Source organism: Melanerpes formicivorus, unplaced genomic scaffold, assembly GCF_026170545.1.
Source record: "Melanerpes formicivorus ecotype bairdi unplaced genomic scaffold, bMelFor1.0.p_v2 SCAF_8, whole genome shotgun sequence".
NCBI lineage: Eukaryota > Metazoa > Chordata > Aves > Piciformes > Picidae > Melanerpes > Melanerpes formicivorus.
Window position 1 is genome coordinate 583,643 of NW_027142360.1, and position 210,672 is coordinate 794,314.

The 210,672-nt window shown below is 51.7% G+C and overlaps 2 protein-coding genes across 8 annotated transcripts; one reads left to right on the plus strand and one right to left on the minus strand.

Moving 5' to 3' along the window:
* The first annotated feature begins 12,484 nt into the window (after positions 1 to 12,484).
* IQSEC3 (IQ motif and Sec7 domain ArfGEF 3) lies at positions 12,485 to 145,254 on the plus strand. 7 transcript variants are annotated; one of them, XR_010987770.1, is made up of 15 exons: positions 12,485 to 13,006; positions 80,922 to 81,002; positions 100,188 to 100,476; positions 106,717 to 107,810; positions 114,455 to 114,616; positions 127,315 to 127,437; positions 128,079 to 128,245; positions 130,855 to 130,994; positions 131,831 to 131,956; positions 133,208 to 133,307; positions 135,389 to 135,550; positions 136,297 to 136,389; positions 137,046 to 137,089; positions 137,173 to 137,672; positions 139,215 to 139,302. XR_010987770.1 is itself a non-coding variant. In XM_068141772.1 (15 exons), the coding sequence occupies exons 1-14, from the start codon at positions 12,510 to 12,512 to the stop codon at positions 137,245 to 137,247; spliced, it is 3,153 nt and encodes a 1,050-aa protein (XP_067997873.1). In that variant the 5' UTR covers positions 12,485 to 12,509; the 3' UTR covers positions 137,248 to 137,252; positions 139,215 to 139,296. The 7 variants fall into 7 exon arrangements, 5 of the variants coding, with proteins under 5 accessions (XP_067997873.1, XP_067997872.1, XP_067997870.1 ...); XR_010987771.1 differs by having other exon boundaries at positions 139,198 to 139,252; XM_068141772.1 differs by having other exon boundaries at positions 137,173 to 137,252; positions 139,215 to 139,296.
* Positions 145,255 to 152,218: 6,964 nt separating this feature from the next.
* Positions 152,219 to 198,599, minus strand: LOC137442789 (sodium- and chloride-dependent GABA transporter 1-like). Its single transcript, XM_068141777.1, has 15 exons — positions 198,426 to 198,599; positions 185,763 to 186,097; positions 178,361 to 178,492; positions 177,146 to 177,246; positions 174,795 to 174,904; positions 174,272 to 174,404; positions 173,017 to 173,151; positions 171,720 to 171,823; positions 171,319 to 171,443; positions 169,295 to 169,407; positions 162,344 to 162,475; positions 161,455 to 161,557; positions 160,412 to 160,512; positions 159,933 to 160,100; positions 152,219 to 156,249 (listed from the first exon to the last, which is right to left on the minus strand). The coding sequence occupies exons 2-15, from the start codon at positions 186,001 to 186,003 to the stop codon at positions 156,145 to 156,147; spliced, it is 1,803 nt and encodes a 600-aa protein (XP_067997878.1). The 5' UTR covers positions 186,004 to 186,097; positions 198,426 to 198,599; the 3' UTR covers positions 152,219 to 156,144.
* Between the last annotated feature and the right edge of the window lie 12,073 nt (positions 198,600 to 210,672).

Below are 210,672 nucleotides of genomic sequence, written 5' to 3' on the forward strand. Positions count from 1 at the left end.
TGCTCTTAAACGTTTACACAGTGGATTTCAACCTAACTTTTAAGTTCTAAGTCCTCCTTTTGACCACACTCAGGATGTCTTCATAACAAATACAGAGTTTCCTGAGAAGCACTTCATATAGCACCCGCCCTCACACCTTTCTGCTTCCTTCCCTTCTACAACCTCCACATCAGCCTTGCCATCAGAGCAAAACCCAGCCTCCCGCTGCCTCACTTCTGCCCACTCCAGCCACTCAGAGCCTGTGCATCTTTAGTGCCCTGACCCATTTTGATTCTGATCAGTCTCCCCATGTTTCATGCTTTCCAATTCACATTGGTTTTCTCTCCCCAACATTCAGCCATGATCCCTGCTTCCAAATCCTGAGACCTCCCTTCAGGGACATCGCCCCTAATCCTTTGGCATGTCTTCCATCTGAGCCAGCTGTAGAGGGGAGGAGTAACTGAACTGTCATCTCTGCACAGGATGGAAGGAAAGCAGTGCTGCTGTGAGCATCTGGAAATCAGTGTCTTTCTTTTTTTCCCCTTTTCCAAATGAGTATGGTATTGTTTCAGAATATGCTTCTGCTCACTATCTGAAATGGTTTGCTAGGCTGCTTTTACCTGTGAGATGGGGAAATAAGGTAGCCAGCAAATCAGTGGGGAATTTCTCTCTGGCCATGTTAAATATGGTAAAATTTCAGCTGTCTGCCTTTGTCACCACTTGGCTCCAAGCACTGCCAAAATCCACCAGTTGTGAAGAAATTCACAAGATAGAATAGTTTGCACCCAGAGCTTAACCTTATGCAAAGCTAATTCATGTAACACAAACACTAGACCTGTGATCTGCCACCATTTGACCTATCAGCTGCTCTTTACTTCTGGGCTTCCCAAAACACAGTGATTTTTGGTGTCCTTTGCAAGAGGTAGTGTAGACAGAGGTCCTGCTGTATGGAGAGGTGCAGCAATATGAATGCTGGTAGCTGTTTGAAGCAATTCTACTATGTTCTTCAGAGTCTGGAGTGAGTTCTGTTGGGTTTGAGTCACAGGATCCTTTTTGCCTCTTCATTTGCTCCTTGTCAGACTTTCAGACACCAAAATAAAACACAGAAATATTTATCACAAGTCGACCTACCTGAGCACAAGAGATCCTGTCTGTAAGTAGATTTGAAGGCAAAAGTTTACCTGCTGCAATAAATTATGAGCAACAAGAGACAGGAACACCTCTGAGTAGGGACCACTTCAGCAAACATCTGGCCTGCCTTTAGTTGACTCATGCTGCTGAAGGATTGCCCCAAAAGTGAAAAGCAGCCTGACCCTCACGTTTCCAAACCCTGCAGAACGTGAAGTGTTCAGTCTGGTTAGCTGGCTAAAAATAATACTACCAGGTGATCTGATCAGTCACCCTCAAGGAGAGAAAACCTTTAGAACTACTAAGTGCTCTTTAGCAGAGGATGGCATAAATACTCAGGCTATAAAGTAAAAAGGATAAATTCAAATGCAAAATCCATTCCAGCTTGTCAGTGCCAAGTCCAATGACAGAGATTAACTGCAGTGACAAAGTACCAAGGAATGAGAAAAATGCCCTATCTTTCATGATCTTCACAGTGGTTCCAGAGGCATGTCTGGAAATATTTAGAATAAACCAAACCAGGTTGGAAGAGACCTTCAAGATCATTGTGTCCAACCCATCAACCAATCCAACACCACCCAAACAGCTAACCCATGGCACCAAGCACCCCATCAAGTCTCCTCCTGAACACCTCCAGGGATGGTGACTCCACCACCTCCCCAGGCAGCCCATTCCAATGGGCAATCACTCTCTCTGTGTAGAACTTCCTCCTAACATCCAACCTGAACCTCCCCTGGCACAGCCTGAGACTGTGTCCTCTTGTTCTGGTACTGGTTGCCTGGGAGAAGAGACCATCATCCGCCTGTCTACAACCTCCCTTCAGGGAGTTGTAGAGAGTGATAAGGTCACCCCTGAGTCTCCTCTTCTCCAGGCTGAGCAACCCCAGCTCCCTCAGCCTCTCCTCACAGGGCTGTGCTCCAAGCCCCTCACCAACTTTGTTGCCCTTCTCTGGACTCATTCCAGCAAGTCAACCTCCTTCCTAAACTGAGGGGCCCAGAACTGGACACAGGACTCAAGGTGTGGCCTAAGCAGTGCAGTGTACAGGGGCAGAATGACCTCCCTGCTCCTGCTGGCCACACTGTTCCTGATGCAGGCCAGGATGCCATTGGCCCTCCTGGCTGCCTGGGCACACTGCAGGCTCATGTTCAGCCTGCCATCGACCAGTACCCCCAGGTCCCTCTCTGCCTGGCCACTCTCAGCCACTCTGACCCCAGCCTGTGGCACTGCATGGGGTTGTTGTGGCCAATGTGCAGAACCTGGCACTTGGATGTGTTCAATCTCCTGCCCTTGGCCTCTGCCCATCTGTCCAGCCTGTCAAGGTCCCTCTGCAGAGCCTCTCCACCCTCCAGCAGATCAACTCCTGCCCCCAGCTTGGTGTCGTCAGCAAATTTACTGATGATGGACTCAATGCCCTCATCCAGATCATCAATGAAGATGTTAAAGAGCACAGGGCCCAGCACTGATCCCTGGGGCACACCACTGGTGCCTGGCTGCCAGCTGGCTGTGGCACCATTCACCACCACTCTCTGGGCTCAGCCTCTGGCCAGTTCCTAACTCAGCTCAGAGTGCTGCTGTCCAAGCCATGGGCTGACAGCTTGGCCAGGAGTTTGCTGTGGGGGACAGTGTCAAAGGCCTTGCTGCAGTCCAGGCAGACTACATCCACAGCCTGCCCCACATCCACCAGGCAGTCACCTGGGCATAGAAGGAGATCAGGTTGGCCAGGCAGGACCTGCCCTTCCTAAATCCACGCTGGCTGGGCCTGATCCCTTGGCCATCCTGTAAGTGCTGTGTGATTGCACTCAGGATGACTGTTCCATGATCTTGCCTGGCACTGAGGTCAGGCTGACAGGCCTGGAATTCCCTGGCTCATCCAACTGGCCCTTCTTGTGGATGGGCACAACGTTGGCCAGCTTCCAGTCCTCTGGGACCTCTCCAGTGAGCCAGGACTGCTGGAAAATGATGGATAGTGGCTTGGCACCTCATCTGCCAGCTCTCTCAGCACCCTAGGAGAGCTGGCATATGGCTTGCCTAAACTCATGGTTCAGGTTCAGGAGCTGCATGAGATTCTGTGGCATGCAGCACAGCAGGCCAGATGTATTACTGCTTTGTCCTGACTTTAATTTCCCTGAGAAGTCAGCATCTGCTTGCCCCAGTTACATAATGGGAGCACAGACCAAACGAGCCACTCTGCCAAGGTGAAACAGGATGCCATGTAGGGTCTGTGAGCAGAAGATGGTGGAGTCCACAGCAGTGACTAAAGGTAAGGAGTTCTCTGGCATCTTCTACTTCAGCACCTAAAAGGCATGGTCTGCAGCCCTACCTACACCCCTTAAACTGAAATCTCCATCAAGGTGAACTGTCTCCTGTTGGGGCTGTGGAGTTGTTAATTCACACTGATACCACAAAAGGGAAAGAGTCTTGTTCTATACATCGCACAGAGCTGAGACGTGGCAAGGATAAGCACCTCCCTTTCTTTCAGTGGTTGGTTTAGTGTGTTGTTTTTTCCTCTTCAGAGGAACACAGATAAGCTGATATAGAAATATTTTGTAACAGCTGCTCACCTGAAAAAGAGTATCTAGTGGCCTTGAAATGCAGACTGCTCCTGCATGGCTTTTGTTTTCCCGACAGCACTCGATCTCTCCCACTGCAGGAAAAGCTTCCACTTGGGTACAAGTTTAGAATTAACATCATTCCATTGCTTCTAGTATTTTTTTAACTCTTTTTTTCCCTGTGTACCTTTTACAAGGTCACATCACAAAAGCTGGTGCCATCTGAAACCCTCCATGTAACCCAGTGGGACTAGTTGGGTGGGAGTTGGAGAATCAAGCTCTCATCATGTTTTGGTTTTCATTTTACTGCAGTATTTACAAAAGGCTGAGCAACTGTGAGTTCAAACAAAAACCTGACTGACTCTGAAGAAAACATCTCTCTGTAGCTTTTGCTCTCCAGAATTAATCAATTAAGAGGCCAAAGCTGAATTCTGTGAAAAAGACAGGACACAACGTAACACAACGGGAAAAGGGAAAGGGCTTTCTGGAGTGTCCTGGATTCCTTTTCCTAGCGTAAGGCTCCAATAGCACAGGTCAAATACAATCAAGATTTTAGAATGTGTCAAAACTACACATCTCAGCTAAGGCAGCAGTACAGAAGTGGTTCCTTTTTCTTGATAAGGAGCTGTTCTAAAATATTTATATGTCAGCTTAGCTGCGTTCCACTGAAGAGAAGAAAAAAACCACCAAGCACTGAGAGAAACAGAAGTGTTTGTCCTTACCACATCTCAGCTCTTTGTGTTTGATTCATAGAACAAAACACCCTTTGCTTCTGATTTTGTGATAGCAGTGAGAATTAAAAATTCAACAGCCTCAAGAGAGGAGAGAGAGAGCTCACCTTGATGGAGTCATCAGTTTAATACACCCAGGTAGGACTGCAGACCATGCCTGTCTTGGAGGTGCTGAAGCAGAAGATGCTCGTCCGAAGCAAAGCACTGCTGTTGACGCCAATGCTTTCTGTACCACACACCCTCAGTGCATTGTGTGACTTTCCTTGTTCTTGGCTCCATTGTACCCTTCTGTTTAACAGGTGTAAACAGGGAGTGATTTGGCTTCCACTCAGAATGGTGAAACACCCAGTTTTGGATGAGGCCTCAAGTGAAAGAAGTCTGAGGGAAAGAAGCCTTCAGGAATGCAGATTTCCCCCCCTGTTCATGCATTATGCATGAGTACATTGTGATTGTCTTGATTCTATCCTCTATTCTGAAATTATTCAGCTAATTCCTGCAGAGGGTTTTTGGTGGTTTTTTCTTTTCTTTGCAGGCTGTCTGCAAGCAGTTTGGAGGAATTCTGTCAAGCAGCTGCTAACTTCCAGGTGGGGCTACAAACACCCTATCTTCCCCCTGAAATCACAGTGGAAGGTGGCAACACAAGACCCTGATTCCAGTATCTCATCCCTCCTATCTTTTTCTCTAATGCTTTTACATATGATGTATGTTATGCTCCCTTGGGCATGTCTTCAGAACCAAATGAGACTGGGTCTGGTGGGGAACACTGGCTGCAGGGATTTCACCTGACGTTCTGCCATGGTTTTGAGAGACAGGAAGGAGAGGAAACGTTGGGCGAATGAAGGCGGGTTGGCCAACATTAAAATTGCATTTCCTTGAATACTAAGGACTTGACCTTGAACACTAAGAACTGCTGTATTCAGGTGCTACTAAAGGAAGGAAAGTAGAAATACATGTCTTATAGATGTACATAAAAAAACTTATCATAAGCTCCCAAGCTTATGATAAGAAGACCAAAAAAATCATAGCAGAGAACCTAAGCCATGTGCCCAGCAGCTCAAACAGGCAGCACTTTAGATGCTGAATTACCAGAGGAAAGTTGTTACCTTGTAAGAACTGGATAAAGAAAGTGGAGGAGAATAGAGTCAGATGCAAGAAATGGGAAGAAGTCTGCCTGGATTTGCTGTAAGAAGCCCCTGTCCAGGAATCCTGGCTCCCTGGAGAGGTCCCAGATGACTGGAAGCTGCCAAGGTGATGCCCATCCACAAGAAGGGCCAGAAGGAGGAGCCAGGGAATTCCAGGCTTGTTAGCCTGACCTCAGTGCCAGGCAAGATCATGGAACAGTCATCCTGAGTGCAATCACACAGCACTTACAGGATGGCCAAGGGATCAGGCCCAGCCAGCATGGATTTAGGAAGGGCAGGTCCTGCCTGACCAACCTGATCTCCTTCCATGCTCAGGTGACTGCCTGGTGGATGTGGGGCAGGCTGTGGATGTGGTCTGCCTGGACTTCAGCAAGGCCTTTGACACCATCCCCCACAGCAAACTGCTGGCCAAGCTGTCAGCCCCTGGCTTGGACAGCAGCAGTCTGAGCTAAGTTATGAACTGGCTGGAGGCTGATCCCAGAGAGTGGTGGTGAATGGTGTCACATCCAGCTGGCAGCCAGGCACTGGTGGTGTCTCCATGCTTTTCAATATGTTTATTGATGATCTGGAGGGGATTGAGTCCATCATCCATAAATTTGCAGATGTCACCAAGCTGGGGGCAGGAGTTGATCTGTTAGAGGGCAGAAGGGCTCTGCAGAGGGACCTTGCCAGGCTGGACAGATGGGCAGAGTCCAACAGGATGGTATTCAACAAATCCAAGTGCCAGGTGCTACACTTTGGCCACAGCAACCCAATGCAGTGCTACAGGCTGGGGTCAGAGTGGCTGAGAGCAACCAGGCAGAGAGGGACCTAGGGGTGCTGATTGACAGTAGGCTGAACATGAGCCAGCAGTGTGCCCAGGTGGCCAAGAGGGCCAATGGCATCCTGGCCTGCATCAGGAACAGTGTGGCCAGCAGGAGCAGGGAGGACATTCTGCCCTGTGCTCAGCACTGGTTAGGCCACACCTTGAGTCCTGTGTCCAGTTCTGGGCCCCTCAGTTTAGGAAGGAGGTTGACTTGCTGGAACGAGTCCAGAGAAGGGCAGCAAAGCTGGGGAGGGGTTTGGAACACAGCCCTGTGAGGAGAGGCTGAGGGAGCTGGGGTTGCTTAGCCTGGAGAAGAGAAGGCTCAGGGGAGACCTTCTTGCTGTCTCCAACTCTAGCCAGGGAGATTAAAGGGAATACTAAGAACTTCTACAGGTATATTAATGGGAAGAAGCAGCCTAGGGAAGGTGTGGGCCCCCTCAGAAAGGAAACTGGTGACATGGTCACAAGTGATGAGGAAAAGGCTGAGGTACTTAATAACTTCTTTACCTCAGGCTTCACTGCAAGGGCCTCTAGCCACACTCCTGATGTTATGGAAGACAATGGCAGGGATGGGGAGGAAGAACTGCCCATGGTAAGTGCAGATCAGGTTCGTGATCATCTGAAGAACCTGAAAGTGTTCAAGTCCATGGGACCCGATGGGATACACCCACGGGTGCTGAGAGAACTGGCAGAGGAGGTTGCTAAACCCCTCTCTATTATATTCCAAAAGTCCTGGCAGTCTGGGGCAGTCCCCACAGACTGGAAAAGGGGAAACATTGCCCCCATCTTCAAAAAGGGTAAGAAGGAGGAACCAGGGAACTACAGGCCAGTCAGTCTCACCTCTGTGCCTGGAAAGATCATGGAGCAGACCCTCCTGGAGTCACTACTCGCTCAAAAGAATAGTGAAGAGGTGATTGGGAGCAGTCAGCATGGCTTTGCCAAGGGCAAATCCTGCCTGACCAACCTGGTGGCCTTCTATGAGCAGGTGACAACATCAATAGCTGAGGGGCGAGCAACTGATGTCATTTACCTGGACCTGAGCAAAGCCTTCGACACTGTCCCGCACCACATCCTGGTCTCCAGGCTGGTGACACATGGGTGTGATGGGTGACCACTGGATGGATGAGGAACTGGCTTGATGGCTGCACCCAAAGAGTGGCTGTCAATGGCTCCATGTCCCAGTGGAGGCCAGGGACAAGCTGAGTCCCTCAGGGATCAGTCCTGGGACCTGTCTTGTTCAACATCTCTGTGGGTGCCATGGACAGTGGCATTGAGTGCACCCTCAGCAAGTTTGCTGATGACACCAAGCTGTGTGGTGCAGCAGACAGCTGGAGGGAAGGGATCCATCCAGAGGGACCTTGACAGGCTGGAGAGGTGGGCACAAGCCAACCTCATGAAGTTCAATAAGAGCAAGTGCAGGGTCCTGCAGCTGGGTCGAGGCAATCCCAGGCACAAATACAGGCTGGGCAGTGACTGGCTGGAAAGCAGCCCTGAGGAGAGAGACTTGGGGGTGCTGGGGGACAAAAAGCTCAACAGGAGCTCTCAATGTGCACTTGCAGCCCGCAAAGCCAATCAGATCCTGGGCTGCATCAGGAGAAGTGTGGCCAGCAGGTCGAGGGAGGTGATTCTCCCCCTCTGCTCAGCCCTGGTGAGACCCCATCTGGAGTACTGCCTCCAGTTCTGGAGCCCCTATTACAAGAGGGATGTGGAGGTGCTGGAAGGTGTCCAGAGAAAGGCCACAAGGATGATCAGAGGGCTGGAGCACCTCTCCTGTGAGGACAGACTGAAGGAGTTGGGGCTGTTCAGTCTGCAGAAGAGAAGGCTCCCAGGTGACCTCATTGTGGCCTTCCAGTATCTGAAGGGGGCTACAGGAAGGCTGGGGAAGGACTGCTCAGGATCTCAGGGAGTGATAGGACTAGGGGGAATGGAATGAAGCTGGAGGTGGGGAGATTCAGGCTAGATGTGAGGAGGAGGTTCTTCACCATGAGAGTGGTGAAACCCTGGAATGGGTTGTCCAGGGAGGTGGTTGGGGCCCTGTCCCTGGAGGTGTTTAAGAGCAGGCTGGATGAGGCTCTGGGCAGCCTGATCTAGTGTGGGGTGTCCCTGCCCATGGCAGGGGGGTTGGAACTAGATGATCCTTGTGGTCCCTTCCGACCCTGAATGAAACTATGAAACTATGAAACTATGAAACTCCCTGAAGGGAAGTTGTAGCCAGGTGGGGGTTGGTCTCTCCTTCCAGGCAACCTGTGACAGAATGAGAGGACACAGGGGAGGTTTAGGCTGGATGTTAGGAAGGAGTTCTTCCCAGAAAGAGAGATTGGCCATTGGAATGTGCTGCCCAGGGAGGTGGTGGAGTCACTGTCCCTGGAAGTGTTTAAAAGCACACTGGATGAGGCACTTGGTGCCATGGTTTAGTTAATTAAATGGAGTTGGGTAATAGGTTGGGCTTGATGATCTCAGAGGTCTTCTCCAACCCAGGTGATTCTGTGATTCTGTGAGAAGGAGCTGTAACAGAGCAGGGAAATGAGAAATGCCTTGGACAGAATTTCTAAGGTGACGTCTCTGCCTGTCACTGGGCTGGAGTGACTGGCTTGCAACACATTTCAGTGAGTTAATTAAAGTGGGCTTGGGACCTCTCAGAAAATGTGACAAAACCATTCTGCAGTGAAATATTTTCTGCAGATGAAGCACCTGAAGATGTGACTACCTTCCCTATTAGTATACCCTTATTTATGGATTCACTTTTCTCTGACTGAATTACCCAGCTAAATAAATTTAAAATTAAATCATGTACTATTAGACCTTTTAATTAAATCCTGGGGCTTGACTGATTTGCATTGTGCTTTGGTTCTATACTGCATGCTTATTTTAATTACTACTGCTGCACTTTATTTGTAATTGTCTGTGCAATGCCCAAGCACCTTGCTAAGGGGATAAGGGAAGCACTTTATTCCATAACAGTGTAATTAATCCATTGTTATTCACGGTTATTTTGGTCTGGAATGGACTGAGAAGAATCAGGATTTGGAAAAACACAGTGCCAACAAATTACCTACGACCATTTCAGCAGAATTCATACTTTCCTTATCTTCACCATTGTTTCCCTCTAGATACCATCTCTCCTAAAGAGAGAGGCAGCGGCATTTAATGACCAAAGGATAGGGCTGAATGGGAAAGGTATCTGAAATCAGAGAGCTGTCCCCTTGGCTCCCTGCATGGCCTCAGACAAGTCAGGTGCCACCCCCTGTCGTTATTCCCTGCTTCTGATGGCTACAGTCCTAACATTCACTAATGTGCAGAGCTGTGCCAATGATGTATGCTAAGTACAAAGGGACACAGTGATGTCTGGATAGAAGAGCAGACATCTCCTAGCTCTGCAGGATTCTTGCTTACCAAGCGGAAGAAGGCATTCGGTCTCTTCCCATAACCTTGCAGACTCCTCCTGAATGAATCCCCCATCTTCACTGACTCATTATTGTGAGGGATTATGCAACTTCTACCTCTAGAAGTTTTGCAGAGATGCCTGCATAGTCTTTCATGCTAGGCACAGAAGCATTCTGCTGTGTTTTCCTTTGGCTCATGTTCTCTGTAGCAACCTGGAAGGGCAGGGCTGCTCTTACTACTTCTGTCTGCCAGTCACCACAGCCACACAGGAAACTGCCGGATTCCCCTAGGCTGTCTGTAAGCCCGCCTTACTGACCCATGGCTGTAAGTCTCTGATTAACTAATGACAAAGATGTATTAGCAGAAACTAGGCTAAAGAAGCTGGTCAAGCAAAGTAAAGGTACAGAAACAGTGAATGAATGAACTCCCCAGAATAAAAGTCATGCCTTCTGATAGCAAGTCTTTAAGCACCGTGCCACAAACTTCCCAGCTGCTTTGCCACATGCCCAATCATGCAAAGTAGGATGGCTCTCCCTTTGTAGTTAGTACTCCCTTCAGAATACCTGCCACCACCTGCCTGTCCTGGATAGCACAGCACAATGTCTGTGACCCTTCATTGCTGAGCTACACAAGGAAGTGATGTCCACTGCAAAGACAGAACTCACACAGGACTTGTCTTAAAAGAGCCAGGGCTTTGTGTATGTGTGTGCAGGGACACCTGGGAGCCACGGCCAGCTCTGGCTCTTTCCCAGAGCGCATTCATGCCAAAGGCACGTTAGTTCCATCGGTGTCCCTGGGCTCTGCTCCTGAGGCAAGGCTGAAATGATGTTGTCTCCTCTCTGAAAGGAGACAGCATACCCACACAATTTCCTGCTCTCACGGCCACTCTTCCCCAAGTAGAGATTAGGTCCTTCTGTGTGTGCCTCTGTAACCATCTCTCCCTTTGCTACATAGTGCCAGCTCCTGCTCAGTGAATCCCCTGGCACAAGACACTAATGACATACGAGGCAATCATTTTAAGGAAGGTCTCCTCTGAAACTTCTCAGCAAAGTAAGTGTGGGGGTTTTGACTGCTCTTGCTCCTCAGAATTCACACCAGGGTCTTCCCAAAACAGAAAAGGGGAACATATGGAAATGTTTCACAATCCCCCAAAGCCACCTCTAAGTGCTTGGAAGAGAACTGTGAATAGCAGTTCTTTTTTAGGGGGGAAGGCTCTGAACAGTTTCTAATCCTGGTGATCCTTTTGCAGTAGTTTACATTCCCAAGGCTATCTGTGAACAGAAAAGACTGGAAGCACACCTTTCACCTGAAAGAGGAAAGTAAGATTCTCCTTTACATTGCTCAGCTCATTCTTGCTATGGTGCAGGGTTTGCTGGTCTGCAAAGGCAACACCGGAGTGGTTGTGCACTCAGAATCTCCTAGGTAAAACCAGCTGGGTTTTGTTCTGTGGCCTTACACCTTTTGTATGCTCAGATAAATCTACTGACATGCTTGCCCAAAAGCAGGTCTGGCAGCTCCGTGAATGTCCTGGCTCTTCAGCACCCACAGTGATTCAAAAGGACATTGCTTTTCTAACCCTTTACAGAAATCACCACAGTTGCTCATGGCTCTGCTGAGAGGCTCCTGAACCGAAGCTCATCAGCCTCAGCCAGGTTCCTTATGGACAGGCACAAGGGTGAGCGCACACAGCTCGCCAGCACCAAGTGGGGAGTTGGTCACGCTTCAGGCTGTGGCTGAAGAAGGGCAAGGGAAGGCATTTCTTGATTGAAGAAAACCTGCATGGAGTGCAACAGCCAAGTCCCTGTCTGTCCCTCCTGGTATTACACCCACAGCCCCCACAGGGCCCAGAGAAACTCCCCCTGTTTTCCAAAGAACCTAAAGGACACCAAAGGCTTCAAGGAGTGACAGACCTGCAAGGATGCAGCAGATTCTTCTAATACCTATTTCCTTTATTTCCTTCTCTCATTCCTTCCCCCAGGTTCAGGTTTAGCCCTGCCCTCTCCATGCTGACAAGGTAAATCGAAAACCAGGACCCTACGACCGGGGCAGCCAAAGCCAGACAGCATTCCAGGAGTCACATCGGGGGAAGGATGCAACGAAACAACCAAACCAAGACAAACCAAAACAGAACAAAGCTATCACTATGTCACGGGGGGAAATCGATAGCTAGAAGCGCCACCCCGAGTGCTGGCTACCAAGAGCTCCGTAGAGGAGCACGCCCGGGCCTCGCCGGAGCTGCCGCTGCCCGTTCCCGCCTCTCGCCTCGGCCACCCCGCGCCGCCGGCCGGAGCAACACCGGGCACGTGGCCAGAACCGCGTCCGCGACTGGCTGAGACGGAGCGGGGGGACGCGAGGTGCCCGGTGGCTGTGCCCCGCTACGCCAGCTTTCCCCTCTGACACAGCAGCCGGTCCCTGGCCTCGGCACCGGACACCCCCCGCGCAGCCGCTGCCCCAGCCCCCACGCCCGCCCTCGGCTCCCTCTGCCCCGACCCCTCCGGCGCCTGCGCGGCCGGGCCGGGGCGTGGCCTCTGCGCCGGACCCCGCCCCTCTCCCCCTCTCCTCGGCCCCGCCGTGCGTGGCGCGTGGGAGCCGAAGCAGGCGCGCGAGCCGCCTAGCCCCCACGTCTCCAGGGCGCGCGCGCAGCGCGTGAGCGAGCGGCCGTCGGTCGCGCGGGTGCTTGCGTGTGTGTGCGCGCGCGCGCGCGAGGCTGTGAGGCACCTCCCCGCAGCCCGCGCCGCTCGCGGTGGAGCGCCGGCGGCCGGGCAGGGGTGCCCGGGCCGGCAGCCGGGGCATGGAGAGCCTGCTGGAGAACCCGGTGCGCGCCGTCCTCTACCTGAAGGAGCTCACGGCCATCGTGCAGAACCAGCAGAGCCTCATCCACACGCAGCGCCAGCGCATCGACGAGCTGGAGCGGCGGCTGGACGAGCTGAGCACCGAGAACCGCAACCTCCGCGGACAGCAGCCGGCCCCCGCCGAGCCGCCGGCGGCCGCCGCGCAGCCCCAGGCGCCCCCGTCCGAGCAGCCCCCGCCGCCGCCGCCGCCGGGGCAGCCGGACCCGCTTCAGCACCACCAACAGCTCCCGGCGCAGCAGCCGCCGCCGCCGGCAGGCAAGCAGGCACCCGCGGGCCCCGGCGGCGGCGGCCGGGCTCCCGGCCACCAGCACCCTCCTCTCCAGCCCCACCAGCACCCCGCAGACAAGGACGGTAGGGAGAAGGGCTGCTGCGCCGCTCTGCTCCAGCACAAGACTCCCCAGGCCATCGGCAAAGGCGTCCTGAGCCGGAGACCGGAGTGAGTGAGAAGGGGGAAAGGAGCCGTGCAGGGGCGGCGGAGGGGGAAGAGAAGCGTAACGGGCTCTTTCCGGGCCCGGTTCCAGAAGGGAACTGGGTTATACCCCCCTGCAGCCTGGCACGAAGAGAGGCAGTGTGTGGGTGGGTGGGGAATCCCTCCCTCGATGCATTCCCGGGGAGAGCAGGCAGAGTGCGAAGAGGAGCCGGCATGCTGCTGCCAAGAGCCGTTTGCCTCCTTGCTCTCCGCTTTTATTGCTGTGTGCAAGCGTCCCTCGCCCGCTTGAACCCGCCGGGCTGCTCACCCGCCGGGCTCTCACACAGCATCGTGCCCTCCTCGTCAGAAATAAATAAGTCTCTGATCAAAGATGAGCGTGGTCTAGCCCAGGCAGGGAGAAGCTTTGCGAAGGACAGCAGCACTGTGACACGTTAGCCCTTAAGCTAGTGTCTGTCAAAAAAGAAAGATAATCATCCCTGGAATGTGCTGGGATTTTCCAGCCCTCACGGCTACAAGAAGTCTAGGGTATGCATTGTACTGCTCATGATAGATATTCCTTCGTAGAGATACAGATGCTGTACATATCTTTGACATTTAGGATGCTTAGCACATTTGTGTGGGGGTTGTCTGGGCTTTATTTTGGTTGTTGTTTGTTTGGGTTTGTTGTTGGGCTTTGTCTTTTTTCTTTTTCTTTCTTTTCTTTTTTTTTTTCATGAGCAGCACCTGACACTGATCCAGCTCTTCAAAAGGACAAAATCTTTTCAGTGAAGAAAGCATGACTGCTAGGACTGAATACTGATAATGGTCTATGTGCATGCATGTATAGTAAACAAGGGTGAGCATTCCAGCACTATAGGTAGTGGAAGAGGCTGCTATGGAAGAGTCACATTTTCTTGGGTTTCATAGCCAGTCTATGCCATCAGTTCCCCAGCTGGTAATTACTACTGCACTCATTGTCCTTTGTTTAGGCACTTGGAAAGCAGGGGGGTGCTTTTTTTGGTTGAAAGCCAGAGACAGTGGAGTTGGGAAGAGGAGGACTGTAGTTTTTGATGTGGCTTCTTTTATGGAAGAAAGAAGCTAATACAAATAACAAACCTAGATCAGAGCAACAAACTCTGCTGTTTTGGTTATGGTAACATCAAAGGAAATGAAATGTGCACACGCTGTATAGGCCAAAGCATCTTCCTTGTCTCTTTTGACAGTTTAAAGGGCCCCTTCTCTCTCATGTCTGTATTGAAAACATAAGCGTAACTACAACGTGGAGCTGCATTTTCAGCTGACATAAGTAAAGTTATATCACTTCACAACAGCTAAGCATCTATCACATGATGCTGTGAAAATCAGGGGAGAAATTACTCTTGGAAAAAATACTATTAAAGCAAGATGCACAGTCAAGGCATGCTTGAAGCTCAAAAGACAGAGCAATCCTTCTAAAACACTGTGCTGTACGACCTGCTTTGACAGTTGCAGCTTAGAGGAAGTGAATGGGCTGCTCAGAGTGCTCACACGAAGCATTTGCAAGATGTGGCCCTTGTTCATCAGGAAATAGATGGAGCTTAAAAATGACACAGGGCTAGATCCTGAACTCTTGCCAATTGGTGTAAAACCTGAGCAATATTGTTTGAGTAGAAACCCACATGCAACTGCCTAATCAGCCTTGTGTTTTCAGTGGTGAATCCCTGCAGCCAAGGCTCTGTTAGGAGCATCCTAGCGGCAAGGGCTTTCCTTTCTCCTGAACAGAGTTTCTAGTGTAAGTCATCACACAGATGGAGAATCAGCTATGCATAATTCCAAATACCTCTTTCTCGTCTGAGCATTTTTTTGCAGTGGGGTTTGATTATAGATTTTTTTCCTTCATCCCAAAATGCATAAAGAGAAGTGCATGGAGAGCGCAGCTGATCGCTGGTGCAGCATGTGATGAGCTTTATGTTGCAGACAGACAGACAGATACTTGGATGGATGGAGCCTCTTTGTGGAAAGTCAGGGCTGCTGCTGGGGATAACAGAGCAATCCCTGCAGTGTTCTTCACTCAGGAAGATTAAAATAGACTGCTTCTGTTTCCTTCTATAGCTTAGGCAAACCAAAATCATTGAATAGAAAAGGAAATATGGGGGGTGCCAAACAGTCTGCACCTCTGTCTCTTGTGGATTCTTTATTCCCTCCTTTGGCTGTACGTACTGGATTTCATTTTTAATCAGCCCATCTCCCCCCGTGAAGTGATCACCTGAGCCTTTGGTCATGCTGGGGCATTCTTCTCTGAGGGGCTTGGAAATAAGAACAGCTGAAGGATGTCTATTATTTGAAAGAAAAGTTCAGTCCTATTTTCACTGTTCACTTGTACAAGGAAACTGTTAAGTTTTATTTTAACACACACCCCCCCGCCCCCTGCCTTTACAAAAAACAATCCTATATTTTAAAAGAGAACAGAAAGCCAAGCCCAGCCCTGGGAAGGGAAGAGTTCCTGAGTTATGCACTAATTGCTCCTGCATGTCCTTGTGTGAGAGACAGCATGCAGGACCCAAGGAGAGGCAAGTGGGAAGATTTTTGCAGAGATTTTCAGCAAGAATCAGGCTGATGATTATTCCACGGCATCTGTCTCTTTCTACCTTAGGAGTCTATTGCATAAGCACCTCACAGCTTTAAAAACAAAAAAGAAGGTCATTCATCATGGAATGCTTTGCTGCAAAAACACAGGTTACCAAATTAGCATAGCTTAGATCACCCTCATGAGGCAGCCTCTCGGTTTAAGGGACTATCCCAAAGCCTTGTCAAATCCCACAAGTATCAGTTTCCCTTCTCTTCTTTGCCAGGATGCTCCGTTCTTTGCCAGTACCCTTTTCAGTACCCTTCCTTAAGCATCAGAGAGATGCCACAGGGCTGAATTTAACAGGTTAAGTCTAAATGGCCCAAATCCTGCTGGGTTTTTATCAGTGAAGCTCTCAGCAGGAGCTGTGCGTATGGAAGGGCTGCAGATCTGGAGCCCATGCATTAGCTGGAAAGCTCACCTGGATAAATACAATTCCAATCACAGCTAATAATCCCTTGTGGTGCCTGCCATCAAAAGGCATCGATGCCATTTGCAAATGGACCGCCTTCAAGTGGCGTTAAAGTCTCCGTGTAGCTGTGCCCCAGCAGTGAGAGCACGGCACAGAGAGGGCATTTGTCTAGCATGACAGAAGGAATCTGAAGCACTGCCGTTGAATTATTAGCCTGCGTTTGCTCTACGAGGCATCTCCTCGTGCAAGACAAACTCCTCCAACTCCTGGATAAAATCCTGGACAATCATGCTTCCCAGAGGACTTAAACTGTATTTGGATTTGCGTTGGGCTAAAAGCTAATTGGTTTAGGATTGTATTTCTTAGTAGAGAGGCAAGTTGGAGGAGATGATGTTAGAGCCACGGACTGGTTGCTGTGGTCTGAGGCTGCTCGCTTGATCTTTGTTTAGTTTCCAAAGCTCGGTTATGTAACTTTAGAATGAAGATATTGCATATGCAGAGGTGCTCTTTTCCATAATTTTTCTTTCTAACCATGCATTAATGTTCTGTTCTGTGGATTGTCTCCAGGGTAAAGGGCATTAGACAAAATCCCACCCATTTCAGCGGATCCTAACAATGACTGTAAATACTGTGGCTTGCCTTTGCCACACGTAGCTATGTTTGCACATTGCACCAGCACACACAAAAAGAAAGAAACCAGAAGCAGCCCAGGACACCTCTGACCTTCCTGTCTATCCCAGATACTCATTCCTTTCACTTGAGGTGAAAGATCCTATGGTCCTTCCAACCCCCAGTATTCTGTGAGCCTGTGATCCTGTGAGGTGTATGAGGAATGCTACATTTGCCCTCTGCTTTGATTCTTTCAGGTTCAGCTTTGCCCCAGCCTATTTCAGGGTTTAACTCCCTCAAGTTTTCACACACCAGTAATAGCTGCATTGGTGCTGCTCTGGGTTCTGCAAATCCCTGCCAGCAGTGTACTGTTCTGGCATCCAAAGTTATTTGGAGTGCTGTAAGCTGGTTTCAAATGACAAAAGTCAGTACTGGCATAGTTATGCTGGCCCCAAAGCCCTGCTTAGGTGATTTTTAAATTAAGACCACAATGGGAGGAAAAGAGGAGGACTCTCTGTGACTACATCCCATTTAAAGATATATCCACAGTGATTCCATTCACAGCCTAAGACTTTGTGACATGAGCACACCTACGTCCTGTCTGCACCAGGGCTTGTAAAATCCCAGGCAGGCGAAGGTGGCATTAAGGACTTGCAACACTTATAAAGAAATAACAGATAAATGAGAGAAGGGAAAGGCCTCAGCTTAGGAAAGGTTCTAGGTAGGAAATTGCTGAGTAAAGACAGCATGAGGAGTTCCTCCCACCTATGTGTGATGCTGCATAAAGTCCTGCAGCACAGTGTCAGGGCTGAAAATACTGTTGTGGAATCTCTCACTGGTGGGATGGGAGCCTCTGGAAGAAATAAAGAGGGGAGGAACCTGTGTGAAATATTGCCTAGCAGGTTTTTGGGCAGACACTGCCTTTGTGTCTGTGTTTTGAGCCTGTTTAGAGCAGTACCTGGAGTAACAAAGACTCATACTAATCCTCTAAGGAGAGGAGCCAAGGGCTGAGAGTAACAGGACAGAAAAAGAGCAGATTTTTTTGTGCTTAATGGAGGAGGGATGGAAAGGCATTATTTTGTTCTTCTGATAAGGTGTTTTTGTGTCACTCAGCTGTGTGTTCTGTTGCAGCCAGGCTGCTCTTCTCCAGTGCCAAGGGCATCTTTCTTCTGTCTGCTTTCTGTGGGGCCATTGGGTGTCAGTTCCCAGGCAGATCCAAGGTAGGTTCTATGAGAGGACTTTGCAAGCAATGGGCTCACACAGCCACAGTGTTCCACATTCAAAGGATTCATGCATGGCTGTTTGGGAGAGTTAGGTGTTAACAAAATCCTTGAACCGTCCTGCCAGGCCCTCAGTGCCAGGTGACTCTCAGGCTGGCTGTCCTGTTCCTTGCAGCACAAGGTGTGGAAGGGCATCCCGTGTCCTGAGATGGCAACAAGAGGCAGATGCTTCCACATCCTTTATAACTTTTCCTGTCTGGACATCATTTTAGGTATGGTTATTTTCCCTATAAATGCCTGGTTAGGTTGCTTGTTTTGTCCTCTCTTTCCTAGTTCAGCACTCAGTTATGAAACCTTTTGTTGTTTCTCCCTTAGGAAAACGTTATAGAAAGCCAGAAACGTTCCTCTGCCTAACAGATGGGAAATCTTTCGTTTGGTAGAAAATGGCCTGTGATTGTTACTTGGTCCTCATTCCATGAGACCATGTAAGACCAAATAATGAAAGAAGCAGAGAGCAAATTGTGAAGGCAGAGCCTGCAGTGTGCTCATTTTAGCTTTCTCTTTCCGAGTTTTGTTTTAATTGTACATTCATTTCTCCCCCTGAACGAGGTGTACCTTGAAACAAAGCAGTGATATTCCTGTAGTCATCTGTTCTGGGGTTTGGAGTTTTGTTCAACTAAGCCCTAGGTAAGGAAATGAGAGTCTTCACTATCTATTTGATTTGTTCTGCCCACTGGCTCTGTTTGAGATCTCTCAGAGCATTTCCAGATCAAAGTTTAATTCCTCCTAAATGTCTTTTGAACATGCCTGTGACGCCGGACGGTCCCTTTCATCCCGCTGTATTTAAGATCTGTGGCAAAGCTGTTGGATATCTATTGTTACAGATCAGAGCAGGCAGATGGATCAGGAGCCATCCTTTTCAGCACGGGAAGCAGCATAAAGTTCCTGTCATTCCTTGCAATGTGTGCTGCAAGGCAGTGGACACCTTTGCCTATAGCAGATAGAATGTATCTGCATCAGTCCTTGTCTGTGGTCAGTGCCCAGGAGCAAAGCTGGAAGGGCATCTAGTTCCTGTGCTCTGTACATCCAGAGAAGGAGATCGTCTGCTGGAGGAAATCAGTGGATCTTTCCTGATGTCAGTGCAGCCCTGACAATTTGCATCTCCTGAGGATCTAGTGGCTGGAGAGCAGCCAGGCAGAGAGGGACCTGGTTGATGGTAGGCTGAACATGAGCCTGCAGTGTGCCCAGGCAGCCAGGAGGGCCAATGGCATCCTGGCCTGCATCAGGAACAGTGTGGCCAGCAGGAGCAGGGAGGTCATTCTGCCCCTGTACACTGCACTGGTTAGGCCACACCTTGAGTCCTGTGTCCAGTTCTGGGCCCCTCAGTTTAGGAAGGAGGTTGACTTGCTGGAACAAGTCCAGAGAAGGGCAAGAAAGTTGGTGAGGGGCTTGGAACACAGCCCTGTGAGGAGAGGCTGGGGGGGCTGGGGCTGCTTAGCCTGGAGAGGAGGAGGCTCAGGGGTGACCTTATTGCTCTCTACAACTACCTGAAGGGAGGTTGTAGACAGGCAGAGGTTGGTCTCTTCTCCCAGGCAACCAGCACCAGAACAAGAGGACACAGTCCCAAGCTGTGCCAAGGGAGGTTTAGGCTGGAGGTGAGGAGGAAGTTTTACACAGAGAGAGTGATTGCCCATTGGAATGGGCTGCCCAGGGAGGTGGTGGAGTCACCATCACTGGAGGTGTTCAGGAGGAGACTTGATAGGGTGGTTGGTGCTATGGTTTAGTTGATTAGGTGGTGTTGGATGATAGGTTGGACAGGATGATCTTGAAGGTCTCTTCCAACCTGGTTTATTCCATTCCATTCCATTCCATTCCATTCCATTCCATTCCATTCCATTCCATTCCATTCCATTCCATTCCATTCCATTCCATTCCATTCCATTCTATCTCCCCATGGGCCAGCAGTGTGCTCATGCAGCCCAGAAGGCAACCATGGCCTGGGATGTGTCAGGAGGAGTGTGGCCAGCAGGGCAAGAGATGGGATTCTCCCCCTTTGCTGTGCTGAGACAACACCTCCAATACTGCCTCCAGTTCTGGTGTCCCCACCGTATGAGGGACATAGATCTGTTGGAACAAATCCAGAGGAGGCCACAAAGATGATCCAGGGGCTGGAATACCTCTGCTGTGAGGATAGGCTGAGGGAGCTGGGATTATTCAGCCTGGAGAAGAGAACAGACAGTGTCCATCCATAGGACAAAGGGAAAGGGATTCCAATTGAAGGAGAATAGGTTTAGGTTGGATCTTAGGAAGAAATTCTTCACTATGAGTGGGGCAAGAGTCTGGGATGGATTGTCCAGAGAGGCTGTGGATGCCTCCTCTCTGGAGATGTTGAAGGCCAGGCTGGATGGGGCCTTGGGTAACCTGGGCTGGTTGAGAGGTGTCCCTGCCCATGGCAGGGGGTTGGATTAGATGATCTCTGAGGTCTCTTCCAGCCTAGGCTGTTCTGTCATTCTATGATCTGTACCAGCTTTGGTGTGTCTGTCCTACCACACAAAACCAGATAGCCCCTGGTGTAAATGAGTGTGGGCAACAGCAGTGGCTGGCAGCTCGTCCCAGGAATGTCAGTGAACAATGAGAAAACCACTAAAGGATGCTCTGATTCTTTGTATAATGGGTTTGTAACATTGCCTTATGGTGTTCATGTAAGGTGGTTGTAGTTTTGTTGCTGCAGGGTTGCAGAGATGTATTTGCTCTGTTGGATAATGTTATTCCTTTCCTCCAGCCTGTGCATGCACCCTCAGTCTGCTTCTCACACAGGTATGTTTCTATTGTTTTGCTAAGATGATGCTCATTGATCTGCTGCTGTTTTCCTGTACTCTGCAATTGCATTTTCTGAGGGGAGGGAAGAGGATCAATGCTTTCCATGATTAGTTGCATCCAAGAGGGGACACTTTGGTGAAATTGAGGGGGGTTTAAACAAGATATTGAGAATGGCAAACCTTCTCCTGCCTGCACTCTTCTGACTGGAAACAAGATGCTTTGTGAGGTGCAGAGTTAATGAAGCTTGGCTTTCAGATTTGTGCCGTGTTTTCTGATGCCCAGCAAGATGTGAGTTCAGATCTAAGCTTCTCCTGGCACTGAGACTTTTGTAACCTCTCTCTCCAACATGGAGACCTCTGCGTGGAGTAACGGCTTCAGTTCACTCGACAGCCTTTCCCTCAGTGCAGAACCTATAAAGTTCTCTTTGTTACACCCTGCCAGCTGTAAGAGGTTAGTGTGTCTGAGATCACTATTACTCACACTTGGTTGAAACTCACAGGGGGATCTGCAGTTACAAAGTAGGGACTGACATAGATGTGCACCTACGAGACACACACATGCAGAAGAGGACAAAGGCAAAACTGATGTGGTCACAGGAAATGTATTTTGCTCAGGACCCAAGGCAACAAAGACCAGCTCCTAGATAGTTGTTTTCATTATCTCAGCAGCTCCCAGTCTGTGACCCTTTCTTGGGGCTGCTGTTCCATGTGTTATACCTTTTAAAAAGTCTTTGAGTATTGAAGTTTTAAAGAGCTGGGAAATTATTGCAGGACCTCAACAGGAGCTCTCAGTGTGCACTTGCAGCCCGCAAAGCCAATCAGATCCTGGGCTGCAGCAGGAGAAGTGTGGCTAGCAGGTCGAGGGAGGTGATCCTCCCCCTCTACTCAGCTCTGGTGAGACCCCACCTGGAGTACTGCCTCCAGTTCTGCAGCCCCTATTACAAGAGGGATGTGGAGGTGCTGGAAGGTGTCCAGAGAAGGGCCACAAGGATGATCAGAGGGCTGGAGCACCTCTCCTATGAGGACAGACTGAAGGAGTTGGGGCTGTTCAGTCTGGAGAAGAGAAGGCTCCCAGGTGACCTCATTGTGGCCTTCCAGTATCTGAAGGGGGCCTATAGGAAGGCTGGGGAAGGACTTCTCAGGATCTCAGGTAGTGATAGGACTAGGGGGAATGGAATGAAGCTGGAGGTGGGGAGATTCAGGCTAGATGTGAGGAGGAGGTTCTTCACCATGACAGTGGTGAAACCCTGGAATGAGTTGTCCAGGGAGGTGGTCGAGGCCCTGTCCCTGGGGGTGTTTAAGAGCAGGCTGGGTGAGGCTCTGGGCAGGCTGATCTAGTGTGGGGTGTCCCTGCCCATGGCAGGGGGGTTGGAACTAGATGATCCTTGTGGTCCCTTCCAACCCTGAATGAAACTATGAAACTATGAAACTATGAATTCCTAGGGAGGAATAACCCCATGCACCTGTACAGGTTAGAACTTGATCTGCTGGGAAGCAGTTCTGCAGAGAACAACCTGGGAGTCCTGGGGGACAAGAGGTTAACCATGAGCCAGCAATGTGCCCTTGTGGTCAGGAAGACCAATGGAATTCTGGGATGCATGAAGAGGAGTGTGACCAGCCCGCTGAGGGAGGTTCTCACCCTCTGTTCTGCCTTAGTGAGGTCACATCTGGAATATTCTGTCCAGTTCTGGATTCTTGAGTTCAAGACAGACAAGGCAACAAAGGGCCACCAACATGATTAAGGGACCTGAGCATCTCTCTTAGGAGAGGCTGAGAGGCTTCATGCTCTTTAGCCTGGAGAAGACTGAAAGGATATTTTAACAATGCTCATAAATATCTAAAGTGCAGGTGGCAAGAGGGCCAGGCTCTCATCAGTGTTGCCCAGTGACAGGTCATGGGATAGTGAGCACAAACTGGAACCCAGAAAGCTCCATCTGAACATGAGGCAAAACTTTGAGGGTGCTGGGGCACTGGAGCAGGCTGCCCAGAGAGGTTGTGGAGTCTCCTTCTCTAGAAGCTTTCAAAACCACCTGGATGTGTTTCTGTGCCTGATCTAGGCATACCTGCATAGCAGGGGGGTTGGACTGGATGACCTCCAGAGGTCCCTTCCAACCCCTACCCTTCTGTGCTTGTGTGATTCAGCAGGCACCTAGGTGGAGGTTTACCATTGGCAAATGGAGTCTGTTGCTGCTTCTGGCTTTCTATATGAAGTTGGTTGATCATGGGCATGGGCTGCTGCTGAGACAGCTACCACTAGAGAGATAAATTTCTACTTGCTGAAACATGCTAATGCATCTGTTGTGGGCTGGGTGAGCTTCTGAGGTCCCTTCCAGCCCCTACCATATTGTGATTCTGTGATCCATGTCCTTCTGAAGAGTAGTAGAAAATGGACAGTGACATTTTTACATGTATTGAGGATGCTTGGGATTTTCTTCAGGCTTTGCTGTACTTGGGGTGTTTGTTCAGATTCTGACCTTTCTGTTGAAATTCAGGGCCATGCTGTCAGTTTGTGACACTGAGTTCTAGGCAGTCCTCCAAAGTGGTTCACATTACCCTGCTCCAGTGGGAGAGGTGTTCTGACAGCACCTCCAGCAGTCTTACCATCCAGCTAAGAATGCTGCTGTGCCTGGGGGGCACTGCCTCCATGGGACATCCTGAGACCTGCCTCCTGGAGCAGTTAAGTTCTTAACAGACTCTATACAGGATGGGCTCCTCTCCAGATTTACCTTCCTTTCCAGTGTAGTTATGGGACCCAGCTCAGCCCTGCCTTTGCTTGCCTTTGTCCCTCTGGGAGCAATGCAGTTTCTGCCTCAGTTGGGCTCTTCTAGGCAAAGTTTCAGCGCTGCAGTCCATTCAGGATTCTCACAGGAGTCCTTGTCTTTCATCTGCTGGTTTTTAATTTGCAAATCCATTCCCAAGGGCCTGAGTTTGCCTAGGTGCTCACATGGTCCCCTTCACCATAGTAACTGTCTGGATTTGTGCTGAGGTTCCATGCTAATATCCATGCACACTGGACCCCTAGCCTTCATCTGAACTAGCAAAGAACCTGAGGAATCTGGCCCCTTTCTCCGAGCATTCCCTTGTGTGGTGGTGAGAGAAAGTTTCCCCCTCCCCCACAAAGAAACCACAGCTAACTCAGTTGGAGGAGCAAAGGGTATGAGCTATATGTACAAGCAGGATGAAATGCAGTGAATATATGCACAATATACAATATGTACAATATATACAGAAATACACAGCAAAGAAAGCAATACAGAACAAAACTCCCTCCTCCGGACAGAGGAGGGTGCATAGTATCACAGTATCATCATAGCATCAGTCAGGGTTGGAAGGGACCACAAGGATCATCTAGTTCCAACGCCCCTGCCATGGGCAGGGACACCCCACACTAGATCAGGCTGCCCAGAGCCTCATCCAGCCTGGCCTTAAACACCTCCAGGGACAGGGCCCCAACCACCTCCCTGGACAACCCATTCCAGGGCTTCACCACTCTCATGGGGAAGAACTTCCTCCTCACCTCCAGCCTGAATCTCCCCACCTCCAGCTTCATTCCATTCCCCCTAGTCCTATCACTGCCTGAGATCCTGAGCAGTCCCTCCCCAGCCTTCCTGTAGCCCCCTTCAGATACTGGAAGGCCACAATGAGGTCACCTGGGAGCCTTCTCTTCTGCAGACTGAACAGCCCCAACTCCTTCAGTCTGTCCTCACAGGAGAGGTGCTCCAGCCCTCTGATCATCCTTGTGGCTCTTCTCTGGACACCTTCCAGCACCTCCAGATCCCTCTTGTAATAGGAGCTCCAGAACTGGAGGCAGTACTCCAGGTGGGGTCTCACCAGGGCTGAGCAGAGGGGGAGAATCACCTCCCTTGCCCTGCTGGCCACACTTCTCCTGATGCAGCCCAGGATCTGGTTGGCTTTCTGGGCTGCAAGTGCACACTGAGAGCTCCTGTTGAGCTTCTCCTCCCCCAGCACCCCCAAGTCTCTCTCCTCAGGGCTGCTTTCCAGCCAGTCCCTGCCCAGCCTGGATTTGTGCCTGGGATTGCCTCCACCCAGCTGCAGGACCCTGCACTTGCTCTTATTGAACTTCATGAGGTTGGCCTGTGCCCACCTCTCCAGCCTGTCCAGGTCCCTCTGGATGGATCCCTTCCCTCCAGCTGTCTGCTGCACCACACAGCTTGGTGTCATCAGCAAACTTGCTGAGGGGGCGCTCAATGCCACTGTCCATGGCCTGGTCCCAGGACTGATCCCTGAGGGACTCCACTTGTCCCTGGCCTCCACTGGGACATGGAGCCATTGACAGCCACTCTTTGGGTGCAGCCACCAAGTCAGTTCCTTATCCATCCAGTGGTCACCCATCACACCCATGTGTCACCAGCCTGGAGACCAGGATGTGGTGCGGGACAGTGTCGAAGGCTTTGCTCAGGTCCAGGTAAATGACATCAGTTGCTCTCCCCTCAGCTGTTAATTTCATCACCTGTTCACAGAAGGCCACCAGGTTGGTCAGGCAGGATTTGCCCTTGGTGAAGCCATGCTGACTGTTCCCAATCACCTCTTCACTATTCTTCTGAGCCAGTAGTGCCTCCAGGAGGGTCTGCTCCATGATCTTTCTGGGCACAGAGGTGAGACTGCCTGGCCTGGAGTTCCCTGGTTCCTCCTTCTTACCCTTTTTGAAGATGGGGGCAATGTTTTCCCTTTTCCAGTCTGTGGGGACTGCCCCAGACTGCCAGGACTTTTGGAATAGAATAGAAAGGGGTTCAGCAACCTCCTCTGCCAGTTCTCTCAGCACCCGTGGGTGTATCCCGTGGGGTCCCATGGACTTGAACACTTTCAGGTTCTTCAGGTGATCACCAACCTGATCTTCACTTACCCTGGGCAGTTCTTCCTCCCTGTCCCTGGCATTGTCTTCCATAACATCAGGAGTGTGACTAGAGGCCCTTGCAGTGAAGACTGAGGTAAAGAAGTTATTAAGTACCTCAGCCTTTTCCTCATCACTTGTGACCATGTCACCAGTTTCCTTTCTGAGGGGGCCCACACCTTCCCTAGGCTTCTTCTTCCCATTCATATACCTGTAGGAGTTCTTAGTGTTCCCTTTAACCTCCCTGGCTAGATTCAACTCAAACTCTGCTTTGGCTTTCCTAACCAGGACTCTTGCTGCTCAGGCAGCTTCCTTATCTCCCCCCTGTTCTACCTGTCCTTCTCTCCACTGCCTGTAGAGTTTCCTTTTAAGTGCTAGTGTGTCCAGTAGCTCCTTGCCCATCCAGGCAGGCCTCCTAGCATTCTTCCCTGCTTTTCTCTTTGTTGGTATACAGAGCTCCTGGACACAGAGGAGGTGGTCCTTGAATACTGACCAGCTGTCCTGGGTCCCTCTTCCCTCCAGGGCTTTGTCCCACGACACTTTGGCTATCAGATCCCTGAAGCCATCAAAATCTGCACGCCTAAAGTCTAGGGTCGTGAGCTTGGAATACTTCCTCCTGATTGCCCTGAGGAGATTCAATTCAACTGCTTCATGGTCACTGCAGCCAAGGCTGTCTCTGAGCCTCACATTGCTTACCAGCCCTTCCCTGTTGGTGAGAACAAGGTCCAGCATAGCACCTTTCCTTGTTGGTTCCTCTACCATTTGGAGGAGGAAGTTGTCTTCTATGCAGTCCAGGACCATCCTGGATTGCTGGTGCCTTGCTGTGTTGTCCCTCCAGCAGATGTCTGGGTGGTTGAAATCACCCATGAGGACCAGGGCTTGTGACCTGGAAGCTGCTTCTATTTGCCTATGGAGGGCCTCATCTGCTTGGATCTGCTGGTCAGGTGGCCTGTAGGAGACCCCCACAGTAATATCTCCTTCCCCTGTCCTGCCTTTAATTTTAACCCATACACTCTCACCCAGCTCATCATCCCTCCCCAGTTGGAGCTCCACTGATTCCAGCTGGCTATTGACATAGAGGGCAACACCTCCTCCTCTCCTTCCCTGCCTATCCTTCCTAAAGAGCTTAGACCTGTCTATCCCTACATTCCAGTCATGGGAATCCTCCCACCAAGTTTCAGCCACTATGTCGTGGCATCCCAGCAGCACAGTGGTCCTTAACTCATCCTGTTTGTTGCCCAAGCTGCGCACATTCGCATAGAAGCACTTCAGCTGGTTCCCCCCTGTGCCCCCTCTCTCCCCCTACCTCCCTTTTTCCCCAGAAAGGGTTAGAGAGAGAGGAAAGGTAATTATTAAGGAGGAAATTCTTGTTAGGCTCAAAGCACATGCAAGGGTTAGTTTTCTTACCTGTTATTCAAGATCAGCTCCGGCTAGTTGCTCAGAGAGAGACAGGCTGAAGAGACAGAACAGACTGGAACTGAGACAGACTCAAACTGAACTAAACTTAAAGTTGCATTTTACCTATCTACCAATGAAATTTGTTTAGATAACTGAATGTTTTCAAAACATCCAGCCAGAGTGTTCCAGCAAATGTCCCTTTCTTAAAGGCACAGCCTAAAACGGTCACACCTTGTTCTCATGCTAAAGACCTCTCTTCAAGCAGTTTTCACACAATCACAGAATGTTAGGGCCTGGAAAGGGACCTTGAAAGTTCATCCAGCCCAACCCCCTTGCCAGAGCAGGAGCACCTAGAGCAGGTCACACAGGAACCTATCCAAGAGGGTTTTGAATATCTCTTGAGAGGGAGACTCCACAACCCCCCTGGGCGGCCTGTGCCAGGGCTCTGTCACCCTCACATAGAACTTCCTATGCCTCAGCTTCCACCACTGCCCCTTGCATTTGGCATCCCCCAGCAGAGCCTGGCTCCAGCCTCTGGGCACTCCCCCTGCACATCTTTATCAACATGAATGAGGTCACCCTCAGGCTCCTCCTCTCCAGGCTACAGAGCCCTCAGCTCCCTCAGGCTCTCCTCATGAGGAAGATGTTCCACTGCCTTCAGCATCTTTGTGGCTCCGTGCTGGACTCTTTCAAGCAGTTCCCTGAGGTCCTTCTTGCACTGAGTGGCCCAGAACTGGACACAATATTCCAACTGTGGCCTCACCAGGGCAGATAAGAGGAGGAGGAGAACCTCTCTCAATTTATTAACTACAGCCCTTCTCATCCACCCCAGAATGCCATTGGCCTTTCATAGTGTTTTGTGCCAATAAGTCTATGTTGGATCAAGCTCCTGGTGCACACAGACCGTATGGCTCTGAGCATGATCTTTGATGATTTGCACTACTTAACAATCTAGGTAAGGTTAAGAGCCAGATTGGGTTATGACTCAGCTGTGAATCTGAGTGTCTGAACTCCCTTAAAAGAATAGAATAGAATAGAATAGAATAGAATAGAATAGAATAGAATAGAATAGAATAGAGTAGAGTAGAATAGAGTAGAGTAGAATAGAATAGAATAGAATAGAATAGAATAGAATAGAATAGAATAGAATAGAGTAGAATAGAGTAGAGTAGAATAGAATAGAATAGAATAGAATAGAATAGAGTAGAATAGAATAGAATAGAATAGAATAGAATAGAATAGAATAGAATAGAATAGAATAGAATAGAATAGAATAGAATAGAATAGACCAGGTTGGAAGAGACCTTCAAGATCATCGTGTCCAACCTATCATCCAACACCACCTAATCAACTAACCCATGGCACCAAGCACCCCATCAAATCTCCTCCTGAACACCTCCAGTGATGGTGACTCCACCACCTCCCCAGGCAGCCCATTCCAATGGGCAATCACTCTCTCTGTGTAGAACTTCCTCCTAACCTCCAGCCTGAACCTCCCCTGGTGCAGCCTGAGACTGTGTCCTCTTGTTCTGGTGCTGTTTGCCTGGGAGAAGAGACCAACCTCTGCCTGTCTACAACCCCCCTTCAGGTAGTTGTAGAGAGCAATAAGGTCACCCCTGAGTCTCCTCTTCTCCAGGCTAAGCAACCCCAGCTCCCTCAGCCTCTCCTCATAGGGCTGTGTTCCAAGTGGCTTTGGATGTGCAGAGAGGTAAGACTCATGCAGAGCTGCTGAAGTTACAGGTTTCCTTGAGCTGTCTTCTGTCCCTTCACTGGAGCTGGTTGGAGTTAGCTGTGAGTCTGTTAGAGTCTGTGTGTCCTTGCCATGGCAGTCATTTGGGATGGCACAGCCAACTGCTCTAATGTTTCCCCCAAGCATTCTTTATTATTACTCATTAGGGGAACGACTGATCTCCATGTGAGCTGCAACAGCACCTGCTGCTGGGCCCTTCTTTCTGCCAGGAGTGCAGAGAGTTTCTCATCTTTGTCAGGCTGGCTACAGAAACATTGACTTCACTAGACGTGCTCTGGCTGGAAATACTGCACCACCTTTGGAACCTTGTTTGTGGTGCCTCTTACACAGCCAAGCTGCTAGGGAATACCAGATTGTATCCTCGAGGGGCAAAAAGTGGGGACAAAGAGTTCCAGGATCAGGTATGTCATAGAATCATAGAACCACAGAATGGGCTGGGCTGGAAGGGACCTCCAAAGCTCCTCCAGTCCAACCCCCTCTGCACTCAGCAGGGACATCCTTCACTAGATCAGGTTGCCCAGGGCCCTGTCCAGCCTCACCTTGAACATCTCCATGGATGGGGACTCAAACACCTCCCTGGGCAGCCTGTTCCAGTGTTCCACCACCCTCATGCTGCAGAACTTGTTCCTAACATCCAATCTCAATCTAATCTGCTCTAGTTTGAAGCCATTGCCCCTGGTCCTGTCCCTGCAGGCCTTTGCAAACAGTCTCTCTGCAGCCTTCTTGTAGCCCTGGCAGGCTGCTATTAGGTCTCCCCAGAGCCGTCTAAAGGTGGCAGAAGGAATCTGTTCGATTTTAAGGGAGAGGTCAAACTCCAGTTGGTTTCATCAAGTTATTTTACAGGTAGGCAGTAAAAAGGAAATCCTGGTGACAGGGGAAGAAGAGAATGAGAGACATCTACAGTGTCTCTACTCTCTGCTGAGGGCTACCTTCAGCCTGGTTTTAAGTCTATATTAACCTAGTGTTCAGATCCCAAGGCTGAAAGCACGGCTAGAACGTTGCCTCAGGACTACATCCCAGTGCTGTGCACATCTGCATGCTCTCCAGAGCCCGGGGAGCAGTGCTAGGGTATGCCATACTCTGGGGTCTGCAGAGCTCTTCTGTGCAGAGAGATGCAAGCTGCTGGGTGAGTTGGCAGCAGTGGGGAGGAGTTGCAAGGGGAAGAGGAAAGAGCCCAGAGGAGACTGTGGAATATAGAAGGGCTGGGAGGCTCATAACCTTGTTCTACAGGGGCTGTGAGGTTTGTGAATGCCTGGTTCATTTGTGTGTGCAGCTGTAATTGTGCTGTGGTGTAGCTGTAGGGGGGAAGGAATGACAGGGGCTTATGTTTTATTTCTGTCAAGCCTCTTGCTCAGGAGAAATTAATAGTAAACAGCACCCACTGATACTGACTGGCTAAAGCCTCCTCTCCAGTAGGCAGCCCCTGGGCTTGAGGAAGAAGACCACCACTGCATGCCCAGAGTTTCTGTGACTAGTTCTCATCACTGTGGGATGGGAGGTTTATCAGATCTAATAAAGCAATTCTCTGAACCTGGCTGGGCAGTGTCTGGAGAGATCCTCAATAAACCCCAGAGTGCTAGGAGAGGACGTGGGGTATCCCTGCAGACAGTACTGTTCTCAGGGTATCTATGCCTGGCATTAGCACCTCTGGGTTTTCTTAGTTAATATATTTGGGACCTTGACCACCTGTGTCCCTTCACAGGCTCTCCACATCCAGTGATCAGGGTGCTATCCCTGTTCACATGCTGGTGTCAGTTTGTCATCACATTCCTTTCACTGGTTTGCTTGACTGGCAGCAGGCCCCAGGCTTCATGGGCTCACTTTCCTGCAGGTGTGTTCTTTGTGTGGCAGGCACTGGAGATGCCAGCAAATCCCCTCTGACCAACCTGCATCTCACTACCCCAGGCACTTCTAAAGCAGCAGGGCCCCTCTGCTGCTGCAGGTCTTTTGCAAGGCCTCCTTGCAGGCTGCTGTGGCCAGCTCTCAGATCCAGCACCAGAAAGAGCTGCATTTCAGAGAGGAGCAGGCAGACACAGGAATGTCCCATTCTCTGAACTGCTTTGGGAAGCAGTGCACATATTCACAGGTGGGATGTTGCTAATGTGTGTCCTTACTGATACCTGACAGTGCAGCAAGGGCCACAAGGATGAGCAGAGGGCTGGAGCTGCTCTGTTATGAGGACAGACTGAAGGAGTTGGGGCTGTTCAGCCCAGAGAGGAGAAGGCTCCCAGGAGACCTTCTTGTGGCCTTCCAGTATCTGACGGGGGCTACAAGAAAGCTGGGGAGGGACTGCTCAGGGTGTCAGGGAGTGACAGGACTGGGAATGGAGCAAAACAAGAAATGGAAAGATTCAGATTGGATGTTAAGAGAAGTTCTTCACCTCTAGTACTTCTCTAACCATGGCAAGATGTTGCTGCATGGTGGATGATAGAAATACAGTCTCACAGTATCACCAAGGTTGGAAGATATCTCAAAGATCATCGAGTCCAACCTGTCACCACAGACCTCATGACTAGACCATGGCACCAAGTGCCACATCCAATCCCCTCTTGAACACCTCCAGGGATGGGGACTCCACCACCTCCCTGGGCAGCACATCCCAATGACCAATGACTCTCTCAGTGAAGAACTTTTTCCTGACCTCCAGCCTAAACCTCCCCTGGCACAGCTTGAGACTGTGTCCTCTTGTTCTGGTGCTGGTTGCTAGAGAGAAGAGACCAACCCCCACCTGGCCACAACCACCCTTCAGGTAGTTGTAGAGAGCAATGAGGTCTCCCCTGAGCCTCCTCTTCTCCAGGCTAAACAACCCCAGCTCCCTCAGCCTCTCCTCACAGGGCTGTGCTCAAGGCCTCTCCCCAGCCTTGTTGCCCTTCTCTGGACACCTTCAAGTGTTTTGATGTCCTTCCTAAACTGAGGGGCCCAGAACTGGACACAGGACTCAAGGTGTGGCCTAACCAGTTCAGAGCACAGGGCACAATGACTTCCCTGCTCCTGCTGGCCACACTATTCCTAATGCAGGCCAGGATGCCCTTGGCCTTCTTGGCCACCTGGGCACACTGCTGGCTCATGTTTAGGCAGCTGTCAATCAGCACCCCCAGGTCCCTCTCTGTTTGGCAGCTCTCAGCCACTCTGACCCCAGCCTGTAGCTCTGCATGGGGTTGCTGTGGGGCTGTTGTTGTGGGGTACCATGCAAAAATAGATAATAATAAAAAGATAAATATTATAATAATAGATTAAATCTACTAACATATAAAATATAGTGCAATAAATTCTAATAAACAACAATAAAATAGATAGCAATAGATAATAAGCAAACCTGGTGGCATTGCTACAATCAGTGTTTGCAGAGGCAGTTCTCATTGTACATAAGGGGCTGGAAGCATGGCAAACCTTTTGCTCAGCCAGCTAGTCACAGCTGAGAGTAAAACTGATATCCCAGGGCTCTGATCTGTCAAGTAGGCTGCAGTGCCTTAAAAGGAGACAAGCAGGACAAGAAGTGTTAAATGTTATCAGGTCCTTCCTGTGGCATAAATAACATTGCTCCAAGTGCTGAAATGTGATTCACTCTCTGGACAGCTTGGTATCAAGAAGACTTCTGGCCAGTTAAAGATATATAACTTGGCCCACAAATCCTCACAGTCATTGGTGTTTGTTATCAGTGATGTATGATAGCAAGAGCGAGCGGTGGAGGGCAGGGATAACACTGAATATTGCACCTGAGGAGGGGCTGAGGCACGTGGGTTTGGGTTGGCAGGGCTGTGAAGGTGTGCTGCATGCAAGTGCAGGGAGGCTTACAGAAGCAGCCAGTCCACCAGAGATGTGCAGGACACCACACATGCACGCCAGAGCCTGCCTTGCTTCTGGGAGCAACGAGCTGCTTGTGAGTTGTACAGAATGGGAGAGAAGGGAGCTGAAGAGTCTATATAGTCTCTGTTGTTTCAGTCTGGTTTGGTGGGAGAAAGCTCAGCAAGCACATGGAAGACACCAAAAATATTCTCCTGGTGGGAGCAAAAGGAAAAACCTCCCACAGAGGCAGCACTGCGGATGAGCTGGGGAAGCGGAAAGCAATTATCACATCTGTGCCTGTGAGTAAGTTGACAGAGCACCTTCTCCAAAACCCACTGCCTACCAGGGTGCAGTTTCTTCTCCCACAGCATATTCTCCTGTTAAACACAGAGCCATGCTTGGGTCTGCTGCCTCCTTCCCCACCTTCCTTGGCACAGCCACAGCAGCACATGCAATCACTTATTTCATGCCGACACTTTGGAGGTTAGATTTTTCCTCCCTTACCTGTGGAGAACTCTTGCATGATGGTATGTGTGGCTCCATGGATCCTGGGCTCAGGTTTTAATTTCCAGTAATAAGAAGAGCATTTTTGGTCCCCTTCCCTCCTTTTTGTGGTACAGGTCTTGATGGCAACCTGCTGTAGTGTGAGGTGTCCCTGGCCATGGCAGGGGGGTTGGAACTGGCTGATCCTGGAGGTCTAGTCTGTGATTCTATGATTCTTTATTTTTCTATTACTACTCTTTCTTCTAAACTCAAGAAGAACTCTTAGGAGCTGAGTGACTCTGGAATGTGCAGTGGCATTTGCAAAGATATCAGCAAGAATGAGACTGGCTCTCAGGAAATGAGCTTGGAGTCCCTTGTTTGTCCTCTTGTTTGTCCTTACCTAGGTCACCCTTGTTCCTCTTCCTCACTTGCAGTTACATCCTCTCCCCCAAAACCTCCATTCTACAGCTCTCCTCTCTAGGTGGCAGCTGTAGCTCAGTGGCAGTGGAAGAGCACAGCACTCATGGCATGGTGGCATGAATGGGTAATGTGAAGTGGCCTGTGAAAGATTCCCTTGAGAATGTCTTCCTTTCTCTCTAGATATACATCTGTGTGGAGAAGTGAAGTCTGAAGGAGTGAGGGTTTCCCACCTCCTTAAAGACCCCCCAGCTGGCTGGGTGAACAGTCTGCAGGAGAGGTGCTGCATGCCACACATATGCAGCTGGTAGAACTGGTGCCTTACATGGTGTGAGGGGGATGGAAGGGAGGATTTGCCCAGTGGTTTTAAAGAAGAACTTAACACCCTTAATTGTTTTGTTCAGTGGTGTGGTGATGACTACAGAGAAAAAAAGTCAGCTCTTTTGACTTTTGTTTTGTGCTTCAAAGAGTAAGTAACCACAGTCTGGGACTAAGAAGGCTCCAGAGGTAGCCTAGAAGAAGCTCTGAGCAGGCAAAAAGGAAGTCATGCTTCAAGGAGGGAAGAACTAAGCAAGAGGAGGTTAGAATTGGGAAACTTCTGACAGTGCACAGAAACCCTACAGATGGGATGGGAGTGCTCAGGAGGCAAGCAAAATGCTGGCTGTCTGCCTGCTGCCTCTGAACTACAGACCTACAGTTATGTGCAGTATGAAAATCAAGCATGGCCTTGCTCACTATCAGCTGCCAGAGCACATGGAGCTGCAGGTTCCATCACCTGCTCCTGCCACTCCCTCTCCGAGCTGTGGGAGCAGGCAGTGTGCCAGGTGCTGATAGAGCAGCAGCAGCACACAAAGTTTTGTTTTGACACAAACTTTAGAGGTGTGTTTGGGGAAGGTGGTGGTCTGGTGGAGGGGAAACATAGACCCCATTTTGGAAAGGGGAGATAAGGAAGAGCTGGGGAGCTACAGGGCAGCCAGTCTCACCTCACGCCTGGCAAGATAGCGGAGCAGATCCTCCTGGACTCTGGTGGGGCACATGGAAAACATGGAGGTCGTTGGCAGCAACCAACACAGCTTCACCAAGGGCAAGTCCTGCCTGGAAAATTTGGTGGCTTTTTATGATGTGATCACAGCACCAGTGGGTAAGGGAAGAGCAACTGAGGTCATCTTCCTGGACTTGTGCAAAGCATCTGACAGTGTCCCACATGACAGCCAGGTCTCTAAATTGAAGGAAGGACATGGACTTGCTCTACTTGGTGGATAAGGAACTCTCAAAGAGTTGCAATCAATGCCTCAAGGTCTGAATGGCGACCTGTGATGAGTGGAATCCCTCAGGAATCAGTACTGGGGCTGGTGCTGTTTGACATCTTTGGCGGTGACATGGGCAGTGGCATTGAGTGTGCCCTCAGCAACTCATAGAATCATAGAATCAATAAAGTTGGAAAAGACCTCAAAGATCATCAAGTCCAACCTATCACCCAACACCTCATGACTACTAAACCATGGCTTCAAGTGCCACGTCCAATCCTTTTTTGAACACCTCCATGGACGGTGACTCCACCACCTCCCTGGGCAGCACATTCCAGTGGCCAGTCTCTCCTTCTGTGAAGAACTTCTTCCTAACATCCAGCCTAAACTTCCCCTGGCACAGCTTGAGACTGTGTCCTCTTGTTCTGGTGCTGGTTGCCTGGGAGAAGAGATCAACCCCCACCTGGCTACAACCTCCCTTCAGGTAGTTGTAGACAGCGATAAGGTCTCCCCTGAGCCTCCTGGTTCTGTGGCATCAAGAGATTCCCTAATATCCAGGGCCACTCCTCCTCCTCTTCTCCCTCACCTGTCTCTCCTAAAGAGCTTGTAACTCCCCAGTGCAGCACTCCAATCATGTGAATCATCCCATCATGTTTCTGTCATGGCAGCTACATCAGAGTCTTCCTGGTGAACCAAGACTCCCAGTTCCTCTTGCTTGTTACCCATACTGCATGCATTGGTGTACCTGCACTTCAGCTGGGCTGCTGGTTTCTTATCTAACTCCAATTTATGTCCCTCTTTCCCCTCTCCAGAGAGATTGGTTTCCTCACCTCACCCTTCAGAGTTAGTTTAAAGCCCTCCCAATGAGCCCTGCCAACTCTAGTGCTAGAGCCCTCTTGCCCTTTCTGGATCATTGCACCCCATCAGGACCCAGCAGGTTGGGTGCAGTAAAAGTTGCCCCTTGATCAAAGAACCCAAAATTCTCTTACTGGCACCATCCCCTGAGCCAACTGTTGATGGCATGGGTTCTCCTGTTCCTCTCAGTGTACTCCCCTGCCACTGAGGGAACTGAACAGAGCACCACTTGAGCTCCTGCCCCATCAAGTCTAATGATGACACCAAGCTGTGTGGTATAATCAACATGCTGGAGGGAAGGGATCCGTCCAGAGGGATATTGACAGGTGGGCCCATGCCAAACTTGTGACATTCAACACGGCCAAGTGTAAGGTCCTGTGCCTGGGTTGGGGCAATCTGAAGCACAAATCCAGGCTGGATACTGAGTGGATTGAGAGAAGCCCTGCAGAGAAGGGCTTGGGGGTGCTGGTTGATGAAATGCTTGATGTGAGCTGGCAATATGTGCTGCATCCTAAAAAGCCACCTGTGTCCAGGCTGCATCAAAAGATGAGTGGCCAGCAGGTCAAGAGAGGTGACTCTGCCCCTCTGCTCTGCTCCTGTAAGACCCAGCCTGGAGTACTGTGCCCAGCTCTGGAGTCCCCAGCACAAGAAGGACATGGATCTGTTGGAGAGGGTACAAAGGTGGGCCCTGAAGATGATCAGAGGGCTGGAGCACCTCTCCTTGGAAGACAGGCTGAGGGAGTTAGGTCTGTCCAGCCTGGAGAAGAGAAGGTTCCAGGGAGGCCTTCCAGTGCCTGAAGGGGGCCTACAGGAAAGCTGGAGAGGGGCTATTCATGAGGACAGGTGATGATAGGGCAAGGGGCAACGGTTTTAAACCAGAGCAGGATGGATTTAGATTAGGCATTAGGAAGAAGTTATTTACTCTGGTGTTGGCAAGACACTGAAACAGGTTGCCCAGCTGTGGATGCTTCATCGCTGGAAGTGATTAAAACCAGGCTGGATGAGGCTTGGAGCAACCTGGTCTAGTGGGAGGTGTCCCTGCCCATGGCAGGGGGTTGGAACTAGGTGACCTTTCAGATCCCTTCCAGCTCAAGCTGTTCTGTGGTTTTGTGATTTATCAATACCCACCTGGTAACAGGGAATGCTCCTCTTCAAAGTGGAACAGTGCCGTTTGTCTGCTACCACTGCCCACTGCTGGGTGAAGAGACTTCTGATGGAAAACAGTTGAAGCAGTGGCTGCCATGCTAGTAGGTTACCATGGCTCTGCCTTAAGATAAAGCTGGGTGAGATTAGTTATCTTTGACTACCTCTTTTATGTGTGTGTTTTCCTAAGTGGCAAACCCCAGTTTGCTCAGTGGAGCCACTGTGCAAGTCCAGAACTGTGTTTGTGAGGTAGGAGTCACTGGCCACAACTGAGAAGAATGCAAGAGGTCTGCATTTTGAGGAAGAAATGTGGAGAACTGCAGAGAGCTATGTGGAAGGACTTGGAAGAAGCCCTCAGTGCTGTGCAGCAGGCTAGCAGATGGTGCATGTGGTGAGACAGGAGAAGAGCAAGACTGGAACAGCATGGGAAGGAGTGAGAGAGCAGAGGAAGGAGTGGAATTCCAGACTGGAATAACAAATGATTGCACAGGCAGTTTCCTGTATCACCAATAAAGTTATGTAGGTGAACAGATTTGGGCTAGCAGTGTGGGTACACTGCCAGCTGCACAGGCATTCAGGATGAAGCTAGGGGAGGTGCTGCAGGTGAGGAGAAACTGCAGAGCTGCACAAAGGAAGCCTGCCTGCACTGGATTTGGCACCAAGGAGTTGGTATTAATCTTTCACCTTCCCAGGCACTGATATTCATATCAATTACAAAGGAAAAAAGAAGTTCCTCAAGTGCAGCAGGAAAGGCTTGAGATGAATCTGCAAAAGTGACATCTCAGTTTTATCCTGCCCATTGTGGTGATGAGAGCAACCATGGCTTGATCACCTGGTACTGAGCCTTCTTTTTACCTCATCCTCTGTGAAGTTCTGCTTCTCAAGGAACTCTCTTCACCGAACAGCTCAGGCTGTTCCTTGTCCTTATGGCCTTGAGATTGCCACCAGTGCCACCCCAGAAACCACCTCCTTTGCTAGTGGCTACTCTGGTTAATAATAGCAGATCCTTCCACAGAGGGCATTTCTGGTCGGCTCTGAGAGACAGGAGTGCTGTGGGGCTGGCTCAGTGCAGGCACACAGGTGGGGATGCCTGCACTTATTTGTGTAGCTGCATCTTGATCTAGTGTGGGGTGTCCCTGCCCATGGCAGGGGGGTTGGAACTAGATGATCCTTGTGGTCCCTTCCAACCCTGACTGATACTATGATCTTGCACACAGCCTGTGCAGCCCTGGGGCTCACCAAAGCATAATTATGGTGATGTAGAGAGCACAGCAGCTCTCCATAGATAGCTGGAAAGCTCCTGGGCAGAAAGACCTGCTGAGCTGCCATGCTGCAGGAATTCTGGGTGTGTGCTCATTGGCTGGTTTGGGGATTTGACTATGAAGAACACAAGCCAATTTTCTCAGCCAGGTTTTTGGTGTTGTTAATTATTAAATAAATAGGAGCTGGTTTCCAGGGCCAGGCAGAGCAGCAGCATGCAAACCACTCTCCAAAACACATTTTCTGCAGAATCAAGCATAGCTCTCACCAAGAAAATTACTCATGCATTTTGCCTGTTCCCCAAGTCTTCTAGATGCTTAGTGTATAATGCTTTTGTTTACCTTGGCACAAAGGGAGCATAGCCATTGAAAGCAATGAAACCAATCCAGTGGCAGCCCACAGCCATGAACAGACATAAGTGAGCTCCTTGGAGTTCTAATGGGCCCACAGGCAACAGATGGAGATTTAATTAAACTTGGAGTAGCTAGATGGAACAGTTAATAGGGAAGACTATTTCAGCCTTGGTACAAACACAGACTGCATTGCTAAATAACTAAACCATCTTGAATAAGTAAAGGAGAAGAGGGAAGGAGCTGCAGTCAGGAGTGGCTGTTGTCTGTAAGAGAGCAATTGGCTGCAGTGCCAGGCATGGCACGGCTCCCAGTGCCACAGCAGATCTTCTGTGCACTGATACATGCCTCAAAGTTTATGCCTGTCCTGCTTCTATCACAAGTGAGATAGGAACCATTTTTTTCCTTGTAATTCACCTTTTTAGTTTCAACAGGTTTTATTGTCCAAACACTGAGAGGATGAAGGCTGCTCCCCTAGTTTTTCTCTCTTTTGTTTTTGTTTTCCCTTTTCAGTAAAGGAGAATCACGAACAGGAATTGTAGAGTTATAGAACAGCTTGGGCTGGAAGAGACCTTAGAGATCGTCTAACCCAGCCCCCTGCCATGGGCAGGGACACCTCTCAACCAGCCCAGGTTACTCAAGGCCATATCCAGCCTGGCTCTGAACATCTCCAGGGAGGAGGCATCCACAGCCTCTCTGGACAATCCATGCCAGACTCTTGCCACCCTTGCAGTGAAGAATTTCTTCTTAATATCCAACCTAAACCTATTCTCCTTCAATTGGAATCCATTTCCCTTGTCCTGTGGATGGACACTCTTGTAAAAAGTCCCTCTGCAGCCTTCCTGCAGGATCCCTTCAGGCACTGGAAGGCAGCTCTAAGGTCCCCCCAGAGCCTTCTCTTCTCCAGGCTGAACAATCCCAGCTCCCTCAGCCTGTGCTCAAAGCAGGGGTGTTCCAGCCCCGGAATCATGAAGGCAACACTGACAGTAACTCTTTCCTTCTCCTTCCACACTCCAGTATTCAAATAAAATAAAATAAAAATCAAATTAAATCACCACCATCATCAAAGCCCTCCCAAAATGAAACAAAAACTTCTGTGTATTTACCCCTTGCTGGAGCGTGAGCTGGAGAAGGGCAACAAAGTTGGTGAGGGGTTTGGAACACAAGCCCTATGAGGAGAGGCTGAGGGAGCTGGGGGTGCTTAGCCTGGAGAAGAGGAGACTCAGGGGTGACCTCATTGCTCTCTACAACTACCTGAAGGAAGGTTGTAGACAGGCAGAGGTTGGTCTCTTCTCCCAGGCAAACAGCACCAGAACAAGAGGACACAGTCTCAGGCTGTGCCAGGGGAGGTTTAGGCTGGAGGTTAGGAGGAAGTTTTACACACAGAGAGAGATTGCCCATTGGAATGGGCTGCCCAGGGAGGTGGTGGAGTCACCATCACTGGAGGTGTTCAGGAGGAGACTTGATGGGGTGCTTGGTGCCATGGGTTAGTTGATTAGTTGGATGATAGGCTGGACACGATAATCTTGAAGGTCTCTTCCAACCTGGTTTATTCTATTCTATTCCATTCTATTCTAGTCTAGTCTAGTCTAAATCATCTCCTGCTTCTTCCCCAACATGCACTGTCAAGACCAAAAAGTTCCTTTCAGTAAGGATCAGAATCAAAAGGAAAAGGAGGTAAGTTTGAATGAAAACCATGAGAGGAAAAGAGATCCAAAATGAAAAAACTGGTGTGATGAAGGCAGACTTTTCTAAATGCTAAAGAAGCAAAAAGCAAACCACTTCATTGTGCCTTAGAAAAGGTTTGCTGAGGCACAAGAGTGCAGCTGTCCATCTGCGGTGATGCATCCATGGGGTCTAGCACACTGAAGTCACTTGCCTTCTTTTAGCAGTCTGAGAGGGGTCTTGAAACAGACTCCAAGGCTTGCCATGATGAGATAATGAAGAGAGCATTGATGTAAAAACTTTTTCAGACAAGTGGCTTTCAGCAGAGTGATTTATGTGAAGGATTTTGTGACCTCCCCAACTCCAGCAGTGCCTGACAGCAGTTGTTTTTGTGACTGCTTCACAGCCCTCTCCTTTGGAAGGCTGGGTTAATTAAACACAGCAGAGCAAACCAGCGCACAGCTGGAAGGAGAAGGTGAGGTAGCAGCTAATGATACCAGCTGACCAAGGTGCATGCCATCGAGGAGTCACAAAGCCTCAGCAGGTTCTTGAGACAGCATTTGGTCAGCAGAAGCTTTGCTCCTCGCCAGATGGCCTTACTGCCACTGCGTGTGGAGCAGCTCCGACGCCAGCTCTGCTGCTCTGTGGAGAGCTGAGGGTGATGTGGCAAGTTTCCCATTTCCAAATGTGCTGCTGTTGCTTGAGCCTAGAGGGTCACAGTTGTCTCACAGCTTGCTGTATTTCACCTGGAGCCCATTGGTGGAGAAGTCTGCAGCTTCCTCTTTGAGGACCAAGCTCCAGATGCAATTGAATTTCAGTTCCAGAAGGTTGGACAAATCATTCTTTTTTTCCCCCCCCCTTTCTTCTTGACTGTGTCCTTTACCTCCTTCTCTTATGAATAATTCCTCATCTTATCTTTCACCAGAACACTCCTTGGCTTAACCCAGTTTAATTAGATGCTTGTACCCCATCACAACACGGCACATCCACCCCTTGTACTTCTGCCATGCTCTGCTCCTTTCCTCTTTATTTGTCTTGCTCCTTGTATATTTTTCTTCCTATGATTCTCACATTGGTCAAAACCACACATAGCTAGACAGAGGATTTTTACTTTGTTTGAGGTCAAACAATCAATGTAAGTGCAATCCTCATGATGTTTTTGAGAGTCTGAGGCTGCCATGGTCTTTCTGAGCCATTACAAACAAGACAAAGGCTGAGGACGTGGAATGAAGTGCAGGCACCTCCTAATCCGATCCAGACACTTGGAGGTGTCAGTATGAGCTGTTTCCATGTCACCAGTTGTAGTTGGTTGCAAACAAAAGCAGACTTGCAGTAGATAGTGACAAAACCCCAGTGCTTTCCAATGAACTCGCAGCCTAAAAGGGCAAGAGAAAAAAGCCAGAACTGGAAAATGTCAGAGAGGGAGAGCAAAGGAAATAAAAAATACAAGGCAAGTCTTAGCTACTGTAGAAGTGTGGCAAGTCAGACCCACTGCCCCCAGAAATCAAGCTCTGGTGTCCACTGCACAGAGGGACAATCAGAAAGTAACCATGGGCTGAGTAGCAGCAGAAAGATCATGACAGATGCTTCAGGTTTGGAATCTTTCCCCAAAGGAGGAACGGCACAGACTCAGACACATAACAAACTCCTCCCTCCCCAGCCACACTTCCTCAGTGACCTTCTTAGGAGCCTGTGTCTGCCTCCAGGCACTCACAGAATTTTGTTTGGAGCATTTGGCATATGAAAAGGCCAACCTGTTGAGTTGGATTAAGGTGTCCTACACCTGTCATGTCTACATAGAGACTACATAACTTTGGGTACTATATAAAGGAGAAAGCCTCCAACCCTGCAGAGATTCAAAACATCACTCCTCTACTTGTTAGCATCTCATTAGCACCTCTTGGCCTCAGCTGTGTTGTAGTTTCTAAAAGCTGAGGAGTCACTTTAGTTACAGACATACTGTCAGAGGTTTGAGAGTTCAGCTCTGGGTCATGGGGGAGAGCTTGATAGGGACATAACCAAATAATTGTCTTTGCCATTTTGAGGACTATGCAGGAAAATGTAAGGCTCTGGCTCTGAACTGTTGAGTCAATAATATTGAAGAGTATCCTGCCAGCCTCTAATATCTTGGCCATTCCAGGTGGATTTCCAGAGCTGGTGTCATGCAGAGCTGTACACACATGTGAAAGCTCAGCTCATCCCATAGCCTCTTTTCTACTTATTTCTCCTGAGGAAAGTCTGCTGTATCCTTCCTCTCTGTATATGGCCCCCAGCAATGGCCAGCCCTGCAGGTCAGCCCCAGAGCGTGCCTTTGACACAACCTATTCCAAGCATACTCTCAAGGTGCCCATGACCATTCCAGTGGATTCCTCTTGTCCTGCTCTATGATCCAGACTCTGTTGTCTGCTAGAGGCTTTGGTGTGCGCTTTGCTGTGCACTTCACCGGGGCTTGTACACTGCAGCGCAATTGAATTTCCAGTTGTTTTCAGTGGTTGCATGAACTTTGTCAGAGGAATTCTTTGCATTGATACCTTGCACTGGTTAAGGAACTCTCTCCCTCAACACAACCTCAACAAGACTTTGTGGAAGGATTAGTCCCCATAGTAAAAAAAACAAACCAGAGTTTGTGAATGAAGGAGTTCAGAAGAGATGTAATTGGAAACAGTTCCCTCCAATAATGGTTGTAGAGTGGAATTCCCTTCTTGCCCTGAGGGACATTGTGCTTTGTTTCCAAGCCAGAAAAATTATTAATTTCCATTTACAGAACCCTTCTTCTTTCTGAGCACTCAAGCTGACCATTGCCTGCCACTGAGACAGGGCCTCCCTGGGACAGAAGTGCGATCAGAAGTGCAGGTGTTGGGCAAACCAACCGAGAGCAGGCTGTTAGCTGTTGCATGTGGCAATAGCCTGAGCGATGTCTGTTAACCATTCTGTCTGTTTGACAGAAGACTCCCAAGTTTAGGCATGCAATCTGGAGCAGAACCACCACCACCACTCCATTTAGTCATGCTGGGAGTTCAAGTGACTTCAGCACTGCATCTTGCCAGGGACGCTGAACCTTACAGCACCATGCCATCACATTGGGGCAGTGCTGACTCAAGATCCTCCCAGGCAGATATGAATCCCTAAATGATCTCCCAGTATATTTTGCAAGGGAAAGGGTTTGTTTAGATATCCCTGGCTCAAAGCTCCTCCTCAGGCAGCTCTGTGGCATGGTGGCTGCCAAATCCCACCTGAAAGAGACCTACACATCAGTGACACTCTCTCGGGTCCTCTCTCCCGGCTGCTCCCCTTGTAAAGCACTTAGGGATTAGTGGAAGTATTTTAAAGGCTTTCTATTGTTCTTGTTCCGGACAGCTGCTCTACCTTGACTGTACAAAAGATGCTGGTAGTGCCACAGTGTGCAAGGCACCTTCACTTTCTGCTTTGCCCAGCTATGCCACTCACAGGTGTTGGGGACTCAAGACACTTGACTTTAGCACCCAGACATTGATTTTTCTCTCTTTAGCATCATCTCCAGCAGTCAGGTTTCTACATTTCCCTGTGCTCCATACAAATGGAGTCACATCTGTACCCATGGTCACCATGGCTGCTTGAGAAAGAGCACATGAAATATCCCAGAGCAATGAGTAACAGCACAATGCCTTTCCCACAGCTGCAGCATGAAAACAGACATCAGCATGGCAGTGGGTGGGGTGGGTGAGGGAGAGGAGCTGGGTGTGCCTTCAAAGGTAGTTTTGAGCTACACTAACACCATTTCATAGGAAGGTAAACTTCACTGCTCAAGGGATCCTAACCAAGATGGGTTATGCTGCTGAAGGGAGGGAGAAAACACTGCCCTGAGGCCACGGTGATGGAATGGTGCTGCCAGAGCAAGCACCTAGTGGCTAGCCTCCAAGATGATAGGCTCTCTGTGTTAGGAAGTAGCACTGATCAGTTGGAATTCAGAAGCCCTTTGTGTTGAGCAGAAGCATAAGGAATTCTTATCATCTCCCTCTGGCACTATTGAGAATATTTATGAACACTAAAACTGGTTAAGAAACCACCCACACCTTTTCAGTGTGTGATAAGGCCTCATGAGAACCTGTATCTTTCAATAAGATGTGACACTTAAGAATCAGAGAACTGGGGTTTGTTCCTGGGTTTTCCATTGGAAGGTCATAAAAAAAGTTCATGAACATTTAAGCATCCTGAAGTGTTCCTTCTGGGACAAAAAAGGGCCTTTCTTGTAAAGGGAATGGACTCTAGCAGCTTGTGGCCATTTGTCGTTGAGTGAATTCTCATTTAGACAAGAGCCTGAGTTCTTTGCCGCCTTTTCCATCAACCAGAAGTGATGTAGGTTATGGCATCTCCGGAGCAAGCTCTCAGAAAATGATGCGATGATTTCCCCCTAATTGTTCCCATTAGCTGAGCAAGGAAACTTCCTACTCGTTACTCCAAGAATAGCAACAATGCCTTTTGGAAGAAGATGAGCTGAACTTTGTAGGGTGCCAGTACTCCTCAGCTCTGAGAGCTCTTCCTCTGGTGCCAAGCAGCAAGATTAGTCTGCAGGAGGAGGGAGGCTGCACAGCAGTGATGTGGTGTTTGGGGTTGATGACAGAAGTTGCAGTGTGATGAAAACTTCTGGCTGTTCTGTAGGAGTAAGCACAGTTAGAGCAAGATTCACAGAATGCACAGGGTTGGGAGGGACCCTCAAAGATCATCTTGTCCAACCCCCTGGGCAATGAGTAGGGTCACCTCCAACTAGATCAGGCTGCCTAGGGCCACACTGAGTCTGATCTTGAATGTCTCCAGGGACAGGGCCTGAACCACATCCCTGGGCAAGCTGTTCCAGTATTTTACCACTCTCATTGTAAAGAACTTCCTCCTTATGTCCAGCCTAAATCCACCATCATCTTTGTGGCTTCCTCTGGATCCTCTGCTGGGGATGCCCTAGCTGGGCACAGTACTCTAAGTGAGGTCTTGCCAGAGCCGAGTGGCAGAATCACCTCTGGTCTGCTGGCCACATGCAGCCCAGGATGCAGTTTGCCTCTGGGCTGCAAGCACTCGTCATTGGCTTGGTGGTTTCCTGCTGGCAGGCTTGGCAGAGCTCAGGCCTGTGGGAATCTGCAAAGGCTGACTACCTTCTTGAGCCTGCAACTGAAGACAAAGCACAATGCTAGAACAGCATGGAAGGAGGAAGAAGTCTACTTTCCATTCTGTGTGCATCCTGTGGCCTATTGCTTTCGTGGTTTTTCCTTGTGCTGCAAATTCCACATAATATAATCTGTGCTTGGCTCATGAATACCATTATGTGGGGGCTGCATCTCGTTGCCTGTGTTGTTGGCTATGGAGAGAATGTCTCACAGGCTATTATGAAAGTGTGTTGGCATTTGTTCCTGTTGCCTGGCTGAGACTTCCATTTTCCTGGCTATCCATTTTGGTTTTCCCTCCTCTTGTGGTAGCTGTTAGTGACAATCAGTAAAAGAGATTTACTGGTGCTTGTTAGGACATGTTGCAGCTTTTCAGTATGACTATTTTATTTTATCAGCTCAGATTAATATCTTGCCTATCCACAGTCCTACCTCCTGATACACCTGCTGCCTGGATGGGAGCAAGCGAGATGTGAGACCGGGTGACTGTTAATGTGCGCACTGGGGAAGGTTCATCTGCGTTTAATGAGTTCCCGAAACAGAGCCAAGTTCTAGATAGAACTTTTATCTCTGATTTTCTTTGTGCATAGGTGCCATCTGCTTTTTGCCATGTAGTAGGAGAGATGGCCAAAGTAATCCTGAAGGCTGGAGGAAATAGTACTAATGGCACCTAAACACTCTCATAGAGATCCTCTTTCAGCTCAAGCAAGACATGGTTCTTTCTCCATAAGAAGATATGACAGGCTCACAGGATGTTAGGGGCTGGAAGGGACCTCTGGAGATCTTTGAGTCCAACCCCCCTGCCATAGCAGGGCCATGGAATCCAGTGCAAGTCACACAGGAACACATCCAGACAGGGCTGGAAAGACTCCAGAGAAGGAAACTCCACAGCCTCTCTGGGGGCTCAGTTTCTCTACCCTCCACATAGAAGCAGATGTTCAACCAGGTGTTGCTGTGCCCATTTGTACACTGCTGCAAGGCTTTGGCGAGCTTTGGTTTCAACAGAAAGGTGTTGCTTGGTCCATGTACTGATAAAGAGCTGGAAGTTCTCAGGGTATGATGGAGACTGTTTGTTTCTTCTGGAGAGGAAGAGTCTGGTTAAAACACCTGTAAAGCTAACCTGGTGGTGACAACTGAGCAGTATAGATCGGTTTCACTCCTGTTCCTGTGGATGTGAACAAGTTCACCTTGTGCTACCTTTGCTACTTGTAATGAATAGAATAGAATAGAATAGAATAGAATAGAATAGAATAGAATAGAATAGAATAGAATAGAATAGAATAGAATAGAATAGAATAGACCAGGTTGGAAGAGACCTTTGAGATCATCGAGTCCAACCTATCATCCAACACTATCTAATGCATTGGTTTGCTCAGCCTGGTAAGACCAGGGGTCTACTGGTCAGGTACAAGGCCTGACCAGGGCAGCAGGTTGACCATGAGCCAGCAATGTGCCCTTGTGGCCAAGAGGCCAATGGCATCCTGGGGTGGATTGGAAGGGCTGTGGTTACTAGCTTGAGAGAGGTTCTCTTCCCCCTCTACTCTGCCCTGGTGAGGCCACAGTTGGAATGTTGTGTCCAGTTCTGGGCCCCTCAGTTCAAGAGGACCTCAGGGAACTGCTTCAAAGAGTCCAGCATAGAACCACAAAGATGATTAGGGAAGTGGAACATCTCCCTGTGAGAACAGGCTGAGGGAGCTGTGTCTGTTTAGCCTGGAGAAGCCTGAGGGCTGCCCTCCTTCCTGTTGGTAAAGATGTACAGGACAGTGTTGGGAGGACAGAGCTAGGTTCTGCTCAGGGATGTCCAAGCACAGAACAAGGGGCAATGGGGGCAAGCTGGAGGAGAGGAGGTGCCACAGGAACAGAAGGGAAAGTTTTGTCACTGAGAGTGACAGAGCCCTGGAGCGGGCTGCCCAGAGAGGTTGTGGCGTCTCCTTTTCTGGAGACTTTCCAAACCCACCTGAATGCATTCCTGGGTGACCTGCCCTGGGTGATCCTGCTCTGGCAGGAGGGTTGGACTGGATGATCTCTTGAGGTCCCTTCCAACCCCTACCATTCTGTGATTCTGTGCTTTTGGGGTCTCTGGTTGTGTGAGCTCATTTGCTGTTCCAGAGACAGCTTACGTAGCATCTGCAGGCCTGGCAGAGCAAGGGAAATACTTGATTCAGATACACACAGCATAGTGCTTCTGAGACAGACATGCTCTTCTGGGACTACAGTTTAGATTATGTAGAAGGCCACCAGGATTCTTTCCAAGGAGAGGTGCTCAGTTCTTTTCCTTGGGGCTGCTATCCAGTAAAGAAACTTGGAATAACCTTAAGGGGAGCATCTGGCTAGGTGAGCTACTGGGCAGAAGGGATTGCAGAATTGCAAGATTGCAGACTGCAGATTGCAGAAGGGATCTCCAGAAAGTTTCTCCCTCATTTAAAGAAGCTTTTGGCTCTTCAGATGATCACAAATCAGAGCAGGGGGAAGCAGTATGGGTGGGCTGGGTTTGACAAATGCAAGCCATAGCAGTTAAGTATTGGTTGCTTCTGTCTCGTAATCAGTACACATGTTCTTTACCCTCTGACTTGTCAAATTCTTTGCACTGGTTTCTTCCTCTCCTGTGAAATGGCAGTTTTGGTTTCTGTTCAGTATGGTGCTAAGCACCTACTTAATCCTTTGCAGCAGTCTGAGCTGCTGAATAGAGAGAAGATTGGGCTCTTGCTTAGAAACCAGGACTGAGGGTGTTAGAAAGGCTTGGTGCTACAGAGAAGCTGCTGTGTGACCATAGGGAAACTGTGGCCTTGTTCCTTTGGCCTCTCCCTGTGTTGCTCATTTCATTTGCAGGCAGCCTGCTGCCTGTGACACTTGAGCAGTTTTGCTGCAGTAAGGGCTGGGGGACTGGACATAACAGCACTCTGAGGAGCACAGAAACGGGGGGGACTGCTCATTGCTGTCACAAAGGGGAGACAGTTTCTGAGGCAGCTGGCAAAGTTTCATTCTGCACAGCATTTTAATGCAAGAATATGTTTGAATTCTGACACAATGCAAGGCACCACAACTTCAGAAATTAGAATAGAGGCTGAATCGAGGCAGCCGTGCTGCAACATTCCTAATGCTGCCCCAAAGCCTCTGCTGAGTCTTGAGAGCCCCTGATGGAGAGAGTCACAGATGAAGCTTAACAACTCCATTTTCTCTTTGAGTCAGGTTAGGTGAAGCAGCCTGAGGTACACTCTGGTGAGAGAACTCTCAGCATAGTTCATCCATGTTTCTGTAGTTTCAGCACCTCAAACAAGCACAGTGAGTAAGATATGTCGACTAGACTAGAATAGAATTAACCAGGTTGGAAAAGACCTTTGAGATCATCAAGTCCAACCTATCACCCAACACCATCTAGTAACTAAACCATGGCACCTAGTGCCTCATCCAGTCAGGAAGGGGTTGGCCTCTTCTCCCAGGCAACCAGCACCAGAACAAGGGGACACAGTCTCAAGCTGCGCCAGGGGAGGTTTAGACTCGAGGTGAGGAGGAAGTTCTTCACCGAGCGAGTCATTCGGCATTGGAATGTGCTGCCCAGGGAGGTGGTGGAGTCATCAACCCTGGAGGCGTTCAAGGGGAGATTGGATGTGGCACTTGGTGCCATGGTCTAGTCATGGGGTCTGTGTTGATAGGTTGGACTCGATGATCCTTGAGGTCCTTTCCAACCTTTGTGATACTGTGATACTGTGATACCTCCAGTGATGGTGACTCCACCACCTCCCAACACAATTTCCTATCCCAGCAGGTGCAAGTTGGACCCTAAAAAGAGTCAAGAGTTGCCTGGGAAAGCTCAAAGAAAACAAAACAGTGAACGTGTTCTGCTAGTGTCTGGCAGAGATTAGTCATAACACTTTATGTGTAGGTATGTTGATTGGTAAGTTTTGGTTTGAGAGCCTTTTAGCTGATTGCACTAAAGAAAAAACCAAACATTTTTTCCTTTTTCTCAACCAACCATTGCACCATCTGGGATGAACCATTGCATCACTGGGATGAAGGGTAGAAAAACTGCCTCTGCCCAGACAGAGCTGCCTCATCAGCATGCTGGAGTCCAGGCTGCCAGCTGCAGAGAGTGCTTCAGCCTGGCACTTGGGATAGAGGGGGAAGGAGAGAACACCTGTGTCAGGTGTGACCAGGTGAACTTCCTCCTCAGCCTGGTGGCAGAGCTGAAGGAGAAGTGGCCGAGCTGAAGGAGGAGGTGTCTAGGGTGAGGTCAATAAGGGAAAGCCAAAGGGAGTTAGATTTGTGGGAGAAGGCTCTGCAGATCTCCCCTGATGAGGGAAGGGTCCCTGGAAACAGGGAGGGATGGATACAGGTCCCTGCCAGGGGTGGCAAGAGAAATCGATCCCAGCCCTCTCCTCCTCCTCTGCTGCCCTTGCATAATAAGTATGAGGCCCTGCAGGATGAGGGCAGTGGGGATGAGAGGGCCGAGGAGCAACCATCCAGAGAGGAACCTAAGGCCAAGCAGTCCCCACCAGCTATAAGGACCAGCTCCACAAAGAGAAGGAGAAGGGTTATAGTTGTTGGGGACTCTCTCCTGGGGGGTACTGAGGGACCCATATGTCATCCCAACCCATCCCACAGGGAGGTCTGCTCCCCACCCGGGGCGTGGGTTAGGGACATTGCAAGGAGACTCCCTAAATTAATCCAGCCCACTGACTATTACCCTCTGCTGGCAATACAAGCTGGGAGTGATGGAATTGACAAGAAGGGCGCCAGGGCAATTAAAAAGGAGTTCAAGAGTTCAAGGCCCTTGGACAATTGGTTGATGGGGCAGGAGCTCAAGTGGTGTTCTGCTCAGTTCCCTCAGTGGCAGGGGAGTACACTGAGAGGAATGGGAGAACCCACACCATCAACAGCTGGCTCAGGGGATGGTGCCAGCGGCAGAACTTTGGGTTCTTTGATCATGGGACAACTTTTACTGCACCCAACCTGCTGGGTCCTGATGGGGTGCAGTTATCTAGAAAGGGTAAGAGAGTCCTAGCACTAGAGTTGGCAGGGCTCATTAAGAGGGCTTTAAACTCGGTCTGAAGGGGGTGGGTGAGGCAATCGGTCCCTCTGCAGAGGTAAGAGTAGGGCACAAGGTAGGGTCAGTTGAGAAGTCAGGAACCCAGCTGCAGTGCAGGTACACCAATGCAGGCAGCCTGGGCAACAAGCAAGAGGGGCTGGAGGTCCTGATCCATCAGGGTGACTATGATGTTGTTGCCATCTCAGAAACTTGGTGGGACAGCACCCACGATGGGAGTGCTGCACTGGGGGGCTACAGGCTCTTTAGGAGAGACAGGCAAGGGAGAAGAGGAGGAGGGGTGGCTCTGTATATTAGGGAGTCACTCTCTGCCACACAACTTGAGGTGGAGGATGAAGAGATTGAGAGCCTGTGGGTTAAAATCAGAGGGAGGCCTAACAAATCTGACATCCTGGTTGGAGTCTGTTACAGACCACCCAACCAGTATGAGGAGGCTGACAAATTGTTCCATAAGCAACTGGAGGCCGTCTCAAGATCATCAGATCTTGTCCTTGTTGGCGACTTCAACCTGCCAGATATCTGCTGGGAACTTAATTCAGCAGGGAGGAGGCAGTCCAGAAGATTCCTGGAGCGAATGGAGGACTGCTTCCTGCTGCAGCTGTTAAGTGAGCCTACCAGGGGCCAGGCTCTGCTTGACCTGCTGGTCTCCAATAGGGAAGGGCTGGTGGGAGATGTGACAGTGGGAGGCTGCCTAGGGTGCAGTGACCACGAGATAGTGAAGGTTTCAATATGCAGGGAGATAGGGAGGAGCACCAACAGAACCTCCACCTTGGACTGCAGGAGGGCAAACTTCAGCCTGTTTAAGAAACTTATTTGCAAAGTTCCCTGGGTATCAGCCCTCATGAACCAAGGGGTCCAGGCTGGTTGGAGCTACTTCAAACAGGAGCTCTTGAAGGCACAGGAACTGGCAGTTCCCACGTGCCGTAAGGCAAGCCGGCGGGGAAGGCTCTGGGCCTGGATGAGCAAGCAGCTCCTGGAGGAGTTAAGGGGAAAAAAGAGGCTGTATCAGCTTTGGAAGGAGGGGAAGGCTTCTCCAGGTATATTTAAGGAAGTTGCTAGATTATGTAGGAAAAAATTAGAGAGGCAAAGGCCCAGTTGGAACTGAAGCTGAACACCTCTGTGAGAGACAATAAACAGCATTGTTACAAATATATCAACAATAAGAAGAAGGACAGGAAGAACCTGCACTCCTTATTGGACCTGGAGGGGAGCACTGTGACTGAAGGTGAGGAAAAGGCTGAGGTCCTGAACACCTTCTTTGCCTCAGTGTTTAACAGCAAGGCAGGAGGAGTTCAGGAGGAGTGGCCTCCTGAGCTGGGCGATGGGGTCGGGGAGCAGTGTAGTGCCCCAGAAATCCATGAGGAATTAGTTCAGGACCTGCTGAGCCACTTGGACACTCACAAGTCCATGGGACCAGATGGGATCCATCCTAGGGTGCTGAGAGAGCTGGCAGATGAGCTGCCAAGCCGCTCTCCATCATTTTCCTCCAGTCCTGGCTCCCTGGAGAGGTCCCAGGTGACTGAAACTGGCCAATGTGGTCCCCATCCATAAGAAAGGTCGGATGGAGGAACCTGGAAACTCCAGGCCTGGCAGCCTGACCTCAGTGCCAGGGAAAGTGATGGAGCAGATTATCCTGGGGGCAATAACTGTGCACCTGAAGGATGGCCAAGGGCTCAGGTCCAGCCAGCATGGATTTAGGAAGGACAGGTCCTGCCTCTGCAACCTGATCTCCTTCTATGCCCAGGTGACTGCCTGGTGGCTGTGGGGCAGGCTGTGGATGTGGTCTGCCTGGACTTCAGCAACGCCTTTGACACCATCCCCCACAGCAAACTCCTGGCTAAGCTGTCAGCCACTGGCTTGGACAGCAGCTCTCTGAGCTGGGTTAGGAAGTGGCTGGAGGCTGAGCCCAGAGAGTGGTGGTGAATGGTGCCACATCCAGCTGGCAGCCATGCACCAGTGGTGTGCCCCAGGGATCAGTGCTGGGCCCCAGCCTCTTTAACATCTTCATTGATGAGGGCATTGAGTCAGTCATCAGCAAATTTGCAGATGACACCAAGTTAGGAGCAGATGTTGGTCAGTGAGAGGGCAGAAGGGCTCTGCAGAGGGACCTCAACCGACTGGACAGATGGGCAGAGTCCAACAGGATGGCATTCAACAAGTCCAAGTGCCAGGGGCTGCACTTTGGCCACAGCAACCCCATGCAGAGCTACAGGCTGGGGTCAGAGTGGCTGAGAGCTGCCAAACAGAGAGGGACCTGGGGGTGCTGATTGACAGCTGCCTAAACATGAGCCAGCAGTGTGCCCAGGTGGCCAAGAAGGCCAATGGCATCCTGGCCTGCATTAGGAATAGTGTGGCCAGCAGGAGCAGGGAAGTCATTGTGCCCCTGTACTCTGCATTGGTTAGGCCACACCTTGAGTCCTGTGTCCAGTTCTGGGCCCCTCAGTTTAGGAAGGACATTGAGAGACTTGAAGGTGTCCAGAGAAGGGCAACAAGGCTGAGCACAGCCCTGTGAGAAGAGGCTGAGGGAGCTGGGGTTGCTTAGCCTGGAGAAGAGGAGGCTCAGGGGAGACCTCATTGCCCTCTACAACTACCTGAAGGGAAGTTGTAGCCAGGAAGGGGTTGGCCTCTTCTCCCAGGCAACCAGCAGCAGAACAAGAGGACACAGTCTCAAGCTGCACCAGAGGAAGTTTAGGCTGGAGGTGAGGAGAAAGTTCTTCACCGAGCGAGTCATTGGTCATTGGAATGTGCTGCCCAGGGAGGTGGTGGAGTCCCCATCCCTGGAGGTGTTCAAGAGGGGATTGGATGTGGCACTTGGTGCCATGGTCTAGTCCTGAGGTCTGTGGTGACAGGTTGGACTGGATGATCTTTGAGGTCTCTTCCAACCTTGGTGATACTGTACATCTGTAGATGGCTGTGGCACTCCAAATGCAAGGCTACAGTTTGCCAATCAGGATACCAAGAAAAAAATGTGGAGATTAAAATTCAGATCCAGCTTAACATTTTTGCAGGTAAGTGCAAGGAAGGGAAGGAATAAAGCACGGGTTCAAGTCCCTGCAGACTCAGAGCAAAGGTTTTCCTCTCCAGTCATTCTGCATTAGGCAGAAGGGGAGCATATTTCACTCAGTCTCCCACATGCCATATCAGCAGCTGGAGCAGCCTGTTATGCAGGTTGTGCATGACAATCAGAGATTCCCTTTTGACCCTCTGGCACACTCATGAGAGGAAGATGTAGGACAAGATATGAGATAACTAAACATAGAGATAATTCCTGCTGCTTTCCCCTTCAGATGGAATTTAGCCCTGGTGAGAAGTTCAGAATTGACGTTACTGAGGTCTGAGATTTCCTATTTACCTCAGAAAACAAGCACAGCACAGGCTGCAGGGGCTCAGGCTTTCAGGGGCTGCCTCAACAAATCATTGTCACCCCTCACCCAAAGGGGTGTGCTGCAGGAGCACAGGGGCAGTATCCTTGCAGCCACCACCACTTCACCCTTTCAAAGTGTCTTCGGCCCAAGGATCAACTTTCTTCCCAGACATTCCTCAGTGATGTGCCTGGCACCTGCCAGAGGCTGTCTGAACTCAGTGAGGAGATGATGTAGGTAAGAACTACTGCATTCTACTCCTAGAAGTGAAGCACACACTGCCTTCTGCTGCAGGCTGTGCTTGCTCTCAGCATCGCCCTGGTGGGACACAGGAGGCCATGTAGAGCTCTGTAGCACTGAGGTGCAGGGTCTGTACAGGTGAGTGGCTCAGTTCACACCTCTCTTGCTGTTGCTTCAGTCTTTTTCCAGCTGCTGCTGAATGCTATGGTGTGGATTGTTTGTAAGACACAGGCTTTTTGGAGCTGCATGCCTGCACAGAGAGTCTCTCTCTATACCCACAGGCAAGAATGGTTCAGGATGGCTTTGAGATCAGACCATTGATTCTGCTACCCATAGAAAATATTCCCCTTTGAATGCCTTTGGTTACAAATGCAGAAAGATTGAAGCAAGAGGACAGCATAAGTGTTTCTAGGGGAGGCTGCTGCTTGAGGAGTGTTTACTGATTCTCCCTCTTGAAAGAGCAATAGATGATATTTCTCATGCAACAGACACGACAGCAAGATCTGTTCATAACTGGGAAGAGCCTTTGTTTGAATGCAGCTAGTTAGCATTTGAGTCAGGACACCCCTATAGAGCTGAATTGGCTAGGATCCACTGCATGGGCCTTGAAATCAGATTATATACAAAGTCAGTGGAAATACTGTTTTAGTGGGAGTTGGAGGAGATCCCAGATGAATAACAATGAGATTCCTTTTCAACCCTTACTCTTGGCCAGCTGCTTCTTTTGTATGTGCAGGGAAAGATTAAAAAGTTTGGAAACATTATTCATATGGTGCCTCAGTTCAGTTCTGGGGCATTCTCTGTCTCTCTCACTCACCAGGAGTGCTAATAGTTTAATAAGGCCAGGTTTGGAGTTTAACAGTCTGGTGTTAAAGGATTGCATATAGCCAGCCAGGGTACACTCTGCTCCAGCTGAACCCATTCTGCCTTGAGAAAACCTAAGGGACAGAGGATGATTAGATGTAGAATTGATGTCTACAGAGGCAAGCAAGTAGTCAAAGGCATCACAAGCTTTCCTTACCCTTTCCTGGCTGGCATATTGATTGTAGGTATTACATGTTTCATCTGAAAGGAGTTAGGACTGAACAGAGGCCTCCAAACACCTCCCTTATGTTCTGTACCTGACTCCCAGTACATCAGTGGGAACCATCCTGTCTTCTGGAATCCTTTTTGCTTGTGGGGAATCTCCTAGTACATTTAAGTTTTGCTTGTCTCTTCTCTATGTGGTATCTTCTAATATGTGTAACCTTGGCTAGACTCTCTGATCCTGTCTCAGAACTGTTAATAAGTGGACAGCACAGACACGTTACCGTGGCACCTGTGATGTTCTCCAGTAGAGCCGGACAAACTGGTTCCAGAGGAAGGAGAGTCTCTGAGCTCACTGAATATATCATGAACTGGTTGTCACTTTATTCACACAGCTACAGTGTGAATAAAACCAAATTATAAAATGAGTCAATTGATGTCATTTGCCTAGCTGCTGTATCAGAACAGAATTCTCTTTCTCTCTCATGTCAAGGGCTGATGGTCCCTTGTTGATTGGATAGCAGCTACAAGGCTCCCAACCAGGTGCATCTCTGCAGAGGCTGTGCAAATGCCATTGATGCCAATACATTTGCAGTACAGTTGTATTTTGTCTTAAGTGTACTTTTTGATGATTCTTCTCCTCCTCAGAATTCAGTCTCCTGTGGGTGCTTTAATTTCACTGTAGCATGAATGCACCCTGGGTTTGACCACCTTGGGTCTTGAAGCCACGCAAAGCAGCTGGGCATCTTCAGATACGTAAGCAGTGGCAGCTGACTGCTTCAGTCACCATCTTTGCAGTGCTGCTTGAAATGTGCCATTGAATCATGGCATGCTGTTACACCCCATGGCTGAAGCAGCAAAACCTCCTAAGTGTTTAATCTACTGATGCCTTTTATACAACTCAGCACTGTCCTGCAAAGAGACTTGGGCTGCCCTCTAACAGTAATCACTCTGAAATCTCAGGAAAAGCGAAGAGAGTGTGGTCCATGAGACTCCAATCTCTGATGCATCCTGTTTTTCAAGATAGGTGACTTGGGTGTGAGCAGACAGCTCTTTTACCCCTCCTTGAAGGAGTGAAATTAAAATGCTCCACACAGGGTTGGAAAGGATTAGAAGTTTAAATGGAAGTGCTGTTCACAACTATATACAGCAGTACAAAACATACAAAACACACAAATCCATATTCAGCCTTGGACCAGTTCTCTCCAACCTGGGCTTATAACAACCTCATGAGGCCAAAAAAACCTTCCAAGACCAACCCCCAACCAGGCCTAAACCCCATGCCTCAGTGCCCCCTCCCTGCTACCTACCCTCCACCCCCCCAGGCCTGAATGACGCAGTAAAAATTAGCCAGGGCTGCTCAAGGCTGAAAACCTCACCTTCCCCCAGAAAATACCACACAGATAAGAGCTCAGTGTGCTGAGAGGAGAGCAGAGAGAGGAAAAGGGGAGAACAGCCATTTATGTCCATTTCTATAGGGGAGTAGGTGCAGGCATGATGGGAATGAAACAACAAAAGATTACACTTTGTGGTGTCCAGCCTGGGCTGGCCAGTCCCTCTGGAGGGCTGTGCTCTCTGCCTAAGGCATCCAGCAACAACAGGAAATTCTGTCTCTGTTCAGCTAAGAATGGGTGATTGTTTGGATGTGAATGTAAGAATAAAATCCAAGTCTTGCTATTAGAAGATGTGAAGAGAAAGACAGCCTCTCCCACTGAAGTTATTTGACCAGCATTCCTCTGGCAAGAAAAGGAGAATTACTGCTGTTCTAAGACTTGCAGCTTCCAAAGTAACATCCCAACATGCCCCTCCAGTGAGCCACATCTCTGCTGGATCAAAGCTCCTGCAATATGATCTCCACTATCTTAGTGCTCTGTAGTGCAGAGACAAAGAGAAAATCAAGGCAGTGGTTGTTACTGGAGGTACAGGAATTGAAGTGCCTCATAACTGAGGGCGTAGAAACAGAGTCTGGGATGGTTTATGTACTCCAATTATTCTGTTATTTCCTTTGGAAGAAAGAGATGGTGGTCTTCAATGTGCCTGAAAGGGTGGAAGAATTCAATTGTTCTGCACAAAGGTGCAAGATCCAAGCAAATGCCCTCAATTCACAGGGGCAGTAGTGAACCTGAGCTTTGGAATTTGGAAGATGTGCTTCAAATTATGGAGTACAGCAGAAGCAGAATAAAAACACACATCCAAGTATGGCATTGCCCTTTACAGACAGTCATGGAGTGAAGTAGCAAAGCAGCTGATTCCACAGTTAACCAGAGGATAATGTTGCAAAGAGAAGGAAAAAGGCTTCAGAATCTCCCCCTTCCTTAAACAGACAAACCTAAAGCTGCTTATGTACTCACTGCTCCCAGCTCCAACACTCTGCTGTGCTCCTTTAAGAGAGAGAACAGGGAGAGAATAGGGAGAATTAGACTGGACTTTTTCCCAGCAAGGGAGGTCAGGCAGTGGAATGTGCTGCCCAGGGAGGTTTCATAGTTTCATAGTTTCATAATTTCATTCAGGGTTGGAAGGGACCACAAGGATCATCTAGTTCCAACCCTCCTGCCATGGGCAGGGACACCCCACACTACATCAGCCTGCCCAGAGCCTCATCCAGCCTGGGCTTAAACACCCCCAGGGACAGGGCCCCAACCACCTCCCTGGACAACCCATTCCAGGGCTTCACCACTCTCATGGTGAAGAACTTCCTCCTCACATCCAGCCTGAATCTCCCCACCTCCAGCTTCATTCCATTCCCCCTAGTCCTATCACTACCTGAGATCCTGAGAAGTCCTTCCCCAGCCTTCCTGTAGCCCCCTTCAGATACTGGAAGGCCACAATGAGGTCACCTCAGAGCCTTCTCTTCTGCAGACTGAACAGCCCCAACTCCTTCAGTCTGTCCTCACAGGAGAGGTGCTCCAGCCCTCTGACCATCCTTGTGGCCCTTCTCTGGACACCTTCCAGCACCTCCAGATCCCTCTTGTCATAGGGGCTCCAGAACTGGACACAGTACTCCAGGTGGGGTCTCACCAGGGCTGAGTAGAGGGGGAGGATCACCTCCCTTGACCTGCTGGCCACACTTCTCCTGATGCAGCCCAGGATCTGATTGGCTTTGCGGGCTGCAAGTGCACACTGAGAGCTCCTGGTGAGCTTCTCCTCCCCCAGCACCCCCAAGTCTCTCTCCTCAGGGCTGCTTTCCAGCCAGTCCCTGCCCAGCCTGGATTTGTGCCTGGGATTGCCTCCACCCAGATGCAGGACCCTGCCCTTGGTCTTGTTGAACTTCATGAGGCTGGCTTGTGCCCACCTCTCCAGCCTGTCCAGGTCCCTCTGGATGGCCTCCCTTCCCTCCAGCTGTCTGCTGCACCACACAGCTTGGTGTCATCAGCAAACTTGCTGAGGGTGCACTCAATGCCACTGTCCATGGCACCCACAAAGATGTTGAATAAGACAGGTCCCAGGACTGATCCCTGTCTTATTCAACATCTTTGTGGGTGACATGGACAGTGGCATTGAGGTGGTGGAGTCCCCAAGCCTGGCTGTGCTTAAAGGTGGTTTGGATGTGGTGCTTGGGGCTATGGTTTAGGGGTGAGCCTTGCAGAGTAGTGTTCTGGGTTGGACTGGGTGATCCTGAGGGGCTTTTCCAACCTGAATGTTTCTGTGATTCTGTGAATTCCACAGCAGCACAATTAAAAGATGCTATCAAGAGAGAGACTTCTGACTTGCCAGATTCAACCTAACTTCGTTTTTCAGCATTCAGTGTTGTAGAAAATGCCTGTAGCTCAGGGCTGCAATATGCTGCTTCTTGCTACCACACAGACACACACCAGTGCTGTGAGTGACCTCTCTTTGGTATCACAGATCACACAATGCATCCTTGCCTGCAAAAGCAAAGCTTCTCCTGATAAAACTGCCTATCAAAGCACCCCAGCACATACTCTGCAGTGACCACTGATAGTGTCCTCTTGCCCAAGTGTCTCTTGCTTATGCTTCAGATCCCAGCAAGGGCCATTCTGCTGAGCCCAGTCACAGTTGTATTGTGGCCATAACTGCTGCTACGCAGACCAGGGAGATGGATCTGTTAGCATCCATCCAGCTTAATTTGAAATTATGGTGGCTGAAGGAGAAACAAACACACCAATGAAGTGTGAATCTATGTGGCTTGAATAGAGTGGTGGTGAAAGCAGACAACATGCAGCTGAGAAACAACTGTTAGGAGAGGAGCAATGAGAAGAGTCTAGTCTGGTCTAGTCATGAGGTCTGTGATGACAGGTTGGACTTGATGATCTTTGAGGTCTCTTCCAACCTTGGTGATACTGTGAGACTGAAGAGGAATAAAATGCAATGAGAGTTAAGTCTAGACCGAGCTGGGAGATCTTCTGTGTGATGGAGAGGTCAACGCGGAGCTACCAATGCAACTATTGTCATCCAGTGTGAATATGATGTTGGCCATTGTATTGAAGGAATCATGGCCAAGGAGGAGGCAGGGCTAAGGAAAGCCCTGAGGAGAGGCCTTTCTAGTTAAGATAGAAGGTGAGTGTGTGAAGGGTAGGTTTGCCCCTTAGGGCTATTGTTAGCTTTGCAAGCAGGGCAGAACAACTTCTATCTCAAAACTCAAGAGGGTGCCAGGGTGCCTCTTTCTCACCCCATTCAGGTGTTTTGCTCAGTCTCCTGCAAGTGTGGACATTATTTACGGCCACTTATCCTCCAGTGTGAATGGTGTCTGATTTTCTCCAATCAGCTGACTGCCTAGCAAGAATTGCACTTTACAGATGGTCTGCAGGTCACTGTCTAGGTGACCTTAGAGGCCTCAGCCTGTAGAGTGGTCTGCAGCTGCAACTCAAATTCTACCTTTCTCAAGGGCAGACAAGAAGGAGCCCAGAACAGCATTGCTACTTCTTCATACTTTTCAGGAGTGTTTCTGCTGTGTGTGCTGGGATCTGCTAACTGCAGGGAATTGAGCATTTGTCCTTTACTAAAGGAAGCAGCAGCTGTGGTAAGACAGAAATTCTGGGAATCCAGAATCAAGGCATGAAGAATCCTATCTCCCTGTAGGGTATGGCTGGGCTGGAGCAGCAGAGCCACAGCAAACAGCACAGAACTAGATGCTCCTGCAGACATAGTGCCCTTCCTAGCACAGAGGGAGGGTGTTTAGTCTCAGTGGCACACTGACTTCTGCTTCACTGCCATGAAGGAAATCCAATGACCAACGAATCTCTGTCACCCCCACTTGGAGCACTGTGTCCAGACCTAGAGCCTCTATTACAGAAAGGATCTGGAGGTGCTGGAAGGTGTCCAGAGAAGGGCCAGGAGGATGAGCAGAGGGCTGGAGCTGCTCTGCTATGAGGACAGACTGACAGAGTTGGGGATGTTCAGTCTGGAGAAGAGAAGGCTCCAAGGAGACCTAATTGTGGCCTTCCAGTGTCTGAAGTGGGCTACAAAAAATCTGGGGAGGGACTTTTGAGGGTGTCAGGGAATGATAGGACTGGGGGGAATGGATCCAAGCTAGAGGAGGTGAGGTTTAGATTAGACCTTAGGAAGAAGTTGTTCCCCATGAGGGTGGTGAGGCCTTGGCACAGGTTGCCCAGGGAGGTGGTGGAAGCCTCAGCCCTGGAGGTTTTTGCAGCCAGGCTGGATGTGGCTCTGAACAACCTGCTGTAGTGTGAGGTGTCGGTGGGCATGGTACAGGGCTTGGAACTGGATGATCCTTAAGGTCCCTTCCAGCCCTGCCAGTTCTGTGATTCTGTGACCATTTGTTTGCTCTGGAGTCACCCTGGGAGTAACTCCCTGGATTTAGGGGGCTGTGTCTCATCTACAAGCCCGGCAGACCCTTCCAGCCTAGGAGCCTGATGATTGCTCTTTCCTGTTCATACCTGTGCTAGGAGAACAGGAAGGAAGGGGGCTGTGCTTTCCAACCCAGAGTGTTGCCTCTGTGCTTCTCACTGTTTGACACATTTTGGATTAAAATCTTATTTTCACCAGGTTATTTTTCCTGTGAGAGGCTTCACTGTCTCTTCCAAACACCTCTTCTTCATCTCTGGGATATCTTCATGCACCACACACTTTTAATACAGAACAGCTGTCAGCAGTGGAATTTCCCCCAGCACACAGCTTCCAAGGCTAAACTAGAGTCTAGGCAGAATCTGTTCATCACATGAATCACAGTTTCAGCAGCTCCTGGTGCTAAAGTGACCAGGGATGCAGGCACTGCCACTGCTGTCACCTGCTCCTGTCACATCCAGGCTCTGGAACCATCACTGCTGTATCTTCACAGCTCAAGTGTGAAAGCACAAACAGCACTGCCAGCTTATGCTGAGTCACATCACATGGTGTCAGCTTGCACTACAGCCCTGTTGGCACCCAGGCACTGAGGCAAACTTGTCACATCCCAGTTACTAGAGGAGATTGCTCAGCTGTAAGCACCACAAGGTTCAGAAAGTCTGTATCAGCCATCTAGATTCAGAAGAGACAGATTCAGTTCCACAGCTCCTCACTCTGGTTCCTGCTCATGTTTTTGCTTTCCTGAAGTATCTTTGCAGAAATCAAGTTCATGTAGAACAGAAAGAGCTCTTAAGTTTGTGTTTCCAGAGCAGCACCAGTGGTTATTTCCCTTCTAAATAAAGGACTTCAGCACATGGTGGGAAGCTCAGAGATTTATTAAGTAGAGAAGGATAATGGACTTGTAAGACAACTGCTTTAGCAAGTCAGACTCTCTACAAGGCACAGGCTAGCTGACATGAAATGAGGCCCTGTAGAGAGATGCAGTAGTGCAGACATTAGTGACTCACTGAAGTCAAGAGGAGCTGTACATGAGGCTGCAGATGCAGGCTCTGGAGCTTCCTCTAGCCAGCACTGCTTGCAGCTGCTCTCTTGGCCACCTGTATGAGTGTAGGCTGATATTTGTATCCCACTTCTGAGACAGCACATGGATGAACAATTGGTTAAGATGAGCATCAGGTTAAGGAGTGAAGCTTTCTCCTTTTTTGTGGTGAGTTTCCCAGTGCTGCTGCATGAGACAGGGAGTATAGAGTAGTACGGCCCTTGGGAGTAAGGCCAACTTGAACCATCATCATCTTAAACTGACTTGACAGTATGTTGTGTGTCCTATTGGGTTTAAATCCCAGGAATTAGTGAGCAGTTAAGAAAGGGAACAACTTTCATAACTTTTCCAAATCTCAGGATATCTCATGAATTCCACCTGCTCTTCTGCAGCCTTAGCAAGGTCAAGAGTTTGTGAAATCTCCTTTTAACCCAAACCCAAGTAAACTGAAGAAGGTGATAGGGAAAAGCCAACACGGGCTCCCCAGGGGTAAGTGGTGCTTGACAAACCTGATTGGCCTCTCTGCCAAGGGGACACGCTCAGGTGATGTGGGGTGAGTGGTGCACATTGTCTGTCTGGATCTCCCCAAGGCTTTCCACACGTTCTCCCACAGCCTCTTCCTGGAGGAACTGACACACTATGAGCTAGACAAGTGGTCTGTGGGGTGGGTGGGGAGCTGGCTGGCAGGCCCTATCCAGAGGGTGCTAATAAAGAGCTCAGACTGGCAACCTGTCACTAGTGGGGCTCCACAGGGATCGATATGGGGGGCAATGCTGTTTAACATGAATGGTTTAGATATTGGCACTAAGAGCACTCTGATGATGTTTGCTTGTGACACAAAACCAAGTGGAGAAGTTGACATCCCAGAAGGGAGAGCCACCCTCCAGGAAGATCTTGACAGGCTGGTCAAGTGGGCGTGAAGGAACTGCATGTAGTTTAATGATGCCAAGTGCAGGGTCTTGCACTTGGGAACATAACCCAGAATGCAGCTCAGGTTGGGAGCCACCTGGCTTGAGAGCAGCACTGTGGAGAAGCACCTGGGGGTCTTGGTGGACAAAAGGCACAAGATGTGTGCAGAGAAGGGCAACAAGGCTGGAGAGAGGCCTTGAGCACAGCCCTATGAAGAGAGGCTGAGGGAGCTGGGATTGTTTAGCCTGGAGAAGAGGAGGCTCAGGGGAGACCTCATTGCCCTCTACAACTACCTGAAGGGAGGTTGTAGCCGGGAAGGGGTTGGTCTCTTCTCCCAGGCAACCAGCACCAGAACAAGAGGACACAGTCTCAAGCTGTGCCAGGGGAGGTTTAGGCAGGAGGTGAGGAGAAAGTTCTTCACTGAGAGAGTCATTGGTCATTGGAATGTGCTGCCCAGGGAGGTGGTGGAGTCCCCATCCCTGGAGGTGTTCAAGAGGGGATTGGATGTGGCACTTGGAGCCATGGTCTAGTCATGGGGTCTGTGGTGACAGGTTGGACTCGATGATCCTCGAGGTCTCTTCCAGCCTTTGTGATACTGTGATACTGTGATGAGTGAACAGTGGGTGAACAGGGGCAAAAAAAGCTAACAGGAATCTGGGTTGCATTGATAAAGGCATCACCAGCAGGGATAAAGATGGGGCTGTCCCACTCTGCTCAAGTGCTGGACAGGCTGCACCTTGAGCACTACACAAAGGTTTGGTCCCCACTGTACAAGAAGGATGGGACAGGCTGGAAAGGGTCCAGAGAAGGGCCACAAGAATGATCATAGAGCTGGGTTCTTCAGCCTTGAGAAGAGAAGGCTCAGGGGAGGCCTCATAGCCATGTACAGGTACACAAAGGGCAGCTCTCGTGAGGAGGGACAGAGTCCTGTGGTAAAGACCAGGGGTGATGGGCACAAGTTGCTACTGGGGAGCTTCAGAATGGATGCCAGAAAAACAGTTTTCACCACTGGAACCAATAAACATTGGAATAAGCTTCCCAGGGAGTTTCAAGACAGTTTGAAGGCCCAGCTGGCCAGGGTGCTGGGCTGGCTCATTTGAACTGCATTCTTACCCTGAAATGTTGGGCTGGATGAGCCTTGAGGTCCCTTCTGACCTGGTATTCTATGAACCTACGGATCTGTGATATTCAAGTGCTGAGCACAAAAGTTGCATCATCTCCCTGCTTGCCTTAGTGCCAAAGGATACTTTCCCATACACAGATTCAGCAGGTTCTCTTGGTGTCGGCCAGCTGCTGTGTCCACAAGCAGTCTGGAATGCTTCCTGCTTCCCATACATCAGGTCCCTGGTGGAAGCACTTGGGTGTCTGTGGAAGAGAAATGGGGAAACTAGATTTCCTCTGAAACAATGGTGACTGTTGCTATCAGTCACCTGGGGCACCAGAGTCAGCCCTGCAACTGCTCTTATCTTATTCCTCTGCTCTCCCCTTCCCACAGCAGAAGCAGCTTAGCTCTGTGCCTCCACACCAAGCAGCCTGTGTCTGGTTCTTTATTCTGAATTCTCCTTGTTGTCCTTCCCAGTCAGAAAACCTCCCCACATTTAACTGTAGGTGTCATGGATGCCACAGCCTCAGACACCCTCAGCTCTGCTACTAACTGTGTCTCCTTAGCCAACACCCCAAACCAAGGGTCTAAAGAAGCCTTCTGCAAAGCAAGCCCAACCAGGCCATGATCTTCTCAAAGCACTCTTCCTGTTAGCCTGTTTTGTGTCAAGCCCCAGCACATAGCAGAGCCTGAGCAGCTCGGGACCAAGCAGTAGGATTAACCCCACAGAGCAATCTTGTGAAGACCTCAGTGAGTATGCAGAGGAACACCACTGGTGACATTTACTGCAGCAGCCTGACACGGTAGCAGCAAGCTCCTGAGCTTGTCTCCAGCAGCTGCTGCAGTTCACTGCCATGCTGCTCTGGTAGCCAGCACTGACTACAGAGCTGCCTGGAGGGGCCCCGAGCTGCGCTGGTAGGAGCAGCAAATCTGGCCATGCCTTTCCGTGCAGGGGCAGGGCTGCAAAAGGCAGTGTGGTAAGGTGCATCAAGAGCTCAGTGGTGAGCCATCCCCACGGGCACAGCTCATTTGCATGCTTATGGGACTCTGAATTATTGAGCAGCACTGCTTCAGAAAGCTTTGTGTCATTCTCCATCGCTGAGGTTTGATTTCAGCCTCTGGAAAATTCCAGGGCTTTCTTCCTGTACTGAGGGGTTAAACCTGAGCCACGTGAGTGAGAAGCCTCAGCCTGATTGAAAACAAATCTAATACTCAGTCATAACCATACTGAGTCCAATTCTGACACTTACTCCAAAAGCAAAAATAATTCATTCTTCCTGAGAGAGAGAGAGACCTAAATTCAGTTTAAGCTCCCAGTCCCAGTCATTACCCAAAGGTTTGCCAGTTCCACTAACACAAGCCTTAGCTTTTTCTAGGTGTTCATACCTATTAGCCTGAGGTAGGAGAGAGGAAAAAAGGTGTTTGCTAGCAGAACATTGACGCAGAGTGCTCCTGCTGGATCTCTTTAAGAGGATCACATAGTCGTTGCTATTAGGCTGACAAACTATAATTATTCTATTAAGAACTTGAGGGGATTTGGAGAATGCTCATCAGTGTAATTAAAAGTGAGCTTTTGCCAGCTACTTCTATTTTATGTAGTTACAACTCTATTGTTTGAACAGAGCAGAAGAGGCTTTTGTGTAGTGCTAAACAAGAGGTATGAAAAGATGTTTCCCAGCTGCAGCAGGTCGCTCTCAGCCTGCATTTGCAGACATGCATAGACAGCCTCTGGGGGAAGTGATGGTGTGGAAGGGAGCTGGGGGGGAGGGAGGGATGCTGTTGTAGTTTTGTACTAATATACCATCCTCCCATTAAGGAATCAGTTGATACTCTGCTGCTTGTGGTAATTAGTCAATTGAAGTGATTTCAGGAGCTTACACAAACTCCCCCTCACACATGCTGCACATTCACATAGCCTCTTGTGCTGGCTGAGGTACAGTTCTGACTACAAGGCAGTGACCCTCTGCTCGCTCCCAGCGTGTGCTGCCTGTGGCATGATTAGCTGTGCCAGCATCTTACAGGTCCTGATTGCTCTTTCAGCTCTTTTTCCTGGACACCACTGTACCTTCTCTTAGCAAGTCAGAGCAAGTGATGTTCTAACTTGTCTGTCACAAGAAGTCATCAAACGTTTCCATCACTGACAGAGGATCTAAACAAGACTGGTAGTGCACAGTGCACTGTTGCAGTCCAACATGCAACATCTTCTCCCACCATGGTCACTTTGCCTTCTGCACAGAATCACAGAATGTTAGGGGCTGGAAGGGACCTTGAGAGATCATCCAGTCCAACCCCCCTGCCAGAGCAGGAGCACCTACAGCAGGTCACACAGGAACACATCCAGGTAGGTTCTGAATATCTCTCGAGAGGGAGACTCCACAACCCCCCTGGGCAGCCTGTTCCAGTCTTCTGTCATCCTCACAGGGAAATAATTCTTCCTTCTGTTTCCATGGAACTTCCTCTGCCTCAGCTTCCACCACTGCCTCTTGTGCTGGCATTGGGCATCACCCAGCAGAGCCAGGCTCCAGCTTCTTGGCACTCACCCTTTATGTATTTATAAGGTCACCTCTCAGGCTCCTCCTCAGCTCCCTCAGGCTCTCCTCATGAGGAAGATATTCCACTGCCTTTATCATCTTTGTGGCTCTGTGCTGGGCTCTCTCAAGCAGTTCCCTGAGGTCCTTCTTGAACTGAGGGGCCCAGAACTGGACACAATATTCCAGATGTGGCCTCACCAGGGCAGAGCAGAGGGGGAGGAGAACCTCTGTCAAGCTAGTAACCACAGCCCTTCTAATCCACCCCAGGATGCCATTGGCCTTCTTGGCCACAAGAGCACATTGCTGGCACATGGTCAACCTCTCATCCACCAGGACCCCCAGGTCCTTTTCCCCTTCACTGCTCTCCATCAGATCAGTCCCCAACCTATACTGGTACGTGAGGTTGTTCTTCCCTGGGTGCAAGACTCTACACTTGCCTTTGTTGAACTTCATTAAATTTCCCTTCCCACAGGAGTGCCCTCTCCATACTTACAGAGCACCAGCCCAGTCAGCAGACAGCCATGTTCTGTGTGGCTTATGTTCCTCTAGAAGAGAGAAATCCAATTTAAATGGAAGAAATGGACTCCCCACTGACTTGTGATTCAAAGGCACTTCAGGAGAGGCAGACCCCAGTCCCTCCAGCAGCTGATGACAAACTCTGCTTGGGAATTGCTTAGCAAGTACAATCCTTTCCCTCATCCCTGTTTGTGCTGTGCCTTAGGAAAGAAATTAATAGTGAGAAGAGATCCTTCTGAGTGAATCACTTCTGCTGGGCAAGTAGGAGAGCATAAGAAACACCTCCCAATAACCTCAGCTAGAAATTCTCTGAGACACCAGCATGGCTATAGCAGAGATACAAGTACCATGCTGCAGAGAGCTTTCAGCAGGGCTGGCTTTGCCCAGGCCATTCACAGATGACTGAAACTGGCCAATGTGGTCCCCATCCATAAGAAAGGTCAGATGGAGGAACCTGGAAACTCCAGGCCTGGCAGCCTGACCTCAGTGCCAGGGAAAGTGATGGAGTAGATTATCCTGGGGGCAATAACTGCACCTGAAGGGTGGCCAAGGGCTCAGGTCCAGCCAGCATGGATTTAGGAGGGGCAGGTCCTGCCTCTCCAACCTGATCTTCTTCTATGATCAGGTGACTGCCTGGTGGATGTGGGGCAGGCTGTGGATGTGGTCTACCTGGACTTCAGCAAGGCCTTTGACACTGTCCCCCACAGCAAACTGCTGTCTAAGCTGTCAGCTCATGGCTTGGACAGCAGCTCTCTGAGCTGGGTTAGGAAGTGGCTGGAGGCTGAGCCCAGAGAGTGGTGGTGAATGGTGCCACAGCCAGCTGGCAGCCAGGCACCAGTGGTGTCCCCCAGGGATCAGTGCTGGGCCCTGTGCTCTTTAACATCTTCACTGATGATCTGGATGAGGGCATTGAGTCAGTCATCAGCAAGTTTGCAGATGACACCAAGCTGGGAGCAGATGTTGGTCAGTTAGAGGGCTGAAGGGTTCTGCAGAGGGACCTCGACCGACTGGACAGATGGGCAGAGGCCAACAGGATGGCATTCAACAAGTCCAAGTGCCAGGGGCTGCACTTTGGCCACAGCAACCCCATGCAGAGCTACAGGCTGGGGTGAGAGTGGCTGAGAGCTGCCAAACAGAGAGGGACCTGGGGGTGCTGATTGACAGCTGCCTAAACATGAGCCAGCAGTGTGCCCAGGTGGCCAGGAGGGCCAATGGCATCCTGGACTGCATTAGGAACAGTGTGGCCAGCAGGAGCAGGGAAGTCATTGTGCCCCTGTACTCTGCACTGGTTAGGCCACACCTTGAGTCCTGTGTCCAGTTCTGGGCCTCTCAGTTTAAGAAGGACATTGAGAGACTTGGATGTGTCCAGAGAAGGGCAACAAGGCTGGGGAGAGGCCTTGAGCACAGCCCTGTGAGGAGAGGCTGAGGGAGCTGGGATTGTTTAGCCTGGTGAAGAGAAGGCTCAGGGGAGACCTCATTGCCCTCTACAACTACCTGAAGGGAGGTTGTAGCCAGGAAGGGGTTGGCCTCTTCTCCCAGGCAAGCAGCACCAGAACAAGAGGACACAGTCTCAAGCTGCGCCAGGGGAGGTTTAGACTCGAGGTGAGGAGGAAGTTCTTCCCAGAGAGAGTCATTGGTCATTGGAATGTGCTGCCCAGGAAGGTGGTTGAGTCCCCATCCCTGGAGGTGTTCCAGAGGGGATTGGATGTGGCACTTGGTGCCATGGTCTAGTCATGAGGTCTGTGTTGATAGGTTGGACTCGATGATCCTCGAGGTCCTTTCCAACCTTAGTTATACTGTGATACTGTGATACATGTCCAGATTGGAATCACAGAATTGTCAGGTTTGGAAGGGACCTCAAAGATCATCCAGTTCCATCCCCCTGCCATGTTTTATTCCATCCAAGTCGAATACTATTTCCAAACCCCTTCAAGCTGCTGCCTCTCCTTAGGGCACTGCATGTGTGGGCAATACATTAGCATCAGGCTTTCTTTGAATCATTTCTTTGAAGAACTGTTCAGGTTTTCTCCTGTGGACAATTCCTGTCACCTAGACTGACTGGTTGTGGTGAAGTTTGCCCACAGATAACTGAGAGTGAGTGCATTGTCCTGAGGTCACCTTAAGGAAATTGTTTCACCCCACTGTAGCTGAAGCTGAGCTGCAAAAGTGCACAGAGAGTGATGCACCACCTAGCATGACAAGTACTGAAAGTGGCTTCAGAAGCTGGCCCCAGACTTTGCTTCTGATCCTCACAAGATGGTCTGGCAGACTGGACCCGGAAGCCAGTATGGACTCTGCCTTTGGGGTTGGTTCCTGGGGCATGCTCCATTCCACCCCTTTCTGGCACACTGGGGAGGTCTGGCAGCCAGCCCAACCCTTCCTTTATTAGAATAAACCTTTATTAGAATAAACCAAACCAGGTTGGAAGAGACCTTCAAGATCATCGTGTCCAACCCATCAACCAATCCAACCCACCCAAACAGCTAACCCATGGCACCAAGCACCCCGTCAAGTCTCCTTCTGAACACCTTCAATGACGGAGACTCCACCACCTCCCCGGGCAGCTCATTCCATAGCTCAATCACTCTTTCTGTATAGAACTTCTTCCTTGTAGGCTTAACAGACAGATTAGATATACCCAAGTGTTTCTGGGTAGCAAAATGGACTCATCAGCTGCACTTTGCACTGAATACAGTGAATCCAGAGGTGACATCTTTCCAATCTTCTTCCCTCTAGCTGGTGATGTCGAGGGCCTAGATCCTTAAGTAAGGAAATTTCTGCCAAGTAGCCAACAAGACAAAAGAGAGCATCTGTGTCTGTGGCAGAGACCAGACCCCACCGAGTCAGAACACAAGAGGCCACATCTCATTTTCCCCATCTCCCTGACACATTGCTGCCTCTGACCCAAAGCCCATTAATGCCAGACCCTCTTTAGTAATCCCTCATGCTCAGACCCTCGCTAGTAACACCCATCTCCACCTTTATCCACCACTCATGGTCTTTGTGCTGAAGTCAGTGCAGAATACTCTAGAGTCTTTCCAAAGTCCTTGCACTCATCTGCCAGTCCTGCCCACACTTTTCACTAAGAAAAGAGAGAGAGTGAGAATGTACAGGAGAAATGCCTGCCACATATATGAAGTAAAATAAGCTGAGAAACCAACTGTTGAAGAAGACAGAGCATTAATATCTCCAGCTCTAGGAGCAGATGGTGATCAATGGATGGCATCTTTGACATACCTTCTACAGTCAGCCAACTAGTTAACCAAAAAAAGATCACAGCACAGCATTGGCTCATATCTTCTTCCTCCAACACAGGAAATTCCATTTCCTCAGCACAGTGCCTTGTGCTTGTCCTTCCAAGCTGTGCTGTTCCGAAGCACCCACAACAGCTCAGAGCCAGCCCTTTGCGTCAGCACGTCACATCGAGTTTCCACTTTGCAAGCAGCAGCGTGTGCACGTGGGGCTGCATGCCACTGAGGAGATGCTTTTTTAAGGCACAGGTTCTCAAAAATCAACCTATTCTGGGGAGAAATTAGAGTTACAGTGGGAATCTTCGCTTCATCCCATCCCCGCAGCACTAGAAACCCAAATGTATCGCAGTGCTATGCAAAACATGCATGGCTGTGAAAGAACTCATAGCAAGAAACAACAGGATGATTCAGTGGGTTTTAGAGCATGGGTGCTGATCACAGGGGTTTAGAGCACAGTTCCTGATTATAGACTCACAGAAATGTTTGGGTTGGAAAAGGCCCTCAGGATCACCAAGTCCAACCCAGAACCCTGCTCTGCAAGGGTCACCCCTAAACCATAGCCTCAAGCACCACATCCAAAACACCTTTAAACACATCCAGGCTTGGGCACTATACCACCTCCCTGGGCAGCACATTCCAAGGCCTGACCACTCTTGCTGGGAAAAAAATTCTTCCTACTGTCCAGCCCAACCCTGCCCTGCTGCAGCTTGAGGCTGTTCCCTCTTGTTCTATCACTAATTCCCTGGGAGAAGAGACCAGCACCAACCTCTCCACAACCTCCTTTCAGGTAGCTGTAGAGAGCCAGGAGGTCTCCCCTCAGCCTCCTCTGTTTCACACTAACCATCCCCAGCTCCTTCAGTCACTCTCCATCAGATTTCTTCTCCAGGCCCTTCCCAGCTTCCTTGCCCTCCTCTGCCATGGCTCCAGCACCTCCACATCTCTCTGCTATTGAGGTGCCCAAACTGGAGACAACCCTCAAGGTGTGGCCTCCCCAGAGCTGAGTCCCAGGGGACAATCCCCTCTCTGCTCCTGCTGGCCACAGCATTGCTGATCCCAGCCAGGATGCCTTTGGCTTTCTTGGCCACCTGGGCACACTGCTGGCTCCTGTTCAGCTGCTTGGCCATCAGCACCTCCAGACCCCTTTCTGCCAGCAGCTTTCCAGCCACACTGCCCCAAGCCTGCATTGCTTGGCTTTGTTGTGACCCAAGTGCAGAACCTGGCACTTGGCCTCGTTGAAGCTCATCCTGGGAATGTTGGCCATGGATCCAATCCAATTCCCTCTGCAGAGCCTCCCTGCCCTGGTGCAGATCAACTCTCCACCTAACCTAGTGTTATCTGTGAGCTTACTGCTGACACTCTCTGTGTCCTCATCAAGGTCATCAATCAAGATGTTGAACAGAAGTGGTCCCAATGCTGAGCCCTGGGGACGTCCACTTGCGACTGGCTGCAATCTTTTGATCATCAAATTTCTTGAGAAGCATCATGGAAGAGGACACTTTTCCCAGCCAGTAAAATTTCATCTCAGATTAATTCATGTCTCCTTTGACTCTTTCTGCCTTTAATCTTCCCCTTCTAGGCCGTGATTTTCTGTGACTCCATCTGTTCTCTTGGCAGCTGTCCGATAAAATGCAAGATAGAGACAAGCAGCGAAAGGCTCCAGGAGCGCTGAGATCCCAAGCACTGCAAACAGTGACTTTGTGTCACATCCTTTAACATTTGTTTAAAAGGTGGAGCTTTAAGGAGAAACCAGAAGGGCTGTATGAGTTGGGCTGGTTATTTACTGATAGCACATTGCTTGAGAGACCACTGTTTGCCTTCCAGCATTGCCAGGTTTCTAGGAACCAATGTGCGCTTTGGCCAGGGGCAAGGCTACTGAACAGGCAGGGCCAAAGTACCAGGCTGCGGCACAGCTGCAGCACTTGGTGATGGCTACTGGTTAAGGGATTCGTTTCCTAAGAGTAAATAAGGGGTTTTATCCCAGAGAATTCCAGTCCAGTGGGATGGACAGAACCTTCAAGGGGCTGAACAGAATATAGAAAAGATCAATTCGTTCCATTTCATTGGTTCTGCAAGTTTCTATATAGCTTGGGAACGCAGCGTGTTCTTGCTCTTCTGTTTTCCCCTCTTTTGCTGCTTTTATGGCCTTTGATTCATCTCTCTCTGCTGATTGCTTAGGCTGTTGGTAAGAATAGTGGCTGGGATGAGAGGGAGATGACCTAGTGGGACACACCCCTTGGGGCTCTGCCTGGGGTTGTGTGGGATCCTCTGTGCACAAGGGGGTCTGTACCAGGATAGTTGGGCTATTGTCTAGTTTTACATGTGTAAATCTATTGTTTGGTACATGTTTATTACCTTTTGTGTTCAGTCTGGTTTGGTAAATAATCATTTCATGATACTTCCATATTCTGTGTAGTGTGGTAATTTGCTTCTTGAGGTAAATTCCATATTCTGTGTGGTGCAAACCCAGTGCAGTGACCTTTGCTGCTCTTGCAGTAGGGACCGTGGCAGCTATCCTACAGAGCTGGCCAGAGCAGCAAGCAGGGGTGATGCAGCATGTTAGAGAGAAACATCCTCTGTGTACTTGTAGAGAGAGCAGTTTTCATTCTGTCTTGCTTGGGCATTTGGTGCAGTTTAAAGTCGTTCATGCAGAAAACCACCGAGCTGCTCTTTCTCTGTGGGAACAGGCCATGCCGGCTATCCGTTTAGTTGAAGCTGACTGCTGGAGAGCAGGTAGCACCACCATTTCCCATATGCTGGCTAGGTTGGGGGTTTGCTTTTCTGAGGGACAGGAGGAGAAAAAGACTGACTTGCTTGCCAAGATTCAGCTCTAGCAGACAGGCATCTCTGTTTCTGGACAGCTAGCATCAGTGCTAAACTAGTGGGCCACTGGTGCTGAGGGTGGGCACAAAATTGTATGAGCATAAAGCCCCAGGCACAAGTCCAAAGGGAAGATACAGCGTTAAAGCAATTTTGGAGAGGTTTCCACTCCTTTGACCCTGTGCTGTGCAATCTGGGTTGCTACAGAGTTGCTCTTGTACCCTCTGCAAGAGCAGCTTTTCAGAGAAAAGAGGCTTATCCTTTGGGGTCCGTAGCAGAGAAGACCAGTGCAGCATGAGCCAGGGGCACCCTTTGCAGCACAGTCCAGCTTTCAAAGAAACCAGAAAGGTAGAGCTAACTCCTGAACTGACTGAACAGCTTTTGCTAGCCAGGAGGTTTGGCACAGTTGATTACAGAGCAGGAGCTGCTGTGGCTGGGCAGTTCACTCGCAGATAGCCACACTGAGGCTGCAGCCAGCTGGCTGGAGGATCCCTCTTGTTGGGAGCAATGTTAAAGACAACTGCGTAACATTCAGTCAGCTGTTTTCTCTCCCAGGAGATGAGGCCAACCTTTCCATTCCACTACTGAGCCAAGCACAGCTCTCTTTGCACTGAAGACAGGTTTGGACTGGCATTCCTTGCCTCAGAGCACGCATCCCAGATAGACAGCAAGGCACTGACAGGCTCAGTCTGTTCCCCGTCCTCCTTTTGCATCACTGTTTGTCCTTGTCCTTTGCTGCCCCTACACACAACTCGCACACTGCTGTCAACACTGATCTCAATGAGCCCTTCAGCATGCCTCTTCCCCTCTGCTAGATGCTTCCCTTTGTCCCACCCAACTTCACTCACCCAGAGCACCTTTGCTTCTTGCTGGCTTTTCCCTTCCAAGCTTTCATCATGGTGCAGCCCAGGAAATAATAATTTGTTTGGTTTTGAAGCAGTAAATTTGAAACTGAATGGTTCACCAGTTTCCTGACAGCTGAGAGAGATTGTTTGTCTTCCCAATCACCTGCCTGATCTGCCCACAAGAGTGTTTCTTTAGGTGCAGGTTCTGCGATGGTTTGCAAGTCTGAGGAAGGCAAGGTAGAGGATGGCAAAAAAAAGCAAGCCCTGGACCCAGGCTTTTAATTGGCAAACCTCTACCACCTGGGTAAGATTTAAAAATACAAAGGTAGTGTGGATTGGCTCCTGTTGTGGGAATGAGGCTGGATGCCCTTAAGAACCACAGAGCTGAGGACCTCCAGAAGGGACTAGGGAGTCCAGAGATGCACCACAAAGTGTAATCTCTTGCTATTCCATTCCCACAACTCCTGCATCTCTACACAACCGGACGTTTGCTCTCTGCTGCCCTGCACATGTGGGGCCTTATCTCTGGTCGTGCAGAGGAGGTTTGTGGCCTGGCTCTGGCCTTAGCTGAACCCATTTTTACTGCATCATTGGGGTCTGGGCAGGGAGGTATGGGGGGGAGTGGGGTTTGGGTAGTGTGGCTGAGGTGGGCTATAGATTTGTGTCTTCTATATGCTTTTTGGTGTTGTTGGATGGAGTCATGAGTAATACTTCCATTTAAACTTCCAATTCTTTCCCATCTGGTGCAGAGCAGTTTTTTCCCCTTTTTCTTTAACTCCTTTGGGAAGGGTTAAGGAGCAGCTGTCTGCTCTTAGAATGAAGACAGGACCCCAGAGTAATGAGCCTGAGCTGTCTGACAGTGGGTTGAAGACACGTTGCCTTCCTCCCTGCTTTTCAAAGGCAGAACAAGTGTTATGCTTTATGGTGTCTCCACCCCCAGTTTCAGGTGCCCAGGTTTTGTGTAGCCTTTCTCACTGAAGAAATAAGATTTGTTTAAAAGCAAAATATAAAGAAAGCCAAGAAAGGCAAAGCCCCACCATGGAAGTCTCACTCTGTCTTCAGACAGATACTAAACATCTCAAAGCTGCAACAACTGACATCAAGATAGGTGAATGACATCCAGGTAGCCACCAGCCTCTGCAACCCTGCCAGCAGCTCTTGAATCACAGCAACAAAAAATAACATCTCACTGGAAGATTTCACACAGGTAAGGAGAAAACTGCTTTCCCAGAACACTTACTGCAGGCTTGGAAGTGATAGTAAGGCTCTGGTGCACCTGGGTGAGAGCTGCTTTGAGCGGGTGACATCAGTACAGCTTCTTCAGGAACACATCCACTTCTTCCATAACAAGTTAACCATCTCCCCACACCTGTCTGGGCTATGTGTGCTGTGCTGCAAAGGCAAGGGCATGGATTTGCAAAATATCACATATGCAGGGTTAAGAGATGGGGGAAAAAAAAGAAAATGCACAGGAATAGTCTCTCAAGGTGGAACCCATTCCCTGTGGCGCCTGCCTGGAGAGCACAAAAGAGGAACAACCTGTATTAAAGGAACGTGAACGCACACAGAGCTCCACCTGCTCCTGGGCATCTGGAGAACTCAGATGTAAGAGGAATAATCATAGAATCATAGAATGGTCTGGGTTGGAAGAGCCCTCTCCAGCCTCACCTTGAATATCTACAGGGAAGGGGCCCCAACCACCTCCCTGGGCAACCTGTTCCAGTGTTCCACCATCCTCATGGTGCAGAACTTGTTCCTCACATCCAATCTCAATCTGCTCTAGTCTGAAGCCATTGCCTCTTGTCCTGCCTTTGCAAACAGTCTCTCTCCATCTTGTAGCCCCTTCAGGTACTGACAGGCTGCTATGAGGTCTGCCCAGAGCCTTCTCTTCTCCAGGTTGAACACCCCCAGCTCCCTCAGCCCCAAACCCCTGATCATACTCATGGCCCTCTTCTGGACCCACTTCATAAGGTCTATGTCCTTCCTATATTGAGGGCTTCAGACCTCCTGCTGCTCCTCACCCCTTCCCTGATGGTTTCTCCCGGGAATCATGGGACCCTGATAGGGACTCAAGCATCCCAAATGGCCTAGAGAGAGATTTCTGCCTGTGGGCTGGAGCTCATCTGCTGTGAGGACAGGCTGAGAGAGTTGGGGTCATTCAGTCTGGAGAAGAGAAGGTTCCAAGGAGACCTAATTGTGGCCTTCCAGTGTCTGAAGTGGGCTACAAGAAAGCTGGGGAGGGACTTTGAGGGTGTCAGGGAGTGATAGGACTGGGGGGAGGTGAGGTTTAGGTTAGACCTTAGGAAGAAGTTGTTCCCCATGAGGGTGGTGAGAGCCTGGCAGAGGTTGCCCAGGGAGGTGGTGGAAGCCTTATCCCTGGAGGTTTTTGCAGCCAGGCTGAATGTGGCTGTGAGCAACCTGCTGCAGTGTGAGGTGTGCCTGCCCAGGGCAGGAGGGGTTAGAATTACATCATCTTCGAGGTCCCTTCCAGCCCTGACAATTCTGTGATCATGTCAGGGGCTGTTATCCAACCATGCTGCAGTCATGCAGCTTCAAAATTAAAGTGCTGGCTGGAGCAAAGGGTGATGGGGCTTGAAGTTCAGATTGCTCTTGCAATCTGGGAGGCTTCCTGTTCTGCCTGCTGCTTCTGGGTTCCAGGTTCTTGGGTGCTGGCTCTTTTCCACAGGGGTGTGTGGGTTTGGGCTAGCTCTGGCTTTGGGTTTCTGGTTTATGCTGTTGGGTTTTCCCTGTATTTCACTGTGCTGCTTCTGCAAAAGGCTGAGCTAAGGCAATCAGGCATTGCATTATTAGATTAATTAGGTGATTAGCTAAGGTAATTGTGCATTGTGCTTCTGATATCTTCTGTTACATTAAACTCTCATCTCTGTATCTCAGCCCTGAGTTGTGTCACTCTTCCCCTCATGTTTGTGTTGGGGGATCAGGCAGCTTAGCCCTTGTGCTAAACCTTTACAGATCAGCATCTGGGCTTGGTAAGGTGCACAACTAGTCCAGAGATCATGGGATCTCAGAGGTTCAGCAGGACTCTGGTTTGGGCAGAAAATACCCAAAGTTAGTGCTAGATGAGAAATCAGAAGCAGCAGGCTCTGCAGCTGGCTCTGCAGCTGCAGTGCTCAGAGCACACTAATTCTCTCAAGAGTATCTGTGAGATGTTTCTTCTTCAAACACCCACAGGAGACTGCACCCAAAGCCCTGTAACTTCTTACAACCCTCCCTTTGCTTGTTTCCCTTTGACTTTTCCCCCTGTGTTTCTATTCTGTCAGTTAGCTAGCGAGGCATTCCATCTATATACAGGCTTCTATTGCTCAGGCTTTTGTCTGGCCTTGTTCCTTCTCCTTCTCCTCGTGTTTTCTCTCTGTGTTATTTGCTGTCTTCCTGTGTAAAAAGGAGCTGGGGTGATGCACCTGCTGCTTGAATGAAAGCAGGGAACGGTGTAGTTCATGTAGAGAAGTGTTGAGCTTAGAAAGGGCTGGAATCTGAGGCGTCCATTTTTGGGGAAGATTCCATTTGGAAGGTAGTGAAAGGTCTAGAGAACGAGCCTGAGGGGAGCAGCTGAGGGAACTGGGGTTGTTTACTCTGTAGAAAAGGAGGCTTGGGGGAGACTCTGTAGAAAGCAATAAAATCCTGCTTTCTACACATACCTGAAAGGAGGTTGTAGTGGGATTGGTGTGGGTCTCTCTTCTCAAGTAGTAAGTGACAGGACAAGAGGATATGGCCTCAAGTTGTGCCGGGGGAGGCTTAGAATGGATAAGAGGAAAAAACCTCTTCCCTGGAAGGGTTACCAAGCACTGGAACAGGCTGCCCAGGAAAGTGGTTGAGTCACTGTCCCTGAAGGTGTTTAAAAGAGATGCAGATGTGGCACTTAAGGGCATGGTTATTGGATTGGTGAGCTTAGCAATGCTAGGTTTATGGTTGGACTCAATTATCTCAAGGGTCTTTCCCAAGCTGAATGACTCTGTGATTCTGTTATTTCAAAATATGTTGTTACTTTTACCTGGAAGGAGGCCCTCCTCCCTAATGGTTCCTGTAGAGCTGGAATTCAGCAAAAAATTCCAGTATCTAACACTTCTGAAAGCAGCCATGCTCCTCAGCATGAGTGCTGGCTGTTGCTGAGTCAGCTGGGAGCCTCGACATTTCCATGCTGCAGCTGACCATCTCTGTGACTCAAGGGCTTCTCTGCAGAGCCAGCTGCCCCCCCGCAGGTCCTGCAAGCCTCTTGGGCTAGCAGCTCCCAGCATTGCTGCCTTGGGAGTTGGGCAGGACAGGGAGATGGGAAAAAACCTGATGGCCTCCCTCTGAGTGGCTGCTTGTATGGCTTGACTGCACTAAAGACGTGGGATATGAAGGCATGGCCTTCCTGTCGCCTCCCAGGGAATCCAAGTAATGTGTAGAATCTTTGTAATGTGAAGAATCTTTGTCAAACCCAAGATGCTTACCTTGGATGAATCAGTGCTGTAATAACCCCAGCACTCTATCAGAAAACCCCTGGTGGATCCTAGCAGGGAGCAGAGTGACAAGATGTAGGAGCTGGAGTATTTTTGTGAGCCTGCTTGAACAGAGACATGAATGTGACCCCACCACTTGCCTCAGTGAAAAACACAGCAGAAGTAATGTCTGGACACAGCAGACAGCTACTTGCTGGCCACCTGAGAACCAGCAGTGAGAACCAGCAACAGCCAGGCTGGCAGGAGAGCAGGGATGGGAGCTGGGCAGGTGGAGAAATGCAAGAGCAGGAGGTGAATTTGGAATGTCACGCAAACACGTCCTGCCTTCTCCAGCATGCCAGGGACAGGGACCAAGGGCATGTGCAGAGCTCAGTGCAGTCAAGCTACCACTTTTGTCTTCCTCCTGCTGTGCTGTTTCTGCCAGTCCTGTTGTTTCTAAGGAAACATTCCTTTGGAGAACGCCTTGGGAGGCAAGGAAGCAGCAGAGCTAAGCAGTTTGTTATGCTGTTAATTGTGAGGCTGGAAGAAGGTGGCTGGGAACAGTCTCAGCATTGTAAGGTAGCTCTCTTTGTGACCAAGTCTGTCAGTGTTTGAGGAAGACAAAGGTGATAAGCTTCACATTTCAGAGTGATGGAAGTGGAGCAGGGCCTTTGGAAGAATCTGACAGCCCATCAGAAGCCAGGGGACATAGCTTTACTGTTTAGCTCTGGGTCAGGAACTGCAAAAGTATTTTTTGAAAGGACACGATCCCATTTGAGCTCTGGGTGCCTGCAGCAGCCCTGAGAACAGAGATCCAAATGCTGTTCCACTGGGGACAGGGTGACTTTGTGCCCTGTGAGGATGCAGCCTGATTTACCTCACCTGCTCTTCTCCTCTTTTTATTTTCCTTTCCATTCCCCCAGTCCTTTCCCTTGAGACACTGAGTTTTCTTTTTAGTGACTCCTTTTCACTGATGAAGGTCAGGGTGTTCAGAACTGGCTGTTGGTTTGTGCTACCTATGACACCTCAAGGATCTCTCTGGAGGGATCTTAGAAGGATCTCATTCTTGGAGGTGCTGAGCAGCTCTCACTCGGCTCCTGTGATAAGTGCCCAACACCCCTGAACAGCAGACTCCTCACAAGTGTTTCAAGTCACTCAGGATTGGTGAGCAGTTGTGAGAGTTTGATCCTGGCTTTCTTGTTTGGGGTGAATTCTTTTGCCTCTCTTTTCTAATGAGCACATTTTCAGCCTTTTGTTTTTCTGTTCTGCTCAGGTTGTCAGTGTGGTGGTTGAGGCTATGTCCTGACTCTGGATTCCTCCAGAGTGCCAGGGGGTACAAGGAGCTGAACAATGCAGCCCAGTGGGGTGACTCAGAAAATTAGGTTATCCCATTCATAGAATAGAATAGAATAGAATAGAATAGAATAGAATAGAATAGAATAGAATAGAATTAACCAGGTTGGACAAGAGCTTTGAGATCATCCAGTCCAACCTATCACCCAACACCATCTAATCAACTAAACCATGGCACCAATTGCCACATCCAGTCTCTTCCTAAACACCTCCAGTGATGGTGACTCCACCACCTCCCTGGGCAGCACATTCCAATGGCCAATCTCTCTGTGAAGAACTTCTTCCTAACATCCAGCCTAAACCTTTATTAGAATAAACCTTTATTAGAATAAACCAAACCAGGTTGGAAGAGACCTTCAAGATCATCGTGTCCAACCCATCAACCAATCCAACCCACCCAAACAGCTAACCCATGGCACCAAGCACCCCATCAAGTCTCCTCCTGAACACCTTCAATGACAGCGACTCCACCACCTCCCCGGGCAGCCCATTCCATAGTGCAATCACTCTTTCTGTATAGAACTTCTTCCTAACATCCAACCTGAACCTCCCCTGGCGCAGCCTGAGACTGTGTCCTCTTGTGCTGGTGCTGCTTGCCTGGGAGAAGAGACCAACCTGCATCTCCCCTTTTAGAAGGGAATGGCACAAGCTGTCCCTTCCCCTGCTCCCTCACTCTCCCCCTTCCCAGCCTGCTCCCTTAGCTTTGCTATGCGGCCTGGCTGGGCCTGGATTGGAGCTGGCAAGCTAAATGTTAATCTGTATCACTGGGGTTGGGTATGGGGGGTGGGGGTGGTAAGGGGTAGAGAGGCATTGGCAGGGGGGGGATGGATTTGAGGCCTGGGGTTTTGTCCTTGTTTGGAGAGAGGTTGTATGAAGCTTTAGCCTGAGGAGGTATTTTGCAGGACCATGGCCATGGTGGAGTATGAAGCTTTGTGTGTTTTGTCTGCTTTGCACTGTAACATGTAGTTATGAATAGCATTTGCAGTTAAACTTTCCATCCTGTCCTGTCCTGTGAGGAGTGCTTTTCTTTAACTCCTTTGAGAAGGGTTGAAGAGCTCCGTCTCGCTCCTTAAACACAGACAGCTGTTACGGTTTTGCTTTGCCTTGCTGTGATCTCTTCTTGTCATGATCTCAGCCCCATGCTGGTGCTTGTCCTGTCAGCTTTTCTGCTTCTCTCTCTGGTCATGCCCAGTGCTGCTGTGCTGAAGCCATTTCTGTGCTCTGGAGAGGTTCCAGGAGAAATGCCTACAGAGCTGGTTTAGCCACTCAACACAAGGACAACTTCTTTGCCCTGTGATGAGCAGGATACATAGCTAAGGAAACACATCTCAAGAGATGTTTCTGTCATAAAAGAAATAAAAGTCAGAGGCAGGCAAAACTGATGTTCATGAGATGTGTAGGATCGGGAGACAGACACTGATAAAAGGAAAACTTTTTATTTGGATGCTTTTGCCCTGTTCTTTACAGCTTGACAGCAGAGCAGGAGAGATAAGGTAGGGAACAGTATTGTCACTCCCTCCTCTCCTGCTCCCCATCCCATGGAAGTGCAAAACATTCATGTAATAGCTAGATTTATCTTTCAGCTCCACTGTGAAGCACTGTTCCCTTGGACTAGCCCTGAGGAGGGAATGCTCCCCTGAGTTTTCTGCTGAGTGAGCTGAACACTCACCTGCTGTTGTGTTCTTTTTTCTTACAGGAATGAAACTGTTTTACACCAGTTCTGTTGCCCAGCAGCTGATGCAGAGCAGAAGCCTTCATCTCCAGACTCCTCACCAAGGTGGGAAATTGCTGCCAGCAAGACCTTTTCTTTTCCATTCCCTGTTTCCTTACCATCCCTCACTAACCTTCCTGCCTCAGACAAAACTCAAGTGTTGTACACACCCATGCTCCTCCGTGCTCTCTTCTGCCCTGTTTTGCCCGCACTGCTGTCCCTCTCTTTTGCCTCCCAGGGATTATTGTTCCTGCTGTTGTGTGATTGCTCACAAACCCTCTCTGACCTTCACTCACACACATGCATGCACCTCCTTACCCATCTGCTTCACTTCAACACCGACATGCTTTGATCCTCTCCTTCTACTTGCTTATTTCCCATTACAAGGTGCCTGGGCACACAGCACTGTAGCCCCATAGCCTGTAAGCTACAGCAAAAATCACCAAACCATCTCAGGGCTCTGTCTCACCCCTGGAGACAGGCTGGGGTGTGCAGTTTCACACACATTGCAGTGGTCTGAACTAGCCAGGGAAGGAGAGGTACAGACAGGCACTCTTAACTGTTTCCAGCTTACGTCCAGTGCAGCCAGGTGTGGGCACAGCAGCAGTTGTCACAGTGCTGCCTCACTGGTGAGGGACATCAGTGCCACAGGGGCCAAGCAGCTTCAAAAACACTTGGGGTGCACATACTTCACACACCTGCCACGCTTGGCCTTGTCCCTCTGTTCTTGCCATCTCCTCTCACAACTTACAGCTCCTTCACCTCACAGACCTACTCCTTTTTCTCACGCCTCATCATCCTTCTGTCAGCAGCAAAGGGCTTTCTCTTTTAAAGCGGCCCTCATCACCTTCTAGGCTCTTACACCTGACCCTTGGCATGTGTCTACAAAGGGCTCTGGGCAGAGCTGTGCAGCTGAGCTGCAGTAGTGAGGCCACAGCGTTTGTAAAGCTGTTTCCATTTGCCCTGCTCACTGCAGCTGACTGTGGTTTCTGTGTTCCTTCAAGTGTGAGCCCTGGACAGCTATGAAGAGGGCAGAGTGTGTGTCCATGGGAATGTTCTAAAGCACGGTCCAGCCACACCTCAAGTCAGGGTAAAGAAGCAGAACCCTTCCTCATTCTGCTGTATGAGGATGGAAATATTAACCTTCAGGATAGCTGTGTTGAGGGCTTCCAAGCATTGGTAAAGTTTGCCTGACAGCCCTGTGGCTGCGGGCATGGTGCAGTCTACAGCTGCACCTCAGTGGCAGGTGAAGAGATAGTGGCAAGGAAGGAGGCAGCAGAGGTTTCTGTGGTAGGAGCAGCCATCTCCCCCACGCTTCTGGAGAGGGAGAGCTTTATGTGCTCTGCTTTGTCTGAGTCAAGGCTCAGTTTTGCCATAGTGTTTGATCATTGTACCCTGATCCTTGACCCTGCCCCATTCCTGCCCCAGCCTCCATCTTATTGCTATCAGTTTCTAGCATTTTCTTATCCTACAAGGCTGTCACTTCTACGGTGTTTTATGCTCTAGGGTCCTTCTTGTCATGACCTTTGTCAGGCCTTCCTTACGTCCTAGTGACTCCCAAAGGCCCTGCCCACTCCTCGAGCCTAAGCATGTCTGCTGTTCTTGTGCTGAGTACCACCAAATTCCCCACCAGAGGTCTGGGCAGGAAATTCAGTATCACAGTATCACTTAGGTTGGAAAGGACCTCGAGGATCATCGAGTCCAACCTATCAACACAGACCCCATGACTAGACCATGGCACCAAGTGCCACGTCCAATCTCCCCTTGAACGCCTCCAGGGTCGATGACTCAACCACCTCCCTGGGCAACCCATTCCAATGCCGAATGACTCGCTCGGTGAAGAACTTCCTCCTCACCTCGAGTCTGAACCTCCCCTGAAGAATAATTGAACAACTTGTGTTGGTTTGGCCCTGGCTGGGAGCCAGATGCACACACAGACCCCCACCCCCTGCTGACATCATATGGAATAGTCCTTTGGTCAGCCTGGGTCCCCTCCCAAGATCCCCAGCCTACTGCTGGAGGCATACAGCCTTGGTGCTGTGTGAGCACTGCTCAGCAGCGTCCAAAACACCACTGTGTCATCAACACCTTTCCAGCTACCAAGACAAAGATGTTGTGGGGAGAATTAACTCCACCTCAGCCAAACCCAACACACAGCTTTGGCAAATTGTATCCAAAGCTGAGTCTGAGCTGGGAAGGTGAGATGTGGGGAACAAATGCCCATAGCATGTTGTAGCTGGACTTCTGCTTAACTTAAGGGGCTTCCCCCACTGATGCATACCTGTCCGTTTTTGTAGCTCATCCCAGCTCTGCACACACAAGGCTCTCCCTTTCCTCTCCATGTCTAATGCCCCCAGACCTTGATAACAGCCCTGAATCTCTCTGTGTATGCCACAGCATTCTGTGTAGAGATAGAGATGACTATTTGAAAGGGAGAAACAGGCACACACAATCTTTGCTGTTTGAAACAAAGCAGCTTTTACATTCCTTCTGTTTGTGGCTGTCTCAGGTGAGAATAGCATCCCTGCTTCCCACACTGTGCCAGAAGAAAGGCAGAGCACATGCAGGGCTATTAAACTCACTGGTAAGCTTTATGCTGGCCAGAAAACACCTAACCTCCTCCAGGTCCTGTAGTCATCCATGGGTTTCCTACAGGTATGAAGTTACACAGACAGTGCAGTGAGGGGGAAAAAATGGCAGAGAGGGAAAAACACAGGGGCACTGCGGAGCATATGTCCATAGCTGATGGCTGTTCTGGAGTGCTGCAATACATTGCTGGTAGCTCATCAGATCACTTACAGAGCCTGTCACCCTGCTCAGATCAGAAACTGGCTTCCCATTGAACCAGGGCAGAATAAAAGTCAGTCAAGACTGAAATATGTGGGTCAGAGAGCCTCAATAGGCAATCGGCTCCTGGGTGAGCCAGGCATATCCCTAAATAAGCTCATCAGGCTCCTGATGAGAGAGCCTGGGCCACAGGGGCTCCCTGTGCAGCTCTCCTGAGCCCCACTGAATGGACAACCATTCAGAAGTGATGCTGTGGTGAATGTGATAAACCAGTTAGGGTTCATTCTGTCCTTTCCCCCTCCATGATCAGACGTTTCCCTAAATGAGATAAATCCTGTCAGAACCGATGCCACTAATAACCATCAGCCGTCTAGTTTTAATTAGTTTGCTTCATTAATGTCCCAGCTCCTCTCTGTGCAGCAGATTAAATAATGTACTTGCAGCTCATTTACACAACCCCCCAAACTGCAGGGCTGAGCTGCAATCCTTTAATTAAGCAGCCTGGCTGATCCCTGCCGCTGCCTTGGCTCATCAGTCTAAGCTGATTAAAGAAAATGGGGACTAATAAAGAGCATAAACAGGGAAGTGACTCTCGCCTCTGCAAGGGGCTTGCAGACTCCAGTGGTGATTGCCTACCTTCTCTACCAGAAAACCTGCCTCAGCCCACATCCACTCCCTTGTGGGCCCTGCTGGAATGGTCCTGCCTCCAGCAGAAGCCCAGCCTTATCTTGTAGGGTGGAGAATCTTTGGTACGCTGAGGGAGTGTGGGCAGCAGGAGGGTGACACAGCAGGGAAGGTGAAGATAGAGAGGGGCATCAAGGAAGTAAGAGTAACTGCCTGACTTGAGGAGAGAGCCTAGAGTACAGCTCAAGTGTGGGGCAGAAGGAGAAGGAAACACAGGGCATAACAGCAGAAGATTGGCTGTTAACAACAGCCTGCAACAAGAATGTGTTTCTGCCTTCAGTTTGTGGTGGTCATTGTCCTTGTGTGGTCTTCACTAATGGTTGTCCCTCAAGATTTCTGACTCTTTCTTTGCTACCTGTCCAGCTTTGAGTTCACCTGGGTGGGAACACTCAAGAGATTCCAACTGGATGAGGTGGTTGTGATCGTTCCTGTCTGTGTTGCTCTGCTGTGCTTCACAGGCTGCAATGAGTAGTGCCAGACCCCCTCTCCTCCAGCATTTGAGCTCCTTGTGGGGCATTACAGCTCTGTGAGTTTGGCAATGTGTTGCACCAGCAGTCAGCAAGACTGGGAGATGGATTCAATCTCTGAATCTGTCCCCAGGAAGCTCAGAGGCATAGTACAGTATGAGGGGATGGCAGCATCAGGCAGATGCCTGTTGCTAAACTCTTAGGGCTTCCCCATTTCAAGGTGCAGTGTAAACCCCAGACATGAACCAGCATTGTCTCTGCTGGACTTGCACACCTCTGGCTTATGACCATAACCCATATGCAGGTTGGGCTTCCACAGGGAATACCAAAGATAAGTAGAGGGGGATGGGGAGGCTCTGTGGATGGCAGCAAGAGCTAACCCTGCACCTTTACCGAGGTGCTTACTGCACTCAGGTGCAGCCAAACCCAAATGCACTTTTTTCCCCCTTTCTTTCTTTTTGGCTTCTGCCAGTTAACAACAGGGATTCATTCTAGGGTTTTGAATAGCCTGGTAATTGCATTTCCCATTTCTTCCAGTCTCACACAGTGGAGACAGGCATCCCAGAACAATGGCCTTAAAATGTGTCCAGCAGCATCCCACCTGTAGCAGGACTGCACACCATTTTCCTTTGTGTGAGGTAATAGGGCTGAGATGAGAAAGGTTTGTTTCCATCAGAGTGATGAGGGGCAGTGATGGAATCACAGCTGAGGGGAACAGCATATTCAACCAGTTGCCTTTCACAGGCCTTTTGGAGCCTGCCTGTGGTGCTCAATGGGAAATCAGTAGCAAATCACCTCTGCTCCAGTGATGAGAGAGCACCTGGGGCAGGTCCACTTTGGCAGTGGACATGGGGATAGCACTTGAGGGCTGAAGGATCACGTCACAAAGGAGGGTGAATGGAATCCAGGTACATTTGTATGTCAGAGAGCTCTTTGGGAAGGGAGGATTTTCCACCTGTGTTTGTGGGGAAAAGAAGGTCCTTCCTATCTGGAAGACGTGCAGTCGAGACCTGACTGGCAAAGGAGATGAAGAATCTGCCCAGGAAGAGGAGAAGTTGTGCATCTGAACTGAATCTTTCAGAAGATCTTGGGTGTGTACTGAACAGAAGGCCTGGGGTCTGAAACACCTGTGCAAACATCTATGGGAAAGCTGGGCAAGCTCTTCTCATGCTCGCCCATAGCATTTGCTCCCTTTCTGGTAGGGAGAATGCTGCTTAGGTCAGGGTGGAAACACTGTTACTGTAACTGGCAAGTGCTGACTTCATGATTGCAGATTGTAGCTGAATATAGTCTGAGACTTCAAACAGTTGTGCACTCAGTTCAGGTGCTGCTGGATTAGTTACTGGCACGGGCTGGTTCCTGCCTGCCATCACAGCAGTGATCAGAAGCAGTGTGACCCATGGGCTGCATCTCCAAGCCAGCCAGTGAGGTTCCCTCTTGCCTTCAGAGTGGACATTAGCAAATACTTTTTTTCCCCAACAAGAGTGGTCAGGCCTTGGAATGTGCTGCCCAGGGAGGTGGTGGAGTCACCAACCCTGGGTGTGTTTAAGGTGGTTTGGATGTGGTGCCTGGGGCTATGGTTTAGGGGTGACCCTTGCAGAGCAGGGTTCTGGGTTGGACTTGGTGATCTTGAGGGTCTTTTCCAACCTGAATGTTTCTGTGATTCTGTGATTCTACCTCTGTCCTGACTTACCAAAGCAATCCAATAACAATGTGTGTTCTTGCTGGAAGGGGCCCTTTGTACTTCTCATTCTGTTGTTGATGTGGGAGGGTGAAAAGTGGATGGATGGATTTTGGACAGTTCTTTGAGATCAAACCTTCAAATACCTTCCTTCCCACCTCTCTGAGATGCATGAGAGGGTGTCACACCCCAAGCAGCACATGGTGACCCCCCCCCAGATTTTCTTTCATTTATTTCTGGAGGTCAGCTGTCTCTGACTCCTCCTCTCTTTACCCCAGTGTGCTGTTTCTATCAAGCATGCATTTGTTCTTTGTCCTGTGACTTTGTCAAGCTGGAAAGCACTGGCACAAAACAGCCATGGGTATTATCCACCACAGTCACACTACCCTGTGCCTCCTGGACTCCTCAGTGCTGTAGCCCAGGAGCATCTCTCTTCCCAGCACAGTTCTCCTTTTGCCTGTGGGTCAGTCTGTGCCCTTGGACACTTAGATCTTCCTGAGAAATCCACAAGGCTTTGTTTGGATAAGGAATGCAGCAGCCCTTAAGGCTGAGGCCCATGGAGTTGATGAGAACTGAACTGCTGTCTAGTTCTCCTTTTAGATACCACTGAAGCAGCTTGATAAAAAACAGGTGGACCCTGATGATTTTCCACCAGCATCCATCATTCCTGAAGCATTGCAGAAATCAGCTGAGCTCCCTAACATTTTGCCTTAATTTGTGACAAGTTGACTTTGCCTGACAGGAAGAGTGCTGATCTGGTTCAGGGAATGGGAAGTTAGGTTTTCCAGTTTAGGATTGCTGGCAGACTGTTGGATATATAACCTGGAGGCCAGTGCCTTCTCTCGGCTCAGAGGTACTCAGTGGCTCTAGCCCAGGTGTGAAGACACATCATAATGATTTTAGTCAGTGTCCAACCAGATCTGTAACCTACCATGCAAAACAGCATAACAGCTCTGAATAATTGGCACCCGGCTGGCAGTGTCAAATACAAGCTTCTGCAGCTAGTGGACAATGCAGGCTTTGATTCACCTCTGCTACAGGCTGAGGGAGCTGGGGGTGTTCAGCCTGGAGAAGGAAGGCTCCAGGGAGACCTAATAGCAGCCTGCCAGTACCTGAAGGGGGCTACAGGAAGGCTGCAGAGAGACTGTTTGCAAAGGCCTGCAGGGACAGGACCAGGGGCAATGGCTTCAGACTAGAGCAGAGCAGATTGAGATTGGATGTGAGGAACAAGTTCTGCACCATGAGGGTGGGGGAACACTGGAACAGGCTGCCCAGGGAAGTGGTTGGGGCCCCTTCCCTGGAGATATTCAAGGTGAGGCTGGAGAGGGCTCTGGGCAGCTTGATCTAGTTGGGGCTGTCCCTGCTGAGTGCAGAGGGGCTTGGAGTGGATGAGCTTTGGAGGTCCCTTCCAGCCCATTCTGTGATTCTGTGACTCATAACAGAGAGCACTCCAGGTCAGGCTTACAGCACCTGGACATGCCAGTGCAAAGCAAGCCTCTGTGCCATGGCCTGTGCCTTGTGTGCTCCAAGGACAAATGACTCTATATACAAAGCTCTTCAATCCAGCTTCTTTCATTCATGTTAAGGGCCTCCATTGTTTTTGAAAACCCACAGGAGAAGTTTGTGCAGCATTTCTGCTTTGTTAGCCATCCTGGTTATGCTTCTTTTCTCATCTGTTTTCCTTATTGAGGTCACAGGCATGAAGAGAGGATTTTTTTCTGCTTCTTAACAGCTCATCTGCTTCTTCTTTCATCCCTGCAGACTTAATAATCCTATCCAAGGTACTATGATTGGACATTGTGGGGATACAGCACACGGGCAGGGATGTGTCAGCAAAGTTCACATAAACATTCCCCAGACTCACAGTGGTCAGAATTTTGCTCTTAGTCTGACACAGAGTGGTGGGTGAGGAGTAATGTCTAGGCTCAGATCTGAGCTCTCCCTCAACTCAGGAGGGAGCAGATCCCTCACGTTTTGTGGGTATTCTGTACGGTCAAGACTAGCAGCTTGAGTCGCTTTGCAGGAGCCTAGGCCCAGAGCACAAAGGGATTTGCTGGATGTAGATGTGGGGGAAACACCTGCAATTAGAATGAAAACTGTTAGGGAACATCCTTAACATCATAGTTACCTACGACCTTGGGAATCTCTTGCCTTGGGAATCTCTTTCAGGGAGGTATAGTTGGTGACTCTTCCGCTGCTCTGACCTGGGAGGAATGGCTCTTTCTGGAAGCATCCAAGGAAACAGCAGCTGAGTTCCAAGTGCGGTGTTTCAGCCCTCTGAAGGAGATCCTCCTGAACACTTTGGCACTGTCTTCCTCCTTGGCCGTTTCTCTGCTCATCTCCAGCAGCTGGTGCAGCCACTTCCAGGCAAGTGTGAAGAACATGAGAGTAAGGAAATAAAGTAAGGAACAGATAGACTCTTCCGTGGGAAAAAGATCTCTAGCAGAAGCTAGAGCCTTCCTGTCACGTTGATTGCTTGCTTTGCCTCTGTCAACACCTTTCTTCAGAAGGGAAGAAGAAGGCAAGAGAGAGGCACCGAAGAAAACCTGTCTGAAGTATCCTCTTTCAAAGCTGCAAAGGTGCCCATCAGACACATGTTGTCTGACAGCCTGAGGCTGTATCCAGCTGTTGCCTGGCCAAGGTTCTTCCAAACCTTCCTTTCCCCCTTTCACTTCTGTTGCTTGCATGGGTCCTGCCCTAGAGGAGCTCAGAGCTGAACTCATGTCCTCTTCTCCCACATCTGACAGCTCTTGCCATTTCTTGGGCCACAGCAGCAGTAATGATGGTGAAAAAGAATTGGTCACAGCAAACCTTACAGTTTTGGGAGCCACTTCCCACAGCTATGGAGATCAGTTAGTTGCTTTCATGCTGGATGATGCATTCATGGCTTACAGAGGATCCTCATGGTCTGGCTCCTGTGTTTCAAAGAATTCCTTGCCTGTAGCATAGTCACATTTTGGTACCAGTGGAATGCAACAAAACCACCTGCTGTACCCCAGGCTCCTGTGTGGTAGCACCACAGAAACACAGAACAGCTTTGCAAATAGTCCTTTATCTGGCACTGGAGAGCAGACACAGATGCTGATAAAGTAACAGCACATAGACTGTGGGGGAGCTTAAACCATTCATTTTAATCCTCTGCTGGTATCATCTGTCCTGATCTGCATCAGCCAAGATGCACCCACCCCCAAAACTGGGCCCTTCCAGATCCTTTGTACACTGAAGCACCCCCTGTCCACACCATGGCTTACAAGGCAGTGACAGGTAAGGTGAAGAGATGGATGAAAGGGCTGATGAAGAAGAGAGGCAGACTCACCCCAACAAAGATAGCTGTGCTACTCCAACAGAATGATTGGCAAGTGTGCTATGTGGAGAAGGAGAATGATGGGAGAGAGGGATCAGGAAAAGCAGGCAGTTAAAAAACTGTCTCAAGGAAAGAAGAAACTGGCAAGAGCAAGAACACGTGAAGAGGAGATAAATGAGCAGGTCCCTTGGCTGGAATGTTCATGCCAGCATTCTTAGGCAGCCACAGCAAGGAGTCTGTGGCCTTTTGCTACACGTTTCCTTGTCATGTGCTGCCAACCCAAAGGCCTTTTGCCTGTGCTCTGCCACACCAACTGCTCTGCAGTTTCATCTTCTGACCACCCCCGTGGGGCAGGCTTTGTGCCCAAACACAATAAGCTCTCCTTTTGGAAGAAACATGTTTGTGCTCCACATTCCTTCTGCTGCATGTGGCCCTGGCAGCCTTTCACACACACCAGGAAGAGTATCCTGAGGAGCCTGAGATGCTGAAGAGAAGCATACTGTACAACTGCTCAGGTCACTCTATTTGGGCTCTGCAAACACCTAGTTAGCTTAGGGAGAGGATTTAAGAAGGTTGGGCTATTTTGGGGCCTGTCAACTGGGCTGTTCAAGGGCTGCAGCAGAGCCAGTGACCATTCTGTCTGCTGTGAGGAAACCCCATCCTGAAGAAAAGCATCAGGACAGAACCAGGAGCTGAGCTGAGGGATATTTTGCTTTTGAAACTGAGGACTTTGACTCTGGCCACACCATTTGGAACAGTGATCTACTAACTGTTAATCACCTCTGTTTGGCACCTTGGTTCTTTGCATGCACAGATTGTACCCACTGGGAGCTGTGCTTGCCTGGTGACCAGAGCCACGTGTCACCTTCATCCTGCCCCACACTGTTACCTTGCTGCTTGCCTATAAACAGGTCATGGTGCTGCTGTTACTGCCTGTGTGTCAGGATTGAGAGCAGCCTCTCTCATTTCATCTGTTGGGGAGAGAAAGTGGGTACAGCCTGCCCTGTGTGCACATTGCTGCTACTCTTCCACACGTCTTCCAGTATGACAGATGCCTGTGATGTCCTGAATACACTGATGTGAGAGTGGTAGGTCAGGCTGCACAAGAATAGGTAGTGCAGAATGGCACTGTGAAAAGCATTGCTGTGCTGTCACAGGATCACAGGATCAGAGGATGTTAGGGGTTGGAAGGGACCTCTGGTGATCTTCCAGTCCAACCCCATGCCAGAGCAGGACCATAGAATCCAGCACAGCTCACACAGGAACACATCCAGACAGGGATGGAAAGGCTCCAGAGAAGGAGACTCCACAACCTCTCTGGGCAGCCTGCTCCAGGGCTCTGGGACCCTTATAGTAAAGTTCTTCCTCATGTTGAGGTGGAACTTCCTGTGCTGCAGTTTCAATCCATTGCCCCTTGTCCTATCCCAGGGCACAAGTGAGCAGAGGCTGTTCCTGTCCCTTCCTTCCTGACCCCAGCCCTCAGCTATTGATAGACACTGATCAGATCCTTCTCAGCCTTCTCCTCTCCAGACTAAACAGCCCCAGGGCTCTCAGCCTCTCTTCACAACACAGCTGGCTCTGATAAGCAGATTGTCTTAAAATGCAGCATTTGGGGCTAGATCCTCCACTGACCTTGGTGCAGTCCCCTGGCATAATGCTGTTTAGCACCAGCCATAGTTCTGCTCAACAACACATCAGGCTTGGTTGTGTCAAGGCAGACTCCTGTGTTTCTTAATGATATGCCCCCAAAGGCTCATGTCTGGGTAAGAAGTATAGGAATGAGAATCGTTTTCATTCATCACAGGCCAGAAAAGTTCAAGTGGCCCTACGGGAACAGGAGCTTGTATGACCAAATGTGTAAGCTGCCAAGTTATCCTGTTTCCCAAATGGGAATGAAGACAGTTGAAAAGGGGAGTAAGACCTCAGGGAAGAGAAGTGACATGAAGTGGATCAGAGTGTGAGTGAAGCAGCACTAACAAAATAGGTTAGAATTTGGGAAAGTAGAGCTTTGTGCCTGCCGTGTCAGGCTGTGGGGGTGGTCACCAGCTTGGGGAAGGAGGAAGCAATGCTAACCATGCTGTTTCTGTCTCGGTCTTCAGGCACAGGCCAACCCAAAACCCTGGATCTGAAAGCTCTGGCAAAGTTAAAAGCTGATTCATATCTGATTTCCTTAGCTGAGGAATGGTGTTTGGACTGTTTGTATTGAGGATGCTGCTTTGCTATCTTGAGGAGGATCTCCTTGCTTTGACACAAGCCTTCTACCTGGCTTCAGTTACCACAGGAGATAAAATGGCTGAGATTTGTGAGAAGAGAAACAAAACTGATCTGGGTTACACAAGGATCTTTCTGTGAAGCACTTCACTCACTGCCTTCAGAAATCTGCTACCCTGTTCCCTTAGGAAGGAACCCAGGGTGCAGTCCAACCTAGGCTCTATCGCAACAGGTGGAAAGACTACCACAGAAGCCCCTGCCCAGGTCTATAAATGCCAAGAGCTGCATTTTTCACCCAGGTCACGTGGAGCTGGAATAGGAGAGCAAGGGGCTGAGGGGATGTGCAAAGTTCCCTTGCCGTGTGGAGGCTCTGTGGCTTCCCAGCCCTGAATTCATCTCTTCCAAGCACTGAGATTCTCTCTTCTGCCTGACTGCACCGCAGGCTTTTGTCATCAAATCTGGTGATGCTCAAACCTGCCTCAGGGACCAGGAGCCCAGAGATCTGAGTTGAAGTGGCAGCAAGGCTGCTGCTGAGAAGCAAAGTTTCTCTTTTGGGGGTGCTGAGTGGGCAGTTACACTAATGCAGGATGCCAGCTGTTTCTTCCCTCTGTAAAAGGTCGTGTTTACCAAACATTGCAGAGGCAAGAGAGGGCTGGGGTTAAAGTAATTAAACCCTGTGGAGCAGGCCCTCCCTGTGCCTGTGCTGTCCACTTGGCACTTCCCACACCTCAGTGTCAAGCACAGGCTGTGGGACCTCCTAGCCTAACCTGCAGACACAGCACAGCAACCAGCCTAGGGTGTCAAGCATGGATGTGTGATGAGCATCTGAGGAAGCCTCCGTAGTTCCTAAGCTAAGCCATGTGTTCCTGAAGCTGGTGAAGCAGGAGGCATGGCTGGGGGTGGAGGAAGAAAGAGAGGGCTGCTAGACAAGTAACCCCAGTGTCACTCTAAGATTTCACGCAGACATGTGGGGGCTGTGGCAGCCACACCATCCAGCAGAGCCAGCCTTGCCCAGGGAGGTGGTGGAAGCCTCGTCCCTGGAGGTTTTTAAGGCCAGGCTGGATGTGGCTCTGGGCAACCTGCTGTAGTGTGAGGTGTCCCAGCCCATGGCAGGGGGGGTTGGAACTGGATGATCCTTGAGGTCCCTTCCAACCCTGACAATTCTTTGATTCTATGATTCTATAAACCCAGCTTCTCATATGGTGGGAGTGCCTTAGCTGTTCCAGGTCACCCTCTGGAAGAAGCCTGTTTATCTCCATGAAAAAGTAGAGATCCCAGTCCTCAGGTGACTGAGGTTAGTCATGCATGGTCAGGGCATGGGGTGCATCAGAAAAGTTCAGCTCCTGTAGTGCAGTTGTGTAGCAACACACTACAAGCAAGGTGGGAACTGCACAGCACCTGGGGCTCCTGTCTGAACACCAAAACCAAAGAGGAGGCCCTGGCTTTGGTGTGTTGGACCCTGTGGGGCTTGAGGCATTTGCTAGTGTTATTACATTTTCTGTCTGCTTGATGTATGTCTCACTAAAACCACTTCAAACAATGCTGAGGAGATGTTACCTGCTTCAGTCTGTGCTACAGGATGTTAAATTTAATTGGTTTCCAATATATCTACTGTGCTGTACTGTCAAATCCGTGTGTGCCAGCCCTTTTATGAAACAAGCAGTATATTCTGGGCTGGGTAATGAACTTGGCTAATTATCATTAATTCCTCCTGGGTAAAACTAGTGTGAGAAGATGGCTTGATGCCACTGCTATGCAAGGTGTTCTGTGAATGCAGACAGAATCAGAACCTTGTTCCTATATTTATCTGTGTTGGGGGAGACTGTCTGAGGAAGCTGCAGCTCGGCTGGCAGGGGATGATTTGCCAAGATCAAGTTCCAAGTTCCCTGCTTCTCTGGCAAGAGAGACTTTTGCTTTCCCTCATTTTCAGCATGCTCCCAGAGACCATTGCCTCCAAATCTCCCTGAGACCTAACTTGAAAGCAAATTGGAAGTGATTGTTTTGCTCTTGGCTCCCCAGCATGTCAGAAAGCTCCGAGCCCTGAGAAATCTCATCACAGATCACCAAGTCTGTCTCAGCCATTTCTTTCCTTGAGTTCTGGTCAGCCCATTCACATATTTGAGTGTCCTCAGGGCATGCTGAAATGAAGCCAACTGAAAATGCACTTGAGACACTGCTAATTGGGCAATCCATTCTTATTGTTTTTTTAATTCTCTGAGCAGGGAGAGGAGAGAGGACAGAGGAAAAGCTCAAATGTCTTAAGACAGAGGGAGCACAGGTCCTTGCCGACGCACAGCTTGCACTCTGTTCTCTCGGCATTAGCTGGTGACCTCTTCGTAGAATCTTCCATGTGGCACTTTGCAAGGGTTTTTTACTCTGACATCTCTGAAGCTTTGAAGCCTTGTGTGGCTCTCAGGCCATGACAACACTAATCACAGCAGAACACAACCACCAAGAGATCCTCACAAGGGACTCTGTGAGGTGGGTTCATTCATTTCTGTGGTCCTTCACAGCTAGGCTGTGTAGTCCTTGCCTCAGTTACAGGTCACAACCCCGCACCCTGATCATGAGTACCATGAAGATGTTTGGTAAGTTATACATGGCAAACAGCATTGTGGTCTCTCCTGGAGTGACACAGGGACAGAAAAAGGAGGTGAGATCAGCTTCTGTAGTACTTTTGTAACACCTCACACCCATAGCTTCCTCCTGTCTAATTAGGTAGATCTTTTTGCACAGCCACCATCCTCTTCTTGATGAGTGAGAGCTGCCTTGATTTCTTACACTGTCTGTGAGAACAGGAGCTCTCCTGGCCCTAGCTCCCTGTTTAGTCACTTGGCTACCCTGTAAATGCCTATCTGGTTCCAACATTTGCCAGCAGGGCAATGGAATGCAATGTCTGGAGCATCCAACTTCACATCACCATGGTCCAGCTCCACAGCTGGGTGACAGAAGCACAGATCCTTGCCAAGCTGCAAACGCATTTCCAGCAGGAAGGATGTGGTGAAGAGTTTACACAGAACTGTACTATCCTGGTGCTGCAGGAACTGAAAAGCAGTGGAATCTCTCCCAGGACAGGGTGTGGTGCCAACTGGTCTGCACAGAGTGGGGGAGAAGAGGCTGCCAGCAAGGCATGGATGGACTTCCTGAGTTTGATAAGTTAGTATCACTGATTTGGACTTTAGGCTTTTGAAGTAACAGGAAGGAATAAAACAGGAAGCAAAAAAATTCCCTCTACCTAATACCATTTTCCCTCTACCTAATACCATTTTCCCTCTACCATCTCCCTACATCCATCCCTTAGTGTGCTCCATACAGAAAAAGCTCTGGGAGAGCTGCACCCAGAAGCCAAATATCAGAAGCCCAACTTACCCACACTACAACAAAAATCTGTGGGTGCCCAGCTGGACTGTCCCAGTGAGAGCTTGTTCACATCCTACTTTCTTGAAGCAAACATTAGAATTCATCCCAGAACCCTGATATCCCTGTTCTGAAATTCAGCCCTGAGTCAGAGTGTCTGCAGGCAGCTCCCCTGTTAACAAACCTGGGTTCTGTCTGCGGCGTGCACGTGCAAGCGAGCAGTGCAAAAGCAGCAGGCCATATGTGAGACATCAGAGATGCTTTCCAGAGAGGATGGAATCCCTCTGTAACAATGACTGAGCCAGTTGCTGTGGGTCATAAAAGTCATGTAGGAGCAGCTAAGAAAAACAGCAAGATGATTTTGCTTTTCTGACTGATTGCAAGTGATGTACTTTCATGTTACAACTTCCAATGAAACAGAATGCAAAGGCAGTGGGAACCTTCCCTACCTGATTGCATGGCTAGCAGAAAAATACCTCATTCATCATGCAAGAGTAGCTTTAAATACTGTGAGAGATGGCGGGGTGTGATACTTTAGGCCATCAAGTAAAGAACACTGATCACAGTTGGAACTGCAGGGGTGATGCTGAGGTGTACAACTAAATTAACCTAGTTGGAGTTTGGCCAGGACATTGGGATTCACACCTTAGACTCTGCATGGCACTTTGCAGAGTGGTTAGAAAAATGTTCTCATCCAAGCAATATTATTGTGCACTAGCTCCATTCCTTTCCTTCCCATCCCACAGCCAGGGAGGCTGATTGCTCACTGGCCCAGAGCAAGGAAGTGGATCTCCATGGTTCTCAGAGAGGCCTTCCATTCTGCAGTGTCTGTCCTTGCCCTCCTGTTGGGGTGTGTTTGTTACTGTGATTACAACAGCTCCTGAGCCTGTGCTTACCAACAAAATCTGTGCTCTACCAGTGCCAATCAATGTGCCACTCAGGACAGCGGGGAAAGATCAGAATCCTTAAGTCTATATTTCACTCCAGCATCAGTTCTGATCTTTAGCAGTGCGTTTTGTCTCTCATGTGGGGGCTTCATCAGTGGCTGCTGCTGGCCAACAGAGTACAGGACTCCCTGCAACACTTCAAGCTCAGATCCAGGAAAGGACTACATCTGGGAGAAACCCAGGGTGGTAAGCAGCACCATAGGGCTCTAGTGCTGGCATTCAGGCTGCTAAGCAAACACTGTCTTTGGCCCTTTCCCCATCACTTCTAAGTCACTGAAATTTAGCAGCTGGAGCTGGTTTGCTCTTGCCCAAAGGCTTCTTGAGATTTCCTTGCCACTATGTAAAAGTAGTTCATCCATATTTTGTTTTATTTTTTTCCCCACAAAAGACCATGAAGAAACCATTCCCACTTTGAGTATTTGCTGTTGCTTTCTGAAGAGCACAACGGCCAAACCAGCAGGGGGTTATGAAGCTGATATTTAGCATAAAAACATCTAGCTGAGAAATGCCTTTGAGTGCTTGTGTGGAATCTGATTTTGCTCTGACCGAGTTTTGACCCTCAGAAAGTGCTCTGCATAATCACAATCCATTCTGCATGGGTGTGTTCCCTGGGCTCAGAGAGTGCTTGGGGAAGGAATACCTGCACCTGTGGTTAGCTTATGTCCTTATCCTACCACAGCTTCTTCAGGGGCTTCAATTATGCAGCATGAGTGGGAGTGCTGAGCTCAGCGGTGCTTCTCTCACGCCTGTGGCTGAATGTGTGCACTTAGTGCTTGCAATCTTAGGGCTCCCTTGAGTCTTGAGGAATAGCCTAAATACTGAAGGAGGTTAAAAGGGGATTCTGAGCATTTTGTGTTGGTCCAATGCCATCTCCCTCACTGGCCAAGGTGAAATTCAGGTCCTAGGGTACCTAGGGTCAGATGCAGCCCAGTTATAAATGGGTAGGTCCATGGAGACAGGTTCAAGGTCAAGCTGGGGTGTCAGTCATTCTGCGGTTCAGAGCCCAAAGGGGAAGTGTGTGGCAGAGATGGATAACAGCAGTCTCACTGCAGCAGAGACTGACTGCTCTGGGCTGGGCTGAAAAGGGGCAACTGTGAAGGAGATATTTGTGCAGGCCCTAAGTCTATTAAGCCATTAAGGTCTATTAGTGCTCTAAGGGTCCTGGCAAGGCTTTCCAGAGAGCCTGGGGAATCTTCATGCCTAGAGATATTCGAGAGTTGACTGGAGAATGCCTAGATAAACCTTAGCAGTCTTTGAAAATGGCCCTACTCTGATCAGAGAGTTGGACTAGAGACCTTCAGCCTTCCCTCCTAGTTCAGGTTATTTAGTGATTCTACAGGCCTGCTGGTTGTTCTATGTTAGCAGTGCACACAGGATATCAGGTCACCCACTCAAACTCTAAGCTGTGTGACAGAAAGCCAAGCAGGTGCCATACACTAGAGGTGGTATACACCTACAGCCCTGCAGAGCAACAACCCCAGGTGCTGCAAACTTGTGCACACACTTCACATTCTACCATGAGCAAGCAGTGGAGGTCCTCAGCAAAACAGTGCCAAACATATGTGTGAGTGTGTAGAGGGCCATAAGGTCAGGGAGTATTTCCTGGCATCTGTAGTCCAGTCATGCTCCAAGGGAAGTCAGCTAGCTCTCTAGTCTGCTGCCTTGGGCCCTGATCTGCCCAAGAAGATCTGGATAGCACACTGTGCACTGTGGTCTTGATTCAGCAGAGCAGTTTGGGGGTGTGTGTCTTGCTGGATCCAAGTTCATGCATCTAGCTGAAACTGCTTCGTAGGGCACACTCCAGTTCCCACTGAAATACTGCAATGAAAACATGATCAAATCCACGCTCCATGGTCATCCCCTGAGCTGAGGATAACAATTACAGCTCCACTGCTGCCAGTAAAAATGTTACAGAGAGAGCTATCAGGGTGGAGTCTTTTGTTAATGTCTCCTGCAGTGTGGATGGATATAGGACAGCAGAAGTTAAAAATGCTTTACACACACAGCTTTGGGCTTAGAAAAAAAGTATTTGTTACATAACATCAGGAAGAGAATAAGGAAAGGTTCCATAAGGTATGCAACCTAAAAGGAGAGTTCTATGCCTCGTGCTAATGGGGGCATTTCCTGCTTGCTGAGTATGCAGATGTGTCATGTCACTGTGCTCTGGTAAAGTGGATTGTACAGCATTGCTGTACTGGCTTCTTCTGCAGAGGGATATTTAAGTCTCTCTGGTGACTACAAGCATGTGTCTATAAGAAGGAATATCCACCTTTAAATACTTTATCTATTTTAGTTCTGGAGGTGTGGTACTGTCTGTGGCTCATCAAAATTCGGAGCCCTTTTATTAACAGTGGGAATATTTCTGAATTTGGTTGTGAAATGTGCTGAACAGAGGAGCTGCAAATGGAGAGGATAAACTCCCTGTTAAAGTACCAGAAAATATGCAAAAGTGCTCTGGGGCTCAGGAGGCAAAGTCTGTTTACAGACTTGTGCTCTTAAGTACAGACAGCACTTTGGAAAATGAGAAACGCTTCTGTGTAATTTGGGCACCACAGAAAAGCTTATTTAATGTCCCTGATTTCACTCTGACATCAACACCAATCATAAAATGATTTGTTATCTAGATGAAAGCAGAACTAGTCATATGAGGAATGAATCCAAGAGGAAGAAATGTGATTCAGAAGTGAATTCAATGATTTAATGGGGTTTAAACATGGGAGGCAGTACCCATCCTCGGTTCCAGTGGAATGAAGGGCATTGGTTCTGTAGTAAATATTCTCACACAATCACAGACTGTTAGGGGCTGGAAGGGACCTCAAAAGCTCATCCAGTCCAACCCCCCTGCCAGAGCAGGAGCACCTAGAGCAGGTCACACAGGAACACATCCAGGTGGGTTTTGAATACCTCCAGAGTAAACATTGCAAGGAGACTAAGGTAACAGCAAACACTCTTATGGTTCAAACAGTGCCCCAGAGTACCAACATTTTGTTTCAAATTGGATGATTTTGGAAAGTATTTATTAGGAGAGCTCAAGGACAGACCTTCTCAGCACTTCAGTGGGTCAGACACCTGCTATCCCCATCCTGTCTGGAGCAATCTGGCAGCTCTCTTAAGTGGGCACTGTTGCCAGGTCCTGGCTTCACACATTTCCTGTAGAGGCTGACAGGAGAAAAAAGAGTTTTCCTTTATGGACAAGGTCTCAGTGGCACAGCAATCTATAGGCTTCTTTCATGGGATCTCTGCAGTCTGATGTGGCTGTGTTGCAGACATGCTCTGAAGAGCCAGAAGCTCAGGGCCTGCTGGCTCTGTTGCATCTTTACACTCGCAGCTCTTCAAGAGTTCCTCTGGAAACTGCAACATCCAGCTGCCCCTGCCCTATTCCCATGTCCCTAGAAAAACTAGATGCTTGGAATCCAGGCTCTGTTTGAGGTGAGGCTCTGGGATGCACAGGGAGATGCTGAGCACTAGGCAGTGAAGGCACAGGGATGAGTGCCAGGTGCTAGCTGCTCCAGAGAGCATGAGAGGTGTCTGTTGGCCATGGCACCCTCCTGAGTCCCTCACCTCCACAGAAGCAGCCCGGCAGTTCCAAGGGTCACAGGACCAGTTTGTGCAGTGGGTGCAGCACAGATGCTGCTCCCATGGAAGGAGGGATCAGAGCTTTGGCTGCATCCATCAGCAAGAGAGGCCCCTCACAGCCTGGGCTCCCTCAATACTCAGATGCAGCTCAATGAATGAGTAAAGCAAACATGGCTGAGGTTGCTCCTGAGTGGAATGCAAGCAAATAAACAAGCGAACCGTTCGTTTTGTTCACAGTGACGATCCCAGCGGGTCGACAAGCAAGAGAGCCGGGTGTGAAACAGAGGATCCGGAGGAGGCCGGCAGACAGAGCGGCCAGGAGGGCAGGTCCGGCGCCCTGACGCTGCAAGGCCAGCCCGCGGCGCTGGCTGAAGAGCAGGCGGCCGGGGGCTCCCCGCTGGTGCCGAAGGCAAGCCTCCACCACACGGGCTCCCCAGTGCGGCTGCAGCGCAGCAAGGGCACGGCCTCCTGTTCCCATGCAGCCGCCTCCGATTATGAGCTCTCCCTTGACCTAAAGAATAAACAGGTACAGAGGCTTCCTGCCCAGGCTGCGGGAGAAGGGGACGGGGCGGGTGGGCTGCATTCCACGTGTGCTGGGCACCTTTCAGCAGGCACTGCAGCCTTCCTGCACCTGCAGCGTTGGCCCTGCCTGAGCGCTCTGACCCTCCGGCTGCGTGGGGCTGGCGGAGGAAGCAGCTCCCTCCGGCTGCGACACCCACACCTGCTGGGCTCTGCGGCTCGCTGCCTGGGCTCTGCGGTCCGAGGTGGACGCGGATGCTCAGCTCCAAACTGTAGGCTGGGCTGCGGGCAGCCAAGGGTGCGCCTGCTCTGGGCACACCTGCATGAATAGTGCGGTTGGACGAGATGATCTCCAGAGGCCCTTCCAACCCTTACCGGTGCTATGAGTATGATTGTAAGAGCTGTGGCATCCAGAGGTACTGCCTTGCTCACAAGCATGCAGCACCTGTAGGGCTCCCAGCAACTGATTGTCCCGTAAGACCTCCCTGATGGGAGAGATCTCCAAGAGCCACCTTGCCCTTTTGGATCATGCTGCACAGGCCGCTGGTGCACTTCACATCAGCCTCTTCAATGCATGAACTTTCAGGGCAAATGGGGTTTATTCACTGAGTGTCCTCAGTGGGGTCTCTCATGATGTTTGTGTGTTCCTACCATTACTGCCTTCAGTCCAGTGATGGATGCTTAAGAGACAGAAAAGTTTACCAGACAGAGAAAATAATTCAGTGCTTGAAGTTGGGAGCCTTGCTTCCTGTGCTTGGGGCTACAGCCTAGCTCCAGAGCATGAGTGTGAACATCTCTAGCTGCATCTCCTGATGGGCTCCCAGCAGGGGATAGTGGGACAGGGGCTAATAGCAGCTGGCCTCCTCCTCACTCAAAAGCAGTGAGGTGGAATGTGCCTCCTGACCTGCGTCTCTGCAGACTGCAGCCCAGGAGAGCTGCTGTGTGAAACAAAACCTAAAGAATCGTTCCTGATTGTTCTCTTGGATGGCAGCTCAACCAGAGGCTGTTTGATATGCAGACCCTGCAGTATGTGAGATGAGGAGCACAAGCAAATGCTAGTGACAGTGTCCAGATTATATTCAGTGGGAGAATTCAGTGGGAGCTGTGCTGCTGCAGATAAAGGGTCTCAGCTAATGAGATTCCTACAGGAGAAGCTGCTGCTTCTGGGACCTCTCTCTGCCACTTCCCTCAGGGCATTGCTGCTGTCCCTAAACATACATGTCAGATCAATAGCCCAAAAAATTCCTGAGCAGAAAGGAGACCTTGGCTGTTCAGCTCTGTCTTTCTGAAAATGCTACATACTCAGTCTGTACAGGATTCTTGCTTCACACCAGGAAAAGAAACAAGAGGCACTAATTAGCTGGCTTCACAAACTAATGTGACATATCCTCAGGGTGAGCCAGATCTTCACTGCTATATATGGGCTTAGCATCCTCAGTGTCCTCATGCTGCTCTGATTTGTCCTGGGGAGTGCCTGTCCTGTGTTATTTTAAATTTAAGGTCATATTGTCCTATCACTGCTCTTGCAGCAGAGGCCAGACCTGCCCCAGATGCGTGAGACAGATGTGTTAGCTGCTCACCCATTGAATTCTGATGCCCCACAGAACTGGCCTCACGGGCACTTGGCCTATCTTGTAGGTGAAAACACTTTTCTCACAGCAAAGGGGTCTTGCACTTGTGTGCTCCTCCAGCCTGAGCTGTGTCCACAGTGGATTGCCTCCCTATCTGCAAGGGGAGGTTTTCAGGGAGGGAAGGGTGTTAGTTCTTCCAGTCTTGCCCTCTGCTTTCCCGGGTATTCCTGTCAAATCTACTTGTCAGGGAGTTCTCCTGAATGGGAATAACAGCGATAAGGTGCTTGGAGTCCCAGTAGTTCCCTGCTCAGAGCACAAATTGAAATACAGTAGTGGCAAAGTAAGAAAAACAGGTGGAAGGAGGCATCTTTAGTCTTGACAGTGCAGCTGAAGTCACAGTTAGCTTTTGAGAGAGAGGACTGAGTGCTGTTAAGGAGGCAGGGTGCATACAGCTATCTTCAGCAGGGCCTGAAGGTGCAGGCCCTTGGCCCTCACCTACTAGTTGGTGAGTGGGGTAGCTCTCCTGGCTCGCAAGCCCATGAAACAGGGCATGCTGACGGTGCACCGAGCAGACCTGCTCTGTGCTGGGAGGCTGGAAAGGAGCCTCAAGTGCTGAAGTCCCCCTGTGCTGGGACTCATTTGTAAAGCTGGGAAAGCAGAGGGGATCACAGCAGAGGGGAGCGTGCTTCCCTTTGTGCAGCAGGGTGGATGAAGGAAAATGTTCCATTAACACATGGCCTCTGCAGCAATGGCCTTCCATTGTGAGAGGCTGTGGGAAGGAGAGGCATTAGGAGTGGGGGACAGAGACCTGGTACCCTCTTTTTGTCACCTTCTACAATGGATGCAGTGACCTGAGTGTCTCTCACTGGGCCTGATTCTCATCTTGCTAACAGGATGGCACATCACTGTGCCCAGTGGCAGCCTGGGTGGAAAACCAGTGCTGAGAATAAGACCAGGCTCATTCTCTCCTGGCAGGCTTATGAATTTATGCCCTATGGGCAGCAAAGCTGTGGGGTGTGCGCCTCAGATGTCTGACTGTATCCAGGCTGCACCTTGGCTTGCCTTAGGCTGGCCTTGGTAAAGCTCCCTTCATGTGCAGTCCCCGATGGCAATGGATATTTCCCATCCATTTCTAATTCAGCCACAAGGCCTGAATTACTCAGGCTGAGTGTTCATATTGAGGCCCAGAAATGTATTAAGCTAATTATTCTTTTAAATCCCCCCCGTCCCCCCTCCTGCTTTCCCCTTCCTTTGGCGCTGGCTGTTGGATCATTCCCCAGAGAAGAGTAGCTTTAAGTAGGCAATTACTCGTGATTCATAGGGTTTATTAGGAGTGAGAGAAGGCCAAGCATGTCTGGCCTTTCTCTCCTCTCACATGGGAAGAGAAGGCTTCTCCAGCAAGCCAGACATACATCTCCATTACCTGTGACTGCTGTGGCGCTAATGGATGCCCTGTCCTCCTCTTGAGAAGAGAAAACAGTCCGCAGCTGTGTGAAATCCCTAATTCCTTTAGAGTGTCAGTTATCTCCACCCCATAGCAAATGTGGGCAGCTCAGGTATCAGTAAACAGTAAATGGCTGGGTTACAGCAAGGAGAGAGAGGCAGAGATGAACTCGTAGCAAGCAAGGGCAGGGAGAACACTTCTTTATGGGCATGCAGCTGCTGGTTTTGCCAGTCTTCTCAAACACCTCTTGGACCAGTCTCTGGTCCCTGTTGTCCCAGGTGCCGGTCCACGGTTGCTGTGGACAGGGCTGGATGGCAGTGGATTGCACACAGAGTCTGTCCTTACACACCTGGGATGAGCTGGGGAACAGACTGGGTTGGGAGTCCTCTCACTTTACATCTTGTTCTACTCCTTAATGCCTCAGCAGTGTGGGACAATTGAGATAATGGACTGCAAAAAGGTGGTGATGTTTTATCAGGGCACTGACAGCTTTCACCATTCCTTCAGACTTTTAGAAGGATCTCTCCTTCTTTAAAGCCTGGCTTTTGGGGAACTGTCCTTGCATGAAGCAAACTGGCCTTTTACTTCAGACAAGCAGTGACATCTTGTCTTGGCCTCTAGTAAGATCAGAGCATATGAATTTGTGTTTTCAGAATGGCTGTCACCTCCTTGGAAACCTCAGATTACAAGGCTTTTGCTTCTGCCTTATTTTGCACTGTATTATTGTTCTTCCCTCAGATAGCCGTGCCTACCCCTCCCATTCGTTCCTCTTTCCCTCCCAACACAATTAGCTCTACATTTCCATTAACCAGACCATTATATTAAGTGCTTATGGTCAGTTGTCAGTAATAGCTGTCTGGGTTGGGCCTGTGCAGGTCATTGGTTTAATTCCTGTTTGTCTGTGTGAGTTTTCCTCTGAATGCAAAGGGCAAGGGATAGCTCAGATGCTTTCCAGGGGGGAAATGCAAGTTTGAAGACATGCAGCAGGAGTGCTGGCTTTATGGTGGTATTTAGGTGATTTTAGCAATAAGGACAAAGAACTTCCACAAAACTCTTCTGCTTGCAACTCAGAATCTTTTTTTGCCCCCATATTCCTCTTTCCCACCACCTCACCCTCTGCAGATAAGCAGAGACCTTTCATCCAAGAAGCCTGCTGAAAGGTCTCGTGGTAACCGAACCTGAATCCATGATCATTGTGTGGGTGATTTTTAGCACCAGTTCTGCAGATGCTTTTGGGCAGGGCAGCAGGGACACTACTAGCCCAGTGCTTTTTGAGTTAGGAGGAAGCAGAACTCTGAGTCAGCTGCCTTTAGAACTGGAGGGGCCAACCCCACTGCTGAGCAAGCTGCTCGTGTTTCTCAGGGTTGGGCTTTGATGCTTGGACAGATGTGAGTTCAAGAGCAAGGCAAACGGTGAGCAGCAGCCTAGCTTTTGTTTGAGCACAAGGCAAAGGGTCCCTGCTTCATTTCCAGAGATGGAAATCTGAAGGGATGTGCCACATCCCCACCCTTATTCCCTTCCAGAAATGGCAACCTCCCGTCCAGTGCAGCAGGATCCCTAGACCTGTTGCTGCCTGGGGTGAATGGGGACCAGTGTTCTGTGCCCTCTGAAGTGCCAGCAATGTACAGTTCAGATCTGTTGAGGGTTTAATTCTGGATGTCTTAACCATAGAGAAAAGTCCTCCAGAAGGACCAGGCAGTCCAGGAGGTGGACTGGAAAGTGTGATCTATATTGTTTCACTCATGTCATGCTGCGTCTTCCCTGTGTAAAGGGGGTGCAGTTTGTTCTGTCCCTTTTCTCTTTTTCTTCCTGCTCTTGTGGTGCAGGGGAGGTTTGTGGCCTTGAGCAGCCTTGGCAAAGCTAATTGTTAGCTATGCCATTTTGGGCCTGAGGGTGGGGGGGAAGCAGGGAGGTATGGGAGGGGGCATTGAGGTTTGGGGTTTGGGCCAAGCTGGGGGGAGGGTTTTGGAAGGTGTTGGCCTAGTGAGGTTTTGGTATGCCCAGGTTGGAGAGCTGGGCCAAGGCTGAATATAATGTATTATGTACTGTTGTACATAGTTGTGAATGGCATTTCCATTTAACTTTTCAGTTCTCTGTCTTGAGAGCTTTTATTTTACTCCTTTAGGGAGGGGTAAAATAGCTTTCTGTCCACTCAACCCAAGACAAGATCATCATCCATTCAAAACCTCAGTGGAGGTAGTTGGGGTTCATCTTTCTCTTTACTTTGGTCCTACCACCTGCTGTCACCTTCACACTGTCCCCCTTGTCCCCCATCAATCGCTTACTGGAAACCAGTCACCCAGCATTCTCCTGTAGCATGTTAGTGAAAGCCCAGCTGCAGAAGAGGAGTGAGGGGACTTCCAGGAGCTATAAACACCAAACCAGGGAACACAAATTATCATACCTGCTGGCACTGTCAAAGCCTACTGCGTTACCTCTGAGCTGTGTGTTTGCACATGTGCTTGCTGCTCCCAGCTCAGGGAGGAGCAAATCCTTCTGCTTGCTCTTAGTGACTTGTCTCCACATCTAAAATCAGACTTTTTTACCTTTCAAAAGTGAGAGCCTTTCTTTTCTTGGGTAGTGTTCATTTCACTGCTAGCTGACACCTGGAAACTCCAGGTATCAGAAAGAAAGTCGCTCTGGGATCTGGAGTGCGTTTTGAAGGACACCAAACAAACCTGACCTCTGCCAGCTGCTGCGGGAGTTGCTGTTTCTCACTGGCTCCTGTGCTCAGGCCAACATTTTCTGCATTTAAACATCAGCTTTTCTTTCCTTTCTGTGAATGGTTTTCCCTTTCCCTGAGAGTATTTCCTCTGTGAGGAAACACTCTCTCTGAGGAGGGAGAGCAGCACTGGTAATGCTCTGAGCCCAGGGATATTACCAGAGCCCTGCTGAGAAGGAAGACACGTTGCTGGAACCCTGTACTTGCCACGGTGAACTTGCGCTCAAGGCCACCAGAAGTGGGTCTGCAAGGGAAGGGCACCTCCAGGCTCCAGCTTGGATGGCTGTCACTCTAGGAAGAGGCAGGATAGTGTTACAGCTGTGGGTAGCTCACAGTAGTGGTGCCACAGCCTGCCATGGCCCAAGTGGTGCCTTCTGTTGAGATGGAGGGCAGGGCAGTGCAGGTGTTGCAGGCTCTTCCGACAGGCGCTGCAGACTGCTGCGCACGGGGTGGCAGAGGGCACTGAGCAGTCGGTCAGCAAACCCCAGTGTCTCTCTCTGTCTCTTTCAGATCGAAATGCTAGAGCACAAATACGGCGGGCACCTGGTGTCTCGCAGGGCAGCCTGCACCATCCAGACTGCCTTCAGGCAGTACCAGCTCAGCAAGAACTTCGAGAAGATTCGCAACTCCCTGCTGGAGAGCCGCATGCCGCGACGCATCTCCCTGCGCAAGGTCCGCGTCCAGAACTCGGAGAGCTTCTCTGCGGAGAAAGCCCTGGTGGAGGGCTACAACTTCGTGGGCATCCCCTTGGTGAGGTCCCCATCTTTGCCAGCCACCATCAGTGGGGCTCTTACTGAACTGGAGGACTCCTTCACGGAACAAGTTCAGTCCCTGGCTAAGTCTATTGATGATGCCCTCAGTACCTGGAGCCTGAAGACCATGTGCTCGCTGCAGGATGGGGGCTCGTATCAGATAAGGGAGACCTTCAGTGCTAGCTCAGTGCAGCCAAACCAAGACTTAGAAGCTGAGCTACAGGACAAGGAGAAGGAGGAAGGGCTTCTGCCAGATACTCTGCCGAAGAGCAGCAGCACTCTCATGATGGCTTTTCGAGACGTCACGGTCCAGATTGACAACAAGAACATCTCTGTCTCGTCGTCTACCTCGGTGTCCATGGCAAACTGCCTCAGCAACAATGCCCAGGCTGAGCCCTCTCAAGCTACTAAAGCTGAAGAAAGCCCAGGAGAAAAGGAAGGAGAAGCCAGTGAGCCACCAGCTGCCCCAGAAAGCTTGCCTGAGTCTGGAGCTCTCCAGAACAGTCACACCTTCACTGAGGTGGATGTCAGCACTAATGGCACCGGGGACAGCAGTGCTGAGCCCGGGCAGATGGCAGTGCAGAAGCTGCAGTTTGATTCTAGCAATGAGACAGGGCAAAACAAAGGTTCTGAGTCTGAGAACGCAGACAACTCAGAGCAGCTGAGCAGCAGCAGCACCTCCACTTCAGCCAAGTCAGCTTCTGAGGTGTCCTCAAAAGAAGCACTGCAGGCCATGATCCTCAGCCTCCCGAGGTACCACTGCGAGAACCCAGCTAGCTGCAAGTCCCCCACGCTTTCCACAGACACCATGAGGAAGCGTCTGTACCGCATCGGCCTCAACCTCTTCAACATGTGAGTGCCTCTGCCTCCCGCGCGCCCCGGCCTGCCGCCTGCCTCGCACCAGCAGCTGATGGCAGGCTCTTGGCCTAGCCTGCAGGGAAGGTCTTCCATACTCACCAGCAGGACCAGCCCATTGCCCCATGAGCAGTGCCCCATGGACAGCATCCATGCTCTCCTGAATTCTGAACCTAGTCCTAGTTGCTGTCTATTTGGCATCTGCCAGCTGAGCCTAGGATCTAGGCTCCTGCTCCACTTTGTTGCAAAGGAAGAAGTGTAGCTGGGACTGTAAACTCAGCTCTGGCTACTTTACATGGGGCATTTCCAGGTAAAAAGAGAGAGACAGAGGTAGAGCTGAGCCTACTAGCCCAGTGTGAGTCCACTGGCTGTCATTTTCCTTCTGATATTTGGGTAGATTTTCACCTGACAGACCAGGAATAGGCATCTGCCTCGCTCACACAACTGAGTCTAATGTCCTGTGCAAAGGTGTGAAAGCAAAAGCACATCAGCCTAGAGATCAGCAGCAGAAGAGGTTGCCTTGAGGGCTCACGTATAGTCTCTTGGATTGCAGGAAGCAGCTGAGCTGCTATAAGGAGCTTTAGATTTATTTGCTTATTGGCTTTTCTCCTCTAAGCAAGGCATGAGCAATATTGAGCTCTGATGCACCATCACATTCTCATCTCAGCTGTCTTCATTTCTGATGCAGATGCTGGGCATGGCCATGCACCTGCACTAGAAGAATGTTCTGTCACACACTAGCATAAGCCTCTTGCTTAGAGCAAGGGCTGGAGATTAGGCACTCCTGGGCAGAAGTTTTGCACAGGAAAGGGTGCAAGATCCAGGAGTGTGTGTGTATATGTAGTATGTGTACTGTAGAGGCTGTGGATTTGAGAGGTAGGAACCTGCAAGAGAAGTTGTCAGGCCTGGGCTCAGAGGATGTCCAGGACTGCAGTGATGTTAGAGCAGACAGATTTGGGCCTCATACAGAACCAAAGAGGGTTTACTAGCTCTGAGATCAGGCTGTGGACAGGTGGGTCTGTGTGTACATATCAAAATCAGACTCTGAGCACACCCAGACCTGCCTGATGAGCACAAGGAGGCTGGGAGGAGGGAAGGTAGTCACCAGACACAGGCTGGGGTTGGTTATCACAGAGAAAGTTCTGGGTCCACACAGATGTTGTGGCGTTTGTGTTGGGGCAGGGGCACTGCTGGAGTGGGACATGCAGGCTCTGGCACGCAGTGTTCTGGTACTGTCCTGAGCTATGCTTGGCAGGAGTCTCTCCACCCAGTGTGGTTCCTGTGCAGCTGACAGGAGCACTGATGGGAAGACAAAGCAGGAGTGAAAATTCTTTTCCCCAGCCTCTCCTCCTCTGCCAGTCTGCCTGGCACACATTCCTGTGACAGATTAGCAGCACCAGGTCTGCTCTGGGGAAGCAGCTCTGCCATCCTCCTCCGCTCAGTGACCTGGGCTCTCTGCAGCTTGCAGGTCCCCCGTGGGACAGACTTACTGTGAAGCTCCAAAACACAACTTCCTAGCCAGGTCTACCCTGCCCCCTTGAAACTAGGCACTGGAATACTGTGTGGTGACCTGTGCAGTGCAGTCAAGAAGACACAACACTGGGGGATAAGAAGGGAGGGAACTGACCTGTGAGCTTTGGGGAATGAAGCTAGTTTTGTGTTCTGAGCTCTGAGGGACACATGACACTCCATGGGACACCACAGTGCACCTCCATCCACAGGGCTGGGAAGACCACTGCATGCCCATTTGGTTATGTGGCTGTTGGTTTCCCTGTCAGTTTCTAACCAGGAGCAGTTTACCTTTGTAGGTTTTGCTGTGTGGGTGTGGAGCTGAGGCCCTACATGCATGTGTGCATGTCCCTCCTGCCGGCCATTCCCCAGGCCGAAGAGCTGGCAGCCTCCATGCCCAGCAGCACCTGCCATGGGCTGGCTGGCAGAGCCCCCTGGGCAAACATTGATGCCGCACTGCCACGGCACTGTCCCCATCCCCACTCCACAGTGAGGGGGTGGAAGCCCTGGCACGGAGAGTGCTTCATGATGCAGCACTGCTGCAATAGCTCTGCGTGTGGGCAGCTGGCTGGTGGGCAGAGGGGAGCCGGCGGGGCCTGAGGAATCCCGCAGCACCGGCAGCCCTGCCCCAGCCCCTCCTGCCCCACCCCATCCTGTCCCACCCCATCCTGTCCCAGCCCCTCCTGCCCCACCCCTCCTGCCTCAGCCCCTCCTGCCCCAGCCCCTCCTGCCCCAGCCCATCCTGTCCCACCCCATCCTGTCCCACCCCATCCTGTCCCAGCCCCTCCTGCCCCACCCCTCCTGCCCCAGCCCCTCCTGCCCCAGCCCATCCTGTCCCACCCCATCCTGTCCCAGCCCCTCCTGCCCCACCCCTCCTGCCCCACCCCTCCTGTCCCATCCACTCCTGCCCCACCCCTCCTGCCCCACCCCCTCCTGCCCCACCCCATCCTGTCCCACCCCATCCTGTCCCAGCCCCTCCTGCCCCACCCCTCCTGCCCCAGCCCCTCCTGCCCCAGCCCCTCCTGCCCCACCCTCTCCTGCCCCAGCCCCTCCTGCCCCACCCCATCCTGTCCCATCCACTCCTGCCCCACCCCCTCCTGGGTTCAAGGGCAGGAGTGCCTGCGTTCTGGGGCAGGAGTGCCTGGGTTCTCGGGCAGCAGTGCCTGTGTTCTGGGGCAGGAGTGCCTGTGTTCTGGGGCAGGAGTGTCTGGGTTGTGGGGCAGGAATGCCTGTGTTCTAGGGCAGGAGTGCCTGTGTTCTAGGGCAGGAGTGCCTGCGTTCCAGGGCAGGAGTGCCTGTGTTCTGGGGCAGGAGTGCCTGTGTTCTGGGGCAGGAGTGCCTGGGTTCTGGGGCAGGAGTGCCTGGGTTCTGGGGCAGGAGTGTCTGGGTTCTGGGGCAGCAGTGCCTGGGTTCTGGGGCAGGAGTGCCTGGGTTGTGGGGCAGGAGTGCCTGGGTTCTAGGGCAGGAGTGCCTGCGTTCTGGGGCAGGATGCTGTCACAGCTGGGCTGCCTCCGCCTGCTCCTTCTGTGCTGTGTGTGCCGTGTGTGCTGCACTCTGCTCATCCATGACTCTGTGAGCTGCCTTTCTCTGGCCGGACTCACTCCCAGCTCCTCTGGAGTGAATCTAAAGACAGTTGAGTGGCTTTGGAGCCTCCTCAGTGAAGCTGAAGCCATCCTTGTGCTGTGAACACCACCCTGCCCCTTGCTAAATGCCAGAACCTGGAGGTGGAGCTGCATTGTGTGAACCCTCCTGATCGTGTGGCCTTTGCACTTAGCAGAGAACTTTGCCTGTGCCCTTCAAAGGTGAGCCAGGACACCTGTGGTGACAGAGGAGGTGCCCTGCTGCTTTTCCCTGTAAGGGGCCTGCATTTTCAGCATCAGATCTTGCAGCTCCCACGTTCATCAGTGTAATGTTCTGACTTGTTCTGCCAGCCACTGTCCCCAGGGTTGTGATACCGAGCAGGGTATTTGTGATGCCACAAAGTAAGCAGAACTATTGCAATCCTCTCCCCTTTTTGCATCCCCTTGAGGCCCCTCTAAGAAGCAAGGCCATTCTGGATGCTCTTCCCCTTCTAGCTAGTCATCTGCTGCTCACCCACACCCTTCACCACTCCCCGTGTCCCAGGCTGTGCCTGTGCTTTCACATGCTCTGAGATCTCCTCCTGTCCTCCCCTCACCCCGGGAGACTGCCTGAGCAAACTCACTCCTAGAGCCTTGACAAAGGTCCCTGAATTGGGATGTGATGTAAGGATGGCTTCCTGCCAGGAGGAAGCTACCCTCTTACCCTCCTCAGTCACCAGCTCAGAGAACCAAAGGAACGTGGAGCTCTTCCTGGCGCTGCACTAATTCCCCTCAGCAAGATGGGAATGTTCAACATCTTTGTGGGTGCCATGGACAGTGGCACTGAGTGCACCCTCAGCAAGTTTGCTGATGACACCAAGCTGTGTGGTGCAGCAGACAGGCTGGAGGGAAGGGAGGCCATCCAGAGGGACCTGGACAGGCTGGAGAGGTGGGCACAAGCCAACCTCATGAGCTTCAACAAGACCAAGTGCAGGGTCCTGCAGCTGGGTCGAGGCAACCCCAGGCACAAATCCAGGCTGGGCAGGGACTGGCTGGAAAGCAGCCCTGAGGAGAGAGACTTGGGGGTGCTGGGGGAGGAGAAGCTCAACAGGAGCTCTCAGTGTGCACTTGCAGCCCGCAAAGCCAATCAGATCCTGGGCTGCATCAGGAGTAGTGTGGCCAACAGGGCAAGGGAGGTGATTCTCCCCCTCTGCTCAGCCCTGGTGAGACCCCACCTGGAGTCTTGCCTCCAGTTCTGGAGCCCCTGTTACAAGAGGGATCTGGAGGTGCTGGAAGGTGTCCAGAGAAGGGCCAGGAGGATGAGCAGAGGGCTGGAGCACCTCTCCTGTGAGGACAGACTGAAGGAGTTGGGGCTGTTCAGTCTGGAGAAGAGAAGGCTCCCAGGTGACCTCATTGTGGCCTTCCAGGATCTGAAGGGGGCTCCAGGAAAGCTGGGGAGGGACTGCTCAGGATCTCAGGTAGTGATAGGACTAGGGGGAATGGAATGAAGCTGGAGGTGGGGAGATTGAGGCTGGAGGTGAGGAGGAAGTTCTTCCCCATGAGAGTGGTGAAGCCCTGGAATGGGTTGTCCAGGGAGGTGGTTGGGGCCCTGTCCCTGGGGGTGTTTAAGCCCAGGCTGGATGAGGCTCTGGGCAGCCTGATCTAGTGTGGGGTGTCCCTGCCCGTGGCAGGGGGGTTGGAACTAGATGATCCTTGTGGTCCCTTCCAACCCTGAATGATACTGTGATAAGAGTGCGGGATGGCAGACACCCTTTAGCGGGCCGGACGGAGCTGTAAGAAGGAAAGCTCCCGCCCAGCACACACACAGACACTCACTGCTGGGTGTGCAGCCACCGCACTCACTCCCAGGACAGGCAGAGGCACAGCTGCTGACAGCGGACGTGAGGGGAAAGGCAAACCGTGCCGACACAGCGGCTGTGGTGAGCATGCGCGGTGCGGAGGAGCCCAGCTGTACCGGACAGACAGACAGCCCTGCCGCGGCGTGCGCTGCGCCCAGCAGCTGCCTGTGCAGGGGCAGGCACTGCCGCACCGGCCGCCGCCAGGCAGCCAGCCCCCGTCGGCAGCAGGCAGCCAGCCCCCGTCGGCAGCAGGCAGCCAGCCCCCATCGACAGCAGGCAGCCAGCCCCCATCGGCAGCAGGCAGCCAGCCCCCGTCGGCAGCAGGCAGCCAGCCCCCGTCGGCAGCAGGCAGCCAGCCCCCGTCGGCAGCAGGCAGCCAGCCCCCATCGACAGCAGGCAGCCAGCCCCCGTCGGCAGCAGGCAGCCAGCCCCCGTCGACAGCAGGCAGCCAGCCCCCGTCGGCAGCAGGCAGCCAGCCCCCGTCGGCAGCAGGCAGCCAGCCCCCATCGACAGCAGGCAGCCAGCCCCCATCGGCAGCAGGCAGCCAGCCCCCATCGACAGCAGGCAGCCAGCCCCCGTCGGCAGCAGGCAGCCAGCCCCCGTCGACAGCAGGCAGCCAGCCCCCGTCGGCACCAGGCAGCCAGCCCCCATCGGCAGCAGGCAGCCAGCCCCCGTCGGCACCAGGCAGCCAGCCCCCATCGGCAGCAGGCAGCCAGCCCCCGTCGGCAGCAGGCAGCCAGCCCCCGTCGGCAGCAGGCAGCCAGCCCCTGTCGGCAGCAGGCAGCCACGGCCGCCCGGGAAGCGGCTCCCTCTGTGTGGGAGCTGCTTGCAGCTCTCCCAGCTCTGAGCAGGCACTCCCTCCCCAGGTGCATGCTCTCATCCACCCACACAAAGAGATCTCTGCCTGAGGAGGTAAATCGATAGAAATGGGAAGAACACCACAGCTAGGGGTGAGGGGAGGAAGAGGCAAGCAATGCTGAACGTGGGATTTCCTTCAGGCAGCCAGCACCAGGTTCAGGTGAGGAAGGCAGAAAGTGGCTCTCAAACTGAGCACTAAAAATGTGCAAAAGAGACATTTTTTGTACAAAGTACCCACTTTGGTTAACCCCTTCTGTGTCAAGAGCCTCATCTGCCCACAGGCTGTGGCAAGGCTCTTCACAGCCGCCTTTTGCCTTTGTCTGCCCTGCAGAAGGAGCCACCCTAGCTCTTCTAAAGCAGAGAATCACATGCCCAGCTCTCAGCCCTGATCCCTGGGGACAGCTCACTGTGGGTTGCACTTGGAGTAGCTGAAGTGCTGTCTGTGTGGGGGACGTGGTCTGATCATATCCTCACAGGGAATCTAAACAAGCCAGCTGGAGCAGGAATGACACAAGAGCCTTTGACTCTGAAGCAGATGGATGGCAGGAGAGTCACTGGTGAGGCTGGGGATGTGCAGCAGGAGCCTTTGTGGCAGTTGGGTGGCACTTGGGATTGCCAGGTGATGGCAGGTGATGCAAGTGACACAGCAGGTCCCATGGCATCTTTCTGACTTCAGCAGCAGCTTGGGGTGGACTCCCCAAAGTCACTTCCCTGCCCCCATGAGTTCCATCCCTGCCACACACATGAACTCATAGGTGCCCATGAACATACTGGGGGATGCATTGCTGCCAGCCAGAGGCAGTAGTGCCTCAAAGAGACCCTGCAAACTCACCATGTCTCTGTTCTTCCCTTGCAGAAACCCGGACAAAGGGATCCAGTTCCTGATCTCCCGGGGCTTCATCCCTGACACCCCCATCGGGGTGGCGCACTTCCTGCTCCAGCGGAAGGGGCTCAGCCGCCAGATGATTGGGGAGTTCCTGGGCAACAGCAAGAAGCAGTTCAACAGGGATGTCCTGGAGTAAGTCTGCAAACCTCTTCCCCTCCTCCTTGCACTGTGAAGGAGCTGCCAGCCCGCTCCCCCCTGGCTGCACATGCAAGCACCCTGTCTTCCATACCCCTCCATCCCCACTCTACAGGAACTTCACCATTCCCACTCTGTCTGGCAGCCCTCAATGCATTTCCCAGCAATGTTTCCCCCCTAATATCTGCAGCCCTTTCATTTCAGTCTCTCCTCAGAGGGCCAGCTGCCATCTAGTAGGAGGTCAGCACCATTGGGGGTAGCACTAGTGATGCTGGGAGGTCTTACCACTGGTCACAGAGCAGTGTGGAACATCCCCACTCCAGAAACTCCACTTTTCTGCACAAGATCTCATATTTGCTCTCTGTTTCTGTTCAGTGGCTGCCTTTGCTAGGTTGTCCTCTTCAGATCTCTCACTGTGACACTCTCCTGGCCACACAAGCCACACATGTCTCAGCCTACACCTCTTCTCACTCTCAAGTCTTGCAATTTAGACTGCAAAATGCTGTGAATAACTGAGGCTTATACTGCATCAGCACCTGTCTGTTGCTCTGCCTTCCACACTGGAACCATTGCTAACTAGTCAGCCCCTAGCATGGCAAAAACAGAGTCACAGCATCACAGAAAGCATCTGGTTGGAAGAGACCTCCAAGCTCATCCACTCCAACCTTCAACCCAGCACTGCAGGGTCAACACCAAACCATGTCCCTAGGCACCAGCTCCACAGGCTGCTGGAACACCTCCAGGGATGGGGACTCCAGCACTGCCCTGGGCAGACCATTCCAGTGTCTGAGAACCCTCTCTGGGAAGAAATATTTCCTAGCATCCAGCCTGAACCTCCCCTGGCAAAGCTTGCAACCATTTCCTCTGCTCCTGTCTCTTGCCACCAAGGAGAAGAGGCTGCATGCTAGGAAGAGCATTTCCTTTGTTCTGAGCACTGTCCAAGCTGCCAGGCCTTCTGCAAGGACAGGCCTGGGGAGCTGAGATGAGCTTTTGTTCCTGCTGCAGATGAAGGGATTGGAGAAACTTTTCTGTGTCACAAAAGGAAGCCATCAGGAACAGAGGAGGAACATTCCTTCCCCCAGCCTGAGAAATGCTACAGTGCAAGCAGTGGAGGCTGCTGTGCTGGGCAGGGTGATGAGTGCAGGCAGAGGGCAGCAAGCTCCTTCAGAGACCATCTCAAGGGATGACCAGCACTCAGGAGGGGCTTTTAATAGACAGAAGCACAGCTCTTCCTGCCTTTCCATTAGGTAGGAAGCCTTTTGCACTGGATGCTTTATTATTTTCCCCCATTCTCCAAAATGTTCTCTGTCTTCCTTAAATTTTGCAGTGGTTTCTCTTGAACCAAGCCAAATGGAAATCCTAAATCCAATATACACAACATTTCTCCCCCAGGCAGACAGCAGGGTGCCAGGTCAAGAACAAAACCTGGGCCCAGATTTCAAAATGCATTCCTGCTGCAGTTTCTGCTGCTTATTTCTGCAGGTACCTGACCTTTGCTCCAGCTCTCTCCTTTTTTCAATACACTGTATGGGTATTGATTTGGCCAGTAACCAGACACATGTTCTCTCCAATCTCCTCATGCTGAGAGGTACAATTAGAAGTAATTGCCTCTTTTTCTCCAGCAAGCAATATGTGGGCTGCTTCCCCTGACAGATAACTGTGCTAAAGTCCAAACACAGCCCCAGCACAGACAGGAAAATATTGCAATAGCAGTAGGCTGTCCTGTTGGTCCTGAATTCAGCCCTGAACCTGGCATCATTCCTGCACATGGCCACGTTCTGCCTCTCTGTGCCTACAAACCTCGTGTCAGCATCAGCCCCTATTGCACAGCTTGGTGTCTGCCTCCCAGCCTCAGTGCCCAAGACCTGCTGTGCTGTGGCTGCCTGTCCTGCCTCTGCATGCTGCAGGAGGGTGACTAAAGCAGGTGGCACTAATCCATCATGTTCATTATTCTCAGTTTCCACTGCACCTCTCATTGTAGCACACCAAATACTTGGTGAAAGAGTGACCCTGCCACCCTATTTATACATGTGGCAAGCAAGGCTCAGGGGTGGGAACAGCTCTTCAGGCTGTGTGGAAATGGACACATTGGGGTCATGGACTCTGTGGCCATGGGGATACATCAAGCAGCTGAGCCTGTGGTTGGGATTCAAACCTGTGTCTCATCTCTCTGGGCAACAGATGATACTCTTGCACTTAGCGTCTGTGCTGTCACCACCTCATCACAATAAATTGATGATTTGTCTTCCTTACAGGCAGAGACAAGAGTAGACATAAAGCATGCACCAATTGTTCTAGAGCACAAGGGAAAGGGCACACAAATTGAGGCCGTTGGAGCCATGCTGTTTGCAGGCTCTTGCACTGCCTTCCTGTGTCATGTCTGAGCTTGAGTTCAGCAGTGGCTGCTGGGGTTCTCAAGCAAACTTGCAGCCCAGAAAGCCAATCAGATCCTGGGCTGCATCAGGAGAAGTGTGGCCAGCAGGGCAAGGGAGGTGATTCTCCCCCTCTGCTCAGCCCTGGTGAGACCCCACCTGGAGTACTGCCTCCAGTTCTGCAGCCCCTATTACAAGAGGGATGTGGAGGTGCTGGAAGGTGTCCAGAGAAGGGCCAGGAGGATGATCAGAGGGCTGGAGTACCTCTCCTGTGAGGACAGACTGAAGGAGTTGGGGCTGTTCAGTCTGGAGAAGAGAAGGCTCCCAGGTGACCTCATTGTGGCCTTCCAGTATCTGAAGGGGGCTACAGGAAGGCTGGGGAGGGACTGCTCAGGATCTCAGGTAGTGATAGGACTAGGGGGAATGGAATGAAGCTGGAGGTGGGGAGATTCAGGCTGGATGTGAGGAGGAGGTTCTTCACCATGAGAGTGGTGAAGCCCTGGAATGGGTTGTCCAGGGAGGTGGTTGGGGCCCTGTCCCTGGGGGTGTTTAAGCCCAGGCTGGATGAGGCTGTGGCCAGCCTGATCTAGTGTGGGGTGTCCCTGCCCATGGCAGGGGGGTTGGAACTAGATGATCCTTGTGGTCCCTTCCAACCCTGAATGAAACTATGAAACTATGAAAGTAGGTGCTTGTGAGAGCTGGCTGGGCCATGGCTGCACAACCAGCAGTGTGCCATGCATGGAAACAAGGCATTTCCAGGAGAAATGCTGGCCCAGGATTATCACCTGGATATTTTTGCTGTCCATGCTGAGGAGGAAGAGGGCTGGCAGTTAAGCACAGTGTGCTGGCATTTCCAATGCACTACAGCTTGAGGGCTAATGGCAACTTGTGAGTAGTTTGTGTGGGAGCAAGAGGCAGCTCAGAGATGTTTGGGCATTTTATAGGTCTCTGTGTCCTTGTCTGGTTCTTATTTCCCATCCAACTCCAACCAATCCAGCTCAGGAACACTGGCAGAGGTTGGGGAATGGACTCTGCAGGGACAGTCTCACAGTCCCCACATCTGCCTGCGCTTAGCGAGCCAGCAGTAGGGCACATGGCATTCCCTGGAGCGGCTGGCAGACAGGACACTACTACTGTAGGCTACTGCTGTGGCCTCTGTGCAGTTTGCCCAGTGCCACAGCCAGGTTTATGGCCCAAGTGGGCAGGAGAGGAACAGCCTTTGATACTGCTATGGAGCTCCAATGCTCAGGCAGGCTGGCCATGAGCAGGCAGTACTTGTTGGACAGGCTCTGACCACCTTCAGTGAACAAGCCTGTATGCAGAGGGAGGGATCTCTGCTCTGTAATAGCCTAGAGCTGGCCCTGGAGCCTTCCTGCACACAAAGCAATCTCAATTATTGATGCCATGTTCTGTGTTAGTTTGGCTTTTGCTGGGTGTGGAGTCTTGTGTTAGAATTGTGTGTTGTAAGCAGTGTTTCTGTTGCAGCCAGGTCACATGAATAAATAATGGGACAGCTTTTAAAACATCTTCTGAAGTGTCAGCTTCCCTTGTGCATTTGGGGGTGGGCAAAGCTGCTCAGGTTACAAACTCCAGACTCAGCTGTAAGTGCAGCCAGAGCATACACTGTAGAGTTCTCTTGGCTTCCACAGGTATTGAAGCTGTGCTGTCTGACAAACTGCTGCCTGTCCCTAGAGTCAGGAGTGCACAGTGGCATTTAACACTGTCAGGATGATCCCTCTTTACTGCCCACCTAGTTAATGCAAAATTCCAGGGGAGTGCCATGCTGCTTGCAAAGCCTTTTACATGTACATGGGCAGGGGCATGAGTGAGAACAAGCACAGTGTGAGGCTTGAGCACTTTGGTGTGCACCTTTGCCTTCCCACACCTCAGCACCTAAATGCCCTAAAATTCTCCCTTCCATCTTCCTACTTCTCAACCTTTACCTGATTTTCTTGGAACCCACTAAAGGTGCCTGGATAACTCACAAGGTAAACACAGTAGCCAGGAGATCAAGTGAGAGAGCAGTGTCTGGCAGTCCTTGTCAGACATCACAGAATCATTCAGGTTGGAAAAGACCCTCAGGATCACCAAGTCCAGCCCAGAACCCTACTCTACAAGGGTCACCCCTAAACCATAGCCCCAAGTCAGCTGCAAGGAGCCTGTCTGTTCAGGGAGATGCAGTAAGTCATTCCTCTTGCAGAAAAGGCTTCAGTTGTTAAAAGTAGGATTTATCTGACCCACCATTAGCCACCACCAAGTTCAAAGCCTTTCACCAGTTAATGATTTCCCTTAGTCAATGGAGAGACACAGATCCCTCAAGTGTTGCCTTGCTCCGAGTGCTAGTTGAGGCTGGACCTCTAGCTTTGGACATTGGCTGTTACAGATCAATCCCATCTGGAGCCAATTCTGAGCATCCCACAGCAACAGCTGTGGTCCAACTTCCTACAGTAAGACCCAGCCTCTTCCCCTGGGAATACACTTCCATAAGCTGCCCTGCAGCCAGGTGGGACCTACCCCAGAGCTGCTATTGTCTGTGAGTTCAGGGAATGCAGCTGTAAGGGAGGTAGCCTGAGCCACTGAAACACTGCACTTGTACTGAGCAGTTTTTAGCAAAGCTACTCAGCAGGTACTACAGAAAAATCAATTTATTACTTTGAAAAAGTCATGGTTTGTATTTTCAGCATGAGACACAGCATCACAGACTCACAGCATCACAGAATACATCTGGCTGGAAGAGACCTCCAAGCTCATCCACTCCAGCCTTCCACCCAGCACTGCAGGGTCACCTCTAAACCATGTCCCTAAGCACCAGCTCCACAGGCTGCTGGAACACCTCCAGGGATGGGGACTCCAGCACTGCCCTGGGCAGACCATTCCAGTGTCTGAATAGAATAAAATAGAATAATAAACCAGGTTGGAAGAGACCTTCAAGATCATCGTGTCCAACCTATCAACCAATCCAACACCACCTAATCAACTAACCCATGGCACCAAGCACCCCAGCAAGTCTCCTCCTGAACACCTCCAATGATGGTGACTCCACCACCTCTCCAGGCAGCCCATTCCAATGGGCAGTCACTCTCTCTGTATAGAACTTCTTGCTAACATCCAACCTAAACCTCCCCTGGAACCCTCTCTGGGAAGAAATATTTCCTAGCATCCAGCCTGAACCTCCCCTGGCAAAGCTTGGAACCATTTCCTCTGCTCCTGTCTCTTGCCACCAAGGAGCAGAGGCTGTCCCCTCCTCACTCCAACCTCCCTTCAGGGAGCTGTAGAGAGCAATGAGGTCTCCCCTCAGCCTCCTCTTCTCCAGCCTGAACACCCCCAGCTCCCTCAGCCTGTCCTTGTAGCCCAGGTGCTCCAGGCCCTTCCAGCCTTGTTGCCCTTCTCTGGACAGGCTCCAGCCCCTCGATGTTGTTCCTGGAGTGAGGGGCTCAGAACTGAACACAGCACTCAAGGTGTGGCCTCAGCAGCACTGAGCACAGGGGGATGGTCACCTCCTGTCCCTGCTGGCCACAGTGTTTCTGATCCAAGCCAGGATGCCATTGTCCTTCTAGGCCACCTGGGCACCGCTGGCTCACATTTAATCGACTGCCAACCAGTCCTTCGTTCCTCCTGTGCCCTGCATTCTGATGTGTACCATCTCAGGTGTATTGGTCATTTCTTTATTCTGTGTATATTTGTTGATTGTGCTCCTCAGTCATACTTCAGTTTATTTGTCCCCTTCACCTGTTTCTGACTCAGGAATTGTTTCCATTTATATTTTGTTCCTGAACAGTATAATGTTAGTGATGCTGTGAATGGAGTCAGCTGTGCTGCTGGTACTGCATGGTTTGTGTGCAGGTCAAGGGGCTTGGAAGTGCAGGAGTGGCTGTCCTGGAGCATTTGCTCTCAGAGGAGAAACAGGCAGGGACTGGAGCAGAGGAGACATTGTGCTGAGCTGAGGGCTGCTTGGTGATAGTTGCTGTTACACACTCCCCTTGTAGGTGAGCAGCTGGCCTGGCTGCCAAGCCTGGATTGTCTTCTTTCGCTTAAAGGAAGTCAGGGAGAGAAAACCCACTCTTAAGAGGGAAAGCACAAAGCTGGAAGCCCAGCAAAGAGGCTGTCTCTTAAAGAAGAGTTAGATTCCTCTGGGGCTGGCAGAGTGACCTTGACAGGTTAGCCCAAACCAGCCTTCTTTCCCCTCCTCACTCGGCACAGAACAGAGGATCGATAGCAGACTTGCATTAGAGGAGGACTTGAGCAGCACAGTGCTGCAGCTTGTGCTGTGGAGCAACAGATAATGATGTGATGGAAACAAGACAGAGGGAAGAGCATGTTGGGCAGTTCTGACCTCCTGCTGCAAGCAGAGCTGTTGTACAGATCAAAGTTGTGAGTAGGAGCAGCTTTCCCGTGCTGGTCTTGCAAAGGCTGAAGGTATAGCTTGAAACTGCTTAGGTGCCCAGGCAAACAGTGGTTTCCTGTAGGAGACATCTATACAACAACAGTTGCCCCTGTTCCTTGGGGAAAAAGGGTTCCAAATGTCCCTTGGAGGGGAAAGTGAAGGCTAGACAGAGCCTTTCCCTGCAAGAACACTGTGGCTTGAGTGGGAGCTTGAGCTCTCCATCCTGTCAGGCAGCTCTTATGCAAGCTACAGTACAGTAGGAAATTGCTTGCTTGGGAAGGAGTGGATGGCCAGGTGAGTTCCCATGTGAGCCACCAACAGCCCTGGGAAGGCAAACAGCTGTGACTCAGCCCCAGGGGAAAACCACCAGACAATGCAGATAGTGCAGCATCCCCCAGGAGAAAGGAAATCGGTGTGGGCCATAGTCTCCAGTCTAGAGGCTATCTTTGCACAAGGAGAGCATGGAAGGCAGGATTGGGACACACACCTGCGCCTGCTGGTGCAAGCACTCAGTGAGTCCTCCTCACTCTTCTTTCTGAGACCCTTAGTTAACATGTGCAGGGCAGGCTCTTCCCAAGGACATTCTCTGCAGCCCACCCTAAGCCTGCTTCATCTTCATGAAGCTCATGGGGTTAGGGGAGCTGGGAGGAGGGATGTGTTTCTTAATATCTTTGTGCCTTGTGGTTTTTAACTTTCCACCTGGTTGCTTTCCCCCTTGTTCCCTCCCTGAGTGTGGGCTACAGGTTCATTAGAGGCACTTTTAGTTGCAGCCCAGCTCCTGCTGCATTGTCACCTGAGTGGAAAAGATGGAAAATAGGTCATTACACTTGGGCAAGCAGATTCCAGCCCCACACCATACAGCTGCTTCCTGCCTTCGCTGAGCCCTTTTGCCACAAGGCATTGTTGCCATGCTTCGCCCTAGGTGAAATCCTTGCAGCTCTGCTGCCCCATGTCCACCCTGTCTTGAGGTCAGCTATGCTCTGCAGCCTAGGAGACAGTATGGTCTGCACAGAGGAACCAGCTGAGCAAAAAGATCCATCTTTGATCGAGAGCCCACCTTGAGGTGCTGTCACCTGGTGCAGTTCTCTGCAGCTGTGAGATGCCTGCCTGCCAAATGCCTCGGGACAGATGGAGCTCCCTGTGCACACTGGGGCCACAGGAGCCCTCCAACTGCACCACCTTGTTTGTGAGGCACTTTTCCTGCTCGCTTCAGCAGCACAATCCCAACATCCAGCGTCCTGTCCCTGTGGGTACTGGGACAAGTACGTCTCTGGGTGCTCTGTGAGCCAATTGGTATGGCTTGTTGCAAGTCCAGGGGAAGGAAGGAGTTGAAACAGCAGGAGATTTTATAAGGTAAGTACTCTGTCCCTGCTTTGTTATCCTCCAGGCCTCCTGCTGGTACTGGCATAGGCACCTCACAGGTGTGTGTGCTGCTGTTTGTGTGAACATGAACCCAGCCCTGGTCTGGCACATGCGTGAAGCTGCTGGTTTGTTCCTCGGATGCTGAAAGCCATCCGCACTCAGCTCAGCCTGTCTCCTGCTTTGGCAAGTCCCTCGTGAATTCAGGTACACAGCCTGGTGCAGTGCAGCTCTGGAGGCTGACAAGATCAAAGGACTTTTTGCAGCATACTTGCCAAGATACCCTGTGTCAACTTCCAAGGTCTCTGTGTGGGAAAGAAAAGAGCTTCTTGCTGTGGCTTCACAGAGAAAGGTTGCTTTCCATTTCAGGGCAGCTCTGGCACAGGCACCGCAGTGCCTTCAGAAAATTAACAGGAAAGTGAGGTCAGGCAAGGCATCAATACTTGCAAACACCTAGAAGAGGATCAGGAACATGGCAGCCCCATGGCACAAGGCTCTTTGGCTCTGCCATGTCAAATTTGCTCAGAAAATAGCAGACAGCTGTGATCCACTGGTTTTTGTCTGCTGGGGACCAGAAAGTAGCAACACACCTGATGGCTCCTCTAGGAGCTCTTCCTCAGGGCTTGGCCACAGTCTTTGTCAGATAACTCCCCTGCAAGCTCAGGCTGGCTGTGCTCTAGGCAGACTTTCTTCCTAACCTGTCCTTTCTGCCAGCTCAACTTTTCTCACCCTTCTTGGTGCTCCCAGGAGTTCATCTGGGAGCTTATAGAGTAACCCTGTACCTGTCAGTCTGTGAAAGAAACTCTCAGTGGAGAAGCTGAGCATAGTTCATGTAGCAATGCCTGTTTGTGTTTGTAAAGAGCAATAAGCAGCTGCCTCACCCTGCTTGTCCTAGCAGGCCTTGCTGCTTTCTGTGTCAAGGGCATCGACTTTATTTGTTAAGATCCGTACACAGAGGTGAGAATGTGTTGTAGTTGGGGGGAAGGACTGATCACGGAGAAAAGGAGCAAAAAGAGCAAAAGGTACGTGATTTAACGCTGCTGGACGGGGGTTACTAGGGTGAGCTCAGCAGGTTTCACTGATGTGTGCAAGGACTCTGCTTTCACACCTCAGGAAGCAGACAATAGCAGCAAAATCATTTGAGTCGGTGCTGAGAAGCATCATGTGTCGGAAAGGATGAGAAACATCATCACAGAAGTCTAACGGCAGGGGTGGATGCAGCTGTGAACACAGCCACAACCTTCCTTACCATCAGGGATGGACTCCCAGAAGCAGGCAGAATGCCTTTATGGTAACCCAAGGGACATGGGAGCATAGGTATGAGAAAAGTAAACATAACAAAGGAAAGCAGCAGGGGAAGAAGTTTTTGCTGTTGCCAGAAACCGTTTGTGATTGTTTCTGCAGGCCACCTCTTGGAGGGGTAAAAGAAGACTTAGTGGAAGATTTCCTGAGAGAGCAGCCCCACTGCTGCTCTTCCCTGGCTCCTCACCAGTCCTTCCTACATTTTGTGCAGGGAAGGAGCTCACTTTTCCTACCTGAGGTTGTAGCAACTCCGGCCCTAGAAGACACAACACTCTGTGTTCAGCCAGAGCTCTTGATAAGTTTTCCTGTGGGTGTTGCTCTGGCTAAGCAGTAATATCTGAACTCCTGAATCAGCTGGGGAATGGAGAGACATCTCTGAGCGCTGGAGCCTATCCCCCACCCATTTGAGACATGATGCCACAGATTTTTATTCTAGCATGTAGCACTCGACAGCCTAGCTCACAAAACACTTCCCAACAGCCTACAGCAAACTGCAGAGCTATAGGCAAGACCAAGAGACTACCCCAAGTTTGTCACAGAAAGGAAGAAACCACTGAAAGAACAGGGATATGTTTGGTAACATTTCCAGATCATCCTAAGAAACAAAAGGATCCCGAAGAGTGCTAATCTCTTCCCTTCTATCTTCCCTCCACCACTCCTCATACAGCCCCAGACACCCTGTCTTGGAGAAAATTAATGAAGAGTAATTCAATGTCTTTCTCTGTTAAATAACTGCTTTTCTACACAAGGGACATGCAGAAGTTAATTCTGGACTTCAGCAAAACATTCAACATGAGAAATTGTTAGTTCAGAGTGGAAGAGAGAGAGATTAGCAGAGGAATCATAAATGAGAGGGAGAATTGGCTAATGCAAACATTAGTGCCTGCAGACTCTGCTGAGCTGGGAAGCTGGGCCTAAGGGAGGCAATGAGCAGAGTTTTCTGAGGCTGCTCCTTTGATTAATGCTTGCAGTAATGGTCTGAACATAAAAGGTAGGAATATGCTACCAGAATGCGCTGGGGCCATATGGTGAAGGTGTTGCCCTTACAAGTGAGCAGAATACCATGCAGTGAGAACAAGAAGCAGGTTACTTGACCAATGCAGACAGCAAGAACTGTGGTAGTAAGTCTTGGAGACTAACAGCAGGACTTTCATAAGCTGAAAATGCTTTAGTGTGAAACAGGAGAGGTGGCATCCTCTTCTCTGGGCACCTTGGGGGTCTCTGAAGGGCGTGCCCTGGTGTGCAGTGCATCAGTGTGGCAGGAGGGGTGATGCTGATGTTGCAGCTGCAGGAGTTGAACCAGCAGACAGGGAAGTGTGGCACTGCAGTGTGGCAATGCCAGCGACGAGCAGTGTGAGCAACCTGGCAGTGCAGGCCTAGAGCCTGACATGGTGATAGGCCATGCTCAGCCTAAGTGCAGAGCCAGCTAGCAGTGCAGCAAAACAGTGCTGTGCCTGCAGCATGGAACTAAAACAGGGCACTGGTAGCTATAAACATGGACAGTTATCTTGGGACAACAGGACATGCACCTGCATCGACAAACCTTGCGTGTCATTAGTAGTTGGACCAATAATCTCTCACAGTGTGATGTGAGGTCACTCAGAGGGAACCAATGAAGCCATGCCAACAGGGCACTCCGAGTTTGTATCAGTTGTAGCAGTTCCCTTGCTACACACTTCTGCCTTTCCTGTCTCCTGTTTCTTCTACACTTTACTGTGCTATACTTGCACTACAGGCCTGCTCCATAGGCCTGCACCTCAGGCCTGCACCATCAGCCTGCACCACTGGAACAATAAAGGAACAATACTCGATCACATTGGTCAGCCGTATTGATTCCCATCTCCGTCGCCTCCCATACTGGAGTGTGATGGAAATGGAAAACATTGGAAGGGGCAGGACTGTATAGAATGAGTAGAGGTTTAGACAGAAAGGATTGCTGGGGGCTCCTGGTGCTTGACTGCTTGGCCAGAGGTTTACCCAGCCTGGGTGGTACAAGCCAGCTGATGTTGCAGCCCTGATTCTGTGATGCAGTGAATGTTGTGGCCACAGCGGTTGAGCAGGAGGGAAGAGACTTGAGGAAGACAGGGGCTGCAAATGATTCACTGGGCAAAAAGAGAAGGGACAAGTGCCCAAGGAATGGAGATAAGAAAAGGATGGATAAGTGGGCAGTGAACAAGTGCATGTGCTGGCTTGGATCAGGATCAGGCTAGGCAGCACAGACAGGACATGATCTTCCCCCTATGCCCTGCACTGGGGAGGCCACACCTTGAGTGCTGTGTTCAGCTCTGGGCCCTCACTCCAAGAAGGACTCTGAGGGGCTGGAGAGTGTCCAGAGCAGGGCAGCGAGGCTGGAGAAGGGCCTGGAGCCCCTGGGCTACAAGAGGGGCTGAGAGAGCTGGGGGTGTCCAGGTTGGAGAAGAGGAGGCTGAGAGGAGACCTCATTGCTCTCTACAGCTCCCTGAAGGGAGGTTGGAGTGAGGAGGGGGCAGCCTTTGGGCCTTGGTGGCAAGAGACAGGAGCAGAAGAAATGGTTGCAAGCTTTGCCAGGGGAGGTTCAGGCTGGATGCTAGGAAATATTTCTTCCCAGAGAGGGTTCTCAGACACTGGAATGGTTGCCCAGGGCAGTGCTGGAGCCACCATCCCTGGAGGTGTTTAAACAGTGTGTGGAGCTGGTGCTTAGGGACATGGCTTGGTGTTGACCCTGCAGTGCTGGGTTGAGGGTTGGAGTGGATGAGCTTGGAGGTCTCTTCTAGCCAGATGTATTCTGTGGTTCTGTGGAAGAGAGGTGAATGGACAGTGCATGAAGGATTAGCAGGTGATAGGAAAGGCAGAACTGAATGGATCTACATCCCTGTTGCTATTGGTATAGCACAGGTATGCCAATCTAGGTATCTAGACATCTGTTATCTCTGTAGATACTGATAATATCAATACATATCTGCACAATTCCTCTGGACATGTATCCATGTGTGTCTGTGGTGTATGTGGTATGACAGGAGACAGATCTCTCTCTCTCTCTGTCTCATGGTGTGTACACACACAGAGATCCATGCATGTATGTTTAGGCATGAGAACTGCTCTCCTGCTGTAGAGCACAGGGGTCCCCTGTCTGCAATGACAGCCAGCTGCAAACATGATCTAGGCAGCTGCAATGGTTTCCTGGGGCCTCTCCCATGGCATTTCCCGTGGGAACTGAGCCTTGGCACAGCAGTGAAGGAGCCTGGCTGGCATCCCCTGCAGGAAGAGGGGCTGATGAAGGCTGTGTCTGCCTCCTACAGCTGTGTGGTGGACGAGATGGACTTCTCGGGCATGGAGCTGGACGAAGCCCTGCGGAAATTCCAGGCCCACATCCGCGTGCAGGGGGAGGCGCAGAAGGTCGAGCGGCTCATTGAGGCTTTCAGGTAAGAGAAGGAGTACTGCAGCCACACTGCTGCACCAAGGTGGGAGCAGAGAACACACCTGAGGCAGAAAACAGCCATGGAACAGGTGGCCATGGACCTCCCTTGCAGTGAAGGTGATCATGGAGTGGCTTCTGAAGAACAGTCCTTGGAGCCGCTGCAGCAGCAAAGCTGTGTTCTTGTCAGATGTTCTGTGGCAGGAAGGGCACAGATGGCCAGAGGGAGGCCAGTCCTGCCATGTCTGCCATCAAGAGACTCCCCTTTCATTGCTGACTCACAGGAAGAGCTGTGCTGGGGCTTGCAGGGAGGCTGCATTGCTCCTTTGGTGCATCCAGAGGAGTGCTTTGCCCTTAGCAAGGCAGGCTGGATTAGGCAGCTGCTACTACATAGTGGCACCTGCCTGAGTAGTCCTCCCCAGCCTCACTTGCTTTTTGGTTTCCCGAGGACAAGAAAGACGAAGTTTCAGTAGCCTGTTTCAGCCACTGGCCAGTGAGTTTGCCCTCAGAGAGCAATCAGTTCCTGCTCATCTGTGTGAGAGGTGGAGTCAAAGGAGGGATTTGATCCACCTGTGACGAAGCCATTGGCACTCTGGGGCAGAGGAGTCCTATGTTCTGTGTTAAGTGTGTGCATCCCTCCTGCTGCAGCCAGAGGTACTGCATGTGTAACCCAGATGTGGTCCAGCAGTTTCACAACCCTGACACCATCTTCATCCTGGCCTTTGCAATCATCCTCCTCAACACGGACATGTACAGCCCAAACATCAAGCCTGACAGGAAGATGATGCTGGAGGACTTCATTCGCAACCTCAGAGGTGAGGGTCCTGCTTTGATTGTTTGCTTTCTTGCTGCTCTAAATGCTGCCTAGGAGAAGATGGCAAAAACCTAGTGGAGCTGCCTTTCTCCAGGGCTGCTGCTGCTCCCTGTGAGCCAGACATGGAGGGCCCTGTAAGGTGTCTTCTGAGGATACTTGGGAAGAGGAAAATGTAAGCTTTGTCCTCGGGTTAAAGCTGCCCAGCCCTCTCAAAACCTGAGAGATGGTCTCCTCTTTTCATAGATCTCCCTGTGTGGAGGCAGGGAGTCCATTGTATTGCATTTTGTCTCCTTAGACACTGCTGGATCATGCTAAAGAAGCCCTTTCCCTTCTTGCTGCTTGGAATGTTTGAACACATTTGCATTCTATTCAGGCTAAATTTTCCCCTTCTTAATTGCTTGCAATTACTTACAGCAACTGTAGGCATGACAGAGTTCATGCATACATTGCCTCTTCGCACTTTCTGATACATCAGTTCCCCAAATCAGTGTTCCTCTGGCTTTCAAGGTCAGCCCTTCCCATCTTGGTAAGAGGTTGCTAAAAGCACTCTTTCAGCTGCGGTCACAACATAATCACGGGAGAGCCACTACCTCCTCCTCATTCCAGATCTGCTAATGCAGCTTACTATTGTTTGGCAATTTTTACATCATGTCTAGACAGCTAAGTTCTTGTCTGGTTTCCCAGCCATGTGCACTCCTAGGTCATCCCAGGTCAGCCATCATCCAAGTGTCTCTTACTGCACATAGAATCATACAATCATTATGACTGGAAAAGACCTCTGAGATCATCATGCAATTCAGATGAAGCTCCCTCAGGTTTTCCAGCCTAAATTCCTGTCTAGATTTCGAACTTCTGTGGGTTCCTTTGACTTTTTTTTCTTTGTCCTGACTGCTGTTCAGAAAGCATTGTCTGAACCTCCCACACCTTTCTCAATTTGACAGTCAATTCGTCATCCACTTCAGACTGCTATAATGTGACTCTGAGGTCCTCTCTCAGGTGATTTCCTCAGCTGCTGCATGGGGCTGATGGCTGCCAGCAGCCCCTTTGGCACTGCAGCTGGTAGCACTAACTCAAAAGTGGTTTTATTTCAACTTACCCCTGGAGTTGCTTGGAAATCTGCCAGTTCTCATCACAATGCATTCAGCCACCATGAGGGTCACTCACCTCCATGGTGTCACACACCACAGCTCACTACTGAGTGAAGGTCACCTGTCACAGACAGCGGGACAGCTCGTGTCATGGTGTCACACACTACTGCTCACTAGAGGGAAGGTCACCAGTCACAGACAGGGGGCACAGCTCATTCCAGACTCACCTCTGCCCCGCTCAGTAGCTTCCCCAGCCTGTTTGACAAAAGGCAGGGTGTTAGGACTACATTCACAAGGATGTAAGTAAGGGAGCCAGGAGATGACAGTGCCTCTCCATTCCTCAGCAGTACCTCTCCTGCGTCACTCAGAATAGTACATCTCAGACCAGGGAGATGGAGAGAAGGCAGAGAAAATCAATATAAAACAGCTGAAGGGATTTGGTCAGAGACTGGCAGTTTAATTGGTGGTGTTTGGCTCAGGGAAGGGTGAGAGAAAACTCTTCTGCAAGGCTCTGCAGGAGTCAGACAGCAAAATTGGGAGAGTTATCTAAGGAGAGGTGACAGAGGAAGGGACAGGGCCAAGACAGAGATATCCCAGACAGAGCAATGGGAAATGCTGCTCCTAGGGACACCACAGAAAGAAAATGGTAGTGGCCACTGAGCAAGCAGGAGAGCTGATGCCTGCGTTGGCAGGAGCATCTGAATCACAGATCTCCTCCACATCTAGCACCTCTGATGACATGAAATCAATGCAGGGCTTGCTGCTGAGTGGCCCAAGATACACGAATGTGAAACTGGGGGTATAAAACTGTAGAGTACATGTGGAAAGGAGCCACCATGCAGAACCACAATGAATTGCCCTTGGAGATCAATCCCTGCTGCTGGTGCATTAGGTGGGCTAGAGCAAGAAAGGCAACAGTCTACAGTGAAATTTTGCTCTTTTTCTTCAGCCTTCCCAGCACTGCACACTGCAGAAGACATCATTTGCCTGTCAGGGACCACTGGTTCTTCCCTTTCCCTTTCCCCCTGCCTACCCTGTTTAGCACAAGGGCTAAGCTGCCTGATCCCCCAACACAAACATGAGGGGAAGAGTGACACAACTCAGGGCTGAGATACAGAGATGAGAGTTTAATGTAACAGAAGATATCAGAAGCACAATGCACAATTACCTTAGCTAATCACCTAATTAATCTAATAATGCAATGCCTGATTGCCTTAGCTCAGCCTTTTGCAGAAGCAGCACAGTGAAATACAGGGAAAAACCAACAGCATAACCCAGAAACCCAAAGCCAGAGCTAGCCCAAACCCACACACCCCTGTGGAAAAGAGCGAGCACCCAAGACCTGGAACCCAGAAGCAGCAGGCAGAACAGGAAGCCTCCCATGGTGCAGCCTGAGCTTCAGGCCCCATCACACTTTGCTCCAGCCAGCACGTTCTTTGCTCCAGCTGCAGCATGGTGTGGGTAGCAGCAGCAGCTTCAACTCAGCCCATGACACCTGTCCCACGTCTTCTGTGCTCGGCAGGGGTGGACGACGGTGCTGACATCCCCCGGGAGCTGGTGGTGGGGATCTATGAGAGGATCCAGCAGAAAGAGCTGAAATCCAACGAGGACCATGTGACTTATGTCACCAAAGTGGAGAAGTCCATAGTTGGAATGAAAACGGTGAGCACCCCTGACCCCCTGGCAGCCACCCACTCCTGCCACCACCCCCCTTCCTCTCAGTCCTCTTCTCTGCCTTCTTCCTCTCTGCCCCTACACTCCTTCCATAATACTGTCCTTGCTTGTCCTGATGAATTCACTCCTTTTTCTCCAAACACTTCCTTCCTTTCTGTCTCACTCCTCCTTCATTTTGGGGATCTCCTTGGCTCGAGCTGGCAGTATCTGGTGCAGGCATTTTGTCTCCAGAATCTCACTGCAGCTCCTGCCTGCAAATGCAGGTCCTTCTTGCCACTGCTCTGGTGATAGCTCTGCACTGTTTCAAACTTCAAGACCTTGTGAGGACATTGGAATAAAAAAATCACCCACCTGTCTGCAGTTGGTTCCTTAGGGATTACTGGGGCTAAGAGACCCCCACAGGCAGAGACAGCTTCTTTAGCTGTACCCAGTCTGCACTGCAAACCCGTGCATACTGCTTACCCCAAATGAGCAGAGTCGCTTCCAAAAGCCCAGGACACCTACCGATGTCCAGTGAGAGAGGATGGGCAGTCACCAATGACTGGAAGGCAGGAGTGGATGAAGAAAGGATGTGTGAACAAGACCTGTGCCTGTAACCTGCCCCACTCCTCTGATTTATCTGAATCACAGAGGCAGAGCTCTCTGCTACTGCACTGGCACGAAGAGTGTTGGTGAGGAGTGGCAGTGAGGAGACAATTTGAGTGGGCAGTGGGCAGAACTGGCGTGTGCTGCTGTCACTGGACAGGGCTGTGCAGGCTGAGGGTGGCAGAGACCCACACTGGCACTTCCCTCAGCCCCTGTATGGTTCTCTGGGTCTTGTGCAGGTTCTGTCCGTGCCCCATCGCCGGCTGGTCTGCTGCAGCCGCCTGTACGAAGTGACTGATGTGAACAAAGTGCAGAAGCAGGCAGCTCACCAGAGGGAAGTTTTTCTCTTCAATGACCTGCTGGTGGTGAGTGTGCTCTGGCATATAGGCACTGCAGTGATAAAACTTGCCCTGCTTTTTATAGAGAGATCTAAAGCCAGCCCTCAGCATCCATTCCCCTGTCCTGAGGGCAGGCCATTTCCTGCTCCCTCAGCACTGTAAGACACAGCTGTGAGTCTGTCATTGTTAAAGGCTTGCCAAATCCAAAACTCCTCTAACCCTTGGAAAAAGAAATGGTCACATCCCACAGCCATCCAAGCAATGCCATTGCTCTCTCTCATGCCTTTGCCAGCAGGGAGGTTCATCTCATGAAAGGGAGGTTCATTTCTTTGTCTGTCCTATAGTAGACAGAGCCCTTCTGTGCACTTTCAATCTTCCCTGCCAGACACTTTAAAACCACTGCCTTCTAACACTGCAAAGGCTGTAGGAGAGTAAATATTACATACTGGAGCCCTTTGTGTTCATAGTATAGTATTCAAGGCCAGGCTGGATGTAGCTTTGAGCAGCCTGGACTAATGGAAGGTGTCCCTGCCCATGGCATGAGGATTGGAACTCGATGATCTTTAAAGTCCCTTCCAACCCAAACCATTTTGTCACTCTATGTCAGTACTTTAAAAACTGTCTTGCCAGCAATCTTGGCAGCTGGTACAAGGGAGGGCAGGGGTGCACTGAGGCTGGGAGGAGGCCAACAAGATGGAACTTCTGCTGAATTTAATGGCAAAATAAACCCATAGATGTTGCAAGTGTAAGGCAAAACCCAAACCCTTTTGTAGGAGCAAAGGATGAGAGAGCTTTCCCCACCTATTCCTCTGCACCCATTTGTAAAGTTGTGAACCTGGGCAGAGGTTCACAAGAGGTGCTCCTTGCTGTCTCTCTGCTCCATGGGATCAACCAGACCTGTAAGAACTGGCACTGAGGGAGACAGGGCAGTGCCACAGTTGATGTGATCTTGTTCCCAGCTCTAAGGTATTCCCAAGATGCTTCCCTTCACCTTTTGATCTGGCCCTTGGTGAAGAGAAGTACCCTTGCAAAGTCCAAAATGTGGGCATCAAAAAGCCAGCATTCTGGGGAGAGAGCTAAACCAGTGGCCCCAGTGCTATGCACAGAGAACTTCAGAAGCTGTTGCGAGAGCAGCAGGCCAGGCAGCTCTCTGTGTGAGGAGCCTGGCACTCACCAAGTATTACTGCCATATGCAATTAACAGGGCTTGCAGTTTGCCTTGTTGTTGTCTCACTGTTCCCCAGCACCTTGCCCAACGATTTCTCTCTCCCTCCAACAGATCCTCAAGCTTTGCCCCAAGAAGAAGAGCTCCTCAACATACACATTTTGCAAGTCAGTCGGCCTGCTGGGGATGCAGTTCCATCTGTTTGAGAATGAATGTAAGTCACTGCTCCTGCACCACCTGGAAAGGTTTGACAGGGAAAAGGAGAAGCAGGAGGGAGGGGGCTGTGCCACCCAATATGTGTTCACATCACAAGAGAGATACCATCAGGGTTAGAAGTGGAGGGAAGAAAAGTGAGGCTTTGCACTGGGAATATCACTGCTCTGGCACAGAGTGATAAGAAGAGAGCTCTGGTTCCACTTGCTGGATCTGAGAACCTGCAGGAGTGTTGAACTTATGCTCACTGAAGGATCTGGCTCTTCATGGTGGCAGAGAGAGCACTAGTGGGGAGGAATGAGGCAGGAAGTCCCCAGGTTTGTCTCACTGGACTCTCAGGAACCGACTGTAGGTGGAGAAACTCACTGACAAAACCACTGCTGCCAGCTTTAGCCATTCTTCCCTCCTGCCCAAAGGCACAACTCCCACCTCTGCCTTTGACAGAGGTAAAGGTTCAGGTGCTGCTGCTGCCTCCCTGCACTGTGCCATGCTGTGCTTTGCTGAAAGCTTCCCCAGATAGAAGCTGAGCCCTTGGACTAGCACCCACCAAAGATGGCGAGAGGCCAGCCCTAGTCAGCCTGACCTTGATGGTCTGGGAATATAGCCATGATGTGTCATGACTGAGGCTGGTTTTGTGGTGGAGGAGTTCCAGAAACAGATGGGCTCCCTGCTGGCACAGGCAAGAGGCTGCTCAGCAGTCCCAGGTAAGTGACTGATGCCCACTGGGATTTTTGTGAGCACCTGCAGAACATGCTGCAAGGAAGGAAGAAAGTAGGAGCACTGTGGCCATGCTAAATGTTTACACTCTTCCTCTACCTTATTGGTAGCATAAGTCACTCCCTCCACACCCAACCCTCTGCAACACACCAGAGCTTTCACATCCTTGTGTGCACAGAAGAGTCGTTCATAACTCAGCCCCAAGATGATCAGAGCTGGGATCAGCTTTCAGGGGCATCATGGCTCCCCTGGGAGTGCCCCAGGAGCTTCTAGGAAAGACATCTTGTTTAGTATCTCCTGCAAAGACAGAAAAGCAGATGTCCTAAACATCTTGTTATCTGCACAGATGAGACAGGGGGTGGGAAAAGGCATCTGGGGCACCACGGAAGGGTGCGGAGGGCTGGCAGCAAATAGCAGGTTGGTCCTTTGGCTTGTTCGGTAAAGACTGCTAAAGAAAGAGGGTGGGGAAAGTGGGCAGAGGCAGGAGCAGTGGGAAGAACAGAAAATAGGGGAGGGGAAGACAGAAATTGAATGTAGAGAGGTGTGAGAGAGAAGAAAAGGGATTTGAGACACTGGCCAGTTAAGTGAAAGGTAGAGAAAGTCCAGGGGCAAGCACAGCAAGCTCCCTGAAGGCTCTTGTTCTGCTTCTGGCTGGACCTCCTGCCACCACCTACCTGCACCCAAGCTGATCTTTAAAACTCAAGGCCTTCTGTTATGATATTTTCCCTCTCTGGGCACATCACTTCATCTACACTGCTGTGTGCTTTGCCTGTTGGGCAGTGCTGAGCATAGACCTACACCCCCAGCTCTTCCACGGTGCTGTTCTCTCCGCACAGCACAGCGAGCTTCCCCAGCCACACTGTGCTAACAGCCCAGGTTCTACACCGATGGAAATAAAGACTAGGCAGAAGCCCTGCCACTGCAGGGTTAATGTCTGCTCTGTCTTTGACTCCAGCTGCCAACCTCTACTCTGCATCTGGCACAAGAGAAAAAAGTGTTGTTGACCTCTTATATGTAGTTCACTTCTCCACCGGTTCAGAAGGACTATGCAGTAGTACCTTTGTGCTTGGGTTCCCAGAGCCAATGTAACACTAAGGGAACCAAAAGCTGGAGTTTGCTGGGTTGAGCAGCACTGTGGTGCTGGTGGCACTTGCCTTGCTGCTGCAGCTTGGCCTTTCTGTTCCCTTTAAGGGCTGCAGTGCTGCAGCTTCCCACATTTTGCAGCTTTACAAACTCGCAAGGTGCCACTCGAGATGGCTGGACTCATGTTGGAAGCTCTCTGTCCTTCAGAGGCACCAGAGCATCCACCTACTCCAGCAAGAGTGCCTTACACCTCTTAATTTTGTTGACATGTCTTCTTTACAGATTACCCCCATGGCATCACACTGGTGACTCCAGTGTCAGGCTCAGAGAAGAAGCAGGTACTACACTTCTGTGCTCTCGGAGCTGAGGAAATGCAGAAGTTTGTGGAAGATCTGAAAGAGTCAATAGCAGAAGTCACAGAGCTGGAGCAGATACGAATTGAATGTAAGGGCCTCTACGACAACTCACACTCCAAAGCCAACACACTGCCCCTCTCTACAAGGGAGACAGGGAAAAGGAAATGTTCTTCAGGAGCAGGAGGAAAGGGAATGAGTAGCTTGGGTCTGCATACAATTGTTCACGTGTTCACCACGAAGGCAGTCAGGCTGCGGCACCACCTGGCAGGGCAATTGGCAGAAAGTAACTACTAATGATGCCTGGAATAGTGAAGCCTGGACTGTCAGACCCAGAAGACTCTTCTCCATCCCAGACTCCTTTGACTATGCAAATATGATATATGCAAATATAGCTGAGAAGTACAAAGGAGGTCTGGTAGCTTATCAGAGTTGTCCTTTGCTCCAGGAATGTCCAGGAGATGAGCAGTCTGTAATGTATTCCTCTGTGACCTGTCTTACACAGATTAGATGGCCATGTAGCCTTTGATGTCCTTTCTCTGTATGAGACAAAGTAGCTCAGCATCATGGTCCCTACCTGTGTGGCAATAAGCTATTCTGTCTAACTTGAGGTCATACATAGGAGGTCCTGGGGAGATAGGAGTTCCTCCCCATGCCAAGTCCTCTCCAGTTTCTGTATTTTGTCTTCGCTGTTTCTCTCCCCACCCCTTCTTGACACTCCCTTGTTTATTTTCTTGCACTAACTCTCCTTGCTGACTTCCCATATTGCTCCTTCAGTATGCTGCTGTCCTTCCCTCTCTCCCTGTCCTCATCCATTTCTGTATGTCTGTCCTGCAGGGGAGCTGGAGAAACAGCAAGGGGCAAAGCCTCTCTCGTTAAGGACCAATGGAGCCCAGATGGAGCTACAGTCTAAGCAAGGTTCTCCAACAGGTAAAAGGACACCCAGCTTCTCCTGGTCAAGCAGTGCTGCCTTTGCAAATGTGCTCTCCTTAATTCCTGTGAGAATAGCTGCAAAAAGAAATGCTCAGGTTGGTAGCCTTGGGCTAACAGTGCAAACCCCAGAGCAGCTGTGCCCTTCAGATCCTCTGGAGAAGCCAGCAAAGCCTCCCTGCTCAGTCTGGAGCTGTGAGACCTAGCAAAGAGGCAGAACTGATGGAGCATAGGTAACTTCTGGAGGACCTGGCCCACGTTTTCTCCCCTGAATTGATACAACACCATGCCAGTACTATTGACTGCCTTCAGCCTCTTCACCAACACCTTGGACTGGCCTCTGTTTATCAAAGGCTTTGTGTCCATTCATGCCTTGGCTTGTGTGCCAGCACAAAAATCAGGTGCAGAGGTGAGTGGTTACCAGCTCACTAGAACGGCACTGAGATTAGGACCTAAGGGTAGGACCCCAACGGGGCCTCCTCCTACCTGGCTAAGCAGCTACCTGGGTGCAGGAGGGTCTGGGTTTGTTCTTGCAGGCAAGGGCCTTGCTTGGCCCTGCATCTCTCCCTGTAGATTTCTAGTCCACAGTAGAAGGGCCAGCTCTTGAGCAGAGGTACACAGGCCTCATGAGTGAGATGTTTTGTTTCATTTCAAAGGCAAGAAGGATGTGGGGGAGAAGGTCTCAGACAGCACAGTGGAGGTAAGTAGCGTGCAGAGCAGCTGAGGTAAGTAATTCTCTCTCACTTCAGCTCTTCTCACATTCTCTGTTGTTTCTTTTCTCAGGTTTTAATCAATGCCTCCCCAGCCAGACTGACAATTTTACCAATTTCCAGAGATACAATTAAAAGTTACTGCTAGGACGGGTAATACAACTTTCAAATCCAAACTAAACTTCAAAGCATTTTCAATCCTTTTTTATAACTGTAACATCCCTCATGGACCAAGCTCCAGAACGCTAGAGACTAACCCACCCCACTGCTTATGGGGAGACAGACCTCCACAAAGGACTTCCCTGACATGCTAACTCCATGCAGCATCACATGCAAGTTCCCTGCAGCCCAGCTACCCTGCACAATTTCTGCAGCTCTGTCCCTCTGCCTCTCCTGGAAGGGGATTCAGCACGGCCTTTGTATACCAGGCGTTCCCTAGAGCTTCCCCTTCCTAGGCAGGGAGCTTGGCTGTCCTGTGTACTTCTCTCTTTGCAGGGATGACTAGCATCCAGTGGGTTGCCTATTTCTTCACAGACACCCCTACACCCACTGCCTGTGAGGAAACAGGAAAATGTGAGCTTCACACAAAAAATCTTGATCTGCTGCTTCCTACTCTTCCCCTGTCTGCAACTGCCCTGAATTGTCCCTTTTCCAGGCTGTTCTTTCCCCTCATGTTATAGGTATTTACTTGACGAGTTCAGCTTCTCTGTGGGGAGTGGGTGCAGCTTCTCTCCCCTGGCAAGCACCCCACTGCCCTGCAGACACCACCTTCCTTCAGGTGCTGCCTCTCCCAGCCAGGTTCCTATTCCTTTTGGGAGGAGAATGGCTTCCATGACTCCTGCCACTCCTGGCCCAGCACACTGCCTGGATAAACATTGACACGAAACTCTGTCCTGCTGTGCAACGACTCTGAGCAGCCTCCTTGCTTGAGTGAGGACACAGAGCTCCTCCTTATCCCAGTGTGATGGGAAGTGTGTCCACTCCTCAGCTTGGCCTCCCTGGTTGCTGGCACTGCAGCCCAGCATCTGCACCATGGGGTGCCCCTACTGTCCGCAGCCCATCGGTACCCCTGCCGGGCTGGGAGCGCCGTGCCAACCTGCAAGCACTTGCTCCCTGCCCAGGGTTTGTCACTTGTCTGGCATTCTTTATTTAACTGGCAGCTTTGCTGTGGGTTGGGGTCTCCATCATCAGCACATGTCCTTGCCAGGCAGGGCTGTAGCTTCCTCCACCCTTCGGGAAGTGCTGTTTCCTGCTCTGCTTCCCCTGCTGAGGGACCTCCAGGCCGGGCTCAGGCTGCACTCTGAGCTCCCTTAGCTGACTCCATTATCAGCATCTCTCTGAGGACCCTGCTTCCTTTCCCCCTTTCAGCTGCACAAGCAATACTCTGCCATGCAGAGAAGCATTTCCATTTCTCTGAGGTTATCTAATCTGCTGCCATTCCATCATGAGTTTCTTTTCCCATTGTGTGAGCTGGATGGGCATTTTTTCTTTCTTTTCTCTCTTTTTGAAAACCATTTCCTTCCACTGACAGCCATCAAACAGAGCAGAGGGAGCTGCCTTGTGCTCGAGTGTCAGATCTCTGCTTTCCCTTTGTACACAGATTAGCCAGGCATGTGCTGCTCCTTCCTGCTCAGCAAGGCAGGCAGCCGGGCAAGCCTTGAGTCTCTCTGCCTCTCTCTGTCTCAGATTCAGCCACCATTGTTTTGCTGAAATGGCCAGCCTCGATTATCTGAGCCCTTGCTGTCTGCTTCCCCTCTCCTTTTAGCTGGTGGGGACCAGGGCATGGCCTCTGGGGTCTGCTCACGACTGTGAGCCTCCGGACGCCGCCTCCGCTAGAGCTGCGTTCCCTGCGCTGTTTGACGGCCAGAGCTGGCCCTGGCTGCTGCCTCTGACCCGATGGAAAGGACAGGGGCGCTGAGGCCTGGATGGGGCTGCGGGGGGAGCTGCGCAGCTGGGGCCCGAGCCTGTCCTGATCTCTCAGGCCGGGAGGGTTTGGTGCATGTGAGGCCGGCCGGTGGCGGGGGCTCAGGGCAGCCAGCAGCCGCGGATGGGAGAAGTCTTGTAACATGTAATGCTTCTTTGGCTGTTTCTAAACTAGGTGTCAATTCACAACAGGCTTCAAACGTACCAGCACAGCTCCAGCCCGGGGCCCGAGAGTGGGACGCAGCCCAGCACGCGGCTTAAGGCGCCACGGGAGCGGCTGGAGGCAGCACTGGTGCCCTCGCACCCCGCCTCGGCGGGGACCCTCGTGCAGTGCCAGCAGATCGTCAAAGTCATCGTCCTGGACAAGCCCTGCCTGGCCCGCATGGAGCCGGCCCTCAACCAGACTCTGACGCGCTACGTCTCCTCCGACTCCTGCACCTCCACCCCCTGGCGCGCCGTGGGCGGCGGGCTCCCCGGCACCCCCATGAAGCTGCTCCATCAGCCTCCCCTGCCCCCTCCCCCTCCCCCCTACAACCACCCCCACCAGTACTGCCCCCCCGGCTCCCTGCTTCAGAGGCGCAGGTACTCCAGCGGCTCACGCAGCCTGGTGTAGCCGCACCACCAGCACCAAACCAGCACAGACTTCCCTGCTTCCCTTCCCCACGCCTCCCAGGGACCCTTTCTGCCTACAGAGATCTAGTTTGTGATTTATTTTTTAGTAAAAGAAGAAGAAAAGAAACCAAACCACCATCTGACTTCCCCACCTCTCGCCTCTTCCCCTCATGATGACGCTAACCGTGTGGAGCCATCTCTAGCCCCTGCCACCCTCCATGCTCACACACTCCCACCCCCTGCCAGCTCAGCTGGCCTCCCCTGCTCCTGCTGCCCCCACGTAGCACTTTGCCGCCCTGTTCCTCAGAGGCTTGATGACCTTCTGCTTTCTAGGCACTGTTGTCTTCCATTTGCTGCTCCTCAACCTCCTTCCCTGCCTTGCATTTACCTGGCTACAGGTTTGTACCTGCCCCGAAACTTCACCAGCCTCAGAGAGAAATGAACTCACCCGTGCCAGGGACCAACCTTGGGGCACTCTTGGGGGTGGAGTTCCCCTACCACCACTGCTGCTGCCTGCTAAGCTGGAGCTGAGAACTTGTACCTCTTGCTATGCTTTCTCTTCATCACTCTTCAGCTATTGTCTCCTGCAGCAGCCTGTTCCAAGAGATGGAGCACACAGTGAAGGAGAACTCGAGGAGGAGAGACTGTCCTGAACTGTAGTACAGGGCAAAGGTGGCCTCACCCTGAACACCAAAACTCTTTCTGTTGTTGTATTGGAGCATTGTACCAGAGAGCTCTGCTGAGCCCCAGCAGACCTCCTCACATGTAAATACACCTGGCTGGCAGTGTGTGTGTGGAGCATGCTTCCCACCCAGCACTTCTGAGGGAGCAGAAGAGAGGGACCAGCCCAGGGAATGCTCTCCCAAAGAGCTGGCCCCAAGCAGTGCCCTGCCCCCTCAGCACACATGCACACAAAGATTGTCTTCTCTAGCACAAATCAGAGCCACTTCTGCTTCGCTCCTCCTACCTGCCTTTGTGTTTCCTGCCCACCTGCTTTTTTATGTCCTGAAAGCAAAGCCAAGTGTTAGGTTCACCTGCTGGAGTGGATGTTCCTTTCACTTGGGCTCTTCCTCACCCGTGTGAGGTCCCCTCTGTATCTTTTGCTTGCCTCCATCAGCCCCTCCTGTAGAAAAGCTGCCCAGATAGCAGATTCCAAGGCCTTTTCTCCTCTCTCCCTCCTTATGCCAGCTTCAAAGTGAGGGAAGGGGAAGATCCTAAGAGAGATGCCAGCTCTTCTCCTCTGCTTTAGTTGGGATGTTGATGTGAAGGAAGGCAGCACTAAAAATGGGCTAGGGATGTATTTTTGGAACAAAGTGTCTTTGAGCAGTAGTGAGGGGGAAGGTATTAATTAGCTTAAAGGCTCTGGTCTCACTCAGTCACTTTATCTCCCTTTGAGGCTTAAGGAGATAAACTTCAGAATTTTAAAATAGGACAGAGTCCATCTCAGGCCTTTCCTTTATGATTTTATTTTATGAGGGAAAGGTACAAAAGCTCTGCCTTCCTGTGCAAGGCTCAGACGGGCACTGGGTGCTGGTGACACAGCCGTGGGGCGAGGAGCTGCTGGCAGTGGTGGGGGGGTGCAAAATGCCAGGGAGAGGAGGGCAGTGCAGACAGATGCAGGACACTTTTTTACCTTGTGGGGTCAAAGCTGCACGTGGATGTCCCGAGGGATCACACCAGTGTGCTCATCTCTGGGGATAGTGCCAGGGCATCAGGAACTGGCTCCCCTCCTTGGGTGTCTGCTGGCTCTACTGGGAATGTTCAGATGAAAGAGGTCACATACCTGACCTGAGCATAAATCCAGCTGGGGTTAGGGAACTGGGCAGGGGCTGGGGTGAAGGGGGAAGGAGGCTGCCCACTTCCAGGTCCCCTTATTCCTGAGCCTGACCATGCACCCAGGTGCAGGACTTAGCTGTCTGGAGCAGGGCACTAGGCTGATGCTTTTATATACTGTAGCACGTGGACTGACCAGGAGCCAAGAGGCATAACCTCAGGGAGGACTGCAGGAAAGACAGAAAAGATTGTAAGAAAACTCTGACTAGAAGCCAAGGCTCCCCTGGGAGCAGAGCAGCTTTCTTCTAGCCAGCGAGCCACCCCCAGGGCGAGGTTCTCACCTCAAGCCAGGGCTCAGCCCCCTCATCAGCCAGCTGTGAAGCACAGCTGGCCTGATCTGCCGCTGCCTCCCTCCAGGGTGACACCCTGCCACCTCATGGCAGCCAGGATGTCTCTGTCTTGCCTGTAGCTTCCTGGGAAAGCAGAGGTGTGGTGTTGCCAGTGTCTGGTCAGGCAGTGTGGCTGCCATTTGATTGCTTCTCTCTGCTGCTGTGAGAGGGCTGGCACCTAGGAGAGACTGCCACAGTCCTCCCTTCTCAAAGGTCACTTTGCTGTCCCAGAGGAAAGGCAGTACCTGTTTGCTTGGGTCTTTCCCAGCTTGCAGTGAGCCACTGGAGGTCTGTGTGAGCTAAATAAATTACCTTTTGCTTGGCATTTAACACAAAGTGACAACAGCAAAGACCTTAAGGTACTTGGTGACATAATTTTTTAGATAAAATATTCATATCAATGTCTATGAAGTTCCTACAAGAGAGGTTTGCTGCTTTAATAATTGACTGGGAGATGCACACAAATGTAACTAAGAAGCAAGGAAGCTTCCCTGAGCCTCTCTCATCGTGCTGGATGAAGGGTGGGAGCGAGGTCAGTGGAGCGCTCTCAGGGCAGGCTGGCTCCATTGCCCTGCCTCTGCCAAGGCTACTGCTGGCCTTCAGCTCTGGGCACAGGAGCAAACAGAGATAACCTGTGCTGTCTTCTAGCCTAGCAGCAGCAACATCTCCTGTGGGTTTAGCTGGAGAGACACCAAAGTGTTCCATTGCAAATTGCTCTAAACTATCCTGTGTAGCCCTTCGGACTTGGCTGTTTGCCTTTGGAGGTTGGTCTGGAAGGGTGGCAAACACTTTAAAGCATGTCTGCACCTCAGCTGATCTATTGTCTGCTCCCACAGCCCTCCCACACACAGGCAAGACACATGCACTCTGAGTGTAGTCCTGGGAGCAGACACCTGTGCACACAGAGTGCAGGCTAGAGAGCCTTGGGGTGTCAGTGCCAGCAAAATGAAGGACAAAATGTATGCTCCAGCTCACCTGGAGGGACCAGCCCCAAGAAGCATCACCAGCTCATGGCAGTTGTCCTGATCATGAACCTAGCACAATCTTCCAGGTGGAGGGACCAGGCAGGAAGCTACTGCAGAGATTAGATTGACCCAAATGAAACAGTGGCTTTTTGCTTGGTGAATTCATATCCTTCTGTAGCAAAACAGGAGGAGGGGAAAGGGAAGAGAGAAGCCCTGTAACAAGTATTCTGCAGTGAGCATTGGGTGGCTGGCAGCCAAACAAGAAGGTCCTGCTGGGCAGTGGAAGCGAGCAAGGGGTTGCTGAGGTCTACACTAATCATTAGGCTCTGTCCTGATTCTCTCTTCCTTATGCCAGTGCAGAGCCAGTGAAGTGAATCTCTTTATGCCAGGAATGGGGAAAATGCAGCAGGAGAATCAAGCTTAGTGCCAACAGTTTGGATTTATTGTGGTGTCTGTCTGCTACTGTAGTACATCAATGCTGTAGTCTGGGCCACTCTGGTAGCAACACTCAGTGCTTTCTCCAGGACCAGCACCCTGCTGCTCACAGCTTCTCTCCTCCCTGTAGATGAAAGCTGTGGGTATAGTCCACAGCCTCAATCTCATCAGTGCCCAAAGGTCTTTGCAGAGAGATACCACCAAGGGTGGAAGTATCTGAGGGCCTCTGAGCCGTAAGCTGGAGTGCTGTGTTTGTCAGAAGGCTCAGCCTGCAGCTACCTGCACCCATTCCTGAGCTTTCCCAAACAAGTCTCAGCCCTAAATCGAGGAAGCTGCTGCTTGGCAGAGTCTCTGCTGTGAAATGCAAGTTGCTGAGCAAGCTCCACCGTCTCCCACTCCACCTGCTGCCTCGCTGCGCTCATGTAGGTTCCAGGGACTGCTGGCAGTGTTTCCCGAGCTAGAGCTGTCGCTGTCCTGCCTGCCCTTTCACAGCCATGCCTGGGACAGCAGCTTTGAAGGCACCCAGCTCTTCAGCACTACTCACAGCCCCATCTGAATGTGTCTGTTAAAAAACACCTAACAGCAGAAGTGTTACCTGTGTGTAGGCTTTTGGAAGCACTTGTCTGTCTGTACCTGTTTCCTGCTGTAAATAACACCAAGGAAAGCTTCCTCTGGGAGGAGCGGCGTGGCCACAGCCAGCAGAGTCCAGGTGGTTCATGTTTTGTGACACAATAACAGACAGATCAGAGGTATTTTATCTGTTCAATAGAGCTTTAGAAATTATACTGAGACATGTCCCTTGTGCACTGATGTCTTCTTTGCCTCAGCACTCCCTCCTGTGCCCGGGCTGCAGCGGTGTGTGGGGGCACATGGGTGGCACGGCAAGGCTGTGACCCAAAGCAGGGCAGACTGCTGCGGTTGCTGACGGGCTTCATCAGATGGCCAGGAGCTAGCTCAGTGCTCAGGGTCCCTGCGGATCAGATCCAGAGGAGATCAGGAAGAAATAATCTTATCCATGAGACAGCAACTCGGTGTGGAATTCAGCCCTGTAGTGAGGCAGAGGAGAGAATGGAGAGGAGGGAAGGCAAACACCTTCCGTGCTGCAGCTCCTTCCATTCTGTCTTGCTGGCACTCAGCAGAGCTGGACCCAAACCCTCTGCTCACATCTGTGTGCCTCTGCAGCACTGGGGAGGAGGTCTGCACACCCATGCAGAGTGCACACTGCTGCCTGTGCACCCTGCAGCAAGGAGAGCAGCTTCACAAGCCGCTTGTGCCAGTGTGTGCATTGGGCGAGCTGGCCACAGAGAGACTCCTGCACCCCGAGGCAGCAGCACCCCCTGTGTGCCAATGCCACACCACTGCCAGCAGGTGGGACTGTGTGGCACAGAGCAGGCAGGCACCTCTGCTGTCCGTGCAGGGCAGGTGCTGTGTGGCATCCCCAGGCACACACGGCCTGAGCAGGGCGGCTGTGCCGCTGCAGCTCCCAGTGCTTCTCCTCTCACCAGCTGCCTGATGCAGGCTCAGCCTTGGTTCACGTTGGGATGGGAGACACATTAGGACAGATCCCTTGCTGGTGCAGATCAGATGTACCTGTGTGTTCACACACAGCAGAACCCCAGGGGCAGTGGAAATGACCTTCATGAAGGTGATGAGAGAGGTGGTGGGAGACACACAGCTGCCTGCAGAGCGAACTCTCCTCTGCAGGGGAGGAGGGAAGGCAGCCTCCATCTCTGCAGCTGAGTCCAGTAGATGCTGGGTTCAGACTGCACCTGCTACAATCTCCTGCCTATAGGGTGAAAATTCTTTGCTGGCATTGGAGAATCCCTTAGACCTCTAGGCTCGTGGTAAAACACTGAGGAGGACAGAAAACCCTCTGAGAGACGGACAGGAAATTTCCCAGGGATCCAGAGGCATCCTCTGGTGTTCTCATGTGCCATTGGATGTATTCTAATCACCCCATCCCAAACAGCAATTTTCTAAGATTACTGGAGAGGTTTCTGCCTGATGTTTAGCTCACACACCTGGCTGTAAAGATGAAAGCAATAAAACCAGATTGTCTCTCTGTGAAATCCTCCTACCTCGCTCCCATGTGCAGATGCTGTTATTAATGAGAAGATGGCAGGTCCCTCTGGGACACACACGTAGGTAGTGTTGATTCAAAGAGATCACAACCCAGAAAGCACACACCAAGCACAGGGCCTCTGTGCACTTCCCTCTCTACAGCATCCATCACGTGCAACAGTGCCTGCTGTGTTCAGAGCTGACCAAACCTGCTGCTGCTTTTCCACAGGGCATTCTGAGGTGCCATTTTCCTGTGCAGTTTGCAGAGGGGCTTTAAGTTAAGTACAATCCTTCCAGGGCTTTGCTGGAAGTGGGTTCTAGCCACCCCCTGTCACACAAGATGCAGACAACTTGCCACTGACCTCAACACCACGCAGCCTGCTGCCAGCTGCTTTGCAGGTGGTGTCCCTGGAGTCAGATACCTGTCCGAAGGCCAGCGCCAAGAGTGGAGCCCTCAGGGAGCAGTGTGGGGACAGGAAGGTTTCCACAAACCCAGAGCTGCTGTGCCACCGCCAGGGAGCTGTGCCTGCAGTGGCTCTGCTGTGTGTGGGGTGCCATGGGCCTCTTGCCACCTCATCTAGGGCACTCTGTGCTGGTGCCTTGGGTGTGCTTGGGAAGGCAGCTTCTTGAAAACAAGAGGCATGTCTCCTGAGCCTGCCTCACGAAGGGGGAAGTCTCCCAGACAGTATCAGTTTAAGAAAACCAAAGAGTGGCAGGGGAGAGGGAAGGCTCCAGCAGCAAAACCGCTGTGAGTGCTGGACAGAGCACTGTGCCCATCCTGGTGCTCCATGCATTCACTCTCCTGTTCCAGCCCATTCGGGAAGGCTTGATGTTCTCATCCCGTTTCAGCTCTTCTCAAGCGTGCAGCAGCCTCATGCTGACCTGCTGACCCAGCAGGGCTCACACAGCGGCAGCAGCTGGCGCAGCTGGCCCTCTCCTCCTCTCCGCCAGCTGCACGCCCAGGACCGCCCTGCGCTGGTGGCTCCTCTGTGCTGCTCTCATGCTGAATCAGAGTCAGCAGGGTAGCCTCCTCCTACGCCCTGCTGCAAGCCAGTGTCCACCCACAGGGTGCTAAGCCCACTGGTGTCCCCATGCTGCCACCCTGTGCTGCTTGCAGGCTGGCACGGAAGGAGCTGGCTCGGTGCAGGGTGGCCTACACTGAAAGGCAATGAATGGCTCTGCAGGACTCCATGCAGGCAGCAGCCATGGGGAGCCCAGTGCCCTTCCTCAGGACACACAGCACAGCACCAGGGGGATGCTGACTGCTGCCACTGCTGCCTGCACACCCTCCTGCCCCCTGCCTCTGCCTGCAAAGGGCCAAGTGCTTCCCCCTTCCCCCCCTCACAGCCTTTACAAAACAAGCTGTGCATTATTTCTCACTCAAAATTGGGAGCAAAGTATTTGGGCAGCACAGGAGAAGGAGGATGATGCCTTCCCTGTAGGGAAACACAAATTCACCTTTTCTGAGCAGGCATCTCCGTGCTGGCTCCAGCTAGACCCAAAACAGCTAAGCCTGGCACGGGCAAGGCCAGCAGGGCAGGGTGTGGGATGCTGCTGGCTGGGCTCTGACAGCATCTAGCTGGACATCACCCCTTCTGGGATGCTGTGAGCAGGGCATTTTCCCCACTAGAACAGGCAGCCCTGGGCACTTGATGCTGCAACTTTTGTAATCATCCAAGTGAAAGGCAAGAAACATTGCCAAAACCTTCTTCAGCTTCCTAGGGAGGGGGAAAGAAAGCAGGGAGAAAAACAACAGCAAGCAGTGCCACAGCCCTGCTGTGCAGGGAGCCCAGAGCCCTCATGCCAAGCCCCTCTCTGAGACAGGCATCACCAAACAGCTCAGTGCTAATGGTGCCAAGTCCCCAGGGCAACTGGCTTTGGATGCTCTCACCAAGTGGAGCCTGACCTGGTTCTTAGTTCTGGAGTCTCCACTGAGGCATTTCCAGAAGGCAGCTGGTGCCCAAAGCCTCCTCCTGTTTCCCTGGTCTTTGCTCTCATCAAAAGAGAAGCTTTCCCCTTGCTGCCTGGAGCAGGTCCAGAAGGATTTGAGTGCCTTCCCTTCAGAGCCTGGGAGACAGCAACAGTGATGGTGGTGGGGAGACAGATTTAGCTTTCTGAAGCAAAACCTGCTGTGTCTGTTTGGCACACCGGGGCAGGAGGGTGCAGAGCCTTCCCTGTGCCCACGTGCCAGCTGTGCAAGCTGCCCACCCCACTCAGCTGCTCCTGCCCCAGTAAGGACACAATCCCAGCCCCTGTGATTTGCTAAGGTCTTGTCTCAGACCTTGGCCATGTGGCTTTCAAGTACAGTGGCCCAGGAGAGCAATGATCATCAGCCAGCACCACCCAGTGTCACACATGGCTCTGTGGTGCATTCAAGTTCCACATCCCTGCCACTGCTGGCTCTCCCTCTCTTCCTGTCACAGCCTGGTCCCCTCTGCCTCCCAAAGGGGTCATCCCTTTTGCACACAGTGCGCCACAGAAAAGCCACAGAGCCAGCATGAGCCAGAACACAGGTCAGGTGCCTGCAAGCTGGACTTCAGCTGCCATGAGCAGGGACTCTCTGGGCACTTAGGATGTGCCCCGTGGGACCCAGCACCCGACACAGCCCTTCTCAGCCCCCTGGGGACATCTTTTTGAAAGGAGGAAGAGCATTGCCCAGTAAGGGCCACAAGAACCTGGGCAGAATTATCTTCCCTCTCTGAAGGGAAAGAAAAACAAACCATCAGATCACATCTTCTGGCATCCCCAGTGAAAAGGGCAGCCCAGGCAGCAGCTCAGAACATGCAGCCAGGGAAGAAATGTGCAAGGGAAGAGCAGGAGACCTCGTTGAATAGCTTGCTGAAAGCTAAACCCCAGCCATCTGTCGCCTTGCCCTGGCACAGGCACTGCTGTAGCAATTAGGAGGCAAAGGCAGCAGAGATGCCAGGGAAAAAATAGCAGTTTGCTAATGCTGCAGACAGCCCCATCCTGAGCACAGGGAGGGAAAACAAGTGCCAAGGAGGAAAGATGGTGGTGCCTCGCTGGGGTGGCACTGCTGGAGGTGTGGGGCCAGCAGGATGCTCTGGGCTGGTGCAGTACTGCACTGCTACACCCCCTGCTCTGGCTCTGCTGCTCACCCAGCTGGCTCCCATTTAAAAGGCAGCAGCCAGCAGGGACTCAGCCTCCACCCCCAAAGAAAGAGATCATAGAATCATAGAATCAATAAGGTTGGAAAAGACCTCAGAGATCATCAAGTCCAACCTGTCACCCAATACCTCATGACTAACTAACCCATGGCTCCAAGTGCCACATCCAACCCTTTTCTGAGCACCTCCAGTGATGGTGACTCCACCACCCCCTGGGCAGCACATCCCAATGGCCAATTACTCTTTCTGGGAAGAACTTTCTCCTCACCTTGAGCCTCAAAGCATCCAAAAAGCCCACAAAGTTCATTGGTGCAACCCAATGGCAAGCCCCTACCCAGCACTCAGACACACTCTGTAGAGCCAAGTGCCCAGACATAGGACACCTCCTGTATCCTGGGCTGCAAAGCACCCTACCACCTTCAACCCACCTCCCTGCCGAGCTGATACCTGAGCAGCTGCTGCCACAGCCTGGGAGCTCAGTGGAGCTTTGGCTGCCCAAGCACCTGCAGGGGCTGGGGCTGTGCCAGCTGCTCTGTCACTCAGCTCCCCTAGGAGCAGCACGCTGGAGTTCCACTCACAGAGCTGAAAAGCTGCTTCTGAAATAAAGAACCTTGGATAATAATCTCTAATCCCTTCATTTTCAGGCAGTGCAAGGAGGGGGCAGAGGTGCCAGCTCTCTTTGCAGAGGGGGCAGAGGTGCCAGCAAACTGGCCAAGAGCCTTGGCTGAGCCACACAGTCTTCAACGGGAGGAGAGCACCCAGCCAGGCAGCCGTGCCCTGCTCTGCTGGTGGCCCCGAGGCACACAGGAAATGTGCTGTTGAGGCAGAGGTGCCCCCCACACAGGACACCTGCCCCCCACAGGAGATATCTGTCCCCCCCCCCAGGACAGCTGCCCCACACTGTGACTGTGGGCTCCCTCTGTGGTGTCATCGGTGACCTGAGCGTGACCCTTCCTGCCGTGCTGTGCTTCCTTGCCTGGAAGCAGGAACAGCTGTGGAGCCTCTGAAGTCCCCTGGCAAAGCTCCTGTGGTGCACCAGTACAGCCAGGATAGGCTCCATGGCTGTTGTGCACAGGGCTGCAGCTGTGGGGGCTGCTGAGGGGCCACATGCCTCCCCAGGAGGGTTGATGGCTGTTCCCTGGGGGCCTGGCGAAGGTTGGTTCACTTTTCCTGGCATCATGGCAGGCTGTCAGGAGGCATCTCCATCAGTGTCACAGCCATCAGGTATGGATGCAGAAAGCAGGAACCTCTCCCGAGTGTCTCCAGGCATTTCCCAGCTGACAGCAGCACAAGGGTGATGGATGTGTGTTTGGCAGGAGCCCCATGCTGCCCTCGGTGGTGCTGCCTCAGCCAGCGCTGCAGAGGGGACACCAGGATGCCACCTTTGTTCCTTGCCACCCCTGGGGGTCTGCCCTGGGGGCCACCACCTGCGGGTCCCCGGTGGGCATGGCCCTGGGGATCAAAACCCTCTCCAGTGTTTAACAGCTGCACACATGTGCCAGCCCCTTGAGATGTGCCAGCCCCTTGAGATGTGCCAGGTAAGCTGCAAAGCCAGGGGAAATGCCACACAGCCCCGTGGGTAGCCCTCCCCACACACACCTCTGGCACACGGGAAGGGACTTGTGAGGATCTACACTGGACAGGGCTCTGGACACTCTGGAGGGAGGGGCAGCAGCCCCAGGAGCTGCTCCTGATGGGGTGAGCAAGGGTGGCAATGTCATGGCCGCTGAGCAGCTCTGAGCAGGTCCAGCCCCTCCTGGAGCTCCCCCACTGAACATCCTGCTAAAGATGCAGAAGGTGGAGGAGAGCAGTTTCAACACGTGTGGGGTGCAGTGCTGTGGCTTGTGCTTGCACAGCACCCTTGCTCTGCTCCCTTGGGCCTATGGAGGGCTGGCAGCAGGGGCACCCAGGCAGGCGTCAGTGACACAGCCCTGGTTTCCCACACTGGGCAGAAGCTTTGCTAGGAGAGGCAGTGTGAAGCCCCAGGGCAAAACAGAGGCATGAACCCTGCACGGAGGTGACTGGGTGAGCAGGGAAGGGTCATCACCCTGCCCCACTGCTCGCTGCCAAATTGCCCTCCCCAGCCTCTCCCTGGCCTGGCAGCAGGCACACCTGCCCAGTGACACAGAGCCCACAGGTCACTGGCACCAAGCAAGGCTGAGGAGCAAAGCAAACCTGGCATGGGCAGGCAAGCCTGTCTCCAAAGGGCGCAGGAGAGCAAGAGGAAGGAAAGCAGAGGAGGAATGGCTGTAATGGCCAAGATAGTGGAGAGGGAGATAGAGGGCTCCCCACAGGAGCCCCCACGTCTCAGCCTTCTCTTGGCATCTCTTACCTCTCCTTTCCAAGGACATTGACAGGGTGCAGTGATCAGAATTGCCTTTGTGCTGATTTGAAGAGCTGGCTCCCAGGTGTCATGAGTAGGTTTCAGAGGTTCAAAGCTTTTTCTTCCTAGCCCTGAGTTGCTCAGGTGGGTTCTGCCCAGGAGCTGCAGTTGTACAGAGCCAAGATCAGCCATCAGGAGAGGGACACCATCCTGTGTGGGCACACTGTGCTGCATGCACCCTCCAGTGCAACCCCATGCAGAGCTACAGGCTGGGGTCAGAGTGGCTGAGAGCTGCCAAACAGAGAGGGACCTGGGGGTGCTGATTGACAGCTGCCTGAATATGAGCCAGCAGTGTGCCCAGGTGGCCAAGGCGGCCAATGGCATCCTGGCCTGCATTAGGAACAGTGTGGCCAGCAGGAGCAGGGAAGTCATTGTGCCCTGTACTCTGCATTGGTTAGGCCACACCTTGAGTCCTGTGTCCAGTTCTGGGCCCCTCAGTTTAAGAAGGACATTGAGAGACTTGAAGGTGTCCAGAGAAGGGCAACAAGGCTGGGGAGAGGCCTTGAGCACAGCCCTGTGAGGAGAGGCTGAGGGAGCTGGGGTTGTTTAGCCTGAAGAAGAGGAGGCTCAGGGGTGACCTCATTGCCCTCTACAGCTACCTGAAGGGAGGTTGTAGCCAGGAGGGGGTTGGTCTCTTCTCCCAGGCAACCAACACCAGAACAAGAGGACACAGTCTCAAGCTGTGCCAGGGGAAGTTTAGGCTGGAGGTGAGGAGAAAGTTCTTCACTGAGAGTCATTGGTCATTGGAATGTGCTGCCCAGGGAGGTGGTGGAGTCCCCATCCCTGGAGGTGTTCAAGAGGGGATGGATGTGGCCCTTGGTGCCATGGTCTAGTCATGGGGTCTGTGTTGATAGGTTGGACTCGATGATCATTGAGGTCTCTTCCAACCTTAGTGATACTGTGAGACTGTGATACAGTGTCAGAACTGGCATCTGGTGCTGCACACTGTGCTCAGCTGCTGAGGACAGCAGGCAGTGTGCCTGTGCAAGCTCTGTCACCAGGAGCATGCTGGTAGCCCCCAGCAGAAGCAGCAACAGAGTGGACTTGCCTCCTGCAGACTCCCTCCCTGTCTGACCATCACCAAATGAAACCAGAGTCCTCCAGTCCACAGAGAGTTCCCCTGGGACAGGAGAGGGGATAAGGACAGGTGGCTGATCCAGCGTGACAGTGGCTGTAAGGGCACCCCCCCTGCCCAGCAGAGCTGTGCTCAGCACATGGTGTAACAGAGCTGCTCAGTGCTCCAGCCACGCAGCAGCCGCCCGGAGCCCTGCAGCGCCACACCGCACCGGAGCCCTGGCATGGACATTGCACCTGGGTTTAACAACCAGCTGCCAGCTGTTGCAACACATCTGGGAGAAGGGCAGCAGGAAGAGTTCCCCTCTGCCATGGGAGAGGATCACACCTCCATCTGTGGGGGAAGCAGCACTTAAGCAGCAATGAACCAACCTTGCCTTCCCCATTGCCCCTCTCAGCCCTCACTGGAGAGGCAGAGGCTGGGGCAATGGCATTTATTTTATTTTTCACAGCCCTCAGGAAAGAGGATTTCAGAGGGATTTGAGCACAGCTCCCTAAATAGCTCCTTAGAATTAAGAGGTTTCGTGGGGATTATTTCAAGCGGCTGACTGCGGTGGGAGGGAGAGACAGCAGGTGCTGGGGGGCAGGGGCAGAACAAGACAGGAGAGCTGTGGTGAACAGGGGGAAGCAAGATCCCCTTCTGAACCACAGCATGGGGGAGAGGGCAGAATCTCACCTCCCAGCCATGCACTTGTCTGCTCTTCTGGGTGAGCAAAAGGCAGGAGGAGCAGAGTGGTGGTCAGAAAGGAAGGCCCTCGGGAAGGGCCCAAAAGCACTCACCACAGAGGAACCACTGCCACGGAGCACAGCACAGCCAGCTGCTGCCTGAAGCCTGCCATCAGAATGTCAACAGGCAGAGAGGGCTTTCTGTAGGATGAGCTCTGGGGACCACCACCAGCCCTGCCTTCCCACCAGACTGGAAACCTGTGTCCAGTGCAGGTAGGAAGGTTCCTCCAGCACTAACCATGGGCTGAGTTTGAAAGGCCAGAGAAGGGCATCAGGCAATCAGGCAGAACCTGACTAGGGGCAAATTCCTCCCTGCAAAGATACAAATGCCAGGCTTTGCAGATCCAAACATTCACAGTGGCAATAAAATAGTACAAACCAAGGAAACCCAGAAAGCCTTTCCCAGCAGGCACAGCTCTGCAGCTGGTAGAACCCAGGCTGAGCTGCCTCTCCCAGCCACAGCGAGACAGCCTGCCTGGCACTGTGCTTTCTAGAGCAAACAGGAGGAGAAGACAGCTGGAACATCATTATAATTTTATATTGGGATGGAAATTGGTTCCCAGGGGTCAGATCCACAAAAAGCTGAGCTCCTCCATGGGTTGCTGAGCTCTGGCTTTCAGCAGGCAGGAAGGCTGAAAGCCTGCTTGGCAGGAGGCTGAGCCGCAGGCACGCAGGAATCAGCCTGGAGGGAGAGTGCAGGAGAGAGGCAGGGAACTGAGGCTGGTGGTCATAGAGACAGAAATGAGGAAAGATTGGAAAGGAGAAGAGAAAGGAGAGAGTGAGAGCTGTAATGTCATAGTGTTGAAGGAAAAAAGGAGAAAGACACAAGCTGAGGAGAGAATTTCCACTGGGTGGATGATAGTGAGGAAGCAGTGAGGCAAGAGAGCAGAAAACAGCAGGGCAGGAGGGAAAGCAAAGCCAGAAAACAGAGAATGGCTAAACCTCATCAAATAATGAGCAGCCTGTGTGCAGGGTAGGCCCAGCTGCTACACCTGGAGTGAGGTGCTGCTCCTGCCACGCACAAGGCCACAAGTCAGGCAGGTGTTTGGGCTAAAATCCCAGCAAAATGGAACTTGTTCTCTGGGACTTGGTTTTCTGAACCCTTCCTCCTCCACATTTCCGGAGGAACAGCCTGGGTGGTACAAGGCTTTCAACAGCTCTTCCAGCAACTGAGTTTAAGCAGTGACCGAGGGCAGCGATTTGCTCTACCTCAGACGTGAGCTGCCCCAAGAGAGCTGAAAACACTGGCATCTGCCATGGCTTTAAGGCCTCACTCAAGAACTGACTCCTTTGAGCATCACCCTGGGTCTGTGTTTGAGGGGAGGGAGGTTCTGTGACCTGGGTCACAGGCAAAAGCAGATTTGTAGTGAAATCCTTACTGCAAAGAGCAGAGGCTGACACCTCAGACCTCCTTCTCACAAGACATACAGATATGCAGGAGTGGTTCCCTTTATTATCTGGATTAGAAAAGGAGCTGAGATTGGCATGGAGAATTTCAGCTACCCCAGGGCTTGCAGTTATGGGAGAAGGAAAGATGCTGTGCCTGTGACTGGTTGAGATGAGCTGTGGTGAGCTAATGGTTGCAGCTTTCAGCTTTACAAGATCAAGCCTGCAAATCCAGCACCTCCTCATGCCCAGTTAACAGCTGTGGGGTTTGGGATGTGAACACCCTGGTGTGGGACAGGGCATGGTCACAGCTCAAGGTGGAGAAGAAGGCAGAACATGCACTCAAGGCCTGGCAGCCACAACCTCTAAGAGCCAGGAGACAGCAGATGCCACAGGTACAGACACAAACTGGTTACACAGCTCGAGCAACATCAGTGGAGATGCATTGGCAAGCTGGCAGGGGACCCAGCCCCAGCTTGATCTGTCATCACCAGAATGCTTCTTTCCTTTTGCTACCACCAGTGCTCAGGCTGGGAGGCCAGAGACAAGCAGCTGGCCCTGTGCAGGCTGGCTCTGGGGACAGGCACTATGTCAGGTGTGCACAGTGCGGATGGGACATGCCTTTCCTCAGACACTCTGTTGTGAGCTCTGGAAGCAGGGCCTGGCAGCAGCAGCCACAGGCAGGGCAGGCCAGCAGAGCTGGCAGTGCTGTCAAGTGCCAAGGGAAGGAAGAGACTAATCTGCACTGAGCCCTGCCATGTGTGCACAGTGTGACAGGTGCTCATCAACTGCTCTGAGCACAGAGGTGTCTGTGGGAGGTCGTTAGGAAGCTGTCACAAATGAGAGCATCACTGTCACACCTGTGTGGTGCTGTGATGAGCTACCTCCTTTGCAAGACTTTATAAGCCTTTCTATGTGCTGCTGCCACTTTAGGGCTGCTCTGCAACACTCCCCAGCATCCCCAAGGTGTTATACACTCTCCCAGCACCATCCACAACAGCTCTTGGCTCCCGTGATGTGTGTGCTGGGATGCTCCAGCAGCAGCGCTGGCTGCTCAGACACTTCCCAAGGGAGGCCAGCACTGGCTCACAGCTGTAAGCATGGTGACTGTGTCCTACCAGTTAGCCCCAGGAGCTCCTGCCTCCCATCAGCTAGGATTTAGGTGTTGCCATGTCCTGAAAAAGGACATAAACTGAATCACTCCTGGGCACTATGCTGCATCTTACTGCTTCCCACCTGGGGACACAGCCAGGGAGAGTATTTGGCAAGAACTACCTTGCTCCAGGAGAGGAAGAGCTGTGCACATTGCTGGAATGTCCCCTGTCACACAGCAGGCATCTTGCCTCTGCACAAACCTGAGTGCAGCTGAGAGTGGTCAGTGCAGGAGACTAGGACAGCCTCTAGCAAAGACTCTTCCACTTACCCTTTTAACCTGCCCCTTTTAGGGTCAAGGACTGCCTGCTGCACACAGCTGCAGAGGGCAGGGTGCTGCAGAACTAAAAGGCTTCCCTGCTCAGCTAGGCTCTAGCTCACAGTGCCAGACCCAGTGGATGTGATGAAAACAGAGACTGCACAGGGCTGAAACATGGCACCTGTGAGCAGCACACACTGCCCTGATCCCCTTCTCCAGTTTGGGGCTACAGCTGTAGGCCCTAGCTACAGCCACCTATGGCTGCCAGCACACTGGACTCAGCAGCATCCTCATTCTGCCAGGTCCCTCTCAGTTATCTGCTAGGAGTGGTCTGTGCTGGCTCAGCCAGCACCTGGGATCTGAACCTGTGCCAGCTGGCTCTCTGCAGTGCCAATACAGCTGTGCTCTACACCATGCTCTACTGAGGTTCACATGGGAAGGCAAGAAGCAGGACAGGGAATTGGTCAGCCATCACTCTAAGCTCTTTAGAAAGGTCTCATCAAGAGGAGGAAGACCTGGGCACCAGCTGCTCCTCCCTGAGAGCCTGGAGCAGGATGTTGCAGGACATAGACAGTCACCACCCAACCCCCCAGTCGCAGCTCGTTCAGGGCCTTGGGAAACTGGGCTGGGAGGAGGATATGTGAGAGGATTCCTCCACCAGGCCCTCTTTCAACAAGCAAAAGTCACTGTGGAGCTAGGAAGGGCAAGCTGTGCTGGAGAAGCTCGAGAGACAATGTGGCACAAGAAGCTACAGGGCAGGGCGAGGAGGTCCAGGCAGCATCCTAGACAGCAGCATCCGAGAGCCTCCCATTCAAGGATGTCCTGGGCTGGAGGCCGTTGTTCTGAGCCTGCAGCTCTGCCTTGGGCTGTGTCATCTGCTGGAAACGCTGCCCAGGAAGGAAAGCAAAGAGAAGGTCAGACAGGGGCAGCAGAGGAGGGTGGAGACCCTCACCCCCAGCCTCAGAGGTGGCCCTAGTTATAGGCTGAGGGGACAGTGCACACAGCAGGAGTTACTCCAGCACCTTTCAGCAATCCACTGAAAGCCTCTGCAAGTCACATTTGCCTGGGTGCTCCACACAGCACAGCAGCTCCTTCTTGGATCTGCAGTGCAGGGACAGCCCTCATGAAGCAGGCAAACTGCTACTGAGCAATGCCAGCTGCCAGCAGGAACAAGAGAGCTGCAGTGGCAGAGGCTTTGGAGCAGAGCTGTTCTCCAGCTTCCATCATTTCCTTGCCAGGGTTGGTTACAGAGTGTTACTCACCAGCTACCTCAGGCTGGTGAGGCTATGGTCTGTGCTGCTGACAGAGAGCAGGCCAGGCCACCCCCACAAACTGTTGCACCAGCAGCAATTCCTGCCAGCCTGAGCAGGCCAAATGAAAACTGCAGAGCCAAGCACAGTGAAGCAAGAGCCTAGGAAAATCTGGAGGGAGGGGAAGGCATTATTGGAGGTGTGAGGACTGAGCACTGGCGGTGAAGAAGAATTAATCACTTCTCCATGTCAGGGAGGGACTAATTTTGTAAGCTGCAGAAAAGAAGGCACTGAGGAAAAGAAGGAATGAGCCTGACCCGAACAGACAGCACCAAGTCAAGAAGCTCTTTTGTGCAGAGGGAAAGGAGCTGCTGCTCTCTGAAGTGGCTGTTGCTGGGTGCAGTCCCTGCAGTATTCACTGCGCTGCTTCTGCCATTCATGATCTTTTCCCCCCTCACATTCCTGCTCAGTAGGATCACAATGACTTGTAATCTTCCCTGTCTGTCAAAACCTCTTCATTCAGCACTGCCATCTAATTTCCCTCCAGCTCTATTACAAACTAATCCAGGGTCTGAGCATAGAAGTCGCCAAAAATTCCATCCCTCTGAAACCCACCCCACACACAGAAGCCAACTTCTTTCCTGCTGCTCACTCCTGGCTCCATGGACAGTGGGGAGGAGTTGTGGGTCTCGTGTGTGTGGGTTCTGTCAGAGGCAGGGTGGGACAGAGCCGGTACACACTAGCCACTCACACTGCTCACTTGCTCTGCTGGTCTGCAAGGGCTGAGGCAATGGGTGGAAACCTGCTCATGAGCTGCCCCCAGACATCAGGGAAAAACACTCACCACCCCTAGTGGAGACAAGGCTGAGCTTAACCAAAGGCTTGGACTCATACCTGTATTTGCAGTCTCCCCTCGCCTTTCACATTTCCCGCTCATATTATGAGGGGATAAGGAGCAGAAATATCTGCAGAGCTACTAGTGGCATGGCTGCTGGTCTTCAACACAAAGCAGAAAGAGCCTAAACCCTACCTCAGCTGAGAGAGCAGAACCTGAAGAGACCTGAAGCCCCAGACTTGCCGGGTCCCTGCTGTGGTGGGCTATGCCCATCCTGGGAGGGTGTTTCCTCCCCTGGGAAACTGACTTGGTCAGTTCCACTTCCCCCCTCCTTGTCCAGCAGGGGTGCAAGAGGCAGGAGAACCGCGGCCGCTGCCTCTCCCCTGCTGCTTCCACACTTTGCAAGGGACTGGTTCTGTAGCTCATGTTTTGTTTTCCTTTTTTTAACTTCTCCCACCCATCCTTGTTCCCTACCTTGTGAACCCTGCCTGTCACTGTCACAGAAACACACAGATATATACTGTTTAAAGGAAAATTCTTTGCCTCTCTATTTCCAAGCCATACCCAAATTATTTCTTGGTGGATTTGCCCCCCTCCCTTCCTTCTCTCTCTCTGTTGGGGAAGGGGACTCTCAGCCTTGCCCCCACCTGAGCTTTTAAGCCCCAGTTAAGGCTCAAACCACCACACCCCACCAAAGCCCATCCAGATGGAGAGCTGGGAGGAAGGGAAGCCAAATTCACTTGCAACTTGACCTCCCAGGGCAGCCTGAAGCTGACCCAAGTCCAGCCACTCCGGACAAAACATTTCTGAGTTAAGTATCATTCAGAACACAGCATCCATGAACTAAGTCTGTGGAGCTGGGATGGTGACTGATTGCAGCTGTCCTGGGAAAGCCAGAAGTCAGCAGCCCTGCAGTGACTTCTTCACACTCTTAGCTTGCAGCAGACCACATCGAGACCCCAAGCAACCCTGCAGGCTTGGGGCAGTGTGGCTGGAAAGCTGCTGGCAGAAAGGGGTCTGGGGGTGCTGATGGCCACACAGCTGAACAGGAGCCAGCAGTGTGCCCAGGTGGACAAGAAAGCCAAAGGCATCCTGGCTGGGATCAGCAGTGCTGTGGCCAGCAGGAGCAGGGAGGGGATTGTCCCCTGGGACTCAGCTCTGGGGAGGCCACACCTCGAGGGTTGTGTCCAGTTTGGGCACCTCAATCCAAGAGAGATGTGGAGGTGCTGGAGCCAGGGCAGAGTAGGGCAAGGAAGCTGGGAAGGGCCTGGAGAAGAAATCTGATGGAGAGTGACTGAAGGAGCTGGGGGTGGTTAGTGTGAAAAAGAGGAGGCTAAAGAGAGACCTCCTGGCTCTCTACAGCTACCTGAAAGGAGGTTGTGGAGAGGTTGGTGCTGGTCTCTTCTCCCAGGTAATTAGTGATAGAACAAGAGGGAACAGCCTCAAGCTGCAGCAGGACAGGGTCAGACTGGACAGTAGGAAGAATTTGTTCCCAGCAAGAGTGGTCAGGCCTTGGAATGTGCTGCCCAGGGAGGTGGTGGAGTGCCCAAGCCTAGCTGTGTTTGAAGTTTGTTTGGCTGTGGTGCTTGGGGCTATGGTTTAGGGGTGAGCCTTGCAGAGCAGGGTTCTGGGTTGGACTGGGTGATCCCCAGGGTCTTTTCCAACCTGAATGTTTCTGTGTTTCTGAGACAGAGATTGTGTGCACAGTGCTCTCCAGACTGAATGTCAGCACTGTAAATCAGGTCTGAGCAGCAGTTATGAGGTGTGGCAGAGTCACCATTCCCCACTACATAAACCCTGGCTAAGTTATTTAAAACAATGTTTTAAACAAGATTGGAGTTGTGGGCATTGTGGGTCCTGCGTAAGTCTGTGTTGCTTCTTGACCCCTCATTCTCTGAGAGCCCTTCATGAAGCACATGAGGTACTACTGCAGTGCATGCTTGTCACTAGCAGCCCCTAGCCCTGAGGTGCACCAAGCTTCATGCCTGGAGGCTGATCACTCTGCTGAGCCATGCCAGGTAACCATTGCTCACAGCCAGGCACTGCTGGGGGTTGGCATTTCTCTTGCTTAAGAAACCTCAAAGATTTCTTTCCAGTCCCTTACAGGGCTCCAGTCCTCTGCACCACAAGGATGTCCAGGGAAAGAGGGCTCTGTTTTAGTGGTGGCGACAACACAAAGCTCAGTGAAGTTTACCCACTTGGCCAGATGCAGCCAGCTGTGTGCTGCTCAGCAGTGCTGCCAGCCACTCAGAACTGTTAGTGCTTAGCAATGCCAGGAGCTCCTTTCCAGCCTGTGCTGCTGCAGACCATTCTGTGCTCTGGAGGTGATCTGACTCCTCCTGGGCATATGGAGCGCTCCTGAAGCACCACCTTGAAGTGCTCTGAGAGTTTTGTCAAAGCAGAGCCTGCTTAGTTCTCAGGTTCAGTTCAGCAGGAGGCTTACTCTAAGCAGAGAAGAGAAGTGGAGTGGTGAAGCTGCCCGTACCTGCCGGAGGGTCCCCGTGGAGGTGAAGAAGCAGTACATCATGTACCCTGGAATCAGTACCATGGAGGACAGAGCCATGAGCCAGCCAATGCCTTGTCCCCACGCAGGATAAACATATTTTCCCAGTGTCAGAGGGGTCATTTCCACCACACTGAAGAAGAACACCCCCTGGGAAAGACAAGCAGCCAGTGCAGATGAAATTGAGCAGATCCAGGCTCCATCCATCTGTTCCTTCATTCACTGTCCTCTTAGCTCCCAACAGTCTCACAGCTCCTTCAACTAGCCTAGATGCTCTCAGCCCACCAAGTGGGGTCATATTATTTCTCATTACCCTATAGCTGGAACTGGAACACTGTCAATCTCCCTCTTCATTGGACTACTCAGACAAGCAGTGCCCTCACATCAACTCCACTACAGCCCATGCAAACTAAGAGGACCTTCTGGATGTAGCCCTGCAGATAGAATGCCCCAGGTCTTACCAGGCAGACAAGAGGAGTGAAGAAGGCCCAGCAGATCTTCCACCAGATGCAAGGTTTGTAGCCAATCATTTCTTCAATGTTCCTGTAAAACCTGTTCACACCTGCACGAGGAAAGTAGTGTTGGAAAAAGCATCCCATCTGAGCAGCATGGCCATCACCTCTAGGAACCACAGAACTGTCAGGGTTGGAAGGGACCTCAAGGATCAGCTAGTTCCAACCCCCCTGCCATGGCCAGGGACACCTCACACTACAGCAGGTTGCTCACAGCCACATCCAGCCTGGCTGCAAACACCTCCAGGCAGGAGGCTTCCACCACCTCCCTGGGCAACCTGTGCCAGGCTCTCACCACCCTCATGGGGAACAATGTCTTCCTAACATCCAATCTACCCACTTCTAGTTTTGCTCCATTCCTCCCAGTCCTATCACTCCCTGACACCCTCAACAGTCCCTCCCCAGCTTTCTTGTAGCCCCCTGCAGATACTGCAAGGCCACAATTAGGTCTTCTTGGAGCCTTCTCTGCTCCAGGCTGAACAGCCCCAACTCTCTCAGTCTGTCCTCATAGCAGAGGAGCACTTGGTCTTGTTGAACCTCATGAAGTTGGCTTGGGCTCAGCTCTGCAGCCTGTCTAGGTCCCTCTGGGTGGGTCCCTTCCCTCCTCTTCTCATGGCACAGCACAGGCTAGCTCCAGCAAGAGGGTGACCATGCTGTGCATCATCAAGGAGAGACAGGGACACAAAACCAAATTCATGCTAGCAGCTTCCATGTTTCTGGTGTCCCCTTGGAGGATTTGAGGCAGAACCCTAGGCACCTGCTAGTTTGTGCAGAGGTCTCTGTGGTGTCCTGTGGCAATGAGATGACAGCCTTCTGCTTCTGGGGTTTTTTGGTTGTTGTGGGTTTGTTTTGGTTTTGGTTTTCAATTTTCTGCAGCTCTCACCCTTAGCTCTTTTCAGTTGCAAAGTTTCCATTGGTTCCACTGTGGGAGGCTTCTGGAATAACTCATTGTGTCCATGGAGAAAACAAAGAACAGTCTGTCTTGTGCTTACCATAACACCAGGAAATGGAGATGGTCTCAAAGAAGACAAGAAAGAGAAGACACATGCCACTGGCTGAGTAGTAATCAAACAGCTTGAAGACATAAATGCCACCCTGAGGAGACAAAACCAGGGCCAAGGAGTTACAGACTATAGATCATGGTCAACAGTATCAGCCAGTGCCTTGGATTGTTGCTGTCTGTGTCTGGTGGCTTTAATGTGAATTTCCCTGGACAGCAGAGCACTGCAGTCTGGTTCCCAACAGAAAAACTGAGGTGCCCTTGCAGGCAGTTAGCCAACCTGCTCTGGCACGGCCAAGGGTGAGGAGAAGCGCAGAGGGTCATGAGGGGCACTCAGAGGACGAGGGGTAAAGAAGCAATGCAGACTGCTATGCAGGACCCACAATGCCCACAACTCTGATCTTGCTTACAACATTGTTTTAAATAACTTAGCCAGGGTTTTATTTAGCAGTGAATCATCTCTATTTTAGATGGAGTTTCTTAATTTAGTCTGCTCTGCCTCTCCCAGGAATATTGTTGTCTTGCCTCCTACAGTGCTTTGCTCAGCCCTCACTGCCACACACAGGATCCTTGGCTCCAGACCCATCAGCCCCAGCAGCATGGTCTTTATGTTATCTTAAGCCCTTGCACCAATTGTTGCCTCAGCTTGGGCTCTGTTGGCTTGAGCCCCTGCTGCAAAGAGCAAAAAGCCGAGGCAGACAGACAGCAGGAGGGGGTAAAAGGTGTGGAGACCTCCCAGGTGACTCGGGATGCAGCAGTGATGAGCATGGCTGCTTATTCAGCATCAGGACGACTCCTCTGGATGCTGCCACTCCTCCCACAGCTGTCAGTGACAGTGTGCTATGCCAGAGTGGCTGCAAAGTTGCCATGCACGGAGGTACCTGGGTGATGTTGGAGAAGCCAATGAGATAGGAGATGAAACAGACAATGGCAATGAAGATCTTCTTCCTGGCTCTCAGGAGGTGAGGATACTCATCCATCAGGGCTGTGATGAACCCTTCCACAGTGCAGAACTACAGCAAAGGGTACACAGCAAAGACACACAGGTAAGGATCCTAGCCTGACATCACCACCTCCTGCGTTTCATTCCAATGCTGAGAGACTCATTGCTTGAAATGCTCCCTGCAGACACTAGAAAACGAAGCAGCCCTGCACAAAACTGGTGCAAACCATCTTCTGAAAGTGCCCCCCTGCCTCCCTCTGCTGAATAGGGAAGGAGCCAAAAGCACCAGGATTAAATGCCTAAAGTGCATTGGGATAAATGTCTGCTTCCTGCCTCCTGTGGCAAGTCTCCTTTTTCTTCCCCTTCTCTACAACCTCCTCACCACTGCCCTGCTCCTGCGTGCTGCCAGGCTCAGCCACAGCAACAGGGCTCTCTGCTGCTGGAGCATGTGCAGGACCTTGCCTGCTCTTCTGTTCCCATGGGTGCTCTTCTCAGCCTTTTGCAGCAGTGCCTGTGCTGTTCAATGAACTGAAACACTCACTGAAGAGCTGCATTAGCCACTGCCCAGGCTCACAGCCATGTTCAGGACAGCCACATCTATGACTCCCCAGCCCTTCACTTCATTTCCCTCTCCTGAGCACACTGCACTGCAGGCATGGAGCACACTGGAGGCCCATGCTCACAGCACGTGGTCTTTCTGGAGCTGAAAGCACCTGGATGCTGTGCACAGTACATTAGTGCTGTCTGCACCATAGAACATAAGGAAGTCCCCAGGAGCAAGCCAAAGCAATCTTCCAATCAATTTTCTGGTCAGATCTGCCAGACAGCATGAGCACAGCCTGGGTGTCTATGTTGGAAGTGCATCCTTCCCTCCTATTTCTTGCTACATTGTGAGACTGGCTTCTGTACCTTGCTCCCAGAAACCCTGTGGTACCACATAGCTCCCAGAGAGCACATCGTGCCCCTAGCAGAAATCCTTCTGCAGGCAGCAAGCTCCCAGCTCCCCTCCTCACCCTCAGCAAATGCAGGAGCCAGACAGTGGAAATGAAAGAGGGTTCTTTGCTGTGGGTGTCAGGGACCACTGTGTCTCTGGGAAAGCACTCCACAGAGTGCTGGCACCTTCAGATTTGGCTTTGAAGAGGGAAACAAGAAGAAAATCCTAGGATAGAGTGGAAGGTAGTGACAAACAGGCTGAGAAGAGCAGCAGAGGGCAGGAAAGATGTATGGAAGACGTGGAGAGTCTGCGCTCTTCTGTTAGCTGGGCAGGGACAGTGAAAGAGTTTGGCTGCTGGGCTTGGCTTCCATGTGGCACAGAATGAAGTCAGGGAAGATGTTTCTGCCCAGGCTTTTATACCCCCAGAGTGCAGAGCAGAAAGCTGGGGCTCCCAGAGCATCAGCAGCTGAGCCTTGGACACAAGTACTCCTAAAGCATCTCATGTTCTCCAGGCATGGCTTGAGCTGTCTTTATACTCAGTGACAGAAAGCTTTTGACCCCATCCTACCCAGCTCATTGTCTGGCGTGCGTAGGTGTGTGTAGGTGTGTGTAGGTGTAGGTGTGTGGGGGTGTAGGTGTGTGGGGGTGTAGGTGTGGGAGGGTGGGGGGTGTGCAGCTCTGTGTGTAGGTGTGTGTGGGTGTGTGTAGGTGTAGGTGTGTGGGGGTGTAGGTGTGTGGGGGTGTAGGTGTGTGTGGGTGTAGGTGTGTGGGGGTGTAGGTGGGGGTGTAGGTGGGGGTGTAGGTGTGTGTAGGTGTAGGTGTGTGTAGGTGTAGGTGTGTGTAGGTGTGTGGGGGTGTAGGTGTGTGGGGGTGTAGGTGTGGGTGTAGGTGGGTGTAGGTGTAGGTGTGTGTAGGTGTGTGTGGGTGTAGGTGTGTGGGGGTGTAGGTGTGGGTGTAGGTGGGTGTAGGTGTAGGTGTGTGTAGGTGTGTGGGGGGGTGTGTAGGTGTAGGTGTGTGTAGGTGTGTGTAGGTGTGTGGGTGTAGGTGTGTGGGGGTGTAGGTGTGGGTGTAGGTGTGGGTGTAGGTGTGGGTGTAGGTGTGGGTGTAGGTGTGTGTAGCTGTGTGGGGGTGTGTGTAGGTGTAGGTGTGTGTAGGTGTAGGTGTGTGGGGGTGTAGGTGTGTGTAGGTGTAGGCACGTGGGGGTGTAGGTGTGTGTGGGTGTAGGTGTGTGTAGGTGTAGGCACGTGGGGGTGTAGGTGTGTGGGGGTGTAGGTGTGTAGGTGTGTGGGGGGGTGTGCAGCTCTGTGTGTAGCTCTGTGTAGCTCTGTGTGTGTGTAGCCCTGTGTGTAGATGTGTGTGTGTGTGTGTGTGTAGGGGGGTGTGTGTGTGTGTGTGTGTGCAGGTGGCCAGAGGCACACACAGACTCACATGTCAGTCTCCTGTCCCCAAGGTGCCGTTTTCCTCAGTGTCCCCAGCCCCATTTCTCACACTTGTTCTCTCTTCCTCAGTAGTGTTTCTCTCATGAATATTTTATCTCCATTCATTTCTCTCTGTTCCTTTTATTCCCCCTTCAAGGGGCTTATCCATCACACAAGTTTCTGGGTCCCAGGCTTGGGAGTCAGCACAGGCAAGAGCTCAGTCTGAGGGAAAGCCGCTCTCCCATCTGCTCCCAGCATCAGGAGCTTGTCCCCAGAGAGCACCCTGCCTGGCACCCAAGGACCAGCTGGAAGCTCAACCACAGCTGCCAGATGTGTGGCAGAGAGCCAGCAGAGTGGATCTGTGTACTGCCAGCTGGAGCTGCTCAGGAGTAACCCGCGAGGAGCAGGCTCACCGGGCAGAGCAAGCTGGCGGTCACAAGGCTGGCTGGCTCCGGGGAGGGATGCTTGACCTGGGAAGGGGCAGGTTAAGAGAAAGCAGCAGCACGTTATGCAAGAGGGGCTGGGTGCAAGGGAGCTGAAGCCAGGGTGGATCAGAGGCACAGTGAATGCTAAGGCAGAGGAGAGGCGAGGGGGAAGGTGCACACCTATATCACAGGTCACCGGTCCCCGGTAAGGAACTGCAGAGAGCAGCAGCCCAGCAGCAAGAGGCAGCTGTAGCTCACAGGATCATAGATCACAGGATGTCAGGGGTTGGAAGGGACCTCTGGAGATCTTCCAGTCCAACCACCTGCCAGAGCAGGACCACAGAATCCAGAACAGGTCACACAGGAACACATCCAGACAGGGCTGGAAAGGCTCCAGAGAAGGAGACTCCACAACCTCTCTGGGCAGCCTGCTCCAGGGCTCTGAGACTCTCACAGTGAAGAAGTTTCTCCTTATGTTGAGGTGGAACCTTCTGTGCTGGAGTTTCCATCCATTGCCTCTTGTCCTACCCCTGCTGCATCTGCAGCAGACTCACTGCTGAACGGACTGATGGGCAGGGGGGGACCTTCTCCCATCACCGCTAAGGTGCATTGTGAAAGGAGTCTCAGCCCTGCCCCCCACTGCCAGCCAGGCTTCTGAGCATCTCTGCTGTCTCTGCAGCCCCACGCCCCACTGGTGGTGAGGGGAAGCCCCAGCCCAGCAGCCCTGGAGGTGCAGGGCACCCTCTGGCCCTGCTGTGCCTCACGGACTAGGCTGCTGACCCAGCCACGGCCTCTCCCCACCCACAAATACCACAAACCACATCTAATCAGCACGTAGCAAAGCAATCTTTTATGAAAGCGGCTGCTTCCAACAGGCTGTGCAGCTGGAGCTGCAGTTGCAGCCTGTGTGATTTGTTTTGCATGCAGAAGCTGCCACACTGCCAACGGTGTGTTTGATTGAATTACAGCTCCAGCAGGCAGGCAGAAAGCTTCCTCAGGTGTATTGCTCTCTTCATTTTTAGAAGGTGGCTTGCCTTTTAATGCTTTGCACCCCACTCCCTTCCCACTCCTACCCCTCCAGGCAATGATAGCCCCCCAAGACTGCCTGCCCTCTGAGCCTAGGTGTCAGAGGGCTCTTGGGAAATTCCAAGTGGTCTTTCAGAAGCCAATGCAGCCAATAAATTCCACACAGTAGTCGGAGACCACATCTGACATACTGCCACATCTGAGATCATTTCCCAGCACTGAGTAAATAATCCATGGAAGGTAAGGATTTTTTTTCTCTCAATGTCAATTCTTTTGGAACATTTAGTCATTATTTGCAATGAGGTGCAAAGAACACCTCTGGGGATGCAGACCTGAGCTTGCTGATGTTTATGGGAGCTGCCATGGTGGAAAACCAGACCTAGCTGATTGGATTGTCTTGGAAAGCAGGTGTGACATTTCAGAAATGCCTGCATCTGATTAGGAACTAAGCTCAGGTTTGTGAGCACTACCTGCAAGCCAAGAGGCTGCCCATGCTGTACTGGTGGCTTGCACCACAAGGAAGGAGCATGTGGGCACAGACCAAGCACGGGCTTTTGGAGCCACCTTTGATTTTGGTGCTCTCAAAAGGCACACTGCAGCTGACTGCTCCACCAGGCAGCCACGCTAATGCTGAATTGTCAGAAGAAAAGTAGCATCACTTGTGAAAACACAGAGCCCAACAGTGTTTGGTTCTGTTTTGTGAGGGCTCTGAAGGCAGCAGGTTAGAGATCTTTTGCTATCCAGATGCTTCCCCCTCCAATAGCTTCTAAGGCTTATCTGAAGGTGAAGCAGTCATAGTAGGAGTATCATAGCAGTATCAGTCAGGGTTGGAAGGGACCACAAGGATCAGCTAGTTCCAACCCCCCTGCCATGGGCAGGGACACCCCACACTAGATCAGACTACCCAGAGCCTCATCCAGCCTGGCCTTAAACACCTCCAGGGACAGGGCCCCAACCACCTCCCTGGACAACCCATTCCAGGGCTTCACCACTCTCATGGGGAAGAACTTCCTCCTCACCTCCAGCCTGAATCTCCCCACCTCCAGCTTCATTCCATTCCCCCTAGTCCTATCACTACCTGAGATCCTGAGCAGTCCCTCCCCAGCCTTCCTGTAGCCCCCTTCAGATACTGGAAGGCCACAATGAGGTCACCTGGGAGCCTTCTCTTCTCCAGACTGAACAGCCCCAACTCCTTCAGTCTGTCCTCACAGGAGAGATGCTCCAGCCCTCTGCTCATCCTCCTGGCCCTTCTCTGGACACCTTCCAGCACCTCCAGATCCCTCTTGTAATAGGGGCTCCAGAACTGGAGGCAGTACTCCAGGTGGGGTCTCACCAGAGCTGAGCAGAGGGGGAGGATCACCTCCCTTGCCCTGCTGGCCACACTTCTCCTGATGCAGCCCAGGATCTGATTGGCTTTGCAGGCTGCAAGTGCACACTGAGAGCTCCTGCTGAGCTTCTCCTCCCCCAGCACCCCCAAGTCTCTCTCCTCAGGGCTGCTTTCCAGCCAGTCCCTGCCCAGCCTGCATTTGTGCCTGGGGTTGCCTCGATCCAGCTGCAGGACCCTGCCCTTGGTCTTGTCGGAGCTCCTGAGGTTGGCTTGTGCCCACCTCTCCAGCCTGTCAAGGTCCCTCTGGATGGCCTCCCTTCCCTCCAGCTGTCTGCTGCACCACACAGCTTGGTGTCATCAGCAAACTTGCTGAGGGTGCACTCAATGCCACTGTCCATGGCACCCACAAAGATGATGAACAAGCCTGGTCCCAGGACTGATCCCTGAGGGACTCTGCTTGTCCCTGGCCTCCACTGGGACATGGAGCCATTGACAGCCACTCTTTGGGTGCAGCCATCAAGCCAGTTCCTTATCCATCCAGTGGTCACCCATCACACCCATGTGTCACCAGCCTGGAGACCAGGATGTGGTGTGGGACAGTGTCGAAGGCTGTGCTCAGCTCCAGGCAAACGACATCAGTTGCTCTCCCCTCAGCTGTTAATGTTGTCACCTGCCCATAGAAGGCCACCAGGTTGGTCAGGCAGGATTTGCCCTTGGTGAAGCCATGCTGACTGTTCCCAATCACCCAGGCACCAGCTTTCCACAAGGCATGGCTCTTTCCTTCTGCTCCTCTACCCCTGCTCACCTACAAGCAAGGCCAGGGTGCTTCAGATCCACTCAGAGTCTCTCTTGTTATCAACCACAATGGCAAAATGCTGTATCAGACCAACATCTGCACAGGAGAGCCCCAGCTCCCACACTCCAGTGCCTCAGCACTTCTTTTCTCAGTGCAACCTCTCGACGGTGTGCCAGAGCACTGCTTCTGGCTGCAGACTGCTGCCTTGTGCAAAGGTGCTCCTCCCTTAGGATAGAAAGGAGGCTTTCTATCCTAACCTAAGCAAGCCAAGTAATGAGATTTTCTTGACTCACAGGAAATGCAGTTTGGTTAAGGTGGCACAGTAAGAAAATTCAAAGCATTCAAACTGAGCTCCTCACAAAGCACAAAAAGACCTGTGATGAGCACAAACTCTTATCCTGCAGTTACAAAGTGAGGGAGTTAATGCTGATTTGGGGGTGGGAGGAATCATGATTTACAAGAACAAAGCAATTATTACCTGAAAGAAATATTTTCTTTTCTCCCCAAGTATTTTGGCAGGATTAGTTTTCCACTAGCTCTACTTGGAGCCTGTGAGCTCACCTCCTAGGGTCAGCCAGCAAGATGGGGACGTGCTATGCCCACAGAGCAACACCAGCACTTTGCTAGGGCCAAAAATTCATCTGAACAGAGAAGAGCTTTCCAAAGGTCTTCTCATCCCTCAAGGAATTGGTGATTTTCTTTCAAGACTAATTAGTTCTGCTGGAAGCTGGTGATTACTGGTGTTTTTAATGGGCTGATGATCAGGTAGTGCCACACTTGCCTGTGCAGGGAAGAGTGCATAGCAATGACCACACAGAGGAGGCTTTGTTCCATGCAGCTGCATCTCACTGTGCAGAGTAAGAAAAGACCCTGCCCAGTACCATTGCTGTGGGGTCACAGCCACTACATTGTCTCTGAAGATGTTTTAATATCTTACCCCTCCTGGCCCCTGGGTTGTCTCACCTGACTATCCAGACCCAACATCATCAGCATGGAGAAGAAGAGGATTGACCAGAGAGGGGAGAGGGGCAGCTGCGTGACCACCTGTGGGTAGGCAAGGAAAGCCAGTCCAGGGCCTGTGGCAACGAGAAGAGGAAGGAGTCCATGTTTATAAAGTGTTTGATGGGAAGCCTGACCTAAGGGTCACAGTCAAGCAGAGACAGACACCACAGTGAGGAAGTGCAGGTGCTGAATACAGGAGCCAAAGCACTGAGCCTGAGCCCATGGCACAGCCATGCCCGGGGGCAGCAGTGACTGGAGACGTGCTTTGCCTTTTCTTTTCTCTTCCCACCACCAATGAAGTCATCAAATTACTGCTACCAACTGCAGCTGCAGCACCTTCCTAGAAGGATTAATGGATATTCAGAGCTGGCTATAACTTCTCTGATGTATTTTTTCTTTCCATTAGAAAATGTGGTGGGTTTTTTTTTGCCTTGAGATGAAAGCTGTCTCTGTGAAGCCAGCAATTTCACATCATGTCTGTGCAAAAGGCAGCCTCATCTGAGAGAAAAAAAGTACTCTGAGATTACCATTTCAAAATCTCACAGGGAAGAGTGGCTCCAAATTGTGATCAGGTCTACTGAAAGCACAGGCAGGATCTATTCTCTGTAGGAAGGTTTCAGAAAGCAAATGGCCTAAGTACTTCACAGTATCACAGTATCACTTAGGTTGGAAAGGACCTCAAGGATCATCGAGTCCAACCTATCAACACAGACCCCATGGCTAGACCATGGCACCAAGTGCCACATCCAATCTCCTCTTGAACGCCTCCAGGGTTGATGACTCCACCACCTCCCTGGGCAGCCCGTTCCAATGCCGAATGACTCGCTCGGTGAAGAACTTCCTCCTCACCTTGAGTCTAAACCTCCCCTGGCACAGCTTGAGACTGTGTCCCCTTGTTCTGGTGCTGGTTGCCTGGGAGAAGAGACCAACCCCCACCTGGCTACAACCTCCCTTCAGGTAGCTGTAGAGGGCAATGAGGTCACCCCTGAGCCTCCTCTTCTCCAGGCTAAACAACCCCAGCTCCCTCAGCCTCTCCTCACAGGGCTGTGCTCAAGGCCTCTCCCCAGCCTTGTTGCCCTTCTCTGGACACCTTCAAGTCTCTCAATGTCCTTCTTAAACTGAGGGGCCCAGAACTGGACACAGGACTCAAGGTGTGGCCTAACCAATGCAGAGTACAGGGGCACAATGACCTCCTTGCTCCTGCTGGCCACACTGTTCCTAATGCAGGCCAGGATGCTATTGGCCCTCCTGGCCACCTGGGCACACTGTTGGCTCACATTCAGGTGGCTGTCGATCAGCACCCCCAGGTCCCTCTCTGTTTGGGAGCTCTCAGCCACTCTGACCCCAGCCTGTAGCTCTGCATGGGGTTGCTGTGGCCAAAGTGCAGCCCCTGGCACTTGGACTTGTTGAATGCCATCCTGTTGGACTCTGCCCATCTGTCCAGTCGGTCGAGGTCCCTCTGCAGAGCCCTTCTGCCCTCTAACTGACCAACATCTGCCCCTAACTTGGTGTCATCTGCAAACTTGCTGATGACTGACTCGACCCCCTCATCCAGATCATTGATGAATATGTTGAAGAGGACAGGGCCCAGCACTGATCCCTGGGGCACACCACTGGTGCCCGGCCACCAGCTGGCTGTGGCACCATTCACTACCGGTCCTCCAGCCAGTTCCTAACCCAGCACATAGTGTAATGGTCCAATCCACGGGCTGACAGCTTAGCCAGCAGTTTACTTCACTGCATCAAGAGCACACCATACTTCAGCACTAAAAGAAGGTGAACATTAAAAGCAGGTGGAGATGTCCCTTGCAGCCAGAGTGGGGTGAACATAGGCCACAGGTGCCTGAGACCCATCTTGGTGGGAGGGCATGCAAAAAAGGGTTGGGCACTGGGGTCCCGGTCAGGAAAGGCCTGGGAGTATCCCATGCCCACTGAAAGGTTGCTCTCAGAGGCTGCTGCTGTATTTGACCCTGGGTTTCTCTTACCTGAGGAGGCCAGCTCTGAGATGGACTTCTTTGTGATGTGTGACATGAAGCCAACAATGGAGAATATAACAAAGCCAGCAAATATGCTGGTGGTGGAGTTGATGCAGCAGACAATAATGGAGTCTCTGGAAGAGAGAAAAAAAGGGAAAGAAACCACCTGCACATCCCTACCACAAGTCAGGAGTGGAGGATGGGGTAAACAAAGGGCCAGGCCCTGTGGAGAGCTGTTGCAGTGCTCCAGAGAAGCAGCAGGGATGATGTGTTAGGTGCTGTGCAAGTGGGAGAACTGCATTCCAACTACCACCAAGAGGATGGCACTGTGACCCTCCCCCATGAGATCAGGTACCTCACTGTGACTCTCCCTCCCCACCAGGCAGGAGGCTGGAAAGAAACCAACAGACCTGTAGACATTGTTGTGGAAAGTATTGTAGCTCCCCAGAGCAATCAGGGAGCCCAACCCCAGGCCATAGGAGAAGAAGATCTGCGTGGCTGCATCCATCCAGACCTGCAAAGGAGCCAAGAGACAATTGCAGTGAGAGCCCCCCTGAACCAGTGCTAGTGAGGGGACTGGGTGCAGCCTGTGGAGGGGACTTGGCTGTACAGCCCACTGGGCTGTGTCTGCATCCTTCCCCTGTGGCAAGAGCATCAAGTGTGCAGCCTAGTCCAGCACCAGATGCACATCCCCAGATCACGAAAGCCTGTGGCTCCAGGCTCCTTGCAGAGCTCTCTGGGGATGGAGGAATGGTCTGTCCCTTTCATTTCTGAACAGTGCCCTTCAGCCCCCAGCCCAGGTCAGAAGGGACTCACACAGCCTCTGAATTGGGTGTGCTTGCTTTCTCACAGCTGCACCCCTGAGAGGTGCTGCTTCCCTTGGAGCCCCATAGCCCACACTCGTCCCCTCCATTCCTCCTCCACTGGCATGTCTGGGGTTTTATTCAACCTGCAGTTTCTTGTGCACACAACTGCAGAGGGCAGCTTGCCAAGGTGGTCTCAGTGCCTTAATGGCAGATGAAGAGCAGGCTGCTCATTTTTTAATTGCATAATATTCAAGCAACTCTCCTGATGCTCAGATTGCTGTTCCCAGTGTCACAGCCACTGCAGCACAGTCACAGCAAGTTTCTGGCGAGAGGGATCGTTGACACCCCTTTGATGGGTATTCAGCTGCCCCTGCTCACAAGTCCTTGGTGACCTCTGGAACCATGACAGCATCACTGCTGCAAGAGGCAGAGACTGTGCCTCCTGAAAAACTGTACCTCTGCAAGCCTCCCTGCTCCTCCTGGGTGCCCTGTGTGCTTCTCCTGACAGGGCAAAGTCACTGGCCACCATGCAACACTTGGGTGCTTCCAAAGACTGCTGCCACGTGCCCTGTGGTGCTCATGCTGCTTCTGAGCTCTCCACACTGGTGCCAGAGCACTGCCCCGTCTCTGGGACAGGGTGGTTGGTGAAACGAGGAACTCTCAACACAGAGGGGATGTCCCAATCCAAAGGGCTGATTTCTCAGACCCCTGCCTCCACCCCAGGAGTGCTTTGGCACCGCTTGTCACCCGTGATGGCCCTGCCCTCCAGCTTCGTCCCAGGCTGGGAGGGTGGTGACTGCCTGGATGGGGAAGTGCTCCACTTTATACTTAGTATTTAATATATGCAAGGGAAGTGCCTGAGGAGGACTCATGCAGAGGCAAGTGGGAAATCAGAGCTAACCTCAGAGTCAGAGAGCTTCCTGAAGTCAGGGGTAAGGTAGAAGAGGATCCCCTCCTTGGCTCCCGGCAGAGTCACTCCCCGGAAGAACAGGATGAAGAGCATGAAGTAGGGGTAGGTGGCAGAGAAATACACCACCTGCAAAAGACATCGTGGGAGAGAAGCCCTCAGCCCACCAGTGCCCAGGAGCTTTCCTGCCCATGATGGCATTTCATCCAGTATGTGCCCCTGGGAGAGGGGCAGCTCGCTGGCCGCAGCTACTTCTCGGCAGCACTTTGCTCTCCCCTGGCCCCAGTCCCCATACCACAACTGCTCCTGGCTGGCTGAGGTTTCTCTCTGCCAATGACACAGGAGGACACACTGACTGCCAGAGCAGCGTGCTCAAGTGTGGATGACTTGCTCAAAGACAAGGAAATTGCACAGAGTAAGTTTAGTCCATAGAAGTAATCCCTTCAAGCCAAGGTATTTTGCAGAGCTGATGCTGGTGTTCCTCCTGGCCAGCACTGACTCCACCGTGAGTCATTCTGACTCTGGTGCTTTGTGTTTCAGGGGCTCACAGGTACCTGCATTCCTCATCACAGGACTTGATTGTGACTGTCTGAAACCTGTTTGAGAGCCACCAGGGAAATTAACAGCTTAGGTGACCTGCACCTGAAGTGCTTCTTTCTGATCTCTCTTCTAGATCATTCCTTTCATAACACTGTCCCTCTGCACCATGCTGGGCTCTGAATAACACATCTCAGTACCTCAGCATTGCTGTTCCACTGAGCTAAGCAATGGCTCTTCAGCTCTGCTGGCCTGAGTTCCTGCACAGGGAGTACCCCTGTGCTTTTCATCTGAAGGTCTGCCACCAGCACCTGAAGGGCAGCAGGAGCACTTTCAGGGGAGGGGGGGAGGGCTTTGTCCCACGGCAGTATTTTGACACGATTATTTTCAAAAGAGTGAGCCCAGAAGGGGTCTCTTTCTTGGAGGGCTGTCCCTAAAAACCCCTTTTCCAAGTCTCTTCCCTCAGAGGCTGAGCACTCAGACCTGTGACTTTACAGGGAAGAGCTTAGAATGAAAATTACCACAAAGACAGCAGCAATTTTTACAACCCTGCAAAGCAAATGTCAGCATTTAAGGGCACCTGCTGTGCTTCTGCCCTGAGACAGGGCAGCCTTACTGTAGGCTCTCGTATGAAACTGAGCCCAGAGGGTATTTCAGCAGCTGAGTTGAGCAGTGAGAGGCAGCACTGATGCACCCAGCCCTCACACCATACCTTGCCTGTCCATTCCACGCCCTTCCAGATGGAGAAGTAGACCAGCAGCCAGGCCAGGGCCAGTGTGCCAGCCAGGGGCCAGCGGATGCTGCCAGGTTCCCCTAGGCTCCCAGACATCTGATGCATGTTCCTCCTAGGGTGAGAGGAAGTTGTGTTAAGGGCAGGTCTGACCCTTGGGGGAAGGGGGATTGGAGCCCCCGGAGGCTGTTGGAGGGTGAAGGGCATGGAGGGTGTAGGGAAGCACAAGAACCAGCAAAACCCTAAAGGGACCTGAGGTTCACTGATGAAGGAGGAGAGGTGGAGAGCCTCTTATGATCTCTATCCACCTGACGTGTGGCTGCACAGTGCACCTCACACCCGTGCCCACCCCACACCCATGCCCACCCCTGCCAGCAGCCGGTGCCGATGCCCTGCTGCCAAGGCTGCGCAAGCGAAGGGGCAGGCAGCGCTGGCACTGCCCCATCAGCAGGCAGGCCGAGGGCGGGCAGGGGTGAGAGCTGTCGTGGGCAGGCTGTGGACATACTCCCAGAACTCGGTGACGGCGCTGGTGAGGTTGGTGGTGTCCTCCAGAGAGTAGTTGGAGAAGCAGCGGTCGGTGTTCCAGGCGTTCCCGCAGCTCTGCCAGGGCAGGTCCTGCTCCAGAAGAAGGGCATGGGCGTTAGCACCAGGGCAACATCTCCCGAGGGCAGCAGTGGGAAGCAAGATTCTGGGTGCTGGTAAAGTGGAATTCATTTCTTTTTCGTTCCTCCCAGCTAGGTTGTGCAGCTCCCCTGGGCGAGCAGGAACCTTGCAGCCCAAAGCACAGCAGGGGTTTCCAGAACAAGGACACAGTGTGACAGGGAGTCTCCAGGAAGGGCGTGACTAGGACCGTGGGGTAGCTCCGAGAAGCATTAGCAATTCCCCAGAGAGGAAGCCATTTCTAATTAACTCTTGGTAATTAATGGCTACTAATTAAAATAGCTATGGGGGGGATATTGTGCTTATGATCAGGGCAGCGTTTGGCTATCACTCAACAAGTGGTTAGAACTTGCTGCACAAACACCCAGCTGTTTCTTCTCTCTCCTTCACATCAAGCTTCAGCGAGAGAAGAGCAGTGTGGCACTGACAACGGGGGCTGAGGGTTTGTCTGCACAAATGCACTGCTGTAACATAAGCCCAGCAGCAAATCTGAGGAGGAGCAGCTGTTCGATGCTGTCCCTGGGCCTGATTCTAAGCAGCACAAAGGAGCTGGTGGGAGGTAGCACTGCAGGTAGCACTGCCAGTAGCAGCACATCACTACAGATTCAACAGGATCAGCTTTGGCACTGCAGGCAATGAAACCACAGCCCCGGGGCTGTGTGAGCTGGCAGGACAACTCACCCATGCCCTGCAGTGCCTCGGCTAAGGCAAACCAACAAGAGCATCTCAGATGCGTCTCCACGTGTGCCAGCCTCACTTCCCAAATGCAGTACATCTAGGTACACAGAAAGGCTCTTCTGGGTGATTACCCACTGCAGCTAACAGCTCAGGCTCCAGCTGAAGAAAGCTCTAAGCTATTTGTATCCATGAAACACAGACCCCTTTATGTGTGTTTTTAGTGCCTTGTGGCATCAGTGCCTTTAAGTGCTGCCTTCCCCCCACATCTGAACAAGTTCACTCCAGTGAAGGATACCTCCTCATGAGCACACTGAGCTTGGCAGCAGGACCATGGGAGGAGCAGGTGGGCACACCACAGCGGCCACTCAGGCTATTTGCACCCAGCCAGTGATTTCACTGCACTGAAGCAAAAGCAGTGACTCCAGCAGCACTGCACAGCAACCTTTCAACCCAGTGGTCTGCACATCAGAGAGGCTACAAGGAGGGGCAGGCAGGGGGAGAGTTTCAGAGAATTTCAGATGATAGAAACCCCAGCAGACAAGATGGATTTCTGTTCAGGTTCCAAAAGGTCTCAGTCAAGTTCAGGGGGAACAAGAGACATGGCTTTTTATTTGTGTCTTGTCTCCTGTGGGGAATCTGGAATTGCCTCTGACAAAAGAGAAGGCCTTGAGCCAAGCACCTGGAGCTGCCTGTGCAGACACAGGCACTGTCACCAGTTGGGTCTGAGACACCTGACTGTACCAAAGCCTCATGCTAAGGGTTGAATTGGTATAGATTTCTTTGGGATAGATTTTTGTTTGGGAAGGGTACACCTACTGCCGGGCAATTTTGTTCTGGACCTGGGAGCCTACAGGGGGTGTTGGTGGTAGAAACACAGCTGGGAATGTCAAAGTGGATATTTTAGCAAAAGCCTTTACAGGTACTTGAAACTGGTGATCAAACAAAGAGTGCAACTGGACCTACAGCACCCGTGAAGCATTTCAGGCTGATGGCTAAATGAAATACGACACCATTTGAACCACGGAGCTAATGTTCTTAAGGCTGCAGGTTGCTCAGAGTTAAGGAAGCTCTTCCCAGCTACTGGGCTGAAATAAATCACTAAGGGGCAGGCACAGCAGATGTCTAAATGCCTGCTGAGTTATTTTTCCATCAGAAAAAAATTCCCTGGGATTTCATTTATAAAGGGAAGAGTAAATGAGGACTAATTAAAGTCGGGAATAGGCCTTTACAAAGCCAGGAGTAGAAATGTGAAGCTCTTAGCTTTTCAAAGCTCTCAGAGACACAAGGTGGGGTTTTAAAGAATGAAGTGATTAGCCACAGTACCCAGGGAGGGGACATTGGTGCCCATCAGCACTGCACCACTGCCTCCAGGGCTGCTGGAGCTCTTTGGGAAGGGACCAGCAGTGTGCTGATGAAGGTTGTTTGCACAAAGGACAAGCCCTTCGTGAACGGTCTGTGGCACAAACAACTACCGGTAGAGCAGGGATTAACGACCCTGTTGGCACGTCTGTGACTCACCGTGGTAAAAGAGTTGAAAAGATAGTAGAGAGCCCAGGCAATGATGACAATGTAGTAGATGTTCAGCCAGAAGGAGAGAACCACAGCTGCTAACCCCACTCCTAGGAAGGCAGGCAGAGAACACCATCAATCCAGGTCTCCTGTGCCCCACTGCACTCAAGGACATCATAACAAAATATTGTCAGTTTGTACAGCTAGGCTGAGCTGGTCAGCAAGGGAGTCTGCTCCCTCACACCTCCCACCCACTTATCCCCACTGCCTTTCATTGTGCCACAGGTACTTTAAGGACAGAGCTCCTTGAAAACAGGATCTGGGCACTCAGTGGATGACATTTTCTTTCCCCCATCCAAATAATTTCTAAATCACTACTGCTTTTCAGAATACTGCTCCTGGTTTATGTCCCCTATTTACAGCTTTCCTATGCAATTAACGTGAACCCACATGGGGAGGGTTAGGGAAGGCTTTGTGCAGCCAGAATCCATCCATCACAGTCCCTGCTGCTCATAAAATGCCTTCTCATCATGCAAGACTGCTTGAACAGCAATCAGCTGATGATAGTCACTATGGACATCAGGGTCAAGGATAGGCTCACAGGATGTTAGATCATCAAGTCCAACCCCCGGCCAGAGCAGGACCACAGAATCCAGCACAGGTCACACAGGAACACATCCAGACAGGGATGGGAAGGGTCCAGAGAAGGAGCCTGTTCCAGTGCTCTGGGACCCTTAAAGTGAAGAAGTTCTTCCTCATGTTGAGGTGGAACTTCCTGTGCTGGAGTTTCCATCCATTGCCCCTTGTCCTATCCCAGGGCACAAGTGGGCAGAGCCTGTCCCTCTCCCTGTCCCTTCCTGACCCCCAGCCCTCAGATATTGATAGACACTGATCAGATCCCCTCTCAGTCTTCTCCTCTCCAGACTAAACAGCCCCAGGGCTCTCAGCCTCTCCTCATCAGGCAGTGCTGCAGTCCCTTCAGCATCCTTGCAGCCCTCCCGTGGACTCTCTCCAGCAGATCCCTGACCCTCTTGAACAGGGGAGCCCAGAGCTGGGTGCAGTATTCCAGGTAAGGCCTCACTAGAGCAGAATAGCTTGACAAAGAGACATGGGAAAACTCCCCTCACCTGCCACCCCACCCCAGTCCCCAGGGATTTGCTCCCCAAACCAAATGTGTTTGCCTGTAGCTGTGTGCCAGCACCTTCATGAATTTCAGCACAGTACCTTTAAACATAGGAGCTAATTTCCAGACTCCCAGCCCTCCAACAGAGGTATACTGGCCCAGAGCAGTTTCCAGCAGGAAGAGAGGAATGCCAGCAAACACCAGGGTCAGGAAATAGGGGATGAGGAAGGCCCCTGGAAGCAAGAGCAACATTATCAGAGGAGTCAGCCTTACCAAGAAGCAAATGGCTGCAGCTGTAGCTCCTTACCCTGCAGCACCCATGGGACGAGGAGCAGACTTGCTTGGAGGTGGCAGTTTGCAGCTGGTGTGCTCAGCGAGGCTCCTACTCTCTTCTCCTTACCTGTTCCTATCACCATGGGTGTCTGTGTATCACATACACACATCCACTGGCTATGTGATGTCAGCCTCACTTTGCTGTCAGGTATGTAGGCAATGCTAAGTCCAGTGTGACAACAAACCTAAGTGCCAGTGGTGACTTGTCAGTGTTTTCTGTCTCACATGCCTCTCCCCTTTCTTCACCTTGAGGGAAAAGCTCACAGGACTGTCTGGCACTGGCTAATGCTTACTTTGCTTCTGTATGGACCCTGTGGAAACAATCTCACTGGGAAGGAGGTAGCACAGCCATTCAGTAGAGGCACTACTTGCACCCTGTTATCACAAGAGCAAATGGCATAGGAAAGCTTTTTTGTGTGATTTAAAGGGTGTGCATGCTCAGGTCATTCTGACTTGGGACAGTGCTCATTTTCCAGGCTCTTCACACAGAGAATCAAAGAACAGCAGAATGCATTGGGTTGGAAGAGACCTTCAGAGGTCACAGTGAGCAATGACATCTTTAACAAGATCAGGTTGTTTAGAGCCCCATCTGACCTGACCTTTAATATTTCCAGGAATGGGGCATCTGCCACCTCTCTGGGCAACCTGTGCCAGTGTTTCACCACCCTGGGGCACGTGCTGGAGCACGTGCTGGAGCATGCCATCATTCCAGAGCAGGGCAAACTCTGGCAGAAGATGCTGGCTGGGAAGAGAGAGGATGTACTCGATTTGCTCAGAAGCAGCTGGCTGTGTGTCCCAACAGCACTGGTTTCTGCACTCAGCTGTCAGTGTAAGTCTTACTCTCCAGATATCATTGGAAAAGCAACCCAGCTTGCACCCGGCAGAGTCAGGCTCCAGCAGCTGCTCTCTGAGGGCAGGGAAGCAGCAAGGCACAGGCAGGAATGCTGGCTCAGGACACCCCCAGCTGGGGACGCCTGCCTGCCAAGCAGGGAGCTGAGCCCAGCTGGGAGAGGCAGGCGTCAGCACCCGGTGTGGAGTTTTATGGGAGGCTGCGTGCAAGAGGAGCTGGCAGCAGGTGGCAGGGAGAAAACATGCTCCAGGCCAGGAACTCGATGACCGTCAGCCTGAATCAGAAGCTGGCGTGCAAGCACAGGCTCTCGGCTCCAGCAGCAGCTTGGCATCGAGGAGCAAACGGCTTTGAGCATCGCTGTGGGAGGAGCAACGCCTGCTCCGCAATGTCCCCTGTGCTCTTGCTAGACACTGCAGCCTGCGAGGTGCAGCCTCCCAGGAGCTCTGCAGGAAGGCAGGCTCTGCTCTGAAGGCATGCATGCTGCCTCACCACAGCCGTGCCTCTCCGTGGAGGCTGGAGACTGAGCTTATCATCAGTCGCAGTACCTTGCTTACCCGTGTCAAAACAGATGAAGAAATTTGGCCACAGTCCTGATGACTCAGCATTTTTCATCTAGAGCAGGCCAGGACAGTTTGTAGGTGAAAGATTTTAATCGACTATTGAGGAAAAAAACAGACAGACTTTTGGACTTGGGTCACTTACCCTGGCTCGGAGAAAATCCTCCACAGAGCATACCACAGCCTTGAACTGAGAGCTGCAGACAGCAAGACTGTTCCTCTGTGGCCAGGTCCCTGAGCAGGCACAGCATCCTTGGCTGCTGTACAGCCAGAGGGGAAAACGGTTCTGAGAGCTGTACCTAAAGTTTGCCTGCCTGGTTGCAGTCTCACAGTATCACCAAGGTTGGAAGAGACCTCAAAGATCATCGAGTCCAACCTGGCACCACAGACCTCAGGACTAGACCATGGCACCAAGTGCCACATCCAATCCCCTCTTGAACACCTCCAGGGATGGGGACTCCACCACCTCCCTGGGCAGCACATTCCAATGGCCAATCTCTCTTTCTGGGAAGAACTTTCTCCTCACCTCCAGCCTAAACTTCCCCTGGTGCAGCTTGAGACTGTGTCCTCTTGTTCTGGTGCTGGTTGCTAGAGAGAAGAGACCAACCCCTTCCTGGCTACAACCTCCCTTCAGGTAGTTGTAGAGAGCAATGAGGTCTCCCCTGAGCCTCCTCTTCTCCAGGCTAAACAACCCCAGCTCCCTCAGCCTCTCCTCACAGGGCTGTGCTCAAGGCCTCTCCCCAGCTTTGTTGCCCTTCTCTGGACACGTTCAAGTGTCTTGATGTCCTTGTTAAACTGAGGGCCCCAGAATTGGACACAGGACTCAGGGTGTGGCCTAAAGAAAGGTGTGGTCAAAGAAATGGCCTTTGATCCCCAGCCACTGACGGGCTGATGAAGGTTTGGTTCAGTTTCTTGGCCTGCTACAAATGATCGTGTGTGACCTTGGGAGAGCCCAAACCTGTCTCCAACGTCCATGGGTCAAATGGGGGATGGCATTGGTCCTGCCCTGCCTGCTCAGGGTACCTGCCCTTGGAAACAGAGGAGGATCACACAGCACCTGACACTCTCCCAAATCTGCCTGCCATCTCTGGCTCCTAGCACTGTACAGCATGGAATCATCACTAATCCCTACAATGGCAAACACTGCCCACGGATCAGAAGCTGAGCCTTACAAGCTGCTACGTGCTGCTTGGGAATGCATGATGCTTAAAGAAGCGCTCCTGAGCTCTGATGTATAAATGGGAGTGCATGATGCTTAAAGAAGTGCTCCTGAGCTCTGATGTATAAATGGGAGTGCATGATGCTTAAAGAAGTGCTCCTGAGCTCTGATGTATAAATGGGAGTGCATGATGCTTAAAGAAGCGCTCCTGAGCTCCGATGTGTAAATGGGAATGCATGATGCTTAAAGAAGTGCTCCTGAGCTCCGATGTGTAAATGGGAATTGGACTTGATGATCTTTGAGGTCTCTTCCAACCTTAGTGATACTGTGAATGCATGATGCTTAAAGAAGCGCTCCTAAGCTCTCAAGTTGCTCAAGATCAGGCTCTCAGAGACAATTTTAGCACCTACTGAGTCGCATTTAGAGTCAGGTAAAATCCTGTGGGCATCAGGAGGACTGCACGAGATTAGAAACTGTTGTAGAGGCTGAGGTCTTAGTCATAGCTGGGCACATTCCCTGGCACGCAGAGCCAAGCCTGCTCCCTACAGCAGATGGGCCTTGCCCTAGGCTGCCGTACCCGAACGAGCTGCCCGATCACGGCGCCGAGCGGCTCCCGGCAGCTCACGGCTCTCGGCGCCGAGCAGCTCGGCCGTGAGCTGATGCGGTGCGACAGCGGCAAGCGAGACGCCGATATTTCCACTCAGCTCAATCCGCCTGTGCGTAATGGAAGCGGCGCACACGGCGGCGCTCCGCGCAGCGCACACGCGGGACGCTAAAATTAGAGTCCCACCCCCGGTCTGCTGCGCTCCCCGGGCGCCGCGCACCCGCTGGCGAACCAGCGGCCCGGAGCCCCGTGCCCGCCGCTGCTCAGCGCCTGGCGGTGACGCCGCCGAGTATCAGCTCCGCTGCCCGCCCGCAGCGGCTACGGCCCCACTCCTGCTGCTCCTCATCGCCGGCCGCGCCGCCGGCCGAGCTTGCGGGCAGCCAGGCAGGGGACGGGGAGAGCAGAGCGCGGTGCGGGCTGCCGGGAGCCGCACAAAGCGGTGGGCGAGGCAGGGCCCTTGGGAGGGGGCAGGCTCCAGCTCGCACCTTTCACCTGCCTGACGTTTTTGCTCACGGCTGGCTGCTCGCTCCCTGTGCCTGCGGCTGCCGGCGCGGAGATCGCTGTGTGCTGAGAACAGCACTGCGCACCCCCACAGCACCCTCCAGCCTTGGATTTGAGAGCAGCCCTGGGGAGAAGAACCTGAGGGCACTGGCGGATGAAAAACAGGGCATGACTAGGCAATGTGTGATCGTGTCCCACAAGGCCAACTGTATCCTGGGCTGCATCAAAAGAAGTATAGGCAATTGGTCAAGGGAGGTGGTTATCCCCCACTGCTACACTCTGGTGAGACCCCACTGGGAGTTACTTGGAATGGCTTGGAAGGAACCTTAAAGGTCACCTAGTTCCAACCCCCTGCCATGTGCAGGGACACCTCCCACTAGGCCAGATTTCTCAAAGCCTCATCAAGCCTGGTCTTAAATTCAGAGGTGAGGTGTCTACAACATCTCTGGGCAACCCATTCCAGTGTCTCACCATCCTCACAGTAAAAGACTTTTTCCTAATGCCTAATCTAAATCTACCCTGCTCTGGTTTAAAACCATTGCTCCTTGTTCTATCACCACATAAAATAATCCCCCTCCAGCTTTCCTGTAGGCCCCCTTCAGGTACTAGAAGGCTGATATAATGTCCTCCCTGGAGCCTTCTCTTCTCCAGGCTAAACAGATCCAACTCCTTAGATGTGGTGGTTCAGCCTGGAGAAGAGGAGGCTCTGGGGAGACCTAATTCTGGTCTTTCAGTACTTAAAGGGAGCCTATAAGAAAGGTGGAGACAGTCTTTTCCGGAGGGCCTGCTGCAACAGGACAAGGCATAGTGGTTTTAAACTAGAGAAGGGTAGATTTAGACCAGATAGAAAGATGACATTTTTTACAGTGAGGGTGGTGAAGCACTGGCCCAGGTTGCCCAGAGAGGTGGTGGATGCCCCATCCCTGGATATGTTCAGGCTCAGGTTGGATGGGGCTCTGAGCAACCTGATCTAGTTAAAGATGTTGTGTTCACTGCAGTGGGGTTGGACTAGGTGACCTTTAAAGGTCCCTTCCAACTCAAAGCATTCTGTGATTCTATGATTCTGTCTTGGCTGACTATGAACAGGATCGATTTTAGCTTCATAACACTTCTCATCATGCCCACCTTCATGTGTGAGGAGGCAGAGCCACGGGCAGCACAAATCCAGTGTGCCTGAAACAGTGCAGCAATCACAGGGTAGAGCCTGGGCTAAAAGCCAGTGCTGGGACTTAGCCACAGGGCTGGTGTTGTATGAGGAGAGCTAGAGCTGTCAGGTGCCAGAATGTGGCTAAAGAATAGTGGCAGCCCTGCCCCCCAGCTCCAGCAGTGGTGCCACTGGCGGCCCTCAGTAGGCCTGGTTGGTTCCTGTGAGCTCCACCTGGCTCAGCTGCACGCTCATACCCCTGCTCAAAACAACATAGGTATCTTCGTGGCAAAATGGAGAGCTGTCCAGTCTCCCACTGGGACTCATTCCACCTGCTTCAGAGAAAGGGCCAAGGCTCCCCTAAATGCTGTGGAGCTCCGGGGGCAGCCTGCTGCGGGGAGCTCTATCACTCTCCTCTCTACCAGGGTAGGAGGAGAAGAGCATCCTACATCACTACACCAGATGTGGGCTGTTGGTGTGAGGAGGAGTCATAAGGGACAAAGTGGGTTTGGAGAAGGGAATTCAAGGCAAAAGGGAAATAAAAGAAACAACCACGTGGAGAACAAGCATGAGAAGAGAGCCTCAGGGCAGTGCGAATGAGCAGGGCATGGAGGACAGGGATGCTGGGCATGAAGAGCTGAAGAAGTGAAGAGCTAAAGAAGTAAACAACAAGAGGGAAAGACTAGCAGGCAGTAATGAAATTTCTTCTCTCCCTTCTCCCCTGGGAGATGCTCCCTATCTGGTAATGGAAGGGGAGTTATCTCAAGGCCTCTTGGGCCTGGCTAGGCCTAGTGCCAGGAGGAGAAGGGGGAAAGGCAATCCCAGGTCTGGCCAGCTGAGATCAGCCTAACAGTGGAGGGAGGGAAGAGAGAGCCCTGGGGGTTTTGGGTATACCTCAGGTGGGGAGAGGGGAGTGCTGGGAGGCTTTGGGTGTGCTGTATCCTTTGGGATCTCTTTTGTCACCACTCTTGTAGCTCTCTGTAAAACACTTCACTGCTTTCCCGTTTAAACTGCCCACCACGTCCGCAGTCCTGGCTGTGAGGTGCATGTGTTCTGCCCTGCTGAGAGGCAAGAGAGGCTCTGCCTGGCCTCCACCCCGGGCACGGTGCAACCATGGAAACAACGTTAAAAGCTGGTGCGAGCTGTCCGCAGAGGAGAGCGCTGCCGCCAGCTACACTGCAGGCATTGTGGCCAGCTGCCAGCTACACTGCAGGCACTGCCACCAGCTACACTGCAGGCACTGCCACCGGCTGCCAGCTACCCTGCAGGCGCTGCCGACAGCTACACTGCAGGCACTGCCACCAGCTACACTGCAGGCACTGCCACCAGCTGCCAGCGACTACACTGCAGGCACTGCCACCAGCTACACTGCATGCACTGCCACCAGCTACACTGCAGGCACTGCCACCGGCTACACTGCAGGCACTGCCACCGGCTATACTACAGGGACTGCCACCGGCTACACTGCAGGCACTGCCACCAGCTACCCTGCAGGCACTGCCACCATCTACACTGCAGGCACTGCCACCAGCTGCCAGCGACTACACTGCAGGCACTGCCACCAGCTACACTGCATGCACTGCCACCGGCTACACTGCAGGCACTGCCACCGGCTACACTGCAGGCACTGCCACCAGCTACACTGCAGGCACTGCCACCAGCTACACTGCATGCACTGCCACCGGCTACACTGCAGGCACTGCCACCAGCTACACTACAGGCACTGCCACCGGCTGCCAGCTACACTGCAGGCACTGCCACCGGCTGCAAACTCCTTTTGCAACCTGTTTTGCAAGCGTCAGGATGGAGACAATAACTGTGACCCCTCTCACAGCTCATTTCCTTCCACAGACAATGACACCCGTGTGCCTGTGTACATGTATGTGTTTGTATGCATGTCTGCATGACTCCACTGCAGTCCCTGCAAATCCTCTAACCAAAACTCCTCAGACATGACCCAGACTCCCACACAATACTGCTACCCCCTGAGAATACACTAGAGAGAGGAGAAACTCCTAATTAGCAGACAAAATTGGATGATTTCCCTAGGAATGTGCCAGCATCCAGTTGGGTGTCTCTGTGAATGCCCCTGCTTGTCAAAAAGTGAGGATCCCAGCCACTTTGTTGGAGCCCTGCAAATGTGGACTTCAGAAGCTTGGCAAAATGCAAAGTTCTCCATGTATTTCTTTGTGCTGCCTCTTCCCAACCTGCACTTGCTACTGCAGCCCACAGGCTGTGGGGACTACCCACCCAACAGCTCCCAGCATCCTCAGCCAGGGAGCCAGCCCCTTCCCCTGACTCCACCAAACCAAAGCCCCCCGGGGGCCAAGTGGAGGCTCTGCACATTTGCCTCACCTCCTCCGTTCTTGCCGCAGAGGTATGGGAAGCGCCAGACGTTGCCCAGCCCGATGGCATAGCCCACGCAGGACAGCAGGAAGTCAAACCTCCCCTTCCAGGAGCCTCTGTCTGGGATTTCCTTCTTTTTCTTCTTGGTGCTCATGGCCTCGGGGGTAATTGGCTCTGAGTCCTCCAGGGCTGCCTGCTTCACCTCAGAGGGAGAGCTCAGCTCCACAGAAGTGTTGTCCATCTTCCCCATGGTGACTCAGGTGTATGGCCACTCTTGCTCAGGAGCTGGGGGTGCAGCGAGGGCAGCCACGGCCCTGGCCAAGTGCAGGTGAAATGGGAAGCTCCTGATGAGAAAGCAAAGAAAGCATTCTGGGTTAGTGTAGCAGATGAACCGAGGGCCTTGCAGGGTATGACAGACTGGAGCATCTCCGGGCAGGCTGCCCATGCCTCCCTCCTTTCCCTAGAGAGAAGGAGGAGGATAATTTTTTTTTGTGGGCCTAGAGGAAAGCCAGGAAGGGACCTCTTGCAAGGACATGTAGTGACAGGAATGGACTGAAGCTTGAGGAGGGCAGATTTGGACTGGATATGATGAAGACATTCTTTACAGTGAGGGTGGGGAGACACTGGAAGTGTGGATACCCCTTCCCTGGAGGTATTCAAGGCCAGGTTGAATGAGGCCTTCAGCAACCTAGGCTGGTGGGAGGTTTCCCAGCCCATGGTAGAGGTGTTGGAACTTTTGGGTTCCTTCCAACCCAAGCCATTCTATGAATCTATGAATCTATGTTTGAATGACAGTGAAGAGCATGATGGAGGTGCTACATCCCCCAGATCTGGAGCCCAAAGCTGAGTGCATCAGCCGCAAACCCACCTGAGAGAGAGTGTGACCCAACCAGCCATGCATGGCTGTTGCAGTGTAGCTTTACAATGACCACATCTCACCCCACAATCCTGTGCCTTAATCCCCTCTCATGGCAGGGATGCAGCCATGGTGGCAGCTATGCACTTGCAATGCCTGGCAAAGACATCACTGCTCAGCTCAGCACCTCCCTGTACACTGTGTTGCATGTGGCACTGCAACTGCCAGGTCTACCCAGAAGGTGCTTGATAGTGACTGTAGGTAGCTTGTGAACCACTGCATCCCACAAAGCCAGGACTCCAAAGTCCTCCAAAGAGGAGGCTCAGGGGAGACCTTATTGCTCTCTACAACTACCTGAAGGGAGGTTGTAGCCAGGTGGGGATTGGTCTCTTCTCCCAGGCAACCAGTGACAGAAGGAGAATACACAGTCTCAAGCTGCACCAGGGGAGGTTTGGGCTAGTGTTAGGAAGAAATTCTTCCCAGAAAGAGAGATTGGCCATTGGAATGTGCTGCCCAGGGAGGTGGTGGAGTCACCATCACTGGAGGTGTTTAGGAAGAGACTGGATGAGGCATTTCATGCCATGGTTTATTTGATCAGATGGTGTTGGACTCGATGATGCCCAAGGTCTCTTCCAACCTGGCTCATTCTGTGATTCTGTGATTAATTGGATGAATCTGACTAAAAATTTAATTATTGTTTCATTGACTTTAGGTCTTAAGAAGTATATAACCAGCACAGTAAAACAGCTCAGAAAGGAAGGGAAAATGACACACCTTGAGAGCTAAGCCCAGTTCTTCCTTCCCCTTCCAGAAGCTTTTGCAAAGACAGAAAAAGGCATGCAGGAGAGCAAAAAGCATACTCAAAAGTGTGGGACATCTTCAATGTGAGGAAAAGCTGAAAGGACTGGGATCCCCCATCCTGTGGCAGAGGTGGCTGGCAGGGGCCCAGAAACATCAGCTCTGTAGAATCTGAGTGCTCACCACCTCTGATGCAAGAGCCAAGGGTGATTAGAGCAGTAGGTAGGAGACTGGAAGACCAAAAGAGACCAAAAGGTGATACTCCATGAACCGTGAACCCCATGCAGAGCTACAGGCTGGGGTCAGAGTGGCTGGAGAACTGCCAAACAGAGAGGGACCTGGGGGTGCTGATTGACAGCCACCTAAACATGAGCCAGCAGTGTGCCCAGGTGGCCAAGAGGGCCAATGGCATCCTGGCCTGCATTAGGAACAGTGTGGCCAGCAGGAGCAGGGAAGTCATTGTGCCCTGTGCTCAGCACTGGTTAGGCCACACCTTGAGTCCTGTGTCCAGCTCTGGGCCACTCAGTTTAGGAAGGACATTGAGAGACTTGAAGGTGTCCAGAGAAGGGCAACAAGGCTGGGGAGAGGCCTTGAGCACAGCCCTGTGAGGAGAGGCTGAGGGAGCTGGGATTGTTTAGCCTGGAGAAGAGGAGGCTCAGGGGAGACCTCATTGCCCTCTACAACTACCTGAAAGGTGGTTGTAGCCAGGAAGGGGTTGGTCTCTTCTCCCAGGCAACCAGCACCAGAACAAGAGGACACAGTCTCAAGCTGTGCCAGGGAAGGTTTAGGCTGGAGGTGAGGAGAAAATTCTTCATGGAGAGAGTCGATAGCCATTGGAATGTGCTGCCCAGGGAGGTGGTGGAGTTCCCATCCCTGGAGGTGTTCAAGAGGGGACTGGATGTGGCACTTGGTGCCATGGTCTAGTCCTGAGGTCTGTGGTGACAGGTTGGACTTGATTATCTTTGAGGTCTCTTCCAACCTTAGTGATACTGTGATACTCCACAAGCATAGCTATGGCAGAGCATGCTACATGCAAGGATTTTATGTAACTTCAATAAGGCAATGATGGAAGGAATATCCACCAGAAGCTGCCACTGCAGTAGAGAACAATCCCTGAGCTGCAAGTCACTGGAGGATGAGGGCCTCTTCCGTGCAGTATCAGTCCCTGCTTCTCCTGGTTTCGTCCTCTGCCCTCAGCACCTGCTCTAATCCAGTGCAAAAGCCAAGGCCTCTGCCTAGCAAGGTGCTGGCTCTCATCCAGGTCCCAGCCCATTTCACAAAGGGCAGAATTTAAGCCTTGTCTTGAAGAGAGATTGTCTCTGAAGTCCAAGCTCAAGGGCTGCATTGGCTCCTGCTTACTACGCTTGCCGCCCCATGATCACAGCAGATGGATTTCCTTCCCCCACAGGATTTGCTGCTTAGGTTAGAGAAAAAGTGTGTCAACTGTGACAGGATGGCTGGAGCAGAAAATAGAAGCAAAAGAACCCTGTGGTTCTGGCATGCCAGAGGAAAGTGTTGTTGGACCCCCAAAGCAAAGGCTCTGGTTAACAGACCCCCTCTCTGTCAGCGCTGCCACACCGGCTCCTGGCTCCTCAGAAAGGCAAGGAGAAAAAACTATTGCACAGAACATGTAGGAGGAAAGTAAAATAAAGTCAGTTTTAAAACCCAAACTGAAAAAATAGTGCCAACCCCCCTGGGAAGAATGAAGAGCTGAGCTACATCAGGATAATTAGCTATGCCTGCAGACATCACAAATTAGGCTCAGCCAGAGCATTTATTTGTCTTTTTTTTTTTGAGACAAACCCCCGTAGGTAAGTTGCTGTCTCTAAAAGCATGCATATACCCTGCTCTCCCTGAGCTCTTTCCTCTGTTTCTGACACAGTTGTGGAGTGATCCTGCAGCTGAGTGATCACACCTCCTGTTTCACAGACTCGGGGTGTGGTGGGATGGTGAGGAGCAGCAGACCCTACTGGCAGTTTCTTCTTCCCTAAGAAGTGAGGCACTTCCCCTCCAGCTCAGCAAGAACAAACTGCTTTGTAGAGGTTTCTTCACCATCAAGACATAGAGAAACAGTCAAGAGGATGCATTCCTCCCACCTACTGTAATGGATGATTAGGGCAGAAGGGCTCACACGTGCTGCAGCCCAGCCACACCATGTCCTTCCCTGAGCACGCATCTCTGACCAGGAAAAATACAGGCAGAGGTTGCTCCAGGCTCAGTGTTTGGTTCCTGTGTTTAGACACCAGCTCACATGCTGGACAAGTGGTGCTGTGGAACAAAATGCACCAACCTCTGCACATGGGTCTCCTCCAGCTCTGCCCTGTGCAGACAGCCTGGAAAGAGCAGAGTCAGTTCAGCAGCTCTCTGTCATGTTGCATTATTAGTTCTGAAGAGCCCTCAGTGCTTTGGGCACAGGAATATGCTTCAAGGACTGGATGGCCGAGCCCAGAGAGTGGTGGTGAATGGTGCCACATCCAGCTGGCAGCCAGTCACTAGTGGTGTGCCCCAGGGATCAGTGCTGGGCCCTGTGCTCTTTAACATCTTCATTGATGATCTGGATGAGGGCATTGAGTCCATCAGCAGTAAATTTGCTGACGACACCAAGCTGGGGGCAGGAGTTGATCTGCTGGAGGGTAGAGAGGCTCTGCAGAGGGACCTCGACAGGCTGGACAGATGGACAGAGTCCAAGGGCAGGAGATTGAACACATCCAAGTGCCAGGTGCTGCACAATGGCCACAACAACCCCATGCAGTGCTACAGGCTTGGGTCAGAGTGGCTGAGAGCAGCCAGGCAGAGAGGGACCTGGGGGTGCTGGTTGATGGTAGGCTGAACATGAGCCTGCAGTGTGCCCAGGCAGCCAAGAAGGCCAATGGCATCCTGGCCTGCATCAGGAACAGTGTGGCCAGCAGGAGCAGGGAGGTCATTCTGCCCCTGTACACTGCACTGGTTAGGCCACACCCTGAGTCCTGTGTCCAGTTCTGGGCCCCTCAGGTTAGGAAGGAGGTTGACTTGCTGGAACGAGTCCAGAGAAGGGCAACAAAGTTGGTGAGGGGTTTGGAACACAGCCCTGTGAGGAGAGGCTGAGGGAGCTGGGGTTGCTTAGCCTGGAGAAGAGGAGACTCAGGGGTCACCCTATTGCTCTCTACAACTACCTGAAGGGAGGTTGTAGACAGGCAGAGGTTGGTCTCTTCTCCCAGGCAGCCAGCACCAGAACAAGAGGACACAGTCTCAGACTGCGCCAGGGGAGGTTCAGGTTGGATATTAGGAAGAAGTTCTACACAGAGAGAGTGATTGCCCATTGGAATGGGCTGCCTGGGGAGGTGGTGGAGTCACCGTCATTGAAGGTGTTCAGGAGGAGACTTGCTGGGGTGCTTGGTGCCATGGGTTAGCTGTTTGGGTGGGTTGGATTGGTTGATGGGTTGGACACGATGATCTTGAAGGTCTCTTCCAACCTGGTTTGGTTTATTCTAATAAAGGTTTTATTCTAAAATGATAATCAATAAGGGCAGAGCTGTGAGCTGGAGGTGGGCTCTGCTTTGCAAGTACAAAGAGTTTCACCATGACATTCTAGCAGGTTCCCCATTTAGTTACTTCTAAACACACCAGATTCTAAAGCCAGGAGTTTCCAAACAGTCACTGAGAGGCAGGATCATAAATCCTTGGCAGTGAAGGAGTGACCCAAGTTTCACCAAGCCATGCAGCAGGCCTGGTCTTCTGCTCCTCAAGTCAATATGAATGATTGCATGGCCCTGGTGGGTGCAAACCAGCCTGGATTTCACAGTATCACTAAGGTAGGAACAGTCCAAACAGTCCTTCCCCTCCTTTTTTTCCTCCTCTGAAGAATCTCACTTGGAATCAAACAGCGACCCTGGAAGCACTGCTGTCTCAGCTGCTAACCACGGTGACCTTTTCACTTCCCACTGCTCCACCATGGAGCATTAACAGTCTCCTCAGACGTGACAGAGACCAAAACTTTCCAGGCCATAAAACTGCCTGAAATGAGCCAGCAAAATGACCTCTGGTAACACATGCCAGGAATGGCTTCACACCTTCTCACCTCTCATTTGTCAGTGTTTTAACAGCCACACAAATCACTGCTGACCCACGCAGGTAGAGTCACAATTAGTTGGATCACAGAGTGCTGGCTGTTGGAGTTTGCTGTCCATCCACACCCTTTTAATGGCAGCCCAGCAGCCCCAGTGCTCTTGTGTTGTGCTCAGAGCCATCAGCAGCTGATCAGGGCACAGCAGACTCTTGGGTGATTTTCTGTTCTCTGCTGCTGCAGCAGCAGCATATGCTTGAGCTTCCCACATCCCTGGAAGCTGAAGGGTCTGGGGAGGAGCACCCCCATGGTGGCCTGAGGATGCTGGTGAGGCACTGGATTCATGTGAAGCCCGCTCAGGGCTGGAGCATCGCTCTCCTCCCCAGCTGGATCAGGCAGACAGAGCTCATCTGTCACAGCACTCTCCATGTCCTGCCCAGGGGGCAGCCACTGCAGCCACCCAACCTTTCATCGCCTTTTCCCTGAAGAGAAATGATTGCTTGGTAGAGGAGAAATCAGCACTTACAACAGACATGAGAAGGAAATAATTAACTCTCCTGGGTTATGGAGCTGCTGAGTGGCCTCCACCTCCCTTTTCCACCCTCCTGCATGGTATTTGGATGGTTGATGTCCTGGCCTGACCTGCAGCTGTTGCCCATCTTCCCTCCCCCAGCAGCAGCCCCTGGTGACCCACAGTGCTCCTAATGATGGAGCAGGTGAGGTTGTCACCACACTGCAGCCATACCCAGAGAAGCAGAGAGGGCAAGGCAGGCATGGGCCATGCTTGGTAAACCATTAAACAAGCAGCACATCCACATGAGGCCAGAACACATCTTGCAGCCCCCACTCATGTTCCTGGGAGAGCTGCAGCAGTCCCTCACAGTCCAGAAGCAAACAGGCAAAGAACTGCTGCGGTGCTGGTGCTGGATGCATCCTGTCCATGGTGGCTTTGCCAGGCCACATCTTGATTGTTGCACTGAGGAATCAGTTGAGCCATGGCAGTGCCCTCCGTGGCTCTGGATGCAGATCCCGCTCAGGGCTGCAGCCTGTGCTTCACCAACACTGAAGCTCTCAGCAGCTAGGGCCACCTCATGTCTCTTCTAAGGGAAGCAGAGAGGTGTTTGTGCCTTCTTTGAACAACACAAACGGTGCAGCCTCTGAGAAGTTCTAACACTCCTGTTAAAGCTCATCCTGGCTGTTGAGCAGCTTCCCCAAGGAGCAGAGAGCTAGCAGTGCTCCTCCTTGCCTCCCAGAATTGATGCAGACCCAGCAGGAGCAGCTGAGTAGATTTAGACCAGGCGCAAGGAAGAAATGAGGATGATGAAACAGTGGCCCAGGTTGCCCAGAGAGGTGGTAGATGCCCCATCCCTGGAGATATTCAAGGTCAGGTTGGACAGAGCAGCCTGACCTAGTTCATGATGTCCCCACTCATTGCAGAGTGTTGGATTAGATGACCTCTACAAGTCCCTTCCAGGCCAGTGCCTTCTATCATTCTGTATCTGCCCATTTCAAATGTGCTGATTAAATTGGGAAGCATTTTCCTTCCCTCACACAGTGCAAGCAGCCAGGCTGGGATGCTGCTTTCCTGCTGCTGGAAGTCTCTGCAGTTTTACTGCACTTGTCTTCTGCTCTGCCTGAAGGCAGAAGGACACTTTCAGCCCAGCTCTCTTGTCCAAAGACCCATCTGTTTGCTCCCACCCCAGGTACTTTTTCAGCTTGCTGGCAAGTTTCATCTGTACTTGAAAAAGGAGCACAGCCCTCAAAGACATCAAATTGCTCAAGAGGTGTGGAATGGAGACAGGAAAGAGACTGAGTTTAGTGTTGTTCCTGGGGGAGGGCAGTGGGGTGACCCTGAGAGTGCCCTGCTGGGCTTCATGCACCAGTCAGCCAGCATGCTGGGGGCCAGGGAGGAGGCAGGCAGCTCCTAGGAGGACATCCTGGATACAGGAGAGACCACAGGCAGGAGCATTGAGGCTGGGGTGGCGTGGGAGACTAGAGATACAGTAAACAGTGCCATAAGTGACCTGCCTTAAGAAGTGGAGGGACAAAGGACATGATGAAGAGGAAGCAGGTATCACTAATTCTGCTGAGCCAAAAAAAGCCCCAGCTCACTCTTGCTCCTCTAGGACAGAAGTGTCTCTCCATTTCATTTGGTTGGGTTTTGTACACACAACACAGGGATAACATTCATTGACCTCCTCTGCCTGTCTTGATCCCTGCTGAAGGTCATCCAGGGAGGGTGATGGAAAAAACCCTTCCAGTGACTTCTGTGAGAACACTGCTAGGGCAGAAGTGCCTAAAAATGAGCACAGAGGGCAATTTCAGCTGGAATTTCCCTCTTGGCTGATGCCTCTGGTTCTCCTTGCTTACAGCCCAGCATGGTGTGCAGGCACCCTCCTGGGGTGCAGGCAGGCATCGCCGCTGCCCCTGCGCCGTCACCGCAGTGTTGCAGCTCAGCCGAGGCAGTGAGACTTGCTGCTCCCACTGACCACTGCTCACCTGAACTGCACCTCTCAGCTCTAAGCTACAGCAACCTCCTCAGGGGGGCTGTGGCCTTCACAGGGGGAAAGGTCCTCATCTCACTGCGAGTCACAAGTACTGAGAAGAGGCACAGCTCTGCAGTGCCTGAGTAGGGGAGGGGACAGCTTCATAGTTTCATAGTTTCATTCAGGGTTGGAAGGGACCACAAGGATCATCTAGTTCCAACCCCCCTGCCATGGGCAGGGACACCCCACACTAGATCAGCCTGGCCAGAGCCTCATCCAGCCTGGGCTTAAACACCTCCAGGGACAGGGCCCCAACCACCTCCCTGGACAACCCATTCCAGGGTCTCACCACTCTCATGGGGAAGAACTTCCTCCTCACATCTAGCCTGAATCTCCCCACCTCCAGCTTCATTCCATTCCCCCTAGTCCTATCACTACCTGAGATCCTGAGCAGTCCCTCCCCAGCCTTCCTGTAGCCCCCTTCAGATACTGGAAGGCCACAATGAGGTCACCTGGGAGCCTTCTCTTCTGCAGACTGAACAGCCCCAACTCCTTCAGTCTGTCCTCACAGGAGAGGTGCTCCAGCCCTCTGCTCATCCTCCTGGCCCTTCTCTGGACACCTTCCAGCACCTCCAGATCCCTCTTGCAATAGGGGCTCCAGAACTGGACACAGTACTCCAGGTGGGGTCTCACCAGAGCTGAGCAGAGGGGGAGAATCACCTCCCTTGCCCTGCTGGCCACACTTCTCCTGATGCAGCCCAGGATCTGATTGGCTTTGCAGGCTGCAAGTGCACACTGAGAGCTCCTGGTGAGCTTCTCCTCCCCCAGCACCCCCAAGTCTCTCTCCTCAGGGCTGCTTTCCAGCCAGTCCCTGCCCAGCCTGGATTTGTGCCTGGGATTGCCTCGACCCAGATGCAGGACCCTGCCCTTGGTCTTGTTGAACTTCATGAGGTTGGCTTGTGCCCACCTCTCCAGCCTGTCCAGGTCCCTCTGGATGGCCTCCCTTCCCTCCAGCCTGTCTGCTGCACCACACAGATTGGTGTCATCAGCAAACTTGCTGAGGGTGCACTCAATGCCACTGTCCATGGCACCCATAAAGATGTTGAACAAGACAGGTCCCAGGACATACAGCTTCATACACATGGAGCTGAATTTGATGCCCCTCCAGAGGTAGTGCAAGCTATGGCAGTGGTTATTTACTGCATTAAGCTTGAAATGCTTTGGGGATTTTCTCTCTCTCTCTCTCTCTCTCTCTTTTTAGGAACTGTTTGAGCAGAGCACACTGGGTGAAATAGGCCTTGCAAGGAAGGTGATGACCTTCACCTGAGGAAGTCACCTTGTTGTTGTCACAATTTAATGCAGACCAAGTGAATAAAGAAAAAGAGAAATGAAAGGAAAGAGCAGAAATAAGCAGGAGAATGATGAAGTGTCCAGCACAGAAGAGGACCAACCTCTCCACACCTTGTATGGCAGAGGAGCAAAGGAGTGGCCCCTGAAGGTCTGCTGTGTCTTGCCAGGTCACAGATGGGGACACAACCCATCCACAGGGCATAGACAAGTCCATCCCCACTCCACAGTGGCTGGAACATGCTGCTCTTGGAAGGAGACACGCAGGTAAAACCCTGTACAAAACCTCTGCTACTGCATTCATCCAAGAGCAAGAGAGATGGGAGGAGACAAAGCACAGGCTGTTGCTGCCCCTGCTAGACAGGGTTACAGCAGTTACCAAACTGCTACACCAAGTCACCAAGAGCTGGTTCAAAGCATGACCCTTGTGAAAGTGCCCAGCACCACTCTGGCATGTGCACCCAGCACCAGGGCAGACCAGAGCCTCCTCATGCAGAGCATAACATCCTGCCACAGCACAAGCAAAGCAGAGAGGGAATGTGTCCCACTTTCAGATGCCAAATTCTTTGTTCTCCTCCTCCATGTGAGCGCAGAGCTCACTGTGTCCCAGAGCCCTGCGGCTGCTGCCAGTCTCCATCCATTCATGTGATGTTTTGGGGTGGAAAATAGAGAATGGCAGAGCCAGCTCCTTCTGCAGGAGTCATGCATGGGCATCCTTAGCTAGCAGCCCCTTAGCCAAGGTTTTGCACCAAACAGGTCAGAAATCTTGCTGCTTGCTCAGTAGGGCCATCACCCCCACCACCTAGGATCAGTGCCCAGCTAGCTGGGCATCATGAGTGAGTCCAGCACAGAGCCACAAAGGTGATGAAGGCAGTGGAACATCTCCCTGATGAGGACAGGCTGAGGGAGCTGGGGCTCTGTAGCTTGGAGCAGAGGAGAGTGAGAGGTGACCTCGTTCATGTTTACAAAGTGGTGCATGGCAGTGTTGGGAGGATGGAGTCAGGCTGCAGCCAGGCTCTGCTCAGAGATGAGGATAGGACGAGGGGCAGTGGGTGCAGGTGGGAGCACAGAAGGTTCCATGTGAACATAAGGAAAACCTTTTTCCCTGTGGGGATGACAAAACGTTGGAATTGGCTGCTCAGAGAGGTTGTGGAGTCTCTTTCTCTGAAGATGTTCAAACCCCTGTGTGACCTGCTGTAGGCGATCCTGCTCTGGCAGGGGGCTGGTCTGGATGAGCTTCCAAAGTCAATTCCAACCTTTCATATTTTGTGATTCTTCCCACTACTCCTTTAGCACTCAGATCTTTCTTCTCTCCCTGTTTCCCCCTATTTCTTGTGCTAAGTTTGATGCAGTAGTGCACAAGGAGATGCACTTCCCTGGGGCTGGTGCTATCAGCAAATAAGGCTCTTGTTGCCTTGGCTGGAGACCTGAGCCCACACAGCCTGGCCTCTGGGGCCAGGCACAGCCTTTACTGTACAGGTGCATGGCATGTCAGATTGGATGTCAGGAAGAAGTTGTTCCCCATGAGGGTGGTAAGAGCCTGGCACAGGCTGCCCAGGGAGGTGGTGGAAGCCTCATCCCTGGAGGTGTTTGCAGCGAGGCTGGATGTGGCTGTGAGCAGCCTGCTGTAGTGTGAGGTGTCCCTGCCCATGGCAGGGGGGTTGGAACTGGCTGAGCCTTGAGGTCCCTTCCAACCCTAAACAATTCTGTGGTTCTCTGTCTGGCTCTGCCCCTCAGCCAGCAGCATCCAGTGTCATGGGAAGGTCCACTCCAAGTGCATGGACATTCATCATTTGTTCCTTGTGCCCATTAAGTTTCTCCAGAAGGAAAGACATTTCAAGCTGCTTGTCTTTAACCTCATTTTTGTTCTCCCCTGAGCAAAATCACCTACTGTCACAGAGCTTCTTTTGGAGGGAGGAAACCAGAAATTAGATGTGCTGTAGGTCTCCACCAGATGCTGGCAGAATCACAGCAAGGCCACTAGTCAAGTGGAGAGCCCTTGGTAGCTAGTCTGCAGATTCATCTGCTTCCAAGAAGCACTGGAGGTGGAGAGGAGGGAGAAGCTGGGAGGGGAGGGGCAGATGAGTTTGGCTGGTTCCCCATGATTGTGGAAACAGAAGAGTGATGGGGAAGGTTTCACCTCATGAGTGAGGCATCTCCTTCAAGATCAGAGTCTCTTGGAGATAGATAGGAAGGAAAGGTACAGACATAGCCAGCCTGAAACACCCCAGCAGCTGCATGGTCAGGGAGGCTTAGCTCCACCCATCCCATCCCACTGAGTCCTACCCACTGGAGACCCTCCCCAAGGAAACCTGCCTGGGGTTTCACAGAAGTGCTGTGCCAGCATCTTTACTGAGCTGTCATTTCAGCTCACTTCATCTTCACCCAGCTCACAGACACTATAGGAACTTGTCCTCTTTTCAGACCCCAGTGCCATTCCCCAATGCTGCTGCAGGACCATTGCCCTCTCCCTGCATGGCCACACACACTTCCAGCTGCTCCCTGGATGGGAGTGGGAGGCTGCTCACCCAGCAGGGCAGGAAGCAGCACCCACAGGCCCTCCCCAGCCACCCCTGCTGCAGCAGAAACAGCCTGCCCTGCCCAGGCTCTGCTTGGGTGAGGGGAGTCTGAGGTGGGCATTTGTTGCTGCACCTGCCTGTCAGCAGCATGGGCAATCCAGTTAGCTCCATGTGGTCAGGGCAGATGGGAGAGATGCTGCCTTCCTTGGTGTCTTTCCTGACCAAGGGAACACTGCAATGCCAATGGCAACTGGCAGAAGGAATTTGAGCATAGCAGTGGTGCAGGTGAGAGTAAAGCATCGACACTGCCTGCTCCTGCCTTGGGCAGCATCCCTGCTGCACATTGCCCTGTTTGAATTCCAGATAGGCAGATCTGCCCCGTTTGCTCAGCTGGCCAGAACCTCATGGGAGGAAGAAATCATCCTTCATCCACACCCTGAGCCCCTCAGCCCCACATCCACTCCAGCAGGGATGGAGAAGAGCCCAGAACCCGCAGCAGTCCTTCCCCCGGAATGCTCATGCACACAGGCAGCTCGTGCCCAGCACTGCTGTACTCTTGCCCTCTGTGCCCCCAGTGCTCACATGCCCCAGTCCAGACTGTGCTGTCCCCATGGGCACACCTACCTCACAGTGCCAGGCAGCCACAGGTTCTTGGATTGTGCAGAGCTGTCACATCCACACCAGCCCAGGGAGCCACATACGGAACTGCTGCTGCATGCAGAGGGGAGCTATGAGACCCTCCTGCTGTGGGGCTCCTCTCCCTGCTTCACCCCACACAGCTCCTCTTTGCTGGTATTGATGAACCCTTAATGAGCTTTGAGCTCATGTCCAGTCAAATCAACACCCTGCACATCGTGGGTGTGGGGCGGGGGGACCCAGAGCCACTGGAAAATTACACACCCTGGGAGAGCAGTGGCTCCAAGGGCATGGGCAGGAGGGAGGGCAGCAGCACGGGCTAAGGACCTGGCACCAGAACATGGTGACGGCGAGAGGCTGCTTGGGGATGGTTGCAGGCACTGTTGCAGCAGTTTCTGCAGGGCTGGCTGCAGCAGTGGAGCAGAGGCCACGCTAAAGGCTTCGTGCACACCCCCTGCCCTCCGTGCTCGCAGTCCGACAGCAGTGTCCATCTTCTCCCCAAGCAGGGCTGGCTGCAGCCAGGCAGGGTGCAGATGTCTGTCACACCATGCACGTCAGGGAGCTTGGGTGCCTGTCCATGAGCCTCTCCTGCTTGCACACAGCCCTTGCACAGGGCCGGGCTTGCAACAGTGCAGCCCTGCAAAGGGGACCAGGGCAGTCAGTGCCCCCAGATCGTCATAGGGTCACTGGCCAGATGCGCTGCTGGCTGTGGGGCTGGGTTTTGGGGTGGAGGGGAAAAGCAGGGGGTTACATTTTGTCACCAGCCAAGTAAAGGAGCCACATGTGAATAACCAGTTGTTAGGAGTGCAAATCCTGTCACTGCCTCTGACAGGAGCTGCTTGGAGCCTTCATTTGCTTTTGCTTTTCATTCTGGGGCCTGCACTCATTTATATCCACTGGGAGCAGAGAGAGCCTCCCTCAGAGGCAGCACACACAGGCCTTGTGAGTGGCAGCATCTGCAGAGCTGCAGGGCAAGGAGCCCAGGAGAATGAATACATAATCCTGCTGGGGGACTGCTGGCACCATCACACCTTCCCACTTAACAGCTCCTCTCTCTATGTGTGAAGGCAGAGCCAGGTAAGCCTGAATTAGTGACAAAAATACACTTCCCACCTTTCAGTGGTGCAGAGGCAAGAAGGCTGCTGACCTGGATTTCCCCTGTGCCAGCCCTTACACAAGTCCTTGCTTCACCCCAGCCATAGCCTTGAGCATCTCTGATGGGCTGTGAGTACCCCAGCAATCCCACACCTTTTGTTCCTTGTTAGCAAGTTCAGCTGCTTTAAAGGTCCATCATGTCTCCTTAGAGAAGTTGACCACACCTGTGACCATCACAGTTAAGCTGCATGCAGCTCTGAACCCCGGTGGGAGGGAGATAGATAGATAGGTTGGTTTGTTCCACCTCAACATGAGGAGGAGCTTCTTCACTGTAAGGGTCCCAGAGCCCTGGAGCAGGCTGCCCAGAGAGGTTGTGGAGTCTCCTTCTCTGGAGCCTTTCCATCCCTGTCTGGATGTGTTCCTGTGTGACCTGTGCTGGATTCTGTGGTCCTGCTCTGGCAGGGGGGTTGGACTGGAAGATCTTCAGCAGTCCCTTCCAACCCCTAACATCCTGTGAGCTGTGATCCTACACTGCCTTGCATCTTTGCTGAGGCTGCTGCTGAGCCCGTGGTCCTGGCCGTGTGTCAATGGGCCGCGTTGGAAGAGCACGTTTCAGGCTCAGCAGGCACTAGAGGAGGAGATGGTACGACCCCCATCAGGTTACTGCAGCTGTCAAAGACAGCAGTGCCAGCAGGGCTGGCAAGGCTAGCAAGAGAGAAAATGATGAAAGGACTTTGTTGTTGCTGGGTTAACCCAAAGGGGTTGAGAGCTGAACACAGGCTGGAGGCATCCTGATAAAAAGTTATCCATCCTCCCTGAGCTGAAACAAAGGCTGTGAGCTGCAATCCCTTCTGAAACCAGGCTGGGAATCTAACAGAACCCCCTGACCTCCCTCCTTGGCCAGGCTGCCTACATTCCACGCTGCCTGCTGAGCCCAACTACATCTTATTTAGCAGCTAATACATTTTAAAGGGAGGTAAAGTACATCTGTCTCAGAAATCTTTCTTTTGGACTCACCTGGGATACAAACCAGGCAGTGAAAACCTTATGCTGCCTTTGCTTCCAGCAAACCCTATTGCATTTATGCAAGCCTGCACTTCTCCCATCTCCTAGGGAATGCCCAGGCACAGTCCTGGATGTGCTGTAGGAGGCTCAGCTCTCCCTCCTTTGTCTGGCTTGTTTTGCACCCACCACGGGGCCCAGGCCAGGAAAGGGCTTTGTGAATGTGATGCCATGTTACCAGATCAGATGTGCTTGGGCCAAACAAACCACATTTAGAGCAGGTGCTTGCAGATGGTAGTTTCAGTAGGGAGCCAGCAGCAAAGCCTCTGATCTCCTTTTGTCAAAAGGACTGAAACATTTGTTACCCAAAATACCATAATTCACTCTCTCCTGAGCACACTGTGGCTGGCATTAGCCTGTCCATCACTGTTGCCTCTTGGTCTTCAATCTTCCCTCAAGTGCCCTTGCTGATGTGACACCTCCTAAAATAAAGTCAGGGAGACAGCAGCACTTTGCTACCAGGACAGATCCAGCCTATTCCATGTGTTTCCTCACCTCCCCACACAGTCTGGATCACCAGAGAAGCACAGCAGGTTAACTGGAAACACCAGCGGCCATAGGTAAAGACATTCACTCCTTCCACTGGATGGATGCTCCCTTCACAGCATGCTAAGCCATCTCCCACCTCACAGACTGCTGGTCTGGAGGGAGAAGGGGCTGGCAAGCAGCCATTGCCACTGAATCTGAAAGCAACAAATGTTTGCTGTACAACATTTGCTGTGTGAGCTAGAGGCAGAAGTGAGCAATGAGCATCGAAGGCGCCGGGGGAACAGCAAGGAATGTCTCTTAGCATCAGTCTGAGTAACCCCTTCCTTCCCCAGCAGAAAGTGGGACCAAGAAAAGAAGAGAGTGTATGGGATTTCATAGAGCCAGGCACAGCCTGGTAAGCCCAAATGAATTTGGGAACACAGCTAAGGAGAGAAGCAAAATTTGTTTGTAAGGGTAAGATTTGGAGCTGTTCTCTTGGCTGTTGTCCATAAACATTCATGAGACTAAGTTTTGATTCATCAGTGTGTTCCTAGAAATGGGAGTTTGGGAGAGACTTCAAGACTCAGTGGCTCGAGTGCTAGCATTTGAACTATCCATGCTGCCTCCTTCAAAGCTTTTGGTGCTCGGGAGGTATCCAGTGACAGAGCCCAACCCCAGCCTAGGGTCTGGGTGAGCCAACACAAGTGCAGAGAATCTTTTCTGAGCAGGAGTGGTGAAAGCAGCAAAAGCAGCCAAGTAATCAGGCTGGCCATCCATAGTTTGAAAGTAATTTGCAAACCTCATTAGCACAATTAGCATCAAATAAGCAGGGCAATCACTCAAGGAAAATCTACAAAGAGGAACAGGGCTGACTCACTCAACAGATCTGCTGCTAGCTGTGAGCCTTCCTGGCTCTGCCCTAAGCCCATCGACTCCACAGCTTCCAAAGCACAGCAGCTCTGCTGGGCAGTGCTCTGGAAAGCTTAGTCTAAGGCGCAGTCTTCTCCCCAGCATGCCCCAGGAGCCCTCATCCCTGAGCAGGCTGGGAGCCCAGCTCTGGCTGACACCTGCCCCCCAAGCCATCCTCCCACAGATGGTGCACCTTACAGGCACAGAAAATGGGTGGGACCAGGGTAGATAGGTAGGACAACTCCTGTGCCCAGTACCTCCCAGCTTCCACACAGAGGACTCCCAGCCCGGGTGGCCTGTAGAAAACTCCCCTGGTGCTGTTTAGGGTTGCTTCTAGGGTGGCTTGGACAGCAGCACTCTGAGCTGGGTTAGGAACTGGCTGGATGGCCGAACCCAGAGAGTGGTGGTGAATGGTGGCACAGCCAGCTGGCGGCCAGTCAGTAGCGGAGTCCCCCCGGGATCAGTGCTGGGCCCCATCCTCTTTAACATCTTTATTGATGATCTGGATGAGGGCATTGAGTCTATCATCAGTAAATTTGCCGATGACACCAAGCTGGGGACAGGAGTTGATCTGCTGGAGGGTAGAGAGGCTTTGCAGAGAGACCTCGACAGGCTGGACAGATGGGCAGAGTCCAACGGCATGAGATTGAACACAGCCAAGTGCCAGGTTCTGCACATTGGCCACAAGAACCCCATGCAGTGCTACAAGCTGGGGTCAGAGTGGCTGGAGAGCAGCCAGGCAGAGAGGGACCTGGGGGTGCTGGTTGATGGTAGGCTGAACATGAGCCTGCAGTGTGCCCAGGCAGCCAAGAGGGCCAATGGCATCCTGGCCTGCATTAAGAACAGTGTGGCCAGCAGGAGCAGGGAGGTCATTCTGCCTCTGTACACTGCACTGGTTAGGCCACACCTTGAGTCCTGTGTCCAGTTCTGGGCCCCTCAGTTTAGGAAGGAGGTTGACTTGCTGGAAGGAGTCCAGAGAAGGGCAACAAAGTTGGTGAGGGGCTTGGAACACAGCCCTGTGAGGAGAGACTGAGTGAGCTGGGGCTGCTTAGCCTGGAGAGGAGGAGACTCAGGGGTGACCTTATTGCTCTCTACAACTACCTGAAGGGGGGTTGTAAACAGGCAGAGGTTGGTCTCTTCTCCCAGGCAGCCAGCACCAGAACAAGAGGACACAGTCTCAGGCTGCGCCAGGGGAAGTTCAGGCTGGAGGTCAGGAGGAAGTTTTACACAGAGAGAGTGATTGCCCATTGGAATGGGCTGCCTGGGGAGGTGGTGGAGTCACCATCACTGGAGGTGTTCAGGAGGAGACTTGACAGGGTGCTTGGTGCCATGGGTTAGTTGATTAGGTGGTGTTGGGTGATAGGTTGGACGTGATGATCTTGAAGGTCTCTTCCAACCTGGTCTATTCTATTCTATTCTATTCTATTCTATTCTATTCTATTCTATTCTATTCTATTCTATTCACCACCGGTGGCTGTTAATACCCAGTAAGGCAATCACCTCCCAGCCTCTCTGGCCTCTTCTGCCTGGGAAAGCTGCCAGAACCCGGGCTTCTTCCAACCCTGGGCACCCACTCACAGTGGGAGAAGTCAGTCCTATGGCACAGGGGGAGAGAGGGCTTGCCCCACACATTTGTAGTGCTCCACAGGCTGCCAGCAGTGCTCCTGGGGTACACATCTTTGACATATCCTTCCCCCAGGAAACCTATTCAATACCTGCCACAGCTAGCACTTTTATTTACCATCCCCTCACCCTCTGGTCTTAAATCTCCATTTATGCCACTTGTCCCTGTGGCTCCTAGGAGCAATTTCATCTGCAGATCACTTGTCTCAAACAGGGAATTTCTAAATCACCACTGTTGCCAGCAGCACAAAGCAAGCAGAACGTGATGGAGGCAAAAAGATGGCAAAATAAATATTGTAAGAAGAAAGCTGAAAGGAAATACTAGAAAAGAAAAGGAATTTCTACACTGGAAGAGACTGAAGGTCTCTGCAAAGGAGCACTTCTGGTCGGGGCTCAACGATTGTTTTTTCAGCTCAAAGGTGCTGAAAGCAGGGAGAAGCAGTGGGAGAATGTCACTGGCAGGAAGACTGCAGCAGCTGTGAAGGAGCCAAGCTCAGTGCTCTGTTTGGTCTCTGCATTTCACCTTAACTCATGTGGCTGAGAAACAGATGGAAGAAAAGTTTCCTCTGGCAAAGATTTATTTGAGCTTCTGGCCAGCAAGTGAGACCTGAGGGAGGCCTCCAGCACAAAACTGATGAAGATTAATCTGACAAGTCATAGAATGGTCCAGGCTGGAAAGGACCTTCCAGGGTCATCCAACCTCCTCTGCAGTCAGCAGGGACATCCCCAACTAGATCAGGTTGCCTAAAGCCCTGTACAGCCTCACCTTGAATACCTCCAGGGAAGGAGCCTCAACCACCTCCCTGGGCAACCTGTGCCAGTGTTCCCCCACCTTCATGGTGCAGAACTTGTTCATAACATCCAATCTCAATCTGCTCTGCTCTAGTTTGAAGCCACTGCCCCTGGTCCTGTCCCTGCAGGCCTTTGCAAACAGTCTCTCTGCAGCCTTCTTGTAGCCCCCTTCAGGTACTGGAAGGCTGCTTCAGTACCTGAAGGCTCTCCCCAGAGCCTCCTCTTCTGCAGGCTGAACACCCCCAGCTCCCTCAGCCTGGCCTCATAGCAGAGCTGCTTCAACCTCCTGATCATTTTCATGTCTCTCTTCTGGACCTGCTCCATCAGGTCCAGGTCCTTCCTATGTTGAGGGCTCCAGACCTGCACACAGTAGAATGGCATGGAATGGAATGGAATGGAATGGAATGGAATGGAATGGAATGGAATGGAATGGAATGGAATAGAATGGAATGGAATGGAATGGGATGGAATAGAATAGAATAGAATAGACCAGGTTGGAAGAGACCTTCAAGATCAAGTCCAACCTATTATCCAACACCACCTAATCAACTAACCCATGGCACCAAGCACCCCATCAAGTCTTCTCCTGAACACCTCCAGGGATGGTGACTCCACCACCTCCCTGGGCAGCACATTCCAATGGCCAATCTCTCTCTCTCTAAAGAATTTCTTCCTAACATCCAGCCTAAACCTCCCCTGGCACAGCTTGAGACTGTGTCCTCTTGTTCTGGTGCTGCTTGCCTGGGAGAAGAGGCCAACCCCCACCTGGCTACAACCTCCCTTCAGGTAGTTGTAGACGGCAATAAGGTCTCCCCTGAGTCTCCTCCTCTCCAGGCTAAGCAACCCCAGCTCCCTCAGCCTCTCCTCACAGGGCTGTGTTCCAAACCCCTCCCCAACTTCATTGCCCTTCTCTGGACACCTTCCAGCATCTCAACATCTTTCCTAAACTGAGGGGCCCAGAACTGGACACAGGACTCAAGGTGTGGCCTAACCAGTGCTAAGCACAGGGCACAATGACCTCCCTGCTCCTGCTGGCCACACTGCTCCTGATGCAGGCACCAGGTACACCAGGTGAGGTGTCACCAGAGCAGAGCAAGGTGGCAGAATCACCTCTCTGTCCACACATCTTTTGATGCAGTTCAGGCTGCCAATGGCTGCCTGGGCTGCAAGCTCACACTGCTCCTGTCCAGTTTCTCATCCATCAGCACCCCCAAGCCTTTTCCACAGGCTGCTTTTCCCCTGCTCTTGTTTTCACTGAAGAGCCTTCACCTCAAGCTTGTTTGGGTAGAGTACTTGTAGGTTTGTGGCTGGACTTCAGTTTGGGTGCAGTAAATATGGCTGCACCTATGGCAGTTCCTGAGAGGACAGGAACACACTGCTGCCCTGTGGGGAACGTGTCTGTGCCTTCTGCTAGCAGCTACAGAAACTGAAGCTCCTGTGCTGCCAGGCTTCCTTCTCCCTGTGCTGCAGCAAAGCTGTGGTGGTGCTGCAGGATGGCCCATGCCTTTGTTTAGCTCAGCCTCTTCCTCTGACCCTGCTGACAGCTCCTGCACCTCCCTGTGGCACAGAGTCAGTTTCCCGCTGGGCAAAGACAGACCTGAGCTGCACTTCCAAAGTGTGAGGTTTGATTGTCAGTGCCTGTCCCCCAGGAGCTGCCAGAAAGCTCCTGAGCTGATTGCTGTGCAGCCTCTGAGCAGTGGTGAGGGTACAGCACCTGCCCATCGGTGCAACATCCAGAGATGCTGCCAAGCCTGGCAGGTGCTGTACCCTTACCAGTGCTCAATGTAAGCATGACTGCAATCCAGGTGACACAGGGACAAAGGTGTCCCAAGGGGTCACAGAGGGCCCAGGAGGCCATGCACCACTGGTGTCCATGGTGGGATTTAGGAGCAGACTCTAAGCAGACTCCTTTCTTCCTGGATCTCTCTGCTGCTGCATGGGTGTCTGAGTCAAACTGGGTGTGCAGTGTTCCTGAGGTGTACCTCCTGGTCCAAAAGGGCACCAGGCCCCAGCAACCAGAAGTGGGAGGTGTGACATACACCAGCCACAGGAGCTTGTGATGGTTCCTGTGTCCCAGCAGGGCTTAAGCACCTACCCACTGCCAGGGAGCTCTCTTAGGGCTTGCCTACACCTAAGCAGCAGTGTTCCCTGCCTAAACCAACACCAGTTAGGTTAAATCAAACCAGAGCAGCACACTTTGCCAGCATGGTTGTTCAGGTTTAAAGAGGATCTGGGTGACAGGTGGACATCATCATGTTGATGAAAGTGTGCCTGTGGCTGCAGGTTGCTTTGATAGACCTAGCTAAAAAACTGAGCACCTGTCTGTCAGTGAAGCTGCTCTTGCAAGGAGCTATGACGATTTAGCTCCATTTGCTTCTAATCCATCCAAACCAGCGTGAAAAGTGACACTGTGCTCAGCTTAGCTCAGACCTGATCCTGATGGACTCAGTATAAATTAACAGCAGTGTGAATGGAACAGAACTGGAAGTGTCCTCATGTAGTTTGGAAGATGTAACTGGGGTCACATACTGTGTGAAACCAACCAGACTTGCAAGTAAATGTGCCCTTAGGTCTAGTTACATCATTGGTACAGCTCTGCAAGGAGACACTATGATTTCCCCCCTTTACTAAGAGGCTTATGCTGATAAAAGCTCCGAGGTCTGTGCTTTAAATCAGCATGAGAATGGTTATAGAGTTTATGCCCCTTGCCAGTGCAGCTGTATGCTGATGCTGTCCTACAGGGAGAAAAAGTCTTACTGTGCAGCTGGGTTTGGTCTCAAAAGCACAGAAGTGTGGGGCAAAATGTGTTAGGAGTGGAGGAAAGACAGATTTGGATCTGAGATGCAAGGCAGGGCAGGTTACCACAGAGGCAGTATAACCACTGCCCACCTTGGAGACAAGAGGAGGAAGGAGACCAAGGGCCCAGCCCCTCTGCCAAGTACCATGCAGATGCAGTCTCCTTTATCACTGCATAGGAAGGGATGGTGCCTGCACTGAGGAAAATCTCTGCAGCCTGCAGTTCGCTGCTGCTTGCCCATGTGATGGCCACAACCAAAACAAGGCCTTGTTTGCAGCAATCACATTTCCCCCCCGGGGATCTGCTCCTATTGATGGCATCGGTTGGCAGGAAATTGCTTTGCCGCTGTTCGATGTGCTGTACATCACCACGCTGTCCAAGGGCCTGGGCCCACAGCAGCCAGAACCTGCTGCCCTTAGGCATCAGAGCAGCCTTCCCTTCCTTCCAGACACAGAAGGCATTCTGGAAAATTTTATACAGATTACAGATTACCTCTACCTAGGGTCAAGGTCCCGAGACTCACAAACTCGAACCACTTGCAGCAAGGTATTTACTCACCACCTCTGTCAATGTGGGCATCAGTGATGAGGTGAAGACAAAATTACCAAAGTACCCCTGGATGCCCTGGTGCAGCTGCACCTACCTGGGGATGCTCTGGAAAAAAACTAACTGTGCCTGCCCAGCAGTGACTGCCCACCTGCAGGCACACGCTCCTCTACATCTCCTGGACAAGGAGTTTAGGGACAGGGCAACCTGAGGCTGCCTCCAGACTCCAGCTTTCTTAGGCACCAGCTTACACATTAACTAAGCAGCAGCTGTAAAGCTGAGCCCTGCAAAAGCATCTAGGAATGGGAATGATGTTGGCAATAGCACTGCATGGGGCATAGGAGACAGGGCACCACTGTCTCTGTGTTGTGTGACTAATGTACACATCACACTGGTGTCAATGGCAGCCACGGTCCCCTGCCTCTCTGGGGAATTCAGACATCATCCAAAAGTACAGCACAGAGAGCTAACACTGCCTGGCAGGCACTGCCTACCTTTTTCCTCAAAGTTCTGAGCCACTTCTCCATGCCAGGCTGCCTCCCTGAAGAGGCTAACCCAGGGTTTCTGATTTACACCTCTGTGCCTTGCTAGCTTCTGGGCACACCTGTGTGCTGCTGGCAGCATCCCAGCACAAGGCCATTTGCTTGCATAGAGAAGAAATGCTGAGCTCCAGCTCTGGGGTGGTCCCCACTGCAAAGCCAGTGCATGGGAAGGGAGGATCTTGTTGCGTGGTGCAGCAGTGGCCCTTCTCCAGGATATGGGGTAGTGACAGGCTGCTTTTTGGTTTGGGAGTGGGTTTACTCCTCCAGGAGAAAAATAAGCTCTGTTGAAAAATGAGGTCGAGAAAGGCACCAGAGTGTCTGATCACTCTTCCCTCCCTACAGACCACTGCCTACACCACGGCACAGCAAAAGCCCCACGCTTGATAAAGCATATTTGGGAGCAGTCTAGGGGCCAATAACGGCAAATAATGAAAGAGCATGAGCGTGCCTCTGGTCCAGAGACGTCATCCTAGACAGCCAGTAGGGCAAATAAAACTCTCCCATCCTGGCTGTAACCCAGACTAGGCAGCTAAAGGGCCCACAGCCTCTGAAAAAAATTAAACTAAATCAAAGCCCATTTTCCAGTGGGGCCTTGGGACGTCAGCAAAAGCCAGGCAGGATGGAGCTGCCCACAACAGCCTTTGCACAGCCACTGAAAGCATTTCTCCCTGGAAATCCCTTTCTTTTCCACATAGCTTTCCCAGTGCAGGCTTGATAAACCAGAACAGACAGCTCCAAAAATACATGTCCTCCTTTGCAGAGACCATCAGGGGGCAGAGATTCAAAACAGAGACAGGCTCACGCTCCAAGAGAAGTGGAGGGGGCAGAGCTGATTCTGGATTTCAAAACAAAGCACAGCAAATAAAAAATTCTCCCCTCCAAGTGCTGTTGGACAGGCTGGGATTCAGGAGAGACAGACCTGCTGGAGAGAGTGCAACAGGGAGCCAGGAGGATGCTTAGGGGACTTGAGCATCTCCCCTGTGAAGAGAGACTGAGAGCCCTGGGGCTGTTTAGGCTGGAGAAGAGAAGGCTGAGAGGGGATCTGATCAATGCCTATCAATAGCTGAGGGGTGGGTGTCATGTGGAGGGGGCCAAGCTCTTCTGGGTGGTGCACAGCAATGAGCCAAGGAACAATGGATACAAACTTCAAGAGAGAAGGTTTCAGCTCCACATGAGGAGAAACTTCTTTGGTGTGAGGGTGCCAGAGCCCTGGAGCAGGCTGCCCAGAGAGGTTGTGGAGTCTCCTTCTCTGGAGACTTTCCAACCCCACCTGGATGCATTCCTGTGCAGACTGCCCTGGGTGATGCTGCTCTGGCAGGGGGCATTGGACTGGATGATCTCTGGAGGTCCCTTCCAACCTCTAATGTTCTGTGATTCTGTGATTAATAAAGTCTTGGATGTTGATGCCCCAGCCCTTCGCCTGCCCCACAGGAGGAGCCAGGCAGCAGCATCTCACCACCTAGACATCCACTCAAGGCTTAACTCCTAATCCTTACTTTTTGAAAGCACCTCTTACACTGTTCAAACTCAGCTCTGATGATTAGTAAGAGGTTACCACTTGTAAGTGCAGGTAATCTAATAAAAGCAAAGGACAGTTAGACAGCCTGAAGGTCTCTACACCCTCATGACTGCAGACTGCCTCTTTCCTGGCCTTTTTTGTCTGTGCACCCAAGTCACTTGGCTACTGGGTCTCATTTCTACCTGGACAGTGTCCACCTCCCTCCCAAGCCAGGAAAATTCCTCACCAAACCCTTCCTTTCCACACATCAGAGAAGCAAAAGCTCAGCAGAGTCCCCAGATGTACAACTGCTGCAGAAATTACCACAAGCAAACATGACTTGAGGCCTCTGAGGCTTTTCTGCTCTTCTAGGGGTTTCCTCAAACAAAACACCCCTACCACCACATTCCTCCATCTCAGTCCCTTTGTATTCTGTGGGCCCCTGGCAAGGTGCAATACACACACAGGAGGAACTTCTTCACTTTGAGACTGACAGAGCACTGGAACAGGCTGCCCAGAGAGGTGGTGGAGTCTCTGTTACCAGAGCTATTCAGAGCGCACCTCGATGCTATCCTGTGCAACCTGCCTAAGGTGAAGCTGCTCTGGCAGGGCATTTGGACTAGATGATCTCCAGAGGTCCCTTCCAGCTCCTATCATCCTGTGATTCTCTGCAAAGAGGTGGAAAACACAAGATGTTTTGGCTTGCTTTATTTTTAAACAACTTTCCTGGCTTTCTTTTCTGGAGAGAGGAATGAAAAAGTTCTTTTTAGTGGGAAAAAAAAACACCAAAACACAAGACCAACCAACCAAACACACACACACACACACACACACCCACAACAACAACAACAACAACACCCCATAAGATAAAACAAAAACCAACCAAACAAAAAACCCCAACCT

Coding starts and splice junctions, on each gene's coding strand:
- IQSEC3 (XM_068141769.1), top strand. CDS start 12,510: ATGGAGAGCCTGCTGGAGAACCCGGTGCGCGCCGTCCTCTACCTGAAG. Junction 100,477..106,716: donor TTGACCTAAAGAATAAACAG/GTACAGAGGCTT, acceptor TGTCTCTTTCAG/ATCGAAATGCTAGAGCACAA. Junction 137,090..139,197: donor TCTCAGACAGCACAGTGGAG/GTAAGTAGCGTG, acceptor TTTCTAAACTAG/GTGTCAATTCACAACAGGCT.
- LOC137442789 (XM_068141777.1), bottom strand. CDS start 186,003: ATGGGGAAGATGGACAACACTTCTGTGGAGCTGAGCTCTCCCTCTGAG. Junction 169,408..171,318: donor CTCAGAGCTGGCCTCCTCAG/GTAAGAGAAACC, acceptor TCGTTGCCACAG/GCCCTGGACTGGCTTTCCTT. Junction 161,558..162,343: donor GCTTCTCCAACATCACCCAG/GTACCTCCGTGC, acceptor TTGTCTCCTCAG/GGTGGCATTTATGTCTTCAA.